Source organism: Caretta caretta, chromosome 1 (assembly GCF_965140235.1).
Source record: "Caretta caretta isolate rCarCar2 chromosome 1, rCarCar1.hap1, whole genome shotgun sequence".
In the NCBI taxonomy this organism is placed as follows: Eukaryota; Metazoa; Chordata; order Testudines; family Cheloniidae; genus Caretta; species Caretta caretta.
The window spans coordinates 210,392,549-210,680,906 of record NC_134206.1 but is presented as its reverse complement, the minus strand read 5'-3'; the positions used below and the strand labels follow the sequence as shown (position 1 = coordinate 210,680,906).

Sequence of the window (288,358 nt, the reverse complement as noted above, 5' to 3'; positions counted from 1 at the left end):
TCCAGCGCATAAGGGAGGCAGGATTAACTGTGAAGGCCAAAAAAGTCACATTGGCCTAAACAGAGTAATGTACCTTGGACACCAGGTGGGTCAAGGAACTATCAACCCCCTACAGGCTAAAGTAAATGCTATCCAAAATTGGCCTATCCATAAGTCAAAGAAGCAGGTCCAATCCTTCTTGGGCTTGGCTGGGTATTACAGATGATTTGTAGCACACTACAGCCAAATTGCCACCCCACTGACCGACCTAACCAGAAAAAACCAGCCAAATGCAGTTCAGTGGACTGAAAAGTGTCAGAAAGCCTTTAAGCAGCTTAAGGCAGCCCTTAGGTCTGACCCCGTACTAAGGGCCCCGGATTTTGACCAACCTTTTGTTGTAACCACAGATGCATCTGAGTGTGGTGTAGGAGGAGTTTTAATGCAGGAAGGACAACAAGTACTCCTTTTCTTTTTAGTATTAGATGAGAAACCCACGGATCACCACACTTGCCTCCAGAGATCCAGCAACCACCCAGGCAAACCGAGAAATCTGATCTACAGCCAGGCATTCAGATACCACAGAATATTTTCTGAAATGAAAGTCTGGGATACACACCTAAACACTCTTAACACCATCTTCACTAAACAAGGACATGCCACCAGAGATGTAGATCACACCATGGAAAAGGCCACCCAAATACCCAGGGAGAACCTGCTTCAATACAGAAAACAAAACAAAAAAACACTGACCACACACCCCTAGTTGTCATCAATCATCCCACACTGGAAACCATACACGAGACATCATCAAGGTACAGTCCATAATTGGTGGGGACCACATCCTGAAAAATCTTTCCTGAGTCCCTCTTCTGGCCTTGAAACAACCCCTCCAACCTCAACAACCTCGTCATCAGAAGCCAGCTCCCTACAGACTAGGACACACCAATTCACAGCAGCACCAGACCCTGCCGGAACAACAGATGCAAAACCTGCAGACACAGCTCCACTGTTACAATGATCAATATCACCCCCACAACACACCTTTTAAGACTAATGGGTCCTACACATGCCTGTCACAGCACGTGGTGTACCTCATCCAGTGCATTAAATGTGCCAATAACAACTATGTGGGTGAAAGCAGACAATCACTATTCTCTTGAATGAACTCACACAGAAAAACGATAATAGACAAAGCCACCAGATCACCTGTAGGCAAACACTTTTAACAAAGCGATCGCTCCATATCTGATGTTTCAATACCCGTTGTCAAAGGAAATATGCACAACACCTTCAAATGAAAAGCCTGGGAACTTAAATTTATAATGTGTTAGATGCTAAAAACCATGGATTTAACAGGGACACTTGTTTCATGGCTAGTGTGGTGGGGCGGTGCCCCACCCACAGGCTAGATTGGGCTGCAACAGGCCAGAGTGGCTGCATGGAGCAGCAGCCAATCAGAGAGTGCCTGTGGGGGAGGCAATCAGTGCCGAGGATAGGGCAGCCAACCAGGGCCAGGCTAGGCTCTATATAAAAGCTTTCCAGGAAAGGAGCAGGGAGTCTCTCCCAGACCTTCAAGGGAGAAGGTCTGTCTCCTGAGGGAAGGAGACCAGCACCCAGGACAGCGCAGCGCAGCGCAGCGCAGCGCAGGGCAGGGCAGGGCAGGGCAGGGCAGGGCAGGCTCGGGGGAGCAGAGGAGAGCTCCAGCCTGATACCTGCCATGCTGCAGGCCCTAAGGAAAGGGCCTAAATGGTGCAAGGGGTCTGAGGGGAAGGGACCCAGGGAAGATGGACAGAAGAGGGGAGTGAAGGAGGGTATGGAGGCTGTCACTAGAGGGTCCCTGGATTGGGGTCCAGAGTAGTGGGCAGGCCTGGGTCCCCCCCTTGTACTACACCTGGCTGAAGAGGAGTGTGGCCTGATCCAGGGTGTGGCTGGGCCCTGCTATGACGGGGCTAGACTCTGAGGCTGCAGCCGGCCACTGCAGCAGGTGCAGTTGGTGGACTGCTGATAACACCAAACTCCTATGCAGGTGGTGTCGGAGAGAAGGCTTTGGATTCTTTGACCATGGGATGGTGTTCCAAGAAGGAGGAGTGCTAGGCAGAGACGGGCTCCGCCTAACAAAGAGAGGGAAGAGCATCTTCGCAAGCAGGCTGGCTAACCTAGTGAGGAGGGCTTTAAAGTAGGTTCGCCGGCGGAAGGAGACCAAAGCCCTGAGGTAAGTGGAGAAGTGGGATACCGGGAGGAAGCACGAGCAGGAGCGCGCAAAGGGGAGGGCTCCTGCCTCATACTGAGAAAGAGGGACAATCAGCGGGTTATCTTAAGTGCCTATACATAAATGCAAGAAGCCTGGGAAACAAGCAGGGAGAACTGGAAGTCCTGGCACAGTCAAGGAATTATGATGTGATTGGAATAACAGAGACTTGGTGGGATAACTCACATGACTGGGGTACTGTCATAGATGGATATAAGCTGTTCAGGAAGGACAGGCAGGGCAGAAAAGGTGGGGGAGTTGCACTGTATGTAAGAGAGCAGTATGACTGCTCAGAGTTCAAGTATGAAACTGCAGAAAAACCTGAGAGTCTCTGGATTAAGTTTAGAAGTGTGAGCAACAAGGGTGATGTAGTGGTGGAAGTCTACTATAGACCACCAGACCAGGGGGACGAGGTGGACGAGGCTTTCTTCTGGCAACTCGCAGAAGTTACTAGATCGCACACCCTGGTTCTCATGATGGACTTCAATCATCCTGATATCTGCTGGGAGAGCAATACAGCGGTGCACAGACAATCCAGGAAGTTTTTGGAAAATGTAGGGGACAATTTCCTGGTGCAAGTGCTGGAGGAACCAACTAGGGGCAGAGCTCTTCTTGACCTGCTGCTCACAAACAGGGAAGAATTAGCAGGGGAAGCAAAGGTGGATGGGAACCTGGGAGGCAGTGACCAGGAGATGGTCGAGTTCAGGATCCTGACACAAGGAAGAAAGGAAAGCAGAAGAATACGGACCCAAAGCAGACATTGACTCCCTCAGGGAACTGATGGGCAAGATCCCCTGGGAGAATAACATGAGGGGGAAAGGAGTCCAGGAGAGCTGGCTGTATTTTAAAGAATCCTTATTGAGGTTACAGGAACAAACCATCCCAACGTGTAGAAAGAATAGTAAATATGGCAGGCGACCAGCTTGGCTTAACAGTGAAATCCTGAAGCACTGAATGAGGGAGGCAACCTAGTGACAGAGGATGTGGAAAAAGCTAATGTACTCAATGCTTTTTTTTGCTTCTGTCTTCATGAACAAGGTCAGCTCCCAGACTACTGCACTGGGCAGCACAGCATGGGGAGGAGGTGACCAGCCCTCTGTGGAGAAAGAAGTGGTTCGGGACTATTTAGAGAAGCTGGATGTGCACAAGTCCACGGGGCTGGATGCATTGCATCCGAGAGTGCTAAAGGAGTTGGCGGATGTGATTGCAGAGCCATTGGCCATTATCTTCGAAAACTCATGGCGATCCGGGGAAGTCCTGGATGACTGGAAAAAGGCTAATGTAGTGCCCATCTTTAAAAAAGGGAAGAAGGAGGATCCGGGGAACTACAGGCCAGTCAGCCTCACCTCAGTCCCTGGAGAAATCATGGAGCAGGTCCTCAAGGAATCAATTCTGAAGCACTTAGAGAAGAGGAAAGTATTCAGGAACAGTCAGCATGGATTCACCAAGGGCAAGTCATGCCTGACTAATCTAATTGCCTTCTATGATAAGATAACTGCCTCTGTGGATGAGGGGAAAGCAGTGGACGTGTTGTTCCTTGACTTTAGCAAAGCTTTTGACACTGTCTCCCACAGTATTCTTGCCAGCAAGTTAAAGACGTATGGGCTGGATGGATGGACTATAAGGTGGATAGAAAGCTGGCTAGATTGTCGGGCTCAACGGGTAGAGATCAATGGCTCCATGTCTAGTTGGCAGCCGGTATCAAGTGGAGTGCCCCAAGGGTCGGTCCTGGGTCCGGTTTTGTTCAATATCTTCATAAATGATCTGGAGGATGGTGTGGATTGCACCCTCAGCAAGTTTGCAGATGACCCTAAACTGGGAGGAGAGGTAGATATGCTGGAGGATAGGGATAGGATACAGAGGGACCTAGACAAATTGGAGGACTGGGCCAAAAGAAATCTGATGAGGTTGAACAAGGAGAAGTGCAGAGTCCTGCACTTAGGATGGAAGAATCCAATGCACCGCTACAGACTAGGGACCGAATGGGTAGGCAGAAAAGGACCTAGGGGTTACAGTAGACGAGAAGCTGGATATGAGTCAACAGTGTGCCCTTGTTGCCACGAAGCCTAATGGCATTTTGGGATGTATAAGTAGGGCATTGCCAGCAGATCGAGGGACGTTGATCGTTCCCCTCTATTTGACACTGAGGCCTCATCTGGAGTACTGTGTCCAGTTTTGGGCCCCACACTACAAGAAAGATGTGGAAAAATTGGAGCGAGTCCAGCGGAGGGCAACAAAAATGGTTAGGGGACTGGAACACATGACTTACGAGGAGAGGCTGAGGGAACTGGGATTGTTTAGTCTACAGAAGAGAAGAATGAGGGGAGATTTGATAGCTGCTTTCAACTATGTGAAAGGTGGTTACAAAGAGGATGGATCTAGACTATTCTCAGTGGTAACGGATGACAGGACAAGGAGTAATGGTCTCAAGTTGCAGTGGGGGAGATTTAGGTTGGATATTAGGAAAAACTTTTTCACTAGGAGGGTGGTGAAACACTGGAATGCGTTACCTAGGGAGGTGGTGGAATCTCCTTCCTTAGAAGTTTTTAAGGTCAGGCTTGTCAAAGCCCTGGCTGGGATGATTTAATCGGGGTTCGGTCCTGCTTTGAGCAGGGGGTTGGACTAGATGACCTCCTGAGGTCCCTTCCAACCCTGATATTCTATGATTCCTGGAAGGGGGCTAGACCAGAACAGTGGGCACTGCCGGAGGGCAGTGTCCTGAAGAGGATGCTGTCGAGCGAGGAGCAATGCGGACCCGGATGCCAGCAGGGCAAGAGATGAATGGGACACTACCAGCAGAGGGCACTCCGCACTGGACTGAGCTAATTCCTGGAGGTGCAGTGGTGGTGAGTTCCAACCCCGTCACAGCTAGTTACAGACATGTAACTGATACCTACCTGCTAGCTTTTAATGGCCTACTTCAAAACCATTTTACATAACAATCTAACTTTTTCCTCCCACTCCATTTCAAGTGGCCTCCTACAACATGCATCATCCCTTATGCTTAACAGTCTGTCCCAACTTGTATTTACCTCAGAGCTTGTCAACACTACAGGTTATGTCAGTATAAATTATATCGCTCGGGGTGTGAATAAGTCACCCCCTCTGAGTGACATAAGTTACACCAGCCTCAGTGCCGGAGTGGAGAGTGCATGTCAGTGGGAGAGCTTCTCCTGCTGATATAGCTACTACCTCTCACTGAAGTGGTTTTGTTATGCTGACAGGAGAGCTCTCCACTGTGGACAGAGTTTCACCAGACGCGCTGTAGTGCTTCTAATGTAGACTAGCCCTCAAACTCCGATTTCCTTTCCTTGACCCGTTAGCTCAAAAGCTTGTATCTTCCACCAACATAAGCTGGTCCAGTAAAAGAGATCACTACACCTATTTGTCTCTCACATCCTGGGAACAACATGGCTACAAGAAGGCTGAAAACAAAAATTAGAAGTTGATAGTGCCTCTCTTTTAACATACAAGGTCAAAGTGCCCAAATAGAACTGATGTGGGAATTGTTGCCACAGTTAAATTTCCCAACCTTTGCAGGATGGAAAAATGTTCTCAATCAGTGCAGTAAATACATTCTTCTGTGTCCCCAAGCAAACACACTTGCAGTTTGTGTATGTGCAACTTGATGCTCAGAGTGACGTAAATACACCAGTATATAAACTGGAATGAGGTATTTACTATTTCCCTGATGCTTCCAGGGATACCAGTGCCACCTATACATTCAAACATGCTTTCTTATATCCTAAGCAGTTGTCTATTTCAAGACCTGGTGCCCTAGATCTGGAATCCACATCTTGGTGTGTAGCTGAAGAATGATACATAACGTACTGTGCTGGGCTTCCTCTCCCCCGTTAGGTGAGCTGCAGGTGGGTGGGGTTTGAGAGAGACGCTGGTGGAAGAGAGGGAAATAAAGTGTCAGATTTGAGCACTGGCCCCTGTTGCCATTGGTAGGGGAGAACACTGCAGTGTTCGGGCCCCAGGCCCAGATCCTCAAAGGTATTTAGGAAGCCAGTGGGAGTTAGGGGCCTGGATACCATTGAGGATCTGGGCACTAGACACTGAGTTGGTTGGATTTTTATACAATGTGGTCTTGACTCATTCGCTTGGACAGCACGGACATTAAACTGGTCTCAGAATTGCAGGACGGTGAGGAAATGAACCCATGCTGGCAAAGGGAAGCACAGTTCAGTGAGCAGCTGCCACAGCTATAATCAAAAAGGCCAACATGGAGCTGGCCAGGTCACAGTCACCCCCACCCTACATTTCTATCCCAGAAGAGCAGGTTGAGGATTATTCCTGCTGTCTGGAATTCATGTATAACTCAGGGGTGAGTCCTCAGGTTGTGCACATGGGGTTTCTGGTCAGGGTCTGCACCACTGAAAAGCAGCATGTCACCCGCTCGCACTCTCTCCTAGGACACCGTGCCCTCCAACATCTGAACTGCACTGCTGTCATTTTCATTTTCACAGTCAGTATCTATCTCCAGTTCATCATCATCCACCATCACTCTGTAAGTTTGCCTTCAACTATCTCCCACAGGTCAGTACCCCACCCCATGTCCTTCCCATGGCTGGCAACAGCAATCACCAGCATAGCATTCCGCTGACAGTCTTCCTTCACCATCTATACCTGTCCCTCCCCACTCCACAGATGAACCCAGGATGCCAAGGGATTGTGCCCCAGGCCCAGTTCTCCTGACCGCACGGCCCTCAACCAGAATCTCAAGCTGGTTTTACACTCCTTGTCATCAAGAACAAGGCCATGGTGTGGAAAAGATTGTGCTTGAAATTGAGCATGCAAGAAGCCTCAGAAGTGTGCTGGGGCACATAGACCTAGTGGTCAGCAAGGCCCACATGAGCAATTACTTTCAAAGTAGGGTGGACCAGGCCATCTCAGCCTTGACTGTATGGTTGAAATGGAATAGCAGATGCAGGAAATCTTCAGGATCAGATGACACCTTCACAGACTTCTAGAAAGTGAGATTGAGCTTTGCAACTTGCGACTTACTCAGTTTACTTATCACTTTTGCTAGGTAAAAAGAAAAGGAGTACTTGTGGCACCTTAGAGACTAACCAATTTATTTGAGCATGAGCTTTCGTGAGCTACAGCTCAAGTGAGCTGTAGCTCACGAAAGCTCATGCTCAAATAAATTGGTTAGTCTCTAAGGTGCCACAAGTACTCCTTTTCTTTTTGCGAATACAGACTAACATGGCTGTTACTCTGAAACCTGTCATTTTGCTAGGTAACACATCTGCTAGGTATGTATGCCTCTGCCCAACCAAAGACCCAGGCAAGTGATCTTTGCTGCACCAGCCTACACTTTGACATCTTGAGTGTAAGACCTGCCTCCCTGAGGCTTCTCAATACCTTCCCCACTTGTGCTTTGTGCTCCTCCCTGATGTGGCTAAATATAGTGATGTGATATCAACGTAGCTGATAGCAAAGTCCTGGAACTCCTGTAATATCTGATTAACCAGCCTCTGGAATATGGCTCTTGCATTAATTAGAAGGGTAGCACCTTAAATTCAAAATGTACAAAATCATTGTTTACCACCATCACTTGGTTAAATCCATAGTAGCTGATCGTCACACCATATTTCATGCATCATTTTTATAGTAATTTTTCTTGACATCACCACCCCAGATTTTTACAAAGCATTGAGTGTGCAAAGGCAGGTATGGAGTATGCTACTTTGTAGAAACATTGATCCTGGAATCATTTCTTTCTCTGCATCCAGAGTATTGTGAATTCCCCATAACACTTTTGACACTGATATTAACCAGGTTTACCTGAGAGTGCCTGGGGAGTATTTCCCAGATTAGGGGAGTCCTGAGGAAGTAGTTCATTTGAGTCATAGTTACTTATTTTCCATAATCTTGGTATGAGGTAGGAAACGGCTTTTGCAGGAGATAATATTAACTAACATTGTGGTTGGTACATATGGATTTCTGCATATGTTGCTTTCTATGTCTGTTTCCAGAATTACTCTGATTCCCTTAATATGTCATATTGTTTATATTACATCAGCACAAAGGGACACTTTAATACCAACTTTTCAATACATATTAACCTAACGTACAACAGAGATCAAGATAAGAATACAGAAAAAGTAGTATGATGGGCCACTCAAAGTACAGCCAAACAGACACCACATGCCAATTAATCTCTTCTTCCTGAATAGCTCAGCAGTGATCATTTTTTCCGATGTCAGCTGCAGCCAAATTGGTGACATTCTCATGTGAGATATGATTAGTGAGCATTATTCACCAATTTCAAACATTAGCTGAAAACAGTCACGTGACAAGTGAGCCAGTCGTGTACTAGAATTTGTGTTGTATATATAACAATATTTCCTTAGCATTGAATACTTTGTTTTACAATGCATGGAGGCCAAGATCATATGAATATAATTTTCCCGCTTTAGCAATATAGACAGTACAGAGTATAATACACACATAACAATATAATATATGGCCTGCATTCTTTTACTATTTTCTGAAAAAGGTCTGCAGAACGGGTGACCCAGCTTCCTTGGGTTCCTGTTAGAATACAGAACATTCCTGACTTCAGAATTTGAGCCACAAATTAGTTCCACCTTATTCTGAAATCTCATTACACCAACAAACTAAGAAGGGCTCTTCTTTTTCTTCCTTCTGTTAATCCCATCAAATGGGGTCCACTCTACAAGTCCTCTTCCTCAAGAGTGCCATCTCCTCAATCACACTACATGCTAACATGCCTTCCTTTATGACAACATCTCATCACTTCTTGTTGGGTCAGCCTCTGTCTTTTTCCCCATCAATCTTAATCTGTTGGACTGTTTTACCCATATAGTTGTCAGGACTGGTCTGTAGAGATGCATTGGTGGTACAGTGGTGAGCATAGCTGCCTTCCAAGCAGTTGGCCTGGATTTGATTCTCGGCCAATGCAAGGATGCATTTTGTCCTTCTCTGAAATTAGTTTTGCGGTGAGGGATAGCTCAGTGGTTTGAGCATTGGCCTACTAAACCCAGGGTTGTGAGTTCAATCCTTGAGGGGGCCATTTAGTGATCTGGGGCAAAAATTGGGGCTTGGTCCTGCTTTGAGCAGGGGGTTGGACTAGATGATCTCCTGAGGTCCCTTCCAACCCTGATATTCTACATGACCAAACCATCTGAGCCTCCACTCCCTCATTTTTATTTGTCTGTAACACACACATTCTCCATCTAGTCTTTCTTGCTTACGCCACTTGTCCATCTCAGCATTTCAATTTCTCCGGATCATTTGCTCATTGTTGCCCAACACTGAGTGCCATACATTAAAAATGGAAGGACCACCGTTTTGTAGACTTTCCCTATGAATCTTATTGGTTTCTTCCTGTCACATTCTGCACCGCTTATCTCTTTCCATTAGAGCCAGGCATTTCTTATCCTAGCTCTACTATTCTCCTTCACTAACCCAGATTCGGGAACCCAGATACTTGAAACTTTGCATTTTCAGTCCTGTCTGCCAATCTAGTTTCAGGGAGAATTCGTCAGTGTTCACATTACTGAAATTACACACCCTGCCCTGTTTTTCCTCTGCTTATTTTGAGCTCATGTTTCTCCAACACATCTCTCCATTTATCAAGATCCTCTCCTCATGGCACAGAATTTCATTTTCAAACCACATGCAGCAAGGTGCCTCCTTCTGTATGTTTCTTGTGACGGTATCTAGGACCAGGATAAACAAGGGCTCTATGCTGATCCCTTTTGCACTCCAACCTTTAATGATAGTTCATGTGCTTCAGCACCAGAAGTTCTGACTGTTGGTGTTGCACCAATATATATGGCTCCAATAAACTGCACCAAGTTCTGCACAATCTTCCCCCTCATGCACCACCAGAGGACTTCCCCTGGAACTCAGTCAGAGGTTTTTTCCAGATCCCTGAATTTCATGTGAATACTTTTCCTCTGCCAGAACCAATTCCAAGCCCAGTTGAAGATTGGCATCAGGTTGTGCAGCTGGTTGTAAAAATTTGCATAAATTGACACTGAGTCCTGAAATGAATCAAGAAAATGAGGGGTATTCTAGAAACGATGCACAGTGCCCCCGCCCCAATGTGGTGGAAAGCTGGCCAGGGCTATGGTCCAGCTTTGGACATGCGCAGCTAAAGAAGCTACCCCAGAAAACTAAGATCAGACAGGCAAGTTGGAATGTCGGCACACTAACTGGCTGTAGCTTGGACCCAGCAGAGACACTGAAGAGGAGGAAGGCACAGAGAGCATACATCCAGGGAACAAAACAGAAAGGGGAAAAGGCCAAAGAAATTGGCAAAGAATACAAAATACTGTGGGGGCTCCAACTCAAGACATGGAGTAGGCATAGCCCTTGAGAGTAAAATAAAGGAAAGAGAGGCTGACAGTAAATAGAATCAGCTTAAGAGTAGCCAAGCTGGCTTTTGAATGTGGCTTGCTAAACATAGTTAGTGCATATGCATCCCAGTCTGGCCATGGGCAAGATGAGAAGACAAGTTTCTAGGAAATGTTAGGCACTGCTCTTCAGCAAATTCCAGGAAATAGTATCAGCAGCCACTTAAATGGATGTGTTAGAGACAGGTGTGGAAATGAAGTGCTATTATTACAAATCTCAGGAATTTCTGAATCCTCCTTTGTAATCAGGGTTAAAAAGTGTCCTCTCAGTCAGTAAGTTCCTTCTCCTCACCCCAATATGCTCTGGTTTTTGGCAGCACCATTTCTGCTGGATGGATACTGAAATGAAGTTTGTTTTCCAACAATGCTCTGTATCCTATATATCCCAGGGTTTTCTAGCCCATTAAATCCACAATATTAAATCTCAACCTTTCCCTGCTCCTGATGAGAGCTTCACAGAGCCTCCTGCTTTCTCTCATAGTCAGCTGAATTCTCTGACTATCCAGATATTTTAGAACACCTTTCACTCCATTTCCACTGAATCCATTTCACTCTGTGCCACATCAACTCATAGCAGCTAAAGCAGCACACCCCCTTACAGCCCTTTTTCATACTGAAAATCTTTCAAACTCTTGGGAGAAAGTTTTAATGAGAGTTAGATTCCTAACTGTCATTTGTTCTTTGAAAAATCTCCTCTTATATGTCCTTCAAAACTTATTTTTACCATAGTTGCTATTTGCTGGGGTCAAAGCTTTCAAAAGTGACTACCTAAAATTCGGCTCCTAACTCCATACTTAGATACTGTCATGTTGCACCTCTGTTGCCTTTCTGGTCTCTCTGAATGCACCCCTCCCTCAGGTGTTCAGCTTCTCCTTACCTGTGTCTCAGGGGAATCTTATGATTATTCCTATTGATGTCTACACTTCAAGCTGGAGGTGCAATTCCCAACATGAAGAAACATACCCGACCCGGGCGAGCTCTGATTGAGCTAGCTTGCTACAAATATAGCATAACCTTTGTTCAACCAGTTAATGAATAATGATACTTAGCTCTTATATAGCACTTTTAATCTGCACTTCAATGGCAGCTGGTCTGTCAGGGAGATTGCCCTTTCTTGGGGTTGTGAGGAAGATGGCCCTTACAAATAAAACAATCATACATCTTCAACAGCTAAGAGAACAGAGTGAAACTCCTGCTAAATACACCCTTCCGTAGAAATATTATATGCTTAGAAGTGCCTATGTGGTTTGAATGCCTTACAAGGACTTTTGGTGAAGAAGCACTGTCATATCTGATGTGTCCTCTATTAGGAACTATATCATATCCTTGCAGGGGGGTGGATTTGATCGCCTAGGAAGTGCTTCTTTTTCAAATGAGTATGATCCTATTTCTTTTCACTTTTTCAAGTTTGCTCCAGTGTTGTAAACCTCCATCTTTAGTTCACTAACAATAACATGGGTTTGTTCTTTACAATTTGAGTAACATTGCCATTCTGTAACAGGGCTAGAAGAAATTCTAATTCTTATACTGCTGTATGTCACAGTTGTACTGGTTACACTCCCTTTTCTTCTCTAGTCACTTACATGGAATTTACGCTGGCGTAAAACCATTGACTTCAATGGAACTATGCCTGTTTTATACTAGTGTAAGTGAGAGAAGAACCAGTTCCTTTGTTTGGGATACTGAGGAGGGAGGGAACTCTAGAAAAGGAATTGATTTTTCAGACAAGATTTTTTAAATGCACTTTCATTCTATTCATTGGTACAGGAAACATCACTTTGTAGCCTATTAAAAAAAATTTAGAGGCTTTGGAAGAGCCTCTAAAAATCAGTCAGCTCATCATGCTTAGTCTTGCTGCTCTGATAACTGGAGAGGCTCAGAGGTTTGTTCTCATGAGGAAGGCTTTTGAACACTCACAAGTGCAAGAACTCCTCATTGCCAACATGGACCTGAAAGGTAAGAAGAAATGGACTTCTTACCTGGACTTCTCACCTGGAGCTGCAGCTAGCCAGAGATGTCAAGAGTAACAAGAAGGGTTTCTTCAGGTATGTTGGCAACAAGAAGAAAGCCAAGGAATGTGTGGGCCCCTTACTGAATGAGGGAGGCAAACTAGTGACAGAGGATGTGGAAAAAGCTAATGTACTCAATGCTTTTTTTGCCTCTGTTTTCACTAACAAGGTCAGCTCCCAGACTGCTACGCTGGGCATCACAAAATGGGGAAGAGATGGCCAGCCCTCTGTGGAGATAGAGGTGGTTAGGGACTATTTAGAAAAGCTGGACGTGCACAAGTCCATGGGGCCGGACGAGTTGCATCCGAGAGTCTGAAGGAATTGGCGGCTGTGATTGCAGAGCCATTGGCCATTATCTTTGAAAACTCGTGGCGAACCGGGGAAGTCCCGGATGACTGGAAAAAGGCTAATGTAGTGCCAATCTTTAAAAAAGGGAAGAAGGAGGATCCTGGGAACTACAGGCCAGTCAGCCTCACTTCAGTCCCTGGAAAAATCATGGAGCAGGTCCTCAAAGAATCAATCCTGAAGCACTTGCATGAGAGGAAAGTGATCAGGAACAGCCAGCATGGATTCACCAAGGGAAGGTCATGCCTGACTAATCTAATCGCCTTTTATGATGAGATTACTGGTTCTGTGGATGAAGGGAAAGCAGTGGATGTATTGTTTCTTGACTTTAGCAAAGCTTTTGACACGGTCTCCCACAATATTCTTGTCAGCAAGTTAAGGAAGTATGGGCTGGATGAATGCACTACAAGGTGGGTAGAAAGCTGGCTAGATTGTCGGGCTCAACGGGTAGTGATCAATGGCTCCACATCTAGTTGGCAGCCGGTATCAAGTGGAGTACCCCAAGGGTCGGTCCTGGGGCCGGTTTTGTTCAATATCTTCATAAATGATCTGGAGGATGGTGTGGATTGCACTCTCAGCAAATTTGCGGATGATACTAAACTGGGAGGAGTGGTAGATACGCTGGAGGGGAGGGATAGGATACAGAAAGACCTAGACAAATTGGAGGATTGGGCCAAAAGAAATCTGATGAGGTTCAATAAGGATAAGTGCAGGGTCCTGCACTTAGGACGGAAGAACCCAATGCACCGCTACAGACTAGGGACCGAATGGCTAGGCAGCAGTTCTGCGGAAAAGGACCTAGGGGTGACAGTGGACGAGAAGCTGGATATGAGTCAGCAGTGTGCCCTTGTTGCCAAGAAGGCCAATGGCATTTTGGGATGTATAAGTAGGGGCATAGCGAGCAGATCGAGGGACGTGATCGTTCCCCTCTATTCGACATTGGTGAGGCCTCATCTGGAGTACTGTGTCCAGTTTTGGGCCCCACACTTCAAGAAGGATGTGGATAAATTGGAGAGAGTCCAGCGAAGGGCAACAAAAATGATTAGGGGACTGGAACACATGAGTTATGAGGAGAGGCTGAGGGAGCTGGGATTGTTTAGCCTGCAGAAGAGAAGAATGAGGGGGGATTTGATAGCTGCTTTCAACTACCTGAAAGGGGGTTCCAAAGAGGATGGCTCTCGACTGTTCTCAATGGTAGCAGATGACAGAACGAGGAGTAATGGTCTCAAGTTGCAGTGGGGGAGGTTTAGATTGGATATTAGGAAAAACTTTTTCACTAAGAGGGTGGTGAAACACTGGAATGCGTTACCTAGGGAGGTGGTAGAATCTCCTTCCTTAGAGGTTTTTACGGTCAGGCTTGACAAAGCCCTGGCTGGGATGATTTAACTGGGAATTGGTCCTGCTTTGAGCAGGGGGTTGGACTAGATGACCTTCTGGGGTCCCTTCCAACCCTGATATTCTATGATTCTATGATTCTATGACTGTAAGTTCCACAGAATAAAAGCCTTCCAGGGACAGGACATTTTAGCGAGTGTGTGTTTTGGGTTGGGGGAAGGGAAGAGGGGGCCAAGGAAGGGCTGTCTTGTTGGGGCACAGATTAGGAGTCATGAGCTCACTCCCTGGCCCTTTCACCCATACATTGTGTGGTCTTGGGGCAAGTCACTCAGGCACAGAAAGGTTGTTTCCCATCTGTAAAACAAGGATAATCAGATTTGTTTACCTGGCTGGGGTGGTGTTAATTTATTAACGCAGTGAGGTGCTCTAATCTAATCTGGGACCACAAACACTAAAACGCCTTCATCACAATCACATAGTTGTTGCATGGGGTCACTACAGGAAAGAGTGGCTCGTTTGGGTCCATATTAAACAAACATACAGTGGGTTTTTCCATCTTCCTCTCCAGGGACACTACCAGCAAGTCACCACCTGGGAACACTTTATTCCCACTTCCTTTTGCCCCGATCCAGGGTCCCCCTTTCCAGGTCTCTTTGCCTGACAGTGACCAGTCTTCCCACAGCCGTTTGCTCAGGTCTTCACCCTGAGGGCTCCCTCTCTTCCAGCATTCCATTCCTCCAGGCCAACCTGCCCATCACACCTACCCCTTCCCACTCAGGAGAATCCACCCTTCTGCAAAAACCCTCAATTTCTGGGCTCAACTTCCCCTGATTGGGCCAGATCTTCCCCTTTTCCTAGGGCACACTGCCTGAGGCTTCCACTTGTCAGGGGTCCCTAGCTTCGGTCTCCTCTAACCAACAGCCTTCCTCCAAGCTCCTCACCAGCAGTTCATAGTTACTGTTCTCTTTCTAACCTCAGCTCTCTGCCAAGCAACTCCTGCCAGCTCTTCCTTGCTGCTTCCTGTTACACTGTGTGTGTGTGTGTCTCTCTCTCTCTCCCTGCCATGGTCTCAAACAGTTTTCACCTGCCAATCTTGACAACCCCCCCCCGCCCCGCCCCAATGATTGCAGTATGTGTAGACAGACCTCAGCTCGCTTTGAGCTAGCTAGATCAAAGCCCAACACAAGTGACAACAGTGAGGTCTCAGCAGGACAGGCTAGTTCTGCCCACGCAGACCGGTCCCATCTGGCCTTGAAGTCTCCAAGTTGAGCTGGATTGAGACTGGTGACCTATGTGAAAACCCTGGTTCAAGAGACTGGCAAACAAAAAGCTGAAAATGATCTAATGACCCACTGACTGAGGAGGGGGGAGGGGTTGCTCTGACCTCATCCAAAAACTGACATGAGATTGTGACCCAAACAGAACCAGGTCCTGAGAGAGAACCTGAATTACTTTGAAGCCTACCAGGGTACTATGTGGGAAACAGGTATTGCGTGGTAAGCATGGGTGTGAACTTTTTATTGTTTTATGATACGTTATCTCTGTAATGGTTTTGTTCTGAATAAATAATACTCTGCTGTATGAAGGCTGGATGGTCACTGACTAACTCTGTCACTGCTTTGGAGAGATCCGGACAGTAGGTGCGGAATTAAACTCAGACCAGGTCTACACTTAAAACTTAGGTCAATCTAGCTTCATCACTCAGGACAGTGAAAAATTTCATGCCCTGTGCAATGTAGTTAGGCCGACCAGACCCCGCAGTGTAGATGCAGCCAGGAAGGATTCTTCCATCCACCCAGCTCCCGCCTCTCGGAGAGGTGGATTCTGTCATAGACAGAAAACTCCATCTGTGTAGGACGTATTTACAAGACAGTGCTACAGTAGTGTAGCTGCAGCACCACAGTTGTGCAATTGTCATGCTGTAGTGTAAACATGCCCTCAGATATGCTCAGGTGATCCCAGTGAAGAGCAGGTGGAAACACCATTTTTAAATGTATGGGCTAGCTTTTCCAGAGGATACACAATGACCTAACATTTCTTTTCGGTGACTGACCAGTGCCTTTCCCTCTGACAGTTTTTTGCTGAGAAACGTGACAGGATGGAATTCTTGATCCGGTCCTTCCTGCATTAAAACCACGCTCGGATGCATCTGTGGTTACCAGGAAAGGTTTGTCAAAGTCTGGGGCCCTTAGCACAGGGTCAGACATGAGTGTCGCTTTAAGCTGGTTAAAGGCCTTCTGATACTCTTCAGTCCACTGCACTGCATTTGGTGGTTTCTTTTTAGTCAGATCTGTCAGTGGGGCAGCAATTTGGCTGTAGAGCAGTACAAATCGCTTGTAATATGCGGCGAAGCCTAAGGAGGATTGGATCTGTTTCTTTGACTTTGGGACAGGCCACTTTGGGATAGCATCCACTTTGGCCTTGTTAAGGAAAAGTTAGCACATGTGACTCCATTTTGGTTTGGGGCCCACCATTGTTTAAATGCCAGCACATCATACACTAGGAGGAGTAATCCTTAAATACTGAATCCCTGTGAAAATCCTCCTCCTTGTCTCCAGCCTGCCTTGACTCCCAGTATCTGGTTTTTGTCAGTCTCTAACTCCCTGTCTCTTGGCCTTGATGTGAGGCCTCCCATCCTAATAATAAAAGTTACTGATGCATGGCTTTAGGACCATGCTGTGTAATTAACATACTGGTATAGCACAAGAAATGAACCAAGCAGGGATAGGTGGTAGATAAGACAAGGGTTTGTTTATTGGCTAAGGTTTCCGATGCACGAGGGCAACATGCTTTGCTAAAAAGTATATAACCTTTGTATAATCTACATTCAGGGTCCCCCCCTGGCTAGCAGGGGGGCACCACGCTCGAGCGTAATAAATTTAGTGTTTTTTGGGAACTCTGCAGTTGTGGACTTTATTTCTGTGCCTCAGCCTAGATTCGAACTGTGCGTGTCCTACCAGGTGTAATTCGTAGCACTTGTGTGCGTGTCCTACCAGGTGTAATTCGTAGCACTTGTGTGTGTGTCCTACCAGGTGTAATTCGTAGCACTTGTGTGCGTGTCCTACCAGGTGTAATTCGTAGCAGCCTGTAGGGGGTTGATAGTTCCTTGACCCACCTGATGTCCAAGGTAAGTCACTCTGTTTAGGCCTATCTGACACTTTTTTAGCCTTAACAGTTAACCCTGCCTCCCTTATGCGCTCAAAGACTTTCCGGAGATGCTCCAGTTGTTCTGACCATGAATCAGAAAATATGGCCACATCCTCAAGATAGTCTCCTAGCGGGATTGGGAGAATCTGCAGTTGCCTATCTACAAGTTTCTGGAAGGTGGCATGTGCATTTCGCAGCCCGAAAGGAAGCACATTAAATTCATACAGGCCGACATGGGTGATGAAGGCTGACCTTTCCTTGGTGGATTCATCTAGCTGTACTTGGCAGTACCCCTTGGTTAAGTCTTAGGTAGAGATGAACTGGGCCCATCTCAGTTTCTCCAATAGTTCATCTATGCATGGCATTGGATAGTTGTCTGGGTGAGTCACAGCATTTAGCTTACTGTAGTCCACGCAAAAGTGTATTTCCCCATCTGGTTTGGGAACAAGAACCATTGGAGATGCCCACGCACTGTTAGAGGAGTGGATTATACCCATCTGTAGCATGTCCTGGATCATAGAATATCAGGGTTGGAAGGGACCTCAGGAGGTCATCTAGCCCAACCCCCTGCTCAAAGGGGGACCAATCCCCTATTTTTACCCCAGATCCATAAATGGCCCTGTCAAGGATTGAACTCTCAACCCTGGGTTTAGCAGGCCAATGCTCAAACCACTGAGCTATCCCTCCCATTCTATAGTGGTTTTGGCTTGAGGAGCCACCGATAAGGTTGGGCTATAACTGGGAGAGCACTACCTGTGTCAATGGAGTGGTATGCCCGTTTGGTCCATCCTGGGCACATCAGCACGAAGCTAGTGCACAGCTCATAGATCTGCTGTCGCTGCGTATGTCCGAGGGTCATTGAGAGGTTCACCTCTTCCACGCCACCGTCACTTTTTCCTTCATAGTACACCTTCAGGCCACTCAGCATCATCTCCTCCCTGGGCTGTAAACTGACAAACCTTTAATTCTCTGGAATAAAAGGGCTTTAGAGAATCAACATGGTTCACTTTAGGTTTTAGTTGTGAGGTGGGGGATGCTATGAGATAGTTAACTGCTCCCAGGTGCTCTTGGACCATAAATGGCCCTTTCCTGGAGTCTGGAGTGCCTTCAAGTCCATGACCTGGTCCCCTACTTTGAAGGGCCACTCTCTCTGGCATGTTTATCATACCAGGCCTTTTGCTCTTCCTCAGCATCTTTTAGGTTTTCTCTAGGAAGGGCTAAAGAGTTTCAGAGGGTGTTTTGTAAATCCAGAATGTTAGTTCCTGGAGAAGGCGTAAAACCCTCCCATTGCTGCTTCACCAATGGCAGTGGCCCCTTACCCTCATGGCCATACACAAGTTGAACTGGTGAAAACCCTAAACTGGGATGTGGTACAGCTCTGTAGGCAAAGAGCAACTGCTGCAACACTAGGTCCCAATCGTTGGAGTGCTGATTTATGAATTTATGTATCATGGCCCCCAAAGTTCCATTAAACTTTTCCACCAGGCCATTTGTTGGTGGTAAGGGGTGGCAACCAAGTGGTTGACCCCATGAGCTTCCCAAAGGCTTTTCATGGTTCTTGCCAGGAAATTAGTTCCTGAATCCATAAGGATGTCGGTGGGCCAACCTACCCTGGCAAAAATGTCTGCCAATGCCTGGCACACACTTTTAGCCCTAGTGTTGCTTAGAGCTACTGCTTCTGGACATCGGGTGGCAAAAATCCATGAAAGTCAGTCTGTACTGCTTTCCTCTGGGTGACTTTTTCGGGAAAGGACCCAGAATATCCACAGCTACTTGCTGAAATGGAACCTCAGATTATGGGGAGTGGCTGGAGAGGGCCTTTGACCTGGTCTTGGGGTTTTCCCCACTCTTTTTGGCACATCTCACAAGACCAGACATGAGTAGAAATATCCTTGCCCATTCCCTCCCAGTGGAAGGACTTCCCCAAATGGTCTTTGGTCCTGTGCCGGGGTCAGGACTCACCACCACTGGCGCATCTGCTGGTTGCTCTTGGAATTAGCTCTGTCCAGTTATGGAGCACCTTTTGCGCATGGTGCCTTGCCCTTCGTCTGCTCTGCTGCTCTGGGGACCCGCGTTGCTCCCCACTCAGCGGCATCCTCTTCAGGACACTGCCCTCCAACAGTGCCCACTGCTCCGGTCTCACCCCCTTCCAGCGGTTTGGTGTTGTTAGCGGTCTATCTACACCAGCTCTAGTGGCTAACTGCAGCCTCAAAGTCTAGCCCCTTTGTCGTAGGAGCCAGCCACAGCCTGTATCAGGCCACGCTCCTCCTCAGCCAGGTGTAGTACAAGGGGGAAGGGGGGGGACCCAGGCCCACACGCTACTCTGGGTCCCGACCCAGGGACCCTCTAGCAGCAGCCTCTCTGCCCTCCTTCTCTCCCCTTGTCAAACTATTGTCCTTGGGCCGCTTCCCCTTCAGCCCTGTACACCTGCTCAGCCCTTTGTAGCAAGGCCTGCAGCCTTGGCCAGAGCTCCCCAGCTCCTTCTGCCCTTCTCCAGCACTGCTCTGTCCAAGATGCTCCCTTTCTGCTCAAGAGCCAGTCCTCCTCTCTTGCCAGTCAGGGAGAGACTGCTCTGCTCTTTGCTAGGCATCCTTTATATAGGACCTTTGCTGGCCCTGATTGGCTGCCTCTCCCCCTGCCCAGGCCTTCTCGAATTGGCTGCGGGTCTGCGCAGCCTCTCTGGCCTGGTTCAGCCCTTCTTCTCAGGGGGGTCAGGCACCGCCCCACCACAGGTCCTGTTTACCCCAGAATGGCCACTAGGATGATTGTGGGCTAAGCTCAAGAGCTTTACCCGATACTTAGTTGGAACTACCAGCTGTCTCTGAGGATGCCAGTCTTCCTGGTGCCCACCAGAAAGAGTTTCCTTGTATAAAAGTCCTCTTTCTACCACAAACCAGGATCGATTAGAAGAGCTGAGAGGTGGTGGGTTGCTCCATGCTGCTCTCCAAGCTCCCTGGAGGCTTTCATCTGCTTCCTGCTCATCCTGGAATGTTCCCTGGATGCTGGAGACATCAGTTCCTCACTGGATTGTGGACCTGGGCTTGGTCCCTCTGGAAGTGATGCAGGGGATGGGGCTGTTTCCGTGGACTGTGAACCGCTCTCCGCTGGTGCACTATGTTGTGTTTCAGGCTCTGGCTGAGCCTCTTGCGCAGGTTTAGCTGCTGCTGCCAGTGCAGGCTCGGTGGCGATCGGTGGCACCCTCTGGTGTTTGGAGTTGCAGGTGGGGTTGCAAGTGCTGTACTCAGTGCTGGCAGTGGTTCTGGTGCTGGTTGCTCTGCCAGTGCCAGTTCTGGGACTGGCTCTGGCTGTATCTCTACGACTGGATCCACTATTGCTGTTGCAGACGTTGTCATGGGTTCCGGTTCCACCACCTCAGTCTGGGGCTCTGGTAACACAGACTGGGCCCTTGTAGAAGGCTTTGGAACAGAGCTAGGTCTGAAGGCTTGCTTAGCTTGCCTGCAGGTGACCATTTCCACCCTCTTGGCTAGCTTCATATGATTGGCCAAATCTTCTCGCAGCAGCATGGGAATGGGATAATCATCATAGACTGAAAAAGTCCACATTCCTGAGCAGCCATTGTACTGGACAGGCAACTTGGCTGTAGGCAAGTCAAAAGAGTTTCACTTGAAGGGTTGAATCATCACTTGGACCTCTGGGTTGATGAATTTGGGGTCCACTAAGGATTGGTGGATAGCTGACACCTGTGCTCCAGTGTCCCTCCATGCGATAACCTTCTTCCTGTCCATGCTCACAGTTTCCCTTTGCTCTGAAGGTATCTGGGAGTCATCTGGGCCTGAGGACCTTTGGTGTGGCCCCGGTTCAATGAACTGTAATCTGTTGGGTTCTTGGGACAGCTTGCCTTTACATGCCCCAGCTCATTACATTTAAAACATCGCCCAGCTGGCTGGTCACTGTGGGTTGCTGGAGAACGGTGTGGTGGGACAATAAGGTGTCTGGGGTTTTCCTTGGGGTGTAGGTTGGGCCTTGGGCTGCGGCTGGTGGTATGGTGTGGTCTCGGGGTGTCCCTTCTGGTATCCGCCCAAACTGTGACCAGGGTTGTTCCATCTGCTTTGTTCCGATTTGCCCCACCTCTCTGACGGTCTGGGACTGCTCGTATTGATCAGCATAAGAAGTAAAACTTTCTGCTGAGTCCATTTTCTTATCCCATAAACACTGTTTTAGATCATCATTGGTCATAGTCAGGAACTGCTCCTGTACAACCAAATCACACATTCCTTCAGCGCTAGTTACAGCCCTTCCTTTGACCCATTTATCTAACAGATCCTTCATCTGGTTTACATAAGCCACATTACTTAGTCCAGCCCCTCTCTTAAAGGCTCTAAATTTTACACTGTAAGTTTCAGGTGTCATTTGAAATTGTTTCAAAACCAAATCCTTAAATTTAAACCATAGTCAGAAGCATCCTCCATAGGCATCTTGTTGAATATGTCCACAGCTCTTCCAGTCAATTTTGCTACCAATGTGGTCATCTTGTGATCTTCAGGAATTACATGGAGGATGCACAGTCTCTCAAAGGTGATGAAATATTCAGCAATATCACTGGATTCATCATACTGTGGACATAGTCACTCCCGTTTGTGGATTTTTGGGGAAGTGAAGCCAGCTGCTGAAGGGTTCAATCTTTTTAACTCCATAACAGCCAGTTCATGCTTCTGGGCCGAAATCTGGGCCTGTATTTGTCAGGGTTCCTTCCCCACTCTGAACTCTGGGGTACAGATGTGGGGACCCGCATGAAAGACCCCCTAAGCTTATTTTTACCAGCTTAGGTTAAAAACTTTCCCAAGGCACAAATTTTGCCTTGTCCTTGAACAGTATGCTGCCACCACCAAGTGATTTACACAAAGAACCAGGGAAAGAACCACTTGGAGTCCTATTCCCCAAAGCCCTACACCCCCTTTCCTGGGGAAGGCTTGAGAATAATATCCTCATCAACTGCTACAGGTGAACACAGACCCAAACCCTTGGATCTTAAGAACAATGAAAAATCAATCAGGTTCTTAAAAGAATTTTATTTAAAGAAAAGATAAAAGAATCACTGTAAAATCAGGATGGTAAATACTTTACAGGGTAATCAGATTCAAAATGCAGAGGATTCCCCTCTAGGCAAATCTTTAAAGTTAAAAAAAAAAAGAGGGGGGGATAAACCTCCCTCTAGCAAAGGGAAAATTCACAAGTTGAAAGCAAAAGGTAATCTAACGCGCCTTGCCTTATTTACTTACTCTTTTTGTAATATCAGAGACTTGTACAGGATGGTTTATAGGAGAAGGAGTTTTTTGACCTGATGCTTCTCTGCTTTCTCCAGAGAACACACCAACAAAGCCTTCCACCCCGCCCAAGATTTGAAAGTATCTTCTTTCCCCATTGGTCCTTCTGGTCAGGTGCCAACTAGGTTAATTGAACTAATTGAACTAACCCCTTACACATAAGAGATTCTGTATCTCTGGCCAGTAGGGCTTTTATATTACTGCAATCATAAAAGGTTGTTACCCTTCCCTTTATATTTATGACAATAGAGGATTACACTTTTTTATCAGGGACAAGGCAACTGCTGTTCCCCCCTCAACACACACAAGTACACAGCACCAAGGTCCATCCATCGCTTCTCCTTCCCAAAACAATTAAGCATACATTCAAGCCATCTTGTATAGATAAACTACCCTAAGCATACATTCAAACTGGTTTTATACATAAGGCGCGCACACACATTCATCCTCAGTGTTCAGCATTATTTTATGTCACACACACACACACACACACACACACAGAGCCTAACTTACCATGTATAAGTACTTTCATGGGGAACAAATATTTGATAATGGGCTCTTCGGTTTAGCAGAGAAAGGGATAAGATGATCCAATGGCTGGAAGTTGAAGCTAGACAAATTCAGACTGGAAATATGGGGTAAATTTTTAACAATGAGAGTAATTTACCATTGCAACAAAGGTTGTGGTGGATTCTCCATCACTGGCACTTTCCAAACCAAGATTGGAAATTTGTCTAAAAGCTCTGCTGTAGAAATCATTTTGGGGGAGTTCTATAGCCTGGTGTTACACAGGAAGTCAGACTAGATTATCTCAGTGGTCCCGTCTGACCTAGGAATCCATGAATTTAAAGGAAATCTAACCATGTAAACTTGGTTAATACACTAAATGCAGGCCTACTTTAAACTATTTTAAGGAAAAAGAGCTGATAAAAGTTTTACTTCTTTTTTCACAAACCTTTTTGTTAAGGTGTGACGTTAATAATATGAACTGTGACCGTATAGAACATTGTTGCAACCAAGGTCCTATAGAGGCACCAAATCTTGTACAAAGAAGGTCCAGTAAGGTGTCTCTGAAAAGGTTATGATTTGCTGGTTATAATTATGCTATCTTAGGGTGACCAGACGTTCCAATAAAATCAGGAATGTCCCGACTTTTAGTTCTTTGTCCCGTGCATCGGTCGGGACGCCATTTGTCCCGATATTGTGGCTTTGGCTTTTTTTTTTTTTGCTTCAGCAACTCGGGCTCCGGATTTTTTTTTTTTTTTTGCTTCCTCCATGTGTCCCGATATTTTGTCCATTTCATCTGGTCACCCTATGCTACCTGTATGTAGGTATCATTTTTGTATTTAGAGTTATGGGTATTGTCTGTATACTGTCTGTATTTCAAACTTGTGCTATGCTTCTGGGTGAAACCCCAGACAATTGGGCGTCAGCACTGCCTAGTCTGCTTGATGGCCCATTGAGGACCATCAGCTACACAACTGACCGTTAAGAGAAGGCAGATACACTTTGTGACTCAGAAAGGCATGCAGGGACATGCCTATGGACAAAACTCTAAGGTTTTTCCATGCCATGAGCTGGATAGCTTGTCTTTGGAACAAAGAAAGCAGAGGCCACGTGGCAAGAGAATATAAAAGGCTGCTGCATCTCCTCCATCTGATCCTCAATCCTGCTTCTGACCTCTGGAGGAACCTTGCTACAAACTGAAGCTCTGAACAAAGGACTGAATGACCCATCCAAGCTGTGGATGTACTCCAGAGACTTGATTTGAACCTGCAGTTTATTCCATCACTGCTACAAGTCTGAACCAAGAACTTTGCCATTACTGTATGCAATTGATTCCATTTACCCAATTTTAGCTCTCATCTATATTTCTTTCTTTTTATGAATAAACCTTTAGATTTTAGATTCTAAAGGACTGGCAACAGCATGATTTGTAGGTAAGATCTGATTTGTGTATTGACTTGGGTCTTGGTCCTTTAGCATCGAGAGAACCTTTTTGTCTTTTACCGGGGTATTGGTTTTCATAACCATTCATCCCCATAACGAGTGGCACTGGTGGTGATACTGGGAAACTGGAGTGTCTAAGGGAATTGCTTGTGTGTCTTGTGGTTAGCCAGTGGGGTGAGACCAAAGTCCTCTCTGTTTGGCTGGTTTGGTTTGCCTTAATTGTAAAGGAACTCCAGCTTTGGGCTGTAACTGCCCTGCTCTAAGCAGTTTGTCCTGAATGGGTACTCTCAGTTCTGTCCCAACAAAGGCAGCATCGTTATATAAGGTAAAGCAGTAACACTTTCAGAATTTAAGGTATGAACTGTATATTAAGTAATAAATAAAATAAAAACAGCAGTGGACTATTAGGGAAACCTCTATTTTAGTATTTGTAAGGCAGTAGATACAAAGAAAATGTTCTTAAAATCCAGTGTGCCTTCAGTGTACATATACAGGGACAAAACTGCAAGATTGGTTGCTTCTGACTGCGAGGAAATACACTATACTATAACTACAATGCTTGTCGTTACATCCTGAGTGATATTTTATAGACATACATCAAAACTAACAACAACTTTTGTTTGTTAGTACCCGAGACACATTTCTCGCCCTAAAAGAACAGCAGCAACGAGCCATGATGAAACCTAAAGGAATGCTATGTGGGGAAAAGGCAGGCAAAGCCATTGTCTGGATTGCATAGCCACACTGGTGCAAAACTTCAAGCCCAAATTTGAGTGAGTGGCATTGTGACCTTTGCACAGGCTCGAAACATCACTCAAATTTGCAGCAACTATGAAAAGGTTTAGTGTTAAAATTTGCGATTTCCCCAACAAAATCATAGCCTCAGCTATGTGTTGGAGCTTTATAGCAGTATTTCAAAAGTATTGGATTCTCCTTAAACTTTCAACCTAAGGGGAAGGAAATTTTCTGTTCCATTAATTTCAGTTCATCTGCAATTGCTCTGTGATTGGGGAAGCCCAGAATTCTGTGGTCGCTGGACCCAGTCAACGGGCGGCCAGTGTCCTTTGCTCTGATACAGCTTAACTCGGAACAGAACAATGGCAGTTTTTGTTAGGGATTTTGTGAGGCAAATCCACGGCCAAACCAGGGCTGCTGGATCAGCTCCTGCCCCCTCCTCCCACAGTTTCTCATACACTTGGACATGAGGCACTATCTCAGCCGCACATACTTCCCCTTCCCACACAGCCTGCAGTGATTCAGGCCTCAGCAGCAGCCTATCCCTGAGTGGATCCTGGGTCAGATGCCCCCTTAGGCTCAGCTGTTTCCCCAACCCCACCAGAGCTGCAGGTCAGTCTGTGCAACAACCTGGCTGGAAACACTCCTTCTGCTTCGCAGTGTAACATATTCTCTCTCCCCCCTCACCCCCCCAGCCTGCTTTTGTTCCAGCTCCTGATCCTGCCCCAGTCTTGCCCAAGCCCTGTTCCAGCCTTGTTCTTGCCCCTCTCTGACCTTGCTCCAGCCCTGTTACTGACCCGCTCCAGCCTTGCCTTCTCCTCCTGACCCCACTGAATCCTGGTCTCCGACCGTTCAGCATCAACCACTGGCCTGTATGTGGCTTCTGACTACGATACTGATTTTGTCTTGTCTACGAACTCTGATCTCAATTCTGACCCCAGCCAGTCCCCAGATCTCGGTTCCAGCTCTACACTCAGCCCAGTCCCCATCCTACGACTGGCTTCATCCTCTGGTCCAACCACTAGGCCTGACTACTGGGAAGCAGCTCCTGACAGTTTGTACAGACTCCACTGAACTGGGCCCCAGGGCCTTGATGGAGCAGCTGGGTGCTGCGACCCCAGAGACAGCATCCCTATTCCAGAGCTTCCAGAATCAAATCGCCGAGCTGCAGTTGGAAAACACCTCCCCCTGAGCACAAGTCCAGACCCCTCCAGGACCCTCAGGCCCACCCATGGCCGTGGCCCTGGAGTGTGCTCCAAAAATTCCCTTGCCTGAGTAGTTTGAGGGCGACTACCACAAGTTCCAAGGGTTTATCAACCAGTGCCACTTGCTGTTCCTGATGCGGCCATCTTTGCACCCAGACAGCCAGATGAAGGTGGGCTGCTTATCAGTCCACTGTCCAGAAAAGCCCTAGACTGGGCCTCACCTATCCTGGATGGTGACCCTATGGGGGGGGCCGCTTTAAGGACTTCATTCACTCCTTCTCGTCAATATTCGACAACACCAATTGAGCCTGTACCGCCGAAGCAGCCGTACAGTTCCTCACCAAATGTTTGCGACCCATCTCCACCTACGAGTCCCACTTCCATTGCGTGGCCACCGATATGACCTGCAACCGGGCAGCTCAAGTCTACCATTTTCATTGAGAAGTGAATGACGCTGTAACAGAACAGCTGGCAGAGACGTGTAAAGAAGTCACAACAGGAGTCAGAATTATGCCCTATTTGTTGACCAGGGTCAGAGACAGCATACTGGAGTAGATGGACCACTGGGTATTATCCAGGGTTATGATTCCTGCGTTCCTATGCCTTTTAATGAGGGTATTGGAAGATCCTGTGTGGTCTGCTCTCATGTAAAGAGCAGCTGAATGAGAAAATACAATATACTTCCAGTACTTTTTTAAAAAAACATTGGCTATTCAGACAGACATCATTCAATTTTATTCCTCGGGTAAACCAGAGGACATTTCACACCTGAAAGAATTGTACAAGTGCTTATCCAATGTCCAGCTGGAAATATAAAAAGTGAACAATTTCTGGAATGATGTGAAGAATGTGATTGAAGGGCTAGAGGGAAAGCGTGAGGCCACAGGGATACTATCAGACCTACAAATGTACAAGGAACAATTTCAGGAAGGAGTTAATCTGGCTTAAAAGCTAATATCCAGTATTCTGGAGGCACAGGTCACAGCCTACGTAAGACACAAGCATGCCTCCATGATAAGCTTTATTGCTGTCACCCTTCTAGCTTTGCCAGCATGCCCACCCCATTCTTGTGGCCTGCAACTAATTGTGCTCTGTTTCAGACTACAAAAGAATTCTGGGGAAGCATGAATGAAATCTATCAAGCTGCTTTGAGGTTTAAAGCAGTGAAAAGCTAACTTGATTCTGACTTCTGCAAAAAAGTCTACATATTTTTTAATCCACTCATAACTCAGAATGGTTTTGTTTTTTGGGTTTTTTTTTTTTAAACTTCTCCTGCCCTTTCTCCTTCTTGAAAATTAGCACACAGGGTATCTTTAAACTAAGGTGGCCTAAAAAAATTGACCACTCCTAAACCCCTACCAACCACCAAAAAAACCTCACTAACCCAAAAAAGGGGGAAGTGCCAGAGACTCCATGAAATCTACCAGAGACCTCACTAGTGCTATTGGAGGCTCGTTGCCTAGCATGCTGGTTTTGGCAAATCACATTCTCAGGTGCCAAGTATCGGGGGTAGCCATGTTAGTCTGTATCCACAAAGACCACAAGGAGTCCGGTGACACCTTAAAGACTAACAGATTTATTTGGGCATAAGCTTTTGTGGGTAAAAAACCACTTCTTCAGATGCAGATTCTCAGGTGCCCTACCATTCCCCAGTCATTGTATAGGGAGCCTAGGTACCTAACTCAGGCTTTGTGAATTGCAGTGATTTTATATCTGCCTAAAAGTTTGGTGTTGTGACGCTCAGCACACAGCATTGTCACAGCACCTAACTCCCTTTGTGCATCCAGGCCTCAGATACTGCAGGGATGGGTGATAAAATAAACCCCTACAATAGAAAAACAAAAAAAAATGTTATTACACATTGTCACAGTTCAGGGCAACTGCACCTGTATTTCCCCTCCATGTTCCAGCAAGGGCACCCACACTAGGTTCCAGTCTTCTCCACCCTCATCTCTCTTGGGTGGAGACATGCACCTCTCTCCTTCCTGACCGGGGTATTTCCAGGCTGTACAGTTGCCTGACTATCCTGTCATATCTCCAGAAAAAGACAAATTGCCTTAGCAGGCTTCCTTCACTTCTCTCCTCGGACTGTAAAACAGCGTAACAGCCCATAGTTAAGGTACTACACAGTTCTTTCTAAGCGAGCACATTTATTCTGAAGGTAAAAGCATTATAGAGAAAACATTAAAAAAGTAAAAGAACCTACACACATGCTGATAAGCCTACCAGAGATCACTTCAACTCCAACAAGGGTTCTGGATGGTGATTTAGTGCACAGTCCTTCAGACTCCACCCAGGGGTATTTCTGTGGTGACAAATTCATAACAGCTTCATCTCAAAAGAAGTACACCCATGAGTAAGTCAGTTACTCCTATAGACAGTTTGTCTTTGAACTATCCTCATGTAACCAGTGATCAGCAGACAAATGATTTTCCCCCCTCGGGGCAAAACTTCAGAGGCTGAGTCCTTAGGTGGGAGTTTGCAATCCCCTCCTCCCAAATACTTCCTAGGAATTCCACTTCACACATATTGTCCCAAAGGATCATTCATGTCCTCTACATTGTTCAACATAGTCTATTGAAGCTAACAGTGCTTCCCAGAGATTGCATTAATCCTGTCGTCCTCCTAAAGAAGTTCCATACAATCCCACGATAATGCATAACCATTCACATTTTGAATACAATGAACTCCTAAAATACTTAAACTTAATTCAGTGAGGTTTGTCCAGGATATAGAAGGAAATTTCCAAAACTGTCACATCATTTTTTAACTGGTTAATGACAATGGAATGAACTGGCAAAATGCCAGAAACTCTGTCAGCAGTGACTCACTGTCTGCAGCTCAAGAAATCAATGAATTTCTGATTAACTGTCTGCACAGGTGTAACACGTACTGAACTGCTCAGATGCCTCAGATCCTCTGCACAAAAGTGTTTACATGTCAGAGTCTGCAGGGCACTTTTCTACATCAGTTGAGCTTTCAGAGAATTTGAAATTGTGTGAGCAAGTCTGTGGCAGAGAACTTGTTCAGGTTTTGCATCACTCATTAACTATAACATGAAATACAAATATATTCATTCTTAATAAAAAACTAAAGTTATACTGACATAATTATTTTAGGGTGGGATTTTCAAAAGGGCTCTGGTCTGACCTAACTCTGATCCAATTAAAGTCAGTGGGAGTTCTAATGTCAACTTTAACAAGGAAAATTAGATCAAACTGAGAGCTATTGAAAATCCTGTCCTTAAGCACCATGGGACTCAATTAGAATAGGGCTGTTGTGACCCTACGAGCATCCCAATGCCAGTGGGCAAGGGGCACCCTGGCATCTAGTCATGAGTCCTAGCTGGCCCAACCAGCTGAATGCACCCCAATTTGCTGTTGTCATAATCTGTATCTAAAAGGGGTTCTGTGAGATACCATATGTGACTGGTAACACACTAGTCACTAATATTATTGTACGGCATATGTATAGGTGATATATGAACAATTATAAATATGTGCTGGAAACATAAATTGTTTCTGGGACTGAAATTAGGATCTGAATTGGCAACTCCCTCCTTCCTTTCATCTGCTAGGGATAGAGGGGAATGGTGCCCTCTCAGTCCAAGGTGTGCCAGTCATCCAGGCTGTCCGCTGGGGTTCCCTCTCACTGGTGGGGGTTGGGGAGCACCCACTCGATCACTGGGAGAGTCAGGACAGGCCTGTCCCCCTGCCACACTGCTGTTAACCATGCAGGTCCTTTAACAGCTAAAGGATCCCAAACTTCTGCAATGGAGAATCTGCACGTCTTCGCTAGAGGCAAATCCCTTCTTCTGCCCATCTCCTCGCAGGCCAGGACCTGGGGACACCCGTGGCATCCTGCAGTTCCCCCAAAGAGGGGAGGTAACGGATGCCCCCAAGCTCCCGCTCCACTGGATTTGTCCTTTGTCCCACACCCAGAGATGAGCTGTGTTTCTTCCCCCACCCCACACAGGAGCATGTGCCCTTTCACAGGCTGGGGGGAGAAGTTCCCCCTCCCTCATGGCTGCTGCCACCTCTGCAATCTCCTAGGCAGCTGTCTTACACTTGGCTTGGGCTTTTCCCTCTCTCACGTGGGTGTCACAGGACTGGCAGAACTCCCTAGCTGCCTCAGATTCCCAACTTGCAGCTGGAGTCTCAGCCACAACCTTGCTCTCTTCTGCCTCAGTTTCCCTGGTAAGGGCAGGCAGTGATCTGTTCTCCCTGGCCATGGCAATGCACTTTCGTATCAGTAAAATACCCAGTGTGGGAGCGGCAGATGGTGTCATCCTCCCCTCAGCCTCTGGTATCTATCTGCAGAAACTGGGAAGGTAAATTGAGCTTACCCCTGCTTTTCTTTTGTTACAGGAAGGGAGAACATGCCCACACCCCACCTCCACTTCTCCCTTTCAGCACCTTCATTTGTAGGGACACCGTAACAAGCTGTATTCTTGCAGTCAGCTGTTAGTGCCTGCTCCAGACTCTTTGCTTTTGCAGGAGAAAAGGCTGAAGCATATCAAAAGGTATATCACTTAAGATCCCAGCCAACTTTTCAGTGTTTTCCCCAGGAATTGAAATCTGGGGGGGTGTTCGAATTTATGGGGGGAGGTCAAGGCCAATGAGGGGGAGACTGTGAGGGCGAAGGTGGGCTGTATGGCACCATAATAAAAACGGAAAAATGTTTCATGACCATTTTATTAGATTTAACTCAGGTTTTCAAATCATCACACAACTTAAAGTTGGCTACTCAAGCCTTCTATGAAGCACTACATCTACATCCTTCTTGGTTTCTTGTTATAATTTTGCATAACTCTGTTAATGAACTTCTTGAATGCAATGCGTTCATCTTTGGTGGCTTCTTGTGAGTCCGGTAGTTCCATTCCTTCAACTGATATGCTTATTAGTTCATTCACATGATCAGGCAGAAGGCGACTTCTTTCAGAACACAAAATTCTATTCAATGATGAAAAAGAACGCTCAACTGTAGCTGTTGTGACTGGGAGTAGCAAGAGATGAACTCCTACTTCTTTCATCCCAAGAAACATAGCCACAAGTGATGATAAAAAGGAAGTTGAAGTCAAATCTCCATTCATCCATCTTATGATATTTCACTCTGTGTTCAAATTCTCTACTCTGTCCTGAGCACATGGCAGCCCCCAACTGTTGGCATTTTATAGGACAGGGATGGAATCATAGAATATCAGGGTTGGAAGGGACCTCAGGAGGTCATTTAGTCCAACCCCCTGCTCAAAGCAGGACCAAGCCCCAATTTTTGCCCCAGATCCCTAAATGGGATTGAACTCACAATCCTGGGTTTAGCAGGCCAATGCTCAAACCACTGAGCTATCCCTCCATCCCTCCTGCCTGTAAAACCTATGTAGATGTTGAGTAGAATCTAGAAGTCGCTGTTGTAGATTTTTAAGAATCAAGTCTGTGTACTTTTTCAGTTGTCTTAACAAACACTTCTTGTCCTCCTCACTTAAGGATTCAATATAAATGCCTTCATTAGTCAACATCTGGACTGAAGTCTTTGCTTCTTCCAGTACTTTTTCAACTGATAGCTCTCTGATTGATCCAAATGTAGCTTCTATTGCTGGACAAAGATTTACTACTGTTGTAGCAGATGCCTGGATGGCATTGTTAATGACCCAAGTGGTTTCAACAGTAGACTTACAAGAGCGAGAACGGCAATAGTCTTCTCTGAACATAGTAGCAAAAGTAATCCACCAGCCTCACTACTTAGACCATCCCATCTTGGTAGATACTTTCCAAAGCCAGTAATAATGGCTGCAGTAATTTTAAGACAACAGCCAAGGATCGCTCATGAGAAAGCCAGAGGGTTTTCCCAGGTTGGACTAATTTGAACTTCAGTCTCAGTGTATCTTCTATATTTTCCAAGATATTCAGTCTTTTTGGACTCTTGCTGAAAAACATAATGAAGACATTACATTTATAGCTTTTTAAATGTCTTTTGAAGAGTCTGCAGCTTCTACTAGTGCTAGTTGGAGTAGATGGCCTCTGCAGTGTGTATAGGAGAGATCAGGGTTACACTTTTCTCTGAGCAAAGCTTGTACTCCACCATGTCTTCCAGAGAAGTCTGCAGCTCCATCAAATGCACAAGCAGCCATCTGTTTGGGGTCCAACTGACAAGCATTTAACTCTTCTAAGATGTGGGATGTCACAGATGCAGCTGATGTGTCTTGTATAACTTGAACATCTAGAAATGTATCTACTGGCCTACCACTGACATCAAGATAACATACACAATGACTTAATACTCGATGCCCATTTGCATTGGTGCATTCAACAGCCATGTATGCAAATTTTTTGAATGTGGTGAGAGAGTTCACTTTTTCAACTGCTGAGTCTTTCACTGTTGCACCACATGCATGTAGCCGGTCAGTTGAGTTTCTTGCAGAAAGACAGTGAGCATTTGCTGGTCTTGGTCAGAACCAGTGTTCAACTTCAGGATGAACAAGTGACAATGCACTTAACATTGGCCTCCAGTTTGTAGTGTGTGGTATCTCTTGCTTAAATAGAAAGTATGATGCCACAGCCATGTTTGTTAGCATGAACTGTTTTGTGCCTCCAGCGTTCTTAACAGCCTCATTAACACTCACCAGTGTGGTCCTTGGTCAGTGGAGACTCAGAGTTCAGAGGTGCTTTCACATGAGTTCAAACCTCCCAGGTGTGAGGCAAGAAGGCACCTTGCTCATTCCTCCAGCTGCTCACTGTTTGCTCTGGCCACTGTTGTTTGCTGTGCCACTGTTCACTCCATCGCTCTGTTGCCAATGGCCCTGCGCCGTCACCTTCTGCTGTCACCTGCCACTGTGACCTCTGCGAGTTGGTCTCTTGAGGTTCCACCCAGCTCTCAGTGATTTCAGCTGAGCTCTCAGTGGGGGAACCTCGCTGCTAGTGCAGACTGGGCCATCTCTTCCACAGAATCACTGTCCCACAGCAGGTCTAAACACTTTGACCTAATTATCAGTGATTTCAGCTGTAGTGGTCACTTAAGAAAACAAGAGACTATCTATGGAGCCTAATCAGCTCTGTCTTTAAACAGTGGAGAGGGACAGGTCAAATAGTACTTGTGACTCAGGCAAACCATCAAGCAAAACACCTGTCCCCACCCTCTCTCTCAATGCCCTCAATCATAGAATATCAGGGTTGGAAGGGACCTCAGGAGGTCATCTAGTCCAACCCCCTTGCTCAAAGCAGGACCAATCCCCAATTTTTGCCCCAGATCCTAAACGGCCCTCTCAAGGATTGAACTCACAACCCTGGGTTTAGCAGGCCAATACTCAAACCACTGAGCTATCCCTCCCACCAAAGCTGAAGCCCATACAGGGATCGTGACCTTGGCATTATTAGCACCACGCTCTAACCAACGGAGCTAACCAGCCACTCAGTACAGGCTAAGTACAGTTCTACTGTCCTTTACTCATACAATAATAACATTTCATTACCCCCCGCATTCCAGTGATTTGTAACCCAACCCCAGCCAAAATATATCACTTGAGTAACACAGCTGTGTTTGCTGGATACCTAGGTAGACTAGATGTGAATGTAAATACAATCTGGTCCTGAAGTCTTTCCCTCCAGCTCATCACTAACTGTCAGGGAGAGCTCATTTAGACTTTGCTGACAAATCATAATTTTAAATTATTAGGTTGGCCAGCATCACCGAAATGAATGCACTGACACTGTCATAAAAAACAACAGCTGTATAAGGAAGCTAGTCTATGTTCATACTTTTCAAATCTATTATACTTTTTCAGATACACATATTTTATCATACACTTTACATGCTTTTATAGTGTGTATTAATGTTTCCATTTCAATTCCAATTTCCAAACAATCACTAAATTGGCAACACTGCATGTAACTAATTCACAAAACTGCGTGGGGTGGGGTGTAGGGAAATCCCTTCAGTCAACAACGCATCTGACCCTTCCTGTGTCTGCAGGCAGTGCAAATGGGTTTAAACCAGGAAATGGCATAAAGTCACTGCCTAGTCTGAAAAATGTTGTACAAATCTCTACAAATATTGTCAAATCCACACACATGCCCAGAACTGGACACAATACTGCAGTTGAGGCCTTATAAGTGCTGAGTAGAGTGGAAGAATTACTTCTCGTGTCTTGCTTACAACACTCTGACTAATACAACCCAGAACGATGTTCACTTTTTTTGCAACAGTGTTATATTGTTGACTCATACTTATTTTGTGATCTACTATAACCTCCAGATCCTTTTCTGCAATCCTCCTTCCTAGGCAGCTATTTCCCATTTTGTATTTGTGTGATTGATTATTCATTCCTAAGTGTTGTACTTTGCATTTGTCCTTATTGAATTTCATCCTATTTAATTTAGACCATTTTTCCAATTTGTCCAGATAATTTTGACTTGTAATTCTATCCTCCAAAGCGCTTGCAACCTTTCCCAGCTTGGTATCATCTTCAAACTTTATAAGTGTACTCTCTGTGTCATTATCCAAACTATTTAAGAAGATATTGACTAGAACCAGACCCAGGGAAGATCCCTATGGCTTGGACCCCACTCGATACGCCTTTCCAGATTGCTTGTGAACCACTGATAACTACTCTCTGAGTAAGATTTTCCAGCCACTTTGGCACCCACCTTATATTAGGTTGGTCTAGACTATATTTCTCTAGTTTGTTTATGAGAAGACCATGTGAGACAGTATCAAAAGCCTTACTAAAGTCAAGCTATATCACATCTAGTGCTTCCTCTTTTTGTGTGACTCTCTTTTGAGTTTCAGGTCATTGAAAATCTCCTGGTGAAGCCAGTGAGGTCTCTCACCATACTTCCTATCTTTCCTGCTCATTGGGATACTTTGCTCTTTTGTCCTTAATAATGTCTCTTTAAAAATTGCCAGCATTTTTTCCCCTTAGACTTGCTTCCCACAGGATCTAACCTACCAGTTCTCTGAGTTTGCTGAAGTCTGCCTTCTTGAAGTCCATTGTCTTTATTCTGCTGTTTCCACTCCTACCATTCCCTCAGTCATTTCATGCTCACTTTCAGCCACGCTGCCGTCCGCCACAATCCCCAACTGACCACACTGTGAACTTTTGGCAAGCTAAAAGAAAAACCAGAGACAAACAAGCTGGCCCACTCACCCCAAGCATTAGTGCTGGCTCCTTCTTCAGTAGGGCTCTCCCTCCCATACACGCCTGTTCGCTGCCCCCTGTTCACAGAGAAGGAACCAAGCTGAGCAACGGAGATTTCAATGGCAGAGCAGTGCCTGGCTATTGTGTGAGCATGGTGATGGAAGTGGCTTCTGTTATGTTGCCCAGAAAGCTGAATGTCTTCCGAACTAGGACTCAATGAGTCCCAATGACAATCTTTAATTTCTGTGTCCCCTGAGACCCGTTTGGCATTAGATTTGATGAGCTGCAGACCTTGCCATCCTAGGGTGCCATGGATCACGGGGAGCCCCTACGGGGAGGTGCAGAGTTGGAGCTCTGCCCACGCTTGCACTTCATTGCTCCACACACCGTGGAGTCAGTGAATTTGGGAAAGTGAAGCTCATCCTGTGCAGCGCTTCATAGTCTTGTGTCCTGCTGTTTGTCTCCCAAGGCCGTGCGAGAACTTCCTACAGGACCTCACCCTCCCAGTCTCCTTCATGCTCTCCCTGATTGGCAGCTCACTCTGGGGTGTTCTCACCCCTCCTAGACTCTTCACACAGCTCTAACTAGGAGGCTTATTCAGGGCTCTGCTGGCCTCTGTCTGACATTTCTTTTCCTTTCAATCCCTTCTCCCTGGATTAGACGACCCCTGGAGGTCCCTGCCAGGTCTACATTTCTATGATTTCTGGGATCACACAGGAGGCCTCAGAGATGCTAGAACTGACATTGGAACTAGCTGCCCCATTATCACTGCCAAGAAACCACGGCACCCACAGATGGATTGAAAGGAAGATCCACATGGATGAAACAGAAGGAGTCAACCAAACAAATCGTCAGCAAATCTTGATCCCCACAATCTAAAGACAGTGCGAGATCTCCAGTTTCTAGAGCATCAGGGGGGTGGGAAAGGAGATGGGGGAGAGGGTCATGTTCGTTGTGGAGAGAGGAACCTAGCACCTCCCAGTATCAAGAGGGGATAAATAGGCCACCCCCCAACAGGAAAAAAGTCATGGTGCTTCACTGGCCAAGACTTCTCCTCATACAGCGCTGGTCATCCGTGTCCTGAGGAGATAATGTGCCATCTTAGCATTGATGGAGTTGATCGCCACCTAGGATGGGAGAAGGAGAACCACACATGAGGTGCACCAGAGCACATTGGTGTTTAGAACCCACCCAGGGCATTGTTCAAAAACAGGAGAAAGCTCCAGCGTGGAGGTGGGTCCACAAACCCACTGTGTTTCCTGCCCTGTCCACCCCAACATGCTCGGCCCCAGGACCGACCCGTGGGGCACTCCACTTGATACCGGCTGCCAACTAGACATGGAGCCATTGATCACTACCCGTTGAGCCCGACAATCTAGCCAGCTTTCTATCCACCTTATAGTCCATTCATCCAGCCCATACTTCTTTAACTTACTGGCAAGAATACTGTGGGAGACCGTGTCAAAAGCTTTGCTAAAGTCAAGGAAAACAACATGTCCACTGCTTTCCCCTCATCCCCAGAGCCAGTTATCTCGTCATAGAAGGCAATTAGATTAGTCAGGCATGACTTGCCCTTGGTGAATCCATGCTGACTGTTCCTGATCACTTTCCTCTCCTCTAAGTGCTTCAGAATTGATTCCTTGAGGACCTGCTCCATGATTTTTCCAGGCACTGAGGTGAGGCTGACTGGCCTGTAGTTCCCAGGATCCTCCTTCTTCCCTTTTTTAAAGATTGGCACTACATTAGCCTTTTTCCAGTCGTCCGGGACTTCCCCCGATCGCCATGAGTTTTCAAAGATAATGGCCAATGGCTCTGCAATCACATCCGCCAACTCCTTTAGCACTCTTGGATGCAGTGCATCCGGCCCCATGGACTTGTGCTCATCCAGTTTTTCTAAATAGCCCCGAACCACTTCTTTCTTCACACAGGGCTTGTCACCTCCTCCCCGTGCTGTGCTGCCCAGTGCAGCAGTCTGGGAGCTGACCTTGTTCGTGAAGACAGAGGCAAAAAAAGCACTGAGTACATTAGCTTTTTCCACATCCTCTGTCATTAAGTTGCCTTCCTCATTCAGTAAGGGGCTCACACTTTCCTTGACTTTCCTCTTGTTGCTAACATACCTGAAGAAACCCTTCTTGTTACTCTTAACATCTCTTGCTAGCTGCAACTCCAAGTGTGATTTGGCCTTCCTGATTTCACTCCTGCATGCCCGAGCAATATTTTTATACTCATCCCTGGTCATTTGTCCAATCTTCCACTTCTTGTAAGCTTCTTTTTTGTGTTTAAGATCAGCAAGGATTTCACTGTTAAGCCAAGCTGGTCGCCTGCCATATTTACTATTCTTTCGACACATCGGGATGGTTTGTCCCTGTAACCTCAATAAGGATTCTTTAAAATACAGCCAGCTCTCCTGGACTCCTTTCCCCCTCATGTTATTCTCCCAGGGGATCCTGCCCATCAGTTCCCTGAGGTTGTCAAAGTCTGCTTTTCTGAAGTCCAGGGTCCGTATTCTGCTGCTTTCCTTTCTTCCTTATATCAGGATCCTGAACTCGACCATCTCATGGTCACTGCCTCCCAGGTTCCCATCCACTTTTGCTTCCCCTACTAATTCTTCCCGGTTTGTGAGCAGCAGGTCAAGAAGAGCTCTGTCCCTAGTTGTTTCCTCCAGCACTTGCACCAGGAAATTGTCCCCTACACTTTCCAAAAACTTCCTGGATTGTCTGTGCACTGCTGTATTGCTCTCCCAGCAGATGTCAGGGTGATTGAAGTCTCCCATAAGAACCAGGGCATGCGATCTAGTAACTTCCATGAGTTGCCTAAGAAAGCCTCGTTCACCTCATCCCCCTGATCCGGTGGTCTATAGCAGACTCTCACCACGACATCACCCTTGTTGCTCACGCTTCTAAACTGAATCCAGAGACTCTCAGGTTTTTCTGCAGTTTCATACCGGAGCTCTGAGCAGTCATACTGCTCCCTTACATACAATGCAACTCCCCCACCTTTTCTGCCCAGCCTGTCCTTCCTGAACAGTTTATATCTATCCATGACAGTACTCCAGTCATGTGAGTTATCCCACCAAGTCTCTGTTATTCCAATCACATCATAATTCCTTGACTGTGCCAGGACTTCCAGTTCTCCCTGCTTGTTTCCCAGGCTTCTTGCGTTTGTGTATAGGCACTTGAGATAACTTGCTGTTTGTCCTGCTTTCTTAGTATGAGGCAGGAGCCCTCCCCTCTCACGCTCTCCTGCTCGTGCTTCCTCCCGGTATCCCACGTCCCCACTTACCTCAGGGCTTTGGTCTCCTTCCCCCGGTGAATGTAGTTTAAAGCCCTCCTCACTAGGTTAGCCAGCCTGCTTGCGAAGATGCTCTTCCCTCTCTTTGTTAGGTGGAGCCCGTCTCTGCCTAGTCGTTGCGCCCCTCCTTCCCCCCCTTCCCTACAGCATTAATTTTGTCAGATGTTAGCCACAGTAACCTCTCTGAAGAAGGGAAGGTGGATGGTGGGTGGTAGTGCAGAGGCAGGAGCGATCAAAGGTTGGTGTTGGGACGATACAGAAGACCTGAGCATTCTTGTGAGGTGAAGGAGCTAGAAGAGGGTTAGGGTAAGAATATGAGAGTGGGGAAAGGGAGGTTCGTAGCTGGGAGAGGATCAGGGGGTTGGGGGAGGTGGCGTGTTGCAGGTAGAGAGTCAGCAAGAGTTGTTGGAGACAGCTGGACTGAACAAAGGCCCTGTTATCCCCACTAGGTAAACACCTGAGGAAGGAGCATGCTCCCACTCAGTTTGTTCAACCGATCATGTATTTGTCTGTTGTTTCAAATGATGCTAATTTCCTGATTTTCCTCGCAGTACAGTGAGTCTCCACTGAGCAGGGGCTGCCTCCCAAACCATGACTGTCTTTCTCTCTGTCTCTCTCCGCAGCAGGTCAGTCACTTGTTGCTCCAAGATCCAGCCGCAGGGATTCCACAACACCCACCAGAATGCATAAGTTCATCATTTATGAACATGCAAACTTCAACAGTTACTGCAGAGAACTGACCCCTGACATCTCCCACCTGAGGTCTGTAGGCTGGAATGACTGCATCTCCTCGCTGAAGGTCATTGGCCAGCCCTGGGTGGCCTACCAGCATCATCATTATTCAGGCAAGATCAGGGTGTTTGCGGAAGGTGACTATAGCTTTGTGGGTCATGATATGAATAATGAGATCACTTCTCTCCAGCTGATTACTGAAAACCTGCAGAATCCCCAGATCACCCTGTGTGAACACTCACACTATTGAGGGCAGGGCAAGGTGGTAAGGGAAGCAACCAACCTGGCCAGGGGACTTTTCATCTTCTCACAAGGTCCAGAACGTCAACTGGCTGTTGTGTGACCACAGCAATGGAAACAGCTGGTGTTATGTAGCCCGGGAAGAAGAATAGCTTCCAAACTATGGTTCCGTCTATTTCAACGGCAAACTTTCATTTCTGCATCCCCTCTGACCTGGCCACCACTAGAGCTGAGAAACTGCAGAGCCTGCCATCCTGGGGTGCCATGTGTTGGGGGGGGTCTCAACAGGGTGGTGGAGAGGTAGAGCTCTGCCCAGGCTTGCACTTCATTCCTGCACACACCACAGATTGAGTGAATTTGGGAAAGTGAAGCTTATCCTGTGCTGGGCCCTTTGTGTGCCGCTGTTTGTCCCCCAAGGCTGCGCCAGAACTTCGTCCAGGACCTCACTCTCCCAGTCTCCTTCATGCTTCCTCTGGGGCAGTCCCTGCCTCCTACATCTTTCATGCAGCTCTAATGGGGAGGCCTATTCAGGGATCTGCTGGCCTTTGCCTGCTGCTTTTTCCCCTTCAACCCCTTTTCTCTCACATCATCTCCTCCTGTCCTCCCTTACCCCAGCCAGCTTGTTCCGCATCCCATCTCCCCTGCTTTAACTCCTACAGGTTGTATACTTATGAAACAAATGAACACCACCATACCATTTTAGTTAGACATGGAGGAGAGGGGAAATGAATGAAGATATGCTTATCCCTGCCTCAGTGAGTGAGGAGGGACTAGATAACCTCTTGAGGTTTCTTCCATCCCGACAGTTCTATCATACTATGGATGACCACAGAGGGGCCCCCAAAAGTGCTTGGCCAGATCTTGGAGTCAGCTGCCCCATTATCACTGCCAAGACACCATGGCATCCAAAGACATTGAAAGGAATGTCCACATGGATGAAACAGAAGGAGTCAACCAAAGAGATTGTCAGCAAACTTTATCACGACAAGCTCTAGCTTTTACAGCTCAAGTGGGTAGGAAAGGTGATGGGGAGGGGTTCAGTTCCTCTGTGGAGATAGGAACCTCTAACCCTTCCCAGGGGATAAACGAGCCACCTGCTAATTGGGAAACTGTCAAGGTTCCTCTACTGGCCAAGATCTCTCCTCACACAGATGTGATCGTCCATGCCCTGAGGTGCCATCTCAGTTTTGCTGGTGCTGATCACCCTCTAGGATGGGAAAAGGAGGACTGAACATGAGATGCACCAGAGCACATTGGGGCGTAGCACCAGGAGACCAGGAGAGCAGTGGCTGGAACTCACATCTCCCACATACTAGGCCATACGCACACGCATGCTCTCTCTTTCCCCTCCCCAGACATTGACATGTTCTCCTGAATGGAAAACCCATCATTTGGACACAATTCCATTGTTCTGTAAATGTTTAAACGAGTTGGGTTTTGTTCCAATGCAAAACAAAAACAGACTTTGAAACCTTGAAAGCTCCTGCTATATAGCTCTAAGAATTTACCCTCACTGTCAAAACTCTGAGCCATACTTCCAGTCTGAATTGATCTAGCGTTTGCTGCTAACCATTGTCTTTTACAATGCCTCTTCCTGCTCAATTGACGTGATGTATGCTCTGGGAAATCTCTTCCGCAGGGAGGTGTTTGGAGCCTGTGATCCAGTTGTCCCAGATCCTGAGGTAAATGCACCTTTGACCCTTTCCTGGCTTCACTGAAGACACCTCACATAGGTCTCCAGTTGTTCCCGTTCCTGGGGAAGGAACCTGCATTACTCTCCCTCCAGGCCAGGGATTTAGGCTTCAGTTCCACCTGCAAGCCACTGTGGTCAAGTCTGAGTTTAGTCCAGCACCTGCCATCCTGCTCTCTCCTAGGCAGAGACAGGGTTAATCAGTGACCAGCCAGCCTGCATACAGCAGAGAATTATTTATTCAGAACAAAAGCATAATTGAGTAAAGATATCACGATAAACAGTTCACACCCATGCTTACCACACAATGCCTGTCTACCACAAAGGACCCTGGTAGGTTTCAAAGTAATTCAGGTTCTCTCGCAGGATCTGGTTCTGTTTGGGCCACACATTGTCAGTTTTTGGTTTGGGTGAGAGCCACCCCTCTCTCCTTTCTTGGTCAGGATGGCCGTTTTATAACAGTCTCAGTTCTTTGCCAGTCTCATGAACCAGGTCTTTCCCATGTAGATCACCAGTCTGAATCCAGCCTAACTTGGAGACTTTGCAGGCCACAGAACCTCACCCACCCACCCCTGCAACAGGGCAGTAACCTCTGGCTGAGTTGCTGAAGTCCTCAGCCATTCATATAAAGATTTCAAGTTACAGAGAATCTACCATTATTCTAGTTCAAGCCAGAAAGTGACCTGTGCCCCATGCTGTGGAGGAAGGCGAAAACTCCCCAGGCTGCCTGCCCGTCTGACCTGGGGGCAAATTCCTTCCCAACCCCAGTATGGCGATCAGTTAGACCAGTGGTTCTCAAACTTTTGTACTGGTGACCCCTTTCACATAGCAAGCCTCTGAGTGCGACCCCCCCTAATAAATTAAAAACATTTTTTTATATATTTAACACCATTATAAATGCTGGAGGCAAAGCTGGATTTGGGGTGGAGGCTGACAGCTTGCGACCCCCCATGTAATAACCTTATGAGGGGTCCCTACCCCCAGTTTGAGAACCCCTGAGTTAGACCCTGAGCATGTTCGTGAGACCCACCAGCTAGATAGCTGGGAAAGAGTTGTCTGTAGCAACTCAGGGCCCTCACCATCTAGAGTCCCATCTCTGACTGCAGGGGATCTCTGCTAATAGCAGTGGCAGATGGGCCATATGCCACAGTAGGCAACCTCATCATACCATCCCCTCCAAGAGTTTATCAAGATCAGTCTTGGAACAAGTGAGTTTATTTGCCCACACTAATCTCCTTGGAAAGCCGTTCCTGAACCTCACTCCTGTGAAGTCAAACCACCATATGCAAATTCCCTTGGGAGGTGAGAGGCTTCCCAGTCTTATCAGCCTAAGGATTTGTTGATCTCCTTGGAAAGCCGTTCCTGAACCTCACTCCTGTGAAGTCAAACCACCATATGCAAATTCCCTTGGGAGGTGAGAGGCTTCCCAGTCTTATCAGTCTAAGGATTTGTTTAATTACACACAGGTGACTTTAATTGCCGCAGCAAACTCCTGCACTCACCCACTGAGTCAGGATGCAATCACTCACAATAAAGATAACTTTAATTATGTTGATTCCACAGAATTGCATATTTCATGATTCTTTAAAGCTAAGTTCACATGTTCTCAGTTCTTGATAGCTCAGTAATGCTTATATTCCTTCTGCCCAGTCGCTGCATTGCTTGTCCTGTCTCAAGACATACCTTAACACCTCCACACTTTGTGGGTAGCCATAGAATGTGAACGGAGAAAGTGAGTCACACATTTCTTGCATAAAAATCAATCAGAAGTTTCCCAGGTCTCCACATCTCCCCGTCTTGAAAGCGGGCTCAGCCAGGCTGCCAGTGCAGTGCCCCAGGGGAGCCCACACATGCCCTCACATGGCCCCCAGTACTGTAAAACCCCTGGGACTGAAATGAGGATCTGAATCGGCAACTTCCTCCTTCCTTTCAAGTGCTAGGGATAGAGGGGAATGGTGCCCTCTCAGTATGAGGTGTGAGAAGGATGGTGATAAATTGGAGAGGGTTCCGAGAAGAGCCACACGAATGAATAAAGGATTAGAAAACCCGCCTTCTCGTGCTAGACTCAAGGAGCTCAACCTAGTTAGCTTAACAAAGGGAAGATTAAGGGGCGACTTGGTCACAGTCTGTAAGTACCTGCAGAGGGAACAAATATTTGACAATGGGCTCTTCAGTCAGCAGACAAAGGCTTAACACAATCCAATGGCTGAGAGTTGAAGCTAGACACATTCAGACTGGAAATAAGGGGCAGATTTTTAACAGTGAGGGTCATTAGCCATTGGAACAATTTACTGAGGCTCATGGTGATTCTCCCTCACAGGCCATTTTTAAATCAAGCCTGGATGTTTTTTAAAATGTCTGCGTAACTTCCAAAGGAATTATTTTGGGGCAGTTCTATGGCCCGTGTTCTACAGGAGCTCAGACTAGAGGATCACAATGGTCCCTTCTGGCCTTGGAATCTATGAATCTAGCTCTTTTACTGACTGGGCTGCTCCACAGCTTCTGAGCTCTGCCCCTGTGAGAGGCCTGGAGACACCAGCGACACTGAACACTGGCCCCATGGTCTGATTTTTCATTAGCCAAATTTCTGGATCAGCCACATTACCTGCTCTGACCCAGAACTCACCCGTTGGCCCAGCTTGAAACAGAGCTCTGCTAAACAGCGATCCTGACTTGATATCTACAGCTTCAAACACTCTGACAGGCTCACTACACCAGAGCTTTCTCCTTAGGGGTTCATGGCATGACCACCTGGTTTCAGCACACTGTATTGTGAGCCACCACAGGGAGCAGTTCCCGCCTTTCACACTGTGGACATGGTAAAGGCCACTCTAAGGCTTTGTCGACACTGCAGCTGTGGGGTGCGAATGTCAGCTCACATAGATGCACCCAAGCCAGCTGTGCTCCAGGCTGCTCAAGAAATATAGTGTGGATTACACAGGTACAGGTCTACACACACTGCCCTTCACACGTCTGGCTTCTGTGTGGATGTTCCCAGAGGCACCCAGAGTTGCCCCCAGGGTCCACACTTCCTCCAACCCACATTTGGCAGAGGCTTCTGAATATTATCCAGGAACAAGTGTGTTCTATAAACATCCCAGGAGTTCTCATGATGCCCTTGAAAAAAATCCACTCATAGCACTAGAAAAACTGATCAGAGTCCATTTACTATGCAGAAACCCCAGGTCCACTGGGAGCTGGATTTCTTCTGTTATCTGCCGGGGCTGATTATTAGTGGACACCCTCTCCACTCCTGCAATATGGATTTCTTTCTTTCTTTCTTTCTTTCTTTCTTTCTTTCTTTCTTTCTTTCTTTCTTTCTTTCAGCAGTGGGTGTTTTCCATGCATCATCCTTGGCTCTAATTCCTAACTTTGGCTCTGGCGCCTGGCCTCTAGCTCCGACCCTGGGCTCCTACTCCTGGCTGCTGACCCCTGGTAGAAGCAGGAAGCACAACCCCTATGTGATGCTGGCAGGCCAGGTGCCACCTCTTTCCAGTGCTGCAGGCATTAGCAAAGAACTGACAAACTCACAGCTGGAGACCAGGCCAGTTCACTTATGTGTTAGTGTTGCTCAGAACAGGTGTTAGTCTGATAAGAATCTGTTTAGTGTTTAGACTCTGTAGGATGTTTGCAGGGTGCTGCATGCGTCAATCTGACCTGTAATGTCTGTATTCCATGCTGTAAGGAAATAGGTAAGGGCTGCTTTATAACTTTCAGAATGTTTGCTCTAAACTTGTCAGCTCACAGGAAGAGTGGATCCCCCATGCTCATCCAGAAGAATTATCAGAGTCAGCTGGGCCATCCAGGAACATCACAATTCAAGGCATTGGCGAATGGCTCTCTCGCACCACTATGAGCAAGGAAGCTCATCCTATGGACTTGGCAGCTGCATGAAGGAAATAAAAGAAAGACACTGGGAAAGTTTTCTATCACTTTGCTGTTTGAACTCTCACAGAGCCAGAGACACCAAACTGAAGTTGAGATTCCCAGATGTTACCCCTGGGTCTAGCCTGAAAGACACTGAATTAACAGATTGTGACAGCTCTGTCACTCTTAGCATTTAGATTGCAACCCCTCTGTATATATGTTTGTTTGCTTCAACCTGTAAAAAAACTCTCTCATTCCTTTTTCCTTGTAATAATCCTTTAAGTTAATATATTACAGGATTGGCTACAGGCCTTGTGTGTGGTGTCAGATCTAAGATACAAAATGATCTGGGGTCAGTGACTGGTTTCTTGGGACAGGAAGCAACCTGTGTATCTTGTGATTTCTTGGTCTAAGTGACCATTTATCATTAAGTCCAGCTTCCCTGGGTGACAAGATAGGCTGACGAGTCTCAAGGAACTGTCTGTGACTCCAGGGAGAGACTGTTTTTGTGATTTAGTGTTTTAGTGACAAGGTCAGCTCCCACACTGCTGTCCTGGGCAGCACAGTATGGGGAGGAGGTGAGCAGCCCTCAGTGGTGAAAGAACAGGTTAAGGACTATTTAGAAAAGCTGGACATGCACAAGTCCATGGGTCCAGATCTGATGCATCCGAGGGTGCTGAGGGAATTGGCTGATGTGATTGCAGAGCCATTGGTCATTATCTTTGAAAACTCATGGCGATTGGGGGAGGTCCCAGACAATTAGAAAAGGCAAATATAGTGCCCATCTTTAAAAAAGAGAAGAAGGAGAACCCGGGGAACTACAGACCTGTCAGCCCTGGAAAAATCATGGAGCACATCCCCAAGGAAACCATTTTGAAGCACTTGGAGGAGAGGAAGGTGATCAGGAACAGTCAACATGGATTCACCAAGGGCAAGTCATACCTGACCAACCTGATTGCCTTCTATGAGGAGATAACTGGCTCTGTTGATATGGGGAAAGCAGTGGATGTGATATATCTTGGCTTTACCAAAGCTTTTCATACGGTCTCCCGCAGTATTCTTGCCAGCAAGTGAAAAAAGTATGGATTGGATGAATGGACTATAAGGTGGATAGAAAGCTGGCTAGATTGTCAGACTCAGTGGGTAGTGATCAATGACTCAATATCAAGCTGGCAGCCGGTATCAAGCGGAGTGCCCCAGGGGTCGGTCCTGGGGCCGATTTTGTTCAACATCTTTATTAATGATCTGGACGATGGGATGGATTGCACCCTCAGCAAGTTCGCAGGTGACACTAAGCTGGGGGGTGAGGTAGATACACTGGAGGGTAGGGATAGGGTCCAGAGGGGCCTAGACAAATTGGAGGACCGGGCCAAAAGAAATCTGATGAGGTTCAACAAGGACAAGTGCAGAGCCCTGCACTTAGGACGGAAGAATCCCATGCACTGCTATGGGCTGGGCACCGACTGGCTAAGCAGCAGTGCTGCAGAAAAGGACCTGGGGATTACAGTGGACGAGAAGCTGAATATGAGTCAGCAGTGGGCTTGTTTAGTCTGCAGAAGAGAAGAGTGAGGGGGGATTTGATAGCAGCCTTCAACTACCTGAAGAGGGGTTCCAAAGAGGCTGGAGCTCTGCTGTTACTGGCTTGGTGAAATCTAATTATAGAACAGACTAGCGGTCTGGGGTGTCTGCCTTGTTTTTGACAGTCTTCCCTGAGGCAGGCACACCAGGTTGTGAGCCACTGCAGCAGCATGTTATAGTGCTCTAACCACTAGGCACAGCTGCCAAAGTCCCGGTCTCCGACAGAGTCTACATGAAGCGTGGTGGTTGCCTCTTTTGTCTTTACCCCGCGTCCCTTTAGGGAATCATCTCCAGAATTTCCCTTGGCTGCTGGAATCTCTGCCAGGGATCTGGGTCCTGGACTATCATTTCTTTTCTGGTTCTCGGACTAGAACAGTTCAGTGAGCTGTGCCTGTGTCAGCCCTGGACAGCTTACTTTTCTTATTGACTTTTCTTCAGCCCTTCAGTATTCATCTCTCCTGGTTTTCCTTCCTCTTTCCTTTCCTGAGCAGGCTGGGAGACACCTTTTCTTTGTGCTTTCTCCTTCTACAATACTTGGTCATACTGCTGATGGCACGTTTTGGCAATTCCTCTTCACTGTCACAGATCCCACTCACACACTACCGCCAGGTCACAGGTCCAGAGGGAACTGCACCTCTGACCCCTCGTGGCTGGCCTGAGGGCACCCAGCTAAGGTCTGAGGCTCTAGCTGTCACCTTTCTCATGGTGAAACCCAAGTTCCTCTCCCTGCAGATCGGGGATTTAGGCAGCTCCTCCTGCTCTGCATTGGGATCACCTGAGCACATCTGTGGGCATGTTTACACTACAGCACAACAATGGCCCAACTCTGGTGCTGCAGCTACACTACTGTAGCACTGTTGTGTAAACACATCCTACACAGATGGAAGGGATGTTTCATCCATGTAGACAATCCACCGCTCTGCGAGGCGGGAGCTGGCTGCATGGAAGACCCCTTCCTCCTGGCTGCATCTACACTGGGGGTCAGGTCGACCTAACTGCGTCACACAGGGCACGTAATCTTTCACAGGCCTGAGCGATGAAGCTAGATTGACCTAATTTTTAGGTGTAGACAAGACTTGAATTTAGTTCAGCACCTGCCATCCTGCTCTCTCCGAGGCAGGGACAGAGTTAACCAGTGACTAGCCAGCCTTCATACAGCAGAGTATTATTTATTCAGAACAAAAGCATCATAGAGAAAACATATCACAATAAGCAGTCACATACATGCTTACCATGCAATGCCTATCTACCAGAAAGGACCCCGATAGGTGTCAAAGTAAATTAGGTTATTTCGCAGGACCTGGTTCCCTTTGGGTCACAGTCTCATGTCAGTTTTTTGATGGGGTGAGAGCAACCCCTCCCCGCTTCCTCGGTCAGGTTGGCCATTTTATAACAGTTTCAGTTCTGTTTGCCAGTCTCCTGAACCAGGTCTTTCCCATGTAGGTCTCCAGTCTGAATCCAGACTGACTCAGAGATTTCAAGGCCACAAGTGACCATCATGATCTTCTAGTTTGACCTCCTGCACATTGCAGGCCACAGAACCTCACCCACCCACTCCTGCAATAGGGCGGTAACCGCTGGCTGAGCTACTGAAGTCCTCAAATCTTCATATAAAGATTTCAAGTTACAGAGAATCTATCACTTATTCTAATTCAAACCAGTAAGTGACCCACACCCCATGCTGTGGAGGAAGGTGAAAAACCCCCAGTGTCTCTGCCTATCTGACCTGGGGGAGAATTCCTTCCCGCACCTAATATGGCGATTTGTTAGACCCTGAGTGGGTGGATGAGACCCACCAGCTAGACAGCTGGGAAAGAATTGCCTGTAATAACTCAGAGCCCTCCCCATCTACTGACCTTAGGAGACCTCTGCTAACAGCAGTGGCGGATAGGCCATATGTAAGGCTACGATTTAGTGACTTCCAGCAACCTCCATGACTTAAGCCTGCGGTGGTTGAGAGCTGCAGGGTCTCCCGCCATCCAGGGGGCAGGGAACTGCAGGGTATCCCCGAGCTCCCGGTCGCCACATGCGGTGGGGCTCCCTGGAGCTGCTGGTGGTGGGGGAACCCCTGAATTCCTGGCCACCGTGGGCCCCTGGAGCTGCAGGCTGAAGGGGTAGCCCGCAGCCCCCAGCTGCTGCAGACGGCTCCTAGCCCCTGTGCAGCCGACCCGCTTCAGGCAGTGTGGGGAGCCAGAGATCCCCATTTTTTCACAGCGTCTGTGAATTTTTCTGTTTTGCCCGTGACCTGTCCGTGACTTTTCCTAAAATTATCCATGACAAAATCTTAGCCTTAGCTATATGCCACAGTAGGCAACCTCATTGTATCATCCCCTCCATAAGTTCATCAAGCTCAGTCTTCAAAGAAGCAAGTTTATTTGCCCTCACTAATCTCCTTGGAAGGCTGTTCCAGAACCTCACTCCTCTGAAGTCAAACCACAATATGCAGAGTCCACTGGGAGCTGAACCTTCCCAGGCTTATCAGCTTAAGGATTTGTTAAATTACACAACGAGTGAGTTTTGCTGCAGGAAACTCTTGCACTCACCCATTGGGTCAGGATACAATCACTAGTCAATAAAGATAACTTTAATGATGTTGATTCCACAGAATTTAGTATTTCATTATTTTAAAGCTCACTTCCCGTGTTGTCAGTTCTTGATATCTCAGCAGCACTTACGTTCCTTCCACCCAGTTGCTGCATTGCTTGTCCTGTCTCAAGACATACATTAACACCTCCACACTTTGTGGGTAGCCATAGAATGTGAACGGAGAAAGTGAGTCACACATTTCTTGCATAAAAATCAATCAGAAGTTTCCCAGTTCTTCATAGATCCCCTCCAGTACTGTAAGACCCCTGGGAGTGAAATGAGGACCAGAATTGGCAACTCCAGCCTCCCTTTCATGTGCTAGAAAGAGAGGTGGGTTTTGCCCTCTCAATCCGAGTTGTTCCAGTCTCCCAGGCCATTCGCTGGGGTTGGTGATGATATGAATGACAAGATCACTTCTCTCCAGCTGATTACCGAAAACCTGCACAATGCCCAGATTATCCTGTATGAACACATGCACTGTCAATGGGAGATCAGGGTGGTGAGAATCATAGATTCATAGAAATATGGCACTAGAAGGGACCTCCATAGGTAATCTAGTCCAGTCCCCTGCACTGAGGCAGGACTAAGTATTATCTAGAACAGAGGTGGGCAAACCACGGCCCGCGGGCCACATCCAGCCTGCGGAACCGTCCTGCCCAGCCCTTGAGCTCCTGGCTGGGGAGGATCGCCCCCGGCCCCTCCCCTGCTGTCCCCCCACCCCCGCAGCCTCAGCTCGCCACACCACCGGCGCTCTAGCCCGCCGCTCCTGCCGGGGAACATGGCGGCGTGGCTGGCTCTGGCCAGACGGCAGGCTGCAAGCTCATGCTGCTCTGAGTGGCATGGTAAGAGGTCAGGGAGCGGGGGGGGGGGGGGTTGGATAAGGGGTAGAGGGTTCCGGGGGGCAGTCAGGGGACAGGGAGCAGGGGATGGTTGGATGGGGCAGAGGTTCTGGTGGGGGCAGTCAGGGGATGGGCGTGGGAGTCCCGGGGGGTCTGTCAGGTGGTGGGGGTGTGGATAGGGGTTGGGGCAGTCAGGGGACAGGGAGCAGGGGTGGTTGGATAGGGGGTGAGGTCCTGGGGGCGGTTAGGAGCGGGGGGTCCTGGGAGGGGGCGGTCAGGGGATGGGAATGCGGTGGGGGGTTGGATGGGTCGGTGGTTCTGAGGGGGGCAGTCAGGGGGCCGGAAGTGGGAGGGGGTGGATAGGGGGCAGGGGCCAGGCTGTATGGGGAGGCACAGCCTTCCCTACCCGGTCCTCCCTACAGTTTTTGAACCCCGATGTGGCCCGCGGGCCAAAAAGTTTGCCAACCCCTGATCTAGAATAATCCTGACAGGTGTTTGTCTAACCTGCTCTTAAAAACCTCCAATGATGTAGATTCCACAACCTCCCTAGGCAATTTATTCCAGTGCTTAACCACCCTGAGAGATGGGAAGTTTTTCCTAACGTCTAACCTAAATCTCCTGAGCTGCAATTTAAACTAATTACTTGTCCTGTCCTCAGGGGTTAAGGAAAACAATTTATCACCCTTCTTCTTGTGACCTTTTACGTGCTTGAAGTTTGTTATCATGTGCCCCCTCAGTCCTCTTCTCCAAACTAAACAAACCCAATTTTATCAATCTTCCCTCATAGGTCATGTTTTCTAGGCCTTTACTGATTTTGTTGCTCTTCTGTGGACTTTCTCCAATTTGTCCACATCTTTCCTGAAACGTGGCACCCAGGACTGGACACAATACTCAGGTTCGCAAAAAGAAAAGGAGTACTTGTGGCACCTTAGAGACTAACCAATTTATTTGAGCATGAGCTTTCGTGAGCCACAGCTGTGGCTCACGAAAGCTCATGCTCAAATAACTTGGTTAGTCTCTAAGGTGCCACAAGTACTCCTTTTCTTTTTGTGAATACAGACTAACACGGCTGTTCCTCTGAATACTCAGGTTGAGGCCTAATCAGCATGGAGTAAAGCAGAAGAATTACTTTCCATGTCTTGCTTACAACACTCCTGATAATACATCCCAGAATGATGTTCGCTTTTTTTGCTATGATATCTTACTGTTGACTCATATTTAGTTTGTGGTCCACTATGACCCCCAGATCCTTTTCTGCAGTACTCCTTCCGAGGCAGTCATTTCCCATTTTGTATATGTGCAACTGATTATTCCATCCTAAGTGGAATACTTTGCATATGTCATTACTGAATTTCATCCTATATACTCCAGACCATTTCTCCAGTTTGTCCAGATCATTTTGAATTATAATCCTATCTTCCAAAGCACTTGCAACACTCCCTCCCCCCACCACCACTGCCACTGCTTGGTATCGTCCTCAAACTTTAGCTAGGATCAGAAAAGAAAATCCTTCCTTGCAGTGAGTGCACTGAATCATACACAGAGAGGCACTTGCTTCAAAAAAGATGAGTTCTGAGCTGAATGAAGTTTTAAATGTAAAATTGTCAACTTTATCAAGTCCAGGCCACTCAGTGCTCACCTGTTTCACACTCTTTGCAAAGAGATGGGGTCAGAACATCAGCAACTGTTGCGTCACACAGAGATTCACTGGCTTTCAAGGCGGAAAGTACTTGACAGACTGTTGGAATTGTGCACAGAAGTTCACATATTTCTTTCTGGTCATTCATTTCCACCTTCCTCTGTGTTTCACAATACTGTGTGGTTAGCTCAACTTGCCTACCTTGCAGATATATTTAGCAAGCTGAATGATCTAAATTTGTCCATGCAAGCCCGCAACTCTAACATTCTGAATCTCTATGACAATGTGGATGCTTTGATCAAAAAACCTGAATTCTGGAAGTTCACATGTGCAGATAAAGACTCCACATGTTTTCCACTACTCCATGCATATGTCACTGATGTTGGCACAGGAGAAATTCAATAGAGCAAAATTAAAGAAATAATAGTAGATCATTTGGCCAACTTGACATCTGAGGTCAAGTCATATTCCCCCAACATTGAACACAGCTCAGCTCAACTTGACTGCGTAAGACAGACATTCATTTTGTCAGATGTTAGCCACAGTAACCTCAATGCCAGTCAGCAAGAAAATCTTCTTGAGCTGGCCTCAGACCGTGGGCTGTGAATGAAGTTTAATGACTCCACACTAACCCAGTTCTGGTGTTTAGTACAGAAAGAGCTCACTGACCTTGGGAATCATGCTTTGGATGTTCTGTTACCTTTTGGGTCAACATATCTTTGTGAAGTCTCATTTTCTACCTTGACTGCCATCAAGACAAAGAGTAGCAACAGACTCAATGTAGAGAAAAACCTTAATTGTTGCTGTCGTTTCACTGCCTCCCAGAATGACAAGGCTCACAAGTGAAAAACAAAAAGAAAAGGAGTACTTGTGGCACCTTAGAGACTAACCAATTTATTTGAGCATGAGCTTTCGTGAGCTACAGCTCATGAAGTGAGCTGTAGCTCACGAAAGCTCATGCTCAAATAAATTGGTTAGTCTCTAAGGTGCCACAAGTACTCCTTTTCTTTTTGCGAATACAGACTAACACGGCTGTTCCTCTGAAAAGTGAAAAACAGACTCAAGTATCCCACTGAAATGTAAGTACAAGAATTATCTTCCAGTCAATTTATTTTATAATTATATGGTAAAAATGAGAAAAAAAAATTCAGTAATTTCAATTTTTCAGTAATAGCGTGCTGTGACATTTTGCATTTTTATGTCTGATTTTATAAGCAAGGAGTTTTTAAATGAGGTGAAAGTTGGGGGTACACAGGATAAATCAGACTCCTGAAAGAGGTACAGTGGTCTGGAAAGGTTGAAACCCACTGCTCTACTACACAGAAGAGCCCTGTAGGTAATTACAGATTGTAAGTTAGGCCGTGTTTTGTATAATATAATGTTGAACAGCAAGTACAAATGTGTGTGTTCACCTTAACTATAAAACAAGTTTGAATGTATGTGTAGGGTGGTTTATTTATGCAAGATGGCTTGAGTGTATGCTTAATTGTTTTGGAAAGGAGGAGCGATGGGTGGACATTGGTGCTGTGTGCATGTGTGTGTTGAGGGGTGGGACGGGTTGCCTGTGGGGTGCCATCTGGAACTGGGGTATCCCTGAGCCCGTTGACTACCAGACTGGGCTCCCTCTCACACTGTGCTGCTGTGACAAGTTGCAAAGCCCTCCAGGCTTGCACTTTCACCAGCATTCACAAAGGTAGGGACACACCCAGCTGCAGTTACATGCAGGCTCTCTAACCACCAGCCTCCCATCTTAGGACCCCAGCGCAGTAACATCCTGCTCCAGGTCCAATCTAGCCAGTATATGGGTTTAACACACAGTCCGCCTCTCCCTCAATGTGAAGAGGACCATGTACACTTGTGGTAACTGAGCTAAGATTTTTTCCCAGACACCTTAGTTAAATGCTCACTGGTTTGGATTAAAACATAAAACAAGTTTATTAATTTCAAAAGATAGATTTTAAGTGATTATAAGGGATAGCAAACAGATCAAAGCAGATTACCTAGCAAATAAACAAAAGACAGAAACTAAGTTTAATATACTACATAGATGGGATATGAATAGCAAATCCTCACCCTAGTGATGATACAAGCAGGTTGCATATTCTTAAGGGGGCAAGCTGCACTAACTTACAGCTTGGAATCCCCAGGTGTTCCACTCACAGGCTAAAAATTCCTCTAACCTGGATCCAGCACTTGCCCCAGTTCAGTCTTTGTTCCTCAGGTGTTTCCAGGAGTCTCTTTGGCAGGGGAGTCAGTGAAAAACCTCAATTATGTCACACCCCTGCCTGAAATAGACTTTGCATATGGCAGGAACCTTTTGTTTCCAAACTTGGTTCCCATACCAGCCATGCTGATATCCCAAGATGAAGTCCAGTCCCAGGTGACCTGGTCACATGTTCCTGTAGTGTCACAGCAGCCATGAATCGGAGGCTGTTTGTAGCATACTCAGGAAGGCCCCTCAGTGGGAGATAAGTTTCTTCTAAGACCTATTTTTTTCTTCTAATGGCTCATTAACCTGAATGGGCCCTTTCCTGCCAGCCATCTAGACTGAGCACCTTTTGCCCAGTGGGTGTTTCCCGGGGAAAACACATTTGTAACACAGATACATAGTCAATATTCCTAACTTCAGATACAAAAATGATACATGTATGCAAATAGGGTAATCATGTTCAGTAAATCATAACCTTTTCAATGCTATCTCACAACTGATCTTGCATAAAATACATCATAATTATGCCATAATCATATCATAATATCTCTATGAAGAGTATGGGGTGCAGTGTCACAAGGGGGAATAGCAGTAGCCTTATCCCTGATAAAAATGTGCAATCAACTGTTTTACATAAAATAGCTTAAACAAAACCATAATTTTGTCTACATGGGGTGTATTAGCTAATTTTACATAGTTAGATTTCTTTTAAGTTAGGCTGTATGTATTGCGTGTTTGGTATAAAACAATCCTGAACAACAAATATGAATGTGTGTGTGAATGGGTGATTTATCTATAAAATACATAGTGAGGTGGAGTGGCCTCCCTCCCAGGCTGACAGGGAGGAACCACGCCCCACCCTCTCGTGTGTGGAGCCCGGCCGGGTCTGCCCCTCATGCTGGAAGCAGAGGGAGGGAACAGGAAGTATAAGAGGCAGGACCTCCAGCTAAGTTGAGCCAGAATCAGGGAAGGAGCTGGATGCCTCTGCTTTGCTGCTGGCCCCTGCACCAGGGACCGAGCTGTGCCAACCTCTGCCCGTGGAGCAGGACCCAGAGGAAGAGGAGCTGCTAAGACTGCCGTTGGCCAAGTACCCCGAGGAGCTGCTGGGACTGCTGGATGCCGTGTACCCAAAGGAGACTGAGGACCCAGGAGCAACAAAACCCTGCAAAGAGGTAGGGGTAGAAAGTAGCCCAGGTAAACTGGACATTAGTCCCGTTGTGTTGCTGAAACCACAGTCAGCATGTTTCCGCAGGATCCCCACTGACCCCGTGGCAGGATTCCCCACCACTAATAGGACCCTGGGCTGGGAGCTGGTGGAGTAGGGTGGGCCAGGGTCCCCCTATCCCCTGCTGCCAACCCTACCCATGGGGTGGTGCCTAACCACCTTAGGCCGGACGGCCTGTGTTTGTCTGCTGTCTGCCCCAGCCAGAGAACTGGGCCATCGACTGCTACTGCTCTGCCCCACCCAGAGGGCTTGAGCCTGACTGTGTTTGCTGTCTGTCCCAGTCAGGCAGGTGGGCTAAACACTGCCAGTTGCTCTGCCCCACCCCAAGAGGCCAGGGCCCTAGACTCTTTGCTGACACTTACCAAGCTAATCCCCCTCCTTTGGCATCAACTGCTAGGTGGCACAGCGAGGCGGTGTGGCCTCCCTCTGTGGCTACAGTTATTTTGAATGTGTGTTTTCAATGGTTTATCTGTCAAATAGGACACAAGTTGGCTTGAATAGATGCTGAATTGTTTTGGGAAATAGGGCAGAATAGGGGGTGGGCGGGTGTTGTGTTTGTGTGTTGTATGTTTTGCTAAAATATTCTTTTAAATTTATCTGTCCTTCAAAAACTTTACTAAAATTAAGAGGCCTCTGATAAAGTTTAAGCCAATAGGTGCTAATTTCCAATAAATATAAAAGGCTGTGAAGAAATATATTACTTTGAGTAAATGGAATAAGGGACATTCTTCTAAAGATTAGTAAGGAATTATGCAGAAAAAGAACACCTTATTCCTGGCCAAAAACTGAAAACAAAGATGACTAATTGCTAAACGTCCATAGGTTTTATAAAAATTTTGAGAGAGAAATTTCCCTGCATGCTCCTTTTGAAGTGTGGGTCATATTTCTGCAAATAAAAACTACAACACAGGGGTCGGGGGGAAGGGGATGGGGAGAGGTAAGGAGGCAGCATATATCAGCACTCTTATTTCTGTCCTTTAAAGAAATGGAAAATCTTTCCGCTTTGTAATGAAAAATAGAGAAATAAAATCATTACAATAAAAGGCCTACTGCCTTTGCCCATCTAAGAATACAGAGAAAACCACATTTTAAGTTAAACAGGAATTGCTGCAATGAAAACAAGGGAGAACGTGTGGTAGTTTTAAGGCTAACGTTGGGATATACTTGGGCATAGCTCAGTGTTTACAATCACTTCCCTAAGCACAAGAACAGTCACCCACCCATTACATGTGCTCAAACTGGTGATAAGTCCAGAAATTACCATCTCAGGCTGAACCAATCACCATAACTATGGGAGTTGGGTGTTATTTTTTTTCTGCTTTTCATGTGTTCACAGAGCATTTTACACATAGTGATATTTAAAGTGCTCTTTCCCTTACTATTAACAATACAAAAATTTTGCTTTTGTTTTGTGTTGTTCCTTTGTTCCCTTCTCTCCCCTCCTCAAACCTGATGATGGTAAACTCCACATATACAAATCACATGATTATGTGACTACGTAATATCAGATCTTTGACTATTCTCTGATTACATTTGCTCTAGATCTTCCTTGTCAAAGTTTTCCAGCATGTCATCAGAAAATACTGGAGAATGGTCGGAGGCCTTGCGTGCAACCCCACAAATCCAAGAAATTACTAACAAGGTGAGTGGCATGCAATGAAAGATAGACAACAGAAACAAATGTAACAAAAGTGTACGTCTTTAAAGCCAATTCTAGAGAGATTAGGGAATGAAGCTACAACTTACTTTAAAATCTAACATCCAGCACTGAAAATGGAAGCCCTCTTGATTGATTAGAAGCATGCAGTATGTGGCATGGAAAAATTGCTTCGAAAGGGACTGCACTAAGTCAAGTCCGTGAAATTCTTAGATTCGTATCTACCAAGGCCCGAAGGGACCATCTAGTCTGACCTCCTGTATAACACAGGCATAGAACTTTTCCATCTTTTAATCAATGTAATGTGTGCCATGTTAATTTTGTATCATTCTAGTTTTTTAATCAAAATGTCATGTGGTACCAGGTATAATGCCGTACAGAAGTCTAGGTCTATTACATAAACTCTATTACCCTTATCAACCAAATTTATAATCTCATCAAAAAAGGATATCAAGTTAGTCTGACAGAATCTATTTTCCATAAAGCCACGTTGATTGGCATTAAGTATATTATCCCCTTTTAATTCTTTATTAATCAAGTCCGTATCATCTGCTCCAATATCTTGCCTGAGATTGATGTCAGACTGGCAGGCTTATAGTGGTCTGGGTTATCACATTGATCCTTTTGAAATACTGGCACATTAGTTTTCTTCCAGTCTTCTGACCTTCTGCTTTCCAGTCTTCTGGGAGCGCTAGAGACATTCACAGCTGTGGTGCAGATAGCAATATATGAACGAAAAAGTCTTCACTGCCTAATAAACTACCAGTGCAGTTTCTCTGGTAGTAGCAGTGTAGTAGTCGTAGAAGCACCTGTGTAGACAGGGTTTTAGGTGTCATCAGGTGAGGCTGATCATAGGCATCTTAGGGAAAATTTTCAAAAGTGACTTAGTTGTAACAGATATGACACTAGCCAGGACTTACCTCCTGGAATTAAGTTGAAGTATTTTAGGCATTCATTGTATTAAAAATGCAAAAGTTTATGTACTATTGAGGGATTGTAAATAATTCCATGCGGGAGGGGAACAACAGCCCTCCAGGAACTAAGAACTGTGGGGGATGGATAGGCAAATTCACTCAGGTAGTAACACCTCCAGAGAGGTACCACCAGCTGGAGAGAAGCTTGCATTTACTGGTACAAACTGGATTCTCCACAGACCAACAGACAAAAAAAAGATTTTTGGATAAATAGCCTGAGTTTTAACTGACTCATGGCCTTTTTTCTGATCCAGCAAAGGGAACGGACCTTCCGTTCAAGTGGTGGGGCACAATCCTTGTGGAAGGACTTAACCTACCAGAGCCCTAGGGTGGAGCTAGAGTTACCTCTGGTGAACTTGCTAGCGAGTTTGTATGTTTTCATTGTGTTAATGTTTTACCTTAAGAATAAATATGCCTGCTTAGAAAGAGCTGTGTGATAACCTGTCACTGCTGGCACGCCACTGTTCATAGCCTGTGTAGAGAAAGCAGCACAGAGGCTGGTCTGTTTAGGCAGTCTGGCTTGCTGGAGATATGACAGGGTAGCTCAAGAAGCTGTGCAGCCTGAACATGCTGGTCAGGAGGGAGAGAGACATGGGCCTTTGCCTTTGCCCAAGGGAGGTGACGGTTGAGGAGCTGGGGGACTCGAATGGGTGCCCTTGGTGGACACAAGGGGGGACTGCAGGTGCAGTTGCTCTGAACTGTCACAGTTGGTACTTAGCCTTTGAAAAGGTCATTGATAATGTCACTGTCAATTCACTGATGAGCTCTAAACCTCCCTTCGCTTCAGCTATATGTTACAGTGGGAAACACTCCTTATTCCACATCATATTTTTGAAGTACTGGCACTGAACAAGTTTTAAAAATCCACAGCATTTAAAGTTGCTCCTATGCATAAACACATCTACCTAAATCTGCCTCCTGCAAAAAGGAGTCCTGCCTTTGCCAGCTGGCTGTTAGCTATCTCACACAACCAGCCCGTCAGCCACTCAGGCACCCTCCTCTGGGCTGTGCCAGCCCTTCCGTTGCCCTGCAGATTGACAAATAGATACACCCTAGCCCCTGAGTCCCTTCAAAGTGTCCCCCTGTGACATCCAGCCCCTGATCCCCAGATACCCACAGAAATTCCAGATCTTCCATTCCAAAAGGAACATTGGACCCCAGTTTTACCTTAGATTACTACTTGTGTAGCACACCCACCACTTGAGTTCACTTTCAATAAAACAAACAAACAAAATATTTAAGGAACAACAGATTCAAATAGACACAAGTGTTACTCCTGGGGAAATTGTGCACCAAAAAATTAAAAATTTTGCAACAAAGATTAAATTCTGCGCACAATATTTTAAAATTCTGCAAAATTCTGCACATTTTGTTTGTCAAAATAACACAATATAATCACACTAGTTTCAATTATTTTGGTCATTTATTTCAAAATGCCTGTCAGCAAGTATGTCTGTAACCATACAGACAACAAAAAGAATTCAGGAAATGTTTTTTGACAAATAGATTCCTTACTAGGCATATTAATACAGAACGCTGAGTAATAATTCATTTAAACTACAATAGAGAACCATATTTCCTGCACCCCTCAGAAGCAGTGCAAAGGCTTGGCGGAGTCATGGGTAACAGAGGAGGTGAGGGAGAGGGAAGTAAATTGCTGGGAAGGAGGCTGGATGTGAACTTGGAGGGTTGTTGGGTATGGGTGGGAAAAGTATGGAATAGTTTTTTTGAGGGCTCGGGGAGGGATTGTTAGGGAGCTTCCCCATGCAGAGCCTGATTGACCCCTAGCCTCTCCCTTTCAGTCAGGCACATCTGCCCCTGTCCCCATGTAATCCTCCACCCACATGTGTCCTTGCACCCCCGTCCACACGTGTCCCTCCACCCCCACTCAGACATCCACTCCCCCCATCCCCATGTTGCCCTGCACCTCCTCCCTCTGTCCCTATGTGTCTGTGTGCCACCACCCAGCCACTCTCCTGTCCCTATGTGTCCCTGTACCCCTTCCCCTGTTCTCATGTGCCTCTGTGCCCCCACTCAGCCACCCCTGTCCCTATGTGTCCCTGCACCTCATCCCCATGTGTCTCTGTGACCCAATCAACCACCCCCTGTCCCTGTGCATCTCTGTGCCCCCATTCAGCCATCTTTTGTCCCTATGTAGCTCTGCAGCCCTACCCCATCAGGTGGCCCTGCACCTCCCTCCCACCTGTGGCCCTGTGCCTCCACTCCCATTCATCCCCTGCCCCAGTATGTCCTCCCCCAAGAGCCTTTATGAGCCCCTGTCTAACCCCTCGCCAGCAACCCATGCTGTCTGTCTCCCCGTAGCCACTATCTTCTGACCTGGCCTGACAGGTGCTGCAAAGAAGGCAGGCTCTTTCTCTTCCATAGCTGACTGGGAGCTGCTGCTGTGTTCTATCACCACAGCACCCTGTGGTGGGCTAAAGGAGAAACTGGAGAAGTTATCTTCTGCTGGGACCTGCTGCTGTTCTAGTGCCACAGCGCCCTCTGGTGGGCAAAAGGTGGAAGGGCAGCAATATTGCAGCAGCAGCTTTTTTCTTCGCAGAAAAAATTTAAAATATGCATGGCTCATTAATCATGCAGGCATGCAGTAGCGCAGAATTCCTCCAGGAATAAAGTGTGAGTGATGGAAACAATTGGTTCCATATAAAAGAAAATCTTAAAACACTTATTAATAGTTACCTTTCCTATTTAATAGAAAAAATTCTCACCACACAGTTCAGTCTTTTACAGCATTTGTTAGCCACAAAGACCCAGTCTTGCAGGAAGCTCCCCCACTCATCAAGGTGCTACCTCAGTGAATGGATGCAGAGTGTCTTTCTCCACCCTGTGATATACTGAATCAGTCTTCTGTTTTTATCCACAGACAGGGCGATCCACTCACTATCATATTGTTCCTTTTCACTTGCAACTGGTTTTGATGCTTAGTTTGTCTTTCATGATTTCCCATTGCTTTTCTGGGTTGGTGCCAAGGCAGACAATAATGCAATATATAATCGGCTAGCCCAAGACAGGTGAAAATTCCCTCCTGCTTGAATTGGCTATGACTGAGACATATTATTCTCTGGTGATTCACTTTCCCTCCAAAACCATAAGGGCATAATTTTCAATATAGCTAAATTAGTCCTTAAATATCACCCATGGAAACATCTCACAATGCTTATGGGTATTGATGTTACAAATTTTCAACAGGGACCTCACATGCTACACTTCATGGATAAATACCATGAAAGAAGTGTGTTAGGTGTAGTGAGTTTGTCAGGTCTGAGACAGGGGTTGCTTGTAAAGAACAGTGAACCCTTTGCCTGTTGGCACCAATGGGCCTCTGTGTCACAGTGACCTAGTGTCATGTGATGGCAAACTGGAGGTGGTGCCTCCTTTAAGAGGGAGCTGGGCCAGACAGACTCTGAGGACCAGTGGATGGATATGGGTTTTGGTGGGAGATGTTTGCAAAGAGCAGGAGCTTCAGGTGAGAGGTATTTCAGGAAAGGCCAGGCAGCAATCCTAGTTTTGACAGGGCTGTGAAGCCTGGCTGCAAGGAACTGTGGAGCCTAGCGAGTAAGGCTGGAAGATCTGAGTTGAGTTGAATTGTTTATTAATAAGCAAGGCCCAAAGAAAGCAAATGTTGTATGTTGCATGTAGGTCTATGTGCATTCTGAGAAGGGGAAACGGAGGCTGTAGACATATGATGAGAAGGGATATGATGACCCCATTACAACACCTAACCCTCTTTCTTTTTTATAGGTGAAGCCACAGCTGGAAGAAAAAGTGCATAAGGAATATCCAGTCTTTGTAGCTGTAATATGTAGACAGCTGACCCTGTGTGGTGGAACACACTACCTCATTAAGGTGACTAATCAATGTAGGATGGAAGAAGTGGGGGATTTTGTCAAGTGTTCTCGTTGAAGAACGTAGGGGTCATTTATCCAGTTCTTTTTTAAACCCTGTTATAGTCCTAGCCTTCACAACCTCCTCATGCAAGGAGTTCCACAGGTTGACTGTGCGCTGAGTGAAGAACTTCCTTTTATTTGTTTTAAACCTGCTGCTCATTAATTTCATTTGGTGGCCCCCAGTTCTTATATTATGGGAACAAGTAAATAACTTTTCCTTATTCACTTTCTCTATACCACTCATGATTTTATATACCTCTATCATATCCCCCCTTAGTCTCTTTTCCAAGATGAAAAGTCCTAGCCTCTTTAATCTCTCCTCATATGGGACCCGTTCCAAACCCCTAATCATTTTAGTTGCCCTTCTCTGAACCTTTTCTAATGCCAGTATATCTTTTTTGAGATGAGGAGACCACATCTGTGTGCAGTATTCAAGATGTGGGCGAACCATGGATTTATAAGGGCGTTAAGATATTCTCCGTCTTATTCTCTATCCCTTTTAAAATGATTCCTAACATCCCGTTTGCTTTTTTGACTGCCGCTGCACACTGCATGGATGTCTTCAGAGAACTATCCACGATAACTCCAAGATCTTTTTCCCGATTAGTTGTAGTTAAGTTAGCCCCCATCATATTGTATGTATAGTTGGGGTTATTTTTTCCAACGTGCAAAGTTTCCCACTGGATTGTCAATGAGGGCAGTTGCTTGAAGGACTTGGATAGAGAGGTTTTCTATGGTATCTGGGCATTTCAGTGCCTAAATTCTAGGCACCAAGTAACCTTGTGGAATTCACAAACCCTGAATTAGGTGTTCAGGTTCCCTACAGAATGGATGGGGAAAGCTAGGTACCTAAGACTGGGATTCACAAAAATCTGCTCACTGACTGAGGAGCTGCCTAAGTTAGCCAACAGGAAATACTGAGGAAAGGGCTTTGTGTCCTAAATCATAGAATATCAGGGTTGGAAGGGACCTCAGGAGGTCATCTAGTCCAACCCCCTGCTCAATGCAGGGCCAGTCCCCAACTAAATCATCCCAGCCAGAGCTTTGCCAAGCCTGACCTTAAAAGCCTCAAAGGAAGGAGATTTCACCACCTGCCTAGGTAACATATTCCAGTGCTTCACCACCCTCCGAGTGAAAAAGTTTTTCCTAATATCCAACCTAAACCTCCCCCACTGCAACTTGAGACCATTACTCCTTGTGTCATCCACTACCACTGAGAGCAGTTTAGATCCATCCTCTTTGGAACCCCCTTTCAGGTAGTTGAAAGCAGCTATCAAATCCCCCCTCATTCTTCTCTTCTGCGGACAAAACAATCCCAGTTCCCTCAGCCTCTCCTCATAAGTCATGTGTTCCAGTCCCCTAATCATTTTTGTTGCCCTCCGCTGGACTCTTTCCAATTTTTCCACATCCTTCTTGCAGTGTGGGGCCCAAAACTGGACACAGTACTCCAGATGAGGCCTCACCAATGTCAAATAGAGGGGAAAGATCACGTCCCTTGATCTGCTGCCAACGCCCCTACTTATACATCCCAAAATGCCATTAGGCTTCTTGGCAACAAGGGCACACTGTTGACTCATATCCAGCTTCTCGTCCACTGTAACCCCTAGGTCCTCTTCTGCAGAACTGCTGCTTAGCCATTCGGTCCCTAGTCTGTAGTGGTGCATGGGATTCTTCCGTCCTAAGTGCAGGACTCTGCTCTTGTCCTTATTGAACCTCATCAGATTTCTTTTGGCCCAATCCTCTAATTTGTCTAGGGCCCTCTGTATCCTATCCCTACCCTCCAGCCTATCTACCACTCCTCCCAGTTTAGTGTCATCTGCAAACTTGCTGAGGATGCAATCCATGCCACCCTCCAGATCATTAATGAAGCTATTGAACAAAAACGGCCCCAGGACCAACCCTTGGGGCACTCCGCTTGATACCGGCTGCCAACTAGACATGGAGCCATTGATCACTAGCCGTTGAGCCCAACAATCTAGCCAGCTTTCTATCCACCAGTCATCCGGGCCTTGATTTCCACTCTGATGGTGGTTTGCTTTGGGTATGGTCGTTAGCTCGGCAAAGATCCAACAAAAATTCCAAACACATCTTCAGCCCTTTCTGTAAACTTAAATAGACCCTTAGACCTTGGAAAGTCCAACAGGAGGATTTCTTCCCACTACATGCCTCTTTTGTGGCTTTAGTCAACTGACTTCTTGTACAGAGGCTGATGAAAAGTCTCCTTTTTTCCAACTTTCTTTGCCCTTTCTGAGAGTCTTTGAAAACTGCTATGGCCTTCTTACAGCAAAAAAGGGGTTAATTCTTTCACAGCCGGACTAGGCATGGGATCCGAGTGAAATCAATGAGAGAGTTTCCCATTGGAAAAACTGATGGAAAACTTTTGGGTTTAACCATCAGATTTTCTGAAGGCAAACTCACATTGACTTCACTCAGATCCCCACAGTTATGTGCAAAAAGCAGAAGATGAAGGAGTTGAGTGGGAAGGATATTTTTTGGGTATAAAGACTTTGGCCTAAATTCAGTCCAGGCATAAATAGGTGCAACTGCCAGAGCAACTAATGGAAGTGGCATTTGTGAATACCAATGGAATTTAGCCTTGTGAATGTGGAATAAAATTTCTACTTCCACTGATCATCAGGGACACACTACCATGGACAAAAAGGCCTGTCTCTGCTCACACATGTGGTATGAAATGGGACAGTCTCTATAGCTTTAGGGTATTGAAGGATAGTGGGTGTGATTTAGTTCTTATTTTGTAACTATTCAAAAGTTCAGCACTGCATCTCCCCAAAACATCCTTTCACTGGAATCTGCTTAGTCCATGGTTGTCCCATTCTCCTTGTCTTTCAGGTCTCCATCAGCGACAGCACCGATGAGTGTGTACACTTGTACGTGGTACAAACCTTAATTCGTGACCCACTGGAGCCAGAACTCATCAAGTATCAGCTGAAAAAAAAAATAGCTGATCCACTGGAGCCATTTTGATTTGAGAGGCTTTGGATGGGCTCTTCTGTTTCTCTTTCTGCAGACTCCCAGCTCATACCGCCAGTGCCAAGACATGAATGAAAATAAAATTAATCTGATTTTGAAATTTATGTTTGTGTTTCCATGTTGCATGTAACAGAAGGGTATATTCATTCCAGCAGTAACTGCTGCTAACTTACGATGAGCCTGTAAGGAAATGTGCTGGATCTACCCAAATACCAACGGTTCAGCACCACATTTCCCCAAAACATGCCTCCATTAGAAGCTGCTTAGTCCATGAGCTTGACTGTCCCACTCTCCTGCTTTGATGCTTTCTACTAATACTAACCTAGAGAACTAGAAGAATTCTTCCGCCAACTCTGCCTTAAGTAAATCTTTCACAACTACCACATATCCACTGCAATCATAAGAAAAAAGTCATCTAACTGGACACCGCACAGCGGAGAAAACCACACAATGGATCATTACATTGGTTGCTTCAGGGGAAAAAAATCAACTGTGAAATCCTCAGACATGCATGACATCTACCGCAGTCTCTCTACTGCTCAGGGGATAGTCCCTAAAATCCAAGCACCAGATAGTGATCAAACCAGTAGACAAAGGGTGGCACTACTGTAGTTCCTAATTGCCATAACTGTGTCAACAAGACAAACAGATGAGTCTCTGACACCACCTACTATAAAGAGCTAAAAACCACACCCCACACCATAAGTCAGACAGGAATTTAAAGACACTGTCAAATCTTTCCCCAAACAGCTCCAAGAAAAGCACTATAATGTCATCCCCCACAAACCCTCCCCACAGAACTTCTATCTGCCTCCCAAGATACCCAAACAGGGGAACCCAGGCAGACCTATCGTATCTGGCCCTGGCACTCTCACTCAAGCAAATTCAAGATTCTCAGAAACCATCCTCAATCCGCTCACCACCGCAAGTTTCCTCCAAGACACTACCAAGTTCCTCCAGAAACTCTGCAACATTAACAACCTCCCCCAGAACACCATCCTTGCCACCATGGATGTCAACTCCCTATGCACCAGCATCCCCTCACCATGATGGCATCACTGCCTGCCTCAAATACTTACAGAATAATGTAAAGCTCTAAGAAATGTACCCAACACATATAGCCAAACTCATCCATTTTACCCTCACCCACAGCAACCTCATATTTAACAACAAACACTGTCCAAACCATGGGAATAGCCACAGGTACTACGATGGCTCCCCAATATGCCAGCATCTTCATGGGCCACCTTGAGGAAGAAGTTCTGGAAAAATACACCCTAAAACCAATGACATTTTCATCCTCTTGATGGATGACCTAAACTCCCTCACAGATTTCCACCATAACTTCAACAGCTACAACCCATCCAGGAAACTCTCTCTAGAACACTGCCACACCAGCATCAATTGCATTGTCCAGGCAGTTAGCTTCAACTATGGAACACGAGACACAGTTATAGACGAGAAACCCTCAGATCACCACACTTATCTCCACAGATCCAGCAACCACCCAGACATACCAAGAAATCTGATCTACAGCCAGGCACTCAGATACCACAGAATATGCTCTGTAAAGGAAGTCTGGGATACACACCTAAACATTCTTAACACCCCCTCCACTAAACAAGGACACAACACCAGAGATGTAGATCACATCATGGAAAGGGACACCCAAATACCCAGGGAGAACCTGTTTCAATACAGAAAACAAAATAACTCACTGACCACACACCCCTAGTTGTTGTCACCAATCATCCCACCTTGGAAACCATACATGGGGTATCAAACAATTACAGCCAATAATTGATATAAATCTTTCCTGATCCCCCTTCTGGCCTTCAAACAACTGCCCCAACCTCATCATCAGAACCAAGCTGCCCCCACACCAATACCACACCCTGCCGGAAAAACAGATGTAAAACCTGCAGACACAGCTCCACTGTTGCAATGATCAATACCACCCACAACACACCTTTTAAGACTCATAGGTCCTACACATTCCTATCACAGCATGTGGTGTATCTCATCCAGTGCATTAAATGTGCCAACAACAATGTGGGTGAAAATAGACAATCACTATTCTCTTGAATGAACTCACACAGAAACAATAATAGACAAAGCCACGTTACCTGTAGGTGAGTTTAGGTCTCTTTCCTATCCTGGGAACAACATGCCTACAACAACACTGCCAATCTATAAGGTCAAAGTGCCTAAATACAACTGTTGTGGGAATTGTTGCTCTAGTGTAAATTTCTCAACCTTTGTGGGATGAAGAAAAAAATCTCACTCAATGCAGTAAATAGATTCTTTTCAATCCCCGAGCAAACACACTTGCAGCTTATGTGAATGTGCAACTTGATGCTCAGAGTGACGTCAATACACCAGTATATAAACTGCACTGAGGTATTTACGATTTCCCTGGTGCTTCCAGGGATACCAGCGCCACCGACACATTCAAATGTGCTGTCTTATATTCTAAGCAGTTGTCTATTTCAAGACCCCAAGCCCTAGATCTGGAATCCACATCTTGGTGTGTAGCTAAAGAATGACACATAACGTACTGTACTGGGCTTCCTCTCCCCCGTTAGGTGAGCTGCAGGTGGGTGGGGTTTGGGAGAGACACTACACTGGTGGAAGAGAGTGAAATAAAGTGTCAGATTTGAGCACTGGCCCCTGTTGCCAATGGTAGGGGAGACACTACAGTGTTAGGGTCCCAGGCCCAGATCTTCAAAGGTATTTAGGAAGCCAGTGGGAGTCAGGGGCCTGGATACCTTTGAGGATCTGGGCACTAGACACAATTTGTTGGATTTTTAGATGATGTGGTCTTGACTCTTTCCCTTGGACACCACTGCTATTAAACAGGTCTCAGATAGCAGGAGGGGAAAGAAATGAATTGCTGGCAAAGAGAAGCATGGTTCAGCGAGCAGCTGCCACAGCTATAACCAAAAAGGGCAACATGGAGCCAGCCAGGTCACAGTCACTCCCACACTCTATTTCTATCCCAGAAGAGCAGGTTGAGGATTATTCCTGCTGCATTAATTAGAAGGGTAGCACCTTAAATTCAAAATGTACAAAATCAGTCATGGAAGCAGACTTCTCCTGTGACTCCGTATCCAAGGACGTTTACCACCATCCCTTGGTTAAATCCACAGTAGCTGATTGTCACACCATATTTCATGCATCATTTTTATAGTAATTTTTCTTGACCGCAAAACCCCAGATTTTTACAAAGTATTGCATGTGCAAGGGCGGGTAAGGAGTATGCTACCTTGTAGAAACATTGATCCTGGAATCATTTCTTCCTCTGCATCCAGAGTATTGTGAATTCCCCATCACACTTTTGACACTGATATTAACCAGTTTTACCTGAGAGTGTCTGGGGAGTACTTCCCAGAATAGAGGAGTCCTGAGGAAGTCAAGGTGGATATGTCTCAAGATACCTTTTGTGTCACAATTCCACCGAGTTCATTTGAGTCTTAGTTACTTATTTTCCATAACCTTGACATGAGGTAAGACATGGCTTTTGCAGGAGCGGATATTAACTAACATGGCGGTTAACTAATATGGATGTTGGCGTATGTTGCTTTCTATGTCTGTTTCCAGAATTTCTCTGATTCATTTATATCTCATATTGTTTATATTAGATCAGCACAATGGGGCACTTTAATACCAACTTTTCAATACATATTAACCTAACCTACAATGGAGATCAAGATACGTATACAGAAAAAGAAATATGATGGGCCACGCAAAGAACAGCCAAACAGACACCACATGCCAATTAATCTCTTCTTCCTGAATAGCTCAGCAGTGACCATTTTTTTCTGATCTCAGCTGCAGACAGAGTGCTGACATTTACAGGAGACATGATTGGTGAGTAATGCTCACCAATTTCAAACATTAGTTGAAAACAGTCACGTGACAAGCGAGCCAATCATGTACTAGAATTTGTCTTATGTAACAATACTTCCTTAGCATTGAATACTTTGATTTACAATGCATGGAGACCAAGATCATATGAATATAATTTTCCCGCTTTAGGAATATACCCAGTATAATACACACATACACAATGTAATATATGGCCTGCATTCTTTTACTATTTTCTAAAAAAGGTATGCAGAACAGGTGACCCAGCTTCCTTGGGTTTCTGTTAGAATACAGAACATTCCTGACTTCAAAATTTGAGCCACAAATTAGTTCTGCCTTATTCTGAAATCTCATTACACCAACAAACGAAGAAGGGCTCTTCTTTTTCTTCCTCCTGTTAATCCCATCAAATGGGGTCCACTCTACAAGTCCTCTCCCTCAAAAGTGCCATCTCCTCAATCACACTGCAAGCTAACATGCCTTCCTTTATGACAACATCTCACCACTTCTTGTTGGGTCAGCCTCTGTCATTTTCCCCCATCCATCTTGATCTGTTGGACTCTTACCCATAGACTTGTCAGGACTGGGCTGTACATGACCAAACCATCTGAGCCTCCACTCCCTCATTTTTTTGTTTATGTTACTTTGAGCATGTCCGTAACACACACATTCTCCACCTAGTCTTTCTTGCTTATGCCACTTGTCCATCTCAGCATTTCAATTTCTCCAGATCATTTGCTCGTTGTTGCCCAACACTGAGTGCCATACATTAAAAATGGAAGGACCACCGTTTTGTAGACTTTCCCTATGAATCTTACTGGTTTCTTCCTGTCACATTCTGCACCGCTTATCTCTTTCCATTAGAGCCAGGCATTTCTTATCCGAGCTCTACTATTCTCCTTCACTAACCCAGATTCGGGAACCCAGATACTTGAAACTTTGCATTTTCAGTCCTGTCTGCCAATCTAGTTTCAGGGAGAATTCGTCAGTGTTCACATTACTGAAATTACACACCCTGCCCTGTTTTTCCTCTGCTTATTTTGAGCTCATGTTTCTCCAACACATCTCTCCATTTATCAAGATCCTCTCCTCATGGCACAGAATTTCATTTTCAAACCACATGCAGCAAGGTGCCTCCTTCTGTATGTTTCTTGTGACGGTATCTAGGACCAGGATAAACAAGGGCTCTATGCTGATCCCTTTTGCACTCCAACCTTTAATGATAGTTCATGTGCTTCAGCACCAGAAGTTCTGACTGTTGGTGTTGCACCGACATATATGGCTCCAATAAACTGCACCAAGTTCTGCACAATCTTCCCCCTCATGCACCACCAGAGGACTTCCCCTGGAACTCAGTCAGAGGTTTTTTCCAGATCCCTGAATTTCATGTGAATACTTTTCCTCTGCCAGAACCAATTCCAAGCCCAGTTGAAGGTTGGCATCAGGTTGTGCAGCTGGTTGTAAAAATTTGCATAAATTGACACTGAGTCTTGAAATGAATCAAGAAAATGAGGGGTATTCTAGAAACGATGCACAGTGCCCCCACCCCAATGTGGTGGAAAGCTGGCCAGGGCTTTGGTCCAGCTTTGGACATGCGCAGCTAAAGAAGCTACCCCAGAAAACTAAGATCAGACAGGCAAGTTGGAATGTCGGCACGCTAACTGGCTGTAGCTTGGACCCAGCAGAGACACTGAAGAGGAGGAAGGCACAGAGAGCATACATCCAGGGAACAAAACAGAAAGGGGAAAAGGCCAAAGAAATTGGCAAAGAATACAAAATACTGTGGGGGCTCCAACTCAAGACATGGAGTAGGCATAGCCTTTGAGAGTAAAATAAAGGAAAGAGAGGCTGACAGTAAATAGAATCAGCTTAAGAGTAGCCAAGCTGGCTTTTGAATGTGGCTTGCTAAACATAGTTAGTGCATATGCATCCCAGTCTGGCCGTGGGCAAGATGAGAAGTCAAGTTTCTAGGAAATGTTAGGCACTGCTCTTTGCCAAATTCCAGGAAATAGTTATCAGCGGCCACTTAAATGGATGTGTTAGAAGAGACAGGTATGGAAATGAAGTGCTATTATTACAAATCTCAGAAATTTCTGAATTCTCTTTTGTAATCAGGGTTAAAAAGTGTCCTCTCAGTCAGTAAGTTCCTTCTCCTCACCCCAATATGCTCTGGATCTTGGCAGCACCATTTCTGCTGGATGGATACTGAAATGAAGTTTGTATTCCAACAATGCGCTGTACCCTATATATCCCAGGGTTTTCTAGCCCATTAAATCCACAGTATTAAACCTCAACCTTTCCCTGCTCCTGATGAGAGCTTCACAGAGCCTCCTGCTTTCTCTCATAGTCAGCTGAATTTTCTGACTATCCAGATATTTTAGAACACCTTTCGCTCCATTTCCACTGAATCCATTTCACTCTGTGCCACATCAACTCATAGCAGCTGAAGAAGCACACCACCTTTTCCATACTGAAAATCTTTCAAACTCCTGGGAGAAAGTCTCAATGCAAGTTAGATTCCTAACTGCCATTTGTTCTTTGAAAAATCTCCTCTTGTATGTCCTTCAAAACTTACTTTTACCATAGTTGCTATTTGCTTTGGGGTCAAATCTTTCAAAAGTGACTACCTAAAGTTTGGCTCCTAACTCCATACTTAGGTACAGTCATGTTGCACCTCTATTGCCTTTCTGGTCTCTCTGAATGCACCCCTCCCTCGGTGTTCGGCTTCTCCTTACCTGTGTCTCAGGGGAATCTTATGATTATTCCTATTGATGTCTACACTTCAAGCTGGACGTGCAATTCCCAACATGAAGAAACATACCCGGGCGAGCTCTGATTGAGCTAGCTTGCTACAAATATAGCATAACCTTTGTTCAACCAGTTAATGAGTAATGGTACTTAGCTCTTATATAGCACTTTTAATCTGCACTTCAATGGCAGCTGGTCTGTCAGGGAGATTGCCCTTTCTTGGGGTTATGAGGAAGATGGCCCTTACAAATAAAACAATCCAAATCAACACATACATCTTCAACAGCTAAGAGAACAGAGCGAAACTCCTGCTAAATGCACCCTGTACCTTCTGTAGAAATATCTGCTTAGAAGTGCCTATGTGGTTTGAATGCCTTACAAAGACTTTTGGTGAAGAAGCACTGTCATATCTGACGTGTCCTCTATTAGGAACTATATCATATCCTTGCAGGGGGGTGGATTTGATCGCCTAGGAAGTGCTTCTATTTCAAATGAGTATGATCCTATTTCTTTTCACTTTTTCAAGTTTGCTCCAACGTTGTAAACCTCCATCTTTAGTTCCCTAACAATAACATGGGTTTGTTCTTTACAATTTATTGAACAACACTGCCATTCTGTAACAGGTCTAGAAGAAATTCTAATTCTTATACTGCTTTATGTCACAGTTGTACTGGTTACACTCCCTTTTCTTCTAGCTCACAACAGATTCTATGGGCATGATTCTCTAGTCACTTACATGGAATTTACGCTGGCATAAAACCATTGACTTCAATGGAACTATGCCTGTTTTACACTAGTGTAAGTGAGGAGAACCATTTCCCTTCTTTTGGATACTGAGGAGGGAGGGAACTCTAGAAAAGGAACTGATTTTTCAGACAAGATTTTTTAAATGCACTTTCATTCTATTCATTTGTATCGGAAACATCACTTTGTAGCCTATAAAAAAAAATTTGAGAGGGGCTCTTTGGAAGAGCCTCTAAAAGTAAGTCAGCTCATCATGCTTAGTCTTGCTGCTCTGATAACTGGAGAGGCTCAGAGGTTTGTTCTCATGAGGAAGGCTTTTGAACACTCGCAAGTGCAAGAACTCCTCATTGCCAACATGGACCTGAAAGGTAAGAAGAAAGGGACAGTAAGTTCCATGGAATAAAAGCCTTCCAGGGACAGGACATTTTAGCGTGTGTGTGTTTTGGGTTGGGGGAAGGGAAGAGGGGGCCAAGGAAAGGCTTTTTCACACATTCATTGTGTGGCCTTGGGGCAAGTCACTCAGGCACAGAAAGGTTGTTTCCCATCTGTGAAACAAGGATAATCAGATTTGTTTACCTGGCAGCTGTGGTGTTATTTATTAATGCAGTGAGGTGCTCTAATCTAATCTGGGACCACAAACACTAAAACACCTTCATCACAATCACATGGTTGTTGCATGGGGTCACTACAGGGAAGAGTGGCTCGTTTGGGTCCATATTAAACAAACATACAGTGGGTTTTTCCATCTCCCTCTCCAAGGACACTACCAGCAAGTCACCACCTGGGAACACTTTGTTCCCAGTTCCTTTTTTCCCTGACACAGGGTCCCCCTTTCCAGGCCTCTTTGCCTGAGAGTGACCAGTCCTCCCACAGCCTTTTGCTCAGGTCTTCACCCTGAGGGCTCCCTCTCTTCCAGCATTCCATTCCTCCAGGCCAACCTGCCCGTCACACCTACCCCTTTCCACTCAGGGGAATCCACCCTCCTGCAAAAACCCTCAACTTCTGGGCTTAGCTTCCCCTGACTGGGCTAGATCTTCCCCTTTTCCTAGGGGACACTGCCTGAGGCTTCTGCTTTTCATGGGTCGCTAGCTTTGGTCTCCTCTCACTAACAGCCTTCCTCCAAGCTCCTCACCAGCAGTTCATAGTTAGTGTTCTCCTTCTAAACTCAGCTCTCTGCCAAGCAACTCCTGCCAGCTCTTCCTTGCTGCTTCCTGTTTCTCTCTGCGTGCGTGCGCCTCTCTCTCCCTCTCTCCTCCCCATGGTCTCAAACAGTTCTCACCTGCCAATCTCACCCCCCCACCCAGGGCCCAAGTGCCCTCTTTTAAGCCCAAATCGGGGGTGAGCTGATGAGCAATAGATGCCCATTCCCTCTTCAAGGGGCCAGTCCCTCTGTGGCACCCATTCTAAGGGCCAAATCACAGGAACCTCTTTGTATTTAACTAATTGAACAAGAATGAAGTATAAGATACTACACATATAAAATTCAAATTGAGAGCCCATTCCCCTCTGCCCTGTACCTTGATGAAGTAGTTTATTCCAGCAACCAGCTGAGTTTTAAACTCCACAGCAGTGAAGACCTCAAATTTCTTCCCTTCTTTTTCTTCCACCTGAAGCTTCACCTTAAGAAGAAGAAGAAGAAAAAAAGAGGGTTTTACTAGTTATTCAAGGCAGACGTAAAGTCTGGAACCCATGAGCTCCACTGTTAGTGTTTCTAAGATGCGGTACAGGTCACACTGCCGTGGTGTCTCTGGACACGTTGCTCTTCATGTTTCTCAAAAACATAATGGCTAAAATGTGAGATGTTCCATAAAGCAAGATGTCAAGGTTCCTTCCCCACTCTGAACACTAGGGTACAGATGTGGGGACCTGCATGAAAACCTCCTAAGCTTACTTTTACCAGCTTAGGTTAAAACTTCCCCAAGGTACAAACTATTTTACCCTTTGCCCTTGGACTTCCACTGCCACCACCAAACATTTATTTGGGTTTATTTTTATTAGGAAAGCATCGTTTGGAAACGTCTTTCCCCCAAAAATCCTCCCAACCCTTGCACCCCACCTCCTGGGGAAGGTTTGGTAAAAATCCTCACCAATTTGCATAGGTGACCACAGACCCAAACCCTTGGATCTTAGAACAATGAAAAAAGCATTCAGTTCTTGAAAAGAAACATTTTAATAGACGAAACAGTAAAAACAATCACCTCTGTAAAATCAGGATGGTAAATACCTTACAGGGTAATTAGATTCAAAACACAGAGAATCCCTCTAGGCAAAACCTTAAGTTACAAAAAAGACACACAGACAGGAATATTCATTCTATTCAGCTCAGCTTAATTTTCTCAGCCATTTAAAGAAATCATAATCTAACGCGTATCTAGCTAGATTAGTTACTAAGTTCTAAGACTCCATTCCTGTTCTGTCCCCGGCAAAAGCATCACACATACAGACACAGACCCTTTGTTTTTCTCCCTCCTCCCAGCTTTTGAAAGTATCTTGTCTCCTCATTGGTCATTTTGGTCAGGTGCCAGCGAGGTTACCTTTAGCTTCTTAACCCTTTACAGGTGAAAGGATTTTTCCTCTGGCCAGGAGAGATTTTAAAGGTGATTACCCTTTCCTTTATATTTATGACACAAGATGTAACAGATATGGCAATTTCTTGCAATATCCCTGAAAAACCTTACTGAATGAAGTTCAAGTATCTTTGGGATCCAGGGAATTAAATATAAAGGTTATGTATTATTGTGGGCTGGGACTGTGTGATCTCTCTCTAGGGGGGAGATGTGATATGAACCCTGGGAAGTGTTATGACCTTCAACTGGACTGTATTTAATAACGTGCCAGACAAGAATGAACTTTTGGGACAAACAGTATCAAGTGGTTTGCTTGGGCCTCCAGGGGGAGGTGAAAGCAAATTCCTCACCTCCAGTTATGCCCAAAATCCAGCCTTTTGAAGCTACACCCTGAGGAGAGGACCATTTTCTGCTGATCACCTGTATTCAGAGTCTAAAGATCAAAGGCCCAAGCTGTATAAAGGGGAGACTTAACTATTCTGAGCTAAAGGTTGTTATGAACTCGTAACCACAACCCCCACCCTCCCCATGTGCAGTTTGAAGGACAGACTCCTACCAGAAAGAGCCGGTGGTAACCTGTAACTGCTGGCAATTGCAGTTGTTCATAGCCTGTGGAGAGAAAGCCAGATGCTGGCCTGTTTAGGCAGTCTGGTTTGCTAGAAATATCACAGTGTGGGCAGAGAACTCTGCAGCCTGGAAAAACCCTGGTCAGGAGGGAACGAGATACGTGTCTCCACCAAGAGAAGTGACAGCTGAGGATCAGGGAGCCTAGAGTGGGTGCTCCTGAGGGAGCACTGAGGGGAGATACAAGTGAAGTTGCCCTGAGTTGTGACACAGGGTCACCAATTGGCCCTAATTCTAGACAGGCAGTGAACCTGGAGAAGCAGCATGGTTCAGCAGACATGGTATGAGGCTGGAAGTCAAGAGATTTGGCTTCTAAATCCAGCTAGCCAGCTAGTTTGCTATGTGACCATTGGCAAGTTATTTCCTCTGTCTGTGTCTCAGCTTCCCCTTCTCTACTGTGGGAAAACCATACTGATCCACCTATGCGAAGTGCTTTGAAATCTGCAGCTGAAAAACACTAGGTGTCAAAAACACACAAAACCATTCCTCTTGACAAAAGTCCTCTTCGGATCCATCTTCCTTTTCAAAATTAAAAACTTATTAACACCTGGATGCACAGAAGAACTCAGACTTTGTAACAGAGGCATGGCGCCTTTTGCACATCTGTGATTTTCACGGCATCTCACTGCGATCCACAAAGCCTGAGTTAGGCACCTAGGTTCCCTGTACAACGAATGGGGAGAGAGGGGCATCTTAGACTGCAAGCCACAAAAAGGCAGCAAGCTAGGCAGGGAGCTGCCTAAGCTAACAAAGGCTAGCCGATGCTGACAAAAAGGGTATGCCAACCTCCACTCCTCCAACGGAGATTAGTGCCTATGCCCAGGTTGCAGGGAGGCGCCGCTCTCTGTTTAGTGATTCACGAACAAAACCCTCCGCCTGGTGTCAGGTGGCTTAGGTGCCTAAATAGTTTCTTGTGGGAATGAGTTAGATGCCTGCCTTGCCCATACAAAACAGGGGAGGGGGAGGACACAGGAGGAGGAAGAGCCAGGCTTTTCAGCCCACGGTTCAGAGCACTCACTTGGGATGTGGGAGAACTAGATTCTTCCCTCCTACACTTAGGATTTGAACAGGGGTCTCTCTTCTCCCCCTTTTCTCCCCTCAAGCCAAGAGAAGAACTGAACCTGGGTCTCCCACATCCTAGGTGAGTGTGATAACCACTGAATTATGGGGTATTCTGATGTGGGGCTCCCTCAACCTGTCCTGCTGAGGATCAATAAAGAAAGAGTCAAGCGTGGGGGGACTGGACTCAGGGCCTCCTACCTCACAAGTGGGTGCCCTAGCCACCAGGCTATAGAGAGAGAGTCTCTCTCTCTCTCTGACTGTTCCATGGTGTACAAGTACTTACACAGCACTGCCACCTCTTCCTTCAGCCAGATTTTGAATGAGACTCTGTCTGGTAGGTGGCCTCTGGGCACACTTACCAGAACGTGGGCCCTGCACGTGACTTACGCAGCTGACTGCCTGTCTGGCTCTGGCTCGTGGATCACTCTGAGGCTTAGGAGGGAGATAGGCATTTGGATGCCTGGAGAGAGGCAGCAAAGCGCATACTCAGAGGCAGAAACTTAGGCACCTTGGGAATTTTTACCCTGAGACTTTGGCATTCGGTGAATTTAGGCACCTACAGAATTTGGTGGAAATTTTGTGGATTGCCATGGAGCCAAAACCAAGACTTGGAACCTAAATCTGAGCCTAAATTATATTAAACCCAGCTACATTACTGTTAGGCAAGAGGGTTTGGGGATTTCCTCCAATGCTCCCCACTCCCATTCTCCATCCATTGTATTGTAGTTTAAATAAATTACCGAAATAATTGAAACTAGAGGACTTGTATTGCATTATTTTGACAAATAAAATATACAGAATATTGCAGAATTTTAAAATATTGTGTACAGAATTTTTAATTTTTTGGTGCAGAATTTTTTGTTTTTTTTGCACAGAATTCCCCCAGGAGTAAGTTTTTAAACCATAAAATAATTTGGTGCTGAAGTAATGTCCCATTTCCTACAGGAATATAAGCGAAGGCCAGTTAAGTGAGGCTTTAGGAAGTCTGTTTAATGGATATTTCACAGTATGACACTTATGACTGGTAATAATAATAAATAAAAAGTGTTATAAAGTAATAAAGTTTTGCATTTCAAAAATTCTTTGATCATTGATTGAGGTTTACAACCCTTTGTGAGCTAGGTATTCTTATTCCCATATTACAGAAAGGAAAACTGAAACACAGAGAGAGGAAGTGACTTGTCTAATATCACAGATAGAGGCAGTGATAGAACCTGAGAGAATTCACAAATTACTGTTGGTCTTTCTGTGCTCAGATTACTGAAGAACACTAACTACAGCATACGCTTTAGGTCAGGGGTGGGCAAACCTTTTGACTTTGAGGGCCACATCTGGGAATAGATTTTGTATGGCGGGCCACGAATGCTCACAAAATTAGGGTGCAGGAGGTGGTGATGGCTCTGGTTGGGGATGCAGGCTCCACGGTGCATGCTCTGGGGTTGGGCTGGGGATGAGGAGTTTGGGGGCTAGGAGGGTGCTCCAGGCTGGGACCAAGGGGCTTGGAGGGTGGGAGAGGGATCAGAGCTGGGGCAGGGGGTTGGGGTGAGGGAAGGGGTTCAGGCTCCGGCTTGGGGTGTAGGCTTTGGAGTGGGACTTGGGATGAGGGGTTTGGGGTACAGGAGGGTGCTCTGGGCTGGGATCAAGGGGTTCAAAGGTGTGGTTCCTGGCCAATGGGAGCTGCAGGGGCGGCACTTGGGGTGGCGACAGCGTGCAGAGCGGAGGCCCCTGGCGGCCTGTACACATAGGAGCCGGAGGGGGGGGGCATGCTGCTGCTTCTGGGAGCCACGTGGTGCGGCCCCCGACCCTGATCCCTGGCTGGAGAGCCAGAAGGGCCAGCGTGGAGCGGCCCCCAATCTTGCTCCTCGGCTGGAGTGAGGCAAGTCCCAGACCCCGCTCCCTAGTGGGAGCTCGAGGGTCAGGTTAAAATGGCTGGTGGGTCGGATCTGGCCCGTGAGCCAAAGTTTGCCCACCCCTGCTTTAGGTTGAAGAGAGGGATATTTCAAACTTTACCTATAAGGACAAGGAAAGTTAATGATACTGACCAGTAATGCAGCCTTGTAGTGCCTCAACCCCAGCTCAATACAGCTGGTCTCACCTCCTTTGGGTGCATGGCTATGTATCCCTCCACCTCTCTGCTGTGCAGGAACACAAGCAAGGAGCATATACACAATCCAGCTCAGAAAAGGAAATTCCTGTTCCCTGTAAATATCCATTAAACAGGAGGAAAAAAACATTTGCCATTGTATTGCCGAGTCAGCACACCTGCTCCCACTCCAAGCACAGAAGGTTCCAGCTGGCTGCTCCTCAGGCTACTTCATGAAACTGTGGAGTGGAAATGTACCTAAAAGATTCCTGCATCCAGGACTCCCCCCACCCCCTGCAGGAGAAAAAGACAGGACCAAGAACTCGCTCATTTCACAGTCGAGCTGAGCTCTAGGCCACTTGTACTAGCACCTTCCCTCTCATAGGGCATGAGGGGGAGCTCTGGCCACTCTGTACGCTGTCTGTCACAGGGGAAGAGCTCCCGTCCCCACCTGTACCCCCCACTCATAAGAGTACATCTTACTGTAACTCCAAAACTGAAGCAGTGAAGCTCTAACTCTCCCCATGCAAAATGCAAATAACCCCCAGCAATCTTGTATTTTACAATGGGAGAATACGACCCACAGAGGGTATAGTCAATCTTAGCCCAATTCCTTTTCCTACAGCGCTACAGGTAAGGATATTACTAAGAGCCAGACAGTGGACTGAGTGTGCCTGTCACTGCATTAGCAGCCAAGCTGCTGCTGCTGTGAACACTCTGTGTAAACACAACTGAAGTGCTGATGAGCTAATGTTGCAGCACTAAACCCGAAAGAAAAATCCAGTAATATCATGACCTTCCCCTCAGTGATTCTAGACCCTGCTCTGAGTGTTAGAGGCTAGGCAGACAACCTGGATCAGCATATTTTGTTTTTCCACCCTAAAGCAGAACACTTGGCTCCACAGATGCAGATGAGCCACAGTCATATGTAGCCCAGGGGCTGACGTTATTACCACAGAAACACCGACTCACAAGAGCATGCGACTGATGGGCATCACCAGTCCCAGGAGGGAGGGGAGCTCACAGGAGAAGTGGTTCTGTGGTCCAGAAGGAGGGAGGAGGTAGACCAGTAGAGAGTCTCTGAGTAAAAATAAAAGGGTTAAACAAAAATAGGGTTGATGTAATGGTGGGGTGTTTGTGTGTGTGTGGTGGGGGAATGCTACTATAGACCACTAAATCAGGGAGAGAAGGTGGAGGAGGCATTTCTAAACAAAAATATCCAAAACACAGGATCTGATAGTAATGGGGGACTTTAACTACAGACATCTGTTGGTAAAGTAAAGTAATACAGCAAAACACAAAAATCTCCAATAAGTTCTTTGTATGTATCCAGGACAAGTTTTTATTCCAGAAAGTGGAGGAAGTAACCAGGGGCACAGCCATTTCAGACTTGATTCTGACCAGCAGGGAGGAATTCGTTGCGAATCTGAAGGTGAAAGGCAATTTGGGTGACTGTGATCATGAAAAGATGGATTTCATGATTCTAAGGAAAGGAAGGAGTGAGAGCAGCAAAATAAGGATAATGGTCTTCAAAAAAGCAGACTAAAACTCAGAGAACTGGTAGTTAAGGTCCGATGGGAAGAATATCTAAGGGAAAAAATCAGTTCAAAAGAGCTGGCAGTTACAGAATCATAGAGGTTAGGGTTGGAAGAAACCTCAGAGGTCATCTAGTTCAACCCCCTGCTCAAAGCAAGACCAGTCACCAACTAAATCATCCCAGCCAGGGCTTTGTCAAGCTGGACCTTAAAAACCTCTAAGGATGGAGATTACACCACCTCCCTGGGTAGCCCATTCCAATGCTTCACCACCCTCCTGTGAAATAGTGTTTCCTAATATCCAACCTAGACCTCCCACACTGCAACTTGAGACCACTGGTCCTTGTTCTGTCATCTGCCACCACTGAGAACAGCCGAGCTCCATCCTCTTTGGAAAACACCCGCCGCCCCATCAGGTAGTTGAAGGCTGCTATCAAATCCCCTCTCACTCTTCTCTTCTGCAGACTAAACAAGCCCAGTTCCCTCAGCCTCTCCTCATAAGTCATGTGCCCCAGCCCCCTGATAATTTTCATTGCCCTCCGCTGGACTCTCTCCAATTTGTCCACATCCTTTCTGTAGTGGAGGGCCCAAAACTGGACACAATACTCCAAATGTGGCCTCACCAGTGCCGAATAGAGTGAAATCATCACTTCCCTCAATCTGCTGGCAATGCTCCTACTAATGCAGCCCAATATGCCGTTAGCCTTCTTGGCAACAAGGGCACACTGCTGACTCATATCCAGCTTCTCATCCACTGTAATCCCCTGGTCCTTTTCTGCAGAACTGCTGCTTAGCCAGTCAGTCCCCAGCCTGTAGCGGTGCATGGGATTCCTCAAGGAGACAATATTAAAGACACAACTATAAACTATTCCGACGCAAAGGAAAGATCGGAAGAATAGTACGAGGCCTATATGGCTCTATCAGGAGCTCTTTAATGACCTGAGAATCAAAAAGGAATCCTACCAAAAAGTGGAAACGTGGTCAAATTGATAAGGAGAAGTACAAAAGAACAGCACAAGTGTGTAGGGACCAAAATCAGAAAGGCTAAAGCACACCTAGCAAGGGACATAAAAGGCAATAAAAAGAGGTTACTTAAATACATTAGGAGTAAGAGAAAGATGAAGGAAAGTGTAGGTCCTCTACTTAGTGGGGAAGGAGAGCTAATAACTAATGGCATCAAGAAAGCCGAGTTGCTTACTGCCTATTTTGCTTCAGTCTTCACTAAAAAGATTAATGATGACCAGATACTCAACACAATTATTGACAACCAGGGGGAAGGAATGCAAGACAAAATAGAGAAAGAACAGGTTGAAGAATATTTAGACATGTTAGATGTATTCAAGCAAGCAGAGCAGATGAAATTCATCCCAGGGTACTTAAGGAACTAGCTGAAGCAATCTTGTTAGCAATTATCTTTGAGAACTCCTGGAGGATTGGTGAGGTCCCAGAAGATCGGAGAAGGGCAAACAAAGTACCTATCTTTAAAGGGGGGGAAGGGGACGACAAGGAGGACCCAGGGAATTATAGACCAATTAGCCTAACTTCAATATTTGGAAAGATACTGAAGCAAATTATTAAACAATCAATTTGTAAGCATCTGGAGGATAATAGGGTTATAAAAAATAGTCGGCAGAACAAATCCTGCCAAACCAACTTAATTTTCTTCTTTGATTGGATTGCTGACCAAGTGGATGGGGGGGGGGGGAGAGTAGAAAACATGATATACTTTGATTTTATTAAGGCTTTTGACACAGTTCTGCATGACATTTTCACAAGCAAACTAGGGAAATGTGGTCTAGATAAAATTACTATAAGGTGGGTGAACAACTGGTACTCAAACAGTAGTTATCAATGGTTTGCTGTCAAATTGGGAGGGCACATCCAGTGGGGTCTTGCAGGGGTCATTCCTGTGTCTGGTACTATTCAATATTTTCATTAAGGACTTGGATAATGGAGTAGAGAATATGCTTATAAAATCTGCAGATGACAGCAAGCTGGGAGGCGCTGCAAGCCTTTTGGAGGACAGGTTTTAAATTCAAAATGACCTTGACAAATTAGGGAATTGGTCTGAATTCACCAAGATTAAATTCAATAAAGACAAGTGCAAAGTACTTCACGTAAGGAGGAAAAAATCAAATGCACAATTACAAAATGGAAATAATTATCTAGTTGAAGTGCTGAACAGGTTCTGGAATTTATAGTGGACCACAAACTTACTATGTCATCAATAAGATGCAGCTGCAAAAAAAGCTAATATCATTCTGGGGTGTATTACAGGCGCATTGTATGGAAGACACAGGAGGTAACTGTCCCCCTCTACTCAGCACTGGTGTGGTCCCAGATGGAGTCCTGTGTCCAATTCTGGGCACCACAATTTAGGAAAGATGTGGATAAATTGGAAAGAGTCAAGAGGAGAGCAATAAAAATGCTAAGAGGTTTAGAAAAGCTGACCTATGAGGAAAGGTTAAAAACAACTGGGTATGTTTAGTCTTGAAAGAAGAAGACTGAGAGACCTGATAACAGCCTTCCAATATGTTGATGGCTGTTTTAAAGAGGAATGTGATCAATTGTTCTCCATGTCCACTGAAGGTAGGACAAGAAGTAATGGGCTTAATCTGCAGCAAGGAAGATTTAGGTTAGAAATTATTTCCTATTATCTATACGGGTAGTTAAGCTCTGGAATAGGCTTCCAAGGGAGGATGAGGAATCCCATCATTGGAAGCTTTAAAAACAAGATGGACAAACACCTGTCAGGGATGGTCTAGGTTTATTTGGTCCTGCCACAGCACAGGGGGCTGGACTTCTACCTGCTGCACATCCTCTTGTAGCTTGAAAAGTTTGAGGCTGGCCAGTCAGAATCATGTATGGGAGAGTACATTAGGATGAACCAGCAGCAACATGGACCTGCCACACTAGCCTGGGGCACACTGAAATGACTCCTCATGCTATCCAGAGCATGCCTATTTGCATTGTGCTGTGAGGTTCCCAGTTCTCTGACACTCCCTCTTGTGAGGTTAGGAAGGAGGTAGGGGATGTCTGGATAGAGAAACATTGCATAAGGCTCTGTGAGAACATAGGGTGTTGGGCTGGTGGATATAAGAGGGAAGGTGAGGGCAGAATACCATATGTGAAGAGGAGTCTCTATCCAGTGGGATATGGTATGGTTTTGTAACTGTGTAGGCAGACTGTCTCTGGAGTTTCTGTATGCTGTGTAAGGAATCAAATCCACAGAGAGGTTTTGAAAACTTATAACAGACTTTTGGGAAACACTTAAATTGGACTTAGCACTACATGCTTATTCTATTTAAAAATTAGCACTATCCAAAAATCAATGTAGCATGTATTAAACAGATTTAAAACCAGCTAAATTACATCAAAAAAGTAATCATTTAGCAGGGAATTATCATCCATTCTGGGGGTGTTTCTGGTGGGGCCCCATAGGGATCTGTTATTGGCTCAATGCTATAAAATTTGTGTAAGCACAGTCAGGATGAGCTCCACCCTGACATCTGGTGGTGAGTTGTGGCAAGTTGTGGAAAAGAACTTCAGGGGCCAATCTCATTTGCATAGGCACACCCACCCCGCCTAGAATGAGACCATAGCTGCCCAAATGGTCACCTTTGGCTGCTGTGGGATCCCCAGTGTCTCTGTTATGGGGGCAGGAAGAATAAATTGTTATTACCCTGATTATGGGAATCAAGGACAGTGGAACTGTACTTAGCCTTTTGTTATGATGGAGGGACTCACCATCAACTTAGTAGCACTCGCTAGGCAAGGGACATGGGTTCCAAAACTCTGTGAATCAAGAGAGGTTGGGGATAGGTATTAATACTTGGGGCATGGGCTCCCTTGGTGAGGGCCTTACATGTTAATTGCACTTCCTCCTCTCTCCACTGTGGAATATCAGAGCTAATTTTGATTCCATTAGGAGTCTAGTTATAGGCTGTTGAGCTGAATTCACTTTGGGCTAATGGTGTACCAGCACTGAGGCTTCCCTACTTCAAGCTGAAATCACAAAAGAGCTAAACTTACTAAGAGCTGAAAACACTGAGTGTTGTGTTAAGTAGTGGGGGAGCCTGAAGATATATGGCGGAGCAGTTTGCGGGACAGCTGGCAGAGCAGCTGGTGCAGCAGAGCAGTTTGTCGGATGCCTGGAGCAGCTCATGGGGTGGCTGGCAGAGTGGAGCCCCATGGAGAGGTGGGGCAATCAGCTTTGGACCATGTAACGTGCCTCTTAACACCCCCCCCCCCCATTTCCACCCAGGTTGGGAGGTAAAACTCTGCAGATAAACTTTCGAACTCTGGGGCTGCCCTGACCAGTGACAGAGACTTTTGGGTCATGGGACTTTGGGTGATTTTGGGTTGCTGGATTCAAGAACCAAAGGGAAAGGACACACCCCAATTTGCTTGGGGTGGGTTTTTTGCTCATGAGTAGTGTTATGAATCCTGTTGGTGGTGTTTCCCCAACATAATGCCACATTGTTTCTCTCTGTTATTAAAAGGCTTTTTGCTACACTCAGACTATGTGCTTGCGAGAGGGGAAGTATTGCCTCTCGGAGGCGCCCAGCGGGGGTGGTATATATTTGTCCCAGGTCACTGGGTGGGGGCTCGAGCCGGTTTTGCATTGTCTTATTGGAATGGATCCCCTAGATACTGAACCCGGCCCTTGTTGCTGCCAACACTGACAGGCAGAAGGGTTACATTTGTTTATCCATGCGTTATGTCTCGGAGAAAATATAAAATTGCGGCTGGCAAATTTTGCAGATGACACAAAAAATTGTGGAGGTGTAAATAAGAAAGGACAGTTCTACAGAATGATCTGGATCACTTGGTAAACTAGATTAATTTAACAACATGCACTTTAATGCAGCAAAATGCAAGGTCATACTTCTAGGAACAAAGAATGCAGGTCACACTTACAGAATGTGGGAATAGATCCTAGAAAGCAGTAGGGATGTAAAATGTTAACTGGTTAACCGATAAGCATCGGTCTTACCAGTAACGTATTCAGTTCATGTTTAAATGCCTAATGTGTACACGAAAAACACCACAGCAGTACTATTTCATAGGGCAGCGGTTTTCCAACTTTTTTTCTGGGGACCCAGTTGAAGAAAATTGTTGATGTCCGCAACTCAACAGAGCTGGGGATGAGGGTTTTGGGCGGGGCTCAAGGCTGAGGAAGAGGGTTGGGGTGAGGGCTGTGGCCAGGAATGAGGGGTTCAGGGTGTGGGAGAGGGCTCTGGGCTGGGGCAGGGGGTTGGGAAGGAGTCAGGGCTCTGGGCTGGGGGTGCAGGTTCTGGGGTGGGGCTGTTGATGAGGATGAGGGGTTTGGGGTGCAGAAAGGGGTTCCAGGTTTCAGGGTCTGGCAGGGGGTTGGGGTGTGGGATTGGGACATGGGCTTACCTCCCGTGGCTCCCGGTCAGCAGTGCAGCCGGGGTGCAGAGGCAGGCTTCCCTCCTGTTCTGGCACCGCGGACTGTGCTGCGCCCAGGAAGCGGCCAGAGGAGGAGTGCAAGCGGCTCCGGGCGGCTCTCGCCCACAGGCACCCTCCCCCTTCCCAGTGGAGCTGGTGCTCGGGATGGGGGCAGCGTGTGGAGCCCTGTGGCCCCCCTGCCTAGAAGCCAGACCCGCTGCTGGCTGCTTCCAGGGCACAGCGCGGTGTCAGAACAGGTAGGCACTAGCCTGCCTTAGCTGGGCAGCACTGCCAACGGGACTTTTAATGTCCCGGTCAGCAGCACTGACCAGAGTGACCCAGTGCCTGACATGCCTGACCCAAAGTTTGAAAAATGCTCTCATAAGGTACGTGATAGATATGTAACAGGTTCCGCATTGTTTGGACCATTGCTATGGAACTGACATCACACTTTAGTAGCGTTAAACCTTCAAACATCACCACGTAGGTTATCGTGATTTTTGGTAACTACTATTCCCTAGTGAAGATACAGTGATCGAAAAGGAGTAATGCCTGGAATCATTTCACAAAAATAACAGAAGACACCGTTACATGTAAACTGTGTAATACAGAGCTGAGATATGCAAACAGCACCAGAGCAATGCTGAACTATTTGGAGCTGAAACATCCCTCTGTTTCACATGAAAAAGACAGCAAAAATCAAACAACGCTGACCGTGTTTGTTTCTGGCAGTTCAAGAAAATGCAAAGCACAAGACTGACACCAGAGCATGTAAACATGTTAATTTTTCTTAACAAAAATCAGCAGTAGAGTTGAAATTCTAATTGGACTTTTTGTGTTTTTGGATGGCTCAGGAATATTACGGAAAAAATTAAACAAAAAAGTGGGTTTCACACATAAGACTGTCTGTTTTTGTTGTTAGTAAAGGCACTTGACAAAGATAATATGTGTGTGTGGTAGATTCATGGTGAACTTGTTAACGGTTAAACGGTTAACTGATACTTTTAAAAATGCTATTTACATCCCTAGAAAGCAGTGACACCGAAGAGGATTTAGGATCATTCTAAATAAGCAACTGAACATGAGCTCCCAGTGTGATGTACCTAAGACGGCAACATGATCCTTGGATGTAGGAGCAGGATGGCAAGTAGAAACAGGGAGACGATATTACCATCCTGTCCAGCATTTAGTGAGACCATTACTGGAATACTCTGTCCAGTTCTGGTGTCTACACTTCAAAAACAATGTTGACATATTGGAAAGGGCTCAGAAAAGAGCTACAAGAATGATGCAAGTTCTGGAAAACCTGCTTTACATTGAGAGACTAAAACTCTGCCTGCTTAGTTTATCCAAGAGAAAAGAGATCTTGATCACAGTCCATAAATAACTACATGGGAAGATTTCTGATAGTAGCAGGTTCTTTACTCTAGCAGACACAAGCATAATAAGATCCAATGGCTGGAAGTCAAAGCTATATAAATTCAGAATAGAAATAAGGCCTACAGAGGAGCATGGGCATATAGACTCCCCTGCCAGGGCCATATGCCACTGATCTTGAGCAACATGTGCAAATGCAGGGCTTTTTGCTGCCACTCCAGACACAGCAGAGGGGCAGCTATTCCCTGCTAGCCCGCGTATCATCCCAACACAGATAATCATACCCTAAGATTTTATTACAGGGATGAGTTGTCCCTTTAGGACTCTGAGAAGGAAACATCTTGGTGAGAGTGTAACTCCCCAATAACCCCACACCACACCTCTCCCTAAACCTGCTGCCAGACTGAAATCACTGCCTTCACTGCAACTGTGTTCTGCTTCCCAAAATACTTGAAATGCCTCTTCCGGATGGGGCTGAATGCAGAAGGGTACAATTAATTGAACATGAAGCCCTCTCCAATCCCCCACTGGCTTCTTTCACTCCCCAGTCTGCCTCCAGTCACCCGCTTCTGCCACATCCTGCCCTTCCCCCACCACCCCAGAGCAGCTATCTGGAGTCTCTTTGGTCCCTCCCGCTACCTGGAGCCTCCTTCGTGCCCCTCTGCTATCCCCCAAAGCAGGATTTCCCCCGAAAGACCATCACACTGCAAGGTGTATCATAGTCAAATAGCTTCACGTCCTGGCTCTGAGCCCAAAAGTACTCACATTCCCTCACACACTCACACCGTTTTGCTGTCCAGATCCCAGGCTATCTCCATTCCTCCCCCGCCCCAATCTCTGCTACTTGGCTCATTTGGCAGGTCGGAGGAATGTCTGGTGGGGGGGGAGGGAGTGGCGATGTCAGGCGGCTCGGGCCACCCCCGCGCATCCTGTTTTCAGTTTAGGGAAATATGGTCACCCTACACATACTCTGCACTGCTGACAAGTTGCCAGCATTCTGCAGTTATCACCAGGAGGACTACAGTCAAACACCAAACACTCCTTTATAGAAAAATCCTATAGAATGTAATAGAGGATAAAAACCTTTCTAGAGAGTGTTGCAATCAATCTGCTGTATCATACAGCGAGGATATAATTATCTATTGAATCCTACAGGATGGTTTAAGAAGTCTGTACAAAAGATCCTATTCTCTCCTAAACTCTGTAGGCACAATGGCCACACAGAGGAGTAAGGGGATAACCACCTTACTCCCCTTCTTGGGCTAACTACATCACAGGTAGAAGCAAGTGGGGGAGAGAGGGAGGGAAGGGAAAAGCAGCCTCTGCAGAACTGCTAGTCCCCCTCTTGTGCAGATGGGTGGGGAGTAGGGGAGCCAGGGCTCTGTCCCCCAACACACCAGCCAGCATAGCTGAGGTGGCATGCCATGGGAAGTACAGTAGAACCCCATTTATCCAACCCTCCGTTATCTGGCTCTCTGTATTAACCGAACAACTTGCGCACACACAGGAAATTGACCTCACGTCTGTAACCATAGTGTCTTTTCAGCCGTGTAAAACAGTTTGTATATTCTGTTAAGTAGCTAAGAAGACATTCTCATAAACTAGGGGAAACTGTTCCCAGAAAGTTTGTGGATGATACCAAGCTGGGAGGGGTTGGAAGTGCTTTGGAGGATAGGATTAAAATTCAAATAGATCTGGAGAAATGGTCTGAATTAAATAGGATGAAATTCAATAAGGACAAATGCAAAGTACTCCACTTAGGAAGGAACAATCAGTTGCACACATATAAAATGGGAAATGACTGTCTAGGAAGGAGTACAGCAGAAAGGAATCTGCGGGGTCATAGTGGATCACAAGCTAAATGAGTCAACAGCATAACACTGTTGCAAAAAAAAAAAAAAAGCAAACATCATTCTGGGATGTATTAGCAGGGGCGTTGTCAGCAAGACACAAGAAGTAATTCTTCTGCTCTACTCCATGCTGATTCAGCCTCAACTGGAGTGTTGTGTCCAGTGCTGGGCACCACATTTCAGGAAAGATGTGGACAAATTGGAGAAAATCCAGAGAAAAGCAACAAAAATGATCAAAGGTCTAGAAAACATGACCTATGAGGGACGATTGAAAAAAACTGGGTTTGTTTAGTCTGGAGAAGAGACAACTGAAGGGGGACATAACAGTTTTCAAGTACATAAAAGATTGTTACAAGGAGGAGGGAGGTAGATTGTTGTCGTTAACCTCTGAGAATAGGACAAGAAGCAATGGCCTTAAAATGCAGCCACGGCAGTTTAGGTTGGACATTAGGAAAAACTTTAATTGTCAGGGTAGTTAAGCACTGGAATAAATTGCCTAGGGAGGTTCTGGAATCTCTGTCATTGGAGATTTTTAAGAGCAGGTTAGAAAAACACCTGTCAGGGACGGTCTAGTCCTACCATGAGTGCAGGGGACTGGACTAGATGACCTCTCGAGGTCCCTTCCAGTCCTACAATTCTATAAGGCGGGTATGTATGTTTTAATGCTTTTCTGGGCAGGGTCAGCTAGTTTAAAAGCAACTTCATATTTTAAAATAATGGATAAAAAGCTCTTTGCCCATTCTCCTAATTATCTGAATTTTGGATTATCTGATCTGGCCCAGGTCCCAATTAGATCCGATAAACGGGGTTCTACTGTAATTTGTTCCAGACACAGAGTTGGCAGAGATAACTTTTCCCCTGGAGCAAGGGGGAGTCTAAATTCCAATCTGGTTTCCGGTCTGCCCTTGGGACTTCACACAGGTCCAGGGACCCCGGAACCAGAGGTGTCAGGGGGGCCATAGCCCTCCCACTTTTTGAAAGTGGATAGGCCTGGGCCCTCCAATTTTTGCCAGGGCAGACCCTGCTCCCTTCTCCCCGAGGCCCCACTCACAAGGCAGGCCAACATGGAGCCTGGCTGGGGAACTGGGGCAGTTGCGTGTGGATCTTCCATCTGCCCACGGTGTGAGAGCAGCCCCAGGCCTGTGTCCCCACCCCCAGGATCCGCACCGGGCTGTGGAGGTGGAGGGTCCATGACTCCGCATGGTCTCCCCACAGCTGCCCGCGCAGCTCTCAGGAAGTGGGGGGGGGGGCTTGGAGCAGCTGTTTTTGGCTCACCCTGAACAGGCACCCTGGCCCACTCTGGCTTCCGGTTTGGCTTGGGGCAGGCCCCCGGTGCCCCCACTTTTGGGAAGGCTCCAATGCCCTTGCACAGGTTTCAGTGCAAAGCCAGAATTGAGCCCTATAAACATTTTAAAGTAATTTTTATAGACCCCCCCCTTTTGATTTCATCCTTATTAAATTATGTAAGAATTCTCATTTTTGAAGAATTTTTTGGGCAAATTTCGAAGCCTCTCCTTTCCGGTGGAGGATTTCGTTGTGTGTTTCAACAAGACATAAAACAATCTCCCTCATTCAGAGTGTCCCTAAACGACAGTCCCTGCTCTTGATTTACAGGCCCCCACATTCCCGTGCAGAGGCGAACCTCCTGAGAAATCATCACTGGCATCACCACACTTTTTTACTCTCTGCAGCAGACAAGTACCTCATGCCCTGAGCAGCAGTTCCGCTTGTCACTCAGTTTCCATTCTCAATACACGCTGTTTACGAGAGAAAAGTTGCTTTTATTTTGTAGTGCGTTGCCATTTCCCCCCTCTCTGTAGGGTGACCAGACGTCCGGTTTTTAGACCCTTTTGAAGATGTCCCAACTATTCTTTTTAAAAATGGGCAAACTGTCCCATATTTTCTGCCGGTCCGCCCTCCAGTAGCGGGTCCTGCTGCCGGCTGGATCCCTACTCACCAGCTGCCTGCCCACCAGCGGTGGGGTGGGGAGTGGGGGTCCAGCGGCTGAGGGTGGGGCTGGGTGTGCAAGGCTGCTGGCGGGACAAAAATGCAGCGCGCGGGGCTGGCCGCTCCTGCCGGTCTGTCAGCGCAGCCCCTGCTGAATGCTGGCTCTTGGTCCGCAGGGCCCTGCCCCCGTCCCGTTTCCGGCTGTCGCTGGCTGCACGCTGTGAGCTGTGGTGGCTGCTGAGTGTCAGCAGGTGCCACACAGCGGCTGGTTATGTGTCACCTCTGCTACCCCCCCCATCATCCCTTTACCTGCTCCTCCTCGCTCTTTCTAACAGGGGCTCAGTCCACTCCGTGTTAACTTGAACGTGTGCACTGCACCACTCTGATTGCTTGCCGCTGAACTCACCTGAACAGGAGTCATTTTACCAGGTGTCTCAGACCCAGCACAGGGACGCGAACCACGGGCACCCCGCCGCTCCGCCGGGCGCGCTGGGTGCAAAGGCCTCCTTGCCCCTCCCCCCGCCCCGGCTTAGCGGCTCCGTAGCCCGGCCAGGCGCCCTCACCTCATCGAGGATCTGCTGCGTCTCCGGGGTAGCCGGCCGGACACCCGTCAGCCCGCCACACTGCATGATGGCGGCGGCGGCGGCTGAGCGCCGAGTCCGCCCCCAGCCAGGCCGAAGCCACGTCGCCGGGAGCAAAGGTTCCGTCACGTGAGCTCAGCCCCGGGCTCCTATTGGGCGGGCTGGAGGAGAAGGTGGGCGCGACTCTGAGATGCCCGCTCCCGCGGCCTGACCAGGCTCCGGGCCGGGGCGTGTGACGGACAGGCGCGTCCCCAGCGAGCCCGCGCCCCCCCCTCCCCCCAGCCCCGCGAGCCCGCCCGCGCGCCTCCGCGGCGGAGGCTGGATCCCGCTGCTCTCCCGGGCTCTCGGGTGGGACTCGGGGCGCCAGCGCCTCCTCCCCGCTCAAGGAGCGCGGTGGGGGCCAGGGCGCGGCCCCGTGGAGCGGGGACGAGGAAGCCCCGGGCAAGCGGGGGGAGCGTAGATCTCGGAGGCGCGCCGCACCGTCCTTTGAGCGGCGTTGGGAAGAGCCCTGAGCGCTCGCCCCTGGCTGCTGCCGCGCCCTGCGTGAGCCCGGGCGGGTGCACGAGAAGCGGCTCCAGGCAGCGGCAGCGCCCGGGGCAGGCATGGGCAGCACGACTGTCCCATGATCACAGCACTGAAGTGGGTCAGTGCGGCAGGTAAACAGCTGATGCTTCGGCATTGACCCCACGTTTAATTCACTCATTGTATATAAAAAGTGTATGCAGGTGGGGTGCACGCTTTAAGACCTCTTTCCACCTACCTTGTGCTGCAGTAGACAGGGAGACCAGCTACTTGCGCTGGGGTCTCTGTATTGTTGCCAACTTCTGGAAAAGTTTTGCAAGGGACACTTGGCCAAATATGTTGGGTTTCTGGGGTCACTGAAAGTTTTGTGTAAATTTTGAAGAGGTTTAAGATTCATAAACTTTATAAACGTTAACTACTTAATGGCCACAAGTCTGCTGTGGTGTTATGTCCATTTTACAGATGGGGAAATTGAGGCTCAAATAGATTATGGTTGACATTTTCAAACTTGGGTGTATAAAATCATGAATCTATCCATCCAAGTTGACCTGCTTTTCAGATGTGATGAGCATTTTCAGACCTCATTACTTTCAGTGGAAGTTGGGGTGCTCAGCATATCAGGATTTAAATGCTTAAGTTTAGGGACCCAGGTTTGAAGATTATGGGTAATGGATGCTGACCCCTATCTGCGCCTATCCTTGCAACAAAGCCCATTACCAACTCTGTCCACATATCGATTCAGGGGACACCATCATAGGGCCTAATCACATCAGCCACACTATCAGAGGCTCGTTCACCTGCACATCTACCAATGTGATATATGCCATCATGTGCCAGCAATGCCCCTCTGCCATGTACATTGGCGAAACCGGACAGTGTCTACACAAAAGAATGAATGGACACAAATCAGATGTCAAGATTTAACACATTCAAAACCAGTCAGAGAACACTTCAGTCTCCCTGGACACTCAATTTCAGACCTAAAAGTTGCAATTCTTCAACAAAAAAAACTTCAGAAACAGACTCCAACAAGAAACTGCAGAACTGGAATTAATTTGCAAACTGGACACCATTAAATTAGGATTGAATAAAGACTGGGAATGAATGAGTCATTACACAAACTAAAAACTATTTCCCCATGCTAATTTTCCCCCTACTGTTACTCACACCTTCTTGTCAACTGTTTGAAATGGGCCATCCTGATTATCACTACAAAATTTTTTCCCCCTCCTGCTGATAATAGCCCACCTTAATTGATTGGGGGGAGGGATAGCTTAGTGGTTTGAGCATTGGCTTGCTAAACCCAGGGTTGTAAATTCAATCCTTGAGAGGGCTATGTAGAGATCTAGGGCAAAAATTGGGGATTGGTACTGCTTTGAGCAGGGGGTTGGACGAGATGACTTCCCAAGGTCCCTTCCAAACCTGATATTCTATGATTACTCTCATTAGAGTTGGTATGGCAACCCCCATTTTTTCCTCTGCCTTGATGGATCCTGAGCTTATTGGTGGATTTGCTTGCCTCAGAAGCTCATGGCAGCCCTCAGTTTGACCATTTTCATGGCTCAAATCTGCCATTCACTCAGGTAGTCTCATCACTGGCCAGCACGGGGAAAAGAAAGAACAATCCCCACAGTCTCTGCTGATCCACCAGGTGGAGCAGGGAACAGACCAGAGACCTTCCCCGCTGGTGGAACCCACAGTCGAGGTCAACTCCTCCGGTATCGAGTTGGGGGGATGGAGGGAACCCAGGCCCGCCCTCTACTCTGGGTTCCAGCCCAGGGCCCTGTGGATTACAGCTGTCTACAGTGGCTCCTGTAACAGCTGTGTTACAGCTACAACTCCCTGGGCTACTTCCCCATGGCATCCTTCCAACACCTTCTTTATTCTCACCACAGGACCTTCCTCCTGATGTCTGATAATGCTTGTACTTCTCAGTCTTCCACTAGTACGCCTTCTCACTTTCAACTTCTTGCACCTCTTGTTCCCAGCTCCTCGCACGCACACCACAAACTGAAGTGAGCTCCTTTTTAAACCGAGGTGCCCTGATTAGCCTGCCTGTCTTAATAACAGGTTTCAGAGTAACAGCCGTGTTAGCTTGTATTCGCAAAAAGAAAAGGAGTACTTGGGGCACCTTAGAGACTAACCAATCTAGACTAACACGGCTGCTACTCTGAAACCTGTCATTATGCAAGTCACTGCATTTAGCCGTACGGAGTGGAAATCTTGTCTTAATAGATTCTAGCAGCTTCTAGATTGGCTGCAGGTGTTCTAATCAGCCTGTCTGCCTTAATTGTTTCCAGAAAGTTCCGTCCCTGTTGGGAAACGGAATGTTCTCTGCTTGCTCCTCAGCTATCTGCTTTCTATTCTTTCCTAAAGCCCCCTGGCCCGGATTTTTCTTACTTTTTGCACCTGCCTTAGTCCCCGCCCGACCGGGCCAGACGCTTTTTTTTGTTTTCTTTTGATTTTTGTTTTTTTTTTCCGTTTACGTGCTGTCGGCCCTCAGCTCGCCGCCAGCACCCCCCCACACACACACCTGCTTTCGGGTGCAGCTATTTGCCTCAGCTGAGCCCCCGGAGGAGGGGGGGAAGATTGCCGATTTTGCTGTCCGGAGGGGGGAGTGGAAACCCCCAGACCCAGCCGTTTTGCTGGCAGCTCGGACTTTACAACATTCTCAGCATGCTGAAGGCGTTGGAACACAGCCAACACAGCTGGAGAAGAAGATTTCAGAAGACAGGAGAAATAATCCAGGAGAGCTATAAATCATCGTGAAGGGGGCCGTAAGACTGAGTAAGTTTCTGAATTATACTCTCGTGGGGGGGAGTTTGACTGTGGTTACTTACGTTTGTGGCGGCACAGGGGGTGTGGCGCCTATCCCCCCATCGTTACTACAACTGTCACGGCCCCCCCACCGTCTGCCCCTGCTGGCAACCTGCCATCTCCCTTTGGATCCAGCTGTTCGCTTTGAACTTTGCCTTCCGGACCAGACATAACAGCCGACCAACCGAGACTCCTTGAACAAACGTGTGTGGGTCTGCACCCCCCCCCCCCGGATTGCTTATCCCACAGCTTGCCCCTGTTACTGGACCCCGATTTTGTTTCTTCCCCCCCCTCCCAGTCCAACCCCCTCGGCATTCCCCCCCCCCCCCGCCTGCAGCCTAGCGGGGAGGAGCGGCTAGTCCGCTTCTCCCCTCCCCCCTCCTCCTTCCGGTGTCTCCCTGTCTCTCCCTGCTCACAATGGCGGGGAATGAGAGGAGTGAGGCCGCTTCAACAAAATTAGTTGTCCCTCCCCCACCACCACCCCTGCCTGACCCCCAAGGTCCCCCCCACCACTATTGTCAAGATACTTGCCACCCCCCCCCCCCCGCAGCAGGAGGCACCGAGGTGATGGCTGCTGCTGCTGCACCCACCGCCCCCCAGATTCTAGGAAACCCCCCCCCAGTTGGCCGGAAGGGCCAGGGCGAGATGAAGGGAAAGGGCCCCGCTAAAACCACTAAGCCCTCCATGGCAGGGGCTGCCCCCACCGCTGTGGCCTCGTCATCAACCGTGGCACCCCTCCCTGCGTTTCCCTCCACCAGCTCTGCGATTGTCCCTTCTCCGGCCCCCAGGATGTATGCCCGGGCGGCAATGGGCTCCCCCCTGCCTGCCGCCTCGTCATCTCGCCCCCCCCGCCTCCGCCACTATCACCAGCGGCCGGGGCCCTTTCCCCACCTTGACCAGGAGGCACGGCGTCCGTTGCCTCCTGGTGCCCGCCTCGCCCCACGTGGAGACATACGTGCAGGCGTTAGCGGAGGTGGTAGGACCCACGGCTATTGTGGCGGCCTCCAAGATGTGTGGGAAGGTCGTTTTTTTCTTAGCTTCGGAGGATGCCGCCCAGGAGGCGGTGGAGAGGGGCCTGAAGGTGGGGGGGAGTGTTTGTCCCCCTAGAACCGTTAGAAGACCTGGGCGTTTGCCTCGTCCTCACCTCCGTTCCTCCCTTCTTACCCAATGCTGCCCTGTTACCCGCCCTCTCCACTCTGGGGAAACTTGTTTCTGTCATCAGCCCTCTCCCGTTGGGCTGCAAGGACCCCACCCTCCGTCACGTTTTTTTGTTCTGCCGGCAAGTGCAGCTTCTACCGCCGGCAGGGGCGCGTGATGAAGAGGCGCTCGAGGGGTCCTTTCTAGTCCCCTACCAGGGAGCCCGCTATCGGGTCTTTTACTCCACCGGAGAGGCCCGGTGCTACCTCTGCCGCTCAGCGGGGCATGTCCGCAGAGACTGCCCTTTGGCCCGGGGGGGAGGGGCACCCGAAACCCCCGAGACCCGGCAGGACATTGGCCCCGCCGCTGCCGACGCCCCTGGCAGCCCGGCGCCTGAAACCAACCCTCCTCCTACTCGACCCATCGCTACTCCCGTCCGGGCCCAAGAGATACCTTCCCTACAACGCCCGGGCAAGCAAGGGAGTTCCACCCTTGCTAGTACCAATTCAACAGAGCCCATGGAGGAGGGTGTGGCAAGGATATTACCGGGTATAGGAGAGGGCCCACCCCAAGGAGAAACCCCCGCCCCTCATGTTGCCTCACCGCTACCTCCCTGAACCATCGCCTCCGCCCCCCGACACGATCCCTGCTAACCAACGCCCAGATGACGCTATGGAGGGCTGGACCCTAGTCCAGGGGAAGTGAGGCAAGCGGAAGGCTCGAGCTCCGCTGCATCCACCCGACGCGGAAGCCCCCCGGAAGACCAGGAAAGGAGGCACTGCTATCGAGCCTCCCGCCACGGCCACGAGTGAGATCCATCCGCTGGTGTTGGGAGGGGAAGACGGACTGGCATTGGAGGGCAGAATCCCCTCTCCACGGGAGACCCTCCCCTCCGAGACTTCTGAGGATGCCCCTTCTGCCTGGATACCACCCGAACCCCCCGCGGACCCCGAGGCGACCGTTGAGGCGGGCCCTAGAGGAGAGGCCCCCGGGGTGGCAGGAGCTGGCCTCTCCCCTGTGTACGCGGAGATTGAGGCCCTAGATTTGACCCCGGTCACCCAGGGAGGGGATGATCTGCTGCCGGCTGGCCTCGAGCTGGGCAATCTTACCCCAGCCTCCCTTTCCCCATGCTCCCTCCCCCTATTTGCCTTCCCGGGTGAGCACCCTGCAGAAGGTAGTCCACCACCTGATGCCATGGCCGCTAAGACCACCATGGAGCCAGCGCCTAGCATTATTGGGAGCCCCCTCCCTTACCCCTTAACCCTTGACTCTGCTCAGGAGGCACTTTCCTTTAGCTACTTGCCTCCTGAACCCCAGAGCCTTACCCCTGCCCCTGCCCCCACCCCTTTCCCTGCCCAAGTCCCCTCCTCCTGCAATGCTAATGCCGCCCCTGGGGTTATTTCCTTTCTGCCTTTCGCAGATTCCCCCCGGGGAGCAGTCTTTGCACTTTCTAGCCGCGACCCATTAGGAGTGGCAATTTTTCCCCTGCCATCCCCCTCCACCCCAAGGCGGGAAATGAATTTAATAACCCCAGCCTGTCAGACGCCCCGTCGGTGGTCCGCACCCTGTCTACCCGCCTTAGCGGACCACGAGGCTGTATTAAGAGTCCCACCAGGGAACACCTCGGGAATTGTAACCCCACCCCCCCATGAGCTGCGGCATGCACTAAGGAAGTTCCTAGAGCACACCCGTGGCGCCCGCAATAGGGTACAGCTGGCTCTTCAGCTATGGGGGGACTTTGATCGAATCCTCCAGGCCACAAGGGCCCTTATAAAGGAGGGCAGGGGGCAAGGAAGGCACGGTGCTGCGGCCTACAAGCGAGCCCGCAGCTTCCGACGCGATCTACTCACCCATGGGATGGGTCACAGGTTGCTGCGCAACCCGCCAGGGGCCCTGAACAACCCCGCCAACACGAAACCCCCACCCCCCCAGCCCTCCGCATGACACCTCTTATTATTGCGACCCTGAATACCAGGGGCTGTAGGATGGCTCTCCGCAGGTCCCAGGTGCTCTCTTACCTTCGGGAAGGCGGGTACTCTGTAGTTTTCCTGCAGGAGACCCATACGGACCCGGCCGCCGAGGACAGGTGGCGGCTGGAGTGGGGGGACAGGGTATACTTTAGCCACTTCGCGACCTGGCAAGCTGGAGTGGCGACCCTGTTCTCCCCCAACCTACGGCCTGAGGTGCTAGGGGTCAATGAGGCCGTGCCGGGCCACCTGCTGCACCTTCGAGTCCGTATGGAGGGGCTCGTGGTCAATCTTGTTAACATCTATGCCCCGCAAATGAGCTCCAGGCAGCCACAATTTTATCAGCGGGTGTCCGACTTTCTCTGCACCCTGGATTCGCACGAATGCCTGGTCCTGGGAGGGGACTTTAACACCACCCTCGAGGAACGGGACCGCTCAGGGGCCGAACTGAGCCCGGCCGCCGCGAATATTCTCCAAGGGGTAGTTGACCATCACTCCCTAGTGGACGTCTGGCGTGACCATCACCCAGATGACACCTCCACGTTCACCTTTGTCCGGGTGGAGGCCCATCGGTCACACCACTCTCGGTTGGACCGTATTTACTTATCCCGTTTCCATCTTTCACAGGCCCACTCCTCCGCCATTCGGTCGGCCCCATTCTCCGATCATCATTTAGTCACCGTAACGGTCTCCCTCCGTGCAGAGAGACCGGGGCCGGCCTATTGGCACTTTAATAACAGCCTGTTGGAGGACGAGAGCTTTGTGATGTCCTTCCGGGAGTTTTGGCTGGCCTGGCGAGAGCAGTGGCGTGCCTTTCCCTCGGTGCGGCGATGGTGGGATCTCGGGAAGGTGCGCGCCAAGCTCTTCTGCCGTGACTACACTCGGGGCACCAGCCGACGGCGAAATGCGGCGATAGAGCAGTTGGAACGGGAGGTCTTAGAGATGGAGAGGCGCCTGGCCGCCAATCCCGAGGACCCGTCCCTCTGCGGAGCGTGCCGGGAGAAGCGGGAGGAGCTCCGGGCCCTTGAGGACCACCGGGCCCGAGGTGCCTTCGTTCGGTCCCGCATCCGCCTCCTTCGGGAGATGGACTGCGGCTCCCACTTCTTCTATGCCCTGGAGAAAACGAGGGGGGCCAAGAAACACGTCACCTGCCTTCTTGCGGAAGACGGCAGCCCCCTCACGGATCCGGAGGAGATGTGTGGGAGGGCCCGTGACTTCTACACAAGCCTTTTCTCCCCGGATCCGACTGATCCTGGCGCTTGCAAGGTGCTCTGGGAGGAACTCCCCACGGTCAGCGTGGGCGACCGAGACCGACTAGAGCTACCTCTCACCCTGGCCGAGTTCTCGGAAGCCCTCCGTCACATGCCCACCAATAAATCTCCGGGCATGGACGGGCTGACCGTGGAGTTTTACTGCGCGTTCTGGGACATTCTCGGCCCAGACCTAGTCACCGTCTGGGCTGAGTCCTTGCAGAGCGGGGTCCTCCCTCTGTCGTGCAGGCGAGCGGTGCTCGCTTTGCTGCCGAAGAAGGGGGACCTCCGCGATCTACGAAACTGGCGTCCCGTCTATTCGGCAGCCTCCTCCGCCCGAGTCAACTGGGTCAAGAGCTCTGGCTTGGCGGTGGGGGACTGGCGGCAGGTGGGCTCCCTCCCACCCGCACTTCAGACCATCCGGTGAAGTGCGGGTCCACTGCTCTATCTCGGCGTTTACCTTTCCGCCACGCACCCTTCCCCGCCGGAGAACTGGCAAAATTTAGAGGGCGGGGTGATAGAGCGGATCCGGAAATGGACGAGGCTACTCCGATGTCTCTCCCTCCGAGGAAGAGCACTGGTGCTTAACCAACTAGTCCTGTCCACGCTCTGGTACTGGCTCAACATCCTGGCCCCGGCCCCGCGTTTCCTGACCCACCTCTGGAGATTGATTCTAGAGTTCTTCTGGTCAGGAATGCACTGGGCCCCTGTTGGAGTTCTTCATCTACCCTCTTTTATCTTTCTCCGAGGGGTTTTCCGCAAGACCTCTCCGGGCTGCCGGTCTTCTACCAGGACCTCCTCCGGACCTGGAAACTGTTTCTAACAACCAGGTCCGTGGCGGCCACCGTGGGAGCAGATCTCCTCACGGAGCCCCTGCTACACAACCCCCAGCTCCGTGTGCAGGTGGCGGAGTCCCGCTCGGTGCGCCAGAGGGTTGGTCCTGGCGGAAGTCATGAGGGTCAGAGACTTCCTGGACTACGACCGGAGAGACTGGCTGGATCCCCTGACGCTCGCTCGGCGCATGGGGCTCTCCAGCCCCCGTACCCCCCGGCGCGTACTTCAGGAGGTGAAGGCCACCTTGACCCCCGCTGCTCGGGCTTATGTCAACCGAGCCTTGCGCGAGGGCGCACCCCGCCCATCCTCTACCCCAGGCCCGCCGGACCTTTCCATTGGGCCCCTACCCCATAGATCCCAACAAATCCCTCACCCTTTCAATGCAAGCCGGCTGCATGAACTGCAGCCGGTCAGTTTTCAAATTGCACCACGGAAATATGTATACACACTCACGCTTCACACCCTTCATGCCCACACCCTGGTGTCCCGCCCCGATATAAAGTGGCGGGACCTCCTGCCACCTTTGGAGGGTGAGCAACCTCGATGGGCCAGCCTGTATTCCACCTTGGTCCCGAGGCCCTTCGGGGACATTAGTTGGCGGCTCCTTCACGGAGCTGTGAGCACAGGCCTGTTTTTGACATGGTTCACCCCCATCCCGGATACTTGCCCTTTTTGCAACGTGAGGGAAACCCTGGTGCACGTATATTTAGAGTGTGCCAGATTGCAGCCCCTTTTCCGGCTCCTCACGAATATTTTATTATGCTTTTGGCTCCACTTTTCCCCTCACCTTTTTATCTACGCACTCCCCATCCGTGGCCCCACAAAATCGCGAGATCTCCTGGTTAACCTCCTCCTAGCCCTAGCTAAAACAGCCATTTATAAAACCAGAGAGGGGAGGTTGGCTAATGAAGCGTCCTGCGATTGTAGGGCCGTTTTCCGATCCTCAGTACATTCACGTATCCGGGCAGAGTTCCTCTGGGCGGCGTCCACCGACTCCCTTGACGCCTTCGAGGAGCAGTGGGTGCTGTCCGAGGTTCTCTGCTCGGTGACCCCGTCCGGTTCCCTCCGCCTGACCCTTTGATTGAGGGGAAGAGCGAGAGACCCCAGCCCCAGCCATTGCCGCTGTGGATACCATCATCACTGTCACCTAGGAGGGGTCCTCTAACACATGGGTGTACACCCCCCCACCCCCAAACCGCCCACCCCGCAGCCGTGCCCATCTTGTCGGGCACTCTCAGGAGAGGAATAATCAGTGACACTGGGCGTGGCACTAGGTAACTCGAGCGGATGGAAGACCACGAGTGTCGAGGAAGCCCCCCCGCACTGGGCCCAGGCTAGCCTGAACACTTCTCCCTCCTGAAGGCTGCTGTGTTATACCTTCTGTTTGCTTTGTTTTGTTGCATAGTTTTGCTTTATCCTCTTTGGTGATTCTTTGTAAGTGTTACACAAATAAAATTCTTTTCTGCTTTAAAAAAAAAAATCACTCTCCTGTAGCGATCTCCTGTCCTTGGATCAGGAGAAGGCATTCGACAGGGTGGATCACGGGTATCTCCTGAACACTCTGCAAGCGTTTGGCTTCAGACCCCAGTTTGTGGGTTTTCTCCGGGCGCTGTACGCCTCCGCAGAGTGTCTGGTCAGGTTCAACTGGACCCTGACCGTAGCGGTCAGCTTTGGGCGAGGAGTACGGCAGCGGTGCCCCCTCTTGGGCCAGCTGTATGCTCTGGCGATCAAGCCCTTCCTCTGTCTCCTCTGCAGGAGGTTGACAGGGTTGGTGCTGCGGGAGCCAGAGCAGCGGCTGGTCCTGTCGGTGCACGCTGATGATGTGCTCCTCATGCTCCAGGACCCAGACGACTGTGCGCGGGTTAAGGCTTGCCAGGCCATCTGTTCGGCAGCCTCCTCCGCCCAGGTCAACTGGGTCAAGAGCTCTGGCCTGGTGGTTGGGGATGGCTGGCAGGCAAGCTCCCTCCCACCTGTGCTTCAGGCCATCCTGTGGAGTGCAGGTGCACTGCTCTATCTCGGCGTTTACCTTTCTGCCACGCATCCCTCTCTGCCGGAGAACTGGGAAAATTTAGAGGGCGGAGTGATAGAGCGGCTCCAGCAATGGACACAACTACTCTGGTGCCTCTCCCTTCGAGGGAGAACGCTGGTGCTTAATCAACTAGTCCTGTCCATGCTCTGGTACCAGCTCAACACCCTGGTCCTGGCCCCGGGTTTCCTGGCCAACCTCCGGACATGGATTCTGGAGTTCTTTTGGTCAGGACTGCACTGGGTCCCTGCAGGTGTTTTCCATCTACGCCTGGAGGAGGGAGGGCAGGTCCTGAAATGTCTGTACACTCAGGTCCGTGTCTTCCGCCTCCAGGCTCTGCAGAGGCTCCTTTATGGTGCAGGTAGTCCGGCGTGGAGCATACTGGCACACGCCTTCCTGTGCCACTTCTGAGGGCTCCGATACGACCAGCAGCTCCTTTATCTCCATCCGAGAGGTCTTCCGCGAGACCTCTCCGGGCTGCCGGTCTTCTACCAGGACCTCCTCTGGTCCTGGAAACTATTTTCAACGACCAGGTCTGTGGCGGCCACCGAGGGGGAAGATCTCCTCACGGAGCCCCTGCTACACAACCTCCAGCTGCGCGTGCAGGTGGCGGAGTCCTGCTCGGTGCGCCAGAGGTTGGTCCTGGCAGAAGTCACAAGAGTCGGAGACTTCCTGGACTACGACCGGGAGACTGGCTGGATCCCCTGATGCCCGCTCAGCGCATGGGGCTCTCCAGACCTCGTACTCCCCGGCACGTACTTCAGGAGGTGAAGGCCGCTTTGCCGCCCGCTGCTCGGGTTTATCTCGACCGGGTCCTGCACGAGGGCACACCCTGCCCACCCTCTACCTCAGGCCCACCGGACCTTTTAATTGGGCCCCTGTCCCGTGGACCCAACCGACCCCCTCAGCCCTTCACCGTGAGCCGGCTGCATGAGATGCAGCCGATCTGCTTTCAAACCGCACCAAGGAAACCCTCCCCATTCACCGTTAGCTGGCTACATGATCTGCAGCCAGTCCACTTCTAGACCGTGCCAAGGAAACATCTATACACGCTCGTGCTCCACACCCTTCATGTCCTCACCCTTGCGTCCCGCCCCGACACAAAGTGGCAGGACCTCCTGCCACCTCTAGAGGGTGAGGAGCCCCGGTGGGCCAGCCTATACTCCACCCTGATCCCGAGGCCTGCCGGGGATATAAGTTGGCTGCTCCTTCATGGGGCCGTGAGCACGCGTGTGTACTTGGCGTGGTTCACCCCTATCCCGGACATCTGCCCCTTTTTCAGTGTGAGGGAAACCATGGCACACATATACTTGGAGCGTGCCAGGCTGCAGCCCCTATTTCGGCTCCTCACGAATATTTTACTACACTTTTGGTTACACTTTCCCCCTCACCTTATTTATGCACTCCTTATCCATAGCCCCACAAAGTCACGGGACCGCCTGGTCAACCTCCTCCTGGCCCTGGCTAAAATGGCCATCTATAAAATGAGGGTGTCATAAATATAAAGGGAAGGGTAAATACCTTTAAAATCCCTCCTGGCCAGAGGAAAAGCCCTTTCACCTGTAAAGGGTTAAGAAGCTAGAATAACCTCTGGCACCTGACCACAATAACCAATGAGGAGACAAGATACTTTCAAAGCTGGGGGGAGGGAGAAACAAAGGGTCTGGGTCTGTCTATGTGTTGCTTTTGCCGGGGACAGAACAGGAATGGAGTCTTAGAATTTAGTAAGTAATCTAGCTAGATATGCGTTAGATTCTGTTTGTTTAAACGGCTGGGAAAATAAGCTGTGCTGAATGGAGTGGATATTCCTGTTTTTGTGTCTTTTTGTAACTTAATGTTTTGCCTAGAGGGATTCTCTATGTTTTGAATCTAATTACCCTGTAAGGTATTTACCATCCTGATTTCACAGAGGTGATTCTTTTTTTTCTTTTATTAAAATTCTTCTTTTAAGAAACTGAATGCTTTTTCATTGTTCTTAAGATCCAAGGGTTTGGGTCTGTGGTCACCTATGCAAATTGGTGAGGATTTTTATCAAACCTTCCCCAGGAAGCGGGGTGCAAGGTTTTGGTGAGGATTTTGAGGGGAAAGACATTTCCAAACAGGCTCTTTCTTAATAAAAAAATACCTGTTAGATGTTTGGTGGTGGCAGCAAAAGCCCAAGGGCAAAAAGTAAAATAGTTTGTACCATGGGGAAGTTTTAACCTAAGCTGGTAAAAGTAAGCTTAGGAGGTTTTTGTGCAGGTCCCCACATCTGTACCCTAGAGTTCAGAGTGGGGAAGGAACCTTGACACAGGGCGAGGAGGTTGGCTGATGGAGTTTCCTGTGACTGTGGGGCCTATTTCCAATCCTCTGTCCGTTCACGTATCTGGGTAGAGTTCCTCTGGGCGGCGTCCACTGACTCCCTTGACACCTTTGAGGAGCAGTGGGCACTGTCCAGGGTTCTCTGCTCAGTGTCCCCATTCGGTTCTCTTCGTTTGACCATTTGACCACACTCCTGTCCCTGTTATTTCATTAGTTGTCCCCTGTACTCATTTGGCTTCCAGGTCCTGTGGATCCCCCTCTTAGGCTGGGGGGGATCCTTCAGCAGTGGTGGGCTTTCTCCGCCCACTTCCTGGATCCCAATAGGATCACTCTGCTGTAACCATCTGGCTTGACCCTGTCACAATACACACACACACACACACACACATACCCCTTCCTACTGTATTTTCCACTGCATGCATCTGATGAAGTGGGCTTAGCCCACAAAAGCTTATGCCCAAATACATTTGTTAGTCTCTAAAGTGCCACAAGTACCCCTCATTCTTTTTGCCGATACAGACTAACACAGCTACCACTCTGAAACTTTGACCCCCTAATCCCTTCAGAATCCCTTGACAAGTGGGAGGGACTAACTCAGGGAATACAGGAGTTTAAAAAAAGTGACCAGAACTGCAACAAACAGGAGTTCTGCAAGGGACTTTAGAGGGGGAGCATGAGCAGCGGATGCACCTGACAACCATACTCTGATTGAATTTAGGCCAATCACCTTCCAAACATAGAACCCCACTCTCCACCGCAGGAGTAAAAAGAATGCAGGCAGACATTCAGCAGCAGAGTGGGGGCTCTCCATTTTATTGCAGTGAATGCAGCATGTATTCTTGAGAGCAGAGTGATTGAATTGGAGGAGCTAAGGGAGACAGGTACATAAAGGAGATTTTCAGAGAGACAGTAGAGCGGTCCTACCTCCAGTCTGACAGTTTCTGTGATGTTAAGGAGGATGAAAGTTTCAGGGAAGGAGAACATTAAGCTGGAGTGAAGAGAAATGATCTCATAGTTGGGGCCCTCCTTCCAGCTGATGTCATGGTATCATCTTGCACTGAGCATACCCCTCTGAGGGAGGGAACCCCAGTTATTAGGAAGAGGCAGGTAATAGCAATGGGGGATTTTATTGTTAGAAATATAAATAGTTGGGTTTGTGATGACCAGGAGAACTGTGTGGTAAATTGCCTGGCAGGTGCAAAGGTTACGGATCTCATGAGACATTTAGACAGACTTATTTGCAGTGCAGGGGACGAGCGAGTGCTCGTGGTACAGGTAGGTACTAATGACATAGGGAAAGGTAGGAGAAATGTCTTGGAGGCCAAATTTAGGCTGCTAAGTAAGAGATTAAAGTCTGGGACCTTCATGGTATTGGAAGCATTCTGTGAAATGCTTCCAGTTCCACCCCTAAGGCCAGTTAGACAGGCAAAACTGAAGGGTCTCACTGCGTGGGTGAGACGATGATGTTGGAAGCAGGGATTTAGGTTTATTAGGAACTGGGAACCCTCTGGGAAAGGAGGAGCCTATACAGAAAGAATGTGCTCCACCTAAACCAAAACACAACCAGATTGCTGGTATGTAAAATTAAAAAGATCATAGAGGAGTTTTTAAACTCAGGGCTGGAGGAAGCCGATATGCGTGGAGGAGCATATGGTTTGGACAGAGACCTCAATTAGGGGAGTATTTATTAAAGGGGATACACGGTATTTTACAGGGCCAGCTCCAGGCACCAGCATTCCAAGCACGTGCTTGGGGCGGCACTGTGAAAGGGGCGGCGCCCGTGTGCCGTCAGGGCAGCACTCGTCTTTCCACGGCAGTGGCAATTCGGTGGCAGCTTTACTCTGCAGGCTGCGCCGCCGCAGCAAATCAGAGGCAGCTTCTGTCTTCAGACGTCCTGCTTGGGGCGGCAAAAAGGGTAGAGCCGGCCCTGGTATTCTCGTAAAAGAGAAGAGGATAGAAGTTGGTAAAATACATGTAGGAACTGAAGAGAAACAGGTAGTGAAAACGTCCTATTCAAATATATCACATGAAGGCAAACTACTAAATATTGACAAATTTTGTAAGTGCTTGTATACAAAAGCTAGAAGTCTAAATACCAAGATGGGTGAACTTGAGTGAGTGTTAAATGAGGATGTTGATATAATATAATAAAACAAACTTGGTGGAACAATGATAATCAATGAGACTTAGTAATACAAGGGAACAAAATATATAGGAATGACAGAGTAGGTTGAGCTGGTGGGGGAGGGGCACTATAGGTGAAAGAAAGCATAGTCAACTGTGCTGGACAATCTGTATGGCTAGAAATTCCATGCTCAAATATTAACTGTATACCAGAAGAAATATACTACCCACCACCTGTCCGTGATGGTGATTGTGAAATTCTCAGGGAGATTAAAGAGGCTACAAAAAATAAGCTGAAATTCCTCATTATATCTCCCTATGGACTGGGTACATGTCACCTCAGAATGGGATGCAGAGATAAAGTTTCTAGGCACCATTAATGACTGCTTCTTGGAGCAGCTAGTCCGGAAATCCACAAGGGGAGGTTTCTTGATTTAGTCCTAAGTGGAGCTCTGGATCTGGTCCAAGAGGTGAATAAAGCTGAACCGTTGAGTAACAGAGAGCATAATGTAATTAGATGTAACATTTGGGGGAGGGAGGGGGGAGAAATACCAAAGAAGTACACCACAGTAGCATTTAACTTCAAAAAAGGGAACTACTGTACACAAAAATGAGGAAGCTAGTTAAATCAAAATTAAAAGGAACAGTCACAAAAGCTTCATGGAAACTATTTGAAAACACTACAATAAAGGCTCAAACTCAGTGTATACCCCAAATAAAAAAAATCAGTAATGAGTACCAAAAAATGCCACCAGGGCTAAACAGCAGAGTAAAAGAGATAGTGAGAGGCAAAAAGGCATCCTTTAAAAGTTGGAAGTCAAATCTCATTGAGGAAAATAGAAAGGAGCATAACCTCCGGCAAGTCAAAGTGTAGAAGTACAATTAGGCAGGCCAAAAAATAATTTGAAAAGCAACTAGCAAAAGACACAAAAACTAACAGCTTTTTTTTTTTTTCAAAGTATAGCAGAAGCAGGAAACCTGCCAAACAATCATTGAGGTCACTGGATGATCATGGTGCTAAAGGAGCATTCAAAGAAGACAAGACCATTGGAGAGAAGCTAAATGAATTTTTTTGCAGAGGAGCACTGCAGAGGATGTGAGGAAGATTCCCACCCCTGAGCCATTCTTGTTAGGTGATAAATCTGAGGAACTGTCCCAGATTGAGGGGGTCAATAAGAGGAGGTTTTGGAACAAATTGATAAACTAAACACAGTAAGTCATCAGGACTAGGTGGTATTCACTAATTCTGAAGGAACTTAAATATGAAATTGCAGAACTACAAACTGGTATGTAACCTATAACTTAAATCAGGCTCTGTACCAGATGACTGAAGGATAGCTAATGAAATGCAATTTAAAAAAAAAAAAAGGGCTCCACAGGTGATCCTGGCAATTGCAGACCAGTAAGCCTACCTTTAGTACCAAGCAAATAGATTGAAACTATAGTAAAGAACAGAATTATCAGACACATAGATGAGCATTATATGTTGGGGAAGAGTCAACATGGCTTTTGTAAAGGGAAATCATGCCTTACCACTCTATTAGAAATCTTTGAGTGTGTCAACAAGCATGTGGATATAGTGCACATGGACTTTTAGAAAACCTTTGCCAGTGTCCCACACCAAAGGCTCTTAAACATAGTAGGAAGTCACAGCATAAGAGGGAAGGTCCTTTCATGGATCAGTAGCTGGTTAAAAGATAGGAAACTAAGGACAGGAATAAATAGTGTGACAGAGCTCCGACCTTGTCCCTGTGGGTCCGGTGCTTCCAGGCGGTTTATACAAGCTTCGGAGGCTCACTACAACCCTCCACATAGCCCTTCTCTCTCTAGGGCCAGGGTTAGTCTACTGAGCCCCTTTTCATCATAAGTCAGCAAGGAGATTGGTGAGAGAACTCCCACAGTTTCTGTTGTCCCTATGGGCTCATTCCATAATAGTTTAGCCTCCTGTCCTGACAGGGGCTTATCTTCCCCTTCCAGGAGATAGTACTGTAGTGGTGGGTTGGGGGGAACCTGGGCCCGCCCTCTACTCCGGGTTCTGGGCCAGAGACCCTAATGGTAGCAGCTGTTGGCAGCCAACCTTTCACTGCCAGAGTTGCTACATTTCCCTGGGCCACTTCCCCACAGCTCTCCCTCTTTTCTATCCTTACTAATGGCTGGAGGATATCATCATTACTCAGTCCTTCAGCCACACTTCCTCTCTCTAGCTCTCCTCAGCCTGACTGGAGTGAGCCCTCTAATAGTATCAGAAGGGCCTTAATTAGAGTCAGGTGTTCACATTAACTTAATGGCCTCACCTGACTCTTTGCAGGTTAATTGGAGTCAGGTGTTCTCATTAGCCTGGAGCAGCCCCTGCCTTGGTCAGTCAGGGTACAGCAACCTGCTTCTCCAGTGGCTGGAAGCTCTGTCTCTCACTACTCTCCTCTGGCCTGGAAGGAGGTGAGAGGCTGTTGCTAAGACCTGGGCTCTCGCCATTGCTGCTACTGCTCCCCTGCTACTTGGTTGCTGGCTAGCTGCTGGATCCCCCACCCTCAGTTGCTACTGCTCCAGCTACAGTCCCTTGGGGAGCCTGCTGGCCTGCTCCCCAGAGGAGGGGAGTGAGGGACCCCAGCCGTTGCTGCTGTGGACACCACCACCGCCTGTGAGGGGCCCTTCTTGCCTGGCCACTGGACTGCTGCCTGGAGCCGCCAGAGCTGCTGAAACCCCAAGGAGGAGAAGAAGAGGACCATCTGCTGCTGGGGAGCGCACAGAGACTCTGCAGACCACCACAGAGAGGGCCTCTAAGACTGAGTAACTTTCGAGCTGTGCTCTTGTGGTGGGGCTTTTGATTGTGTTTGTGGGGACACAGAGGGTGTGGTGTGGAGTGTGTCTCCCTTTGCCCCCGCCACTGCCATCATCGCTGCCCCCTTAACCACCCCCAGTGGACACTTACCATCTGCCTCAAGCTCCTGCCTCTGGGACTCAGCTGCTCACCATTTGGGCCTGAAGCAGCAGCCTGCCCAAACTGACTTTTGCAAGCGCACATGGACGCACGTTCCCCCTTCCTTGGACTGACACCCCTCCCCCCACCCCAGCAAACCCTCAGCTTTGTCCCTTGCTACCCGACCCATTTTCCCCTTGCAGCCTTTTGCCCTCCCCTTTGCCCCAGCCCCCTCATTAGCTTGAGTTTGTTTGTCTGCCCTGCCCGTTTCCCTCTGCTGCTCTGTATGCCCCGCCCCAGCCTCTGAAGCTAGGGGGAGGACAACCTTCTGCCAGCAGGCCTCGATCTGGCTGACCTCACCCCGCCCCCCCCTTTCCCCATGCTCCCTCCCTCAACCGCTGCTTCTGCTCCCGCCTCCGAGGGTCTCCTGGATTCTTCCATCTGCCCACAGGTGGCACCCCGCTAATAGCCGCTGAGCCTACTGAGGGGGACCTGAGTCACCAGAGGCACCCCTCGTTGGTGCAGGGCAACCAACCTCCTTCCTGGGTGGGGGCCCCACCGAAGATCGTCGACCTCCTGATGCCGTGGATGTCACACCCGCCATAGAGCCTGAGCCCGCTCACCTCTTGGATACCAACAGGACTACTCTATTGTACCCAACTGGCCTGGGTCTATCACAATAGGCAGTTTTCACAATGGGAAGAGGTAAATATTGGGGTTCCCCCAAGGATCTGTACTGAACCTGTGCTGTTCAACATATTCATAAATGATCTAGGAAAGAGTGGTAAACATTGAGGTGACAACGTTTACACATGATACAAAATTATTCAGGATAGTTTAGTCCAGAGCTAACTGGGAAGCGTTACAAAGGGATCTCATAAAGCTGGGTGACTGGGCAGGAAAATGGCAGATGACATTCAATGTTGATAAATGCAAACTAATACACATTGGAAAAAATAATCCCAACTATACATACAAAATGATGGGGTCTAAATTAGTTGTTACCACTCAAAGAAGAGATCTTGGAGTCATTGTGGATAGTTCCTTGAAAACATCTGCTCAGTGTGCAATGACAGTCAAAAAAGATAACACAATATTAGGAACCATCAGGGAAGGGCTAGCTAAAACAGAAAATATCATAATGGCATGGTATAAATCCATCGTACGCCCACACTTTGAATACTGCATGCAGTTTTGGTTGCACCATCTCAAAAAAGATGTATTAGTATTGGAAAAGGTACAGAGAGGGGCAACAAATTATTTGGGGTATGGAAAGCTTCCGTACGAGGAGAGATTAAAAAGGCTGGGATTATTTAGTTTAGAAAAGAGATGACTGAGGGGAGATATGATAGAGGTCTATAATATCAAGAATAGTGTGGAGAAAGTGATTAGGGAAGTATTATTTACCCCTTCACATACCACAGGAACCAGGGGTCCCCCATGAAATTAATAGGCAGCAGGTTTAAAACAAACATAAGGAAGTACTTCTTCACACAATTCACAGTGAACCCGTGGAACTCATTGCCAGGGGATGTTGTGAAGGCTAAAAGTATAACTGGGTTCCAAAAAGAATTAGATATGTTCCTCAAGGATAGATCCCTCAGTAGCTATTAGCCAAAATAGTCAGGGACTCAACCTCATGCCCTTGGTGTCCCTAAACCTCTGATGCCCAGAAGTTGGTAATGGAGGCTGGGGGTAGATCACTCAATAATTGCCCTGTTCTATTTATTCCCTCTGAAGCATCTGACACTGTCCACTGTCAGAAGACAGGATGCTGGGCAAGATGGTCCATTGGTCTGAGCCAGTATTGTTCTGATCCTTTCCAGGGCTCCACCCACACTTAAAATCATAGAATCATAGAATATAAGGGTTGGAAGGGACCCCAGAAGGTCATCTAGTCCAACCCCCTGCTCGAAGCAGGACCAATTCCCAGTTAAATCATCCCAGCCAGGGCTTTGTCAAGCCTGACCTTAAAAACCTCTAAGGAAGGAGATTCTACCACCTCCCTAGGTAACGCATTCCAGTGTTTCACCACCCTCTTAGTGAAAAAGATTTTCCTAATATCCAATCTAAACCTCCCCCACTGCAACTTGAGACCATTACTCCTCGTTCTGTCATCTGCTACCATTGAGAACAGTCTAGAGCCATCCTCTTTGGAACCCCGTTTCAGGTAGTTGAAAGCAGCTATCAAATCCCCCCTCATTCTTCTCTTCTGCAGGCTAAACAATCCCAGCTCCCTCAGCCTCTCCTCATAACTCATGTGTTCCAGACCCCTAATCATTTTTGTTGCCCTTCGCTGGCCTCTCTCCAATTTATCCACATCCTTCTTGTAGTGTGGGGCCCAAAACTGGACACAGTACTCCAGATGAGGCCTCACCAATGTCGAATAGAGGGGAACGATCACGTCCCTCGATCTGCTCGCTATGCCCCTACTTATACATCCCAAAATGCCATTGGCCTTCTTGGCAACAAGGGCACACTGCTGACTCATATCCAGCTTCTCTTCCACTGTCACCCCTAGGTCCTTTTCCGCAGAACTGCTGCCTAGCCATTCGGTCCCTAGTCTGTAGCTGTGCATTGGGTTCTTCCGTCCTAAGTGCAGGACCCTGCACTTATCCTTATTGAACCTCATCAGATTTCTTTTGGCCCAATCCTCCAATTTGTCTAGGTCCTTCTGTATCCTATCCCTCCCCTCCAGCGTATCTACCACTCCTCCCAGTTTAGTATCATCCGCAAATTTGCTGAGAGTGCAATCCACACCATCCTCCAGATCATTTATGAAGATATTGAACAAAACCGGCCCCAGGACCGACCCTTGGGGCACTCCACTTGATACCGGCTGCCAACTAGACATGGAGCCATTGATAACTACCCGTTGAGCCCGACAATCTAGCCAGCTTTCTACCCACCTTATAGTGCATTCTTCCAGCCCATACTTCCTTAACTTGCTGACAAGAATACTGTGGGAGACCGTGTCTCCTCATTCCCCATTCTGAATTTCCTAACCCCTATGCAGAATTATAACTTTAAATAAATCATGCCAATTACCCTTACTTAATTTTGTAATTACACTAACCTTTACACAGGAACCAATATGGCCCTTCCACTTATTGGGTGGGTGGGGGGGAGGGAGATAGTAACTCTACTCTGGAGAGACTTCTACTTGAGATGTAGACTGTGGGGAAGAGTCTCACTTGTGTGGCACCATCCCTCTCCTCCCCGAGAACCCATAGATACCACTTTGTTGGGGCTCTGTGCAGAAGGGGCTTTGCTGGGATCAGGATGAGAGGGAACAGTGGATAAGACTAGTTGCTTTCCTTGGAACCATTCCCAGCACACCAGCCAGATTTTCTTGGAATTCCAGTATGAAGCTAATATTCTCTCTGGGTCTCCTCCGCTGTAGTAACAGTAGTGTCTCCCACAGGTTGATCCTACAAATAGCAGCAGGTTTAAAACAAACAAAAAGAAGTATTTCTTCACACAACGCTCAGTCAACCTGTGGAACTCTTTGCCAGAGGATGTTGTGAAGGCCAAGACTATAACAGGGTTCAAAAAAGAACTAGATAAATTCATGGAGGATAGGTTCATCAATGGCTATTAGCCTGGATGGATAGGGATGGTGTCCACATCCTCTATTTGCCAGAGGCTTGGAATGAGCAACAGGGAATGGATCACTTGATAATTACCTGTTCTGTTCATTCCCTCTGGGGCACCTGGCATTGGCCACTGTCGGAAGACAGGATACTTGGCTAGATGGACCTTTGGTCTGACCCAGTATGGCCATTCTTATGCTGTCTGGGAGCCATCTAGAGGGGCAATTATTCATGTGGACAGCTCTGGCCACCGTGGTGGATCTTTGGCTTGGGTTTTTGGCAGAAAGACACTGCTGGGTGTCCAAGTTGTTTTAAGTTTTAGTATTCTGTGTGTGCTGCAAGGTGCTTTTAGACACAGGTCCTATCAAAGCTTCCTCCCTTCTTGGGGTCGTCAGGTGGAGAGCTCTTGGTCTTGGCTGGTGAAAGATGACTTGAATGACAATCCCCTTTATGCCATGGGTTCTTTTCCTTAGGACGTCTATTGCACCAAAACTGCACCTATTGTACACCTCAAACTAGATCAGGGTTGCTGGTGAAGGTGGACAAGGATAGAATCCAGCTTGACTCTCACAGGATGAATGTGTAGTGTTGACAATTAGAATCACCCCTTCACCAATTTCTTTACCTGCAAATTGAATACATTTGATCAGGAGTCACTGGTGACCCAATAAATATGGGGCTCATGATAGCAAAGTCACTTTTCAGAGTAGAACTGCACTTTATGTAGATATATACTATTTTAAAAACCCCAAAACTTGGAAATAAACATGAACATTATCCATTGAAAGATAAATTCACTCCTTTCAGCTTATGTAAAATGATGAGTACTGACAGAAGCAAGCCATAAGTTACTTTCCAGATCTCATCTGTGCAGTGGCCATGGACATATGTATGTTTATGTTTGTGTTCCTGCTTATACTTTAATTTTACTCACTGAATGCACCTGTGCCTTGGCTGGTGACTCGGGATTTGTAAAGTCTGCAGCAGCGATTCTGCCAGGTGAGTCTCAGTTATGTTTACCATTTCGCAGATGATGTATTGAACCAAGACATACGTCTTTGGAAACTATTCTCAGGGTTAGGCTAGAATCCCACTTGTCTTATTCTTTAGCTACTCCTGCCATCTAGTGGCCATTTCCTTGCACTCAGTTAAAGCCAAAGACCAAGATTTTCAAAATTGCGTGCCTGAAATTAGGCTCCTAAATCCATATTTAAGCACCTATATATGTAGCCTGGTTTTTAGAAGTGTTGAGTACCTGAAGTTCCCTTTGGCTTCAATGGCAGAGCCGACTTTTAAAAATTGTTCCACAGTGTGTATTTTTAAATTTTCTCCCTGCAGTTTAATTGTTTTTAACAAATGTCATTTTAATATGTTGGTCACTGAATTAATTTGCTGCGGTTTTTCTACATATCAGCAGAAGCTCTGCCTGCACAGGTGTATGCACACACAGCAATGAAAAGGAGGGATAGCTCAGTGGTTTGAGCATTGGCCTGCTAACCCAGGGTTGTGAGTTCAATCCTTGAGGGGGCCATTTAGAGATGTGGGGCAAAAATTGGGGATTGGTCCTGCTTTGAGCAGGAGGTTGGACTAGATGACGTCCTGAGGTCCCTTCCAACCCTGATATTCTATTCTATTCTAATTAATCCCTACCTTGAAAAAGCGTCTCTCCACGTTCAGGCCACCCCTGTGTTCCCCACCATATTCCTCCTCCGCTAACACCACCGACAGTACAACAAACCCTTACATGGCAATATCCTCTGGAAGGTTTATTTTCTTGCCCTGACCAAAAAAACCCCAAACAATGCCAATCTAATGGTAACAAAAGAATAATGAGGTTTTAACCAAGGCATTTCCACGGACCTTTGTTTGTCTCTCCTCCAGGTAAGTCTAAGGCCAACCTACTCTGCTGTAGTGACCAAGAGCATTTTTTAGTATTTTGAGAGAAGAGTATAATCGATTCACACAGGCTGATAACTGTTACACAGAGGGCGCTAAATTAACTTTAACTCACGATTGGATGTTTTTCTAAAAGATGTGCTCTAGGAACTATTTTGGGGAAATTCTGTGGATAGTGACATGTTTCAGAGTAGCAGCCGTGTTAGTCTGTATCCGCAAAAAGAACAGGAGGACTTGTGGTACCTTAGAGACTAACCAATTTATTTGAGCATAAGCTTTCGTGAGCTAGAGCTCACTTCATCGGATGCATGATACTTCATCCTTTCCTTTTCTATGGATAGTGTTACGCAGGAGGTCAGTGGTCCTTTAGGGCCTTGGAATCTATGTGGCAATGAATCCCTGACATAAGCCCATTGTCTGCAGTGTGGCCGTACAGGTGCATTATTTCTCTGATCTATCCACATGCCAAATTTTCACATCAGCGAGTTCATTTCAAACATCCTCAAAGTGGGTGGGAGAGGAGTCGGCACATCTTATCAAAAATTGGAGGCACTTGCATCAACCTTGAGAAGGCCACTGAAGAGAGTGTCTTTAAAGGTCTCTTCTGCTCACCTCCCAACCCTTAAAGCTTCTCTTTCAAATAAAGGAGATATGTCCTGTACCATACACCCCTTCAAGATGGACCAGGATTGAAGCACTTGCTCTGGCTTACCTACTCTATAAATTCCCCAAAAGCCTAGCTGCTCCAAAATATTCAGCTATTACCTCTGTGCATGACACAAAACCCAAAACATCTGGCTGCCCATATGCATTTCCTCCTACCGCACCCAGCCACTTGTCTGTGTGCCCCTCTAATACTCCTCTTTCCTTTGGCTACACCCAAACATAACCACTTCTTGGGTACAGTTTCCCCATCTTGAAGTGTGTGTGTGTGAGAGAGAAAAACTAATATGGCAAAACACAATGTAGGCTGTGATGTGAATGTTTAGCCATGTATGTCATACGGGACATTACAGCAAAGACACTTCATTAAGCATATAACTACTAGGAACATAATCACTCATGGATACATCTCATTGAGCTCTCACAACATTCTCCCTTGGGTGGAAAAGTGTCCTCCCTCTCCACCAAAATAGGCAGCCTGGGGGTGACAACATGTCAATGGGAACAAACCAACAGGCCACTTGTAATTCGACCTAATGCACTGATGTCTATGAAGAATACTGTCCAGCATTCACTACTGCTCACACTGGCAGCATCAGGAAGCAGGGGTTGGAACATCATCTTATATAAATAGCAGGGAGGACCGTCTATCATATTAAATACTTTGCATGTTCAGACTGTTGGCTGTACAAAGCATTCAGAATATTTATGTATTTATTTGTTTTATTTTTAATGACCCCTTCCCTGGGGTCAAACTGGAAGTCCTGTTTTAGTACAGCTGAGTCCTTTCCTTGGTTTAACATGGTTAGAGATCTCACATGTTGGATACAGAGGGACTATTATACACAATGGGGAAGAGGGGTATTATACATCAGTGTAAAAGCAGAGTAAAATGAAATTGCCTAAATGCTTACAGCCAGTTGAGCTGCCGTCTGGCAGGCAGGATTGACAATGGCAAGGCAGTAGGCAAAGTTTTACTAAAACCGAGCTGGAGAAGATTTTCACTTGTCCTTTCAAGATGTCCTGATGCCAATTTCTTTAAAACAAATACAATGTCAGTACAAGGGTCCCTAGATGTAGCCTTCTGATAGTCTGTTCCTCCTGTGTGTCCTTTGGAAGTGAGGGTCTCTTTGCTTGTACTAACAATAAGGTGTGGTGGCTACATCTCAGATGCGTCTTCGGTGTCTTTCCCAAAGAAGAAAGCAGGTGAGCTGGTTTCTCTGGAGAACTGTGGTGGATTTTATCATTTTTTGGTTTGTTAAAAACGTATTGTGTTCTCTATGACAGAGCCACCTCCGCTACCTATAAAATTCTGGGAATTTGCTGACGGTAGAGGAGGCTCTTCTGGGCTTTGCACCTCTTGTTTGGTTTCTCCCACTCCTGACTCCTCTACACCTAGGGGTTCGCTGTTCTGTAGAGGAAGCAGGGCCCTGTGCCGCATCAGGCTGTCATCACTGTTTTGGACTTCTAGGGAGTTCCTGTGCTTGGCATTCTTGTTGGCCACAGAGTTCTTCTGGGGCTCCTCAAAGCTCAATGACAGGGTGACTGTCCCACTGCCAAAGCTGACTTTTTGCTTGCATCCCCGCTTCTGCTGCTGCCGCTCCGTGGAGGTAGGCAGAGGACAGGGGTCTTCATGGTTGCTCTTGCTACTGATGGAGGATGATGGGGTAGAGCCCGTGGAACCACCTACACTGTTAGACCTCTTTCGCGACACGTTGCTACGTCTCAGTGTGGCCCTGGCTGCTACTTTGAAGGCATGTGCAGCTGTACTGCAGCGCACTTCCTCAATGGTGTTGCGGGAAGGCTTAAAGAGGATAATGTAGACTTTGTTGAAGAAGATGCAGGCCAACTGCCCAAAGCTGGCAGCTAGGATGGCAATCACCTCCACGGCTGAGACAAACTTGCCATAGGTACTGGCATAGGCAGGTATGAAGGAGATCCAAACAATGAAGAAGATCAGCATGCTGAAGGTGATGAACTTGGCCTCATTGAAGTTCTCTGGCAGCTTCCGAGATTTGAAAGCGAAGAAGAAGCAGATGGCAGCCAGGAGGCAGGTGTAACCAATCAGGAAGCCCAGAGCCATCAGGGAGCCCTCATGGCAGGTGAGGAAGATGATCTCATCCTCCAACTCATGGTTCCGGTAGCTGGAAGGGGGAGCTGTGTAGAGCCAGATCACACAGATGATGATCTGCACAAAAGTACACAAGAAGACCAGAAGGAACTGCAGGTTGAGGCCCCACCATTTGCGATGGAGGCTTGTAGGGATCTTGGCTTCAAAAACTAGCAGGATGCGATTGGTCTTTACCAGGATGCAGGAGATGCAGAGTACAAAGCTGATGCCAAAGGCTGGCTGCCGCAAACGACAAGTCCAATCCTGGGGCTGGCCAATGAAGAATAGCGAGCTGGAGAAACAGCACAGCAGGGAGAACAGGAGGAGGTAGGACAACTCCCGGTTTGTGGCCTTAACAATGGGTGTATTGCGGAATTTGGTGAAGACCCCCAGAACAAAAGAGGTCAGGAAAATTCCCAGGATAGCAAAGAGAGTCAGAGCTATTCCAAAGGGCTCTGTCCAGGACAGGAACTCTATCTGCTTGGGGATGCAGGATGTGTGGTTTTCGTTGGACCAGAAATCCTCGGGACACTTCTCACAAGCACTCGCATCTGCAAAATAAATAACATTGGATGAACAAGTTTGTTAGACTAGAAGGCCACCCAAAATAAAATGGGGCAATGTTTAGCTCCCTTCATCTTAAATACAGACGTGCTTCCTATAAGAGATTACAGGTTCCAGCATATAATGCTCTGAATGAAGAAAGAACATTGCATGATGGGACCTGTAGCCTCTCAGGAGCCATACGTCTGTATTAAAGATGAAGGCCATTTGTGAGCCACACGATAACGTTTTGGGGCTGCACTCTGGCTTTTCAGACCAATTCCTTGCGCGAATTTTAGAATTACTGGTGAACAGTGCACTTTATACTGCAGCTCTGCATCCATCCATCCATCTATCTATCTACCTCCTAATTTCTATCTCTCACCTCACATACCTACTTCCTCCATCATGGTGGTATCTGAGTCATTCTGGCTGACTTGATAACAAATGATGAAAATCAAAAGAATATGCTAGCTTCTTTAGCTGCACTGGGATCCCACTTCACATCCTAGGGAGGCAAATCTTGGATGTATTTAAACTGTTCATTTTAAGCAGACCATCAGTGCCCTTGATCCTCCAATATCTTAAAGCCCTCACTTCAGAATGGCAAGGAAAGGGAATCCTGACTAGCTGATGTCTTTATGTTGTTCTAATCATGCACAGCACATCCCACAAAAACATACAGAACAGAAATTGGGGTGTCCACCAGGTGCATCCAGGCCTTTCGGTATGTGTTTGTGTAAAACACATGGAATGTAGGTGTGGGATTATGTCTCCCTCTAATGGCTGGCATTTCACTCAAATGGGGCTTGTGGTTTTGGTGCTGAAGATCTGTGGATGACCTGTGGTGGGATGCTCATTATAAGTTTAGAACCTACACCTCAGCCATCAGCACCACAGTGCTGCAAGCTGACAAAGCATTCTGAGTACTGATCTGCAAATACCTCTGTCTGCTGTCTCACACTCTTGTTTTCAGAGCTTTCTATCTGAGTACTGATTACAGTCACCGCACATGGCTCTTAAACTGGAGTGAGGCATTTGACTGATATTAATAATGCAGCCAGTAATGCTCTGCTAATGAGGGCAGAATATTCTAAACTCTCTTTCTGGAAAAGAGGTGACATCATAGGCCATGGCATGCCCAAAGGACTCTTCCATGGTCATTGTTGAAGAAGGTTATTCTTTATATTTGCTTAAAAATAACAATAGCCATTAAAATAGTGAAAAACAATAAATAAATAAACCAGGGTTCTTCAGAATCTGTTAACAAATATTCCTCTGTGATATCTCTCTCTTAATGTTTAGCTGGTCTTTTGTAAATTGTTCTTGTGACAAAACGTGAATAGAGAAAAAGGACCCCTGTTAATATAGAACAGACAGTGCAATTTAGGTATTTCATTAACATTAATTCAGTCAAAAGTATAGTAATTATTTATAGCCCTTTTCATCTCACTGGCCTTTGCAAACTGTACACTACTTCACACACCACTGAAACGCAGCCACCTATCAGAACCTGGGACCATGGAATTTCTGGGCTGCTGACACATTCGCATCACCACTGGAAGTTTAGGCAGGGTTTCTGCTGGAGAACCCTAGCTAGTCACTGCAGGAAGTACCTCCCAGCAGGGCCTGAGTGGCAGCCCCCCGCAGCCCTCTGATTGGCTCATGCTGGTATATGAACCAAGAAGCCATCGTGGACAGCTGTCTGAGCAATGACACAAACAGCCTACTTGCTTCCGCTCCAGACCTTGCCTTGCTGTGGATCATAGACTCTGGCTTCTGACCCTGGTTCATTTCCAACTCAGCTACTTGCCAGTTCATAGAATCATAGAATATAAGGGTTGGAAGGGACCCCAGAAGGTCATCTAGTCCAACCCCCTGCTCGAAGCAGGACCAATTCCCAGTTAAATCATCCCAGCCAGGGCTTTGTCAAGCCTGACCTTAAAAACCTCTAAGGAAGGAGATTCTACCACCTCCCTAGGTAACGCATTCCAGTGTTTCACCACCCTCTTAGTGAAAAAGTTTTTCCTAATATCCAATCTAAACCTCCCCCACTGCAGCTTGAGACCATTACTCCTCGTTCTGTCATCTGATACCATTGAGAACAGTCTAGAGCCATCCTCTTTGGAACCCCCTTTCAGGTAGTTGAAAGTAGCTATCAAATCCCCCCTCATTCTTCTCTTCTGCAGGCTAAACAATCCCAGCTCCCTCAGCCTCTCCTCATAACTCATGTGTTCCAGACCCCTAATCATTTTGGTTGCCCTTCGCTGGACTCTCTCCAATTTATCCACATCCTTCTTGAAGTGTGGGGCCCAAAACTGGACACAGTACTCCAGATGAGGCCTCACCAATGTCGAATAGAGGGGAACGATCACGTCCCTCGATCTGCTCGCTATGCCCCTACTTATACATCCCAAAATGCCATTGGCCTTCTTGGCAACAAGGGCACACTGCTGACTCATATCCAGCTTCTCGTCCACTGTCACCCCTAGGTCCTTTTCCGCAGAACTGCTGCCTAGCCATTCGGTCCCTAGTCTGTAGCTGTGCATTGGGTTCTTCCGTCCTAAGTGCAGGACCCTGCACTTATCCTTATTGAACCTCATCAGATTTCTTTTGGCCCAATCCTCCAATTTGTCTAGGTCCTTCTGTATCCTATCCCTCCCCTCCAGCGTATCTACCACTCCTCCCAGTTTAGTATCATCCGCAAATTTGCTGAGAGTGCAATCCACACCATCCTCCAGATCATTTATGAAGATATTGAACAAAACCGGCCCCAGGACCGACCCTTGGGGCACTCCACTTGATACCGGCTGCCAACTAGACATGGAGCCATTGATAACTACCCGTTGAGCCCGACAATCTAGCCAGCTTTCTACCCACCTTGTAGTGCATTCATCCAGCCCATACTTCCTTAACTTGCTGACAAGAATACTGTGGGAGACCGTGTCAAAAGCTTTGCTAAAGTCAAGAAACAATACATCCACTGCTTTCCCTTCATCCACAGAACCAGTAATCTCATCATAGAAGGCGATTAGATTAGTCAGGCATGACCTTCCCTTGGTGAATCCATGCTGGCTGTTCCTGATCACTTTCCTCTCATGCAAGTGCTTCAGGATTGATTCTTTGAGGACCTGCTCCATGATTTTTCCAGGGACTGAAGTGAGGCTGACTGTTGTCTTGTAACCTGGTGCCTGACCCTGACTTTCTGGTATCCTGACCTGGCTTGAGCACAACTCTGCTGCTCATCTCAACTGCAACTTGGTAACTGACCACACAGGCCCCCCACAGCCCAGGTCAGACAGTTTTCTCAGACCCCTTTGGTTCCCCACTCCATCCAACCCCTCCACAGATGATGGAAGGGGCAGGCTGCCCTCCAACAGTGGCTCCCTGAGGGCCTGGGACTTTCAGGACCAAGTCATCTGCCTGCAGGCAGAGAACCTCATGCTAAAGGCCCAAGTGAGGTAGATCTCTGCCGAAGCACAGAGCCTATGTGAGCAGCTAGCACACTCACAGGGAGAAACAGCTATGCTATGGGCCTGAATCGGCTCCCACAGTCCCACTGCCCAAATGGCTTGGTGGGGAGTGCCGGAAATTGGGGGTTGCTGAAACAATGCAGGCTGCTTCTCCTGCTCTGCCCCAGTACATAACCTACAGACCAAAGGTGGGGCTAGTCGTCAGTCTTCTTACCAGCAAAGTGCTTGATTGGACATCCCCATTGGAGCAGAACAGCCCTGTGCTCTTAAACTGTGATGCCTTCCAGAAAGCCTTCTCAACCATTTTTGAGGACCCGCATTGGATCTGCTCTACAGAGGCTGCCCTCTGGAATCTTCACCGGGGGAAAGAGCTGGTCATCTCCTATGCTGCACATTTCCAACGGCTTGTGGCTGATGTCAAATGGAATGGAGCAGCCCAGCTATACCAGTTCTGGTGAGGACTCAGTGAGGATGTAAAAGATGAGCTAGTTGCATTGAAAGCCTCACTTGCTTAGAGGTCAGTCTTGATCTTGCCCTGTGCATTGACTCTCAGTTACATAAGGGGAGGGAAGAAAGCAGGGGAGCCTAATGCCCCCGTGCAAGAGGGTTACTTGCCCTGTGCAGTAACTGAGGTTCTTCGAGACGCGTCTCTATGGGTGCTCCACTGTAGGTGTGACAATGCCCCCTGTGCCTTGGATCGGAGATCTTCACCAGCAGTGCCCATCGGACCGCACACGTGCCCCTTCCCTCTCTCTTGCTGTGTGCGGGATATATAATATATATATATAGTGCCGTGCAATCCGATTGCCCCCAGTTCCTTCTCTGCCACAGAGTTTGTTCTCAGCTCCGAAGCAGAGGGGAGGAGGGCGAGTAGTAAAGCACCCATAAGGACACACATCTTGAAGAACCTCAGTTACCGCACAGGGTAACAACTTCTTCTCTGAGTGATGTCCCTGTCCGCGCTCCACTGGAGGTGACTAGAAAGTAGTGCCCCTTGTTGGAAGGCTGGGGCTTTGAAGCGACATGTACTGCTGAGGAGAGGACAGCATCTCCAAGGAGAGTGTCCATTGCCTATGTGGCAGCCTTATAAATGTCATCAATGGGGACATTATTAAGAATGGCAATTGAGGCAGATAACAAATATATGGAATGTGTTCTGATTGAGGTAGGAGGTTGTCTATCGTGGAGTTTGTAAGATAAATGTATACATTGGGAGATCCATTTAGAGAGGTATTGTTTAAATATAGCAGTTTAGATCTTTTGGTTGTGGAGAGGAATAATCATGGAAATTTCCAGAAGGGGTTAGTCCTATCCAAGTAGATAGCTACTGTGCACGTCACATCTAGGGTGTGTAGAGCCACCTCCTGTTGATTATTGTGAGGCTTCAGGAAAAAGCAAGGGAGGTGTATCGGTTGATTGAGATGAAAAGTTGTTGGGACCTTTGGTCAAAATCTTAGGTGTGAGCATAGTGTAACTTTGTCTTTATAAAACACCGTGTATGGTGGATATGCCATGAGGGCTGTGATTTTGCCCACCTGTCTAGCAGAGGTGATGGCAACAAGAAAAGCTGTGTTCATTGCTAGGTGTTTGTAAGAACAGGTTGCCACTGGTTCAAACAGTGGCTATTCAGGGAATGTAGGACTAGGCTGGGGTCACAGGCTGGGACTGGGTCTCATATATGGGGATAGAGATTTTGAATATGCCTCAAGAAGCACTTTGTGAGCAGGTGTCTGAAGACAGAGTGGACGTAAATAGGGGAGTGAAAGGTAGTGATTGCCACCAAGTGTACCCTAATACAGCTATTGGCCAATCCTGACGGTTTAAGGTGGAGAATGTAGGCAAGAATAAGGGGCACGGAGTGTGTGCTGCATCAACCTGGTGTGAGGCACTCCAGCAGTGAAATCTAGTTAATTTGTGAATGTAAGTTCGTCTGGTCATCTCACGCCCGCTATTCAAAAGTTTGACTGCATCTGAGAAGATTATTTCTGGACCCTGGGACCACAGAGGAGCCAGGATTTGAGGTGGAGCATCTATGGATTGGGATGGAGATGCGTCCTGTGAAAGGAACCATGGTATTAGGTGGAGAGAGATCAGCGGGCATACCATCGTGCGTAGAAGCTAAGTATAACTGACCTATTGTGGCCATGTTGTAGCTATTATTTTGCAAAGTGCTCAGAATAGGAGGGAAAAAAGAGGAAAGTCATTAGGGGAGTGGTGCATCCCAGGTTATGAGGAACATGTCCTCCAGCGATCTGTGCCCCAAGAGAATTCAGCCTGGAAGAGAATTGAGCGCAGCGGGCATTGTGTTGAATGGCAAAGAGATATATGGTGGGACTGCCCCATCAGTTGAATATGGGTTGAAGTGCTTGCATATCCAGCTCTCAGTCATGATCATGTGAGAACATCCTGTTCAGTGCATCCACAGTGGTGTCCTGGTGCCCTGGGAGGTAAGCGGCTGAAATGGAGATGTCGTTCTGGATACACCAGTTCCAGTTTGATCGCCTCCAAGCATAAGAGTGGGACCTCGCTCCACCTGCCCTGTTGATGTAATACATGCAGGCGAGATTGTTCATCATCACTCTGATGGTATGATGTTTGAGAAGAGGTAGGAAATGTTGGCAGGCATTACGGACTGCTCAGAGTTCTTAGGAGGTTGATGTGTAAGATGGAGTCGATGGACAAACATCTGCCCTGTACTGTGTGTTCATGTATACGTGCTCCCCCAACTGATTAGGGAAGCATTGTGGTTCAGATCATAGTCCGTGATGGTTGTAGGAAAGGAACTCCAACACAAACGTCACTGAGCTGTGTCCATCACAGCAGTGAGTCCTTGAAATAGATAAAAGTTTGTGAATGCTGTGCTTGTGGGGGAGGTATACAGGATGGAGCCATGCTTGAATGTGCTTGCATGTGCAGTCTTGCATGCCTGACCACAAACGTGGCCGCTGCCATGTGGTCTAGAAGCTGGAGGCATGTTCATGGAGAGATCTGGGGGGCAGAACCATGCGGCGGATATCAGATCCATTATAGCTGAGAATCTGTGAGGTGGTAGGATGGCTCTGGCTTGTATGGCATCCAACTATGCACTGATGAATTCCAGCTGTTGTACTGGTGTTAGAGTGGACTTTTCTAGGCTCACAAGGAGGTCTAGCTTTGTGAACAGGTCCATTGTTACATGGACGGCTCAGAGAGTGTCCATTTTGGATGGGGCCTTGAGGAGACAATAGTCCAAGTATAGGAAAATGATTATTCCTTGTTTCCTTAGGTAGGCCATGATTATCGTGAGGACTTTGAAGAACACCCGAGGCACAGTGGATAGTCCAAAGGGCAGTACTTTGTACTGGTAATGGTCGGTGCCCATGACGAACTGGAGGAATTCTCTGTGAGCAGGATGTATGGAAATATTAAAGTATGCATCTTGGAAGTCAAGCGCTGAGAATCAGTTCCCCTGTTCCAGTGCTGGGATAATAATGAAGAGGGTAACTATCTTGAAACATTGCAGCTTGATGAATTTGTTTAGATTCTGAAGATCTAGGATGGGACACCAGCCGCCGGACTTCTTCTGACTCAGAAAATAGTAGGAGTAGAAGCCCTGTCCCATGTGTTGGGAAGGAACCTGTTCTATGGCTCCCAGTTGCAGAAGATGACTTATTTCTCCCCTTGAGAGGGGTCCCTGAAGAGGGATGGTGAGGAAAGGTGGTGGGGTGGGATATATAGAAGGGGGACCGAGTATCCTTCCTTGATTGTCTCTAGAATCCACTTGTCCAAGGTGATGAGACTTTAAGATGGGGAAAACGGAGCTAGTCGGTCACCAAACTGTTGGAATGTCAGGGATGATAGGGATGACTGGAACAAGGGAAGGCTTCTTGGTACCTTGACCACACCTTCAAAATTGTTATTTTGGTGCTACTGCGTGAGAGGTAGCCCCTTGAGGAGTGGGCTATCTACTTTTAGTCAGAGTCCTTTGTTGACAGCATTGTGCATTGTTGAATTTGGGATTGCGGGGGGAGTTGGTACTTCGCCGAACGTCTCTTTGGTGCTGGCGTATATATCCTGAGAGAATGAAGTGTAGCTGGGGAGTCTTTAAGGGAGCGCAGAGAGTTTTCTGTGTGCTCCAAGAATAGCTTCTGACCTTTGAATGGTAAATCCTCTACTGGTAAGTCATGGCAGAGTGCCTCCAATATGGAGTAGTTTAGATAATTATACTTGGTCATAAGAGCTTCATAATTTGAAATCCTAAATTGGAGCATGGCTGAAGAATGTCTTGCATCCAAATAGGTCCAGGCGTTTCCAATCTCTGCCTGGATGACTAGAGCGAGATTGGTATTGACGGCTTCTCTCCTGCACCTCACTGACCACCAAAGAAGTGGGGTGGGGTACGAAAATAAAAATTCAGCATCCTTCTCCAGAACATAATATTTTTTGTTGGCACATTTGCAGGTCAGAGAGATGGAAGCTGCGGTCTGCCACAGAACCTTCACAGGTTCGAGAAGAGCCTCATTGATTGGTAGTGTGATCTTTGAGGAAGAGGATGTGTGGAACATATTCAGCTGTTTATGTTGCTGGTCTTTGGCTTCCTCCAGTGGAATCTATAAGGAGTCTGCCATCCTATGGAACAGATCTTGAAAATGCCTGAAGTCATCGGCAGATGCAGGGGGTGGAGGCATAATCTCCTCGTCAGGTGAGGAGGAAGAAAAACGTAAAGTTGGAAAAGCCTCCACTTCGTGCCCTTCTTCCTGTTTTTCCTCCTCAGTGGGTACCAGTGGCAGTTTGACTTCCTGAGGTGAGAGACTGATGGAGAAGGGAGAGGTATAGGTCTCTGGCTTTCCTCTCTGGGAGGGTTCCCGAATTGTGCCCTGAACATGGCCCCAGGGTCCCAATGTGACCAGTTTGGTGGAAGTGTGTGATGAGGTCACCTATGAATAAACAACCTGAAACTGGGGTACCACTGTACCCCCTTAACTCTCTAGCCTGGGCTGTCTCTCACAGTGCTTTGCAAGTGAAAAGCAGCAACCCCCCGGGTGCTGTTATCACTCAGTACAACAGCATATGGAGCCCCACACACAGCTAAATTACATGAATTCTCCCTGAGCCACTCATGAATCACACAGTGAAAGGCACCTGCAAATCTCCCAACCACCCAGCCTTGCAGGTGGAATATACCATCTTGCCCTCATCAGGAGCCTGACCAGTATAACTTTATTACCCACTTCACCCCTCCCTCAATGTGGAGAGGACACATTCTAGCCTTTGTAAACTGAGTTGAGATTTCCCAAGCATTTCAACCAAAATACACTGTTTTAGGTAAAATATAAAACAGATTTATTAACTACAGAAATAGATTTTAGGGATTAGAAGTGGTAAGCACAAAAGGTCAGAGATAGTTACCAAAGAAAATAAAAGGTAAGCTCACAGTCTAAATCTTAAACCTTATTAGAATAGGCAATATTTAGATCAATCTGTTCTCTCACCCTACTAGATGTCAAGTTTTTAATACACAGGCTTCCCCTTTGAACCTGGGACGAGTCTCCTCAATTCAAGCCTTTGTCTTCCCAGTGTTCTTGTTGCTCCCAGTGTAGGTGGGGGAGGAGAAAGGCAAAGGCATGATGCCACTGTCCCCTATTTTATATCCTCCGTCCTTATGTCTGGAAAACAGTAGCCCAGACATGTCCTGGTGGGCTTTGCTGAGTCACAGAGTTGAGCAATCCCCCATTGTGTGAGGCTTGTGCAGCCCTCTTACAGTATTGTAAATTCCTTGTTTACAACTCCCCTACTGATTAATGGTCGCTTAACACCGTCCTGGGAGTGGATCACCACCTAGCAGTAGAGACTCTCAAACTTACAACATATTTCAGTAACAGCCATACAGTAAAATCTCATAACTTCACACACACTAATGATATACATATTTGGACAGAACAATGGGTTTCAGCAGATCATGACCTTTCATATGATATCTTACATGGCATGCTTTGTATGAAATATATCATAATTATATGACAAGGATGAATATGAGGGTTCCAGAGTGCCATAGAGTGGTATATGTGGCTGCATCCATGGTGGTCCCTGTCAGGATTGCGGGCCAGAGGTAGTTTGCATATAGTAAGGATAAGCCAGTGCAATTTGTCCAGTAGTCGAGGGAACAATGGAACCCTCATCCTCCTTCTCCATTTCCTCCTCCTCACTGGGGAAGGGAGGTGCTGTTCTCAGCGGAGAGAGGGAGGAATTTCGTGAGTCCAGAGAGGAGGGTAGAAGTGGTGGGAGGTCCTGTCAAAAAAGTGAGGACTTACTCGGTGTCGATGGCTTCATTGGTGCCAGAAATGGTGTCGGTGCCATAGCTCCTGCACACGGGCCACCTCGATCTCCAGAGCTGGGAAACGGTGCTGAGGGCTGAAGGTCTGCACAGATAGGGTCTTTAGTCTGTTTCTTGGAGTCGGTACCAGAGGTACTTGGATGAGCCCTGGACCTGTGTCCCCTGTCGCATGAGGTTGAAGTCACCGACCTAGCTGGGGATGGTATTCTGGCAGGCTGCGCCTCAAAAGTGTGAGGAGGAGGAAGCCTGTTTCTTGTCAAATGCACAATCACAGTATGACTTTCTCTTCACAGTGTGTGGAGAGTGGGGATCAGCTGATGACCTGGCAGAGCATGAGAGCCTCTCTGGGGAAAGTCCGGACCCAGGTTCATTGTCGCACGTAGCGATTTCTTCATGAGGAGAAATTTCAATCTAATGTCCCTTTCTTTCTGGCTCTGGGTTTCACGCCAAGACAAATGGGAACATTTTTGAGGGACGTGTCCCTCTCCCTGACAAAGGATACACTGCAGGTGGCCATCTGTTATCAAGAAGATGGCCCCACACGAATCACATCTCTTAAACCCGGAAAAGCCGGGCATAAGAGTGAATGGAAAAGGCTTCCTGGTTGGCAAGGACAGGAAGCGGCGGAAAACAGAAACCTAAATTATGAGAAGAACTGTAAACATAGGAGGAAAATACTAACTAAGAGGGTATAGGAGAAGTGGGCTCTGCTAGCAGAGTCCGTCCCAGACCAAAGATGTTGGAGAAGGAACTGGGGTCGGTTGGACCGCACAGTACGTGCGCGCGCGCTCTCTCTCTCATTCATATATATATGAATGTCCCACGTGCAGTGCAAAAGAGGGGAGGTGCCCATGTGCTGTCTGATGGGCACTGCTGATTAAGCTCTCCAAACCCAGGCGCAGGGGATGCTGCCACACCTACAGTCGAGCACCCACAGGGACATCACTTGAAGAGGAACTGCCTGCTACACCAAAGCCTGTAGACCCAAGTCCTGAACTGATGCAGGTTTGCCTGGGTTGCAGACACCTGACCTCGAAGGAGAAAGAATGTCAATGGCAGCTGAAACTCTGTATTGTGGGGTTCCAGGACATGCCCATGCCTCCGGTCCAGCTCAAAAGAGCTTGGAAAATGGACCAGTCCAAGTCCGGTACGGGGGTACAGCTTGGGCATTACCAGAGCTCCGTGCTCTAGAACCACCCTCACCCCTCAAGTAGAACCTGACCCAGGAACCATGGGGTCTCCCTGCATTTCTAATTGCTGCTGAGGTTGTGGGTCTTCAGGCAGGGGCAGCAGATCCCACCACAACTGCTGATGATAGATGTCACTGTCAACTTTATAGGCACTAAGGTAGCCCAAATCATCCAGATCCCTCTCTGGCCAAAACCTACACCAGACCTGGTAGAAATGGTTGATGGGTCACCTCTGCTGTCAGGACTGGTGACCCAAAATACTGTTTCCTTAGAGGTCACAGGGGAAGGGCACTAGGAAATAATATGTTTTGATGTGCTCCACTCTCCATTCTTCTCAATAATTCTTGGCACTCTTTTGTTGGAGTGACATGGCCTGCGTATCTCCTGGTGGTGGAGGAACATTTGCTTCTTCTCTAAATATTGCCAGAAAGTTTGCCTCCAACAAATCAACAACCCCCCAGGTTACCTGCAACCAGGGCCCCAGGGTCGGATAAGACCCTTGGAAGCGAGACCCCCGATGGCAGGGGCTAACCCAGAAAGAAGTAACTCCAGACCAGAACCTCAGCTTCCCTTACAGACACCGAGACTACCTGGGTGTGGTGGAAAAGAAAAACATGGATTCATTACCCCCACATAGGGACTACAACTGTCCAACAGACCTACAACCCAGGGCACAGCTGCCCTGTGGATAGATATACACCATGCCTGAACCAGAAATGGGGCCACTATGCATGTATATCCAGGAAAATCTTGTAAAGGGCTTCATTCATTCCAAGATCCACCTCTTCAGCAGGGGCACCAGTCCTCTGTGCAAGAAAAGAATGGATCACTGCACCTCTGCATAGACTATCGTACATTGAATCAGGTGACTATTTGTAACCAGTACCCCCTGCCCCTCATCCTGGAATTGCTGGACCTCCTGATGACTCACCTAGGTTCTGGGGTGCATACAATCTAGAGCACATAAGGCCTGGGGACAAATGGAAGACTGCTTTGTGTACCTGATACGGGCACTTTGAATACTCAGTAATGCTGTTTGGCTTAACCAGCACCTTCACAACATTTCAAGAGTTTCTAAAAAATATGTTCAGGGACATCTTGGACTGTATATGATCACCTATCCTGATGATATACTGGTGTTTTCTGAGAACCCTGAGCAGTACTGTCTGGTCTTCCCTGGAGACACTAGGGAAGCATGGTTTCTATGCCAAACTAGAGAAGTGCACCTTTGACCAGACCACCCTTGAAGTTTTATGTTCCCTAGTCTCCCCGGAGGGTACTCAGATGGACCTGTAGAAGATGGAAGCCATTCACAACTGGAAAGCACCCCAACTCCTCTGAGAACTTCAGCGCTTCCTGGACTTTGCAAATTTTTATAGGTGATTCATCGCCAGCATCTCAGAACAAATAATCCCCCTGACCTCCCTCCTTCATAAAGCCATTTGGTTCACTTGGTCACCTGAAACCCAGCTCACTTTTGACCGGCTTAAGATCGCCTTCACCACAGCCCTGATTCTGGCATACTCTGACCCAGTTTTCCTGTTAATAGTGGAAGTGGATGTATCCAACATGACTGTCAGGACAGTACTCTTGCAGAGAGTTGGACCCCAGTCAGTTCTGCACCCTTGTGCATTCTACTCTCAAAAACTGACCCCTACAAAGATACACTATGGCATACTGGACAAGGAGCTCGTCGCAATCAAAACTGCATTTGAAGACTGGCGTCATCACCTTGAGGGAGCTTGGCACACAGTACAGGTTTTTACTGACCATAAGAACCTGGAGTACCTCTGCAAGGCCCAAGATTTGAATCAGAGGCGGTTAACGTAGGCCTTGTTGCTCTCTGAGTTCGAGTTTATTACCTAATGCCTAGGAAACTGAAATGGGAGATCCAGCCTCTATCGCGGAAGGGGAGCTACTACCAGGAAAACAAGGAACTTACTTCTGAGACTCCCGCCTCCTCAAGCCTAGTAATGTTGTCAATGCCACAGTTCAGCAAGACCTGGTCACCCTTATCCATTCTGCCTTGAAAGAAGACCCACTTGCCCAAAGAACACAGTCTATGCCATTGTGGGCTAAGAGACACTGTACTGTGAGGGATGGGATAACTTACTTTGGTAAAAAGAAAAGGAGTATTTGTGGCACCTTAGAATGCACCTTAGAATTCGATGCATCCGATGAAGTAAGCTGTAGCTCACACATAGGAACCTGCTTCCCACGTCCACACCCCTGACCTGGTGGGAGAATGGCACAGGACTCATCACGACTAGCCTGGCCTGGAACCACCTTGAAGGGGGGTACTGTAAGAACCTGTGGGATTAGAACCTGGGACTGTGGGGTTCTGGGCCACTGAAGCTTCTGCATCGCCATTGGAAATTTAGGTTGGGTTCCTGTGAAGCTAGACGTTACAGGAAGTACCACCCAGCAGGTCCTGAGCAGTGGCTCCCTGCAGCCTACTGATTGGCTCATGCTGGTATATAAACCAGAAAGTCATCATGAGGAGTTGTCCTAAGCAACAACACAGACTGTCTGCTTGCTTCTGCTCCGACCTTATCTTGCTGTGGATCCTAGACTCTGGCTTCTTACCCTGGTTCATCCCTGACTTTGCTACTTGCCAGTTGTCTGTAATCTGGTATCTGACCTTGGCTTCCTGGTATCCTGACCCAGCTTGACCCTGACTCCTCCACTTGCCTCCCACCTGCAACTTGGTGCCTGACCCTGACTTCGTGACCCTGTTCAACTGTGATGATACCAATTGTTTCCTGACCACTAGGTGGTAACTGACTGGTGCACATGGGCCGTCCATGGCCTGGTCCAGACACCCCCTCTGGGGTGAAGAGTGGCAGTTGCTTAACTGTGTATAGCAACACTATAAAACAGGTAAGCACAGGAAATGAAAAAGAGTAACATATCCAACTGAAATAGGAGAAGAAATTTAGAAAGGCAGAATGAAATCACCCAAGTTGGAATTTTACCAGGGCAGCAGAAACCGCTCCTTAAATCTTGAGAAAAGTGCCAGGGGATCTTTACTTCAGATCTTTACAGAGGTCAGGATCTCTGCTTTCTATCTAATTCAAAATAAGCTATTATATGAATATTATATGAATATTGATTTTAAGTTCTTATAGTATTTGAATCAAGAAATGTATGGTACCATATTCCCCTATTAAAGAATGGTAATTCATTTCTGATTTGCCGAGAATGTGATTCACACACATGGTAGTACACACATGGTAGCACATTCACACACATGCTGCAGTTTGGACTATGACACATGATGCCAGTGAGGGCAAGGAAATGGCTGTTCTTTGGAGCGTAGAATGGTTTTGGATGCAGAAATTTGCTGACACAATAATTTGGTTTCATGGTCTGGGACGTGTCAACCCTGAGGCATCAGTCTGACTGAGACATTGGAAAATCAAAAATTTTCAATTTGCTCTAAAACTGTTATTACATTTTCCCTCCAGAGTGGAACTGTATGGTTTAATCAGACTCTCACTTCAATAAGAGTTGAAGTGTGCCCACAGGTCATATCAATCTGCTTTATTTCCTGCAGAAACTGTGGAAGCCAATTCAATTAAGGGAAATGTTCATCTGTGCAGTGTGAATACAGGGGTGTCTGATTACAATGGATTCTGCTACAGAATGGACTTTATTTCCTGATAAAATGGGGAATATATAAACATATGAAAAGGTGGATGCAGATTGGAATTGTATTATGGAGCATTTCACCTACAGGTTGTTAGGGGACCAAAAGTTATTGCTATGGTGTGGTAGGAATACTGATGTCCGATTCCTGGGTACTATTTGTGGCTCTTCCACGGGCTTCCTGTGTGCCCTTGAGCAAATCCTTTCCCATCTCTCTTCCTTAGGAAACCTAACTGTGCAACAGGGGATAAGACTGACATGGCTCTGAGGGGGCTGAGAGCAGGGTTTCTTTAGCAGAGGTTAGGAAACGAATGAGCCATGAAAACTGAACTCCCCTCTGCCCTTTAGAGAGGGTCCCAATTATGTCTATTGGCAGGGCCTTGAGGCAATTTGAACTAGGGAGGCTGCTGCATGTACTGTACATATTCTGGGGATAATTGAGAGGTTCATTCTTCAGGTCTGTGAATCTGGCAGCTTTCATCAGCACAAATTCACTTAAAAAAGGAATGAATAATTCTTCATGCATCTTTCCTATGTAATATTCTCTCAGAGGACTTTCCAAGGGAAATGTTCTCTGTTGCTTCAGCTCAGCATTATTCTAACAGACTAGAACAGTGGCTGGGAATTAACTGCACTTACAAATATGATCCATTGGTGGCGACTCACAGGAATCTGCAAACCACACACGCCTTTTCCATATTACCTGTTTCATCACTGTATTCCCCGTCAGAGCATTTCACGCATTGAAAGCAACAGGTGGGCTCTCCCTCGATGATACCTTTTCTGGTACCCGGGAGGCAATCCTTGCTGCAGTTAGAGACTGGCACCTGCAAGACAAAGAGCAGTCTAGTTAAACATGCAAATGCATGATCCAGAACCTTGCTGGGGAAGGGGCTCATACACACTCTACTCTGTGGTGAGAAATTACAAAATGTGCTAAGGTCAGATACTATGGTGATGAGCACAGTATAAAATTCTGGAGAGATACCTGTCCTGAAGATCTCTCTCTCTCTCAATATTCTCCAATTTTCTAACCCAAAAAATGTTGCAGCCAACAGAGGGGAATTGTGTATTAGACCTAACAGATAAATAAGAACTGACCACAGAAGTAAAAGATAATTCTAACTTAGGTACAAGTGATCATGACTTGATCACATTTATACTGCGCAAGCAGAAGTGCCGATTTCGCAAAGCTGAAAATAATTGAGCTAAATCAGCTGGGATGAAGAATTTAATTCAAAAAATATGAATGATAATTGGGAGTCATTTAAGAACACCGTACTAGATGCCCAAAAAGTCACAATCCTGCAATTGAGGAAGAGGACTGTGCAGGTTAAAAAAACAATCTCGGCTAGAGGGGAAGTGAAGGAAGCTATAAAACAATAAAACACACACAGATGCACCAAATGGAAGAAAGGGGAAGTTGATAGTAATTAATATAAATCAAAAGTTAGGAATTGTAGAAAATTGATAAGGGAAGCCAAGGGACACACGGAAAAAGCTGCGACCAGCAAAAGTAAGGATAATAAGGCATTTAAAAATATATTAAGAACAAAAAGAATCTTGACAATGTTATTGGTCCATTACTAGACAGAAAAGGTAGAAAAATCAATAATAATGCAGAAAAGGGCAAAAGTGCTCAATAACTATTTCTCTTCTGGATTTGGGGAAAAACAGATAATGCAGTCTCATCATATGGTGATAACACTTTCTCAATTCCACTAATATCTCAGGAGGCTGTTAAACAGAAGCTACTAAAGTTAGACATTAAATCAGCAGGTCTGGAAAACTTGCATCTATGAGTTTTAAAAGAGCTAGCTGATGATTGCACTGATCCATTAATGCTGATTTTCAGTAAGTCTTGGAGCAATGGGGAAGTACCAGAAGACTGGAAGAAAGCTAATACTGTGCCAGTTTTTACTAAGGATAAATGGATTGACCTGGGTAATTATAGACCTGTCAGCCTGACATCAATCCCAGGCAAAATAATAGAATCATAGAAGATTAGGGTTGGAAGAAACCTCAGGAGGTCATCTAGTCCAACCCCCTGCTCAAAGCAGGACCAACCCCAACTAAATCATCTCAGACAGGACTTTGTCAAGCCGGGCCTTAAAAACCTCTAAGGATAGAGATTCCACCACCTCCCTAGGTAACCCATTCTGGTGCTTCAACACCCTCCCAGTGAAATAGTGTTTCCTAATATCCAACCTAGACCTCCCGCACTGCAACTTGAAACCACAGCTACTTGTTCTGTCATCTGCCACCACTGAGAACAGCCGAGCTCCATCCTCTTTGGAACCCCCCATTTAGGTAGTTGAAGGCTGCTATCAAATCCCCCCTCACTCTTCTCTTCTGCAGACTAAACAAGCCCAGTTCCCTCAGCCTCTTCTCATAAGTCATGTGCCCCAGCCCCTTGATCATTTCCGTTGCCCTCCACTGGACTCTCTCCAATTTATCCACATCCTTTCTGTAGTGGGGCCCCAAAACTGGACGCAGTGCTCCGGATGTGGTTCACCAGTGCCGAAGAGAGGGGAATAATCACTTCCCTCAATCTGCTGGCAATGCTCCTACTAATGCAGCCCAATATGCCATTAGCCTTCTGGGCAACAAGGGTACACTGCTGACTCATATCCAGCTTCTCATCCACTGTAATCCCCAGGTCCTTTTCTGCAGAACTGCTGTTTAGCCAGTCGGTCCCCAGCTTGTAGCGGTGCATGGGATTCTTCTGTCCTAAGTGCAGGACTCTGCACTGGTCCTTGTTGAACCTCATCAGATTTCTTTTGACCCAATACTCCAATTTGTCTAGGTCACTCTGGACCCTAATCCTACCCTTCAGCATATCTAACTCTCCCCCACACTTAGTGTCATCCGTGAACTTGCTGACGGTGCAATCCATCCCATCATCCAGATCATTAATGAAGATGTTGAACAAAACCGGACTCAGGACCAACCCCTGGGGCACTCCACTTGATACCAGCTGCCAACTAGACATCGAGCCGTTGATCAATCCCGGTTGACCCCGACAATCTAGCCAGCTTTCTATCCACCTTATAGTCCATTCATCCAATCCATACTTTTTTCACTTGCTGGCAAGAATACTGTGGGAGACGGTATCAAAAGCTTTGCCAAAGTCAAGATATATCACATCCACTGCTTTCCCCACATCCACAGAGCCAGTTATCTCACCATAGAAGGCAATCAAGTTGGTCAGGCATGATGTGCCCTTGGTGAATCCATGTTGACTGTTCCTGATCACCTTCCAGCAACTGATACTGGACTTGATTAATAAAGAATTCAACCCATGCAAATCAACATGGATTTACAGAAAATGGATCATGTCAAACTAACTTATCTTTTTGATGAGATAAATTTGGTTGATGTAATTTACTTAGACTTCTGTAAAGCATTTGACTTGGTACCGCATGACATTTTTATTAAAAACTGAAATGACATAAAGTTAACATGGCAAACACTAAATCGATTAACAACTTGCTAACTAATAGGTCTTAAAATGCAGTTGCAAATGGGGAATTGTCATCAAGCACATCAGTTTCCAATGAGATCCCTCAGGGATTAGTTCTCATCTCTACACTGTTTATAATTTTTATCAATGACCTGGAAAAAAACATAAAATCATCTCTGATTAAGTTTGCAGATGACTTTGTGGGGAAAAAATTGGGGAACTGATAGATAATGAAGAGGACAGGTTAGAGATTAAGAGCAGTCAGGATCGCTTCGTATACTGGGCACAAGCAAACAATATGCATTTTAATATGGCTAAATATAAATGTATAAATCTAGGAACAAATAATGGAGGCCATACTTACAGGATAGGAGTGTATTCTGGGAGGCAATGACTCTGAAAAACACCTAGGGTGGCAGGGTTGTGGTGGATAATCAACTGAAATTGAGCTCCCAGTGTGTGACGCTGTGGCCAAAAGCTCTAATGCTATCCTGGATGCATAAACAGGGGAATCTCAAGTAGAGGTGCAGAGGTTATTTTATCTGTGTATTTGGCTATGATGAGACCACAGCTGGACCTGTCCAGTTCTGGAACCCACAATTAAAGAAGGATGTTGATAAATTATAGACAGTTCAGAGGATAGCCATGAGAATGATTAAAGGATTAGAAAACATGCCTTATAGTGATTGAGCATTTTGAGTCTATCTATTTAGCTTAGCAAAGAGAAGGTTAAGGGGGTGACTTGATTACAGACTATAAGTACCTATATGGGGAATCAATATTTAATAATGGGCTCTTCAGTCTAGCAGAGAAAGGTACAACATGCTCCAATGGCTGGAAGTTAAAGCAAGACAAATTTAGACTGGAAATAGGCATACATTTTTGACAGTGAAAGTAATTAATCACTGGAACAACTTACCAAGGGTCATGGTGGATTCTCCATAACTGACAATTTTAAAATCAAGATTGGATGTTTTTCTAGAATATCTGCTCTAGGAGTTATTTTGGGGAAGTTCTATGGCCTGTGCAATACAGGAAGGCAGACTAGATGATCATAATGGTCTCTTCTGGCCTTAGAATCTACGAATCTCTCTCATATCGTTGCTCTGATTCTGGTCCTACAGACCTGTTGCTCAGGGATTGCAGGAAAAGCCTGAATATAGCTGGTGCATGGCAATGCAAGGAAGATGTATTGTGACAATATGGGAGTAGATAAATTCTGTAAGTGGTGTTGAAACTGCAAGGGTAAAAATGAATTTAGTGCTGGTGGAAAGTGTCAGATTGATCTTCTGCAGTTTCCACAGTATGCATCCGATGAAGTGAGCTGTAGCTCACGAAAGCTCATGCTCAAATAAATTGGTTAGTCTCTAAGGTGCCACAAGTACTCCTTTTCTTTTTGCGAATACAGACTAACACGGCTGTTACTCTGAAACCTGTCATTGATAGCCCTGGAGACTAAAATCTGCTGAGACAACATGTGTAACCGAAAAACTGTCCTCCCTCAACCAGCCTTATCAGTATTCTCCACTTTTGTGTTTGAAGGACCATTTCCAGGGAGTAGAAGGTAGACCACAAGTCCTTGTAATCTCTGCTGCATAATTGAGACTAATTCGACTGGGAACTCATATTTAGGGTACTATTTTTAGCTTTTAACAGATAAACACCAATAAAACATCCTCAATTAGGAAAAAAATGAAATCAGTTAGAAATGGTTTCTCAATTCATGCTTACTACACCTCTTTCCCAGTGAAGTTTGTTTATACAGGTGATATCCCTGCTCCCTGGCTTGTATATAAGGGCTTGTCTACACAGAGCAATGCAGACTACTGGGGTGTGATTTCTAAACTGCACTAATGTGTTGTGCATTAATTGGTTGGTATACAATCTACTGGCGCACACTAAAGGTTCTCTATTGTGCTCTAACATAGTGCTGTTTGAAACAGTACTATGTCTGTGAGTGTGTATATATATATGTAGAAAAAGCCTTGAAAAAAATCCAATTTTTGGCCATCTACATAGAACCCCAAAATTGCTAAAAATAAACCCTGAAAAATGAAATTATTAAACCCCGAAAAACAGAAGCCCAACCGATGTTACTCATAACATCTAAGTGTTATCAGCTGGTAACAAAAGTCAGTTCTTAGTGGCCTGAATTTGAATTAGCAGCCTAGAGGTGAAAGGTTCTAGTTACCATGAAACAAACCGCTGAGTCAGCCTGTCCCCTTGATATTGCATGATGATTACGAGTAACTAAAGCAAAGTAAAATGATTTCTTGCCACTCACTTTTACCCAATATCCCCTCCCACACAAATCACCCCTCCAACATTGAATAAAACTAATTAATTAACTATATGAAAAATATACACTACCCTGAGAAAAGGTTTAACCCCCAAAATGGAGAAGGGCTAGATTTTTAGGTACTTAGGTGCCTAAAATTGCAGATAGGCATCTAAGGGGATTTTCAAAAGCTCCTAGGCACCTAACTGCCATTGAAATGAAGGGAATTAGGTGCCATAGGTTAGGGACTCAAAGGGACTTAGGTGCCTAACTGCCACTGAGATCCTCAAAACACCTGGAACCTCAATTCGCATGGTGCCTAAGTTTCTGTCGGTGGCCATGCACAAAACTGCCTGCGTTCTGATGCTGATAGTTGCTTAGTGGGTAGCTCATGCCGAAGTCCCAGCAAGATTCACAAACTTAATGTTCTCTGCCTGTGTCATCTGTGGGGCCTGATCTGCTAGGTGTGCTCACAGTATGCCCAACCCTACAAAAGACAGCTGGGGACAACCAGGTGGGGACTTTTGGGGCTGGCAAAAATCTATCGAATAGCACAGAGATTAGGCTACCTGCTATAGTCACCAGGGATGCAGGAGACTTAGGTTTCAATACCTAATTTGGAGCAGGGACTCAAACTTCCACTCCCATGTGAGTGCCCTAATCACCATGCTCAAAGGTGGGTGTGTCTCTATCTGTCCTTTGGGAGCTGTTCCACTTTATAGAAATAATTGAATATTACTAGGAGCAGGGTCTTGACTGACTTTCCTACCTCTCGGCTGAGTGCCCTAATCAGCAGGCTACAGAGTCAATCTCTTTCTCTCTTCATCCAGCTCAAGGCGTATGTAATTATTTACACAAAAGGGTACGTCTGGGAGCCTGACTCTGGGTCGCAAATTCCACTGAACAGCAGGGTGCCTAGGAGTTAGGTGTGGAAGTGCCTAAATTCCTTTGTGGATCTAGCCCCTTGGCACTTTTGAAAATCCCACTGGGCATCTAGCTGCATCTTCAGGCTCCTAACTACCTTTACAAAACTGACCCAAAGTGCCAGAGACTCCATGAAGTTCACAAAAGATTATGCTATTGCTTTTGATTACATAAGGAAGCTGTATAAAACCCTAAGACAGATAGATGGTTGGAAAGATCAATAGATCACCAATGAATCAATAATAAACTGTTATACATAAAGAAGCCTTTCATCCTCAAGGGACTTTAAAAGCTTTACAAACTTAAAACATGTAGAGAAACATAGGGGTTACTACATCCATCCTGATCCAACTCAACCACCTCTGTAATAGAACATAACAGCTGTTTCATGGGGTATAATAATAATAGTATAGGTCAGGAAGTGATGATGAATACTGTATTCAACTGATACTGCAGGGGGACCTTAAACCAGAAGAATGTAATTACCAAATCTAGAATCTAGCCAGAAAATTTGGGCTCACATTACAACTTTTGGGGAAAGTGCCAGAGGATCTGTATCATGACAGGTTTCAGAGCAGCAGCCGTGTTAGTCTGTATCTGCAAAAAGAACAGGAGTACTTGTGGCACCTTAGAGGTTAACAAATTTATTAGAGCATAAGCTTTCGTGGGCTACAGCCCACTTCATTGGATGCATAGAATGGAACATATAGTAAGAAGATATATATACACATACAGAGAAGATGGAAGTTGCCATACAAAATGTAAGAGGCTAATTAATTCAGATGAGCTATTATCAGCAGGAGAAAAAAACTTTTGTAGTGATAATCAAGATGGCCCATTTAGACAGTTGACAAGAAGGTGTGAGGATACTAAACATAGGGAAATAGATTCAATATGTGTAATGACCCAGCCACTTCCCGTCTTCACTCAAACCCAAGATAACAGTATCTAGTTTGCATCCGATGATGTGAGCCGTAGCTCACGAAAGCTTATGCTCAAATAAATTGGTTAGTCTCTAAGGTGCCACAAGTACTCCTTTTCTTTTTGCGAATACAGACTACTACAGCTGTTACTCTGAAAGGTATCTAGTTTGCATATTAACTCAAGCTCAGCAGTGTCGTGTTGGAGTTCTTGCAAAATTGCCACCCTTAAATCTTTTACTGAGTGGCCAGAGAGGTTGAAGTGCTCTCCCACCGGTCCTTGAATGTTATGATTCCTGATGTCAGACCCGTGTCCATCCATTCCCCTGCGTAGAGACTGTCCAGCTTGGCCAACACACATGGCAGAGGGGCATCGCCAGCACACTACAAAAGTGATTTTCACTACAAAAGTTTTTTTCTCCTGCTGCTAATAGCTCATCTTAATTAATTAGCCTCTTACAGTTTGTATGGCAACATCCACCTTCTCTATGTGTATATATATATATATATATATATCTTCTTACTATATGTTCCATTCTATGCACTCGATGAAGTGGGCTGTAGCCCACGAAAGCTTATGCTCTAATAAATTTGTTAGTCTCTAAGGTGCCACAAGTCCTCCTGTTCTTTTTTTTAGAGGATCTGTAATGATCCGAATGGGCTGGCACCTCAGTTTTTACATCTCTTTTGAAATGAAATTTATTGCTGCTGCTCCCAGACCCAGAACTTTGGCCTCTGAACTTGCCTAGGGGATATAAGAGTCAACTACTCAAGGATGGCAGGGAGAGATCTAACAGGGGCCTATTGGACAGTTGCAGGAACTGAAAGCAACTGGACGATCATAGGGAGAAAGGGTCTGTTGAAGGTAACACTGTTCAGTATAGGGCTTGGGACATGCAACTCCACGGTTCTAGGCCTGTTGCTTATGGTCCCATAAACCTCTGAAGCAGTGTTCCAGTCAGGCATCTACTCCAAATAACACTGACCCATGGCATGGCTATAGGTCCTTCTATCCAAGGATCTCAAAGTATTTTGCAAACTTTCATCAGTGATTTTCCTGTTCCCCTTGTGCAAGTCAGTATTAATAGGGAAAGTCAGGCAGAGAGAAGGGAAATGACCTTGCCCAATCAATACGTCAGCGGCAGAGCTAAGAATGGAACCCAAGACTCCTGGCTCTTCAACTCCTGCCGTAGTCTCTCACTCACATTCCTTACGAATGTGTAACATGTATTCCCTCAGCTACTGTGACGTGAGGCAGTATCAGGGAAGGACTAGCTGAGTGTGGGGATTCTAGACGGATCTCTTAAAAGTTTGCCAATCTGAACTTTCATTTTAAAAAAGTGTAAATTTCTCGTAATGAATAAAACTTTCAAAAGGTGAAGCAAGTATAACTGATGCAGACTCTTCTGCTTGAGCTTTCAGAGACTGAAACAATAGCTTTGAGGTGTGAACTGTTCCATTAATTTCAATAGACGCTAAGTCAGTGGCTAACAATGATATTATTATGCTGAAAGATGCTAATAGCTGCAAGTATTGGATCTAGGAGCCTATCTAGATTAATAGTGCAGCCCAGTTTGCTGTGCACCAAGTGTTCATCTAAACAAGCCCTAAAATCCAAAGTTAATCATAAACCTAATTAAAACCAGTGTGTGTGTAAAGTACCTATCAGGCTCAACAGAAGGGGCTGTAACATACAGTAAAGCAGCTGCAGAAAATGGAGGCTATTGCCTGAGACAACAACAAGGCAGCCCAGAAATAATTTAGGTAGATTAACAGACGTTTGCCCTTCTAGTAACTGCAGGGGCTCAATCAGGATATAGATTAAAGATCATGGGTATTGGAGATAGGAAGCCAGCAGATAGATTTCTAGCCTCCTGAAAGGAAAAAATTCCCTGAGAAGAAGTAATGTGATAGAGTTTCTTGGGCACAGAGCTTGCTAGAGTGGCAGACCTGGGGATTTCTGAGCAAGGAAACTGCATGCTGTTGTTTGTTTCTACTGTGCTCAGGGAAACGGGACTTTATGTACATTCTCTTCTTAAAAAAACAACAACCCAAACCCAAGACTATACCGCATTTTGGCTAGCTAGTCGTGCCAAAAGGGGCAACACTATTTTAAATATCAGCATTCTTAATTAGGAGAGATTGAGAAGTGAAGCACTAGTCGAGGAGCATGGAAGATATATAAATTAAGATGAATTAGCCCTTAATAACACATGGTGGTATTGCAATGGAGGGGTGTGTGTGTGTGTGTGTGTGTGTGTGTATGACAGAGAGATTGTTCTAATTTTCTTGAAGAAAGGCTCAACTTTCAAAGATTTAGGAAGCACTGTAGTGAGGGGTTTAAGGTGATCTATGGCACTTACCTCCCTGGAGAATCCACTCCACAGGATTTTGTTTTCATTGATAAAGAGCCTCTCTCCCTTCTTGGCATAAACATTGTAGTGTCCGACCTCCTCAAACATGATGGAGCCGTCCTCTGGTGACAGGTGCCAATTGATTATCGAGTAATTCCCTATCAGGTCCCCAGACTCGTCAAAATCCACTTGCTCCCCCATGTTACTGGTGAAATTTAAATGGCGCAGATGCTTCAGTACCTAGAGAGAGAGACAAAGATGCCTTGAACACCTGCATGTAACCATCCTTCCCAGGCACAGGCCTTCTGGAGTATCAGCACAATACCCCCAAAACCCTACCACTTGAGGTGACTTCATTACCTCAGAGCAGTAGCAGGCTCCTGTCTTGTATGTGGACCAGTCACTAAGTGAGGATATCACACCACTGAGCCAGCCTGTGACATACAAACCACACTCCCTACCTTCGCTTGGATCTTCACTGAACAATCAGTTATTGACTGACACAGAGATATTACTCAAAGCTCTTTTCTTCATTTTGTAAAAAATAAACTGCATTCCAGATGGAACATTAAACTACATCTCTTGACAACTTGTAGGCCCTAGAGTTCTTGTGGCATTTTTCCAGAACTGTGTGGATCTGGCATCCTAGTCATATTGCAATATGAATAATTATATTATGCCTCTGTACATTCTCTCTGCAGTTTAGCTAGAGTATTCTTCACTTCCTGTCTTAAACTCCGACGTGCTGTTGGTGTGAGCAGTTAAACAATCCCAGGAACACTGGCGTTTCCATATCAGATAGGGCCATTTGTCCATTTAGTCCAATATCTTGTCTCTGACAGTGCTTAGTACCAGATGTATCAAAGGAAGGGACAAGGAACCCTGTATTGATAAGGAATAACTTCTCCTTATATGAAGTTTCTTTCTAATCCCTGCCAGTTAGTTTCTGCTTTATCCCTCAAGCATGATGTTTATATCCCTTATAGCATTTTCTCCTATTTACAGTAACTGTGGATGTTCTCATAGCTCATACTTATTTATTACTTATTTGAATAATTACATTTCTATAACATACTTAAAAGAACATATCTTGACACCTAGGTGCCCTTGACATCAGTTATAAATATATTACATAATCAAAATAACCCAATGAGCAGCACATTCCCCATTCCTATGCATACAACCTCAAACAGCAAATCAAATCAAAACCAGGCCTGCCTATCTCAGCCTTCCAGTCAGGCAGGTGTAGCTGTGGGGAGGGAGGAGAGGGATGGAGACAGTAGCAGTTCCTCTTTTCTGAATCTGGAGTGGGGAGCTCACCTTGGATATGGAACAGAGGCTCCAAATCATCTCTCCCTTCCCGTCTACTCACAGCGTTGACAACACTTGAAGGACAAAGGAAGCTTCAGACAGAGATCCTGTCTGAAAGGAGTTCAGTCAGTAAGACTGCTAAAGCATGTGGTGAGAGAAACCTTTTGCTTTGAATTCACTTAGTTTGTTAAGTTAGGTGTTAGTTGCGTTTTACCTTTCATTTCTTTGTAACCAATTCTAACTTTTATGCCTCATTACTTGTAACCGCTTAAAATCTCTCTTTCTGTAGTTAATAAACTTGGATTGAAGTATTTGGGAAACTCCATTTGAGGTAACAAGATTTGTGCATATCATTTTCTATCAATGAAATGACGAACTTTATATGAGCTTGTGTTGTCCAGGAGAGGGCTGGGCAGTACAAGATGCACATTTCTGTGCGGGAAAGTCTGAGACTGGGAGTTTGCTGGTGTTGCCCTGCAATGTAATTCATAGGTGGCTGGCTATAGCACTCAGACAGTCTAGCTGGGAATTATTTACATGCTGGAGGCTGTGTGTGAGCGGACCGGGAGTGGTTGCTCTCACAGCAAAGCAGTGTCAGAGGCACCCCAGTTTGAAGAATTGAGGGGTCACAGCTGTACATCAGTCCAGGTTGTACCCTGAGGAATGTGTATACTTGGTATCCCTATGTATGTAAATCCATAATTTGCTTTGTTGATCAGGTATTTTTGTATGTGCCTGTGACAGTCTACGCTATTACGGTCACCACTTTTACAAAACTATGATAAATCTTGTACAAAGTATGCCTTCTGAGGTATCATTGGAAAAGTCAATCTGTTGAACATTACTGTCCTGTTGATATGTATATGTCATCATTGTATACGAAGTTCTGAGATTTTGCTATATGTTTGTTACTGAAACATGTTGTGAGTTTGAGAAACGTCCACTGACCAGTTCCCTAGAAATAACCAAGGAACTGCAAAACAAGCATTACATGTCAAGCCTCACGTATATGGAAGATGCAAGCAAGAATTTGCAATTCATGTGAAGGACTGGGTGTGAAACACGTAGACAATGGGGGCTTCCTAACCCCATGACACAGCAAAGATTTTTCCAGCACCTGGATGAGAGTATAAAGTAAGAGACAGTGACATCATCAGATCACATCTTGTCCCCCACCCATACTGAAGGCAACAAGATTGTTTGGAAAAAAGAAACATCATTGACTTGGGGGAAGTGGTCCTAACTGGAAAACTTTCCAGTGTGCACAGACTGCTGTAGACTTTTGGGTAAGAGAAAAAATGGTTACTTACCTTTCGTAACTGTTGTTCTTAGAGATGTGTTGCTCATGTAGATTCCATTCTAGGTGTGTGCGTGCCCATTTGCACGGCCGTAGGAGATTTTTGCCTTAGTGGTACCCGTAGGGCTGCGGAGCCCCTTGGAGTGCCGCATTCACACCACAGTATATCAGGTGTCTCCAGCCCTACGTCCTCTGTTCCTTCTTGCCGACCACTCCAAGAGAGGGGCAGGAGGGCGGGTAATGGAATGGACATGAGCAATACATCTCTAAGAACAACAGTTACGAAAGGTAGGTAACTGTTTTTATTTCTTCAAGTGCTTGCTCATGTTGATTCCATTCTAGGTGACTCACAAGCAGAATCAATGGAGGTGAGCTCAGAGTTCACAGTCTTGTAGCTTGCAGCACTGCTCTGCCAAAGCCAACATTGTTTCGAGCCTGCTGAGTCAGGGTGTAGTGTGACATGAATGTGTGGACCGACAACCAGGTTGCGGCCTGACAGAACTCCTGGATTGGCACCTGTGCCAGGAAGGCTGCTGATTGTGCCCTAGTCGAATGGGCTGTCATGATGGCTGGCGGGGGCACCTTTGCCAGCTCATAGCAAAAGCGGATGCAGGGTGTGATCCAAGACGAAATTCTCTGGGCAGACACTGGGCAACCTTTCATCCTGTCAGCGACAGCAACAAACAACTGTGTTGACTTATGGAACGGCTTTGTTCTATCAACGTAGAAGGCCAGTGCCCATTTGACGTCCAGGGTATGCAGCCTGTGCTCGTCATCCATAGCATGAGGCTTTGGATAAAGGACTGGTAAATAAATGCCTTGAGCAGTGTGGAACTGGGAGACGATCTTGGGCTGGGTGCGGACGCAGCTGGACCTTGTTCCTATAGAAGACATATAGGGCAACTCTGACATGAGCGCCCTGGTCTTGGACACCCTACAGGCTGAAGTTATAGTGACCAAGAAGGAGACTTTCCAGAAGAGAAGCAGGAGGGAGCAGGAAGCCAAGGGTTCGAAGGGGGGGGACCAATGAGTCTGGACAGCACAAGATTCAAGTCCCAAGAGGGGACTGGGTCTCGGACATGCAGGTAAAGGTGCTCCAAACCCTTCAGGAAACGTCCAGTCCTGGGATGGGCAAAGATCGACCGGCCTTGAAGCAGAAGGTGGAACACTGAAATGGCCGCCAGGTGTACCTTGATCGAAGATAGTGACAGACCCTGATGCTTAAGCTGCAGTAAATAGTCAAGTATGTCCTGCAGTGGGGCCTCATCCATATGATCAGAGGCCCAACATGTGAACTCCTTCCACTTTGCCACGTAGGTCACCTTGGTGGTTTTCTGCTGCCCAGCAGGTCCTGCTGGACACCAGTGCAACACCCCCATTTGTCCGCACTCAGCTACACAGCAGCCAGGCTGTCAAGTGCAGCTACTCCAGGTTCGGGTGCAGCAGGTTGCCATGGTTCTGTGACAGCAGATCCAGCCAAAGAGGTAGCTGCAGCGGCGTGGCTGTCAAGAGACTCAGAAGCATGCTGAACCAGTGTTGACAAGGCCACACCAGGGCTATGAGGATGATCAATGCTTTGTCTTGCTTTACCTTGAGCTGGACTCTGTGGATCAGCAGTACCAGTGGGAAGGCACACATCAGCACTCCCAACCATGGAATCAAGAAGGCTTCCAACAGGGGAGCCTTTGTCCCTGCACTGCAGAGAACAGAACTGATGGCACTTCCTGTTCTGTCTGGATGCAGGGAGTCCTGGGGAGTCCCCAACCTGCATAAGATGAGGCTGACCACCTCTGGATGAAGCGACCATTTTTGGCGAGATGACAAGGTCCTGCTGAGGCGATTCCCCAGGATGTTCTTGGCTCCAGGCAGGTGGGCAGCTACCAGATGAATGGCATGTCGCACACAAAAGTCCCAGAGACTGAGCATTTCCTGACAAAGGGCTGAAGACCTGGCTCTGCCTTGCCTGTTGATGTAGTACATTGCAGCTGTATTGTCTATCAGGACCTGCACCACCCTGCCCTTCAGGTGGGGCAAGAACGCCTGGCAGGCCAGACGCACCACTTTTAGCTCCCTGGCAGGAGTGGGGGTCCCATACCGCTCCTAAGAGTCGGCGGCGGACCTTTCAGGGGACTTGACACCCCAGCCGGGGAGGCACGATCATGTGGCACCAGAGTAGTCTGATGGGCAGGCCTGAGTCCCTTGATAGATGACCCCTGGGCCTTTTTGCTCAGTGCCGGGGAGTGCTTCTTGGCCTTCTCCTTCAGCACCGGCGCTGGCGAACAGTGCCATGAGGAGTCGGGTGCCAGCGGTGTGCTGCACATGGAGGCTGAGGCACTTGGTGTGACCTGCTCGGAAGCTGGGCGGAGTGTGGACTCCATCAGGAGAGTCCTGAGGCGGATGTCCCGCTCCTTCTGGAGGCAGGGCCAAAAGTTCTTGCAAATCCGGCACTGCTCCTTTAGATGTGATGCCCCCAGGCACTTAAGGCAGCTGCTGTGGGAGTCACTCACAGGCATAGGCCTGCTGCAGTCTGAGCAGGGCTTGAACCCGGGCTTGTCCCACCTAGGGCAAAGTCCCTCTGGGAGCCTAACTACTAAGTAACTCACACTTAACAACTATTTAAGAACTACTTGACAACTACTTAAGGCTAGCAAAGCAAAGTATATACAACAGTCTTAAGGCATGAAGCTTGAAATGGTAGACAACTGCTAGCTCTTGCTAAGCAAGAGAGAAACTCTGACTGACCACCATGGACAGTAAGAAGGAACTCAGAGGGTGTAGGGCTGGCGGCACCTGATTTACCGCGGCATAGGCGCTGACTCTGTGGGTGCTCCGGAGCTGGAGCACCCACAGGGAAACATTGGTGGGTGTGGAGCACCCACCGGCAGATCCCCACCACACCCTCCTGCCCCAGCTCATCTCTGCCTCCACTCCGCCTCTGCTTCCTCCCCTGAGCAGGCCAACACGTCCTGCTTCTCCCCCCTCCCTCCCAGCGCTTGCACTGCAAAACAGCTGTTTTGCATGGCAAGCCGGGGGGAAGGGGGAACGTGGCACACTTGGGGAAGAGGCGGGGCCAGAGCAGGGATTTGGGGAGGGATCCAATGGGGCAGCGAGGAGGCCAGGGGCGGGGCTGGGAGTGCGAGCACCCACCGGCACCAACAAAATGCCTGTGTACCGCAGCATGAGTGCGGCATTCCAGAGGGCGCCACAGCTGGCCCTGCGGGTACTGCTGAGGCAAAAATCTCCAATGGGCGCACACACACCTAGAATGGAAGCAACATGAGCAAACACTTGAAGAAGAAACCTTATTGCTTCAAATTTGACTTAGCTTGATAAAGTTTAGGAATTAGAGTGTGATTTTATCTTTTATTTCTTTTTGTAACCAATTCTGCACTTCTATGCCTATACCACTTATAGTCACTTAAAATCTATCTTTCTGTAGTTAAACTTATTTTAATGTTTTATCTAAGCCAGCGTGTTTTTGACAGAAGTCTGGGGAATCTACTCAGGTTACATATTCTTACTCTTTGATGCAACGACAAACTAATTAATGAGCTTACTCTGATCAAGGGAGTCTTGAGCAGTGTAAAGCACACATTTCTGGGGTGCAAGGCGGGGACTAGGCAAATGCGGGTGTCACCCTATACGTAATTCCAGAGTGATAGCTATAGCATGCTGGTATTTGTCAGGGGGTGACTTGCATGCCAGAGGCTGGGGTAAGTTGGCAAAGTGGCAGCTCACAAAGCAAAACAGGGCATAGTGCACACCAGACTGGCAAGTTAAGGGGGCACAATGATCCAACAATTCAGATTTGTACCCTGCGGCATGTCACAGTCCCCTTTATTGATGTGCTAGGAATTTATTGAAGATGAACTGACTTATGAAGCCTTTCACCTCTGTGAGAGAAATAGTGTAATGGGAGTACAGATCTAGTATAAACTTCAATTATTTCCATTTCAAATGGAATTCATATTCATAAGCTGTAAAGTAACTTTCTGCTTTGAGATGGACAGTTAATAAAGGACACAAACTGTGTAACCTTTTACCCAGTTAGACTATAATGGTTGTTAAGTTCCCAAATTCTCTTGTTTGCAAAGGAAAGATGTGACATCTGTCATGAGAGGTCTGAATTTATTTTTAATAATTGCTGATGAAAGCATGATTTTAGTGTGTGTTTCTTCTGTCAGAAACTTTTGCAACAAAATATTGCTATGGATGTTTGAGGCGGGAACAGATATCAGCGCATAACTGTTTGACCCAGAAGAGGGCTGTGGCAACTTCCGCAAAACTCTGATTCTTGTGCTTCTTTCATTTCTGATATTTTGGGGGTTCACACATACCCACTGCATGTGGTTTGAAACAATGGATATTTCAAGAAAAATGCTAGCTTTTCTAAACTGACATTATGCCAAAGTTTGCCTCACTTCAGCTGAATTGGGCCATGCTGCTGGAGTCCAAGGCATACTTCATACATGATTTAGACCCTGGAAGGAGCCATGAGGTGGAGCAAGCTAGAATTGCAACCGTAAAGGTGGAAGGCCTTGGTTCCTGTGGCTTAACATGACATCTGAACTGACGCTCCCACTACAAGAAGACAACGTTGAATGGGTTATGCCAGCCCCTGACCAGTCTGCCATAATCCAAAAGGCCCTGCTAGCATGAAGCATAGTCCCAGCAACATTATCATCTGGTTTCTTCACTGCAGCTACAGCTCCTATTCCATAAGAGTCTGAGGACTGCAAGAGTTGGAGAGGTCAAACCCCTCTTATCTTAGGTATCTTGTTTTTCCTTTTTTCTACTTTTTCCTTTTGTTTTTATTAACTGGGAAACTTCCCACCCTTTTTATTATTTAGAATGTGAATGTGTGTCTGGTTGCCTGCATGTGTGTATGAGCCCACACAAGAAAGAAGCCAGATAGAATGAGTCTTCAATTCCAAAACAGCCCTAAACTGTGTCTCATAAACTCATTGAATGTGTGGTTCTTATTCTTTGCAAGTGTCCAAAGACGCTATGCTGTCAGGTACAGAGTGTTAAGTGAGAGCTGTTAAATTTCTGCTTATTGAAGTCTCAATAAGGTCTGAATCTGTGTTGGGGATGGAGAAAGGAGAGTGTAACAGTGAAATCCAAAGAAGACACTTTAATTGGCTTGTAGGTTGTAAGACTTAGATGTAAACAATAATTTGGTTTCAGTACTAAAATATTCAGCCAGCTAAATTGGTGAGTGAATTGGTGAGCATTGCTGTGAGTGAAGTTCTCTAATTGGGGGTTATAACTAGGCACCTACCAAATTCATGGTCCATTTTGGTGAGTTTTATGGTCATAGGATTTAAAAAATCATAAATTTCATGATTTCAGCTATTTAAATCTAAAATTTCATGGTGTTGTAATTGTAGGGATCCTGACCCAAAAAGGAGCTGTGTGTGGGGGGGAGGAGGGTCGCAAGGTTATTGTAGGGGGTGTTTGCGGTACTGCTGCCCTTACTTCTGCACTGCTGCTGGTGGCAGTGCTGCCTTAAGAGGTGGGCAGCTGGAGAGCAGCGGCTGCTGGCCGGGAGCCCAGCTCTGAAGGCAGAGCCGCCGCCAGCAGCAGCGCAGAAGTCAGGGTGGCCTGGTGTGGTATTGCCACCCTTACTTCTGCGCTGCTGCTGGCGCTACACTGCCTTCAGAGCTGGGTGCCCGGCCAGCAGCTGCCACTCTCCGGCCACACAGCTCTGAAGGCAGTGCAGAAGTAAGGGTGGCAATACTGTGACCCCCCCTGCAACTCCCTTTTGGGTCAGGACCCCCAATTTGAGAAATGCCGGTCTCCCCTGTGAAATCTATATAGTATAGGGTAAAAGCATGCAAAAGCCCAGATTTTATAGGGGGAGACCAGATTTCATGGTCTGTGATGTGTTTTTCATGGCCACGAATTTGGTAGGGCCCTAGTTATAACTAAATGGACAGCCACCTCCTGGATTCCTGTTTTAGGACTTATGAGGACTGATTACCTGCTATATTAATCTGATGATTTGACTAAATTGATGACTTAATTCCAATCCAGTGTTGCTTCTGATTTGTTGACTTTTGATTTGATAATTGTATTGTTCAATTTTTAGATAAGTTTAGTAGTGTTTATAGTAGTTTAGCCTTAGTGACATGTTTTCTTGGTTTTATGTTTGTTAATTAACTTCAATACAATTTATAAAAAGAATACTTAGTCATATTTCTTTCAATAACTACCAAGAACCAGAACCTTTGATTCAGAAACTTGGTTGGCATCAACCAGTCCACCTAGGAACTTAATCATCTTTCTCTAAGTTAACAATATTAAACATCTTGGGCCTTGCATAGACATGCTACAGCACCAATATGGTAAGAGTGAAGAGTAAATAAAAACAGATTAAAAAAACGAAGTTTTTTATTTAAATTGAAATTTTTCTTTTAAATTAAATACAGGGTGTTTTTTTAAAATCGTATTTAAAATAAAATTTGAAATTGACAACATATTTTAAAATCTTAATCTATTAAAATAATTTAAATTGAATACAAAACATAATATTAAGAAGTACGTGTTTGCCAACAAGTTTTAAAGGAAGTCAAACCATTGAACTGGTGAAAGTTGATGGCTAACCACCTGGAATCAGAGTTTTTTGACATGCTAAGCCAGCTTTTGATAGCAACAACCTCTTCTGCAGATGCAAACAATATTTTCTTCATGTCAGTTTATTCAACTCATAGAGTTCATTGACAAGTTTATTCAAAGTTAAGAAACCATCCTGGGGTGAAAAAGTAGGAAAGCTTGTTTTCCTCTTTCAATCTATGAATAAAAACTAGGTGTGAGAGGATGAGATCATTTAGTTCTAAAATTTTGAAGGACATAGTGACCAGAAACAATCAGTGTACTGTAATTCATGAACTACAGATAATACTTACTTTAATAAATCAATAATTTTAAAATGCAAAACATGTTTTGATTAATTTTTGATAAACTTCTTTTTGTATATATTCAGCATGGCTGAGGTAGTTTTATTTAATAACAAAATTTAAATGCTGTTTTTCAACATTTTTAATTAAATTTGAATTCCTATCCAAATAGTGCTTGACACAAATCACAAGTAAAAAAATTAATCCTCATCTATTAAATAAGAAATACTTTGCTCACAATTTTCTAACATAATAATGTAAAAATGAAGAATTTGAATAAATGTAAATTAAGCTATATAATTGCTTGAATAAATATGAAAAAAATATAGTGTATTCTCCTTGTTAGCAAAAACAAGCACCAAATTTAGTGTAAAAGCTATATTTGGTTGTAAATTGTGTGTTTTAATGGTTACCAACTAATGAGAATCAAGCTTTCTTCAAGAAAGTAACTAAAAAGTACAAATGAAAAACATGATTAAACCAATTATTTAAATCAAGGTTTTCTATCTGCTGATTTGAATAATAATTAAGATCAGTGATTTAAATAGCTTTGCTTTAAATCATGGAGTGCATGCAGGTGAGCATTACATGACTCATGTCCTTAGGTATTTACTGCCTTTACAGTTCTTCTCTATTTGTTCAATATTGATAAATAGTAAGTGACAACTCTTCCTCCCTGTTTGCCCATCCTGACATAATGACCATTCTAAGTGTTTGAAATGCAGTGTCTGTTTAGGTATGTCTCTACATGTGGAGAAGCCATGTATTGTCGCAAAAACATACACTGAAGATTTCATAATCAAGGGTCACTGTCTTTTGGGGCATGGCTGTTCTGGACAAAAAGTTTGCAATGAACATCAGAGACTCTCTTTTGCCTTGTACCTCCAAGAGATATTTTTGAATTTTCATAAATATCCTTTGAAAATATTGTGGAGCTGATAGCAAAGGTTTTTTAAAGGTGGTTTCCAGAGATTTGTGGTCATTGTCCACATGGATATGATCATGTCACACAAGATACTGGTCAAACTTGAAGCATGCTAAGACAATGGTTGGCATTTCTTCTCTGTTTAAGCATAGTTATACTTTGTAGCAGAGAGTGTTCTAGAAGCTAATGCTACAGGCTAACCGTCTTGGAACAACACTGCTCCCAATCCGTATTCATTGGCAGTACACTGAATAGTTAGAGAGTCCTTCACATCATAATATTTTAGGACTAGATGGTTAGTCACGAGCTCTTAGATTTGTTTGAAAAAGCATCTTGCTGTTGGGATGCCCAGCCCCATCTTTACCAGTCAATTTCCTCATAGGCACTTTGATCTGGGAAAGTTATGGCAGGAAGTTGGATGGATAACTAGCAGATCCCACAAAGTGCGGTATGTCTTGCATATTTTGCGAAGAGGCAGTGTCCAAAATGGTTGGACCTTCTCTGGGCCTGGTTTTACGCCCTCTGCGGTTAGAAGGTGTCCCATACACAGCACTGCTGGCAGGCACACTCTGATTTTTTTCTTACTGAGTTTTAGATTCACTGATGTGCTCTATAAAGTAGTTCTGTCAGGATACAATCATGATCAGCAATAGCCTCTGTGGGTGTGTCTACACTGCAATGGAAAACCCATGGCAGGCCCATGCCAGCTGACTGGGGCTGGAAGGGATTGGGCTAAGAGGCAGTTTATTGTGGTGTAGATGTTTGGACTCTGTCTGGAGCCAGCCTCTACGACCCTGTGAGGTGTGAGGGTTTCAGAGCTCAGGCTGTCGCCTGAGCCTGAACATCTCTATTGGCAGGTACAGTGCCTCTCTATAAAAAGGGAAATAAGGACAACCCGGGGAATTACAGAGCAGTCAGCTTATCTTCAGCACCCGGAAAGATAATGGAGCAAATAATTAAGCAATCAATTTATAAACACCTAGTAGATTACAAGGATCACCTTATTAAGTAACAATCAGCATGGATTTGTCAAGAACAAATCGTGTCAAAGCAACCGAATAGCTTTCTTTGACAGGGTAACAAGCCTTGTGGATGGGGGGAAGCGTTAGATGTGGTATATTTTGACTTTAGTAAGGCTTTTGATACTGTCTTGCATGACCTTCTCATAAACAAACTAGGAAAGTACAACCTAGATGGAGCGTAAGGTGGGTGCATAACTGGTTGGAAAACCATTCCCAAAAAGTAGTTATCAGTGATTCACAGTCAAGCTGGAAGAGCATATCAAGTGGGGTTCCACAGGGGTCAGTTCTGGGTCCAGTTCTCTTCAATATCTTCATCAATGATATAGATAATGGCATAGAGAATACACTTATAAAGTTTGTGGATGATACCTGACTGGGAGGGGTTGGAAGTGCTTTGGAGGGTAGGATTAAAATTCAAAATGATCTGGATAAACTGGAAAAATGGTCTGAAGTAAATAGGATGAAATGCAATGTGGACAAATGCAAAGTACTCCACTTAGGAAGGAACAATCAGTTGCACACATACAAAATGGGAAATGACTGGCTAGGAAGGAATATGGCAGAAAGGGATCTGGGGGTCATAGTGGATCACAAGCTAAATAGCGTCAACAGTGTAACACTGTTATAAAAAAAGCAAACATCATTCTGGGATCTATTAGTAGGAGTGTTGTAAGCAAGACACAAGAAGTAATTATTCCACTGTACTCTGCACTGACAAGGCCTCAACTGGAGTACTGTGTCCAGTTCTGGGCACTACATTTCAGGAAAGAGGTGGACAAATTGGAGAAAGTCCAGAGAAGAGCAACAAAAATGATTAAAGGTCTAGAAAACATGACCTATGAGGGAAGAATTAAAAAACTGGGTTTGTTTAGTCTGGAAAAGAGAAGACTGACAGGGGACATGATAACAGTTTTCAAGTACATAAAAGGTTGTTACCAGGAGGAGGGAAGTAAATGGTTCTCATTAACCTCAGAGAATAGGACAAGAAGCAATGGGCTTAAATTGCAGCAAGGGTGGTTTAGGTGGGACATTAGGAAAAACTTCCTAATCGTCAGGGTAGTTAAGCACTGGAATAAATTGCCTAGGGAGATTGTGGAATCTCCATCACTGGAGATTTTTAAGAGCAGGTTAAACAAATACTTGTCAGGGATCATCTAACTAATACTTAGTCCTGCCATTCATGCAGGGGACTGGACTAGATGACTTCTCCAGGTCTCTTCTAGTCCTACAATTCTACGATCTACACCGCAGTTAACAGCTGCTTAGCTCAAGCCCCATGAACCTGAGTCAGCTAGCATGGTCCAGCCACGGGTTTTTAGCTGCAGTGTAGACATACCCCAGAATCCACCTACCGTGGGCAGTCTGAGCTTCTTGATTAACCCCTTCAGGGACATAATGGCAGGCAAGCAAGGAACATAGGCTTTGCAAAGAAATTTCCTAACCACAACTAATTTACTTTTAAAGAGCACTAGAGAGTTACACGTCTTTGGAAAACAAGAAACAATTCTGTATGCACTCTTTGAGTCTGATCTCACCCCTCCTGTGTGTCCTGGGTTTGGTCAGTGTCCACAGGTAGCCCTTCCTGATTCTCTCTCCTTAGCTCAGTCTTCTGGCATGAGGCAATGAACAGTCCCCCTTCACAGAGAACATTCCCCCTTAAATATAGCCTCTGACCCCTTTGGCCATGGGCCCAGGATGATGAACAGGAGGTCATTTCCCAGCCAGGCTTCTGTGTAGAGCAGTGGAATGAGTAGAGCAGGGGAATGTAAGGCACTGGGTCGTGGCAGCTCTGGTCAGCATTGCCAACCGGGCCATTAAAAGTCCCGTCGGTGGTGCTGCCCAGCTAAGGCCGGCTAGTCCCTACCTGTTCTGACACTGTGCTGCGCATTTAACATTTAATATTCCTGTGGTGGGAAGAACAGCCCAACATTGTGGCATTTAATTTCAGAAAGGGGCACTATGCAAAAATGAGGAGGTTAGTTAAACAGAAATTAAAAGGTACAGTGTCTAGAGTGAAATCCCTGCAAGCTGCATGGACACTTTTCAAAGACACCATAATAGAGGCTCAACTTAAATGTATACCCCAAATTAAAAAACACAGTAAAAGAACTAAAAAAGAGCCATCGTGGCTTGACAACTATGAAAAAGAAGCAGTGAGAGCTAAAAAGGCATATTTTAAAAACTGGAAGTCAAATCCTAGTGAGGTAAATAGAAAGCAGCATAAACACTGCCAAATTAAATGTAAAAATGTAATAAGCAAAGCCGAAAAGGAGTGTGAAGAACAGCTAGCCAAAAACTCAAAAGGTAATATCAAAATGTTTTTAAGTACATGTCATAAATATAAAGGGAAGGGTAAACACCTTTAAAATCCCTCCTGGCCAGAGGAAAAACCCTTTCACCTGTAAAGGGTTAAGAAGCTAGGATAACCTCGCTGGCACCTGACAAAATGACCAATGAGGAGACAAGATACTTTCAAAGCTGGAGGAGGGGAGAAACAAAGGTTCTCTCCGTCTGTGTGTTGTTTTTTGCCAGGAACAGAAAAGGAATGGAGTCTTAGAACTTAGTAAGTAATCTAGTTAGATATGCGTTAGATTCTGTTTTGTTTAAATGGCTGATAAAATAAGTTGTGCTGAATGGAATGTATATTCCTGTTTTCGTGTCTTTTTGTAACTTAAGGTTTTGCCTAGAGGGATTCTCTATGTTTTGAATCTGATTACCCTGTAAGGTATTTACCATCCTGATTTTACAGAGATGATTCTTTTACTTTTTCTTCAATTAAAATTCTTCTTTTAAGAACCTGATTGCTTTTTCATTGTTCTTAAGATCCAAAGGTTTGGGTCTGTGTTCACCTATGCAAATTGGTAAGGATTTTTATCAAGCCTTCCCCAGGAAAGGGGGTATAGGGTTTGGGGAGGATTTTTTGGGGAAAGACGTTTCCAATCAGGCTCTTTTCCTGTTATATATTTGTTAGACGCTTGGTGGTGGCAGCAATAAAGTCCAAGGGCAAAAGGTAAAATAGTTTGTACCTTGGGGAAGTTTTAATCTAAGCTGGTAAAAAAATAAGCTTAGGGAGTTTTCATGCAGGTCCCCACATCTGTACTCTAGAGTTCAGAGTGGGGAAGGAACCTTGACAGTACATCAGAAGCAGGAAGCCTGCTAAACAACTAGTGGGGCCCCTGGATGATCGAGATAGAAAAGGAGCACTTAAAGATGATAAAGTCATCGCAGAGAAACTAAATGAATTCTTTGCTTCAGTCTTCACGGCTGAGAATGTTAGGGAGATTCCCAAACCTGAGCCGTCTTTTATAGGTGACAAACCTGAGCAATTGTCAAAGATTGAAGTGTCACTAGAGGAGGTTTTAGAATTAATTGAGAAACTTAACAGTAACAAGTCACCGGAAACAGATGGCATTCACCCAAGAGTTCTGAAAGAACTCAAATGTGAAATTGCGGAACTATTAACTATGGTTTGTAACTTGTCCTTTAAATCAGCTACTGTACCCAATGACTGGAAAATAGCTAATGTAACGCCAATATTTAAAAAGGGCTCTAGAAGGGATCCTGGCAATTACAGACAGGTAAGGCTAACGTCAGTACCAGGCAAATTAGTTGACACAATAGTAAAGAATAAAATTGTCAGACACCTAAAAGAACATAAATTGTTGTGCAAAAGTCAACATGGTTTCTGTAAAGGGAGATCATGTCTTACTAATCTATTAGAGTTCTTTGAGGGGGTCAAACAAACATGTGGACAAGAGGGATCCAGTGGACATAATGTACTTAGATTTCCAGAAAGCCTTTGACAAGGTCCCTCACCAAAGGCTCTCATGTAAATTAAGTTGTCATGGGATAAGAGGGAAGATCCTTTCATGGATTGAGAACTAGTTAAAAGACAGGGAACAAAGGGTAGGAATAAATGGTAAATTTTCAGAATGGAGAGGGGTAACTAGTTGTGTTCCCCAAGGGTCAGTTCTAGGACCAATCCTATTCAACTTATTCATAAATGATCTGGAGAAAGGGGTAAACAGTGAAGTGGCAAAGTTTGAAGACGATTCTAAACTGCTCAAGAAAGTTAAGACCAAAGCAGACTGTGAAGAACTTCAAAAAGATCTCACAAAACTAAGTAATTGGACAACAAAATGGCAAATTAAATTTAATGTGGATAAATGTAAAGTAATGCACATTGGAAAAAATAACCCCAACTATACATACAATATGATAGAGGCTAATTTAGCTACAACTAATCAGGAGAAAGATCTTGGAGTCATCGTGGATAGTTCTCTGAAGAAATCCACGCAGTGTGCAGCGGCAGTCAAAAAAGCAAATGGGATGTTAGGAATCATTTTAAAAGGGATAGAGAGTATGATGGAGAATATCTTATTGCCTTTATATAAATCCATGGTACGCCCACATATTGAATACTGCATACAGATATGGTCCCCTCATTTCAAAAAATATATAGTGATATTAGAAAAGGTTCAGAAAAGGGCAACTAAAATGATTAGGGGTTTGGAATGGGTCCCATAGGAGGAGAGATTAAAGAGGCTAGGACTTTTCAGCTTGGAAAAAAGGAGAACTAAGGGGGGGATATGATAGAGATATATAAAATCATGAGTGGTGTGGAGAAAGTGAATAAGGAAAAGTTATTTACTTGTTCCCATAATATAAGAACTAGGGGCCACCAAATGAAATTAATGGGTAGCAGGTTTAAAACAGATAAAAGGAAGTTCTTCTTCACTCAGAGCACAGTCGACCTGTGGAACTCCTTGCATGAGGAGGTTGTGAAGGCTAGAACTAAAACAGGGTTTAAAAGAGAACTGGATAAATTCATGGAGGTTAAGTCCATTAATGGCTATTAGCCAGGATGGGTAAGGAATGGTGTCCCTAGTGTCTGTTTGTCAGAGGGTGGAGATGGATGGCAAGAGAGAGATCACTTGATCATTACCTGCTAGGTTCACTCCCTCTGGGGCACCTGGCATTGGTCACTGTCGGTAGACAGGATACTAAGCTGGATGGACCTTTGGTCTGACCCAGTATGGCCGTTCTTATGTTCTTATGTGCCCCAGAAGTGGCTAGCAGCAGGTCCAGCTCCTGGCGGGGGGGGGGGGGGCATGGGGCTCCATGCGCTGCCCTCGCCCCGAGCACCAGCTCCACACTCCCATTGGCTGGTTGCTGGCCAATGTGGGTGGGCGGTGCCTGCAGGCAAGAGCTGTACGGAGCCGTATGCACACCTCCGCCTAGGAGACGGACCTGCTGCTGGCCGCTTCCAGGGCGCAGTGCAGTCTGTGGTTCCAGGACAGGCAAGAAGCCTGCCTTTGCACCCCCGCTGTGCTGCTGACCCGAGATAAGTCCGTGCCCCAATCCTGTGCCCCAATCCCCTGCCCCAGCCCTGAGCCCCCCGAAACCCCGAGCTCCTCCCTGCACTCCAAACCTCTCATCCCCGGCCCCACTCCAGAGCCTGTGCCCAGAGCCCTGACCCCCTCCTGCACCCCAACCCCCTGCCCCAGCCTAGAGCACCCCCCCGAACCATGAAGTTAACATGAGCTCCCAATGCGATGCTTTGGCAAATACTGCTACTGAAATCATTGCCTGTATAAAAAGTAATAGATTAGAAGATCAGAAGAGACCAGTGATCATCTAGTCTGCACTTCTATATAGCACAGGTGATGGGACTTCCCTGAATTAATTAATGTTGGAACTTGAGCATATCTTTCAGAAAAACATCCAATCTTGATTTAAATATTGTCAATGATAAAAAATCCACCACAATCCTTGGAAGGTTGCTCCAATGGTAATAACTTTCATGGTTAAAAAATTGCACCTTACTTCTAGGCTGAATTGTCTGCCTTCAGCTTTAGCCATTGGATCTTTTTATAATTGCTAGATTAAAGAGCCCATTTTAAAAGTTTTGTTCTTCATGTACCTACATATGGACTTTGACCAAGTTGTCCCATAACCTTCTTTTGGTTGAGATAAACAGATTGAGCTCTTGGAATCTCTCATTATAAGCATGTTTTCTAATCAGTCAGTCATTTTTGTGGCTCTTCTCTGCACCCTCTTCAATTTATCAACATCCTTTTTGAATTGTGGACTCTAGATCTAGACACAGTATTTCAGTAGTGGTTGCAGCCAAATACAGAGGTAATATAACCTCACTACTTCTATTTGAGATTCCCTTTTTATATGTCATCTTAGTCCTTTTGGCCATAGTGTCATACTGAGGGCTCCTGTTCAGGTGATTACCCCTCTTGACTCCCCAAGTTCTTTTCAGCGTCACTGCTTCCCCCATCCTGTAAGTATGGCCTGCGTTCTCTGTTCCTAGAGTAGTGAGTAGAGAGGTGATTTTACCACTGTATCAGGCATTGGTGAAACGAACCCTGGAATACTGAATCCAGTTTCCATGTCTTTAAAAGGAAATTGAAAAATCGGACAGGGTGCAGAGAACAGCCATAACAATGATTTGAGTGCTGGAAAAAAATGCCTTGCAGTGAGAAACTTAAGGAGCTCAATCTGTTTAATTATCAAAAAGAAGATCAAGATGTGACTTGATCAAGGTATATAAAGTATCTTCACAGAGAGAAAATACCGGATACAAAAGGGATTTTTAATTTAGCGGAGAAAGGCATAACAAGAACCAACAGCTGGAAGTTAAAGCCAGTCAAATTCAAATTTGAAATCTGGTGCAAATTTTTAAAAGTGAGGATGATTACTCAGTGGAACAAACTACCAAAGGAAGTAGTAAATTCTCCATCTCTTGAAGTCTTCAAATCAAGACTGGATCCTTTCTGGAAGATATGCTTTAGCCAAACAGAAGTTGTTGGGCTCAACACACGAGTAGCTAGATTTAATTCTATGTCCTGTGTTATATAGAAATTCTGACTAGATGATCTAATAGTCCCTTTTGGCCTTAAAACCTCTGAATCTATGAATATAAATGAATTGCTGTGTTCAGCAAATTCACTCTGATTGCCTTGCTGCCTTTCTCCTGTCTTGCATCCACTTCATAGTTTTCCCAGTGAGGCTCTAAAGAAACTACAGTTTTCACACTTACATTTGCACTGTGGCAGGGAGTGGAGTGTGGCTCACAGCCATTGCTGAAGTGACATTGTTGCCTTTGGTTGGCCACAATGATGAATTAAAGCACTAAAAACTACTTTACTTCTGACACGTTATGATGTGCATGTAAAGAGCAGCCAGAGGAAACCATTTACCGTGCAAAACAACAAGTTTTATCAGTTCTATAAAACCCAGGAACTAGACTACATATTATTGACTGCCATCTACTGGTATCTTATCTATTATTAACTGTTTACATATATATATAGATATAGAGTTCTTCTGTAAAAGCTCCCTGCTAGCTGCAGCTGCCTGCATGCAACAGCCCATATGTAACATAGCCTTTTCAAAGTGGGAATGCATGACAGAAAACTTTGAACTGGCTTCATTCTGTAACCAAAAATGCACTACAGTTGAGAGGTATGATGCCTAGCACAACAGAGGCCTGATCCTGATCAGAGAGTCTACGCACTACATAATAGTAACCATATAGTATAAACCTCAGATTAAGCTTTCTCCCAAGCTTGGCTATTTCCAGGTTTCCCTGCAAGACCCCTTTGGGTATGTCTACACAGCATTTTGGACTGATCAGAAGCAAGCTTCCCAGCCCAGATCAACAGACTTGAGTTAGCAGGGCTCCTGCTACTGCTCTAAAAATAGTTGTATAGACAGTGCTTTGAAGTTGCAGCTCGGGCTTTGAAGCCTAGGGAGTTGGGATATAGTATTTTTCTTCACTTCCTGTTCTGATCTGTTATGCAGTGTTTCAATTTGCTATTAAACATTTACCGTGCCCCACCCTAGAGCTGGCTAGATTTCAGTGGTGGGTTGATGATCTCTGGGTGTATAAAGTACAGAGCTTTTAATTGTTTTGATAATAGACATTATACAAGTTCACAGATATGATGTTTGATTCTGCAAAAGTACTTGTACCGACTCATCACTACACAGTGTTGCCTCTTTAGGGGCATGCAGAATGTTGGTAGTTAATAGTGTCAGTGAGGTGAACTAATGAGAAATGTCTGGGTTCCCTAGAAACCCTTTTGCTTTATTTTATCACATTCATCTCAGTTAATCTGTTCCTCTGCCTTACATCCTGACATTAGTCTTCCTAGAAATCATTATATAACCCTGGCTGGGGGTTGGTTTTACAGGATTACCTTAGTAGCACATTTTCTTCGGTCACATACACCATATATGAGGATTAGAGTCACCAGACCGTAGATATTTGCAAACCAACTCATGTATAAAATGATGCCTCTAATTTCCGGGGAGATAGTTGTACAAAAGCATTAACCTGCACTGAATGGCTTATTCTCTAGTATATAGAGTATCAACTGCAGTCCTGTCCAAGGAGTAGAAGATTCCACATAAGTCAGCTCCTGCAGGGAAGCAGCAAGTCCTGCCTAGAATACAAACCAGAGAGGAGGGAACAGCAACCAGAGGAATAAACTTTTTGATTCCTGCCTACCAATATGTTTGGCCTCCAATACTGGAATTTCTGATGAGCATCTCGTGAAGCAACTCTTGAGTTGAAAAGGGAGAGGCCTTGTTACAGTCTCAGATGATCATGAACACAAGGTTCGGGTCTGACATGTGTGAAGTGCTTTACTATTAAATGTGGGACCAAACTAAGGAGGAGAGGCTCAAGCAACCCAGAAATGTTTAAGATCTAAACTTTAAAAGAAAGAGCTGCAGCCTGTGTTCTTTCATTGTGTAATTATGGGGCTTTTTTTAAAATAGGCACCAGCCTATCAATGATTAGCCAAACCCTTCACAGTCAAAAACATGTTTTGTAGCTAAAGATAGAAACATAAATACTGAGCACTCAATCTAACATTTAAAAGACTCTGATTCAGCCAGGGCAAAAGAGCATGTACTGTATGTGGGTCATAACCTGGAAGAGACATTTTGGAGAAGTAAAGAGATGGTTGGATGAATATATTAGACCAATACACCATTGAACGCTGGTTAAGGCCAGTGGGGAAGACGGCATTCTGTCGGTTACCACCTTCAGACCTTTTCCCAAGATTGTAGGGAGACAGAACCCCATGGATTCTGCTACTTTTCCTTTCTCAGACCACTGGATGCCTTTGAATCAGAGTATTTAGTAATGGAAAAGACCTGTTAGGTTCCATCTAGTCCATCCTCTCATGGGTCAGTGCAAGATCACTGCCTACCCAGTATTAACCAGTGCTTTGTCCAGGTCAGTGTTAAATATCCTAAATAATAGGGTTCCCCTCTTACTTAGGAGATGATTCCACACCCCAATAGTCAATTTCTTTACAACTAGTTAAAGGCTAAGTCTAATGGCCATTTCTAGGCTGATATACCCCGCATGCTTTCCTGCTCACTTTATTAGGGTTGCCAATGGTCAGAGTAGCCGATAATTTGACTTTAAGACTAAATGCAAATATAAAAATCCAAGAACTTTACTGAAAACACCCAGTTATTCTGTAGAACTACAAAGAACTCTCAAACACTCCCATTGGGCCTCATGAGAAAACCTGATAGACTTATTTGGGGTTTGTCTCTCCCTTATGTATTCCAAAGTCTTAATCAGGAAAAAGAAGAGGGTCTTTCTACAACATTACAGTGGGCATTAGGAACATAAGAACTGTCATACTAGATTAGTCCAATGGTAATCTAGTTCAGTATCTTCTTTCTGATAGTGGCCAGTATCAGGTGCATCAGAGGAGGGTGCAAGAAACCCCATAGCAGCCAATTATGGAATAATCTGTCCATAGGTAACATTTCTTATGCCCTGAGACTATGTATCATAACTGTGGATATTCTCATTATCCATGTAAATGTCTAATACTTATTTGAATCCTACTGTATTCTTGGCCTTAGTAATATCTTGCATCAGTTAGTTCCACTGGCTATTAGCTTTTATCTGAGATCAGGTTTTTGGCAAATGCTCATTATCATAGTATTAAGAAGTCCTAATTCAATGGACCAGCCAGGAAAAAGCCAATGCTAGACTAGGATTTGACTTCCAATTCTTAAAGGATGCCTTTTTGCCACTAATCGCTTCTTTTACTTTGTTCTTTAACCATGGTGGCACTTTTTGGTCCTCTTACTATGCTTTTAGTTTGGAGTACACCTTAATTTGAGTCTCTATTATGGTGTTTTTGAAAAGTTTCCAGGCAGCTTGCAGGCATTTCTCTTTTGTGATTATACCTTTTAATTTCCTTTCAACTAGTTCCCTCATTTGATTAGTCTCCAAGGTGCCACAAGTACTCCTTTTATCAGATAGACAGAAGATCCTTGTTGGTGATTCAGTACTCAGACGAACCAAAAGAACATTCAGCAAGGGCCAGGCAGGGCAACAGGACAGTGGGCTGCTTATCTGGAACCAAGAGACAAGACATCACGCTAAGACTGGATAGGCTTCTGAAGTCGCTAGGCAAAGATCATACAGTATCAGGGTTGGAAGAGACCTCAGGAGGTCATCTAGTCAAATCCCCTGCTCAAAGCAGGACCAACACCCACTAAATCATCCCACCCAGGACTTTGTCAAGCTGGGCCTTAAAAACCTCTAAGGCTGGAGATTCCACCACCTCCCTAGGTGACCCATTCCAGTGCTTCACCACCCTCCTAGTGAAATATTGGTGATGATTCATATTGGCACAAATGACACTGTGTTGTGGGATATCTCACAGACAGTAGATACCTTCAGGGCACTCAGAAGCATGCTGAAACAGAGGAACGTCCAAACCATCATCTCTGGGATCGTTCATGTTCTCCAAGCAAAGGAAGCCAGAAGGCAGAATATTCTGGAACTGAATCCCCAGATAAGTAAGTGATGAAGGGTGGAAGACTTTGGTTCTGAGGAACATTGGTCCACCTTCTAAAAGGAGGGGGGGGCTGTATAGTTTGAATGGCCTCCAGCTCAGTAGAAGGGAACACAGTCTCCTTAGGTATGGACTGGCTAAAGTGGTCAAGAGGGGGTTTAACTAATACCAAAAGGGGAGGGTAGAAAGAGGGAAGATATGATCATAAGCATAAAATTGAGATGATGAAAATTAAATAAATCAAGGAACCAAAGGACTCGAAGAGAAGAAATTCTTTAATTGCTTATTCACCAATGCTAGGAGCCCAGGTAATAAACAAGAAGAATTGGAATTCCTCATTTATGAGCATAAATTCTACCTAGTTGGTATTACTGAAACATGATGGAATGATTCATGCAATTGGAATGTTAAAATCAGTGGTTATAATCTATTTAGGAAGGACTGAGTGGGCAAAAGAGGAGGGTGAATGCCACTCTATATCAAAAATGGCATTACCTGTTTTCGAGTCACTGATAACTTGGAAGAAAATGATTGCTTATGGATCAGTGTCCTAACAGCATAAGATGGAGTACTAGTTGGTGTCTGCTATGGACCACCAAATCACAACAAGAAGCAGGATGACCGCTTCCTTATATGAAAAAAGCTGTGTGATCATGGGGGATTTCAATTTGAGTGTCATATGCTTGAGGTGTCATACTGCCAATACTAAAACATCCTTGGAATGTCTAAATATTATAAATGACAATTTTAATAAGTTGATCACATTTATAAGGTGCAAAGTGACATGTATATGTGTTGTTTTAACAGGGCCAGTTCCACAAAGCTAAAAACAATTATGAACCAAATCATCTGGGAGGAAGAATTTAATCAAAAAAATGTACAGGATAACTTGGAATCATTTAAGAATACCTTATTAGATGCCCAAAAACCGCAACTGAGGATGAAGGCTGTGCTGGTTAAAAAAAAAAAAAAACACCTTGTTTAGAGGAGAAGTGAAAGCAGCTGTAAAAAAATAAAATTTATACATATAACAAATGGAAAAAAAGGGAAGTTGATAGTAATGAATATAAATCTGAAGTTAGGAATTGTAGAAAATTGATAAGGGAAGCCAAAGGCCATAAGGAGACCTCTTTGGTGAGCAGAGTTAAGGACAATAAGAAATAATAAAAAATATATCAGGAACAAAAAGAATCCTGAGAATGGTATTGGTTCATTTCTAGATGAAAATGGTATAATTATCAATAATAATGCAAAAAAGGCAGAAGTGGGCAATAAATATTACTGTTCTGTATTTGGGGGAAAAACAGATGATATAGTCCCATCATATGGTGATAATACTCTTTCCATTCCACGAGCATCTCAGGAGAATGTTAATCAGCAGCTACTAAAGTTAGACATTTTTAAATCAGGAGGTCCAGATAACTTGCATCCATGGATTTAAAAAACATCTGGCTGAGGATCTCACTGGACGGGTGGTTTTCAATAAGTTTTGGAGCACTGATGAAATTCCAGAAGACTGGAAGAAAGCAAACGTTTTGCTAGTGATTAAAAAAGATAAATGGGATGACCAGGGTAATTATACATCTGTCAACCTGGCCTCAATCCAAGCAAAATAATGGAGCAACCAATACAGGACTCGATTCATAAAGAATGGAATGAATATAATATAATTAATGCAAATCAACATGGGTTTATGGAAAACAGATCCAGTCAAAATAACTTGATATCTTTTTTTATGAGATTACAAGTTTGCATGAGAAAGGCTATAGTGTTGACATAATATAGTTACATATGACTTATGTAAGATATGTGACATGGTCCCACACAACATTTTGATGAAAAAACTAGAATGATATAAAATTAACATGGCACACTTTAAATGAATTAGTAACTGGATAACAGATAGGTCTCAAAATGTAATTTTAAAACAGGAAAAAGTCAATGAGTGGGTCCATTTTCCATGGGGTCCCACAGGGATCAGTTCTTAGCTCTACACTATTTAATATTTTTGATAATGACCTGAAAGAAAACATAAAATCATCACTGATAAAGTTTGCAGATGCCATAAAAATTGGGGGAGTATTAAATAATGAAGAGGACAATTCACTGAATTCAAAGCGATCTGGATAGCTTGGTAAACTGGGCACAAGCAAACAATATGTGTTTATATATGGCTACACGTAAATGTATGCATCTGAGAAAAAAAGAACGTAGGCCATACTTATAGGATGGGGGACTGTATCCTGGGAAGTAGGGACCCTGAAAAAGATTTGGGGGTCATGGTCGATAATCAGATGAACATGAGCTCCAAGTGTGATGCTGTGACCAAAAGAGCTAATGTGATCCTAGGATGCATAAACAGGGGAAACTTGAGAAGTAGTAGAGAGGTTATTTTAGCTTTGTATTAGGCACTGGTGCGATCACTGCTGGAATACGGTGTCCAGTTCTGGTGCCCACAGTTCAAGAAGTAGGTTGGTTGATAAATTGGAGAGGGTTCAGAGAAGAAGTGCAGATTAGGGATTAGAACACATGCCTTCTAGTGAGAGGCTCCAGAAGCTCCATCTATTTAGCTTAACCTAAAGTGGGTTAAGCAGTGGCTTGCTCACTGTCTATAAGTACCTATATGGGGAACAAATATTTAATCTATTTAATATATCTTCAATCTATCAGAGAATGGTATAATATGATATAACGGCTGGAAGCTGAATTTCAGGTTTTAAAAGGTCTAACTTTAGCAGCTACTGTTTAACATCTTCCTGAAATACTACTGGAAGGGAAAAAATGTTATCATTGTATGATCAGACTATATCATTGGTTTCCCCTCCCGCCCAAAGATATAAAGTAATAGCAGAAATATTTATTGAGCACGTCTGCCTTTTTTGCATTATTGCTGATAATTCTACCATTTCCATTTAGTAATGAACCAATGCTATTGTTACGATTGTTTTTGTTCCTAATATACTAAACAACTCCTTCTTATTTACCTTAACTTTGCTGGCAATAGATTTTTGCCTTGTGTCCATTTGCTTCCCTTATCAATTTTCTACAGTTCCTAATTTCTGATTTACATTCATTACTATCAACTTTCCCTTTCTTCCATTTGTTTTCAATATAAGCAAAGCTTATAGGGTAAGTGAAGACAGCTGTATATATATGATTGCAGCTGTCTCCCACTGTAGACAGCTGCAATCCACAGGGCCCTGGGCTGGAACCTGGAGTAGAGGGCAGGCCTGGGTTTCCCCTATCCCCCCAACTCCCTACTTGATACCAGAGGAGTTAACCTGGACTGTGGGTTCCACCAGAAGGGAAGGTCTCTGGCCTGTTCCCCGATCCACTAGGTGGATCAGCAGAGACTGCAGGGATTGTTGTTCTTCCTTTTCCCCATGCCGGCCAGTGATGAGGCTAACTGAGTGAACGGCAGATTTGAGCCACGAAAGTGGCCAAACTGAGGGCTGCCATGAACCTCTGAGGCGAGCAAATCTGCCAATAAGCGCAGGACCCACCAAGGCAGAGGAGGAACTTTGTCACAACACACACACACACACACATATATATCAGCTCTGTGTGTGTGTGTGTATGTGTATATATATATATATACACACACACATACATACATACACACAGCTGTCTTCACTTCCCCTATAAGCTTCGTTTTTTAACCAGCACAGCCTTCTTCCTCATTTGTGGGATTGTGCCTTTTTCCTCATTCATTCGCATCTTCCTGATTAAATTCTTCCTCATAATTATTTTTCAGCTTTGTGAAATATGTGTGTGTATATATATATATATATATATATATATATACATAGAGAGAGAGAGAGAGAGAGAGAGAGAGAGAGAGAACTGGTCTGGACTGTTTGCACATTATAAATGTGATCAGCTCATGATCACTTGTACTTAAGCTACCATTAATTTTTAGTTCTGTGATCAGTTCCTCTTTCTCTGTCAATACAAGCTCTAACATAGAAATTCCCCATGTTGGTTGCAACACACTTTTGAGTTAGGAAATTATTTATAATATTTAGACATTCCAAACATGTTTTAGTGTTGGCAACATGACACCTCCAGCATATGTCACTCAAATTGACATTCCCCATGATCACACAGCTTTTTTCCTACATGTTATAGGTAGGAGCTGGTCACCCTGTTCTTTAGTGTGATTCGGTAGTCTGTAGCAGACATCAACTAGTAGCCTATCTTGTGCTTTAATGGTTAGGACGTTGACCTTTAAGCATTTAAAATATTTTTTGTCCGAGTTGTCAGTGACTTGGAAACAGGTAATGCCATTTTTGTATTGAGCACTACTCCCACTCCTTTTTAGCCCAATCGATCCTTTCTAAATAGGTTATGACCATTGATTTTAACATTCCAATCATGCAAATCACCCCACAAGGTTTCAGTAATACCAACTAAATAGAACTTATGCTCATAAATGAGCAATGCAAGTTTTTCTTGTGTTACCCAGGCTCCCAGCACTGGTGAATAGGCAATTCAAGAATTTCTTCTTTCTTTGTCCTTTGGTTCCTTCATTAATTTTGTCCTCAACGTCTTAATTCTGTGCAAAACAAGCGCTCATATCTTCCCTCTTTTTACTCTCTCTTTTTGTTATTATTTTAATGTTCTCCTGCCTACTCTAGCCAGCCTGTCCACAAAGAGATTGGATCCTCTTTACTGAGGTGGAGGCCATCTAAACCACACGGTTCCCCACACTCACAGAAGTTGGACAAATGTTCCACAAAACCAAAACCCTCCAGCCTACATCACTTACTTAGCCAGCAGTTCAATTCTGTAGTCTTCTGCCTTCTCTCTTCCTTCATGTGTGGGACAGGACCTCAGAGAAAACAGCTTGGACAACAATATTTATGACCATTCTTGAGAACCAAATATGCAGCATATTATAAGGTTGTTAAGTTAAGTTAACTTGTTAAGACCACACCACACAATCCATTGTCTACAGCTGAGCTCTACGATACAACCGCATTTGCTCCAACCCCTCAGACAGAGACAAACACCTACAAGATCTCTATCAAGCGTTCTTACAACTACAATACCCACCTGCTGAAGTGAAGAAACAGATTGACAGAGCCAGAAGAGAACCCAGAAGTCACCTACTACAGGACAGGCCCAACAAAGATAATAACAGAACGCCACTAGCCATCACCTTCAGCCCACAACTAAAACCTCTCCAATGCATCATCAAGGATCTACAACCTGTCCTGAAGGACGACCCATCACTCTCACAGATCTTGGGAGACAAGCCAGTCCTTGCTTACAGACAGTCCCCCAACCTGAAGCAAATACTCACCAGCAACCGCACACCACACAACAGAACCACTAACCCAGGAACCTATCCTTGCAACAAAGCCCGTTGCCAACTGTGTCTACATATCTATTCAGGGAACACCATCATGGGGCCTAATCACATCAGCCACACTATCAGAGGCTCGTTCACCTGCACATCTACCAATGTGATATATGCCATCATGTGCCAGCAATGCCCCTCTGCCATGTACATTGGTCAAACTGGACAGTCTCTACATAAAAGAATAAATGGATACAAATCAGACGTCAAGAATTATAACATTCAAAAACCAGTCGGAGAACACATCAATCTCTCTGGTCACTTGATTACAGTCCTAAGAGTGGCAATTCTTCAACAAAAAAACTTCAAAAACAGACTCCAACGAGAGACTGCTGAATTGGAATTAATTTTCAAACTGGATACAATTAACTTAGGCTTGAATAAAGACTGGGAGTGGATGTGTCATTACACAAAGTAAAACTATTTCCCCATGTTTATTCCACCCGCCCCCCACTGTTCCTCAGACGTTGTCAACTGCTGGAAATGGCCCACCGTGATTATCACGACAAAAGGTCTCTCCCCCCCTCCTCCCGCTCTCCTGCTGTTAATAGCTCACCTTACCTGATGATCACTCTTGTTACAGTGCGTATGGTAACACTCATTGTTTCATGTTCTCTGTGTATATAAATCTCCCCACTGTATTTTCCACTGCATGCATCCGATGAAGTGAGCTGTAGCTCACAAAAGCTTACTCTCAAATAAATTTGTTAGTCTCTAAGGTGCCACAAGTCTTCCTTTTCTTCTTCTTAAGTTTAGTCCTTAAGAACCATGTTACAGTTCTGTTTATATGTAACCCTTCTCTTTCCATTATCTGTACTCATGCAGTACTGGGTGAATCATAGAATATCAGGGTTGGAAGGGATCTCAGGAGGTCATCTAGTCCAACCCCCTGCTCAAAGCAGGACCAATCCCCAACTAAATCATCCCAGCCAGGGCTTTGTCAAGCCTAACCTTAAAAATATCTAAGGAAGGAGATTCCACCACCTCCCTAGGTAACGCATGCCAGTGTTTCACCACCCTCCTAATGAAAAAGTTTTTCCTAATATCCAACTTAAACCTCCCCCACTGCAACTTGAGACCATTACTCCTTGTTCTGTCATCTGCTACCACTGAGAACAGCCTAGATCCATCCTCTTTGGAACCCCCTTTCAGGTAGTTGAAAGCAGCTGCCAAATCCCCCCTCATTCTTCTCTTCCGCAGACTAAACAATCCCAGTTCCCTCAGCCTCTCCTCATAAGTCATGTGTTCCAGTCCCCTAATCATTTTTGTTGCCCTCCGCTGGACTCTTTCCAATTTTTCCACATCCTTCTTGTAGTGTGGGGCCCAAAACTGGACACAGTACTCCAGATGAGGCCTCACCAATGTCGAATAGAGGGGAACGATCACATCCCTCGATCTGCTGGCAATGCCCCTACATATACATCCCAAAATGCCATTGGCCTTCTTGGCAACAAGGGCACACTGTTGACTCATATCCAGCTTCTCGTCTACTGTAACCTCTAGATCCTTTTCTGCAGAACTGCTGCCTAGCCATTCGTTCCCTAGTCTGTAGCGGTGCATGGGATTCTTCTGTCTAAGTGCAGGACTCTGTACTTGTCCTTGTTGAACCTCATCAGATTTCTTTTGGCCCAATCCTCTAATTTGTCTAGGGCCCTCTGTATCCTATCCCTACCCTCCAGGGTATCTACCTCTCCTCCCAGTTTAGTGTCATCTGCAAACTTGCTGAGGGTGCAATCCACACCATCCTCCAGATCATTTATGAAGATATTGAACAAAATCGGCCCCAGGACCGACCCTTGGGGCACTCCACTTGATACTGGCTGCCAACTATACATGGAGCCATTGATCACTACCCGTTGAGCCCAACAATCTAGCCAACTTTCTATCCACCTTGTAGTCCATTCATCCAGCCCATACTTCTTTAACTTGCTGGCAAGAATACTGTGGGAGACCGTGTCAAAAGCTTTGCTAAACTCAAGGAACAACACATCCAACGCTTTCCCCTCATCCACAGAGCCAGTTATCTCGTCACAGAAGGCAATTAGATTAGTCAGACATGACTTGCCCTTGGTGAATCCATGCTGACTGTTCCTGATCACTTTCCTCTCCTCTAAGTGCTTCAGAATTGATTCCTTGAAGACCTGGTGCTCCATGATTTTTCCGGGGACTGAGGTGAGGCTGACTGGCCTGTAGTTCCCAGGATCCCCCTTCTGGTAACCTTGATGTCACCATAGATAGGGAAAGCTCCATTCTTTTTCATTACTGGCACTGTAAGGGTGCTCCATTCACTCCAGTTAAGCCTGGATATAATCCCAGAGTCTTGTAAATGCTGAAGTTCTAACTCTGCCTTTAGCTGTATCACAAAAGGCACTGGAAGACGTTTGCAAAATTTAGAAATTGCTCAAGCAAAGTTTTATTTGCTTTCATGGGCTTTAAGTTTCTCATAGCATCCTGAAAGATACCAGTTGCCTTGTACAAAAGTCTAGCTAATTTTTGTTTTGGGCTGGAATTCATAATTTTTTTTCAACCTGCAGTCATTTTATACTTTACCAGTCTTGCTGAAGCTCTCTCAGCTATTCTCTACCAAGTCGCAGAATAGGCTCTTGGCATCTGCTGTTTAGTTATATGTTACCTTCATTGTAATAAAAACCAGGAGATTGAGGATTTTCCCTGTACATGTATTTAGTAGTACTCAGATTTTTCTGCAACTTCACCTCTTTAAGTAGTCTCTACAATCCTGTGTGAAATTACAGAAATACCAGATCCTATATCAAGCTCCATTTTAACACTTAACCCTTCCACTTCTAAAGCAATCCAAATATCACTTCACTTATTGTCTGAGATGACATAACAGTCAACTACAGTTGTAGAGATGAAATAATATTCTCACTTGACTCTGTGTTGTCATGTGCAAGCTGATGAATTTGAAATCCTCTGGTATTGTCGTTGTGCTTTTTGCACTGACCTGAACATTTTCTGTGTGTGCCCCCAATTTGTTAGTTTATGCAGGGTTTGTCCTTGAACCAACTATCATTTGCATTGTGAGACTGTTTCCCACAATGAAAGCAGTCAGTGATGACATGTGGTGCCTTCTGCTTGACTAACAGTTTATTTGTTACAGATCACATGGTGGTGTTACAGCTTCCTGGAATCTTTAAAGCTATCTCCACTGATACAGCATTTTCTAATTCATGCTTTAGGGTCAAATCAATCCGTCAATAGCTGGTTTTGGATTGTTTTATTTTGCTTACGACAAACCAACTGGTCCCTTAAGGCACCATTTCAATTCTCTCCAAACAGGCAGTGCTCCGTTAATTCCCTTAATCCAGTCACATATTCAGAAATTGTTTTATTTTCTTTTTGACTCCATTTAGGGATAGGCAATTTTCTAGAATTTCCACATTCTCAGTAAATGTTTTCTCTTCTAGTTTAGTTAAGCTAAGCAGCAGGTTATACATTTTAGCCCCATTACACTCAGTAAATCTGCTCCCTGTTTCTAATCAGTTATACTGTTAGTAATCATATACTCCTCCAGTTCCAGTCAGTACATACAAGGGTACAACGTCACTCAAACTTTAATTCCATCTCCTAACCCCATAAAGCCCAACCTCTGCCCCATAAGAACCCCCTGCCATTGTATTACTTCCAGGGTAGAGTCTGGAATATGGCCAGAAGCAAGGGGTGTCAAATAACCTCTCTAAAAATTTCTCTCACCACCATCTACCAATCAGAGGGGATTTCAGCACGATAGATCCTCCCCAAGAGGGATGGAGGTCATGTGACCCCTCTAAGAACTTCTACCATTGTCCTTTACCAATTGGAGTGGGTTTCAGCCCCCTAGAACACCCCCAAGAGTGGGAGTGACCAATTAGAGAAAGTTTAGGGGTTGGTTGACCCATCCGGAAGAGCATTGTGTGCTCCCTCTAAGACAGGAGTTCTGAAACTGTGGTTTGGGACCCCTCAGAGGGTCACAAGGTTCTTACATGGAGGGTCACGAGCTGTCAGCCTCCACCCCAAACCCCACTTTGCCTCCAGCATTTATAATGGTGTTAAATATATAAAAAGTGTTTTTAATTTATATGGAGGGGTCACACTCAGAGGCTTTCTATGTGAAAGTGGTCACCAGTACAAAAGTTTGAGAACCACTGCTCTAAGGACTCCTCCAACTACACTCTACCAATCAACACAGGTTCTAGGCCTGTAGGACATGATGGGAACTGTGTACCAATCAGAATAGTTATAGCACAAGTATTTAGCTGGAAACTCCACCATCTGGAGTTTAGTGGTTGGCTGGTCAGCAGCACCATCCCTGGAAGCCCCTCGCTGTGGCGAAGAGGCCATATGTTTCAAGAAAATGTTTTCAGAAATTATGGAAATGGTGAAAGGAAACATGGCAGCCTTCACCACCCCTGTGAGAACTATGGCATTTATTTTAGCTCTGAGAGTGCTTGGTTACCTGCAAAGGAAGTGCAATATTAAAGACAGTTCTGAGGAGGAGAGAGTGGCCGAATGGAGCCCTTTAGCCCAGCCATTGCTGAATATGGCAGACCCTGACACCGAGACCCATGCGATCGTGAGTCAGACTGACTAGCGTGATGCCCATCCAATGTCTGAACCCATGGGGGAAGGTGACAAGACCTCTTCAGTGACACCATTGGATAAGGTGAACTGAGGAGATGTTGCTTAGGTAAATAGATTCTAAAAAGTGGCAGTCAAGGAGGGTGTAATGCAGTAGGATCTGACCTGAGGTTGTGTAAATCTAAAACAGGGGACTTACACCTGTTTCTGTTCTGAAAATCTTTCAACAGCTTGATGATACCTTTCTAGAAGACCCAGAGGCCCTGAACAATGTTGCATCAGAGAACAAAGATGAATCAGGCCAAACTTGTTGCTCAGCAGCAAGACAAGTTGTTCAAGAGGACATCAACCATGAAGAGGATGACAGCTATATGGTTCCATGGAAGGCACTAGGCATACAGCTAATGGCATCCATGGCATGTTGGGAGTGTAAAAGAATTAAGCAGTTTATTCTATGCATTTCTGTTTATGCTGTCCTTAATTATTGTCTTAGGGAGAAGGTTTCTGAAGATTGTGAGGGCTGTGTTATAGACACACGAGGCCAGCAGCATCATGACTGTGTCAACTGGACTTCAGAGGATATAAACTGCAAGCTTTGGGACCTCTGTGCTGACCTGTTTTTGGAAAGCTAATTAAACACAGTTATTGCCATAGGGTACGCAATGCAATGTCTGTGCTTAACCTAAGAAAATGTAGCACTAAGGGTGGTCTTGGTAAATGCTGTGCAAACTGGTAGAGACTCTGGCAGCGTTTAAACAAAATTACCAAACTGAAGGATATCCACTTATTACATTATACTGACCACCTGATCTGCACAAAAAGTTACAGAACTCTGCTGAGGAAAAAGACTATTCTAAGAAATCTAAAAGGATAAAGTTAGAGAATAGTGATGGGACAAACGTGATATAAAAATAAAATGACAGGTTTCAGAGTAACAGCCGTGTTAGTCTGTCTTTGCAAAAAGAAAAGGAGTACTTGTGGCACCTTAGAGACTAACCAATTTATTTGAGCATGAGCTTTCATCGGATGCATACCGTGGTATGCATCCGATGAAAGCTCATGCTCAAATAAATTGGTTAGTCTCTAAGGTGCCACAAGTACTCCTTTTCTTTTTAAAAATAAAATGTGTCATCTGTAAATGAAAATATATATTGAAAAGGTATCTGGCCATATCTGTGTTTCTGTTACAAAGCTTGTGTGAGGCCTTAAATAAAATGGGGGTTTTGAAGGATCCCCAAAGGAGCTTTCAAGGGGGATTTAAAAAAAAAAAAAGGAGCTTCTGAGATCCTAGCTATTGTTTCTTAAAAGAAAAAAAAAAGACCTATTTTACAACAAAAAGATGGGATGTTTGTAGCCAATTCAGGTTGGGGAAAAAACAACTGTGTTTAAAATAAAGCAAAAAATGTGATCATGTTTTATAGCTATATATCTCAAACCATGTCTTGAGAACAAGACAGCTGACACAAGTCCATCAATATGACTAGGGGTTCCTGGTTTAATCAATCTATTTTTTGAAATTTCTGGGGTGTGGCTTATTGTCTTCACCAAATGTGTAAACAAATGCCCCAAGTCCTTAGCATTACAGCAGAATAAGATATTATGGTTTGCAAAAGTATCAGTAAGCAGTGTTGATGAATATTCAGATTTGGGTAATCATGATGTTTTGTTCAGAGTTACAAACGTTTCAGAGTTATGAACAACCTCCATTCCCAAGGTGTTCGTAACTCTGAGGTTCTACTGTAATACTTAAATAAAGCCAGTTTCTCTCCCAGAGACATCGAAAGGGAATGTTCAGGGAGGGATGCATAAATTCCACGTCTATTAGTTAAGAGCAACAGTGATCAAAACAATCTGGTAACAGACATTGAAGTTTTGTTTGAAACAAAGCAATATATTAAAGCAGATGTAAAAACCTGAGCTTTTTTTGGAGACAGAGAGTCCTGTATACTTTCCTGATGATACCATAGTCAGAATTACAGACACACGACGAACAGAACGACCAAAGAACCAGGAATATGCTCTGACACCTTGAGCAACGACACCACAAAGCAGCAGAAGACCATAGACACAGCATCAAGACAGCCCAATGCTCAGATACATCAAGTTAAACGACAAAGCAAAAAACACTGGTAAAAAGCAACCATGCAAACATGCCTCCAGTTCCACACTAAGCCCTGAAAAAACGATGAGTGAAAACAGAGCATGTGCTTTAGGGACCGTGAATAAAAAAAACAAGGTCTGAAAGTTCACACACTACCAAAATGTTTTCTTGTGAAATATCCAATACTGTTGGCGAAATATGGTCTCTCTTTAGGGTTAGTGACAAATTTTGTTAAAGCTCTTTGTGAAAATTATGGTTCTTTGAAGAGACAGGTGATATATAGATGGCTCTGTCTTGGGGGTTGCCACACATGATCTCCAGAGGGCAAAAGACATACATAAGGCTTTAAAAAATGTGAAAGTTTTTCAAGGGTTAACCTGTAGCTCTAAACAAACATGCCTAGGCGTGAGTAACAAGGTTGTGCAGGAAAAGCAGCATAAACGGGGGCTGAATGCAAAAGGGACTGCACAGAGCTTGAGAGGAGGCAGTGTTAGGGTTAAGAACAGGGTTGCACAGCAGTTGCAGGGGAAACAAAAGGGGCAGGGGTCAGCATTTGGGGGATAAACAGACTGCTGCCAAAAAGTTATGTCCAGGCTTTTTGTAAAAAAAATGTTAAAAGATGAAAGAGGCAATAAGGAGAAAACACAAAACTAAAAAGAGAAGCCCCCAAGTAGAGGCTCTCAAATGGACATGTCAGAAAATAGGATGGAGGATCTGGCCCTTATGGCCTAAGGGACGGTGGTGGCTCTAAGGGATAAATTATGAATTGCTACACTTGCTCAGCAAATGTACCTCAGGAAGGCCTAATCCTAATCTAAAAGCTTTTGAGGATGCTACCAAAATACCTTATGGGTACTGTGACAGACCCAGACCAGTTGCGCGCAGGAGTCTGGTAGAAGGCAAATATACTGGCCACTGTATGAATAGCTTTCTGTTCCCAGGGAACAATCAGGCTGCCCTAGAGCAATCAGGAACCTGCTAGAACCAATTAAGACAGGCAAGCTAATTAAGACACCTGGAGCCAATTAAGAACTTACTAGAATCAATTATGGCAGGTAGGCTAATCAGGACACCTGGCTTAAAAGCACCTCCCATCAGTTAGTAGGGGGTGCACAAGGATTGGGGAGTGAGTGAGTGTGCTGCTGGAGGACTGAGAAGTACAAGTGTTATCAAGCTTCAGGAGGAAGGGCGTGCGGTGAGGATAAAGAAGGTGCTGAGGGGAGGCCATGGGGAAGTAGCCCAGGGAGTTGTAGCTGTCATGCAGCTGATACGGGAGACGTTGTAGACAGTTGCTATCCATAGGGCTCTGGGCTGGAATCCGGTATAGAGGGTTCTCCCCATCCTGGGTTCTCCCCATCTCCCCAACAACCTATCTGACACAGGAGGAGTTGACTTGGTCTGTGAGAGACACCAGAGCGGAAGGTCTGATTTGCAAAGGGATCTGGTCTGTTCCTGAACCACTAGGTGGGACAACAGAGACTGCGGAGATTGTTCTCCATTTCCCCCATGCTGGCCAGTGATGAGGTTAGCTGAGTGAACGGCAGATTTGAGCCTCGAGCAAAAGTGGCCAAACTGAAAACTGCCATGAACCTCTGAGGTGAGCAAATCTGCCAAAAAGCGCAGGACCTACCAAGGCAGAGGAGGAATTTTGTCACTGAACCTAGGGATGGATTTAAATGCTTCTACAAGAGAGGCTTACAGATTAAGAACTGGGCTTTTCCCTCATGATTAGCCAGTGGCTTATACTTTGAAAAGTACAACAGCAGGGTGTAAAAAGCAATGAATTATCATCAGACCCTTTTTTAACAACCAAAGCTGCTGACCGAAAACATGTCTAGCTACATGAAGAGACACCTGGCCCTTTTAAAATTACTTAGCAAATCACCACAGCAAAGGAAAGATATCCTGTGTTCAGCCTCTGATGATTTAATAGTGGCCATTTCAGAAATAGCACTCAGCACCTTAAAAGAAAACATCCCTTTGACACAAAATCAAGTGTGTGCAGAAAATGAGACACAATTTTATCAAAACTCTCTGTAATAAAAGGGTCTCTTTTAAAAGAAAGAAGCATCTCATGAAACAGGCTGGGGCATTTATCGGACCTCTGTTAAGTTTTGTTATTCCTCTGATAATGGGGCATCAAAACATAAGAATGGCCCTACTGGGTCAGACCAAAGGTCCATCTAGCTCAGTATCCTGTCTTCCGACAGGGGCCAGTGTCCCAGAGGGAATGAACAGAACAGGTAATCATCAAGTGATCCATCCCGTCGCTCATTCCCAGCTTCTGGCAAACAGAGGCTAGGTACACCATTCCTGCCCATCCTGGCTAATAGCCATTGATGGACCGATCCTCCATGAATTTATCTAGTTCTTCTTTGAACCCTGTTATGGTCTTGGCCTTCACAACATCCTCTGGCAAGGAGTTCCACAGGTTGACTGTGCGTTGTGTGAAGAAATACTTAATTTTATTTGTTTTAAACCTGCTGCCTATTAATTTCATTTGGTGACCCCTAGTTCTTGTGTTATGAGAAGTAGTAAACAACACTTCCTTATCTACTTTCTCTACACCAGTCATGATTTTATAGACCTCAATCATATCTCCCCTTAGCCGTCTCTTTCCCTTTATTTTTGCTGCCAAGAAGGCTAACAGCATTTTGGGCTGTAAAAGTAGGAGCAATGCCAGCAGATCGAGGGGCATCATCATTCCCCTCTATTCGGCATTGGTGAGGCCTCATCTGGAGTACCGTGTCCAGTTTTGGGCCCCACACTACAAGAAGGATGTGGAAAAATTGGAAAGAGTCCAGTGGAGGCAACAAAAATGATTAGGGGGCTGGAGCACATGGAGAGGCTGAGGGAACTGGGATTATTTAGTCTGCAGAAGAGACGAATGAGGGGGGATTTGATAGCTGCTTTCAACTACCTGAAAGGGGGTTCCAAAGAGGATGGATCTAGACTGTTCTCAATGGTAGCTGATGACAGAACAAGGAGTAATGGTCTTAAGTTGCAGTGGGGGAGGTTTACGTTGGATATTAGGAAAAACTTTTTCACTAGGAGGGTGGTGAAGCACTGGAATGGGTTACCTAGGGAGGTGGTGGAATCTCCTTCCTTTGAGGTTTTTAAGGTCAGGCTTGACAAAGCCCTGGCTGGGATGATTTAGTTGGGGATTGGTCCTGCTTTGAGCAGGGGGTTGGAGTAGATGACCTCCTGAGGTCCCTTCCAACCCTGATATTCTATGATTCTATGAAAGGCAAAGCAATTAAAACTGATACAAGTAAATACTTTTTTTTACACAGCACATAATTAAACTGTAGGGTTTACTGCCACAAGATACAGAGTCCAGAAGTTTACGCTGAGGCTAATGGAGCCAAGACTTCTTAGGAGGAACACTGTCTTATCAACATACCACTTTGCCAGTGGTTTGAGACACTATAATCATCTGTTATCTTCATCTTGAGCTCCTGTTATCTAGGAGCCATCTTGGTATAGTGGCTCCTAAACACCTTCTTGGCTCTGTCATCACAGATCACCTTGGTACTCAGAAACCCTTTAACTAAGTGAAAGAGAAGATGGTGAGAGCCAATAGCCGAAGCACCATTGTGTATTGGATTGATTCTGGCATAAAGGTTTTCTTGAATCTTATGTTGTGGCTGTGCAGAGGGTAAAGAAAGTTTTCTTCACCGGCACTACAGCATGTGTGAAATCCTCATCAGAGTAACCTTTCTGAGTGGTAACAAGCCATGTTAACCCAGGCTCTTTACACCTTGTGACAGAGATGAGAGTTAGTCACTATGAAGGGTTTACACACTATTTTTTGGATAAGGTAGCACAGATCCTGACTGAGCTGTCTTTGTCCATGGAAACGAAATTGGGTTTTGGGAGGAAAGTACAAATTTCTCTCAGCTTTGAGATGCCCCCTAGGGCTCTGAAGATGTTGGGGGATGTATCTATGTGAGCTGAAGCCATTTCCCTTGTGACTGGTGAAAACCTGTAGGGAGATGCTGAGGCAATACTTGATCTGGAGTACACAAATAACACACCTGGCATTTAGTGCTATTCAGGTGAGGTCAAAATGAATTTTTTAAAAAAGGCACAAATATCAAATAATGCCAATGGCCACCACCACATAATGGTTGTCATTTTAAATATACTTTAATATATAGCTTCACCCACTTGTCGGCTCCCGCTGCATCCTCCAACCCTTCCCAAACTCTCTGCTTTATCCCCCATCTACTCTTTCCTTCTGCCAAGTTCTTTTCTCCATGATAAATATTGGTACCTACTATTCTTATCTAGCATCCTTCGCTAAGTGCTGTAGCTATTTTTCAGCATCTGACAAATCCTCCAAAAGTGGATTTATTGCCTTCTTTCCTATAATCTATTTAACAAATATCACATATTTCTGAATACATTATTTTTATGCATACTTTGTTTTTTATTCTCCTAGTTTACAGAGTTAAAAGAATCATTTTCAAATATATATTAATTTTGCGACATTTGTACAGACATATTTGTGCAGCTCTGACAGCCAGTCTGGCAGAAAGGCATTGAAAGACAGATGCCTCTGGGGTTATGTCTACACTGCAGTTAGACCCCGCAGCTCGCCCATGCCAGCTGACTCAGGCTTGCGGGGCTCAGGTTAAGGGGCTGTTTAACTGCGGTGTAGACATTCAAGCTTGGGTTAGAGTTCAGGCTCTAGTACCATGAGAAGTCAAAAGATCTCCTTAAATTCAGGGGAGTTCTGATTCCAGAGGTGTTTGGATCCAAGCTTTTGATTCAGGCTACAGCTGGGCAAAAAGTATTTGCGGAATAAAATGTTGGCATATGGGGTGGGGGACTTTAAAAACATTACCATTTTTGAAAATATATTTGATATTAGAAAATATTGAATTTGATATTAGAATGTTGAATATCACAGCCAAACATCTGGCAGCATCTGGAGTATTTGCGAAGTATCAGAGAATAAAATTAATTGCCTGAGTCAGTGGTCCCAAAACTGTGGGATGCACCTCCCTAGCAGGCAGAGCAGGACCAAGGCCAGTCCCCACAGGGGGCAGGGAGGAAGCACCACCCAGCCCTGCTTTGGCCCCCACTCTGCTCTAGCCCTGTCCCAAGCTGTGGCCCCAGCTCCCAGCTGCAGCTCCACTCCTGGCCCCAACCCCGCCTCCATCTGCAGCCTCGGCTCCTGGCCTGGCCGCAACTCCAGCCCCGCCCCTCTTACCCCTGTCCGCACCCAGCCCCCGCCCACCCAGGATCCATGGCCCCGCTCCTGGCCCTGGCTCCTGACCACAGCTCCCAGGGTTGGGGGGCACAGACAGGGTAGCAGGGGGTGCAGTGTGAAAAGTTTGGAGACCACAGGCCTAAGTATCACAGTGGGAAGAATACATCTATTGACTATGTAAATTTGACCAAATCTTTCAGATCCATTTTAAAGTTTTGTAAATTCACAGATACAAAAAGACTTGAATGTTGAAACAAACCAAATGCCTAGTATTTGCTAAATAGTCGCAAATTATTTTCCTCCAGGATTCAACATTCTCTAGTTTGGGCCTATATCTAATTAGGACATTGGGATCAAACTTAAAATTTGGCTGGTAGGCAAAAATGCTATAGGATTGCAAAAGACATAGAAATTGACTGAGAAAGTGAACTCCAAAATGTGTTATTGCTTACTTATTTTCTCAGATTCCCTTCTCTTCCCAATCCCAGATTGTCAAAGGCACCCTTTCCCAGGACAGCAATGGAGAGATCCTGTCCAGTTTGGTCTCTATTCTATGGATATACATACATAGGCACTCTTTATACTGAAAGTAAGACTTACCTGCCATGCCTCAACCTTCTTAATGTCTGCACATGATCCATTGGTGAAGAGGCCTTTTCCAGGGGTACATGTGTATATATCCTGCAAAGCATGGGCAATAGAATACACTGCCAAGTACACATTATAAGATATCCGCAGGTGTGTGTAGTCCATGTATGGTGTCTCTACATTGGTGATGTTCTCCTCCCCTGTGCAAGGGGGACGGAAGGCAGCTGTGCTATTTCCAACTCCACTTCCTTCTTCATGGCCCTTGTGGAAGGAGGCTGAAGCTGGGAGATTCTTGGACCCTTCTGGGAGGTAGCAGTTAAAGGTCTCCTCCCAAAACTCCTTGGCAAAGCCATTGTTGGTGGATTTCTTGGGATGCACTTTCTGTAGAAACTCACGAAAGCCTGGGATCTGCCCTGCCTTCAGTGCAAACCCAATGGTACCTCCAATGACATGGAAGAACTCTGGCATGGCTATCAGGGAAGAGCTGGCCCAAGCCTCACTTGCCAGCCAGATCCTGCCAGTTATGTTACGCCTGACTATCTCCTTGATGAGGGGTTCAAGGTCCGGTCCACTGGAGAAGACAACAATCACTTTAGCAGTGGAGTTCTGGATGACCTCCACCACTTGCTGGATCTCCTCCTCCACTGAGTACTGGGAGATGAGCTCACTGAAATCAATGCAGATGTCCCTTTCCTCTGCCTCCTCCCGAAACTTCTCAATCCCTGGCCGACCATAGTCATCATCAGCTGCAATTGTTCCCACCCAGTTCCAGCGGAAGTACTCAATGATATCTGCCATTGCAGTGGCCTGGTGCTCATCATTGGGGATCGTGCGGAGGAAAGACTTGAACTGGTTTTTGTTGCTCAAAAGTCGGCTGGATGAGGCATAACTGACCTGTAGGAGGACAGGGAGCAAGCAGTATGGCTCATTAAGTAAGCTGTATGAAGATAAATTGCCTAGTCTTGTTTTAGGGTCACCATCTCGATGCGTAATCTGAGATGGCGATGCTCAGCCAGCCACTTATGCTTGGGCATTTACAGTGCCTGAAATTACATTTTCAGATGGAAACTGAAATGTGGGTATGTTCTTGTGGTAATAAATGACTTGCAGAAATGTGTGCTCAGTGTGTCCTTAGCTCTCAGGGAGCTAGATAAGTGGGGCAGACATATGTACACCTCATTGGTCAGAGATCTGGGGAAATGGGGCAGAAATACGTAGACACACAGACTGGGGGAAATGGACAGAGATGTGTGCCACTGGCAGATCACACAAGCAAGTCTCTGCACTTCTTGCCAAATCTGGAAAAACAAGAACTTGTCATTAGAGTAAACTAAGAATGTATATATCAATTCAGATAAAATACAAATGCTCCCTCCCTGAATGTGACATCTACAGACTTCCATTATCATCACAACCTCAGCTACATCACTGGCCTCCTGAAGTCCTTCCTCCACTCCCTTCTCCTTGCATTCCATTAAGCAGACTTAGCCATGAGCCATCAGATCTCCATGCGATACCATCGCCAACTATTATTTCAGTCTCGGTGCAAGAAGTGCGTGAGAAATCAGAAATGACATGGACCTGTGGATAGTGTTAAATAGTTTATTTCGTATTAAACTATTTATTAAATAGTTTATTCAAAATATCCATGGTCAATCTCAAAAAAGCAGCAGTGTGGTAATTATGCAGGCAAAGTTACTGAATCCATGGTCACGGTGCATTGAGTTTTGCAATTAAAGTGGAATTTCAATTTTTTTGTTAGGGCTGCAAACAAATGTTTTTTCCTAACGAAATTTGTACCACTTACTCTTAGGGGATAGATTAAATCTTCTAGAAACTTAGAAGAAAAAACATTGACTAATATAGGGATTTGAAAGAATTGAAAATTACTCCTCTGAAATTTCAGGACTAATGTCTAATTTTTCTGAGGACTCCGTCTAATGTACAAATGGCTTTGCTTTAGCATTTCAGACTTTGAAAGATGAAAAAAACCCACATAAAATCTGATTTTTATTCATCTAAAAAAATTTAAGAACAAAAGCCCAGGTACACAAAGGTGCATAAGCACCTAAAGCACCCAGACGTAGTTGAATAAGACTGTGGTTTAGGATCGTAAATCCCAGTTTTAGGCTTCACTGTGATCCACAAAACTCCTTCCATATGCTGTAGGTGTCAAAGTTTTCGCAGTAAAAGTTCCCTAGGTGCCTACATTCCTGCCTCTGGGCATGCCTCACTCAAGGTGTCCAAACACCAATCTTCTGCCTAAGCCCCAGAGCGATCCATGAACTGGGGAAAGACAGGCAGAGGAGCACCTATCTTGCATGCAAGGCCTGATCTGACAGCTGTGCTCAGAGGCCACCTACCGGATCAGGTCCCATTCAAAATTTGGCAGGAAAAGGGTCTGAGATGGTGGTGGTGTCCGGTGGTTAGAACACTCACCTGGGATGTGGGAGACCCAGGTTTGATTCCCCCATCTCTGCCTAAGGGGGAGAAACGATTTGAACAGGGGTCTCCCACTGCTTAGGAGAGTGTGCTAAACACTGAGATATTTTGTGGTGAGAGTTTTCTCAGCCTCTTCTGTTGAAGCTGTTTCATTGCAGAAAATACTTAAAGAGTCATTGGGCCAGAGAGCGAGAAAGAGAATGACTCTGTCGCCTGGTAGCTAGGGCACTGAGCTGGGAGACCCGGTGTCCCCTCTTCCAGTGATTCTCTAATTATTTATACGCAGTGGAACAACTTCAATAGGAGAAACTGAGAAAGTCCCACATCAGAATGTCCATACCTGCGCAGCGACAGCATGCACCTGAGAGGTTCGAATCCTTTCTCCCCCTTAGGTTGACCTGAACGTGGGTCTCTAATATCCCAGGCGAGTGCTCTAACCACTGGGCTAAAAGCTAGCAGGTGGGCACCTCTACAACCACTTGCTGTTTTGTGTGGAGTGAGGCAGGTGCCTAAGTTATAAGACTCCAGGAGAGGGGCTCCTGATTGTAAATCACACGCAGAGATACACACCTATCTCTGTGAAAGGGGCAGGCTTTGGATTCCCACTGGCTAGCTTAGGCAGCTCCCTGTGTAACGTGCTTGCTTTTGTGGATCACATTTGAAGATGCCTATTTCTCCCCATTCATTGCATAGGGAGTCTAGGTACCTAAGCTGGCTTTGTGGATCACAGTCCTGTTCCTGTGATTTTTCTAGCACTATTGTTTCTTACTATTTCTTTTGCAAAAGCCGATAGATTAAAAAATGCCTTATGTTGATGCGTAAAATTTTGCACGCTAAAATGCTGGCATTTAAAATTTTAGATGTCAACTCTTCTGAGAGAGAAAAGAAAGAGCCTGGCTAGCAAAGAATATTCCCAGCACTGCCCACCTTCAGGTTTATAGAAGAGATGCTCCTCTTTTGAAGACCTTAACACCTTCTAAAGTGAGTCGGGGGTACAGGAGAGGAGTCCCATGCCGGCACACCTCATAAGGTACTCAGGAGCTGAGCTCTTTTTCTGTTACTTTTAGGTCTGCAGGACAAGAGTTGCCCTTCTGTTCACTTTGGAAGGTGCTAAGAAGGGGAGTTCCTCTGTGCAATTCCAAAGAGCTACACCTTATACCACTGATGACAAGCAAAGAATCAGTTTCAACATGTTTGTATTTATTAAGTTGGCAGAGTTTGACTGATGAAGTCTAATTATTCCTTAACTTTTTTAGGGTTTTTCCTTTGTATTATGCATTTTTTTTAATTAAAGATAATCTGAAGTTGCCAATTCTCTCTGCATAACATCTCTAAGATATAGCCTTCCTTATCCACACAAAACGTTAAGAGTCTCATCAAAGCTCTCTCATCATCTAACATCTCAACTACTGAAAATATCCTTCCCTCTGGCCTTGACAAAAACAATCTTTCCCCCACTCATATTCTGAATAGTCAGAATGCTGCTGCAAAGACCATTTTCCTAGCCTTTCCTTGCTTTGACCATGTCACCGCTCACCTTTGCATCCCTCCACTGGCTCCCCTTTCTCTATCACATCAAACATGAGTTGCTTGTCTTCACTTTCAAGGGCCTTCACAGCCTATTCCCCACCACCTATCATCCCTCATTCAGTATCAAGAAGTTGATTTCTGTCTCTGATAGACCCTTAATGCCTCCACTGCCCACTTGTTAAATTTTCAAACAAACATCTTCGTGCTTTCTCCCATGCTGCCCCACACACTTGGGACATGCTCTGATTAACCACCCACAAAGCTGCTTAATTGTTTTCCTTCAAATCCCTCCTCAAAACTCTTCTGTGCTGTGATGCCTACAAAACACTTGTTAGACTGTTATTGTGGAGAGATCACTGCCTATCATGCCGACCAATACTGTCTCAAGCAAAGGCCAATACTGTCTCATTATTTCCTTGTACTCCTCCATCAGTCTATATCCATCTATTGTCTGTTGTCTTATCCTCTGATTATAAGTTCCTTGGGGCAGGTCTGTCTTTTTGCTCTGTGTCTGTACAGCACCTAACACAATGGAGTCCTGGTCTATGACTAGAGCTCCTAGGCATTAGGGTAATACAAATAATAATGGTCTTTCTACACAGGGACCCACAAGGGTGGGGGAAGTACAAGCATAACTGATGGATATAAAACTTCACCGTTTGAGCACTTGGCACAGAGAAGGAGGCCCTATTTAGTAGAATAGTTCTCTTCTGCGCACGGGACTGATGACCGCCACACACAGGAAGGACTTGCACTAGACAGAGGACGGAAAGGACTCTGCCCAGCCTGAAATGCGACGAACACTGGGCTCCCAGAAAGGGTGAGCTAAGCTTTGACTAGGGGAACCTGTGTCTCAGGATTTTTGTTATTTTCAAAAATCTGTAACTGTCAAGCATTTTAAGAGTAAAGTCACTGTGATTAAGAAATCTCTTTGTTACGCCTGGGTTCCTTACTTTCCTGCCACATTGTTCCTGAAGCGATTAAATGAGTAAGCCAAAGAGTCCAGACAAGAGGGCATACATAAGCAGCTGGGCGGGTGTGTGTGTGTGTGTGTGGCAGGAGGACTGACTGGTTTCAGGTTATTGAGCAGCTGGACAACAGCATCCCAAAGAAGGCTGCAGACAAGAGGCCTGAGCCTGGGCGTGTGCCCTACAGTCTCAGAGCTAGAAATAGTGACTAGACTCTACACAAACTCCTTTGGCTTGGAAGCACTTGGGGCCCAATTATTTGATCCACTAGCAACAGGCTGGTAACTGTATAGTGGGGTTATGGGACCAGTTTCTAACAGCTGACATGCACCTCATTTTAGGTCACACTATTTATTGACTGAAAAGTCATCTCTGAAGGAAGATCAGAGGGGCAAGAAGATATTTATATTTGTGCTAAAGTACTCAAGTGTAAATGTTATGCTAAAACTTTATGTTGTAATGCACATATTATAAACCAAATTTTAATTCCATAAATGTTTGTTGTAATGACAGCAGAGTTTGTATAAGACTGTGTAGCAAGATACATGATGAGATTTAATAGCTTTTGTTTATTTAAGGCCTGGGTTAGTTTTTGAATGACTATGAATTCCCACTATTTATAACAATGAATGGTCATTGGGCCACAAAAAGATAGAGAAAATGATTCTATAGAGTGTGTGGCTGGGGGAGGGCACTCACCTAGGATGTGGGAGACCTAATTTCAAGTCCCTGATCCAATGACCATTTAATTATTTATAAATAGTGGAAAAGCTTCAGCAGAACAGACTGAGGAAATCCCACACTAAACTGTCCTATAGCCCAGTGGCTCAGGCACTTTCCTGAGACTCAAGAGACTCAAGTTCAAATACCTTTGCCTCATCGGGGGTGGGGTGGGTGGCGGGGATTGAAGCCAGGTCTCCCAGAGCAGTGCCTTATGCACTGGTCTAAAAGTTATAAAGAGGGCACCTCTTGCTCCTCCATTTATTTTTGAAACTAGTCTTCCTTTGCTTCTGTTAAAAACACCCAAAACTGAAAGTAAAAATTTTGAGTTGAATTGGAACAAAATAGTTTGTTTGGACTCTGTGTGAATTATTTTCCACGTTTTCAACCAGCCAAAAATGATGAAAAATGTATTGTTCAGTTTGACACAAAATGAACCTTTTTTTGATTTTTAAGAAGTGCCAGCAAACCAAAAAATTCACCCAGCTATAGCAATGAGCCAGTTGTCTATAGTGAATGGCAACTGCAAATGATTTATTTGAACTAATGGTATTCAGGGAACTAAATCACTGAAGAGAATGTCAGTGAGATATGTATCTGGTAATCATAGGTTCTGTCTACTCCAGATTGCTTGTGGCTGGAAGTTGTTTCCATCTGTTGGCGTCTTGGTGGCCTTTGGCTTTATGAAATGAGTTAGATGCATTTCAATCCAATTCCCAGCAGCACAAATGTTCACATCACAAACAAACAATGCAATTTGTAGTAACTGACCTTGTTGGCAGTCTCAACAGACAGGTAAAGGAAAGAATGGACTGAACTCCTTTTGTGCTTCTAAAGGTGGTCCTGCTAGGGCAGGGCTAGGGCAAATTGGCAGAGAGTGGCAAATGGAAGCTTGCGGTGCCATTGCCCAAGGCTGTACCTATTCAGTCAGTACACACAGACCTGGCAATTCTGGAGAGTGAAATATAGCACATTTCACCAACAAAAATACTGAGTCCTCCGTGACACAAAATATTTATGAAAGGAATAGGTTGTGTCACATCATATAAATTGACCAGGTTGTACTGTTATGTTATTGTAAATGTCTGTGTGAGTCACATAAGGGTTCTGTCCATCTCATGGCACTTTGAGGGCCTATTTGTACTACAAGTCCTTACCAAGAAAGCTTACAGTTAGGCCCTCCATGCTAAAACTGTTTTTGTCTATATTGGAGAAAGGACTAAAAGGAGCTAAGATCACATTAGGTTGTAATACAATTCCTGAACATGACTCAGTAGATTTGTTTTTCTGTCCACACTACAAACAATTAGCTATTTTACAAAATAGTTTCACCTAACTTTGCCCTGGCCTGGTTAGTCTATAGAGTAGACAGGCCAGGCCCTTAGATCTAACCACCTTGTAAGCTAAATAAGAGAAAAATATGCAGTACCTGAGGTATGTAAAAGAGTCCCAGCAGATTGGCCACTGCAGTGGAGATCCCAGAGCCGGTTGCCCCCACTACTGCAATAGTAGAAGGAATGTGGTCTGAGCAGTTGCAGAACTCATCCAGGTTCAGGGAGTCTATCTTGTTCTGGGCCACAAAACTCAGTGTGGCCTCCAGGGCTTTGGAGACAGTGTTGCAGGTATCAAATATCCTGTATCCCAAGGTCATGTTTGGAAGGAGGGTCGGGCTACTGTTTATTTCCTCTATGGCAAAGATCATAGCCTGCAACCACCGGAAACCTCGGAAATTATACCTACAAATGAGCAAGAAATAAAAATAAGAGAGTGGGAGGTAGAGAAAGAGAGGGGGAGACAGTGTACGGATGAGAAAGAGAGAGAGAGAAAGCAAGTGCATATTAGATATAGTGAACAAGAGAGCATGTAAGCAACAGATTGAGAGATTTTGTGTGTGTGCGCGCATGCGTGAGAGAGAGAAAGAGAGCGCGAATTGGAGGTTTTAGATATGAAAATCAAAAGCACAGTATAGTGTGAAGAGCCCAGTCTTACATCCTATTGTATTTAATGGAAAGTTTTGCTATTGACTTCAGTAGGTGCAGGAAAAGGTCCCTGGAAAAGATGGGCCTAAATTGCAAGATTTGGATCAAGATTTCAAACTCACATATTGGGAGTGGGTTGGATTTGAGGATCTGGTTCTCATCCAGGGCTGGCTGTGGATTTCTAACACCCCCACCCTCCACCTGCCCCGGAGTCTGGGGAAGATGAAGGAGATCAGGTCTGAAGTGCTGCTTGGTATCTCTTGTACCTTGGAGACCTGACCAGATACAAAATAATTACTTAGTCCCCAGATCTAACTTGGGTACATATGGGAAGAGATCCTTCAAGAGGGTGATCCTTGCTCACACTTACAAGATTGAAAGGCCTATCAGATTTGGGGACAAGATCAAATTCCTTCCTGACCAGAGACCTGTGGTTTTACTCCTGATCAAGTCATGAACAGGGATCACCTTTGGGGTCAGGTGGATGTATTCCATTGCAGGGAGTGAACCTCGATTTTCCTGAAGCTCAGTCTTTTTGTATGTTTATAAACCTTTATAAATGTTATATCCACTAACTATCACACAAGCACTGTAATTATTACCAGGCATTCACCTCACAAACATTGAATGGATTGCCCCTCGCAACACCCATGCAAAATAGGTCAGTATCAATCTGCCTGTTTTACAAATGGAGAAATGGATGCACAGAGAGGGGAAGTGATTTGCAAGTCTACAGAAAAAACAGGAATAGTGTGTAAATTTTCAAAAGTGCCAAAGTGGGATTTATTCTCCCAAGTGTCTGACTTTTGAAAATAGGATATAGGCTCCTAAATCACTTAGATGGTTTTGAAAAATGTAACAAGAATACAGAAGTCCTGGGTCCCAGTCCAGTGCTTCAACTACAGTCTTCCTCTGTTATAATGATCAGGGCAGTTGCCTTTAGATAGGAGCTCAGAACCTCGCAAGTAGATCTTGGCAGGGAACTCCATGACTCATGGATATTTAAGGAGTGCCTCATAAGATTGCTGCTGCCACTCTGCTCTGGAATGGCAAAGCCGTATTTCAGGACTGCTTTTCAGCTGTGGACTGAGCTTCCACAGTGACATACACTGACAATCAGAAATGGGCATCAGGGCACTAGGAATTCAGGTCTGGAGTGTCACCTTGGGGTGGAGTGAGCATTATCCCTGTGATGTGCTAAACTTGCTAATTGAAAACATTCAGAACATAAGAACAGCCATACTTGATCACACCAAACGTCCATCTAGCCCAGTATGCTGTCTTATGACAGTGGCCAATGCCACATGCGTCAGAGAGAATGACCAGAACAGGTAATCATCAAGTGATCCATCCCCTGTCACCCATTCCCAGCTTCTGGCAAACAGAGGCTGGGTACACCATCCCAGCCCATCCTGGCTAATAGCCATTGATGGACATATCCTCCGTGAACTTATCTAGTTCTTTTCTGAAGCCTGTTATAGTCTTGGCCTTCACAACATTCTCTGGCAAAGAATTCCCTTTTAAATTATTTTTTAAAGAGGACTTCCAGAATTGACACTAGTAAAGGATGACCTAACTTGAACCTGACTGGATCAGGCTGCATGACTACAAGGTAGGCCTCACACATGATCTGTCAAAGATCTTGGAGGGAGGTGCTGCCAGGCTTAGGGAAGGTCTACACTTAAAATGCTGCATCAGCACAGCTGCAGCTGCACCACTGTAACACTTTGAAGTCACTCTTACACCGACGGGAGAGATTCTCTTATCAGCATATTTAATCCATGAGAGGCGGTAGCTATGACGACAGGAGAAGCTCTCCAGCCGACATAGCATGGCCTGCTCCATGGGTTACGTTGGTATCACTACATCGCTCAAGGATGTGGATTTTTCACATCTCTGAGCAACGCAGTTATACCGATATAAGTCTGTAGTGTAGACCTGGCCTGAGTAAGTGAAGAGAAGACAGCTATAAATAAACAAATAATTTCAAATTGAAGAAAGGGGAAGCTGATAGTAATGAAAATAAATGAGAAGCTTGGAATTGTAGAAAATTGATAAGGGAAGCAAAGGGACACAAGGAGAACTCTATGACCAGCAGAGTTAAGAATAGTAAGGAGATCTTTAAGTATATTAAGAACAAAAAAAATCCTAACAATGGTATTGGACCAGTACTAGATAGAAATATTGGAATTGTCAATAATAACACAGGAAAACCAGAAGGGTTCAATAAGTATTTCTGTTCTGTATTTGTGAAAAAGACAGATGATATGGTCATATCACATGATGCTAACAATACTCTTTCCATTCCAACATTGTATCATAAAGATATTAAATTGCAGCTATTAAAGTTACACATTTTTTAATTGGCAGGTCTGGATAATTTGCATGCGAGAGTTTTAAAAGATTTGGCTGAAGAGTTTGCTGGACTGCTAATGCTAATTTTCCACAAGTCTAGGAACACTGTGGAAGTTCCAGAAGACTGGAGGAAAGCGAGTGTGACAATATATAAAAAGGGTAAAAAGGATCACCTGGGTAATTATAGACCTGTCAGTCTGACATTGATCCTGGGCATGATAACAGAGCAACTGACATGGGCCTCGATTTATAAAGAATTAAAGGAAGGTAATAAAATTAATGCCAATCAATATGGGTTTAGGGAAAATAGATACTGTCAAACTAACTTGATACATTTTTTATGAGACAACAAGTTTGACTGATAAGTGAATTGATGTAATAGATTTCTGTTAGGCAATTGACTTGGTACCGCATGACATTTTGCTTAAAGACCTAGAATGATATGAAATTAACATGGCACACATTAAATGGATTAAAAACTGGCTGATAGGTCTCAAAATATAATTATAAATAGGGAATCATTATCAAGCATGTGTGTTTCTAGTGGGGTCCTGCAGGTGTTTGTCCTTGGGCCTATGCTATTTAACATTTTTATTAAAGACCTGGAAGAGAATATAAAATCATCACTGATAAAGTTTACAGATGAGACAAAAATTGGGGGAGCGATAAAATAATAAAGAAAACAGGTCACTTATGTATAGCAATCTGTCTCACTTGGTAAGCTGGGCGCAAGCAAACAATATGAATTTTAGTATGGCTAAGTGTAAACGTATTCATCTAGGATCAAAGAGTGTAGGCCATACTTACAGTATGGGGGATTCTATCCTAGGAAGAGGTGATTCTGAAAAAGATTTGGGGGTCATGGTGGATAATCAGCTAAGAATAAGTTCCCAGTGCGATGCTGTGGCCAAAAGGGCTGATGCAATCCTTGGATACATAAAATGAGGATTCTCAAGTAGGAGTAGAGAGGTTATTTTACCTCTGTATTTGGCACTGGTGCAACCGCTGCTGGAATACTGTGTCCAGTTCTGGTGTCCACAATTCAAGAAGCATGTTGATAAATTGGAGTGGGTACAGAGATGAGCTACGAGAATGATTAAAGAATTGGAAAACATGCCTTATAGTGGTAGACTCAAAGAGCTCAATCTATTTAGCTTAACAAAGAGAAAGTTAAAGGGTGACTTGATCACACTTCATGAGTATCTACATGGGGAACAAATATTTGATAATGGGCTCTTCAATCTAGCAGACAGACATATAACAAGATCCAATGGCTTGTTGCTGAAGCTAGACAAATTCAGACTGGAAATAAGGTATATATTTTAACAGTGATTGTAATTAACTATTGGAACAACTTACCAAGTATTCTCCATCACTGGCAATATGTAAATCAAGGTTGAATGGGTTCTTTAAAATATGTGTTTACTTCAAAAAGGAATTATTTTGGGGAAGCTCTATGGCCTATGTTATAAGCAGGTCAGACTAGATGATAACAATGGTCCCTTCTGGCCTTGGAATCTATGAAGTTTCCAAACTGTAAAACTCAAGGGTCAGATTGAGAAGCCTCACCTTTGAGTCAACAAGCCACCTGAGAGAAAACTGATGTTCCAGAATCCCCAAGGCTGATCATCTTGTAAAGAGGAAGTCACAACAGCAGCAAACAGGGTACTCCAGCCATTGAGCACTCTGTCCCTGTACCTACGGAGATGTGCTGTGCCAGCAGAACATCACTACCTGCTCCTTGACTGCAGGTTCCAGCTCCTAGACAATAAGTCCAAAAGACTGTGAAAGCTGAAGAGGTCGCAAACCCTTGTTATCTTTATTTTGTCTTTTATTTTTATTAGCTGGGAGATGTCCCAGGCTTTTTATTTTCTAATTATAGGATGCAAAAGGGTGATTGTGTGCATGTATGTATGAGAATCCACAACATCCACATGGTGAAGTTACCAGAGAAAAAGTTTAAACTCCCATAATCCTTGTCTCGTGAAGATACTCATTGAAGTGTCTTTGGTATTCTATATTTAAAAGTCCTAAGAAACTTAAACTGTAACAAACACTTTGGTTCATAAGAGAGCTGTCAAACTCCTGCTTATCAAAATGTTTTCTTAGAGTCTGTCTTATATGTGTTCTAGTCACCCCACTAGAATTCAATTCTAAGAAAGAAGCATAATGGCTCTGAGGTAGTGATTCAGATATTAGATAATTTGGTTTCAATATTAAGTTTTTAACCAGCTCTAAGTCATAGATTTGATTGAGGTCAGTAAAATTCTTTAGTTGGGGGTTTATAACCAACTGGACAGTTACCTTCTTAAGAATCGTCTTTAGAACTTAAAGTAGTTTATAATTTTTACAACTAATTTGATGATTTAACTCATTTTATTATATAATTCCAATTCAGTGAGATTAATTTGCTAATTTATTGATCTGACCAAGATTCAATATTGACTTGATGGTTGTATAGATTTATTTTATTTATGTATTAGTTTAACATTAGCAATAAAAACATATCACCAAAACTGCTACTACTCCTCAGAGTGGACCACATCCACCCTGACTGAATTGGTCCTGTCAACACTGGTTCTCCACTTGTAAGGTAACTCCCTTCTCTTCATGTGTCAGTATATTTATGCCTGCATCTGTAATTTTCACTCCATGCACCTGAAGAAGTGGGTTTTTTACCCACGAAAGCTTATGCCCAAATAAATCTTAGTCTTTAAGGTGCCACCAGACTCCTCGCTGTTTTTGTGGATACAGACTAACACGGCTACGCCATTCTTTTAATTGTCATTAAAGGTGGACTGGTGGGGGTAAAGCACAATGCTTTGATTTTGATTCACAGATTTTTAAGGCCAAAGGGACCCGTAGATCATCTAGTTTGACATCCTGTACAACACAAACCACAGAAATTTAGCCAGTTCCCATTTTTGTCCTTTACTGCTTCTCCAGGATCATTTTATGGTCTTTTAAAATTTAACAGTTCCCTGTATTATAAGCAAGTACTCTTAAAATGTTCAAGGTTTGCTCAAGACATGACCCACAGTATTTTCATTTAGACCAATGGCACTTGAACTGTTTCATATGATGGACCACTATTTAAGATGTAGATGTCTACTCCACAATGTAAGCCTGGGTTTAGACTCAGGCTCAAGCCCAAACCCCGCTTCCATCTACATACAGTTCTGTCTGACTTGGGCCAATAAGCCCTCTGGGCCCTGGGACCAAGCAAGGGGAGTGGGTTTGAGCCCAAATCCCACTGGGACTTGGGTCCAAACTCCATCATTTTGCTATGTGGATGCAACTCATGTCCCGGTCCCAGAGACTCATGTCCTCAGAGTCTGCCAATGCTATCCCACAATCCTATTGGCCAGTGTTCCCTGTCCTTTCTATCCCAAGATTAGCCAGTTGACTCCCAGGAAATGGAAGCAACCCCCCTGGTTCAAGTACAGCTTCTCAGCATTTAACCCTCTATTTGATTCTGACTGCTGAGCTGCAGATGGCCACTAACAAGAAGTCCTTTGCCGAGCACACAGCTATCTGGTCAGGGGATCACAGACAAGTTTTGATGAATCTCTGGTGAGAGATGAGCAAAATGTTTGACTTCAGCAAGAGTTCCAGGAACAACCAAGCGCATCAGGAAATAGCAAAGAAGCTGTCAGCACTGCAGATTCACTGGACCAGTGCAGGGGGCCAATTAAATGGCTCAAGAGCAACTGTCGTAAAAACAGAGATGAAAACTACACCTCTGGGAACTCAGCATCATCCTGCCTCTTTTACAAAGAGTATAATTAGGTGTTGGGTACTGCTCAGAGCAGTGAGCCACCAGCATTTCACAATAGCCTGGTCAGCCATGATAGTGTCTTCTGACCCCCGAATCTAGTCAGCAGACACCAGCTCAGGTGCTTATACTGATCTCTGAGGAGGCTTTGCTGCCTACAGCACATCCTGGGTCCCTACTTGAAGAGGCTGTTTGATGATCCCCTGGAGGAGCAGTCCACTGAAGAAATGGCAGCAGAAGAGGTGCAGAAGTTACCTACCTGATAAGCTGGTAGCCTGGAAAGTTTTTGGCTCCATGTTTGTTATTAGTATAGGAATGTGAAGGATTTCCAATTTATGACCCAATGTAAAACTGATTACAAGCTGTGGGAAGCAGTGTGTATCTGCTAATGGCAGAATGTGTGCCAGCACCTTGATGTCACCACCCCCGAGGTGGAATTCAAAAGTGAAATACAACTGTTATACAAGCATTTATATTGAAATTTTTATTTGATACTCACACATTCTTACAAAGATGTGCCAGGGTGTTAAAAGTAAGAACCGTATATGGCCTTCCCTTTTAGTATGCTGCTCTGTACAAATCAGCCATGACATAGCGTAACTAGTCTCCTGTAAACAGATAACTATACGGGGGAGGGGCAAGGTAGGCCATGGGTGATGAAATTAATGTTCAAAATACAACTGAGTTTTTTTCTGTTGTCCAGAAATGTGCCAGGGGACAGGGAGGGGAATGACTCAGAGTCCGTATTATTGTGTGCGTTTGTATGTAGTCCATAGCTAGATGTAGTCAGAGCAGACTGCATCGGAAGCTGCAGGGAAGCCGTAATCCATGTGAATGCTAACGCAGCATCCGGTTGATTACCCCAAGAATTTTGACCCAATCCCAGGTGCTGATAGCTGCAAACTTTTCCCATAGTAGGAAGTTCAGATAAGAAGTCACATTTTGAAGAAGGGTGCATTTTCTGGGCCAATCTCTGTAGGACACCAGCCCACTCCATTCATAGATGTGGTGCTCAGTCACCATAAGCTTCAAAATCTCTGTGCCACACTTGCCACCAGCAGAATAGAATGTCCCTTTACATTTAGGATTGTTACATCACGTGGAATGGTGAAAGGACAGAGAAGGCTGGGTAGTAAGTCATGCTGTCCCTGCCCCGCTCCCCAGGCTACAATCGTCTGCAATTCTTAACCATATAGCGTATGTAAATTTCACCTTACCATTATGTGTGCACTCTTTTCACTCTGATTAACTCAGTTGTGTCCATGGAGCTTCTGGGAACCAAAGGGTTCCTCTGACCAAGGTACTGAAGCAGAGTTTAACCAAGTATTGTTTTTTGGCCTGGAGAGTCCACAGATACTTTTCTCTGTGAATGTGTTGAACCTTTTCTGAAGTACTGAGACAACAATGTATTTTTGATGGATGTTTTCAGGTCCTTCAACCTCCACAGGCTGCAGTCCACCAGGAGCCTGAGATTTAGAATGGTCATGGAGTTGCCCAAGAGGAAGTGTTTCCCGTGATGCACTTATGGTGAACACGTGGGACAGAGCCAACAAGCAGGTTTAATACCAAAGAGAGAAGGATTCATGGCAAGTGAAGGAGTACGGACAGGATGCAGAGTGAGAGGACAGAATTGCAGCGCATGGGGAGAGATTGGCAGCGCAATTTGCTGAGTAGGATCGTCACTTCAGGGAAGAAGATAGAGCCCTGCAGAAAGACCTGTTTGAGAGGCTGCTTCTGCTCGTAGGCTGCAAGAGTGCAGGCTCCTGCTGCACCTGCCACACAGCCCGAGTCCCCTCCATGGTATCATAAGCTGCAGACCAGAAATGCAGTTGACAATTCCATGGTTGGGTGGCCCATGCAGCTGGGACTAGCTAGACAGGGCAAATGTACTCATGCAGCAGTGCCAAGTAAATGCTAAATGGGCAAGAAAGGGATGCCAGGGGACACACACAAGCAGGGAACTTGTCGGCACTAGTTTCACTGTTTGCCCTGTTCAATGTTTGTTTTATGACTGTTTTGATGTTGGTGTATTACTTGTTTTGTTCTAATGGCAGCTAACCTGCCTGAAAACACTTTAGTGTTTTTTTAAAACAAATACAGCCATGTTCACACATAAAGGCTTTTATTTTATTAAGAAAGTTTATTACCATCACATCATGTAATGTGTACTTCCAATAAAACACATAGGCACAGCTGAAAAGTTGTATCCAAAACACAATTTCTCAATACATCTATTTACATCAATCCATAATTAAAATCCATAGTTCTTGCCATACAGTGCATCCTCCCCCGATTACATAAGAAGTCATCTCATCCATAATTAAAATTCATGACAATCATCCCCTCATTCATTGCATACAGGGACAGTATTTCATTCACTGTTAACACTGCTGTAAAAACAAATTCATGAATATACAGTTCTTCTTCCATTGGTCCATACAAGTCCATAATGTGGGACCACAGAACATCCCTGATTTCTGTTGCACATCACCTGCTCTAGCGGTCACAGGTGTCTCACTGGCTGAGTATACCAGGTCAGCGATCTATTACTGTCAAAAGTCCATTTGGGGGGTGTACTGAAGTGAGACTCACCAGTGCAGCGCCTCCTGCTGGTCATCCTGGGAATTAGCTCTTCCAGCCCAGAGCACCCTCTGCAGGCTGGTGTCTCGCCTGCCACTGGCCCCATAGCCCTCACAAATCCTGGTGCCCTTTACCTCAGGGTCCTGCCCCCAGCAGTACCCCCACACTCTGGGTCTCCCCTCCCAGGGGGACCCCCAGCCCTCTAAATCCACCTTGCCTCAGTGACTACTGCCAGTCATCATCTAAGACCCACTCACTGGGGCAGACTGCAGTGTAATGGCCACTCATCATTGGCAAGGGATTAGGACCAGCTGCCTCTGCCTGTTCCCAGGCTGCCCCTCTGAAGCCCCAGTACCTTTGTAGGCCTTCACCAAGGCCTGCAGCCTGGGGGTTTACCAGGCTGGAGCACCCCAGCTCCCTTTGCCCTTCCCAGCACTGCTCCAGCTCTAAGTACCCTGCTCCCAGGCAGCTAGCCCTTCCCACTTTAGGGCTAGAGTGAGACTCTTCTTCTGCTCCTGGCTCACAGCCCTCTTATAAAGGCCAGCTGGGCCCTGATTGAGCTGGCCACAGCTGTGGTCAACTACTCACTCAGCTTCCCCCAGCTGTTCTCCCCAGGGCAGCCCTCTCCCAGGGCTGTTTTAACCCCTTCAGGGCTGGAGCAGGGTGATCACCCCGCTACAGGGGGCAAATGACTCATCTTTGGTTTCACAAAGATTGTGAAGAGCTCAGCAAGCCATAGCAATGCAGGCAGCATTGATGACAATGGAATCCAAATGGTTCTGTAAACAGCAGCAGTGGGATTTCAGTCTGCCAAACACACATTCAATCACTATTCTACACCTACTGAGAGTGTTATTGAATCTTTTCTTGCCAGGGCCTTTGAGATCAGGATACATTTTCGTAAGCCAAGGCAAAAAGGGGTATGCAGGCTCCCCTAGAATAACAGTGGAAACAGCTACTCCATTTATGATAATATCATTTGGTGGGAACAGTGTCCTGGCCTGACCTTGAAGACAGACTCACAATCAGCAGAAAACCCTGGTATCATAAACTTTCCCAGTACAGCCCACGCTGGCATCCATAAATCAGCCTGCATAACAATGGAGTAGTACTCTTTGCAGCTGATGTACTCATGTGTTCCTTAAGGAGGGTGAACTATGAGCACGAGTCCCATCAATGGCCCCAGCACAATTTGGAAACTGCATTCTCTCAAAACCAGCAGTTACTTCAGGAATATTGTTTACGCCCGCCTCCTTGGGCACACCTCATTGCCATACACTTGATTGCCCCAGAAACCTCTGCTATCACTTTATCCACAGTTGACTTTCCGTTGCCAAGCTGCTTAGCAATGGACTTCTAGCAGTCTGAGGTAGCCAGCTTCCAGATGACTATAGCAACTTGATTCTGAACCAATATGGCCGACCACATGAATGTATCATGAAGCTGGAGGGTTGGAGCAGGCTGCTCACAAAGCTCCAGAAGTGTAGCTATCTTCATGCTAAATTTCTGGACCCATTGCTGGTCACCCCAGGTGCACATGATAATGTGATCCCACCAGTCTGTGCTCCAGAAGCTGCAATCTACAGAGGGGACATCAGCGGCTGTACCGAAAGCCTTCAGCAGCCTCAGCCAGTTCAAGTATGTCATTTCTATATCATCTTCCTCCTCCAACAGGTGCCTTTGGTAGCTCAGAAAATGCTGCCAAAACATCCACTAGTATCTCATGGACACTCTGTCTATTTCCTGAAACAGGAGTGAAAGTCCGAGCAAGATATATTCTTCACATGTTGACTCCTCTATGTTGCTGGCTCTCATTGCCAGGAGTGTGTAGATCCAGCAGACAGCTCGGCAAGTTGTGTTGGCAGGCTGCAACAACCTCCTGTAATGTGCAGGGTGGACACTCAAGTTTTTCCACACTGCACCACGATCTAAGGGCTACAGTGCCTACAGTTGGAGAGGGTGCTAGGAAGCCTGGTACAAGCTGGTTTGACTCAGGTTTGTGTAATGCAGTGTGGAAGCCTGACCACAGGTGTGAAAACTGGGGTCAATATTCAGTGCGGCCGCTCAAGCCTGGGCACACAAATACAGAGCCAACGGGCTTGAGCCTGGGCTTACATTGCATTGTACACGTACCCACAGACATCTCCTCTCCAAATCCTCCTGCTGCAACTAAAGTGCTAGGTTTAATGCAAGTTATATCACGACAATATTAAAGAAACAAGATGAAAATAAACACACTTTACATAACTTGTGTCAACCAAAGATTGCAGTGTAGGCATGGCGTAAGCATTGCGACACCTGAAACCTAAATCCCTTTGTGGATCCCGGCCAAAGTGTTCAATCAAAATGACCTGCCCAAAACAATACAGCAAGTCAGTGGCAGAACTTGGATCTTCTGACTCCAAATCATGTGCCTTAACCAACTGACCATGTTTTTTCTTCAAGAAGGAAAAGGTACTCTTCAGCCTAGGTTTCTACTAGCTGTCACAGGCTGTGCCCTGCTTAGAACCATTAGTTGTTCTGCTTGGAATCAAGTACATTCTCAAAGGTTCTAACTGCAGCTTGATGTGTGAGAGGAGCTTCAACAATGTTCTCAATGAATCTCATCATATTAATAGAAGATCCAATGTTTCTCTTCTGTGAATTCCCCAGTCATTAAAGCAGTGGTCCCCGCGCTCCTCTAGAACGTTGGGAGGGTTCACGGCAGGGACTGGGGTGCAGGGAGGGAATACCACCCTGCTCCACTCCGCTTCCCGCCACAGCTCTGCTCCGCCCCCAGCCCAGCTCTGGCCCCAGCCACAGCTCCACTCTTCCCCCTGCTACACCCACAACCCAGCTCTGCCCTCATTCCCTCTCCACCCCCAGGCCAGCTCCACCTCTAGCCCCAGCTCCTCCCCAATTCCGCAGTTCGGGCCCCAGCTCTGCCTTCAGCCCAAGCTCCTCTGCTGAGCCAACTGTTCTATAATGGAAGGTGGGGGATGGACAGATTCCGTCACTGGTAAGGGTGGGAGGAGTGACAGGAAAAGTTTGGGCACCACTACATTAAAGCTTCAAGGGCCATTAGAGCAGGGAGTGGCAGTTACACTCTGACTTGGTCTAGTCTAAGGTTTCAAGGTGTGATATTAGATTGAGTTGGCTCACTAACATGGAGCTAATACGATGTTTGCTGCCATCACATAATTCACTCTGCTTGTGTGTTCTATCCCTACCACATGTCTGTTTTGTCTGCTTATACAATATTGTCTCATTGTTTCCTGCTGCTGTCCCCCAGGAGTCTGTGTTATACTCAGATTATATGTGTCTTGAGACAGGAACTATCTTTTTGCTCTGTGTTTACACAATGCCTAGCACAGTGGGGTCCTGGTCTATGACTGGGGCTCCTAGGGTAGGCACTACAGTAAGAGAAATAATGATAATGAATAATAGCTTCAAATTAACACCTTCAAAATCCCAGTCAAAATGAAGAGAATGTGCTAAACTGGCCAAGTTAAAGCCTAGCCCATTTTAACATAGAAAAGCTTTCTCTTCACTAGAGTTTTAGAAGGTGTTAGGGTGTGATATTAGATAGAGTAATCTATACAAGGCATATTATAAAATGCTTCCAGCTAATCTTAGATCATCTAGAGATGCCCAGAGCAATCACATTTCTGACCTCTGCGTTTTTGGCTATTGTCTTTTCCAAGGTGGGCATGAATCCCTGGAAGAGATCCTAACCTCTGTGCCATTGAGGCCTCCCAGCTGCGCACTAGTCTCCAGGAGATGCCTTTCACTTGGGTAGTTATTGCTTGAATGAGACTTGGTCATTTACTGCACAGACTCCTTATTAAAGCCAGCTTTAATAATGAGTAAGGTTGCATGTCTGTCATAGAGGTCACGGATTCTGTGACTTTCCATGACCTCCGTGACTTCTGCAGCGGCCGGTGCGGCTGGCTAATCCGGGGCTGCCCCAGCAGATCAGGCAGCCCTGGGCCAGCAGCCCCGGCCACTGCTGGGGCAGTTTGGGTGTGGGAGGGGGCTCAGGGCTGCTGGGGCAGGGGGTTGGGGTGTGGGGCGGTGCTTACTTCGTGCAGGGGGGGCTCCCCAGAAGCAGTTGGCATGTCTCTGAAGCTCCTAGGGGGAGGAGCCAGGGGGCTCCACACGCTGCCCCCGCAGCTCCCACTGGCTGTGGTTATCGGCCAATGGGAGCAAAGCCGGAGCTCATGGCAGGGCCAGCACAGGGACACCCCTCGCTTTCCCTCCCCCTAGAAGCTGCAAGGACACATGGAGCCGGTTAGGGAGCCTGCCAGCCCTGCCAACCCTCCCACCCCCAGCACCAGCAGGGGTCCTGGGTCACCACCCCCAGCACCCGCGGTGCCCTCAGACCTCTCCCCCCTCCCCCCCAGAGCACTCGCAGCCCCGCAGCTCAAGTTTTAGTTAGGGGTGTATAGTGCAAGTCATGGACAGGTCATGAGCTGTGAATTTGTTTACTGCCCGTGACCTGTCCATGACTTTTACTAAAATACCCGTGACTAAAACATAGCCTTATTAATGAGACCTCATTTCAGGCACCAGAAAACAGCAGGGCCTGGGGTGTTGGGGGCTGTGCCTTTAAGGGCTGAAGAGCTTCCCAGACAGGCAGTTGGGGTTGAGCTGCTCTGAAGCTCTTGTTATGCACAGTCAGTTGAAACTGAACACAGAACAAAGCAGAGTTTTTCCGAGCTCTTTAAGCACTGAGGGATCCGTGGATGGCACAGGGTAGAAGGAACTATGGATCTGGATCATAAACTGTGTGTGTGGGAACAGGTTTTCAGACCAATCCCCTCCCTCTTTCTGTGAATCTCAACAGCCCCAACCCTTTCCACCCACTTTGGGAGGGAGGATGGCCTAGCAGACATGGCTCCAACCACTGGTTCTATTTCTCCTCCTGCCACAGGCTTATGTTGTGATCCCAAGAAAGTTGCTTCTCCTCTCTGTACCTAAGTGTCCCCAACTGTAAGACAAGGATAATGCTACTATCCTACTATATAGGGCAGGGGTGGGCAAACTACAGCCTGCAGGCTGGATCTGGCCTGTCAGGGCTTTCAGTCCGGCCTGCGGGATTGCCAGTTCCCGTGGCGCCACGGGGCTGAGGCAGGCTCCCTACCTGCCCTGGCCCCATGCTTCTCCCAGAAGCGGCCAGCACCATGTCCCTGCAGTCCCTGGGGGAGGGGTGGGGGCAGAGGGTTCTGTGTGCTGCCCTCGGCTGCAGGCACTGCCCCCTGTGGCTCCCATTGGCCGGGAACGGGGAACCGCAGCCAATGGAAGCTTCGGGGGTGGTACCTGCAGGTGAGGGCAGCGTGCGGCAGAGCTGCCTGCCCCACCCCACCTCCAGGAGCCACTGCCGGACATGCTGACATGCGGAGCCTGCCTTAGCCTCACTGCGCGCCGCTGCCCCTCGGAGCTGCTTGAGTAAGCAGCACTGGGCTGGAGCCTGCACCCCGAACCCCTCTTGCAGCCCAGACCCTAGCCCCCTGCCCTGAACCCCCTACCCCCTGCCTTGAGCTCCCTGCCACACCCCTCCTGCACCCCAACCCCCTGCCCTGAGCCCCTTCCTGAACACCACACCCCCTCCCACACTCTGCACTCCCTACCACACCCCAACTCCCTGCCCCAGCCCTACATTCATGGCCCAGCATGCAATTTCCCCACCCAGATGGGGCCCTCGGGTCAAAAAGTTTGCCCATCCCTGATATAGGAGGTTGTGAGACTTAGTTAATATTTGTAAAGCACAGTGGGATCCTCACAGTGGCGACATTAAGCACTTGCAACCAATGTAATCATGGGGGGTCCTAAGCAGCAAGGAGCCCCCTGAAAGCCAGATCCCACTCGCAAAAGTCTTCTGTTTGACCCATCAGGCATCAGCTACTAGGTCCTGCTCCCTGCTGGGGGCTCTGTTGTAAGGACTGCCCTGATACCCGGCTCCAGCTCCACCCTGGGCTGCTGGCAGCTTCAGCACCTATGTGCCCCTGCCCGATCACATCTGCAGTGTTCCCATGCTGACCTGCCTTTGAGCACCCCCACCCCAGCTCAGAGGATGCTCTGCAGCCAGGAAGAAAGTGGCCACCTGGCAGCCAGGGAGCACAAAGTCCGGAACTACCAGGAGCCTGGGGCAAGCCAGAGCTGGGTAGCAAAGCAGTCTTTACAGCAGACCCCCCACTGGGGAGCTGGAAGGAACTGATACCCGGCAGGCCAAACAGAAGGCCCTCATCAGAGGTTCCTGCTCCTGTGCTCCCATGTCAGGCCCTTTCCTTCCCCTGCAGAGCATACTCTAAGCCAGTACATGCTGTTGCCAGGTCCAGGCGGAGAGTGAGAGTTGCTTAAAGGCAGAGGGGACCAGGCAAGGGAGTGCAGGGGCTGGAGCTGCTGGGAGCCTGGGGCGGACACAGAAGCAGAGCCAGAGATAAGTAGCAAAGCTGCCAAGACAGCGGAGCTACCAGCTGGGAGTAGGAGCCAGAGACAGGCAGGGGGAGATGAATGGGAGAGGCTTTGAGAGGAGTCACCCCCTGCTTCCTTGAGGATCTCCTAATTCTCCTGCTGCCCCAAACACTGGTAGGGGCGCCGGAATCGAGGTTTGTAGGGGGCCCACACAGGACAAACACTGCCACTAGACCCTCAGGTGGAAGGAGATATAAAGGTGCCACTTCAACAAACCTCCTCACCCTCCTCCAACATGCTGAGCAGGCAGTAACATGGACGTCTCTGCAGCCTCCCTCTCCACAATTATTTCCCTTCAGGCTGCCCCACTTCAAAATCTTCATTTGTGGGCCCAGCAGTGTCACCTTAGCTCAGGGCCAGATGATTTGTTCTGCTTGCACTTGCCTCCTTAGACCTTCAACGTACACTGGTGTGTTTTTTACAAGGAAGCCCAGAAACATTTTTTGGTTTGAACAGCTCCCACAGCCTGGACCCAGAGGAGAGATGAAGATCTATTGGAACACTCAACATCTTTATGTTACACAGTGACTTCAGTGCAAAAACAACAAATCTTCATCAGCTGCACCCACCAAGACTTAAAATCCACAAGCATGAAACTAATAAAACAAGAGAGGAAGGAACAACAAAGTAAAGTGGAAAGAAAAGGAGTACTTGTGGCACCTTAGAGACTAACCAATTTATTTGAGCATAAGCTTTCGTGAGCTACAGCTCACTTCATCGGATGCATACTGTGGAAAGTGTAGATAATCTTTTATACACACAAAGCATGAAAAAATACCTCCCCACACCCCACTCTCCTGCTGGCAATAGCTTATCTAAAGTGATCACTCTCCTTACAATGTGTATGATAATCAAGTTGGGCCATTTCCAGCACAAATCTAGGTTTACTCACCCCCCCCCCCACAAACCCACTCTCCTGCTGGTAATAGCTTATCTAAAGTGACCACTCTCCTTACAATGTGTATGATAATCAAGGTGGGCCATTTCCAGCACAAATCCAGGGTTTAACAAGAACGTCTGGGGGGGGGGAGTTAGGAAAAAACAAGGGGAAATAGGTTACCTGGCATAATGACTTAGCCACTCCCAGTCTCTATTCAAGCCTAAGTTAATTGTATCCAATTTGCAAATTAATTCCAATTCAACAGTTTCTCGCTGGAGTCTGGATTTGAAGTTTTGTTGTTGAAGAATTGCAACTTTCATGTCTGTAATCGCGTGACCAGAGAGATTGAAGTGTTCTGCGACTGGTTTATGAATGTTATAATTCTTGACATCTGATTTGTGTCCATTTATTCTTTTACGTAGAGACTGTCCAGTTTGGCTAATGTACATGGCAGAGGGGCACTGCTGGCACATGATGGCATATATCACATTGGTGGATGTGCCGGTGAACGAGCCTTGATAGTGTGGCTGATGTTATTAGGCCCTGTGATGGTGTCCCCTGAATAGACATGCGGGCATAGTTGGCAATGGGCTTTGTTGCAACGATAGCTTCCTGGGTTAGTGGTTCTGTTGTGTGGTATGTGGTTGCTGGTGAGTATTTGCTGCAGGTTGGGGGGCTGTCTGTAGGCAAGGACTGGCCTGTCTCCCAGGATTTGTGAGAGTGTTGGGTCATCCTTCAGGATAGGTTGTAGATCCTTAATAATGCGTTGGAGGGGTTTTAGTTGGGGGCTGAAGGTGACGGCTAGTGGCGTTCTGTTATTTTCTTTGTTAGGCCTGTCCTGTAGTAGGTGACTTCTGGGAACTCTTCTGGCTCTATCAATCTGTTTCTTCACTTCCGCAGGTGGTATTGTAGTTGTAAGAATGCTTGATAGAGATCTTGTAGGCGTTTGTCTCTGTCTGAGGGGTTGGAGCAAATGCGGTTGTATCGCAGAGCTTGGCTGTAGACGACGGATTGTGTAGTGTGGTCAGGATGAAAGCTGGAGGCATGTAAGTAGGAATAGCAGTCAGTAGGTTTCCGGTATAGGGTGGTGTTTATGTGACCATCGTTTATTAGCACTGTAGTGTCCAGGAAGTGGATCTCTTGTGTGGACTGGACCAGCCTGAGGTTGATGGTGGGATGGAAATTGTTGAAATCATGGTGGAATTCCTCAAGGGCTTCTTTTTCCTGGGTCCAGATGATGAAGATGTCATCAATATAGCGCAAGTAGAGTAGGGGCGTTAGGGGACAAGAGCTGAGGAAGCGTTGTTCTAAGTCAGCTATAAAAATGTTGGCATACTGTGGGGCCATGTGGGTACCCATAGGAGTGCCGCTGATCTGAAGGTATACATTGTCCCCAAAAGTAAAATAGTTATGGGTAAGGACAAAGTCACAAAGTTCAGCCACCAGGTTAGCCGTGACATTATCGGGGATAGTGTTCTTGACGGCTTGTAGTCCATCTTTGTGTGGAATGTTGGTGTAGAGGGCTTCTGCATCCATAGTGGCCAGGATGGTGTTATCAGGAAGATCACCGATGGATTGTAGTTTCCTCAGGAAGTCAGTGGTGTCTCGAAGGTAGCTGGGAGTGCTGGTAGCGTAGGGCCTGAGGAGGGAGTCTACATAGCCAGACAATCCTGCTGTCAGGGTGCCAATGCCTGAGATGATGGGGCGCCCAGGATTTCCAGGTTTATGGATCTTGGGTAGTAGATAGAATATCCCAGGTTGGGGTTCCAGGGGTGTGTCTGTGCGGATTTGATCTTGTGCTTTTTCAGGGAGTTTCTTGAGCAAATGCTGTAGTTTCTTTTGGTAACTCTCAGTGGGATCAGAGGGTAATGGCTTGTAGAAAGTGGTGTTGGAGAGCTGCTGAGCAGCCTCTTGTTCATATTCTGACCTATTCATGATGACAACAGCACCTCCTTTGTCAGCCTTTTTGATTATGATGTCAGAGTTGTTTCTGAGGCTGTGGATGGCATTGTGTTCCGCACGGCTGAGGTTATGGGACAAGTGATGCTGCTTTTCCACAATTTCAGCCCGTGCACGTCGGCGGAAGCACTCTATGTAGAAGTCCAGTCTGCTGTTTCGACCCTCAGGAGGAATCCACCTAGAATTCTTCTTTTTGTAGTGTTGGTAGGGAGGTCTCTGTGGATTAGTATGTTGTTCAGAGGTATGTTGGAAATATTCCTTGAGTCAGAGACGTCGAAAATAGGATTCTAGGTCACCACAGAACTGTATCATGTTCGTGGGGGTGGAGGGGCAGAAGGAGAGGCCCCGAGATAGGACAGCTGCTTCTGCTGGGCTGAGAGTATAGTTGGATAGGTTAACAATATTGCTGGGTGGGTTGAGGGAACCATTGCTGTGGCCCCTTGTGGCATGTAGTAGTTTAGAAAGTTTAGTGTCCTTTTTCTTTTGTAGAGAAGCAAAGTGTGTGTTGTAAATGGCTTGTCTAGTTTTAGTAAAGTCCAGCCACGAGGAAGTTTGTGTGGAAGGTTGGTTTTTTATGAGACTATCCATTTTTGAGAACTCATTCTTAATCTTTCCCTATTTGCTGTAGAGGATGTTGATCAGGTGATTCCGCAGTTTCTTTGAGAGTGTGTGGCACAAGCTGTCAGCATAGTCTGTGTGGTATGTAGATTGTAATGGATTTTTTACCTTCAGTCCTTTTGGTACGATGTCCATCTGTTTGCATTTGGAAAGGAAGATGATGTCTGTCTGTATCTGTACAAGTTTTTTCATGCAGTTGATAGATTTCCACTCCATACGGCTAAATGCAGTGCCTTGCATAATGACAGGTTTCAGAGTAACAGCCGTGTTAGTCTGTATTCGCAAAAAGGAAAGGAGTACTTGTGGCACCTTAGAGACTAACCAATTTATTTGAGCATAAGCTTTCGTGAGCTACAGCTCACTTCATCGGATGCATACTGTGGAAAGTGTAGAAGATCTTTTATACACACAAAGCATGAAAAAATACCTCCCCACACCCCACTCTCCTGCTGGCAATAGCTTATCTAAAGTGATCACTCTCCTTACAATGTGTATGATAATCAAGTTGGGCCATTTCCAGCACAAATCTAGGTTTTCTCCCCCCTCCTCCCCACACACACACACAAACCCACTCTCCTGCTGGTAATAACTTATCTAAAGTGACCACTCTCCTTACAATGTGTATGATAATCAAGGTGGGCCATTTCCAGCACAAATCCAGGGTTTAACAAGAACGTCTGAGGAGGGGGGCAGGGTTAGGAAAAAACAAGGGGATATAGGTTACCTTGCATAATGACTTAGCCACTCCCAATCTCTGTTCAAGCCTAAGTTAATTGTATCCAATTTGCAAATGAATTCCAATTCAACAGTTTCTCGCTGGAGTCTGGATTTGAAGATTTTTGTTGAAGAATTGCAACTTTCATGTCTATAATCACGTGACCAGAGAGATTGAAGTGTTCTGCGACTGGTTTATGAATGTTATAATTCTTGACATCTGATTTGTGTCCATTTATTCTTTTACGTAGAGACTGTCCAGTTTGACCAATGTACATGGCAGAGGGGCATTGCTGGCACATGATGGCATATATCACATTGGTGGATGTGCAGGTGAACGAGCCTCTGATAGTGTGGCTGATGTTATTAGGCCCTGTGATGGTTGAACTGGAATTCATTTGCAAATTGGATACAATTAACTTAGGCTTGAATAGAGACTGGGAGTGGCTAAGTCATTATGCAAGGTAACCTATTTCCCCTAGGACACAGACAGTCTGTAAGCAAGGACTGGCCTGTCTCCCAAGATCTGTTAGAGTGCTGGGTCGTCCTTCAGGATAGGTTGTAGACCCTTGATGATGCGTTGGAGAGGTTTTATTTGTGGGCTGAAGGTGATGGCTAGTGGCGTTCTGTTATTTTCTTTGTTGGGCCTGTCCTGTAGTAGGTAACTTCTGGGTACTCTTCTGGCTCTGTCAATCTGTTTCTTCACTTCCGCAGGTGGTATTGTAGTTGTAAGAAAGCTTGATAGAGATCTTGGAGGTGTTTGTCTCTGTCTGAGGGGTTGGAGCAAATGCGGTTGTATCGTAGAGCTTGGCTGTAGACAATGGATCGTGTGGTGTGGTCTGGATGAAAGCTGGAGGCATGTAAGTCGGCATAGCATTCAGTAGGTTTCCGGATAGGGTCGTCTTTAAGTGACCATCACTTATTAGTACCGTAGTGTCCAGAAAGTGGATCTCTTCTGTGGACTGGTCAGTGGGGCTGTCAATCTTCGCTCCAACACGGCCACTGATGAGCACTGAGAAGGGGGCAATGTCTTCACTGAAACGCCCCATGCTCCCCAATACGGCCACTGTGTTGGCCACTGGCATTGCTAGAATGGAATTGACATGAGCAAGCACTCAAAGAACCTTTGTTCTCAGAGTTAGATCAGTTAGAGAGTGCTTATCTAAAAGCAGGTTTCAGAGTAGCAGCCGTGTTAGTCTGTATCAGCAAAAAGAAAAGGCGTACTAGTGGCACCTTAGAGACGAACAAATTTATTTGAGCATAAGCTTTCGTGAGCTACAGCTCACTTCATCGGATGCTGTAGCTCATGAAAGCTTATGCTCAAATAAATTTGTTCGTCTCTAAGGTGCCACAAGTACTCCTTTTCTTTTATCTAAAAGCAGTCTACATAGATACATAATGGCTTAACTGCTTTGCTTCAATATCAGCCTGATCCAAACCCCACTGACGTCAATGGACCCATTTAGATCAGGCTTTATGTAAGCAAGCACAGGCTGAATCTTAAGATGTCAGTTTGCACATTTAAAATACAATTTTACTGCATCTAAGACAGTAAAGGAATGCTGAATCAAGTTCAAATGCTGACATGTACCACTGCTTTGAGAGTGTGACAGAGAAGGTATGCTGGATTTTATATACGTTTAGTGCTAGATCCACAAGGAAATATAGGGACCTAACAGCTGCTTTAGGCACCTAAATCCAAAATGTAGATGCTCAAAACCCTGCTCAGCTGCTTCCTAACCCTGAAGTAGGGGTGCTGGAACAATCTGTATAATTGGGGTGCTGAGAACCATTGAACCAAACTGTAAATCCTGCATATGATGGAAACCACTTCAAGCCGGGGTGCAGCAGCACCCCCAGTACCCCTAGTCCAGCACCTGCCCTGTAGGGGCATAAATTCCCTTGGCACCTAGATTTCTGCTAGAAAAATCCGTGAGACACCTATATTTCTCTCAGTGGCCATGCGCAAAGCTGCCTACCACCAGCTGCTGCTGAGCTGCTCTGTGCCTAAGCCACAGTGGGGTTCTCAGACTAAGCATTCCCCTGCCTATCTTGTCTGTGGGGCCCAATGCAGTAGTCATCCTCAGAGACTGCCTCAGAACAAGCTTACAGGATTGGGCCCTGCACAAGGCAGATCTGAGGAGAATAGTTCAGTGGTTAGAACATTCACCCAAGTTGTGGGAAACCCAGGTTCAAATCCCTGCTCTGTCTGAGGTGGAACAAGGATTTGAACCAGATCTACCCCCAACCAATGGGGTACAGGGTATTTTAGGGTTGGGGTTCTCTCAGTGTCTCCCACTGAAGCTGATCAACTTTGCATGAAATAGTTAAATATGCACTGAAGAAGCAACAGGAACTTGAATCTGGGTCCCCCACATCAGTGCCCTAACTAGCAGGCTATAGAGTCATTTTTCACTCTCTGGCCCAATGAATGGATGTGCTCAAACCACTGCGTATGCGGCAGGGGGCACCTCTTCCCCCTCAGTTTTTTTGCTACAAAGGACTGCCTTGGTTCATGGCTGTGAATCTTGAGTGGAAGGAGGCATCCAACTCCCCTTGAGGGGATGGGACGTAGGCATTTCCTACTGATTAGCTTAGGCCTCTCCCTGATCAGCTTGGTGCCTTCCATGAATACCTTTCCCAGGCACTTAACTCTCCTTGTGAATTGTACAGGGAGCCTGGGTACCTAGCTCAGGGCTGTGGAGTCCACTGGGTGGCAAGGTGCCTAAATGTCAGCTATTGCAACACTTAATCTACATCCACTGTGTAGAATCATAGGACTGGAAGGGACCTCGAGAGGTCATCTAGTCCAGCCCCCTGCACTCTTGGCAAGACTAAGTATTATCTAGATCATTCCTGACAGGTGTTTGTCTACCCTGCTCTTAAAAATCTCCAATGATGGAGATTCCACAACCTCCCTAGGGAATTTATTCCAGTGCTTAACCACCCTGACAGCTAGGAAGTTTTTCCTGATGTCCAACCTAAACCTTCCTTGCTGCAATGTAAGCCCATTGCTTCTTGTCCTATCCTCAGAGGTTAAGAAAAACAATTTTTCTCCCTCCTCCTTGTAACAATCTTTTATGTACTTGAAAACTGTCATCATGTCCCCTCCCAGTCTTCTCTTTTCCAGACTAAACAAACCCAATTTTTTCATTCTTCCCTCATAGGTCATGTTTTCTAGACCTTTAATTTTTTTTTGTTGCTCTCCTCTGGACTTTCTCCAATTTGTCCATATCTTTCCTGAAATGTGGCACCCAGAACTGGACACAATACTCCATTTAAGGCCTAATCAGCATGGAATAGATTGGAAGAGTTACTTCTTGTGCCTTCGCAAAAAGGAAAGGAGTACTTGTGGCACCTTACAGACTAACCAATTTATTTGAGCATGAGCTTTCGTGAGCTACAGCTCACTTCATCGGATGCAGATGAAGTGAGCTGTAGCTCACAAAAGCTCATGCTCAAATAAATTGGTTAGTCTCTAAGGTGCCACAAGTACTCCTTTTCTTTTTGCGAATACAGACTAACACGGCTGTTACTCTGAAACATGTTCTTGTGTCTTGCTTACAACACTCCTGCTAATACTGCCAGAATGCTGTTCACTTTTTTTGCAGCAGTGTTACACTGCTGATTCATATTTAGCTTGTGATCCACTATGACCCCCAGATCCTTTCTGCAGTACTCCTTCTTAGGCAGTCATTTCCCATTTTGTATGTGTGCATCTGATTGTTCCTTCCTAAAAGGAGTACTTTGCATCTGTCCTTATTTAATTCATCCTATTTACTTCAGACCATTTCTCCAGTTTGTCCAGATCATTCTGAATTTTAATCCTACCCTCCAATGCACTTGCAACCCCTCCCAGCTTGGTATCATCCACAAACTTTATAAGTGTACTCTCTATGCCATTATCTAAATCATTGATGAAGATATTGAAAAGAACCAGACCCAAAACTGATCTCTGCGGGACCCCACTTGTTATGCCCTTCCAGCATGACTGTGAACCACTGATAACTACTCTCTGGGAACAGTTTCCCAACCAGTTTTGCACCCACCTTATGGTAGCTCCATCTAGGTTGCATTTCCCTAGATGTAGATCTAGCCTATAGTTTTTAGGTAAGTGTATTGAATAAAACAAGAGAGGCTTTAGAATTGTTTTGTTGAAGTTCTTTCCTTCTGCTCTCTTATGCACTGTATTCAGACCACTATGTGCTGTGACTCTGTCTGATCTTATAAACTAGTTGGATTGAACCAGCTAAGTATTTGGATGGGAGACCACTAAGAAAACCTAAGTCAGTGGTTTTCAACCTTTTTTCATTTGTGCACCGCTACAAAATTTCAAATGGAGGTGCAGACCCCTTTGGAAATCTTTGACATAGTCTGTGCCCCCAACAGGGATCCACGGACCACTGGTTGAAAACCACTGTTCTATCGCAATGACAACCTTTCCCGGACTTCTTAAACATTGTCTGCGCTCTCCTCCGCAGGGGTCTGCGGGCCAGAGGTTGAAAACCACTGCACTAGGCAAAGCAGGAATGGTGTCAGGCATTCATTATCATCATTCTGAATCCGTACTGAACTAATTCCCCAGCCTAGTATTAGAAGTCAGTGTGCTTCTAGACATGCTGTTTTTAGATAAGGTGTAAAACAGACACCTTGACCACGTGTTGTTATTAAAGTCCCATGCCTCTTTACTTCTCAGGAGCACAAGTGTTTCCCCCCTTTGCCATGACCAAATTCCAAACTGAATATCTTACATTTTGCCTCCATGAAGTTTCAATTGAATTCAATTTTTGTCGTAATGTCCGATCTTAAATTGCTATGTAGTGTTGCTGTGCAAGGTTAAACATCTGCCACATCTCACCCCAGAACTGGCTATATTTCAGTAGTGGAAGAAGCAATTCACATACATACACATAGACCTTAGTGCCAAAGACTTTGCCCAGTCTATAGGCAGTATTTACACAAAAGTAATTGAATTTTGGTTGAGCAAGGATCGATTACGGAATTCAGCTTTGGGCCCATAGGGCCAGATTTTTTAAAGTATTGAGGTGCCTACAGAGGAAGACAGGTGCCTAGAGGAATTTTCAAAAGTGCCTAGGCATCTAATGCCCACTTATCTGTACTTCAGGCACCTAAACACTTTTAAAATTTAGCTCACAGTAAGTGAAGTGCTTTGGGAGGGAGGAGGAAAGGCACAACAAAAATATGAGATTTCATTATTTCAAAACCCTTTTTTGCCACATATAACTGTAGTCAGACAATCTTATAAAAATTTTGGTCACTTCCATTGCATTTGCTGTGATTCTAAGTAAAGTATATATGTATTATTTATTAAACATCCATTATTCGTTGCCTGAATAGATTTGTGTATTTGTGATTTGGCAGCATTGAGAACTATAACTTGCATTGCTCTTTCTCACTGTAAGCCACTAAATAATTCTTAACATTTACTTTCACTTATTCACCGTTCATTCTCTTTACACCACACACTTCCATGGTCTTGTATTACTTAGCTCTGTGGGGAGCAAGTCTACTGTCTTCACATGGTGCCCCCCATCAGTAGCAAAAAGCAAAGATAATGTAGATGGAATGCAAAATTGGAGCTTGAGTTCTTGTCATAAAAGCAAAAGACAAATACTTAACTCTGTAAAGCATTTGGGTTACAAATTGTATTAAAGATACTATACACAGTAAAGATGTGTTGTATTTGATAGCTAGCTACCGCTATACTACTGAAGCAGTAAGGCACCTCACTTATAACTGACTTAGGTAAAGGCTCCAGCATTGCAGATTTTTACCAGTTTCTTTTTGGCTTACCTTATACACTCCACTGATTCTGGCCTAGATTTTAAATCCTGGTCTTTGGCAGCCACTCCAAAATGAATGGGGAACAGTCCCCCAAGAATAATGTCTCCCTTCTTCTGCGCCCTTTGATTTGGTCCGTAGGCAGAGGTGTTCCAGGTAAACACCAAGAGAATCAAACAGCAACTATAAAAAGTCATCATTCCTTTTTTCATAAGTGCATTACAGGATGCAAAAGTAAAAAAGATGTAAGAAAATAAATGGATCTAGTAACGTCTGACAAGTATTTCCTCTCCCTAAGGCAGCACACTCTGGGTTGGGAGTGCATGCCTGCAGTACAATAAGCCACAAGATGGTAGAGTCAGGGCTGGTATTTCTCCTGCTATCTTCTCCATTGCACACTAGATCCTACAGTCCTTGGTTCTTCAGAACTGAAGTGTTATGTGGAGCCCATCTCTGAGACCTTCTGAAAAAGAATGAGATACAAAAAGTGACCAGCTACACAAAGAATTGTTATTTGCACTTTTGTGCAGTGCCTTTTATTCATGTACCCCATCGCTGGCTGCATTATGGCTACTCTATTTCAGTTTTCACAGGACAGCAAGGGTCACCACTCCTCCCAACATGTGGTATAGGCCTGGTTTTCATGGGTTTATCCTACTTCTTGGGCTACTGAAGAGTCCCAAAGTCATGATGGTGTTACACCACTGCACCTCCACACCACAATGCTACAACTATACATGGCAAGTATGTGACATGCAGCATAATGAAACATCAGTGGAAATTCTGTATGCATAGCAGCACCAGTCCTAGCTAGACACATACCAGGTGCAAAATTTTACAGGGTCCCATGCGTTCAAGGGCGGCCCTGCTTTGTCAAATCCCCTTCCCAGGACACATCCGGCCCCTCCTCTACCCAACAGCCCATAACAACTCACTCCCACTTTGAAAGATGAATTTGGGGCCCCACCTCTTCTAGTTGCTGAGATGCTCCCTGCCCCACTTCTAATTTATGAAATCTGCATGACCATCCCCAACCCCTTAATAACAAGTACCCTGGACCCTCTCAGCTGCCAAATTCTCCCATCCCCCAGATGTGCTAAGTGGGTTACAGAAGTCTGCCTGACATCTGTGAAGTCTGCCCGTCTTACTTCACAATGAGCCTTGCAAAATCTAGAGTCAGCCCTATATAAACAGTACATATAGTGGTTACTGGGGATCGGGGTGGAAGATTGCATCCCATTTGGGATAAGAGAGATGACATAAAGCAAGTAGAGAATGGGAAACCCTACTTAGGTAAAGTAAGAACCAACCTACACCTTGGCCCAAAACTCAGACCAAACGTATTTGATACTCAGAGAAATATGGTAAACTGTTTGGCTTGGGTTTTCCACCCCATTTTCACAGAGTCCTTACCACCTTCCTGTTTGGGCCAGATTCCTTTCCCTCCAGCAGAAAGAAGCTAACAAGAAAATCTTTTCTCACAAGCCTTCCCACCCAAAATGGCTTTGGAAACCTTGTAAAATCAGGATATTTCTCCAAGTTGAACCTCTGAGTCTTCTGAGGTTCACTGATCATACCATTACTGGTTTAGTTACGAATCCTGCTTTGAGGACTGCATCCTGCTACATATTGTGTCTCATCTGTGTTCGGTAGATTTCCTTCTGTAACATAGTAACAGACCTGCTAAATTAAGAGGTGGCTTAATCAGAATCTGCACGTATGTACATGAGGAAAAGAAATCTGATAATGGAAGGCTCTTCAATCTAGCAAAAGTATATCAAGATGCAAGGTCTGGAAACTGAAGCTAGACAAATTCAGATTAGAAGCAAGGCACACATTTTTAACAAGATAATCAACCACTGGAGCAACGTACCATGGATTGTGGTGGATTCTCCATCAATTAACATTTTAAAATGAAGATTGGATGTATTTCTAAAACATGTGATCTAGTTCAAACAGGGATTAATTCAAGGAAGCTCTGTGGCTTGTGTTGTGCAGGAAGTCAGACTACATGATCACAGTGAACCTTGGGGCCCCACTGTGATCTATGAATCTGTAAGTGTCATGAACATTGTGTGAGACACATTTGGAAGTATCTCATGCATTCTCAATAAATTGCCTTTCTCAGGAAACAATAACCGACAGTGGAAGAACTGAGAGTAGAGCTCAGGGTCTCTAGGTTTGTAGTTCTGTACACAAAGACTTGAGGGAGAAACTCTCTTGTTATGCACATATACACTGAGACACACACATGTACACATATAGTCATACACAAAAACTCCTGGGCCCCCTGCACCTTTTTGTTTCTCACCCACTCCCACAAATGTTGCCAGATGGCCCTTCATTTGTCTTTGTTTTCATGTATTGCTTCATTTGGGTCTTCTGTGTCCCTGCACAGGATCTAAAAGCCAGGCCTAGTATCATAGGGAATCATGATACTATTGTGGGTTTGGGTTTTTTCCCTTTTGTCTTTTTCCTTAGTTTTTCCTCCCATTTCTCACCACCATGGCTAGGCCACAACTCTCTCCCTGATGGGAAAGGTATGTGATTCTGCCTTCTTAAAGCAGCTGCTGGTTGGAGTGGGGAGAGAGGGTTTCCTTTCGCCTCCTCACCAATGTTTATGGTCAGGTTGCCATGCTGTTCTCCCAAGCCCTAGGTCCCCAGGCGCTTGAGGTGGCTGAAGTCACACCAGGAAACCTGCTGACCTCCTAGTGAAGAGGCTGGTACTAAACCTCCTCTACACCTATACCCTGATATGGGACTTGGAGCAAGTGCTTTTCTATCAGCAGGCATCTGATTTCCTAGGAACCTTGGGTCATTGTTAGTTAGAGCTGGTCAAAAACTTCCCACCAGAACTTTCCTGCAAAACATTTTGATTTTTTTGAATCAGAATGTCATAATTTTGTCAAAATGTTCAATGAAAAATTATCAAAACACTTTCAATAAGGTCAAAGTGCTTCATTTCAACTTCACTGCTTCAACTGTTACATTAAAATTGAAACAAAGCATTTCAACCTTGTCAAAATGAAACTATTTTGATTAACAATTTCACTAATTTTGAAATGACATTTTTCAGAATTTTAATTTCATAGGAAATGTCAAATTTTTGACTTTTTGTTGAAATGTTCCATTTAATTTTCGAGTTTGTTTTTACCTTTTGATTTTAAATAAAATTGAAGTTCAAAATTCAAAACAATCAATCATTTCACACTGAAAATCAAAACATTTCATTTTGAAAAAACTTCATCCAGCTCTAACGGTGGGGTCCTGGGAGATGAACTCCCAATGGTAAATTGGCCAGTATAGGCAACTGGAAGTGGCTAGAGCTTCTTTCTCACTCTGGCCTAATTCTCAGAAACCCTCCAAGTGGCAATTCTTCAACAAAAAACCTTCAAAAACAGACTCCAACGAGAAACTGCAGAACTGGAATTAATTTGCAAACTGGACACCATCAAATTAGGCCTGAATAAAGACTGGGAGTGGATGGGTCATTACAAAAACTAATTTCCCCATACTAATTTCCCCCTACTGTTACTCACACCTTCTTGTCAACTGGTTGAAATGGGCCATCCTCATTAGCACTACAAAAGTGATTTTTCCTCCCTTGGTATTCTACTGTTAATTGAATTGTCTCGTTAGCACTGAACCCCCCCGGCCCCCCTTGGTAAGGCAACTCCCATCTTTTCATGTATTGTGTATATATACCTGCTACTGTATTTTCCACTCCATGCATCTGATGAAGTGGGTTTTAGCCCACGAAAACCTATGCCTAAATAAATGTGTTAGTCTCTAAGGTGCCACAAGGACTCCTCATTGTTTTTGCTGATACAGACTAACACGGTTACCACTCTGAAACCTTCCTCCATCTAATGTGCAACAGCAAATCCCTGTGAATCTATAAAAAGACCATTGAGTCACATGGGCTGAGGAAAGAACACAATCCAGAACAGGGAAAGAACTGATTAAAGTGGGGTCGGCAAACTTTGGCACGTGGCCCCTCAGGGTAATCCATTGGCTGCCGTTTCCTGCAGCTCCCATTGGCTGGGAACAGCAAACCGCGGCCACTGGGAGCTGCGGGGAGCCGTGCCTCCGGATAGTCAACATAAACAAAATGTGTCGCAGCCCACCAGCGGACTACCCTGATGAGCCACATGCTGAAAGTTGCCAACCCTTGATTAAAGAATATTTAGATAAATTTGATGTATTCTAGTCAGCAGGGCCTGACAAAATTCAGATTAGGGTACTTAAGGAACTAGCTGAAGCAATTTCAGAACCATTAGCAATTATCTTGGAGAACTCCTGGAGGACAAGTCCGGTCCCAGAAGACTGGAAAAGGGCAAACATAGTTTCTATCTTTAAAAAGGGGAACAAAGTGGGCCCAGGGAATTATAAACCAATCATCTTACTTTCTGTACCTTACTTTTTGTTACAGATACCAGGAAAAATTATGAAACAATCACTTTATAAACACCTGGAGGATAATAGGGTTATAAGGAACAGCCCATACAGATTTGTCAAGAACAAATCATGCCTAATTAACTTATTTCTTTCCTTGACAGGATTACTGGACTAGTGGATGGAAGGAACCAATAGACATGATATATCTTGATTTTAGAAAGGCTTTTTTACTCAGTCCCACATGACATTCTCATCGGCAAACTAGGGAAACATGGTCTACATGAAATTACTATAAGGTGGATGCACAACTGGTTGACAGATTGTATTCAAACAGCAGTTGTCAATGGTTTGCTGTCAAAAAGGGAGGGCATATCTAGTGAGGTGCTGCAGGGGTCTGTCCTGGGTCCAGTACCATTCAACATTTTCATTAATGACCTGGCTAATGGAGTGGAGAGTGTGCTTATAAAATTTGCAGATGATACGAAGATGAGAGGGGTTGCAAGCACTTTGAAGACAGGATTAGAATTCAAAATGATCTTGACAAATTGGAGACTTGGTCTGAAATCAACAAGATGAAATTTAACACACTACTGCTCTTAGAAAGGGAAAATCAAGTGCAGAGATACAAAATGTAGAATAACTATCTATGCAATAGTACTGCTGAAAAGGATCTGGGGATTATAGGGGATCACAAATTAAATATGAGGCAACAATGGGATGCAATCCTGAAAAAGGCTAATATCTTTCTGGGGTATATTAAGAAAATGTCAGTTGAAGCAACTGTCCTGCTCTACTCAGCACTAGTGAGGTCTCTGCTGGAATACTGCGTCTAGTTTGGAATGTTACACTTTAGGAAAGCTGTGGAAAAATGAGAGTCCAAAGGGGAGCAAAAAAATGATCAATGGTTTAGAAAAACTGACCCAGGAAGAAATGTTAAATGAACTGAGCATGTTTAGTCTTGAGACAAGAAGACTGAGTGGGGACCCAGTAACAGTCTTCAAATATGTTGAGGGCTGTTATAGAGGGGGGTGATCAATTGTTTTCCATGTTCATTGAAGAGGGGAAAAGAAGTAAATCACTTGATATGCAGCAAGGGATGTTTAGGTTAGATATTAGGAAAAACTTTCCAACTATAAGGGTAGTTAAGCTCCGGAATAGCTTAACCTTCCAAAGGGTGTTGTGGAGTCCTTCTCAGAGGTTTTCAAGAACAGTTGGACAAAGACCTGCCAGGGATGGTCTGGGTAAACTTGGTCCTGCTTCGCAGGGGGATGGAGTCTCGATTTCCCTTCCAGCCCTACATTTTTATGATTCTGTGTTCTGAGACATCCTGGATGTCTAGACTTTCTGAGACGTCTAGACTTTCTCACTGTGTGGACTAGGTCACTGGGGAGCTGAGTACTCCCCCATTCATGCACAAAGATTGTGCTTGCACTGCTGCTTCAGAAAGAGCTTTTGTGCGCTAAGTTATTAATATTCTTCCTATGCATGGACTTTAAAGTCATAAGGAGGGTAATCTTGCTGCAGCAGAAGTCTATGATAGTAGTGATTCATCTCAACCAGACCTACTCTGTCCCAGACTGACTATATTTGACAACTTATTCCAACTGGTCTCAGACCTCCAGCCTGCAACTAGGGATGGTCTTTGCCCTCACCCTTCTGGCACTTGGCTAGGAAAATGTGTCTTACTGGATGGATCATGTTTATCTTTTGGGAACACTGCTTCTGTCTGGCTTTGGGATCCACTTTGCAGTGGCATACAGTTCTGCAGATGCTTGTTTAAGCTCAACCAGACCCTGATCAAAACTGTCATCAGGAATGCCCTCTGTCCAACCAACTACTCCATTGCCATCAAGCCCTTCCAAAGAGGATGGATCTAGACTCTTCTCAGTGGTAGCAGACGACAGAACAAGGAGTTATGGTCTCCAGTTGCAGTGGGGGAGGTTTAGGTTGGATATTAGGAAAAACTTTTTCACTAAGAGGGTGGTGAAGCACTGGTATGCATTAGGGAGATGGTGGAATCTCCTTCCTTTGAGGTTTTTAATGTCAGGCTTGATAAAGCCCTGGCTGGGATGATTTAGTTGGGGATTGGTCCTGCTTTGAGCAGGGGGTTGGACTAGATGACCTCCTGAGGTCCCTTCCAACCCTGATATTCTATGATTCTCTCTCTTCTATCAACTGCTGATGAGGTTAGTGCTCAGAGACACAGCTGGTGCTGTCAGTGTATGCTGATGACATCATCACTAAACTGACACTAAATATCGACACTAAACTGGGAGGAGAGGTAGATATGCTGGAGGGCAGGGATAGGATACAGAGGGCCCTAGACAAACTGGAGGATTGGGCCAAAAGAAATCTGATGAGGTTCAACAAGGACAAGTGCAGAGTCCTGCACTTAGGACGGAAGAATCCAATGCACCACTACAGACTAGGGACCGAATGGCTTGGCAGCAGTTCTGCAGAAAAGGACCTAGGGGTTACAGTGGACGAGAAGCTGGATTTGAGTCAAAAGGGTGCCCTTGTAGCCAAGAAGGCCAATGGCATTTTGGGATGTATAAGTAGGGGCATTGACAGCAGATCGAGGGACGTGATCGTTCCCCTCTATTCAACATTGGTGAGGCCTCATCTGGAGTACTGTTTCCAGTTTTGGGCCCCGCACCAGAAGAAGGATGTGGAAAAATTGGAGAGAGTCCAGCGGAGGGCAACAAAAATGATTAGGGGACTGGAACACATGACTTACGAGGAGAGGCTGAGGGAACTGGGATTGTTTAGTCTACAGAAGAGAAGAATGAGGGGAGATTTGATAGCTGCTTTCAACTACCTGAAAGGTGGTTCCAAAGAGGATGGATCTAGACTATTCTCAGTGGTAGCGGATGACAGGACAAGGAGTAATGATCTCAAGTTGCAGTGGGGGAGATTTAGGTTGGATATTAGGAAAAACTTTTTCACTAGGAGGATGGTGAAACACTGGAATGCATTACCTAGGGAGGTGGTGGAATCTCCTTCCTTAGAAGTTTTTAAGGTCAGGCTTGACAAAGCCTGGCTGGGATGATTTAATTGGGGATCGGTCCTGCTTTGAGCAGGGGGTTGGACTGGATGACCTCCTGAGGTCCTTTCCAACCCTGATATTCTATGATTCTATGATCATTGCAACCAGGGACTCAGAAGATCTGGTGAAAATGAATACCCAGGCTAATCTCTAGAGCAGTATTTCTCACTCCTTGCAGGTTGGGGGCTCCTTGTTCAAAGTCAAACATTTTCACAATCCTTTACATTTATTATAAAAGTATGAGTAAAAACATGCATCAATTGTAACAATGAAAAGCATATAGCATTTGTGTGTGTTCTGAGAATTTGACAGGAAATACTTGAACAGATTTCCTTTGCTTTAAACTGTAATGAAATGTTCACTGCTTTGCAACTTCCCTGAATCACATTTCCTAACCTCCCTGGAGGTCAAAACATGGCTCCAGAAGAAAGTCCTGGACTACTCCTAGCAAGCCTGGTCTGTGTTTGAAGGTCTTCTGTGGTCACTTAAGTTAAGAGCTTTAGGCTTCTGCACAGCCCTGTCTTCTTGGCCTTCCAGATATCCCTCATTCTCCACCCAAGAAGGCTGCATCCTATCCAATCATTTTTCCTTCCAGCTCCACCCATGGAACACCTTTACATGCTTAAACTCCATACCATCCACTCTCTCACCTTTGTGTCCTGCCCAGGCACCAAGTGGGATCCTTGGTGGGAGAGTGTATTCTCTAGCCTTGTTCTGCGACATGCCAGGGATGTGAGTTAGTAGCTCCTTCACGGAGGCATGAGCATGGGCATGTTGCTGGTGAACTTCACAAATTCCCCTGATACCTACCAGTATTGTGTGCACAGGGAAACTGTGGCCCATGCTGATCTTCCCTGCACCAGGCTGCAACCCTTTCCTGCGTTTTTAAAAACAATGCACATGGAACTCATTGCCACACGCTATCATTCAGACCAAGAGCATGACAAGCTTTTTAAAAGGATTAGATTTAAATACAGATAATGAAAACATGAGAGAGTTAAAATATAAATTTAATGGCATAAGCCAAGTACAGATGTCCACTATGGGGTTTCTTGCATCTTCCTCTGATGATTCTGGAACTGGCCACTATCAGACACCAGACTAGATGTGACACTCATCTGAACTGGTATGTATCTAAATGAGGTGAATTATCCAAATAAAACACTTTTCCCTGAGGAAATAGATTGGAAGCCAGATTTACAAAGATATTTAGGTGCTTAAAGATGCAGATAGGTGCCTAGTGGGATTTACAGAAGCACCTAAGCAGGGCAGGGACCTAACTCCCATTCAATTTCTTACACACTACTGAAAATCTCACTAGGCACCTACCCGAATCTTTAGATGCCTAAATGCTTGTGCAAAACTGGCCCTGAGATTCCCCAACTCACTTTATACAATCCACAAGAGTTATCAAATATTTTCAGTCACAGACATAGAGAGGGTTTATAAACACTGACGTGTAGATGCAAAGCTCTTGCTTCTTGCCAGCATACTGAATTAGCCAGCCCCTCCACCCTCTGTCATCTTTTGTTATCACAGATCTTCCTTGGGCTCTATTTTCCTTAATTTCATTAAGAATGTCGGTCTCTTCCATATTAATGACAACTTTTTCCAGTCAGTGGTTGAATTATCCACTAATGCATGCCTGAAGTCATCAAAATGTATTAAAGGATAGGGTGGAAATTGTGCTATTAGTACAAATAATTTTGTTCCTGTGGTTTCAACACACAAATTAAAAGATCAGATTACCAAGTGATTGAATTGAGCAAAAGGCTCTGTATCTATTTCTACTTCCGTTCTTTAGCAAATATTTGTTACAGTCTAAACTTTATTCCGTAACAGAAAGTAAATATTTATATTGCAAGCTCTTCAAAATTGAGATCTCGTCTTTCTACATGTCTGCCTCACGCACACAGCTGGTTAAGATTTTTTTGTGAAGAATTAAAAAAAATCCTTAATGTTTTCAATTCAGATTTTTTGAAACAGTCTTATTCTTCATTTTCCATTTTTATCGAAGTATTTTTTCTGTTTTATAAACACAGACTCCAGGTTTTAGACTCCACAGGAAGCAAAAATAGAATGTCAGCCATTTTGCCTGAACTTCTGTGGAGGGAATTAAAGAGGTTTCAGGGAGAAAGGAAGATGGAGGGCAATGGAAGAGGGAGCTGAAGAGGATCCTGTGCAGGCAGACACAGAATCAGGGGAGGGAGCAGAGGGAAAAACAAAAGAAATCATAGCAGTGGCATGGATCTTTTACTCGGAAGGATCTAAAATTGTTAATAATGATGCAGAAAAGTTCAATAAATATTTTCTGTTCTCTACTTGGAAGACGCCGGTTGATGTTTTTACATCTTACCTAGAAGAGAAAGTATTGCATAATCAAACAGTAACTAGGCAGGATTTTAAACAGCAATCACTAAAGTTACACTGCTTAAAATCTGCAGAACCAGGTATTTTGTACCAAATTGTTTTAAAATAATTGGCTGAGGAGCTCTCAGAGCCACTGCTGTTGATTAGTGAACAAATCTCAGAATATTGGGAAAGTTCCAGAGGTATGGGGAAAAGCTAATATTGTGCCAATATTTAAAAACAGTAAACAGGATTGCCTGGAGAACTACAAGACAATTAGCTGATACAGATTGAAATCAGTAAAGAATAAAAGGATGATACAAAAACTAATGCCAATCAATGTGGTTTTGTGAAAATTAGGTTTTGTTTTACAAATGTGAAATAGATACTTGATGGGATTACAAGTTTAGCTGACAAAGTTAACATAATATATTCAGATTTCTGTAAGGCATTTGACTTGGTATCAGATGACATTTTATGACCCGTGTTATGCAGTAATTCAGACTAAATAATGATAATTGTCTCTCTAGTCTTAATAGATATGAATCTACAAGGGCCTGCTCCACAGTCTGACAGTGCTTCAATGAAGTGGCAGAGAAGCCTTAGTGGGTAACTCCCCACTGCTTCCAGAAACGTATGTAGCGGTGGTCTTAGGACATCAATGTGCTTCAGAGCCATTTCTCACAGAGGCATATGAGGCTTGTGCCACTGCTGTGGGCTCAGATGTCGCTACAGAAGCCACCGGTGACCTGTAGCCCACCAGCAGCACCAACCTCGGCCTCCAAAAGAGTCACAGCAGCAGTTGCTATCACCACCACCACCTGCGGTTGGTCGTTCTCCCAACAACAAAACCAGATGCTGCTGCCAAAGGGGAAGGCTCATTAAGTCACCTTTTCTTCTCCTCCCTCTGGCCTCTTCCTCTCTCTACTCCTCACAGCCACAATAAAGCCCCACCCCCACCCCACAGATCACATGTGCATGCAAGACTACACCAAGCTGACACAGGTCGCTAAGGATACATCTACACTACGAACTAGAGGTGTAATTCCCAGCTCACATACAAGCCAGTGTGAGTATAAATAGTCATGTAGCCACAGTAGCATGGTCAGTGGCAATATGGCTTAGCTGTGCCGAGTATGTACCCACTGGGTTTGCCATGCTGCTGCTGCCTTTGCTATAGCAGCTACCCTACTATTTATACTCACACTAGCTCTCTCAGTGAGCTAGCATAAGTATGTGTACATGAGCTGTAACTCACACCCCCTGCTCGTAATGTAGACGTAGCCAATGCCCCATTGCTTTAAAGAAACTGCAACTACCTTTTACACATAGATATGGGGATTGCAAAGGCCAGGACTAACCCCCCCCAAAAGTCCCAGAGGTTCTTGTGACCACTACAGGGCACTTGCAATCGCCTCTCGAGGACACATCCCTCTCCAAAAGGTCCCTGTGGCTCACCTAATGAGCCTTCCTTGGGGTGACAATCTTCCTTCTTCCACAAACACATTGCCTGCATACCAAGTCACACTGGCCCAGATCATCAGAGGTACTTAGGCATTGCTCTGCTCAGAACTGCCATGCCTAACCCCGAGGTGCACTGCCACCTAATGAAATCCTTAGCCCCAAGTCAGGTACCAGGCTTCCCTTACGATGCATGGGGAGAGTTAGGTGCCTAAGGAAGGGATCCTCAGAAGCCAGCAAGCTAAGCAGTCACCTGCCAAACCTCACCAGGACTGAAATACAGAGGAAGGGGGCAGTGAGAGGGGCTTAGGTGCCTAACTGAGGGGCCAAAGATGGGCACCTCCCTCCACTTAGGATCCTCAGCTGTAAATGCTCTCCAGGAATTAGACACCTGAGCCAAATCAGCACATGCCCTATCAGGAGAAACCCAGACCTTTGGATGTGTTTCATGAAAAACCAGAGAGAGAGCTTCCAGGGTAACCAATAGCCTGCAGCTGAGAGCACTCACCTGAGCTACGAGAGGCACTGGTTCAAATCCCTACATGACCTGATTCAGAACAGGGACTTGCATCTGGGTCTCCCACATTCCTGATGAGTGTCCTAACGACTAGGTTATTGGGTATAATGGGGTGGCCTATTTCTCTCTCTCTGTGGTTTCATGAGACAGGGCATGGGCTACCTCAACAGCTGACCTAGATGAGGTGCCTTACTTCAGGAGAGGCTCCACAGCTGAGAATCTCAAGTGGAAGGAGGTGCCTATTTCTGGCCAGTCAGTCCAGTGCCTAAACCCCACAGCAATGGGAATTAGGTACTTAAATACCTTTGAAGATTTGGGCCCTAAGCCCTCCCTCTTTCCTTGGTAATTCCTATTGGCTAGCTTAGGCGGCTCATCGCTCAGATTGTTAGCTTCGGAGAATCATAGAATCATAGAATATCAGGGTTGGAAGGGACCTCAGGAGGTCATCTAGTCCAACCCCCTGCTCAAAGCAGGACCAATCCCCAACTAAATCATCCCAGCCAGGGCTTTGTCAAGCCTGACATTAAAAACTTCTAAGGAAGGAGATTCCACCACCTCCCTAGGTAACGCATTCCAGTGTTTCACCACCCTCCGAGTGAAAAAGTTTTTCCTCATATCCAACCTAAACCTCCCCCACTGCAACTTGAGACCATTACTCCTCGTTCTGTCATCCGCTACCACTGAGAACGGTCTAGATCCATCCTCTTTGGAACCCCCTTTCAGGTAGTTGAAAGCAGCTATCAAATCCCCCCTCATTCTTCTCTTCTGCAGACTAAATAATCCCAGTTCCCTCAGCCTCTCCTCATAAGTCATGTGTTCCAGTCCCCTAATCATTTTTGTTGCTCTCCGCTGGACATTTTCCAATTTTTCCACATCCTTCTTGTAGTGTGGGGCCCAAAACTGGACACAGTGCTCCAGATGAGGCCTCACCAATGTCGAATAGAGGGGAACGATCATGTCCCACGATCTGCTGGCAATGCCCCTACATATACATCCCAAAATGCCATTGGCCTTCTTGGCAACAAAGGCTCACTGTTGACTCATATCCAGCTTCTCTTCCACTGTCACCCCTAGGTCCTTTTCTGCAGAACTGCTGCCGAGCTATTTGGTCCCTAGTCTGTAGCGGTGCATGGGATTCTTCCATCCTAAGTGCAGGACTCTGCACTTGTCCTTGTTGAACCTCATCAGATTTCTTTTGGCCCAATCCTCTAATTTGTCTAACTCTTTCTAACTCTCCCCAGGCATCGTATGAGGAGCCTGCACAGCCTAACTTGGGGTTGAGAATTCTACTAGGTGGCAGGTGCCCTAGGAGTGGCAATGTCTTAATCCTTTTTAAGGGGGGAGGGATAGCTCAGTGGTTTGAGCATTGGCCTGCTAAACCCAGGGTTGTGAGCTCAATCCTTGAGGGGGCCATTTAGGAATCTGGGGCAGAAATTGGGGATTAGTCCTGCTTTGAGCAGGGGGTTGGACTCAATGACCTCCTGAGGTCCCTTCCAACCCTGATATTCCATGATTCTTATGTGGATCTAGCCCTAGTTTGTTTCTCAGTGTAATCAGTTCTACAAAAAACAGGCTACATACACAGCCCACATATCTAGCTAAGTCCTTAACTTTTCCGCAATATGTATTCTTGTAAATTTCCTTTTTAATATCTACTTTTGCATTTATTCAGCATACATACAAAAATATAAAATCATGAAAAGTTGCCAAGAAGAGGTAATTCTTATTTCTTTCACAATAATGCAGAAAAAGTTCCTAGTAAGCAAGGTCCTCTTTCCATACATACGTTAGTAAATCTAGATTGCATGTGCACTTAACAACTTGTTTCACATTCCCTGCTTATTTAAGTTCATCTGTCCTCCAAAAGCGCGGTCAAGTAATTTTGAGTCCATTCCTCCTCCACTGAAAAAAAACATAGTGAGAGGCACATATTGCTTCATCAGGAGGCTCTTTAATGACATGAAAATCAAACAGGAACTCTATATAAAGTGGGAAAAATTGCTAAGGGAGAGTACAGAGCATAGAAACAAAATCAGAAAGGCTAAGGCAGGCCCACCACCAGCATTTCCAGGCCCCGGGGCCAGGGCTGCCCCCTAGAGGGGTGTGAGACCCAAGGCAGAAATGACGAATCCATCACTTCTGGGACCAACTGCGCTGGCCAATTGCACCATCCCACAGGGCCCCCAAAGCACAGGGCCTGGAGCAGTCGGCCGATTTGCCATACCCTAGGGAGGGCTCTGCCCAGGGCAGAACAGTCAATCAGTCCAGTGTCTGATAGTGGCAATGTTCCAGATTCATCAGAGGAAGATGCAAGAAACCCCATAGTGGACATCTGTACTTGGCTTATGCCATGAAATTTATATTTTAACTCTATCTCTTGTTCCCTAGGAAGGCCCGTCTGACATTTGGGCTGTGCTGGCTGGTGTCCAGCGAGCTGCTACCAGCTGCACTGCTGGTGCCCTGCTAGCTGCCGGCTGTGCCGCTGGGCGCGCTCTTCCGGCACAGCCAGACCTTCCACATGCCCGCCCAGCTGCCTTCGCCGCTGCCGGTACCACCCCACATGCGCCTAGGAGCCCTTCAGTCCACCTGGGCGATTTAAAAGGTCCCGGGGTTTCTGGCTGCTGCCACCGCCACCCCCAAGCCCTTTTAAATCACCCAGGCCCCTAGGCAATTGCCCCCTTACCCCTCCTCCCCGCATCAGCAGACCTGGGCTAAGGTACAAAATTAGTTACACCTAGCAAGGGACATAAAAGGCAATAAGACAACATTCTTTAAATCTAGGAGCAAGAAAAAGATGAAGGAAAGTGTAGGCCCTCTTCTTAGTGGGCAAAGACAGCTAATAACTGATGACATCAAGAAAGCTGAGGTATTTGATACCTATTTTGTTTCACTAACCTTTTGCTTTAACTAAAAAGGTTAATGGTGACCAGATACTCAACACAATTAATGTTAACAAGAAGGGGGAAGGAAAACAAGCCAAAATAGGGAAAGAACAAATTAAAGAATATTTAGATAAGTTAGATGTATTCAGATCAGCAGGGCCTGATGAAATTCATCCTAAGGTACTTATGGAACTAGCTGAAGCAATCTCGGAACTGTCAGCAACTGTCTTTGAGAACTCCTGAAGGACAAATGAGGTACCAGAAGACTGGAGAAGGGCAAACATAGTACTATCGTTAAAAGGGGGCACAGAGAGGACTCAGGAAATTATAAACCAGTCAGCCTAACTTTGATACCTGGAAAGATACTGAAACAAATTATTAATCCATTTATAAGCACCTGGAGGATAATAGGATTATAAGGAACAGCCAACCTGGATGTGTCAAGAACAAAGCATGCTAAACCAACCTAATCTCACTCTTTGACAGGGTCATTGGCCTAGTGGATATGGGGAAACAGCAGACATGATATATCATGATTTTAGTAAGGCTTTTGACCACAGCCCCACATGACAGTCTCATAAGCAAACTATGGAAAAGCAGTTTAGATGAAATTACTATAAGGTACCTCCACAACTGGTTAAAAGACCACACTCAAAGGGCAGGTCTTCACTACCGCCACTTTGGCGGGTAGTGATTGATCTATCGGGGATCAATTTATCACGTCTCGTCTAGACGCGATAAATCGATCCCCGAACATGCTTCCCGTCAACTCTGGAACTCCAGCTCGTGAGAGGCGGAAGCGGAGTTAATGGGGGAGCAGCAGCATTCAACTCACCACCGTCCTAACGGCCAGGTAAGTCAACCTAAGATACACCAACTTCAGCGACAGTATTCACGTAACTGAAGTTGCGTATCTTAGGTCGACGCCCCCTTCCCTCCCCCCCCCAGTGTTTACCAGGGCAAAGAGTAGTTATCAATGGTTTGCAGTGAAAATGGGAGGGCTTATGTAGTGGGGTTCCACAGGGGTCAGTCCTGGGTCTGGTACTATGCATTGTTAGAGAGCTTATTCCTTCACTCTCCCACTTCCCTGGTTCTTCTCGCATGAACAGAGAGCAACAATACCCGAAGTCCGAAGGTGCAAACAATTCGATGTTTATTGGGGTGAACTTCCAGCAAGCTAAATACAAGTTCCTTTTTCCTTATTTTCGAATCCCAACTTACTTCCTGTTTGCCCCTAATTTATATTCACTAACAAGGTTAGCTCCCAGACTGCTACGCTGGGCATCACAAAATGGGGAAGAGATGGACAGCCCTCTGTGGAGATAGAGGTGGTTAGGGACTATTTAGAAAAGCTGGACGTGCACAAGTCCATGGGGCCGGACGAGTTGCATCCGAGAGTGCTGAAGGAACTGGCGGCTGTGATTGCAGAGCCATTGGCCATTATCTTTGAAAACTCGTGGCGAACCGGGGAAGTCCCGGATGACTGGAAAAAGGCTAATGTAGTGCCAATCTTTAAAAAAGGGAAGAAGGAGGATCCTGGGAACTACAGGCCAGTCAGCCTCACTTCAGTCCCTAGAAAAATCATGGAGCAGGTCCTCAAAGAATCAATCCTGAAGCACTTGTATGAGAGGAAAGTGATCAGGAACAGCCAGCATGGATTCACCAAGGGAAGGTCATGCCTGACTAATCTAATCGCCTTCTATGATGAGATTACTGGTTCTGTGGATGAAGGGAAAGCAGTGGATGTATTGTTTCTTGACTTTAGCAAAGCTTTTGACATGGTCTCCCACAGTATTCTTGTCAGCAAGTTAAGGAAGTATGGGCTGGATGAATGCACTACAAGGTGGGTAGAAAGCTGGCTAGATTGTCGGGCTCAACGGGTAGTGATCAATGGCTCCATGTCTAGTTGGCAGCCGGTATCAAGTGGAGTGCCCCAAGGGTCGGTCCTGGGGCCGGTTTTGTTCAATATCTTCATAAATGATCTGGAGGATGGTGTGGATTGCACTCTCAGCAAATTTGTGGATGATACTAAACTGGGAGGAGTGGTAGATACGCTGGAGGGGAGGGATAGGATACAGAAGGACCTAGACAAATTGGAGGATTGGGCCAAAAGAAATCTGATGAGGTTCAATAAGGATAAGTGCAGGGTCCTGCACTTAGCACGGAAGAACCCAATGCACAGCTACAGACTAGGGACCGAATGGCTAGGCAGCAGTTCTGCGGAAAAGGACCTAGGGGTGACAGTGGACGAGAAGCTGGATATGAGTCAGCAGTGTGCCCTTGTTGCCAAGAAGGCCAATGGCATTTTGGGATGTATAGGTAGGGGCATATCGAGCAGATCGAGGGACGTGATCGTTCCCCTCTATTCAACATTGGTGAGGCCTCATCTGGAGTACTGTGTCCAGTTTTGGGCCCCACACTTCAAGAAGGATGTGGATAAATTGGAGAGAGTCCAGCGAAGGGCAACAAAAATGATTAGGGGTCTGGAACACATGAGTTATGAGGAGAGGCTGAGGGAGCTGGGATTGTTTAGCCTGCAGAAGAGAAGAATGAGGGGGGATTTGATAGCTGCTTTCAACTACCTGAAAGGGGGTTCCAAAGAGGATGGCTCTAGACTGTTCTCAATGGTATCAGATGACAGAACGAGGAGTAATGGTCTCAAGCTGCAGTGGGGGAGGTTTAGATTGGATATTAGGAAAAACTTTTTCACTAAGAGGGTGGTGAAACACTGGAATGCGTTACCTAGGGAGGTGGTAGAATCTCCTTCCTTAGAGGTTTTTAAGATCAAACTTGACAAAGCCCTGGCTGGGATGATTTAACTGGGAATTGGTCCTGCTTCGAGCAGGGGGTTGGACTAGATGACCTTCTGGGGTCCCTTCCAACCCTTATATTCTATGATTCTATGATTCTATATAGTAATATTCTTAGCTATACATTAACCAATCATTCTACTAAAATGTAACTAACCAATCCTAACATGGATTAGCTAACCAATTATATCCCACCACCTTAATTAGTTTACACCCAGCAAAATTAATTATACAGCAGACAGAAGCAATCACAGAACCAGACAGAGACCATGCCAATAAACAATAGCAAAGTGGGAACTATAATGACAAAACAATACAGAAGTGAGGATTTCACAACTACATCTGTAAAGACATAAGAGTTTCCCAGCTGTGTCTATTGATAAGTGAGTTCTTACCAGACAGAAAACTATCAACCTCAATTTCCTTTTACAGCTTCTAGGCACTTCCCTTTCTCTGGAGGTGATAGGCACTATAAGGACAGGATTAAATTCCTAACAGCCCAATAGCACCTTATTTCAATGTGACTAGTTTGGAATGTGAGGATGTGACCATTCACTTCCCAGCTTATGGCTGCCTCTGTCGCTTAGCCAAAGGCCTTAGCCTAAGAACAGGGCCTCAGACTGTCACAGTAAGAGAAGGCCCTTACACTGGCAGACAGTGATTTTGATTCTTTCTTTTATACCTCTAACTAGCCAAGTGATAGGAATACACCTAAATTCTTAGAGTATAGGCCTTTACAGACAGGCCTGAATATCTATATCCTAACATGCATTATTGTCATTAACGATTTAGATAAGGGAGTGAAGAGCATGCTTATAAAATTTGCAGATGATACCAACCTGGGAGGGTTGCAAGCACTTTGGAGGACAGGATTAGAATTCAAAATGACTTTGACAAATTGGAGAATTGGTCTGAATTCAACAAGATGAAATTCAGTAAAGACAAATGCAAAGTACTTCATTTAGGAAGGAAAAATCAAATGCACAAATACAAAATGGAGAACAACTGGCTAAGTAGTAGTACTACTGAAAATGATCTAGGAGTTATAGTGGATCATAAATTGAATATGAGAAAACAAGGTTTTATTAACAGGAGTGTCATATGTCAAGGTTTTATTAACAGGAGTTTCATATGTAACAAGGTTTTATTAACATGAGTGTTATATGTAAGATGTAGGAGATAACTGTCCTGCTCTACTCGGCACTGGTGAAATCTCAGCTGGACTATTGTGTCCAGTTCTGGACACCATAATTTAGGAAATATATGAATAAATTGGAGAGAGTCCAGAGGAGAATAACAATGATAAAAGGATTAGAAAAGCTGACCTATGAGAAAAGATTAAAAAATCTGGGCATATTTAGTCTTGAGACAAGATGACTGAGCAGGAACCTAATAATAGTCTTCAAATATGTTAAGTGCTGTAATAAAGAGAATGGTATTCAATTGTTATACATGTCCCCTGAAGTTATGACAAGAAGTAATGGGCTTATTTAGATTAGATATTAGAAAAAACTTTCTAACTACTGTATAAGGGTATTTAACCTCTGGAACAGACTTCAAAGGGAGCCTGTGGAATCCCCATCACTGGAAGTTTTTAAAAACAGATTGAACAGGGATGATCTAGGTTTACTTGGTCCTGATTCAGTGCAGGGCACTGAACTTGATGACTTCTCGAGGACCCTACCAGCCCTACAATTCTGTGATTCTTGTATACTCCATTTTATCCCTTGTATTTACAGTGACCAGATCTGAGAACTGCGAGTCAAATACAATAAATATAAACGTAATGTACTTGGGCCCAACCTACCCACCCTGTGCTAACTTTGAAATGTGAAGGGGAAGAAAGGGAGGATATGCATGAGTTCTGCAAACAAAGGGAACAGGTAGGAGCCACAGCATGTGTATGTGGCGCACTGAATCAGTTCAGCCCAGTGCACTGAATGGAAGGCCGACGAGTGAAGTGGTGATGGTCTTTCTCGCTCCCACTCTCTCTTAGTCTGGAATCTCCAGCTGAAATTATTCAAAGTCTGACTCAATATCCATGATGGCAGTGTGTGCCTGGTGTCTGATGTGTCTGCATCCTGAATTGGTGACTCAAGTTAATCACTCCACATGGAGGTTTTAATGCAGGCAGGGGAATATGGAAGACATGGTGGAGAATAGACTCAAGTTCCTGAAAGATCCCTTCTATGCACTCCTCCTTTTCCTCACCCATGGGCTGTTTACTAGGAAGCCAGCTGGTAGCTACATGCTCAGGCACAGTATATTCCCTGGGCAGCAGGTGACTATTAGTCATAGAATATCAGGGATGGAAGGGACCTCAGGAGGTCATCTAGTCCAACCCCCTGCACAAAGCAGGACCAATCCCCAACTAAATCATCCCAGCCAGGGCTTTGTCAGGCCTGACCTAATGAAGTCCTTATGAATGAAAGCTGGGGGAACTGCAAGAGCCATTTGGAATCATTTTTATGTTATGCAGAGGCTTATGCGCTGCAGTGCTGATGAGTTAGATAGAACTCAGACAGAAGCAGATCTCTGTCGGGCTTCTTGGCTCTGAGTGGTCACTGAACACCACATGGGGCCAGGAATAAAACCAACTAAGAAAATACCTTGAGTGGAAGAATGGAGCAATTAAAAGCTCCATCAGAGCTGAAACTCTCTGGAAATGTGAAATACAACTGGAGAAGGCTTAAACAGCACTGCACTCTCTATCTGCAAGCATTGGGTGCCAGCAAAAAGGGAAGACAGTCAAAAGATCACCTGATTTCTGACAATAGCTAGCTCTGAAGCACTTAATGTGTTTAACAGTTTTCAGTTATCTCAGGCAGAGGAGGCTAACTATTAAACTGTGATACAGAAACTTGAGGAGTACTGCACTCCACATAAAAATGTAACATATAAGAGAGATGTTTTTAGACAGAGTGCAAAAAGAAAGAGCTTAAGTGATCAAAGGCTGAAGAGCCAATCTTCAAACTTTGGGGGGCTGCCACTGAGAAGAGACCAGATTGTGATTGGGATCTGGGACAAAAAAACTCAGAGTGCTATTTGGGGTTTGCTTAACACCTGAGATGTTTCACTGGAAAATATGACACATTTTTGACGGTCTACAGGGGACTAAGGTTTACATAGATGACATTTTGATCTGGGGAAAAACAGTAGAAGAACAGGTCCAGAGGCTCTGAGTAACTCTGGAAAGAGCCAGAACTGCAAAGCTAAAGTAAACAAACAAATATGTAGAATCATAGAATATCAGGGTTGGAAGAGACCTCAGGAGGTCATCTAGTCCAACCCCCTGCTCAAAGCAGGACCAACCCCCATTAAATCATCCCAGCCAGGGCTTTGCCAAGCCAGGCCTTAAATGTTTTATGTAAATTCCATATAACAAAAATAACATATATTTGGGAGAGAAGCTAACACATCAAGGTGTACAAGTAGTTCACAGTAAGGTTGAAGCCAGAACAAATATGCCTGTCCCCATAAGCGGCAAGTTATATGGGCCCGTGGTGCCCACGCTCCACCAATATTCAGGAAGGTGGGCCTGGCTCCATCAATATTTGGGCTTTTATTTTCAAAGCCATCCTGTCCATAGGATGGACCGGGGCAACCACCCTGGGCCCCACGCTTTGGGAGCCCCTGCGCTTCAGAGGGACATGGGATCCGGGGCAGCCTGAGGAGTTAGCAGGGGGCCTGGTGCCAGCAGCAGTGAGCAACCCGGCCCCAGCCTGCCCTGCCCCACCTCTTCCTGCCCCTTCCTCGCCCCCACTCCACTCCTTCCCCCAAACCCCTGCCCCACCTCTTTATGGCTTCCGCCCTCTCCCCCGAGTGACGCCAGGAGCTGGTGGGGCATAGTGGGGCAGGCTGGGCCCGGGTGGCTTGCTGCTGCCGGTGCCAGGCCCCCCGCTAACACCGCAGGCTGCCCTGGACCCCATATCTCCCTGAAGCATGGGCCCCCCCCCAAGCACGGGGCCTGGGGTGGTTGCCCCGGTCCATCCTATGGATGGGACGGCTCCGCTTGGACCCATTCCTGGCACCACCAAAAATTATACAAACCTGGCGCCCATGCCTGTCCCAACAGACAAGGAAAGGCTTCAAAGATTCCTTGGAATGATGAACTATGTAGGGAAATCTATGCCTATTCCATCCAAATCAGCAATCTGAGAGCACTATTGTGCAAAGATGCCCAGTGACATGGGATGAAAATCTTAATAAGGTGTTTGAGAAACTGAAGGAGTTTATTAAAGAGGCCCCAGTCATGGGTTACTATGATAGTAAGTGTAAAACTAAGTTGTCCATAGATGACTCTAAGGAGGGCATTGCTGCAGTGCTCTTACAACAGCTGGTCAAACTTGGAGACCAGTGGCTTATGAGTCATAAGCACTAACATAAACTCAGTATCAATATGCTCAAATAGAGAAGGAAACTTTGGCCTTAGGCCATGGTTGCAAAAGGTTTCATTTCTTTACAGGATGCCAATGTTAGCTGAAACTGACCATAAAACACTTATCGCCATTACCAAAAGGGGCCTGGAAGACACTCCCCCAAGAACACAGGGACTATTTAATCAAGTTATAAATGTATGATTTGCAAACTGAATGCAAACTTGGGAGAGATTTGGTAGGTGCAGACACTCTCTAGAGCACTTGACAAAAATACAGTGGAGCAAAGTCCAAACCTAGATTTTGTACTTGTCAATCTGATAAAAAAAAATCTGTCCAGTCTCAGACAAAATGTGGACTGTGACTGCCAGAGCTACTGTTCAAGAGGACACCCTACAAAAAATAATTAAAGCTATTTGCACTGAGTGGCCAGGACAACATATTCCCAGCCCCTATTATCAATTGAAAAGGAAGCTCCAAGTCCTAGATGGAATTTTGTTTAAAATCACCATGATAGGGATCCCTAAGAAACATATGTTAAAAAAAGATACATGAAGGTCATTTAGAGATTGAAAAATCTAAAAGATGGACGAGAGATATTTTATACTGGCCTCAAATGACCAGTGACATTGAGGAAGCTCTGAAGGCTTGTTGAATGTGCCAAACATACACAGGACACGTCAAGCAAAAGGGCCCATGTTGGTGGTTCAGGAAAAATTGCCCCCCTTGAACAAAACAGGCATAGATTTGTTTACATTGCCTGGAAAAATCTATGTAATTGTCCCAGATTATTATTCTCACTTCCATGAGATAGCCTTACTAGAAAATACTACGGCTAAGCCAATTATTGTGCATATCAAATCTTTTTCTGCTAGACGTGCTATACCTGACATAGTAATTTCTGCCAAAGGGCTAGTTTGGTGGGTATGAGTTTAAGCAGTTTGCAAAGGTTTAGATATGTAACCACCAGTCCTCATTATCCCCAACTCAATGGGTTGATGGAAAACAGTGTCAAAATAATAAAGCTCCAACTGAAAAAAGCTTCAGAGTCAGGCTCTGATCTGTATTTAGCACGGTTAAATTACAGAAGGACACCACTGAAGCATGGTTGCCACCTGCTGATGTTTTGGCCAACAGAAAACTGAGACAGGTAAGGCAAAATAAACATTCAATATGGTTTTCGGTCCTAGGAGCTGCCACCATTTAATGAACATGACTCTGTGCATATCTATGATGGAAAACAATGGTCACAAACAGCAGTGGTATCAGAAGATGTAGCCCTGAAGTCCTATAAGGTTGTCATTCCAGGTGGACACATACAGAGGAGGAACAGGTGACACCTTCTCCAGATCTCAGAAGGGAAGGAGATAAAGGGCACTGAGTCACCCGTCTTGCTCGAGCGGGTCTCAGAGAGGAAACAACCACAGTAAGTTGAAATGCCTGTGTTATAATCCTGGGGTTCATAAAACAACAAACCACTGAATGAGAAAAGAATAAAACTTCTATGAAAAACAAACTAGAGAGTTTTTGTGGTAAACTGGTATACATATCTACTCTGTGTTCTCTATCCCTGGTTCCAGGACATGTCTCCATATTCGTATATTCATATTACTTTCCCTTGTGAGGGAGCCCCTATAAATTATAATCTTACACAAACATATCTCTACATCGTCCCTTCTAAAAAACAATTAGTTATCTTTTTACATATATATATATATATATATATATATATACAAACATAACTATCTGATAACACATACATTAAATTCTCAGCCCATCTAGTAAATTTCCATAAACACAACATGTCAACTACCTAGAGAGGAGAGGTTACCAGCTCACTTTCCACTTACTTTCCTCAAGTACCCTTTCTTCAGGCAGGTTAGAAAGTCTCCACAAGTCTTTCAGGACATTGAATCTCTCTCTCTGATCTTAGTATCAGCCTTTCATTAAAGTCTGAGTTGTTCTCTTGTTGCTTGACAGTTTCTCCTTTAGTATCATAGAATATCAGGGTTGGAAGGGACCTCAGGAGGTCATCTAGTCCAACCCCCTGCTCAGAGCAGGACCAATCCCCAATTAAATCATCCTAGCCAGGGCTTTGTCAAGCCTGACCTTAAAAACTTCTAAGGAAGGAGATTCTACCACCTCCCTAGGTAACGCATTCCAGAGTTTCACCACCGTCCTAGTGAACAAATTTTTCCTCATATCCAACCTAAACCTCCCCCACTGCAACTTGAGACCATTACTCCTTCTCCTGTCCTCTTCTACCACTGAGAATAGTCTAGAACCATCCTCTTTGGAACCACCTCTCAGGTAGTTGAAAGCAGCTATCAAATCCCCCCTCATTCTTCTCTTCTGCAGGCTAAACAATCCCAGTTCCCTCAGCCTCTCCTCATAAGTCATGTGTTCCAGACCCCTAATCATTTTTGTTGCCCTTCGCTGGACTCTCTCCAATTTATCCACATCCTTCTTGTAGTGTGGGGCCCAAAACTGGACACACTACTCCAGATGAGGCCTCACCAATGTCGAATAGAGGGGGACGATCATGTCCCTCGATCTGCTCGCTATGCCCCTACTTATACATCCCAAAATGCCATTGGCCTTCTTGGTAACAAGGGCACACTGCTGACTCATATCCAGCTTCTCGTCCACTGTCACCCCTAGGTCCTTTTCCGCAGAACTGCTGCCTAGCCATTTGGTCCCTAGTCTGTAGTGGTGCATTGGGTTCTTCCGTCCTAAGTGCAGGACCCTGCACTTATCCTTATTAAACCTCATCAGATTTCTTTTGGCCCAATCCTCCAATTTGTCTAGGTCCCTCTGTATCCTATCCCTGCCCTCCAGCGTATCTACCACTCCTCCTAGTTTAGTATCATCCGCAAATTTGCTGAGGGTGCAATCCACACCATCCTCCAGATCATTTATGAAGATATTGAACAAAACCGGCCCCAGGACCGACCCCTGGGGCACTCCACTTGACACCAGCTGCCAATTAGACATGGAGCCATTGATCACTACCCGTTGAGCCCGACAATCTAGCCAACTTTCTACCCACCTTATAGTGCATTCATCCAGCCCATACTTCTTTAACTTGCTGACAAGAATACTGTGGGAGACGGTGTCAAAAGCTTTGCTAAAAGCCTTTGTCCATTGATGATTAAACAATCAAGTCAGTTGGTAAATGCCAGAGTCCACATCGACTGTCAGTGTTTTGGAACGTTCTGTGATTATTCTTAAATCCCTGATTATGCTGAAATGTGTTCCCTTGGTCCATCTGGACTATGTAAGACTTTGGATGCAGCTGTCCTTTAATGGTAACCCATTTGGTTCCAAGTATTATCGGTGTGATGCCTCAGGCACACTCTATCACCTAGATTGAGATAGGATCACGGGCCCTTGCTTTCAAAATAATATTTCTGCTTCCCCTCTGATTTTCCTTCATCTTCCATACAGTTTAATTGTCATGGGATTTCAGCTCGTTATCAGTGACTGGTAAATTAGATCTGATCCTTCTTCCCTTTAATAGCTGAGCTCGAGAAGAGCCATTCCCCAGAGGTGTACTTTGGTAAATCAATAAAGTTTTATGAAAATCACTCCCACTGTTGAAAGTCTTTTTCATAAGGTTCTTTACTGTCTATATCAACCTTTCCACAAGTCCATGTGACTGGGGGTAATTTGGACTTGATGTTTTGTGATGAAAATCTCAATCTAGGGCAATCTGCCTAAAATCTGCACTGGAAAATTGCAGCCAATTATCCCTAAAGACTTCATCTGGAATTCCATGTCTGGAAAAGATTCCCTTCATGCCGGCTATCACTGACTTACTATTAGTCCTGTGCAGTGCAAATTTCTGGATATACAGAAAAATAATCTGTGACTATTAAATAAGCTTTTGATTGCCAGGTAAATAAGTCAGTGACTACCTTCTCATAAGGCCTTTGTGCAACTGGGCAAGGTCTCAGCGGCTCTGCCTGTTGGCATGGTTTGTATTTCAAGCATGAGAACAGTTTCCTGCCACATTAGTAATGTCATGAATGATCCACAGCCAATACATCTCGTGCGTGTTGTTTGCACTTCTCAATTCATGAATGACCATCATGGATCGTCTGTAGCATTTCTTTCCGGAGGCTCATTGGTATTTACAACCTTTCTACCATTGAAAATCACCCCATCTATCACAGTAAATTCATGTCTGCAGTTCCAATAGTCTCTTATACTTGGACAGCAACTGCTTACTTCACTTCTTCAGGCTACTCTTTAATCATCCCCAACTCTTTAAGGTTCCCCAACAATTAATCTTTTTGTGTTTCCCCTCTTATTTGTTGCAGTTTCCTGTTAGCTAAAGGAATTGACTTTACAATCAGATCTATACAGGCTTGCATCTCTATCAGTAAGGTCTTTTCTGGTTTTGTAGTAGGAGTCACCATTCTGGAAAGAGCATCTGCAGTGAACATGAATTTATCGGGCATATAGATCGCAACCACATCATATTTTTGTAGTCTTATCATCATTCTTTGAATCCTTAAGGCACAGTCATTTAGCAGTTTTCCAGATAATGCCATCAGGGCCATTAGTCTGTTTCAACATCCACTGCCTGGCCATAAATATATTGATTGAATCTCTTACAGGCAAACAATATCCTTAAAAGCTCCTTCTCAATCTGTGCATATCTGGTTTCTGCATCAGTCAGTGATTTGGATGTGTACTCCTCTGGTTTCCAACAATTCTCATGTTTCTGTAAAATCACTGCACCTAACCCAGACTGTGAAGCATCTGATGAAATTTTAATAGGCCTGCCTGGTCCATAAAACTTCAGCACTGGTTCTTGTATCAGTTTTTGTTTTAAACCTTCCCATGATTCCTCCTGTTCTACACACCAGTACCATTCATTTTTATTTTCTAGGAGTTTTCTCAAATCCGCTGCTTTTGTAGATAAAATATGTATTTCCCAAGATAATTAACCATTCCCAGAAACCCCTGGACATCTTTCTTTGACTGGGGATGAGGCATCATTTCAATGGCCAAAATTTTCCTCTTATCAGTTTTACACCTTTGTTGGAAATAATATCTCCAATAAAAGTCAGTTCTGGAACCCATAAAACACACTTCTCCCTATTTAGTTTCAAGTTTGCAGCTCTAGTTTCATCCAAAACTTCCTGAAGTCTATAGCCATGCTCCTCTTTAGGTAAGCCTCAGATGATGATATCATCCCTTGAGGTGTCAACGCTGTTAATATGTTCACAGATCATATGTTTGGTTTTGTGGTCCACTTCTGGTGCTGAAGCTATGCCAAATGGTAGCCATAAGATTCTGTATCTTCCAAATGGGATATTAAATATACATAGTTTTGAGCTTTCTTCAATTAATTTTAGCTGTCAAAATCCTGAGGAGGCATCCAATATACGATAACTGTGTGCATTCACAATTGAGCTATAATCTCTTCTCTTGTTGGCAGTTTGAAATGTTCTCTTTTTATAGTCTTGTTGAAGTTTCTGGGATCTGAGCATATGAGTAGCTAGCCATTATTTTTCTCCACAAAGACTATAGAGATCACCTGTTCCATTGGCTCCTTAATTGTTTGTATTACGTGCATTGCTTCCAAACTTGCAAGCTCAGCCTTGAGTTTATCATGAAGTGCAAATGGCACCTGTCTACATCAATGGATAACTTGAGGCACCTGCTTGTTTATCTGGATTGTATGTTCATCCTGCAAGCAACCCAACCCTTGAAACAAACCACAATGTTCCTGAAGGAGTGCCTCACTGCCAGGTTCAGTATGATCTTGTAGTGAGCGCACCCGATCTACCAGATTAAGTTTTAATCTGGTGGCCAGGCCTAAAATTGGTGTCACCTCCTTTGGCGCTACAACGAATGGGAGTCTGTACATGGCGTGTGTATAGTTGATGCTAACAGTGCACCTCCCCTGCATGGTATATTTGTTCCAGAATAACCAGTTACTTTTATTTTTGTTGGTCCTAGAATTAGTGTTATTTTCAGTGCCTCATAATCTTGTTCAAACAGACTATTAATCTGAGCTCCTGTGCCCGAGTGGAATAATTGTTTCTTTCACTTTCACAGGGCGGTATCCAGTCCCTTTCATCAGGTTTGCTTGGTCCCAGCATTTTTATTTTTTTTTTAATACTCAACCAGGTTGTCTTCAACTGAATGCACTTAACTTTTTTGCATGTGGGATCTGTAGCGTTTTGCAAAAATGATTATTTTCCCCACATTTATGACAGTGTTTCTCAGAGGCAAAACACTTGTTTGGGGTCATGCTGTGATCCACACCTTCCACATAACCATCTTTATCCAGTCTTCCCCCTAGCAGTGACTTTCATAGCGAGTAGATTTGACTTTTCCTGGCCTTACTCTTTTGTACTTAGTATGTGGATAACCACTTCTGGTGAATTTAGCTCTTCGGCTTCCGCTTTGACAGTTTCTGCTGCCCTGCATATCTGGAGAGCTTTTTCTAAAGTTAAATCTCCTTCACAGAGCAGTCTCTCTCTTAACATATTGCTTTTAATGCCACAAATGATTCTATCTCTGACTAGAGATTGTGTCAGCTCACCAAAGTCCCATGTTTTACTCAATGTACTTAATTCTGTGACATGTTGCTCTATGGTGTCATCAATTTTTTGCATGCATGTAAAAAAATTGTGTCTTATTCCTTTTTGGAATGCAATGTTCCTTAAAATTAGTCAGTATTTTAATTAACTTCTTGCTTTCACCTTCTTCAAACTTAAAGTTGTTTTAAATATCCAGTGCTACCTCCCCAACAAAAAGATTGATGTTTTCTCTTTATCATTTTTCTCCTCCTCCCGCCCCCCCGCCTCTCCGTGGCTGCTAAATACAATTCAAATCTCTGTTGGAATTTCTTCCAGTTCTCTGCAACATTGTCTGACAATTGCAAATGGGATGGAGGTTCCCACACATTCATTTTTTGCTTTCTTCTCTTCTTAAGCTAGTCAAGCTAATAATGTACTCATAAAATACACACAAAAATCTTTGTTGTTCTCTGCTGCTCTACACGCTCTCCTTTCCTCTGCTTTCAGTTTCAAAACCAGGAGTTAGCCTCAAAATGACTGCAGTCTCTTTCACATTTGGCACATCTGACACCAAGTAGAAAAGGAGTACTACACTTCATCGGATGCATTCAGTGGAATGTATTTTCCACTGAATGCATCCGATGAAGTGAGCTGTAGCTCACGAAAGCTCATGCTCAAATACATTGGTTAGTCTCTAAGGTGCCACAAGTACTCCTGTTCTTTTTGCGAATACAGACTAACACGGCTGCTACTCTGAAACCTGACACCAAGTAGTAATCTTGGGGTTCATTGAACAACAAACCAGTGAAAAAGAACAGAATTAAACTTTTATGAAAAACAAACTAGAGAGCTTCTGTGGAGAACTGCTGTATGCAGCTACCCTGTGTTCTCTACCCCTGCTTCCAGATCATGTCTCCAAATCCCTATATACATAATACTGTCCCTTATGAGGGAGGATCTCTAAATTATAGTCTTACACAAACATCTCTACAGCAGGAGCCCCAGGGCATAGAACAGTCAGAACAAGTGAACTTGCTGCTTTCTGACAGCAGTAACGCCAGTGTTCCAGGGGAGCTCCACTGGTCCAACCAACAGTGCAGAGCTCCGCTAAGACTAATTGAACACTGTTTGCAAATTTTCTTAGTAGATTGGTTATAAGGGTTTGAAATTCTGCATTAGATTAATGTTTACTGTTAATCGATTATCGTTATGTTTGGCTGGTGAAGGAAGATGTGGGGAACTGTACTTTTAAGTTGAAATTGGTTGTGATGTAATGCATTGGCTGATGTTGTGCAATGCTAATCAGGTAGACTCAGACACTGAATGAAGCAGACCTCTGTGAGACTCCCTGCCTCTGAGTGTTTACTGAGCACCACAAAAGCTTCTCCTCTTCTCCTTCTTCCTGCAGGAAGGCAGGAAAATCTGTCACTCTTGCTCCTGCTGTGCTGAACAGGTATTCTGAAAAGACACTGCTAAGTGGCAGTGGATCACTACCAGCTGATACAGTGCTGGCTAGATAGTCTTTTCAGCTGCCATTACAGAAAAAGGTTGGAGTTTGTGGACACCAGCAAATATATCTTCAAGGGACTCAAACCTGGGGCTCCGAGTACCAAAAAATAATCTAAAGCTCCAGGATGAATGTAATGGTCGACAACTTCACTCCTGTGGTACAACTGGACCTTACTACAATAAGGGTAAAGCTCATCTGTGCTGTAGACAGAGCTTTCTCAGGGGCCAGTCTGAGCTTACAGAATGAACTCCTCCAGGAACGAAGACCATCACAAATTTCACCACCTTCTTCTCCAAGTGCAAGGTGCATTTCTTTGACCTTACCTTCTCTAACATAAATAGAGCAATGTATTGATCTATCTATACAATCCAATCAAACAAAACATTCCATGGGGCACGCTTCTCCCCCCTGCGATAAGAAATGATATGTGACAGATGCTTAATCCAGTACTGGAATGTGCTCAGATACTATGGTGATGAATGCAGAGAAGAACAGAACAAAATAGAAGAGAATAATTATAAGCGATTCTATGCAGTTACAGACTGCAGAACAGCCTATAGGCAACCTTTGGGAAGCTACCATGAATTAGATCAACCTCTGGCTCCCCTAATTTATGCTTTGAACCACATTAACCCGGAGCAACCTAGAATCTCCAGGATACAAATGTGGCGTGAAACCATCTTTGCCCCTTTTTTCATCTGGGCTGAGCCTTCTGCACTGCACTTCCAAGAGATGCAGCACAGAATTTCATCCTCTCTCTTTCCCATTTTACAGCTTGCAAATTCTGTTGTTTCCCCCCAAAGAAGTGCATGTTTTCCTCCTCCACAAAGGAACTCCCCCTTTAAAAGGACACCATTAACTTGAAATTAATCAATTTCTACAAAGAGTTAAAAGCAGTTTCAGGTGCTGTGCTTGTCTCTGTGTGTCCCTGACAATTTTTGTGATTTTACAATAGTATTTTCCTGTTTTTATATCTCCTCTCCCTTTTGCTGTGTGAAAGACCCACATAAGCAGGAGAAACTGATTAAACAGAGGAGATAGTAAAACTGATTATACACCCGCCATCAAAAGGTAGAAAGGAAATAAACAGAAAAATATAGAAGTGAGCATTTTTTCACTCATATGTTTCATTTATATCCATCTTAGGCATTACTTGTAAAGCAGAGGGTACAATATTTTCACAAAAAAGTGTGATTTTTGATTGCCAGTGTCCCTGACCTTGCTGTCTTCAGATGACATTACCACAATCCACATCAGACAGGGCATAATCCAGGCTTGCTCCTTCTATACCAGGCATCGAGAGAGTCTTTTTTGTAAAGTGGATAGCAATTCTAGCATATATCTATAGTCCCAATGGGTACACAGTCGAGGATGAAAGAGAACCAGGGATACATACCTTGGGTTCATATGTATTCCCTTTGGAAAGGCACCCTGCTTCAAAGTTTGATTAGTTTAGACTTTTGCCTGGAGGTGAAACAGGCATTCAACATGTGTGCCTTTCAGAGTATATAATACATTCCTGCATATTATATATACATTCCTGCATCTCAAACATGCCATTTCTCCTACGTGTATTACAGAAGCTTTGCCAGTAACAGGTGTTAACACAATCACTTAACTGACTTGCTCTTACTGTCTAATGTACAATATTTATAATTTTTTCTATTTTTTTCAGCAAATGCAGAACTGGTGAAAGGTGCCAGATTCATACCCCTAGGGAATGAAGTCCTCCATTTACCTACTGAGCAGGTTCAGCATAGGCAACAGGAAATGTTTCTCCAACACCCACCATCTGCCAGTGTGCCTGAGTCCAGTCTTGGAGGGAACAGTGCTAGGGGTCAGACAGAAGTTCAGCCTCTATGGCCTTCTCAGTCATTGCTCCTTGCTAAGACTGCAAATAAAACATCAATTAGTGGGTATTGTGACAGGTGATTTTTTTTAATGTGGATACTTGTGCACTAGCAAATAGAAAGAGACTCCAACTCATTTCACACAGGTCAATGAACAATCAAAAGGCATCAACTTTCAGGTATTGCTGACGTAAGCCAGATTTGAAATGGTGGGCAAGAAATAAATGTCTGAGACTTGTTGCCACTTCCCTGATCCCCCCAGCCTCCTATTCCTTCTTTTAAAATCACTTGTGCTCAGCCTTCGTTACCTATTCAGAAACAAAAAGAAAAAAAAAGGCAACTCAGAAGGAGGTTGGTCAGCAGGATTTACAGAATTTTCAGGACAGTTTAAATCGTTTCCTTTCTGTCTATTTGAATGAGGGGAGAGGAACACAGAGCAATGAGAGAAAGATTGAGGCAGACAGAAAAAGAGACTGAAGAGCAGAGAGCAGCTGTACATAAGTTATACAAATTATACAATTTTATACAATTGTTATTCAAAATACAACTCGAACTTTCCAGTTGGCCAATGTAAGCAACTGTGGCTGGTGGGTCTGACAGTGACGGGAATCATGCTGAGAGGATAATGCCATCGATGGGAAGAGGAGTATGAGAGCATACAGATTAACCCCTGTACTGCTAAGGGGTTAATCATCAGATTTTTAATCAGTTTCCTATTTTACAGCTTAGCAGTGGGAGCAAATGATCCTCTTTCCTTGTAAATAAAGAAATGCAGAAAATGTATCATGTGTCGGCAGAATTGCCTCTTCAAAACTTTAGATAAGGAATTAACAATTCTTTAAAGCCGTAGTATTTATGAGCTCCTAGAAGAGCAGTCTGCTTGAGATGTAACACTTCTATAAGACATGTAGGGTCCTTCGTTTTCTGTTTTTATTTTATTTAATTTTTCCCAGGAATTTATCAGTGTTTATTACCACAACAACAAAAACAGGTGAAAATTGGTGGAAAAACTATTAATAATTTTTCTTGATAAATATCGGGGTTTATTTTGGCAGACAGAAGGATGGGGGGAAGTATTCAGTAGATTAATGCTTTGATTAATGGAATTCAATGTGGTCTGCTGCAGAACTAAAACAGAACTCAAAACACAATGCCACCACTCAGTTTAAAAAAACAATATCTCTAATCCCCAAATAAAACTTTTCATTTGAATAAACAGTTTACTGTTGTAGACTTAGAACTATTAGCCTATAAATATTTACATTTAATAATTTGGCCACACCATATGTAGTGCATACGCTCAACTTCATCCTTTTCTCCTGTTTTTGTTTTTTTAAAACTTTCAAATACTTCCTTGTGTTCTGAAACATATCCTGATATAGATTTTCATTTTCTTCCCATTTTAGTGTGTCAAATCTTTAAACCATTATCTGCTAGCAGCTTGAAATGTGTATGTGATGGACGTGAGATTCATCAGTAACTTTAAAGCATGTGTGCGTGCCTGTTTGTTTATTGTGTGTATCTTCTAGACCAGTGGTTCTCAAAGCCAGTCCACCGCTTGTTCAGGGAAAGCCCCTAGCAAGGCGGACCAGTTTGTTTACCTGCCGCGTCCGCAGGTTCGGCCGATCGCAGCTCCCACTGGCCATGGTTCGCCGCTCCAGGCCAATGGGGGCTGCGGGAAGGGCAGCCATTACATCCCTTGGCCCGCGCCGCTTCCCGCAGCCCCCATTGGCCTGGAGCAGCGAACCGCGGCCAATGGGAGCCGCAATTGGCCAAACCTACGGACACGGCAGGTAAACAAACCGGTCCGGTGCACCAGGGGCTTTCCCTGAACAAGCGGCGGACTGGCTTTGAGAACCACTGTTCTAGACTAATACATACTTCAACAGACAGCTTTGCATATACACACAGACTAATGTAGTATCGTAATACATATATCTCATGCGATGTACTGTACTTTCCTAATAAAAAAAACTTACTTTTTATATATTTCAACAATACAAAAGTAGGGTGAAAATCAGAAAAAAATGAATACTTTTTGTAAAACCCAGGATTTTTTTGGTAAACCTGGTTTAAACTGAAAACAGAGAGGCTTAAAAACACGCTATCTGAGCTCTGATAGCAGGTTAGTATAGTCCAGTGGTTCCCAAACTTGTTCTGCCTCTTGAGCAGGGAAAGCCCCTGGCGGGCCGCACCAGTTTGTTTACCTGTCGCGTTGGCAGGTTCGGCCGATCGCAGCTCCCAGTGGCCACGGTTCGCTGCTCCAGGCCAATGGGAGCTGCTGGAAGCGGTGCGGGCCAAGGGATGTACTAGAAAAGGGGACTGTGACCCAATGCCTACATCATACTCTTGGCTCTGCCACTGACTTGCTACGTAGCTTTGGACTGGTCACTTCACTTGCCTGTGCTTGGTTTCCCAATCTGTAATATGGTCAGGGTCCATTTCAGAAATTTGTTGGAATTGTGTCCCATCAATGTCACAAAACAGAGGTCAAATGGAATATTAGTTCGATCCTGGCTAAATATGAGAAGGCAAAACTACTCCATAAAGTAGTACTAAAAAAACAGTGCTACTCCCAGGGTCGGACCCAAACATGTGGCTGTTCTGAGCCAATTTCAACATGGCATCAATTCAACAAAACAATCAAGAATGTGCTTAACCTTAGTGGGATTTAACTTCAGTGAAACTTAAGCAGATACTTAAAGCTAAGCATATGCTTTAATACTATGCTGAATCAGAGCCTAAATTATCCCCAGCCCTAACTGCTGTACTGTAGCTTGCCCCTTTTATTAAAAACCCTTTTTGTTGCGCTGTTTATTGTAATTTTTTTATTTAATTCTATGTTGTTTATTAATAAACCATTTTGGATCTTATTATATGTCCTTTTTTCTTCCCCTTTCCTTTCTATAATACTTTATTTTTATATACTGTATCTTGATATATCTCTTTGTCCATTTTTCTGTGTCCATTTTCCGTTTTTCTTATTTTTCTAAACTGAGTAATAATTGTTCCCTCTACTCCCTCCATCTCTCTTCTTCTCTCCTCTGGACCCTCTTCCCAATCTCTCCCCTCCTCTGCTCCCGGACACTGTGTCTAATCTCTCTCCTACAACTACTCCCAAGAAATAATGATATATGGTGGGAAAGGGTCTTGGAAGAGTCTTTTGGACAGGGAAGATGAGTTCTCTAGGGAGGGAGTCTGTGAAAGGGGTCACTAGAGATGGTGGGAAGGAGGTAAGAAGTCTCGGTGAGCCAGTGAATGGGGAAAGCCTATTGGGCTCACACCAATGGCAGAGGAGTAGAGAAAAGTTAGATAGGAGGGACTACAGTTGTGTGGGGGGAACAGATGTGGGCAGTGAAGAAGAAGTGGCTATAGTGGGATGCAGATCTATCCTGCTGATCATACTCATAGAGTACGTCTACACTGCAGGGTCTCAGAGTCGAGGCTCCAGCTTGAGCCTGAACATCTACACTGCAATTTTTAGTCCCACAGCTCAATCCCCGTGAGCCTAAGTCTTGGTGCCATGGGTTTTTTATAACAGTGTAGACATATCCATAGACTTTAAGGCCAGAGGGGACCATCATGATCATGTAGTCTGACCTCGTGCACACCACAGGCCACAGAACCTCAAACACAGTATTGGGGTCTGTTGGAAGAAAACAGCAGCGTTGTTTTTGCAGACTCCCCTCTGTTGCTTTTCACTGTAGGACAGGCCCTGTGCCAGCATATTCCATGAGGGCAGGAGAGCACTCATGATGCAGCACTGAAGACACAATCATATGCTGTCTAATGAATCCTGAATGGGGCTAATGGCCCTTGTCTTCCTGGGCAAAGCACTGCAAGACTGTTGGATCAAAGGTGATGTAGAAGGGCAAAGTTATTATCAATTATTCACTAAAGAAAACTTCCTGCAAGGCTGCATGTTTGCTGAGGATGCCAAAGGGATGATACTTCAGGCATATGACTCTCAGCCAGTACAACCAGAGGCATTTCAAAAAGGACCAGTTGTCCTAACACCCAGCATAACTTCCATAGCAGTCCCCTTGCTTCCACTGCAACACTATTAACTACTCTTGGGTGAAATACATTTTCCCTGGCTAATTTTCCCTATCTACAAGATGGGAAAGTAAGTTAAAGGTTTTCTCAACAATCACACTTTGATGCTGACTACCTCTTCCCACAATTCCCACAGTTACCCGTTATCCACTTTGTAGCCTATGTAGGACCATAGGAATTGCCATACTTATTCAGACCAGCAGCCTATTTAGCCTAGGACTCTGTCTCTGACAGCGGCCAGTAACAGTTGCTTCAAAGGAAAGTGAAAAACCACCACAGTGGACATGAAGGGTCAAAATCCATTGCTGCTTATGTAATAACGTGATATATGGATTGTGTCAGCTTTTTCTACAGGCCCAAAGTCCAGAGTTTGGTCAAGAAATCAGAGGCCTAGCAAATAGTGATTAGCTAAGAGAAGCAGAATAAACCAAAGATAACCTTGCTTTTGCTAAAATAAGCCTGGTCAGCAAAACGCCAGATGTTGGGGGCAATAACTGTATCTTATTCAAAGTTGCAAAGAACAAAGAAGCCATGTTCCGGTTGTGTTCGTTTCTTCTATAGAGAGGTGTTCTTCCCACACACCAACCTTGAGTTTAGGAAAAGTTCAAGCACGTCAGTATAAGATATGGCCTCCTCCTACCTCCCTTTCCCAGGCACCAGTGCCTGCCTTAAAAACACAAATGAGCAACTTGAAAGACAATCTTTAATGCCATATACTTTTAGATGTTTTTTGCTTTTATCCCTAGATATGTATCTGTTGGACAATCAGAGGAGTTACTTCATTCCTATGGACTCCAAATTGTATTCAACATATATATATATATTTTATACTAATACATTTTATTGAAGTACTAATTAAGTGTAACTTGTTAACCTGAAACCATGGGCGGAGACATTATGCAACCTTTGACCATTGGCTACTGTGCTTATCTTGTCTTGCTGCTAGACCTATCCAGGGGTCTGGGACTGCCTAGTCCATCATTTCCCTCCGCCCATGGAAAATCCATATAATCCATTGTAATCAATTGTTCTGCAGTGTCTCTGAGCCTAATAAGCAAAGTGACACTCCGCCAGTGCTGTGCATAATAAATTCTTGTGCTTGACTTCTACACGGAGTGGATTTATGTTCCTACAGGACAGTTATGCAATAACTTCCACAGGGGAAGTTCCTTCCTTACCCTACTAGTCAGTAGTTGTCTTATGCCCTGAAACAAGAGGATTTATGAAAATCAGACTTATAATGTCATTGTTGCAACCTTAATGATATTCAAGCTACGATCTTTCTCCATAATTAGGAGCATCAATTATGTTCCTGCAGCATTTAAAAGGTCTGCATGGACTCCTGCAAATGTTGCTTTTCATTTTATGAAAGCTTATCCTTGAAGGGCCCCAGTTCTCCACTTGCTACAAGCTCCCACTCCTCTCTTCAGATGAAAATAAGTCTGGGGTCCTTTTGTCTGCACTCATGCTCAACTGGCCAAGTCTGTGTGGTGTTTTTCAATAGAATAGGCTCAAGGATAGAGCTATCAGTGTATCAGCTCTAGTCCTAGGTAGGAATTGTATCCTCCTCACTCCTGGCTTGATTTCAGCTGGCAAAGTCCATACTGGACCTGAATCAACCACCTTGAGCAGTATTTAACTCTGCAATTAGTACCATTTGGTCTACTTCCAGAGTGGCGTACTACTTATTGCAAGTAAGGGTGGCCAAATCAGGCCTAGAGGCAAGAGAAGGTAAGAGAGAGAACTAAGCGCTATTCAGCTCATGTAATCATTTGTTTAAAGTATTCTTAGCAGGAGTTTTTATGTACTGAATTCTTTTCATCATATACATGTTATATGTATAAAACTGTATGTGCTAATTTACTTTCACCACATGTGAAAACATATATGCATAACACTGCATGTGACAGTAAGACTTCAGCGTGTAACAACTTATTCACCAAAACATTAATGTGCTAAATCATGCCTGATCCTCCATCCCATCTGTCAGAGGCCTTCTTATGCAAAAGAAAGCATGCAATCCCAAATCTCCACTCAGTCCACTCCACTATGCCTCCAATCCTTTGATATTTTAAATAGAGTCTTTTTCTGTTTCTTAGGTTGTTGTCGTGTATGAATTTTTTCCAGCTCTGGCTTTAATAAATAAGGGGCAGATTATGGAAGGAGCTCTGGAAAATCTCCTGTGATACATTTCTGTAACCAACACAAAAGGTGCTCAGGGATTTGGGAAGAGAATAGAGTGTGGGTTTACATCATGGAAATGGTTGAGGAATCCCCTAGATTAATATATGAGCTGGCTAAAGAATGGCAACTCATGATCAATGTCTCTTGAATGGCAAATCTCGTCATTAGAATTCCACTTGCCCCTTTGCCCTCACTGAGTGGAATGATCTATTAAATCTTTGGATTCTAGGGACCATTCAGGGGCAGTGTAAAAGCCTCTGGGCGGGAAGGGAAGCCGAGGTAAATGAATGTTGAAAACATTACAGGCAGTGAAACATATGTGAATGTTTTCACAGCTTTACCCCTTCCTGCCGGCTCACTCAGCAGCTCTGGAGTCAGATGGGATTGTGGATAGAGAATTGGAGGATGGCACTCTGTCTGATGGATTGGCCGTGAGGGCCCAGGAATTACATGGCCATAGGAAGCTTAATAGGCCTGAAATAGTCAGGGACAGCAGGTGTATGAGAGCAGAAAGCACATAGCACAATGACTAATATAATCTTCATTAAAATCTGTACAATACACTGTACTCCCAGCTACAACCACCTGTACTTTCTCAGTGCATGCAGCACAGGAGAATACAGTCTCATTACCTGACAGTAACCAGGCAAATCTACCCACCATACAGTGTCTTTTCCAATAAAATGTGAAAATTGACTTTTTTTTACTTATTGTGAAGGTGATCTTTCTGCATAAGGTGGAACACAAAAACACCCGGGGTCACACTCCAGTGAGTCCCAGCCACTCACCTGCCTGCCAACTCTGCAGCAATACGCGTTCCATCTCCAGGACGACGGTGTGAGTTTTGGAGGCTCCATGCCTCATTTAGCCCTGGTAATGGCCTAATTGGGTTGGAAAAATGCAGGAGCAGGAGCGTGATAAAAACCAGCTTTGCTGTGCTTATTTAAGCCATCGGAAAAAAGAAAAGAAAAAGAACATTTCCCACTTTGACCAGCCATTTATTCATCTATCTCTGTTTATAATTATGCTGATTCTGGTGCTGCCACTGGCAGGGCTAACATCATAAGCAAGTGAGCCAGCAGGAAAGGGGCAAAGCCATGAAGCTTTCATGTATGTTTCACTTCCTACAATGTTTCCACAGTAATATATCCCCCCCTCTCATCTACAGGCTCTCACTCCGCCCCTGAATGGTTCCCAGTAGCCATAGAGTTAATGGATGATTTCATTAGATGTGTGGGAGGAGAACTAAGGGAATTCTAATAACAAGAGTTACTGCCATTCAAGACACAGATCCATTTTGCCATCTCATGTAGTGAGCCACAAGTTCTTCCATTTCTATTCCATCATTCCAAGCTCCATTCTCTTCTCAAGGTACACCCTCCCTAGCCCAGATACTGTGTGCTGGTTACACAAACGCTTCACAGAAGGCACCATGCTGTCCTCTCCAGAACTCCTCCCATAATCTGTCCTTTATTCTATATAAATCCAGAAATGCAGAAAATGCACACACACACACACCTAAGAAAGAAAAAAAAAAGGAAATAGTCTATTTCTAAATACCAAAGGACGGGAGATCTCAGCATATGCTAAGCTGTTCTCAACAAGTATCTGGATGCAAAACCAGCAGTGGAGCAAGCTTGCTGAATAAGATTTGCTTTTACACACACACACACAAATCCCATTTGACAGATAATTATTTTGGCATATACAATCCTAGAGATGGGCAAAGCCCAACTACCCATACTTTTAGCTCTATTTGAGCCTTTGATACCAGTCATCACAGGGTTCTGGTGACTTTTCCTTAATTGCGGAACCCTGAAGCCCCTAGAAAGGCCCTAGCTTTTTTATGGCTCTGTTCTTTATTTTTAGAGTTAGGATCCCAGAGGACTGTTTTGGGTAGTTGCTTATCTTCTTGGAAAGCTCTCTGGTGGGAGTTTCTGCCTCCACTCATATTCAGTGACTGAGGAACTAGAGTGGTGTGGGGTGTATGTGTGCATAGCAGTACAGCACAGCAGTAGCCAAAAGTGCTTTCTTCCATCTCCAGATGGGTCCCTTTTTTCTTGGCAAAGGATTTTTTTTAACCAATTTATGGTAAATCAGAACAAGATGTTCTGAATCTAAGATAAAAGTATCCACACACAGCTTTCCACTGAAATAACCAAAAGGATGAATTAAAGCTGAATTAGTTGTTTTGGTGCACCTTTGTGTCAAGACCAACATTATTCACTTAAACTGTCCCTCTGGGGACTAGTGTAGGACCATTACCCGCAGAACATCCTCCTGTCCTTTGTCCAGTCTAATTTAAAAGTCCCAAGCATTAGTCTCCCACGATTTCCTCTGGGAGATTGCTAATGCAGTTTGATAAAGCTCACCAATGGAAATTCTTTACTGATGTCTTTTTGCTCAGTGCCCTCCTGTTCCCAGTTACATTTTTTGGCTTCCCAAAAAGAATCTCTTTTCCTCCCCAGTGTTTACATCCTTCCAATCCCTTTGGACAGTTATGATGTCTTCCTTTGGTTGTCATTTGGCCAGGTTAGATATAATTAATATTAGATTTTCCAAAGCCCTAACAGACAAACGAAATAGTGTGTTGTCTTCCTGGAGTGAAGACAAGCCATGTGCCTGCAAGACTAGATGGGGTTCTGAAGACAGGAGGCAAGGCCCCACTGGTTACGACATATAATGACACAAATGACATAGCTTCAGGTAATAATTCACAGATTGCTGAAAACTTCAGAGAGCTCAGAAGGGAGCTAAAGGAAAGGAAAGTACAGGTGATCTTGGAAAGCATTTCTATCCCAGTAGCAAGAGAAGACAAATAACAGAAGATACTAAAAATGAACTGTTGGTTAGGTACGTGAAAATACGAAGACTGGGCCACCTCTGGAGACACGAGGATGTCTGTCTCTATGGAGACAGGAAGATGCCTGGCTTAGCTACCATCTCAGCAGAAGGGGAACAATCTCCTGATGACAGACTAGCTAGATTAGTTGGGTGGGTGTAAAACTAATAACAAAAGAGTAGAGTGCTAAGGGGATAAACATAGTACAAATACACAACCATAAAACTCATACTCAAGGTATCATAAAGAATGTAACATAATGAATCAAGTGACTTAGGAAAATAAATCCTTCATTTGTGTATATACCAATGTTAAAATCTTGAGTAATAAACAAGAATAATTAAGAGTGCTCATTTCTGAGAAAATATTTGATATAACTGGCATTATTGAAACCTTATGGGAGGATTCACATGACTGGAATCTTAAAATCAGGAAGGACAGAGTGGTCAGAAGGGGAGGTGGGGTCATACTTTACGTTAAAGATATGCTATTCTGTTTTAGCATTATTGACAATTCAGAAGTGTAGCTTTTGGAATGCTTATGGATCAGTGTTCCAAGTGATAATGCACAAGATTTGATAGTGATGGGGGTATGTGATAGATCGTGAGATGACGGAACAGGATAAGCAGCTTCTTAAAAATCTATCTATAATATGAAAGAAAAACTGCATTAACCTGGATGATTTAAATCTGGAGGACATATATTGGAGGTCTCATGCTTTCGTAAGTAAAACCTTTCCTAAAAATTATAGATGACAACTTTCTAATATAAAAATTCATGCCTAATTTAGGGTTATTCTATATTTTAGCTCCTTCTGATGGATAAAAATGAACTGATCACTGCACTAATATTTAGTGGTTACATAAGTGCAAGTTATCATGATCTAGTTGTATTTGTTATTTGCAAATTAACTATTATCCTGACCAGTTATATATAAATGTTGGTATTTTAAAAGGCCAAACAATCATGAGCAAAACTGATTTTAAACAAAACAGTATGAATTATAATTGGAAGATGTTTAGGAGAACTTTATGCCATAAACCCTCATAATGCTACCATCTTGAAAGAAGGCTTCTTCCATTAAAAATGCCATTCTTGTTAAGAAGACATGTGAAAGCAGCAATAAACAACATGAAAACACATAACAAATGGAAAAATAAGGACGTTGATAGCACTGACTACAATTGACAATTGATAAGGGAAGCTAGAGGCATCAATTAAAAGTCTATGGCCAGTAGAGTTAAAGACAATAAAAATGTATTTCAAAAATGTATTCAGAACACAAGAAACCCTAGCAATTATATAGGTCCAGTACTAGACAGGGATATAAAATCATCATCATTACCAATAATAGTGATCATAATAATTAGTAGTAGCTGAAAGCCTGTGCTGTCACACAGGTGTAATTCATAAAGCTGTGTATGTAAAAAAGCCAAAGATAACTGAGAACATAATTGGACAATAACAGATTGTGAATCCCAGTGATGATTGAATCTGGTGATATTCTAAAGAAAAAGAGCTCTCAACTATGCTTGTTGCTATTTCCATTGCTTCACACTAACTCAACAGACATTCTAGGCTTCAGAGTTAGGATTAATGTATGTGCTGACTGCATTGTGGGGGTGGTTGGGTTGATTTGTGTATGGGTGGTGCTGTGTTGGGAAATTTGTTTTGATTTGTGCAGATGGCAAATGAAGGGTGACAAAGGCTTGACAAAGCCCTGGCTGGGATGATTTAACTGGGAATTGGTCCTGCTTCGAGCAGGGGGTTGGACTAGATGACCTTCTGGGGTCCCTTCCAACCCTGATATTCTATGATTCTATGGTGTGTGCTATGGTGAGGAGCTATATGTGTTTGGAATGCAGGTTGTGTTGATGTTTGGGTTGATTAGTGTTTAGGGGTTGTGCTCGGAGAGTTATATGGATTTGTGCAGGTGGCAAATGTTCTATGTTTGTAAAGAGGGATAATGTATTCACATCTTCCTGTGGCAAAGAGATACTTTCTATTCCAATCATAACTAGGTAGTAGTATAAGCAACAACTGCTAAGTTAAGCATTTTTAAATCTGAAAGACTGGATAACTTGCACCAAAGAGTTTTAAAATAACTGGCTGAGAAGCTCTAAACCATTGATGCTGATGTTTAACAAATCTAGGAATAGTGGGGAAGTCCCAAATTGATGGACTGGTAAATAATGCTAAGGATAGGTCAGTTCTACAGGGTTCTTCTATAGTTCTTCTATAGACTAAAGAAGCTCCATTATTTAGTTCATCCAAGAGAAGGTAAAATGGGTACTTCACCACAGTCTATAAATACATACATGAAGAGAAGATTTCAAATAGTGAAAGGTTCTTTTGTTTAGCAAAGTCATAGCAAGATCCAATGGCTGAAAGCTGAAGGTACACCAATTCAGACTAGAAATAAGGCACACATTTTTAATAATGAGTGTAATAACCTTCTAAATCATTTACATTGGGTGGTGGTGGATACACTGTGTTAAATCCAGATTGAATATTTTTCATAAAAGGTATGATCTAGCTCATTTCGAAATTATGGGCTTTATGTAGGAATTACTGAATGAGGTTTTATAGTCTGTGTTATTCAGGAGATCAGATTATTTTCTTGCCTTAAAACCTACCCATATATGAAAACCAGCAGCAACTGGAAGTGAGCTAGTCACAAACCCTGAGTGCAGCTGACTCACTGTTTTCCCTTCTTATCTCACTAGTATACCATGGAAAGATAGAGGCAACAGAAAACTAAACCACAGCTTTGACAGACTAACAGGATTTCAGAAGAAATCAATCCAGCTTTCTTCCTGTAAATCAACTGTGCATGTGGGATTGTATCTGTGTCAGGGAAAGTTTCTTTGTAGGGGAGAGAGAGAGAGAGAGAGGAGTATGTGTGTTCATCTGTGTATGGGGAAAGGCATGTGTACATGTGTGTTGTATCTGTGAAGGGAGGATGTATGTGTGGAGAGCATGTTTAAGGTATGTCTACACTTACAGCAATGTGTAGACTACAGACACTGCATGCCCAGCTAGTACGGTATAAACAGCAGTGCCAACAGTGAACTCTGCTTAGGCGAGTAAAGAAGAGTGCCCTACATGCCTGAACTCTAGGGTATATACCCTACACAGCTCTCTGCACATCCATGCATTGCCTGCCCCGTCTACACTTCTATTTTTAGCAGTGCAGTGTCCCATTGCCAGTCTTTCCCCACCACAGTGAATGACAGTGAAGATATAAATTGTCACATGCCAATAACTTTTCTTCTCCTAAAAAAAGAGATTCTCACAATGTGATTCTAGTGAAAAAAGCAAAAGAAAAACCCCTCAAGTTCACTCCAAAACCTAGACTCCCACTTCAGAGTCTGGAAATGGCTGGCAGTGCTGTGAAAGCCCTGAGGGAGAGAAGACTTTATATCACTAAATAGTGATGTCTCTGGCTGAGTGAGTGATCTATGCATTCCTTGTTGTCCAGAAAGGTGGCAGCCACAACACTGGGCCTCAACAGTGATGATGTTAGCATGGCAAAGTATGGGGGTGAAGGTCTACAGGGGTGTTATTGAAAGAGCTGAATGGCAACTGAGCCCAGTTCTGCTGCATGACAGTGCCTCAGCTACTCTCAATCCCTTTCACTCCTCTATTGCATTTCTGTCTCTTCTGTAGAGTTAGTCAGAAAAATTTTAATGATCCAACATTTTGATGAGTGGGGGGAAAAAATGTCATGAGATTTTTTCTGAGTTTTGATCATGTCTGCTCAACGTTACTTCAAGCATTCGTTCTGTTTTTACAAATGAGTAGACCTGCCACTTTAACCTTTGTCCTCTGGGATAATGTTGTTGAACTGGGACATTTTGATAGGTGTATTGTGATGCTGCTTTGCCATATTGCAGCCATGAGGATATTTTAAGGAATAGTGGCCTGAAAAACACAGATTGTCCCATCAGATTAAGAAATGCTGTTTGAAAGAAGGGGCCCTACATAGTCCTAAGGAATCTCACTTCTACCTATATGTTGGCTCTCATCTACCCTGCTTATCCTTCTGTTCCCTACTCTCATCTGAGTCCTCCCGCCTGCTTGCTCCCTTCATTTCCTTCTCCCACTCTTGATTTCACACTTTCTATCACACTGCCTTCTTTGCTTGAAATGGTCTCACTCTTGTTCCCTAACTGATCTCTCAGTTCCCTTCTTCAAGCCTAGTCCTTCAATGAGTCTTTCCTCAATAGTGGTCTCCGCACACCCTCCCCTATCTGAGCTGTTGTTTTGTGTTTTGTCTAATCTGAGTTTAAGTTTAAGCACTTTGTGACAGGAACCATGATTTATGATTTATTAGGTAAAGCCAACATGCAAGTGGCATAAGATAAATGTCTCATCATCATAAAATGGCAACATGGTGACATGATTTTCTTGCAGACTTTAAATTTCAATTGCTGAGAGACTAATTTATTTCACAGCAGAACAGTCACCAGTTAGTTGATTAAGCAATTTTTTTTAAATGGGAAAAGGATCAGAAAAATAACTGAAAAATGGACACTACTACTATCTGTTCCCTGTATTTACTAGGTCACATCCACTTAATTTACTGACAAAGGACATTTTTCCTATAGAGTCAGCAGAGTGAGCATTGAAGTCCAGGCTCCATGTGTATTTGCCTTGAGCATAATCACAAAACCCAGATGAGTTCAGGCTCCAGAATGCTTATACTGTGGGTGATACTGTATTGAAGCAGAACAAACCCTGCTTGATTTTCAGATAGCAGGCTGAATTTGCACTGTCAGTAAAGGTGAGAAATCTTGTTTTGACATGTAAACTGAGTAGAGCAAAGACAAAGCCACTGAAGGAGAATAAATATGGTATAACAAGTAGTCATTTTACTGACAGTTTATTTTTCTGACAATGACCACCACATTTAAAAATGGAAAATGCAGCCACTGCTTTGAAAACTGATGCTACTGCCACTCCAGAGCTCCTCATTAAAGTTATACAGTCATAGAATCAGAGAATCATAGAATATCAGGGTTGGAAGGGACCCCAGAATACAGCACACTTGCTGTGTGATCTCAAGTAAGTCACATGGCACCTTAACTTCCCCAGCTATTAAACAGAGATAATAAGAGTTACCTATATTTGGCACTCGTGCAACCACTGCTGAAATACTGTGTCCAGTTCTGGTTCCACAATTTGAGAAAGTTGTTGGTAAACTGGAGAGGGTTCAGAGAAGAGCCACGGAGAATGATTAACAGATTAGTAACCATGCTTGATAGTGATAGACTCACGGAACTTAATCTATTTAACTTAACAAAGAGAAGGTTAAGGAGTGACTTGACTGAGGTCTGTAAGTATCTACATGGAGACCAAACATTTAATAATGAGCTCTTCAATCTAGCAGAGAATGGTATCATACGATCCAGTGGCTGAAAGCTGAAGCTAGAAAAATTTAGACTGGAATTAAGGCACAAATTTTTAACTGAGAAGAGTAATTAACCATTGGAACACTTTACCAAGGCTCACGGTGGATTCTCCATCACTGGCAATTTTCAAATTAAGACTGATTTTTTTAAAAAAGGATATGATATCGTTCAAACTGGAATTAATTCAGGGTAGTTCTATGGTCTATGTTATGCAGGAGGTCAGACTAGATAATCACAGTGGGGCGCAGAAGGAGGTTTAATTAATGTTAGTAATTTGCAGGAAGGGCAAAATATTATCATCAAAATTATAGAAAAAGAATATATGATACTTTATCCTTCCCTCCAAGAATCTCAGAGATCTGCCCAAATAATATTAAATTAAACCTCAGAACAACACTAGGAAATAAATAAATCTTTTCAACCGTTTGCATCTGGGAGTATATAATGAGTAAGCTATTGCCTGCAAGTCTCATTTAATGACTTTATATTCATGATTTGATTTTAAAATGTGTAATTTTTTATTTCCCAAGTGTTAAATGAAAAAAAAATATGTGTTATTTCACGTCAGCCCTTCTCCAGCCCTTGATCTTCATGTAGCAGCTACAACAGAGCCTTTAGATCCAATGTCTGTGTTTGGAGGCTCAGTCCTGATTATTCTATTGGTATCTTGGACATATCTGAAAATTAGTTTTTATCCCAACTTTTTTTTAAATGCATGTAAGTGCCCTTCATTTTCTCAACACCATTCTTCTCCACAATACTGAATTAGACAAATTCTTGAAATATCACCTCCTCTAGTTCACCTAGATGAAATCAATGTGCTGAAGGGACAGGACCAAACAAAGGTGCAGTATTGGCTAATAATACTTTTTAGTATTAGTATTCACACAGAACCGATGAATATACTTTACAAATGTCACATACTGAATTTTCACAGCAGCCATATGTAGTGGATAATTATTCATTAGGACTCTCATTTTGCAGATGGAGAAATTCAGGCCAAGAGATTATATGACTTGGCCAAGTCCTCAGAGAGAGTCAGTGTCTGGGCCAGCACTGGAACTCAGGTTCCAGAGTAACAGCCGTGTTAGTCTGTATTCGCAAAAAGAAAAGGAGGACTTGTGGCACCGTAGAGACTAACCCATTTATTTGAGCATGAGCTTTCGTGCTCTATCATCATTGGATGATGAAGTGAGCTGTAGCTCAGGAAAGCTTATGCTCAAATAAATTGGTTAGTCTCTAAGGTGCCACAAGTCCTCCTTTTCTTTTCACTGGAACTCAGAGTCTCTCCATCTCACTCCCGTGCTCATACTACCAGACTACCGCACCTCTGGGCGGGACAGTCATTAGAAAAAGGGTGAGAAATGAAAAGAAAGAAAATGACCAGAAGGGTTATCTCACAGATTGGAATGAAGAAAACAGAGTGAAATGGGGAGCACAGGGAGACAGAAAGAGTAAATGGAAGAACAACAGAGCAGCAGTATTCCACAAGAGCACCTGAGAGAGTCTACACAGGAGCATCAGAATTGTCAGAGTGGATCAGACCCATGGCCCATTTAGTCTTGTATCCTGACTCTAGGGTGACCAGATGAAACGGAGAAAATATCAGGACACATGGGGGAAGCAAAAAAACAAACAAACAAACAAACAAACAAAAACCCCGGAGTGGCCAAAGCCACAATATCAGGACAAATGGCGTCCCGACCATTCATCGGGACAAAGACCTAAAAATCGGGACAGTCCCGACAGTGGACAGAACCAGATATTTCAGAGGAAGGTGAAAGAATCCCTACAGTAGGCAGATGTAGAATAATTTGTCTCCTACCTCAGGGTTTCCCACTAGCCCCCAGTAGTTAGAGATTTGCTGAAGTCCTGAAGCATGAGGTTTAAAGTTTTTCCCCTACATTTATATCAGCATTAACTCTAGGTATTCTTGTTATTATTGATATAAACATCCAATACCTTTTTTAGATTTTGCTAAGTTCTTCTCTTCAGTGACATCCTGTGGCAATGAGTTCCATGGTTTATTTTTGTGTTTATTTTGTGAAAAAGTATTTCCTGTTACCAATTTTGAATTTGCCATCTTTCAATTTCATTAGATGACCTCATGACAGGGCTGGTTTAGAGCCCTATGCCTGAAAGAATAACACCTCTATACCCCAGGGGAGTTTAGGTAAGAAGGAACAGGACCTAGGAAAGGGTTAATGAAACTGACAGGGTCTTAATTAGGACACCTTTGTGTCACCTGGGAAAGAGGTGTGTTTGGTCCTAATTGGGATTATCTTGATACATTTGAGAAAGGTGTCTGTGATGGCAGGCCTATAAAGAAAGCTTGTAGCATACTGGGAAGCGTGAGAGCCAAGCCAGAAACAGAGATGCCTAGGTGGCAGGAGGCCAGGGCTCCTGGCTTAGTAGGAAACCTTAGAGAGGACAAAAGGAAGACAAGGGGCTGAGCCTGAAAGAGGAAGTGGGAGATTCTCACTGTAGTGAGCCTGACACAGGGCCTTGTAAGGGATTAAGAGTATGTCTACACTTAAAACGCTACAGTGGCACAGCTGCGCTGTTGTAGCACTTCAGAGTAGACACTATCTACTCCAATTGGAAGGGTTCTGCTGTCAGCAGAGCTAATCCACCTCCCGGAGAGGCGATAGCTAGGTCGATGGAGGAATTCTTCTCTCTACACCAGAGGTTAGGTCGGTATAGCTATGTCTCTCAGGAGTGTGGATTTTTCACACCCCTGAGAGACAAAGCTATACTGATGTAAGTTCCTAGTGTAGACCAGGCCTAAGACACTGTAACAGGACTTTGCAGGGGACTCAGCCAGAGTGTGAGATATTTGAATGAGTTTTCATAGATTCCGAGGCCAGAAGGGCCCATTGTGATCATCTAATCTGACCTCCTATATAACACAGGCCCACAGTATAATTCCTAGAGCACATCTTTTAGAAAAACAGCCAATCTCGATTTCAAACTTGTCTGTGATGAAGAATCCGCCATGACCCTGGCTAAATTGTTCCAATGATTAATTACCCCCACTGTCAGCCTTATGCCTTATTTCCAGACAAAATTTGTTTAGCTTCAACTTCCAGCCACTGGATCATGTTATTCCTTTCTCTGCTTTGAAATTTGAAAATACCCCATTTGAAAATACCATTATTAAAAATGTTTTCCCCATGTAGATATTGATAGACTGTAACCAAGTTACACCTTTAACTTCTCTTTGTTAAGCTAAATAGCTTTTGAATCCATAGACACCGACTCTGTGGGTGCTCCAGGACTGGAGCACCCAGGGGAAAAAATTAGCGGGTGACTTAGCACCCATCAGCAGCCAGCTCTGCCCTCCCCTCAGTACCTCCCATCCGCCGGCAGCCCCTCCCTCCCAGCGCCTCCCGCTCACCATGATCAGCTGTTCTGCGGTGTGCAGGAGGCACTGGGGGGAAGGGGAGAGTAGCAGGGATGGCGTGCACTCGCGGGAGGTGGCGGAACTGGGAGAGAAGAGTCGGGGTGGGACAGGAAGAGGCAGGGCAGGGGTGGGGCCTTGGGCTGAGCAGAGTTGAGCACCACCGGGCAAAGGAAAAAGCCGGCGCCTGTGTTTGAATATAGTAATATAAGACATGTTTTCTAATCCTTTAATCATTCTCATGGCTCTTCTCTGAACCCACTATAATTTACCAACATTCTTCTTGAACTGTGGACACCTGAACTAGACACAGTATTCCAGCAGCAGTCGCACCAATGCCAAATACAGAGGGAGCTCATGTTCAGCTGATTATCCACCATGACTGTCAGGAACTCACCTGCTGCAAGCCTGGCAACCCAATGAGCTCAGCTGGGCCCAATAAACTATCCCTAAGTGACTGCATTCCCTGATTGGTCAGAAGAGCCAACAGATCACCACTTAAGCCTTGTAGCACCAGCAGCACAGTGGCTACTGGATGCATTCCACACCTGCATCCTGTCCAGCCCTTGCCTGCCCTGGCTCCAGCACCAGCCCCTGCCTACCTCTGAACACCTGATTCCTAACTCCTGCCTCTGATCACTGTCTTCTCTTCTGAGCCCAGCTCTAGCTCTGCCCTTTGGGTCTCTTCTGGTTCTTGATTCTGACCACTGACTTGTCTCCTGACCATGCCTCCAGTTCTGCCCGTCAATTCTGTTCCAACCACAAGGCCATACTCCTTCTCCGATCACTAAATTGCACCACCTACACTTTGGTGTGTGACAACAACCCCCAAATCTTTTTCAGAGTTTTGATTGTGTGCCATTTGTTGTAGAGATGACCTGAGGTCCTGGGGCCCAGGAAGGAGATCCTGAAGATAGTGTGACTGTGGGTGTGACTGTGTGTCTATTTTGGACATGGGATTTAATGTCACACAAGGGAAAGTTTCTGTTCTCCCTTCCTCTTAACAACATAAGGGATGGCTCAGCAGTTAGAGCATCCCCTAGCACTCAGTTGTAACTACCCCAAGTCTCCAATCTCTCAAGCACCCCTTCTGAGGCCCCATTTCTCTTCTGGGATATTGGCCCTCTGACCAGATCACAGACTCATCGAACCTACATGTCTATGCCCTGGTCTACACTAGAACTTTGGTCGAATTTAGCAGCATTAAATCGATGTAAACCTGCACCCGTCCACACGATGAAGCCCTTTATTTCGACTTAAAGGGCTCTTAAAATCGATTGCCTTACTCCACCCCGACAAGTGGATTAGCGCTTAAAACGGCCTTGCCGGCTCGAATTTGGGGTACTGTGGACACAATTCTACGGTATTGGCCTCCGGGAGCTATCCCAGAGTGCTCCATTGTGACCACTCTGGGACAGCACTCTCAACTCAGATGCACTGGCCAGGTAGACAGGAAAAGAACCGCGAACTTTTGAATCTCATTTCCTGTTTGGCCAGCGTGGCAAGCTGCAGGTGACCATGCAGAGCTCATCAGCAGAGGTGACCATGATGGAGTCCCAGAATCGCAAAAGAGCTCCAGCATGGGCCGAACGGGAGGTACGGGATCTGATCGCTGTATGGGGAGAGGAATCCGTGCTCTCAGAACTCCGTTCCAGTTTTCGAAATGCCAAAACCTTTGTCAAAATCTCCCAGGGCATGAAGGACAGAGGCCATAACAGGGACCCGAAGCAGTGCCGCGTGAAACTGAAGGAGCTGAGGCAAGCCTACCAGAAAACCAAAGAGGCGAACGGCCGCTCCGGGTCAGAGCCCCAAACATGCCGCTTCTATGATGAGCTGCATGCCATTTTAGGGGGTTCAGCCACTACTACCCCAGCCGTGTTGTTTGACTCCTTCAATGAAGATGGAGGCAACACGGAAGCAGGTTTTGGGGACGAAGAAGATGATGATGATGATGAGGTTGTAGATAGCTCACAGCAAGCAAGCAGAGAAACCGGTTTTCCCGACATCCAGGAACTGTTTCTCACCCTGGACCTGGAGCCAGTACCCCCCGAACCCACCCAAGGCTGCCTCCTGGACCCAGCAGGCGGAGAAGGGACCTCCGGTGAGTGTACCTTTTAAAATACTATACATGGTTTAAAAGCAAGCATGTGAAAGGATTACTTTGCCCTGGCATTCGCGGCTCTCCTGGATGTACTCCCAAAGCCTTTGCAAAAGGTTTCTGGGGAGGGCAGCCTTATTGCATCCTTCATGGTAGGACACTTTACCACTCCAGGCCAGTAACACGTACTCGGGAATCATTGTAACAAAGCATTGCAGTGTATGTTTGCTGGCATTCAAACAACATCCGTTCTTTATCTCTCTGTGTTATCCTCAGGAGAGTGAGATATAATTCATGGTCACCTGGTTGAAATACAGTGCTTTTCTTCAGGGGACACTCAGAGGAGCCCATTCCTGCTGGGCTGTTTGCCTGTGGCTAAACAGAAATGTTACCCGCTGTTAGCCACAGGGAGGGGGGAGGGTTGAGGGGGTAGCCACGCAGTGGGGGGAAGCAAAATGCGACCTTGTAACGAAAGCACATGTGCTATGTATGTAATGTTAACAGCAAGGTTTACCCTGAAAGACTATAGCCACTGTTTTATAAATTGTGTCTTTTTAAATACCGCTGTCCCTTTTTTTTTCTCCACCAGCTGCATGTGTTTCAATGATCACAGATCTTCTCCTTCCCAGAGGCTAGTGAAGCTTAGAAAGAAAAAAAAACGCACTTGAGATGAAATGTTCTCCGAGCTCATGCTGTCCGCCCACACTGACAGAGCACAGACGAATGCGTGGAGGCAAATAATGTCAGAGTGCAGGAAAGCACAAAATGACCGGGAGGAGAGGTGGCGGGCTGAAGAGAGTAACTGCTAGCAATCCGTATCGCCTGCCTGCTCACCATAAGACAGTTCAATAGGACTGACTGCAGGACTAAAGAGAATGACCTGGTCAAGTCACTTCAAATTTAGTCCCTGCGCCCATGTCTGCCCAGGCACTCCCAGCCGACGTGGCCAGGAGCACCTCGGACACGACGAGGACGGCTACCAGTCGTACTGCACCGTCTGCTGCCAGAAGGCAATGGGTTGCTGCTACTGTGTAGCAATGTCGTACCGCATCTGCCAGCACCCAGGAGACATACGGTGACGGTTACCTGAGCGGGCTCCATACTTGCCGTGGTATGGCGTCTGCACAGGTAACTCAGGAAAAAAGGCGCGAAACGATTGTCTGCCCTTGCTTTCACGGAGGGAGGGAGGGAAGGGGGGGCTTGACGATATGTACCCAGAACCACCCGCAACAATGTTTTAGCCCCATCAGGCATTGGGATCTCAACCCAGAATTCCAATGGGCAGCGGAGACTGCGGGAACTGTGGGATAGCTATCCACAGTGCAACGCTCCAGAAGTCAACTCTAGCCTCGGTACTGTGGAAGGACTCCGCTGAGTTAATGCACTTAATGCACTTAGAGCATTTTCTGTGGGGACACACACACTCGAATATATAAAACCGATTTCTAAAAAAACGACTTCTATAAATTCAACCTTATTCCATAGTGTAGACATACCCTATGATTCTGTGGCCTGGCTGGAGGACACAGTTTCCAGAAGAGGAAGGGAGCACCTGGATGTCCAAAGGAGGTCCTTGAGATGTGAAAAGTTGATGTAGTCATGCCCAAGTACTAAGGGGTGCTCTAACCAGTGGGTTGTCCCTTGATAATCACCTTATGTATTATGAGGAAGGGAGAACAGAAGCTCCCAATCTAGCTTTTTTATAACAATGATTATTTAAATACACTTTTATCATGTCCCCTTTTATTTGTGTCCTTTCTAAACTAATCAAACTCAATCTTTTCAATCTCTCTTCATATGAGTTTTTCCATGCCTCAAATTACTTCATTACTCTCATCGCAACCTCTTCTAATTCTGCAATGTCTTTTTTGAGATGAGTGAGAAGAACTGCACATATTTGAGATGAGGTTGCACCATTGAGTTATACAATGGCATCATATTTTCAATACTCTTCATCCAATTACTCACATATTCTAACATCTTCTTTGCTTTTTTGACCGCAGCTACACGTTGAACAGAGGTCTTCATTAAGTTGTCCACAATGACACCTACATCCCTTTTGTGAATTGATTTAGGGTATGTCTACAGAGCAGCTGGAATGGTGCTTCCCAACATGGGTAGACAGACACACTTTAGCTCTGCTTAAGCTAGCATGTTATAAATAGCAATGTGATCACAGCAGCATGGATGGCTGTTTGGGCTAGCAGCCTGAGTACAAGCCTACCCGACCCCCTGGGTATGTACTTAGGTGCTAGACCAAGCCACCACTAGTGCTGCCATGGTCACACTGCTATTTTTAATGTGCTAGGCTGGAGCAAAGCTATGCGTGTAGGTCTACTTGCACTGGGAAGAACTCTCCCTGCTGCTGTGTAGACATACCCTCCTTTAATTTAGACCCATTGAGGTGTATGACTTGTTTACATTTATCTCTCCAATGTTCATTACTTTGCATTTATCAACATTGATCTTTATTTTCCATCATGTTGTCCATTCACCTAGGTTGTTTAGATCCCTCTAAAATTCCTTGTCGCCTCTCTGGTTCTAACTTAAATAATTTTGTGTCATCTGCAAATTTTTTTATTTCATTCAAACCCCTTTACAGATCACTAATAAATATATTAAACAAAATGGGACCTAGTCAGAACTTTCTGGTTTCTCCTTTCCCATGATGTTAACCTTTGCTATGATGAAAACTGACCGTTTAATCCTACTCTTTGCTTCTTGTCTCTTAGCCAATTTTAGATGACAATACTCTGCATCCCATGTCAGGACTACTTAGTTTCTTTAATAGCCTCTTGTGAGAGAGCTTGTCAAAGGCCTTTTAAAAGTCTAAATAAACAATGTCAACCACATCTCCTTTACTTTATTGAGATGTTCAAAGCATTCTAGTAGATAAATAAGGCATGATTTTCCTTTGCAGAAACCGTACTGGTTAGACCATATCATAACTCAATATTTCACGTGTTTTGTTGTTCTATTTTTAATTATCATTTCTTGAAATTTACCAGGTACACATTTTACATTTCATAATCTGTAACTTTCTTTAAATTGTCCATGTTTTCTAGCATCTACTCTTCTGACAGCTAGAGATCTGAGAACACCTCTGTGTATCCTTGAAAGATCTCGATACAATAATTTCATGTACTGTGGGCTGGAACTTCATGTAACTTCTCAAAGGGGGAGATGTGACAGACATTGCAACCCCATGCAGTATCTTTGGGGTCCATTGGTTTAAACGACCAGTTTATGTCTGATTGTGTTCTACTCCATGGGGGAGGGTTACCACAGCTCCTCCAGGAACTATAAAGAGTGGGTGGTGATTATAGCAAATCAGCCAGGTTGTAACTCCCCCAGAGAGGTACCACCTTCTGGGGATACTTGCACATACTAGTTCAAACTGGATTCTCCAGGGAGCTACACAAAGGACTCTTGGACAAATAGCCTGACTAGGGGACTTCATTCTAATCCAGAAAACAGACAGGGCCTTCTGTTTTAGAAAAGGAGAGAGGCAATTCTTATGGAAGGGTTGGAAGGACTTGACCTACAAGGGCCCCATAAGACTGGTGGGTGACCTCCAGTAAGCTTTTAGCTGGTTGTGACAGGGTCGGGCCAGATGGCTACAGGAGAGTAACACAAGGCAGATATATTAGCCCCAGGTTAAGTAGGTCCCTTTTCCCTGGGTAAGGTAACAGGGAAAGTTCCAGAACAATCAGGAACCTTCTGGAGACAATTAAGACAGACAGGCTGATTAGAACACCTGCAGCCAATCAAGAAGCTGTTAGAATCAATTAAGGCAGGCTAATCAGGGCACCTGGGTTTAAAAAGGAGCTCATTTCAGTTTGTGGTGTGCGTGTGAGGAGCTGGGAGCAAGAGGCACTAGGAGCTGAGAGTGAGAATGGGACTCTTGGAGGACTGAGGAGTACAAGCATTATCAGACACCAGGAGGAAGGTCCTATGTTGAGAATAAAGAAGGTGTTGGGAGGAGGCCATGGGGAAGTAGCCCAGGGAGTTGTAGCTGTCACACAGCTGTTCCAGGAGGCACTCTAGACAGCTGCATTCCACAGGGCCCTGGGCTGGAACCCGGAGTAGAGGGCAGGCCCGGGTTCCCCCCAAACCTCCCAACTCCTGGTCAGACACAGGAGGAATCGACCTGGACTGTGGGTTCAGAAAAACAGCCAAGCTGAGGGCTGCCATGAAGCTCCAAGGCGAGCAAATCCTCTAATAAGCGCTAGACCCACCAAGGTAGAGGAGGAACTTTGTCACAATGTGTATAGGAACTTTTACTGTTTTTATATGTTTTCTCTCTAATGCTTTTACCTTAAGAATTAATGTGCTTGCTTAGAAGGAGCTGCATGGTAACTTATAACTGTGGGCAATGCAATGGTCACAGCCTTCAGAAAGACACCTGGGAACTGAGGACCTAAAGTGGGTTCCCTTGGTGGACCACAGAAGGGGAACACAGATGCAATTGCCCTGCAACTGTGACAACTTCACCCTTATTACTGGAAAAGAGAAAATCCTGGGTAGGCATGTCTCCTCACCATACTTCTCAGTGAAGACTGAGGCAAATAAATTGTTTTGCTTCTCAGCAATATCCTTAATTGTTCTCTTTAATCCCTGGTGATTCATCAGACCACCAATTCTTTTTCAGGCTTCCTGCTTCTGAAACACTTAAAGAATTGTTTGTTTTTTATACCTCTACCTATTTGCTCCTTGAAATCTATTTTAGCCTTCCTAATTTCCCTCTTACATACCAGTTGCTGTGATTTGTGCTCTGGTTTATTGGCTTCACTAGGATTAAATTTCCAGTGTTGAAAGAATTTCTGTTTGGCATGAGCAGCCTCTTGAACCTTGCCATTCAGCCATATTCTTGCCTTCCTGTTTCCCTGTTTGTTCAGTGGTATGTATCTTCTGAAACTCTATTATTGCTTCCTTAAGTAGCATCCATGCCACGTGTAAGGATTTTACTACCTTTACTTTTGCCTTTTAGGGTCTTTTTGACTAACATCCTCATCTTATTGAAATCACCCTCTCTAAAACTTAATGTCACTGTGACACTTTTTGCACCATACTTCTCCATAGGCTGTAGAATCTACTTATATTGTGGTCATTATTATTTAGTGGCTTGGCTACTGTTATTTCTTGAATTAACTGCTGGCTGTTACTTAAGAATAAGTCAAGAATAACTTTTTCTCTTGTTTGTACTAGAGCTAGCTGTTTCAAATCTCTGTATCTCGTGGAGGGGCACAAGAGCCTAATAAATCCTAAACTTTTCTAGGAGGAGCTAAATCTCTCAGCATGCTTTTCAGATATAAACCTGGTATGTTTATGCCATAGGCTTTTCTTTTAATAATCTTTTTAATTCCCCCCCCCATTTTAGGATGAATTTGATACTCTTAGAAAGTGTACTACAGGCTAGATTTATGCACAGTGTAGGTTAACAACACCAGGCAAGCTGCTCCAACACAGAGCTTTGCCAGTCACCTCGATCCTGAACAGGATCATCTGTTATTCTAATCCTGGGCCCATCTACTGCTCTGCTAGTGCATCTTAATCCTGCTTGGCAGCATCCCATTCCAGCTATGTATTATCCCCCTTTCTTCTTAGATCAGTCGTGACCTCAAGCACCCACTGATATTCCTGTTTTAGGCCTCTCTTGTAAAATTATCACCTGTCCTGTTTCTGCTGCGATCTCTCCTGATTTTGTTGGGTTGATTCTGCATCCTAAAACCCTGATAATGAAAGGTTATGGATGTTTCCCCCTAACACTTTTCAACATAATTTTAGAGATTCTGATCTCTGGTCCACAAATGCACAAAATCAGAATTGGAATATTTACCCATATGAGTGGAAAACAGCCTCAAAGTTTGGTTCTGCTGGAATATGGCCCTTTTCCCCCCAAAAAATCAGGTCTAGATCCACAGATTTAGATGTCCAACTGCCATTTTAGGCATCTAAATCCAAAATTCAATCCTCAAATCTGGGTGACTGGGCAACAAAATGAAAGATGAAACTGAATGTTGATAAATGCAAAGTAATGCACATTGGAAAACATAATCCCATCAACACATATAAAATAATAGGATCTAAATTAGCTGTTACCACTCAAGAAAGAGATCTTGGAGTCATTGCGGATAGTTCTCTGAAAACATCCACTCAATGTGCAGCATCAGTCAAAAAAGCGAACAGAATGTTGGGAATCATTAGGAAATGTATAGATAATAAGACAGAAAATATAATATTGCCTCTATATAAATCCCTGGTTTGCCCACATCTTGAATACTGTGTGCCTAACCCTGTAGGTACTCAAATTCCCGATACTTAAATTTCTGCTAGTGGGCAATCACAAAGCTACCTAAATCATAGAAATTTAGGGCTAGAAGGGATGTCAAGAAGTCATCGTGTCCCATCCCGAGTTGAGGCAGGACCAGGTAAACTTAGAATATGCCTGACACATATTTGTCCAATGTGTTCTTAAAAACCTCCAATGATGGGGATTCCATTATCTCCTTTGGAAGCCTATTCCAGAGTTTAACTACTGTTACAGTGAGAAAGTTCTTCCTAATATCTAATCTAAACATCCCTTGCTGCAGATTAAGCCCATTACTTCTTGTCCTACCTTCAGTGGACATGGGGAACAATTAAACACAGACCTCTTTATAACAGCTCTTAACATATTGGAAGACTGTTATCAGGTCCCTACTCAGTCTTCTTTTCTCAAGACTAAACATACTCAGTTTTTTTAACCTTCCCTCATAGATCAGGTGTTCTAAACTTTTCATAATTTTTGCTGCTCTCCTTTGGACTCTCTCCAATTTGTCCACATCTTTCCTAAAGCGTGGCATCCAGAATTGGACACAGTACTTCAGATGAGGCCTCACCAGTGCCAAGTACAGTAAGATAATTACCTCCTCTGGCTTACATAAAATATTCCTGTTAATATGCCCCAGAATTATATTAGCCCTTTTTGCAATTGCATCACACTGTATATAAGCCAATAATTTGGGATCCACTATAACCCCCAGATACTTTTCAGCACGGCTACCCCCATCTAGCCAGTTATTCCCCCGTTTGTTTTTTGTTGTTGTTGTTGTGCACCTGATTTTTCCTTCCTAAGTGAAGCACTTTGCACTTGTCTTTACTGAATTTCACCTTGTTGAACTCTGACTAATTCTCCAATTTGTCCAGGTCATCTTGAATTATAATCCCGGACCTCCAAAGTGCTTGCAACCCCTCCCTGCTTGGTGTCATCTGCAAATTTTAAAAGCATGCTCTCCACTCCACCATCAGGGTGGATACAAATCAATGGGTTTTTTTTTAAATCAAAAACATCAGATTCTTTTAATTAAAACTGAAGATAGTTTTAATTAAGATACATTATAGCTCAAAGATATCTCATCATGGAATTGGGATTATAAATTATAATTCTATAGTATGAGACAATATATTCATGCAATATTTAAGGAAAGTTTTGTAAATGAGTTCCAATAGTTGATGGATTAGGGACCCAATCTTATGGGGTTCCAGGGGCTTCTGTATAGATTATTTAGGTTAATCTTTCTATCTACCCAATGGGACTCAGTGCTCAGTCTAGAAGATACCATCAGAGATGCTTAGTTTTGCAGTTCTCAAACTGGGTTTGTGTCTCCAGAGATAACATGCTTGTTAACAGCAAAAATGTTATAAATAAATAAATAAATAAAATACAGAGGTGAGAAATAACAGACCTCAACCCTATTGTCCCTCTGCAAATTTGTGGACACAGAGTCAATCCCTTACCTCTCTCTAAAAGGGCAAAGTTTCAAAAAGTTCAATGAATGGAAGATTGTTGGGGGCGGAATAGATCTGGACAAGGAGAAGAAGTCTGGAGATAAATGTGAGAAGGGAGGGACACGCAGTAGAAAGAAAAGTGAAACTGTTTGAGCAGCATATTCCAGAATTCTTGAGGTCTTTCTGAGTGTAGCCTTGATTTGAGATCTACCATACCATTCTCTGACTAGAAGGGAAAACATATAATGGCAGCAGGCTGTAAAAGAGACCCAGTTTGGGAATAAGAACCATTCAAGAAATATATGTTTGCTGATGATGTTTTAAAGAAAGTCACACCAGTGAACTGGTGGAAGTCACTTAAGCACTTCAATTCAGATACTGTTGAAGTGATAATCTCACTTTTAACAGCAGTAGCTTTTTCTGCCAGTGTAGAAAGAATATTTTCTTCCTTTGGTCTAATTCATTCCAAACTGAGAAATCGTTTGGATCATGAAAAAGCAGGAAAGCTTGTTTTTCTTTTCCAGATTATGAACAAACAGGAAAATGAAGGTGAAGACAACTGAGTTAGCTGTAGAAGCCAATATTATAAGTTTCTCATGTTGATATGGCTGACATAGTCGCTTGAATTTTTGAATTTTTTAAAAAAATATTTCATTTAACTATTTTAGTTAAATTTAACAAAAACCTGATTAAAAAAAAACTTGAATGTTTAACTAAATTCAAAAATTCATATGCTTGTTTTATTAAAATATTATATGTTTGCTATTGAAGAAAAAAATCCAAAATATATAACATTGTTTTACTTAAATAAAACAATTTAAATGTCTGTCTGGTGATGTTCTCCTCCAAATACAGCATGGCAAGAAAATCCTCCAAATATTAATGATTAACCTTTTGAATTGGAGATAGTTCACCTCCCAGTGATTTCATAAATATCTGCTTCAATTACCTTTGGTAAATGAAATAACCAAACAATCATTCATTTTCTGATATAGCCATAAAACTAATCTGAAAAGTTTTCAAAGTACATCACTTTAAAAATGTATAGTGTGTACCTTCTAAAAATGAAACCTACATCTATCTCTGAGTTGTGAAGAATATGTATTAAGGTTATAACAACCAACAAGAATACACTTTTATGTAGAAATCCATGATTAAATCGAGTCTTCCTGACTAGTTTAAATCATGATTTAAATCAATTTGATTTAAATCAAATCCACCCTGTCCACCATCCATGTCATTAATGAAAATACTGAATATTACCAAACCCAGGACTGACAGTAGCAGCACCCCACTATATACACCCTCCCAGATTGACAGAGAACAGTTGATAACTACTCTTTGTGTATGGTCTTTCAACCAGTTGCGGAACCACCTTATAGTAATTTCATCTAGATGGCATTTCCCTAGTTTGCTTACGAAAATGTCACGTTGGACGGCGTCAAAAAGCCTTCCTGAAATCAAGACATATCACTTCTACAGCTTCCCCCACCACCCCCCATCCGCTAGCCGATAACTCTATCAAAAAGGAAAATCAGGTTGGTTTGGCATAATTTATTCTTGACAAATTCATGTTGGCTATTCCTTATAACCCTATTATTTTCTAGGTGCTTACAAACTGATTGTTTAATAGTCTGTTCCAGTATCTTTCCAGGTATTGAAGTTAGGCTGACTGGTCTATAATTCCGTTGGTCCTCTTTGTTCCCCTTTTTAAAGCTAGGTACTATGTTTGTCCTTCTCCAGTGCTAATCTGTCCTCCAGGGTAATTGCTAACAATTCTGAGATTGCTTCACTTGTTCCTTAAGTACCGCAGGGTGAATTTCATCAGGCCTTGCCTAAAACCCAGTGCTTTTAGTCCATGCAGGATCTTCAAGCTAGGCATTCCTCTGCCTATCTTGCCAGTGAGGTCCAATCTAATAGGGATTCTCAGAGGCTGACTAGTGTATAACTGTCTCCCCACCCCCAACTGCTCCCTTTTTAGAGCCGTCACTAGGAATATGGGAGACCCAGGTTTAAATCCCCACTCGACCTGCTGCAGACTAGGGACTGAACACGGGTCTCTAATTTCTTAGGTGAGTGCCCTAACCACAAGCTATAGAGTCATTCTCACTTGCCATCCCAATGAATATTTCAGTGTTTTATTCACAATGGAACATCTTCGGCAGAAACTCCAGAATACCCCCACAGACCAGTGGTTAGGGCACTCATCTCATTTATTTATTTATTTTGAGAGAAAGAGCTGACCTGACTTAGGCACCTACCTCCAGGAGAGGGCTCACAGCTGCAAATCCTGAGTGGAGGGAGGTGCCCCTATTTTGAGGGGTGTACTTAGGCCAATCCCCTCCACAGCATTTCCTTATAGCTTGTTTAGATGGCTCTCTGCTCATGTTCCTTCCTGGCTTCTGAAGAATACCTTTCTTATGCCCCATGCATTGTATAGGGAGCCTGGGCACTTAACGCAGGGCTGTGGATTCCATGGGGTGGCAGGAGGCCTAAACATTAGTCATTACAATATCTAATGTTTAAATCCCCTTTGTGGACTGAGCCCCTAGTGTTCAAGTCTGTACTCACTGATGCCAATGATAAAACTCCGATGGCTTCAAGGGTGTAGGATCAGGCCTCAAGACAGATGGATATGTCTTATGTACCAAAATGGTTACTCTCGGTTAAAGCTGCATGCATGGGAAGAGATAGGCAAAGTACTTACTGCAACAAGCCTTTTCCATCTTTAATTTCTGTAAATCTGTAATACTAAAGGGAGTCTCAGGGAAAGGATTACAGTTCTAAATTAGCAAACCCACTGCCACCTCTATTAGTGAAAATTTTGTTCTCTTAATTAACAGGCATACATCTCATAATCCCTTCCCATAACAGTATGTGAACTCTTGTTCACTTAAAATATTTCATTTAGGAGGAAATGTGTATCATTAGGAGGTGCAAGTGTCACTACTGCATTATTCTTAACTAATCATTATTGTAGATCCTTAATAATGCGTTGGAGGGGTTTTAGTTGGGGGCTGAAGGTGACCGCTCAGACAGAGACAAACACCTACAAGATCTCTGTCAAGCTTTCTTACAACTACAATACCCACCTGCAGAAGTAAAGAAACAGATTGATAGAGCCAGAAGAGTTCCCAGAAGTTACCTACTACAGGACAGGCCTAACAAAGAAAATAACAGAACGCCACTAGCCATCACCTTCAGCCCCCAACTAAAACCCCTCCAACGCATTATTAAGGATCTACAACCTATCCTAAAGGATGACCCAACACTCTCACAAGTCTTGGGAGACAGGCCAGTCCTTGCCTACAGACAGCCCCGCAACCTGAAGCAAATACTCACCAACAACCACATACCACACAACAGAACCACTAACCCAGGAACTTATCCTTGCAACAAAGCCCGTTGCCAATTGTGCCCACATATCTATTCAGGGGACACCATCACAGGGCCTAATAACATCAGCCACACTATCAGAGGCTCGTTCACCTGCACATCCACCAATGTGATATATGCCATCATGTGCCAGCAATGCCCCTCTGCCATGTACATTGGTCAAACTGGACAGTCTCTACGTAAAAGAATAAATGGACACAAATCAGATGTCAAGAATTATAACATTCATAAACCAGTCGGAGAACACTTCAATCTCTCTGGTCACGCAATCACAGACATGAAGGTCGCTATCTTAAAACAAAAAAACTTCAAATCCAGACTCCAGCGAGAAACTGCTGAATTGGAATTCATTTGCAAATTGGATACTATTAATTTAGGCTTAAATAGAGACTGGGAGTGGCTAAGTCATTATGCAAGGTAGCCTGTTTCCTCTTGTTTTTTCCTCCCCCCCGCCCCAGATGTTCTGGTTTAACTTGGATTTAAACTTGGAGAGTGGTCAGTTTGGATGAGCTATTACCAGCAGGAGAGTGAGTTTGTGTGTGTATGGGGGTGGGGGGGATGTGAGAAAACCTGGATTTGTGCAGGAAATAGCCCGACTTGATTATGTAAAGAGTTGTCACTTTGGATGGGCTAGCACCAGCAGGAGAGTGAATTTGTGGGGGGGGGGGGGGGTGGAGGGTGAGAAAACCTGGATTTGTGCTGGAAATGGCCCACCTGATGATCACTTTAGATAAGCTATTACCAGCAGGACAGTGGGGTGGGAGGAGGTATTGTTTCATGTTCTCTGTGTGTATATAAAGTCTGCTGCAGTTTCCACGGTATGCCTCCGATGAAGTGAGCTGTAGCTCACGAAAGCTCATGCTCAAAAAAATTGGTTAGTCTCTAAGGTGCCACAAGTACTCCTTTTCTTTTTGCGAATACAGACTCACACGGCTGTTCCTCTGAAACCTGTGTTAGAAATGTGTCTCATTTGTATGTTTTATGTCATTGGCCCTCCTATTTCTTAATAAAGTTTAGATATTGCTTTTCTTCTAGGTAATGTGTGTATTTAAAAAACTTGTTCAACTGTTTCTTAAACAGCTGATTATGCAATTTATAACTACTTGTTAATAATTTGAAAAGTTATTAGTATATTTCTAGTCAAGTAAATGTAAATTAAAAAATGTGTTTCTAGTTGCTGAATATTCTAAATAACTGTATTATATAGCAGTAGTATATTCCTTGTGAGATATATTAACGAAGCACTAGTTGTGGTGTTGTGGTTATTGAGTTAATGTTAAGCTCTGTACACGCTGGCCCCTTTTCACCATTTCTCTATGTTGCTATTAAAGCTGGGTGAACAACTCACAATGAACAACTTACTCAGATAATTTAGCCACTTTTTGGTCTGTGAATTATCTATGAACAGACTTTGATTTTTGTCAATTTGTTTCAGGAATGTTTGTGAACAAATTTTAAGTTTATGGTTCACTCACGACTACAAATTCATTTTTGGAGAAAGTTGAATTCCACGTTTAATTGTGGTCTATGGGCTAGGGCATATATTTAGAACTCATACTGCTCTTGATCCACAGGAGCTCGCCCACAGATGTCAGTAGGAAGTTTATACAGAGGTCCAGGCTAGAATCTGGCCTCTACGCAATAAACAAAAACTTTTAGTTATTTGTTTAATCACATTCAGCATCACTCACTGAAAAATAGTCTCATCTTCAGAATCATTGCTCGTTCTGCCTTCTATATTCCTTCAGTAGCCTTGTTTCTTTTCACCAGCCTGCTTTTTTGTTTCTGTATGGATAACTGAAAGATTCAAAATAAAATTGTAAATGGGGAACCAACATCAAACACATTTGTTTCTAGTAGAGTCCTGCAGGGATTTCTTCTTGGCCCTAAGCTATTTAAGATGTTTATCAATGACCTGGAAGAAAACAAAATCATCACTGATAAAGTTTGCAGATAACCCAAATTGGGGAAGTGGTAAATAATGAAAAAGACAGGCCACTGATTCAAAGCAATCTGGATCACTTGGTAAACTAGGAGCAAACAAACAGTATGAGTTTTAATACAGCTAAATGTAAATGTATACACCAGGAACAAAGAATGTAGGCCATACTTACAGGATGGGGGACTTAAACCTGGGAAAAAGTGACTCTAAAAAAGATGCGGTGAATACATGAGCTCCCTGTTAGCTGTGGCCAAAAGAGCTAATGTGATCCTGGGATGCATAAACAGGAAATTCTTGAGAAGGAGTATAGAGGTTATTTTACCTCTATATTTGGCAGTAGAGCAACTGCTGCTGGAATACTGTGTCCAGTTCTGGTGTCCCCAATTCAAGACAGATGTTTATAAATTGGAGAGATTTCAGAGAAGAGCCATGAGAATGACTAAAGGATTAGAAAACATGCCTTACAGTGACAGACTCAAGGAGCTCGATATACTTAACTTAACAAGGAGAAGGTTAATGGGTGACTTGATTATAGTCTCTAGGTACTAAATGGGGAACAAATATTTAATAATGCTGTCTTCAATCTTACAGAGAAAGGTATAACATGATCTAAGACAAATTCATACTGGAAATAAGGTATAAATGTTAACAGTGAGGGTAATTAACCACTGGAACAACTTACCAAGAGTCATGGTGGATTCTCCATCACTGACAATTTTTAAATCAAGATCAGATCTTTTTAAAATATGTTCTGGGAATTACTTGGGGGAAGTTCTATGGTCTGTGTTATAGAAGGTCAGACTGGATGATCACAGTGGTCCCTTCTGGCCATGAAATCTATGGCTCTATCAATCCATGTAGTCCAGTATCCTGTCTCCCACAATGATCAGAACCAGATATTGCAGAAGAAGGTGCAAGAAACTCTACAGTAGACAGATGTGGGATAATTTGTCTCCTTTAAGTCTTCATGCTAGCCACTAATAGTTAAAATTGGGTAAAACCCTGAATCATTAAGTTTTATCTGCCTTCTAAAACCCTTTTTAAAGAATTATTAACTATAACAACTCTGGATATTCTTGTTATCCATATAAATGTCCAGTTCCTCTTTAAATCTTGCTAATCAACAGCATCTTGTGGCAATGTGTTCCACAGTCTTGTATGACAAAGTATTTCTATCAATTCTGAATTTGCTGCCTTTCAATTTTATTAAACATCCCCTTGTTCATGTGTTACAATACAGAGAACAGACACTCTCAATCCACCTTGTTTAGCATTCATTATACTTACTCTTATTATACTTTTATCATGGCTCCTCCTCTTATTCATCTCTTCTCTAAAGTGAACAATCCCAATCTTTTCAATCTCTCTTCACATGAGAGGTTTTCCATGCCTCTCACCATTTCCATCACCCCTGTCTGAATCACTTCTAAGTCTGCAGTATTTTGTTTTGTGAGGGAGTGACTTGTGCTGAACATGGTCTCTCAAATGAGTGTGAACCATAGATTTATTTAGTGGTGTTATCATACTTTTCATATTATTCTCCATTCCATTCCTTATGCATGATAACATCTTGTTTGCTTTTTGATCACAGGTGGACATTAGGCAGATGTCTTTTTTGATGGGACCATGATGGTGCCCAGATATTCTTCTTCAGTTGAAACTGTTAATTTAGAAACCTGTTAAGTTATATGAGTCGTTTACATTTTTCCTTTCATGTGCAATGCTTTGTACTTATCAACACTGAACTTCAGTTGCCATTGTGTTGCTCACCATTCACCTAGCTTGGTCTGGCCCTCTGAAGTTACTCACATTCTTGTACGGACAAGAGTAGCTTAAATAGTTTTGAATCATTTGCAAATGTTATCACCTTACTACTCACCTTCATTTCCAGATCATTAATAAATGTTTTAAACAACACTGGATGTAGTATGAAACCTTGAGCACTGCCTACCTACTTCATTCAGTTTACAGTTGGCTCCCTCTTCACATGGATTCCCATTCTGTGCAGTGCATTTTAATAGGCCTCAGTGGTATAAACAGTGTTTAAAAAGTCAATAGTGGGACCAGAGAAGCACCTTTCAGATCCATTATTTATTTGTATGACAATAGCACCTAGAACTTATGGAAATCAGGGCTCCACTGAGCTAGCTGCTTATATAAACACATAGTAAGAGACAGTCCATGCTCCAGAGAACTTACAATCGAAATAGATAAGACAGACAAAGGGTAGAGGAAGTTTTCAGAGGCAGTGGGTCTATTTGCTGCTCCCTCTTGAAGACTGCAGAATGGGGGAGTGGTCAGTTAACTGGCCATAAGGGTCACAGCAGTCAGTTGACGGCCCCTGAAGATGCCAGAGAAGAGGAACTGGAGATGTCAGGACCTGTCCCCAAATTTGACTCTACAGTAGACATGAGGCTAGGTGATTATAATCATGAGGAATTCCAGAGTGATATCTTTTTAAAAGTTCAAATTTTGAGCTTCCCAGCCTGGACAGCATCTTTTAACTTGGCAATTCCAAGACACTTTCTGCGGCTATGTATACAGTACAGCTTAAGTCAATATAAGTGATGTCACTCAGGGACATGAATAAGCCACCCCTCCGAGCAACGTAAAGTTACAACGACCTAAGCGCTGGTGTGGACTGTGCTATGTCGGCTTCTCCCGCTGACACAGCTACCGCTCCCCTCGGCTTAGAGCATCTGCGCTCACAGCATGACAGCAGCAACGCTGCATCGATACAGCTGCGCCACTGTAAGCGCTGTAGTGGAACCAAAGCCTTAGGCAATAACAGGTCAGACTTTCAAATGTGAGCACCTCAGTGTGGAGTGGATTGGGAGCTGCTTCTGACCAAGTCAAAGATGCACGTTTGAAAGAGCATTTGAAAAATTGGCCCCACAGCCAATAGTAGTAATAGTACTTTGTATATAGAGCCTTTCGCCTGGGGATTTCACTAGGGCCTTACAAACCTCAATTAATCCTCAAGACAGAACGCCAGGGAGTAGATATTGGCATCCCCATTTTACAGCGGGGCAAACTGAGGAGAAGTGGCTTCCTAAGGTCAGAATCCCAGTCTGCTGCCTTAACTTCTAGATCACATGTGTATTATAGCCACATGGGAACGGATTACAACAATCCAGTGTATTTTGCATTCTAACAAGTTCAGCAGGCAAGGTTTCCTTGACTGCAGAAATGTGGCATTCACACTTGAAATAGCTCTGGATGTGACAGGTACAAAAATGTAACACTAAAGCTACCAGTTCTGTCAGCGCTCCACTCTATTAATGGACAGTTGGGTGGACAACGATCTTACAATGCTCGGCAGCAATTAGCGCAGGTAAAGCATTCCTCACTCCTGCGGTTAATAAGTGACTGAGAGGCATATCAACTTATGCAGTAGGAGCTGTTTGCAACCAGCAGTACACATGCAGATAAAGCGGGAGTTTACTGATGGCCAGTCTAGGCTTTGTCATTTTCCCAAGCAACACAAAGTCTCACTGACAGGTTTCATGCTGATTTAATAAAACAATTATAAAAATATTAATTATTTTTTAAAAGCACTGAGGTTTGAAAACTGTGCAAAATGTACCAGATTGATAGACATGGAGTCTGAAGTTCTCCCCTTATAGTACGTTTGCTCAGCACAAAATGACCCATGGCAATGAGTCTCAGAGCCTGGGTCAACTGACTCAGGCTTGCAGGGCTCATGCTAAGGGGCTAAAAATAGCAGTGTAGACATCCAGGCTTGGGCAGAAGCTCACACTCTGAAGCCCGGTGAAGGTGAAGAGTCTCAGAGCCCAGGCTCCAGCCCAAGCCCAAATGCCTATTCTGCTATTTTTAGACCCACACAGCAAGCAAGCCCCATGAGCCCAGGTCAGTTGATCCAGCCTTAGACCTGCTGCTGCAAGGAGTGGCGGGGGGGGGGTGGTGTTGCTGTGTAGACACACCCATACTTACAGCACAACATAAAGTACAGCTTAGGCAACAGCTGCACAGACTGCCCCAACAACATGACTCTGCCCTTTCTAGAAGGGAAAGTGAAGTCAGGCTCAACCCTAACCCTGCTTCAGTCTACACACAAATCATGCTAACCCAGAGTTCCAGGACCCCCTGGGGTGGAGGGTCCGAGCCTGAGTCAAGCCCAGGGTTCAAGACCTATTGTTTTGTAGTGTAGACACAGCCCCACTGGACTCGTGCTCTGGGAGTCTGCAAAAAGTATTCCACAATCCCACGGGCCAACTTTCTTTGTCCTTTAGAGAGTCAAGTTTGGTGGACAGTCACGTTTTTCCACATTGCATCAGGAACAAATGGCTAGAGCGGCCACATTTTGAAAGGGCACTAGGAAGTCTGGGATATGGGTGGTTAGACTTGGGCTTGCATAATGCAGTGTAAACGCAGATGCCCCAGGTTGGGACCTAGGGATCAACAATTCCTAACCTAGGTTACAAATGAGTGTAGATGCCCAAGCCCTAGTTTAACAAACCCAGGGTGTGCTAACTCAAGTTTTACTACTAACCCTGGGCTTACATTGCAGTGTAGACATTCCATCTTCATAGTCCATTCAGTCCTTGGCCTCCATGTGGAGACTGCTGAGATGACAGTGTGGTGGCAGTTTTTATGATGAGGCCACCTACCCACTTGGAAGTGAGCTGAAACAAAGTCACTTCACAGAGGCCACCAAACACAAGTCACTACATACCTGAGACGGACTGAGAGAGATGACATAGAGGTGAACAGCTAGTTCTGTAGCTCATTACTAATCCTCTTTGTCACCCATCAATTTGCTTTAAACAGATCTGTTTTTCACTAATCTACACTGCACAACCACTGCAACAGCTTTTAGTTTATTCCATTAAACATCAGTTACTAAAACATTTCTTTAAGCTGCACAACTACCCAGTCACTTTACTATCTAGTCATTTAGCCCAATTACAAATAATTTTAATAATCACATTACTCACATTTTACCACTTCAATAAATCTAATGAAAACACATGTGAACCCAGTCCTGGTCCCACTGAAGTCAATGACAGAACTCCCATTGAATTCAATAGGAGCAGAACTGGATTCTACGTCCTTAAGGCATAAACTTGCATTTCTTATTTAGACTAAGGGCTCAATTCTGTATCTGAACAGAGCTTGGGTGCAGTGGAAGGAGCAGTGGGATAGGCAGGTGATTGCTGCGAGATGATTCTTCGCGGCCGAGCCCTGGCATAAATTAAAAATACTGGGTAGCAGCTTTAATTTATGTTATTGGCAGTAGGTGCCTCAGGGAGGCAGGGACTCAGCCACAACAAACCATCTCCCAGCCACACTCCCTATTGTCCTCAGACTTGCCCCTCCTACTCTTCTGGCAGGTGATAGGGCTGGTGTAAGAGGAAACAGAGTCTCTACATTGGCAGAGATTGCCTCTATACAGGGGAAATTCTCCAAGACGAATCTCCAGCAGGATTAAGCTCACTTTGTGCAATATGAGTGAAGTAGGCAGTGCAAAATTGATTTAGCAGACCAGAGAGTCTGACTCAAGGAAATTAAGGAGCGTTTAACCTGTGAGCATGTAATTGGAGGATCCACCTCAAGAAATACTCTGTACAATAGAAAAAGTAAAATAGAAAAATATTTTATAAAATCAAAGTAAAAATGTCAAGATTATTTTACAATAACATTCTATGAAAATTGAGCTCAAAATGAAAACGTCAAAGCAAGATATGTTAGTTCACAAAATGTTTCCTTATACTTAGGATGAAATCTCTTCTAATGGTATCATAATCTACCAGGCAGATTCTTTTGGTACATTTTCTGAGACACCATTTTTATTATTCATTTTCCATGAAGCATATTTGAGACAATTTTTTGCAGCCTGTGTGATTTCTATGTGACTAAATAGTTTTACTTTTAGGTAATTGTCTTAGCTCCACTAATTTCTCCATAAACCTCCACTTTGAGAAAACGTTTCTGAATAGTACTGCTTGCCAATGAATTTTCTTTCACTTGGACACCTATATTTACAAAATAGTTTAGGGCCAAATTCACAGGTTTTAAAATCAGTCCTTAATGGAAGTTTTGCCTGAGTAAGGACTACAGTATTGGGCAATAGTTCGCCATTTAATTCCTATTATTTCAATGGCACATTAATCATTTGCCTTATTACCATTACCCCTTTCAAAATGCTCTAAAACGCCCATTTTCCGAAGTATCCAAGGACGACTCTAGAGAGGCACCAGAAAAGCCCAGCAGCGGAATTTTATGCTACAACATGTTCCTTCTAGCCATGCATCGTAGGCTGGCACTTAACCCCGGTACATATAACCAGAGGCATGAACATCTTTTAGACCTGGAATCGGCTTTGTGCAAAACCGTACGCTTCACACTGTGCTTCCCACTTTTTGTCCCCATTGGTGAAAACCTTCCAAATCCACCAAAACGTATCAGCCGCCAGCTCCTTTGCTCCGCAAGAAAAGCAGGTGAATTAAGTCCTGGGCTGATGCGAGCACAACAGAACCTGCACTAAAAACCAGTGCCCTGGCCCAGGGGAGCTGGGAGCCAACGGGGGTGCGGGGGGAAGCGGTGCCCTGCACCGGCAGCAGCTCTGGACTTAGCGGGGGTGTTTGCTCGCGCCTCACTCCCAAGCACGCTCTCCCGCAGTCACTGGCGCACCACGCCGCCCGATGCCCGCCCGCCCTCGCTCCTCAGCCTTTGCCGGGCTGCTCAGCGAACTCACCTCCCTCCCCGCGGGTGAAGGCAGCTCGCGGGAAGGGGCGCCAAGGCCATGTCCAGTCAGCGGCCCCGATCCCGCGCTGACCTTGCGAGGAGCAGGTCGGGCTGCCCCAGGCTGCCGTCCACCCCGCGGGGGGAGCGCGGCCCCTGGCGGTCCGGCCGGCCTGCCTGCCGGGAGAGCCGAGCTGGACCAGCTGGGAGCCCCGAGCGGCCGCGGAAGCGGCGCGTCCCCTCTCTGGGGCACTCGCTGCTTGCAGTCGGGAGGCAGCAGCGCCCCCGGGCTCCCGGCCCCGCCCTAGCCCCGCTCACCTCCTGCCCCGCTCCTGCCTTGGGGTCGGCTCGCTGCCTCGGCGGCGCCCAGCTCGGTGCCCGGCCGGAGGGGAGGCAGCAGCTTGCGCGCTGCGGCTGCGGAGATGCTCCAGCTGCTCGGTCTGCCCCCCGCTCCTACCCCTCCTCCGGCGCCGGCCAGGGCGGCAGCAGCGGCAGCATCTCCCGCAGGTCCCCCAGCGGCAGCAGCGGCACTTGCAGCCTCGCGGGAGCCAGCGGGGAGGGAGGAGGGAGAAGCCCCTGGTCAGCTCCCACTCCCCGCTCTCTGCTCCCTTCCCCGAGCACGCGGGCACTCACCCAGGCACATGCTCCACATGGACACGCGCCTGAAGATAGGTGGACTTACACCCCCGCACACACACACCTGCATGCACAGAGGCACCTGCTCCACACACGTACTGTGTTGTGTGTACATCCCAGTGTACAAATAAATCACTCTGCCCAGCTCCTCACACACACAAGTTCAGACAGGCAAATACACCTACTACGCAGGTGCACATACACAAATCTTAGCTGCCACAGCACACCCATGCAACTATCCTATAGCAGGAATATACTGGACTCACACTCCACATGCAATATACTGATATACCGGCTCTGCATGTGTTACCAGCATCGGCGCCGGGGGGGGAGGGGAGGAGGAGCAAGGACCACTGACCCCGATACCCACTCGTGAGAACATGAACTCAGGAGCAGTGCAACGAGGG

General features: G+C 45.2%; 3 protein-coding genes across 8 annotated transcripts; 1 reads left to right on the top strand and 2 right to left on the bottom strand.

The window, feature by feature from the left end:
- Positions 1-55,325: 55,325 nt before the first annotated feature.
- On the top strand, positions 55,326-65,284 carry LOC125637302 (cystatin-A5). The gene is made up of 4 exons (XM_048851625.2): positions 55,326-55,604; positions 57,200-57,299; positions 62,048-62,152; positions 65,044-65,284. Exons 1-4 carry the CDS (start codon positions 55,549-55,551, stop codon positions 65,176-65,178), a joined length of 396 nt encoding a protein of 131 aa, XP_048707582.2. The 5' UTR covers positions 55,326-55,548; the 3' UTR covers positions 65,179-65,284.
- Positions 65,285-68,956: 3,672 nt separating this feature from the next.
- Positions 68,957-91,819, bottom strand: LOC125622375 (cystatin-B). 2 transcript variants are annotated; one of them, XM_048820413.2, is made up of 3 exons: positions 91,564-91,819; positions 74,061-74,162; positions 68,957-72,904 (listed from the first exon to the last, which is right to left on the bottom strand). In XM_048820413.2, exons 1-3 carry the CDS (start codon positions 91,627-91,629, stop codon positions 72,776-72,778), a joined length of 297 nt encoding a protein of 98 aa, XP_048676370.2. In that variant the 5' UTR covers positions 91,630-91,819; the 3' UTR covers positions 68,957-72,775. The 2 variants fall into 2 exon arrangements, with proteins under 2 accessions (XP_048676370.2, XP_074975480.1); XM_075119379.1 differs by lacking the exon at positions 91,564-91,819 and adding an exon at positions 91,407-91,533.
- A 24,514-nt stretch (positions 91,820-116,333) lies between these two features.
- Positions 116,334-287,936, bottom strand: CASR (calcium sensing receptor). Of its 5 annotated transcripts, none has more exons than XM_075119358.1 (8): positions 287,634-287,936; positions 247,397-247,549; positions 215,783-216,233; positions 190,085-190,391; positions 183,008-183,889; positions 142,854-143,084; positions 133,609-133,732; positions 116,334-118,289 (listed from the first exon to the last, which is right to left on the bottom strand). In XM_075119358.1, the coding sequence occupies exons 3-8, from the start codon at positions 215,980-215,982 to the stop codon at positions 116,887-116,889; spliced, it is 3,147 nt and encodes a 1,048-aa protein (XP_074975459.1). In that variant the 5' UTR covers positions 215,983-216,233; positions 247,397-247,549; positions 287,634-287,936; the 3' UTR covers positions 116,334-116,886. The 5 variants fall into 5 exon arrangements, with proteins under 5 accessions (XP_074975459.1, XP_074975461.1, XP_048675810.1 ...); XM_075119360.1 differs by lacking the exon at positions 287,634-287,936 and adding an exon at positions 287,329-287,556; XM_048819853.2 differs by lacking the exon at positions 247,397-247,549.
- Positions 287,937-288,358: the final 422 nt, after the last annotated feature.

Coding starts and splice junctions, on each gene's coding strand:
- LOC125637302 (XM_048851625.2), top strand. CDS start 55,549: ATGCCGTGTACCCAAAGGAGACTGAGGACCCAGGAGCAACAAAACCCT. Junction 57,300..62,047: donor TCCAAGAAATTACTAACAAG/GTGAGTGGCATG, acceptor TCTTTTTTATAG/GTGAAGCCACAGCTGGAAGA. Junction 62,153..65,043: donor GAACACACTACCTCATTAAG/GTGACTAATCAA, acceptor CTTGTCTTTCAG/GTCTCCATCAGCGACAGCAC.
- LOC125622375 (XM_048820413.2), bottom strand. CDS start 91,629: ATGCAGTGTGGCGGGCTGACGGGTGTCCGGCCGGCTACCCCGGAGACG. Junction 74,163..91,563: donor CGCAGCAGATCCTCGATGAG/GTGAGGGCGCCT, acceptor CTTCTTCTTAAG/GTGAAGCTTCAGGTGGAAGA. Junction 72,905..74,060: donor GAATAAACTACTTCATCAAG/GTACAGGGCAGA, acceptor CTTACCTTTCAG/GTCCATGTTGGCAATGAGGA.
- CASR (XM_075119358.1), bottom strand. CDS start 215,982: ATGAAAAAAGGAATGATGACTTTTTATAGTTGCTGTTTGATTCTCTTG. Junction 190,392..215,782: donor GAATCAGTGGAGTGTATAAG/GTAAGCCAAAAA, acceptor GCTCATTTGTAG/GTATAATTTCCGAGGTTTCC. Junction 133,733..142,853: donor GGAGTGGATTCTCCAGGGAG/GTAAGTGCCATA, acceptor TTTGTCTTGCAG/GTGCCAGTCTCTAACTGCAG.